This window comes from Salvelinus alpinus, chromosome 10 (assembly GCF_045679555.1).
Source record: "Salvelinus alpinus chromosome 10, SLU_Salpinus.1, whole genome shotgun sequence".
In the NCBI taxonomy this organism is placed as follows: Eukaryota; Metazoa; Chordata; class Actinopteri; order Salmoniformes; family Salmonidae; genus Salvelinus; species Salvelinus alpinus.
In genome coordinates, this window is record NC_092095.1 from 27,019,657 (window position 1) to 27,263,889 (window position 244,233).

Sequence of the window (244,233 nt, forward strand, 5' to 3'; positions counted from 1 at the left end):
AATAGACTCTGATCTGTCCATACGGGAACAATAATTGCTTCTTGTTTTGGTTGAGCACAGAATTATGTTTTTAGATAACAAGAGTTATAAATCTTCTCTCAGAAATCTGTCCCTAGAGTTCTTGTGTGTCCTCAGGACTAATTGCTCAAACCCATTATAGAGCATGATTCATGAATGTACTCCAATTATCCAAATGTCATAGTATTTTTTTTAATGAACAACATGGTTTTCATGAGTGGATTACCAAGTCAGTGTTTCAGTTCTAAGTCTTGGCCACATCCCTGTCTATTCATGACATGTTCATGCCTGCTCAAATTGACACAAAAAGCCTGCTTTATGCCTGGTTTAGTCATTTTAATTTCACCATAAGTGCTTTTTGCCTATGAAGACAAGCAAGTTGTAAAACTTGATGCGAGAGGCTTGTATAAACTACACCGTATCGGTTCATTTAAATAGTTTGAAATTATTTCATAAAACACCGTCGCAAATAAAATATTAAATGGAGAATTCTGTGAATCGTCAGTAAATGTTTACCATCCGCACGAGAAGGCTTGCATGGTCTGGGCGTGGTGTGGTAGCGGTCCCGGCCAATCAGACAGTTTTTTCTCAACCATGGACAGAAGTTGAGACAGGCAGTCTGGAGTAAATCTGAACCACGATGGATGCAACAACCCGTTGTCTCGTGTTAATAGTCCTGTTCTTTGGGACTAGGATTCAAGAAAATTATGGTAAGTGAGCGAGGCTATGCCCTGACAGCTATTTATTTCCTCCAATATGTTCTGGCCACGAAGTTTGATTTCGGGGCTTCCGTTGTTGCTCTTTGTTTCAAGAAGTGCCAGCCTAAAGACTCTTTTCAAAGATGGCGCAGGTCAAAGCAAGCTGCGCTGTCAGTGGAATGTTTATTGTTTAGGGAATGTCTGCGGGGGGAAAAAAGAGCGAGCGAAATTAGCTAAAAGTCTCATGCACCTCTAAGGGCTTCGGCTTTAGTCCAGGAACAAAGCAGGATACACTCCGGTCAAGTCATTTGCAACCTGCTGTGTTCGAGCTTTGACTGATTTATGTAGTATACCTCATTTGAGAAAATACAAAGTTGGCATCCTGCACAGCTGTTTGTGTTATCGTCCTTAATCGTTCATTTCTCGTGCTGGACACGGACGGAGGAGTGGACTGCGCGCTGAAGAAAGCCATGGCCTGGACAGTCCTGCCATGAGGCTATGTTTTGCATATGTGTCCGTGTAGCTAAATAGTCGCAGCTACTACGTTAGCTAACTTAGCTGTTTATTTTGAGGGAGAATTGACGTTAGATATCTACAAATACCTGTTCAGTCAACAGAGAAGAGATGGATTTTGTTTAATTTGATACCTAGCTATAGTAACGTTATAGCTTTCCAGTTGGTTATAAATCCATCTATTTAGCTAGTCTTTTATTGTTGCTACAGTATGCATTCGCAAGTTACTCATGTTTTTCTTGTAAAACAGCTACGGTTTCAAAGGTGTTGACAGTTAAGTTAAAGCAAGCTAGCTGACGCTAGTGACCGATCAAAGGGCTGTTTAAAGTCATGCTCATTTTTTACAAACTTGTCTGTGCTCTGGTGAGCTTTGCTGAGAGCTGAACTGGCAACATTAACGTTACTGGGACACCCCCCAAGATAGCCAATATAAGGTAACCGTAGTTGACCAAATATGTGTAACAGCTAATCTATTTAATTTTTCTGATCAGTTTTATGAATTTTGCTTGAAATTCTAGACAAGCTAAGCAACAACTATAGCTAGTGTGCTGGGCAGCTGTCTTGCAACATTTGCCGACCATTTGAACATCGCGAGTTAACTCACAATAACAAAGACTTGATCCCCCCCCCCCCCCCCTTCTATGCTTTCTATATACCTAATGTCGATTATTGTACATTTCTTTGCGGCTATATGGCTGACAGTGTGCATTCACACTTGACACGGTTCCTTCATCCTAAATGTCCTTTTTGATGCTTTGTTGAAAAATAACTGTTATTTGTATTAAAGTCAACCTGTGATTACCACAAACGTACTTATTTATATATTTTTTTTTTACACGAATATAGAATAATTCTGCTGCTTCGGAACCTCACGATATTCCTTTGTGTGACATTCCTTTGTGTGGATAGAGGGAGAGTCGATGCAAGCATGAATACATCTCAGCTCACAGTGGTTGTATCTTGATAATGTAAAGAGAACCATTGAGGCAAAAGGTTCCCGATACGTTTATCCTGTGTCCTTAAATAACGTTATTAATACTCAATTGAAATGTTGCCCTGCAGAGGATCTGTCTCTCTTTTTGATATACCATTAACATGCTCTGGTGACATGGGAGCTGAAACGAGGCAGGATAATTTGCATCAGAATGTAATGAAATCAATAACCTTGATGCATATAATCCCATGACTAAAGGAGCTGACCACTTACTCGAATTGAAGGCGCTGGACTTCTGTTCGCTTTTCTACACCCATAAGAAGCTTAGCATTAGGCTATCTGTGCATTTCGTGGGAGTGTTTTTGTGTAAGATAGGGGATGAATCCTCAGTTCCCCACCCCAGAATATTTGATGCCGTCACCGCTGTCATCAATAATTCACAGCTTCAAGACAGACCAGATATGAAATAGTTCATGTAAATACACTGACTAAAATTGTACATGTCCTTACTTCGGCTTGTAGAGGATAGTAGCCTAGTGCTCATCATACATGCTGTCGGTAACATGTATGACACACAGAGGGCAGACAATAATCGATCAATTGTCAATTAGATTGGTCCTCCTACCCATGCTGTTTACATCATGGGACCTCTCTAAACTCAGTACAACATCACCTTTATTTTAGCTATATTGGATGGGACATTAGTCACAAGCAGTTCATTTCACATCATCTGTGGAGACAGCTGGTGTTTGACCTTTGCGTCCTTCGGTGACCTTTTGAAAACCTCATTACTGTCCAGCACAGAGCTCCCGTGGTGCTCAACACGCTCACAGAATTCTGTGTGCCGGAGCCCCCTTTTCCATTTTGGATCTGCATAAAACTTGCATTGCTTTCTCCCTGCAGACTGTGCAAGGAAACAGCACATTTTTGTCTGGGAAATAAAAAGATGTGCAGCTTAGTTTAAGTGACATCTCTGGGGTGCCTTTTCTGAAAATAAAACCGCATCAAAAGCTCTAACTGCCAGTGTTACCATGTCGACGTGGCATCAGAATATCAAGTGGGGGATCAACTCCAGTCATATCATACAGTCATATCATAACCTTTTTCTCCTGGAGCAACCCTTTCCCTCTTCTCTATGGATGATTATAAGCCCCACAAACTGAGCTCTCCCTGCTAGTCAAAGAGGGGTGTTTGTTACGGTGAATACAGTAACGCTACCTTTTAGGCAGAGGAATCTGAAGCATCCGAGTGACCCCAAACTGCCTGTTGTCCTGGCTTAAGGGACCACAACTAATATGAGAAGTTGTATTTTTGCCAGCTGTGATTGGATTCACGGGCAGTGACGCATTCAAACGGCCCGCTTTCGGTGGCATCAAGAATTCTGCGGGGATTGTAGCTTTTTAAAGAACTGGGAGACAGACCTATTATGTGCTGGGCTTTTGGTTTTGTTGTTTTTCTGCTCTTATCCCTCCAATTGCCTGTGTTTAGGCTTACAGGTTTTGAATAAATGTTGAGAGAGCTGTGAGCATTCTTTCTCAGTTAAAAGGCTCTAGCAATTCTGCCAGGAAGGAAGTACATTGATCATTCTCCTCACACAAATACAGAAAAACTGAATAATGGCTTTTCCATTGGAAATAGTTTAGGCCTACCTGTTTTTGCAATCTCTATTAATCGGTCGCTGCCTTTCTCTCCTCCAATTGCTCTACAGACACTTGTATCAAGCAGCTGTATGCATTGCTTTTATGTCATTATCCTTTTTATCTGGAGAATATTTTAGAAGCAATTTTGGCTAAGTGGCTTTCTCAAGGGCAGAAAAGCACCCCCCCCCCCCCCCCCCCCAGTATGAACTGCGTGCACCTATCTAGCCCATAAAACTCCTGCCCATCATGGAGGAATGGCATGCCATGCACTGCACTCATCCACACAGCCTGAACTACTTTCCTGCTTTGAGGAGACGTATGTGTGTGCTTGGAAGAGACGTCAGAGGAGCAGTTGGTCCCTCAATGAGACTACTGGAGTTGGCCATCTCTTCAATCCTCTCAATCACCTCAGCTGGCGCACGGTTTGAATAGCCTACCTGCTATGAACTCACTTTTTTAAACTGATGGAGAGCTCCATTTGAGTAAAGGTATAGTCTACAGCCCCTTGAATCAGTGCTTTTGAACACTCCCTGACAAGATTACGAGATGATTAATGGCCTCCCGCCCTGGATTAAAACCAACGGGAACGGTCAACGGTGTACATAACCACATGGTACAGTAGCTCCACGGCACTGAGTAGTAGTTCAATGTTTATCATATTCATCTGCCTCACCTGCCTTGTCTCACCACCTAGCAGTATTGTAGCAGAATTATTTTGTTTAGGGTTTCTTCAACTTTTGTCAGTCTGTGTGTTTCTGCCCTGCAGTAACCTCAGTGTGGAGGCTCCAGCTCCACAGGAGAATGTGTGTCCAGTTTTCTTGTCGTTTCAAAAACAAGTATATTACTAGTAAGATGTAAATGGGTATATTGCTTCATTTCATTTTTGTTACCTGTTTATTTTAACCAATGTATGTTTAAAATAAATAATTGATCCAATTTATTATTATAGATCAGGGCTCTACGCTGACATTTTTTACAAGGAGTACATTATGTGCTCCTAAGTAGAATTGTAGAAGCATACAAATACATTTAGGAGAACAATGACTAAAATGTCATGAATAATTGTTTTTGGGAGTGATCCATGCTCAATCAAGCACAGTTATTAGGTAAGTCAAACATTTTCAGCCGGCACTTTAAGGCGGGCTTCTTTCATTCAGGCCCCACTTCCAGGATTGGGGAACATCCAACCCTGCTAATGGCTGAATTTGGAGCTCTTTGAGCTGGCTGCAGCAAACTGAAAAAGTGCGCTCTCAGGCCTGCCTCGCTGCAGCAACAGAAGGGCAGGATTACGACTCCTCCCTGTGCCTCCAAGGCGGCTTGGTTCGCTGGGTATTTATAAAGAACACTCAGTCATGTGCTCTGACACACCAGCAATTAGTACAGCCTCCGGCAAAGAGAGGGGCAAAAAAGTTAGCACTTCAGCATTGACTGGTACTCGCTGTGCGACTCTTATTGCTCCTTTCCTGTCTGAAGTCTAATTAACACGTCAGGATAGTGGCAAACAACAGCAGAAATGCCATGGGCAGGCCAGGCATACACAAACAGACTTTTCAAACGGCTGTGAAGAAGCCTTGCAGGCTTGCATATATATCTTGAACACTGTTGTAGGCTATTGTACAAGATATGGTCTCCCACAAACCCATTGCAGTATTGATAGTTGAAAAGTAGGCCTTTCTTACACACTGTTCGGATGAATAAGTGTTCATCCATTTTATGCAGCAATTGTGCTTTTTAAACACACGTAAAACATCGTCCGATCTCTTAATGAAACTAGATAATTGTGTATTTTTCTGTCACGTTATGGTTGCGATTTAAAGCCTTTAAGCTCCATGCTCAGACTTGTACCCCATACCTGCAAGTTGTAAAATGTCACCAATTTGAGTAAACCGCAGCAGCAACAAACCCATCTAATCCAGAGCTCTTTTTTTAAATTCAAGGCCAATTGTTTTTTTTCTTATTCATTATGCAGATCCTACTACCTTGAGGTATTTTGTGGGCTCTTTTGAGAAAACATCCGTTGCTAACCGACTGTCACATCCCAGTTAGTCAGTGGAGCATCTGAGCTGTTGGAGCTGAAGGTCTCTGCCGAACAGCTGGCATCAACGGGAGACGTTTTCTCTTAAATCAACCTGATGCATATTCATTAGAGTGCTCGTTCAGCCATCCCCATGTTTATATTGAATGTCTGCTCACTGGGAATTGGCCGTTAACTGTATTTAAACTCACTGCTCCCTTCGATGCACCTGTGAACGACATTGGCCTTTTTTATTTTTACTTTCTGTTCGGACCTACTAAGAGTTCTTAGGAAACTATGCAGTATTTTGTGTTTTTATATATTATTTCTTACGTTGTTACCCCAGGAAATCTTAAGTCTTAATACATACAGCAGAGAAGAACTATTGGATATAAGAGCAACGTCAACTTACCAACATTACGACAAGGAATACGACTTTCCCGAAGCGGATCCTCTGTTCGGACCACCACCCAGGACAATGTAGCTAATTGCAGTAGGCGATCCATTACAACTACGCCGCAGATGAAGTGGCCACCTGGCCAGGCTCCATAGACGTGCACACCGCTCCCAAGTATACTACTAGCCAATGTCCAGTCTTTTGACAACAAGGTAGACAATTTGAGCAAGGGTTGCCTTCCAGAGAGACATCAGAGATTGTAACATTCTCTGTTTCATAGAAACATGGCTCTCTCGGGATATGTTGTCAGAATCAGGTCAGCCACCGGGCTTCTCCATGCATCGACCCAACAGAGATAAACACCTCTCTGGGAAGGGGAAGGGTGGGGGTGTATGCTTTATGATTAATGACTAATGGTGTAATCAGAACAACATAAAGGAATTCAAGTCCTTCTGCTCACCCAATCTAGAATTCCTTACAATCAAGTGCCGGCAATTTTACCTACCAAGAGAATTCTCGTCAGTCACAGCTGTGTACATTCCCCCTCAAGCTGACACCAAGACGGCCATCAAAGAACTTCACTGGACTATATGCAAAGTGGAAACCATACATCCTGAGGCTGCATTTATTGTAGCTGGGGATTTTAACAAAGCAAATTTGAGAAGAAGTCTACCTAAATTCTTCCAGCTTGTTGATTGCGCTACGCGCATGCACAATACCCTCGACCACTGCTACTCTAACTTCTACGATGCATACAAAGCCCTCCCCCGCCCTCCCTTCGGCAAATCCGACCACGACGCCATCTTGCTCCTTCCGTCTTATAGGCAGAAACTCTACAGGATGTACCAGTGACAAGAACCATTCAATGCTGTTCCGACCAATCGGAAGCCACACATCAAGATTGTTTTGATCACGCGGACAGGAATATATGTTCCGGTCAGCCTCAGAGAACAACATCTACGTATACGCTGACTCTGTGAGTGTGTTTTATAAAGAAGTGCATTGGAGATGTTGTACCCACTGACTATTAAAACCCACCCTAATCAGAAACTGTGGATGGATGGTGACATTTGCGCAAAACTGAAAGCGCGATCCACCGCATTTAACCATGGATAGAGGTCTGGGAATATGTCTGAATATAAACAGTTAGATATTCCCTCCAAGGCAATCAAACAAGCGATATTCCAGTACAGAGACGAGGTGGAGTCGCAATTCAACGGCTCAGACATAAGACTTATGTGGCAGGGTCTACAGGAAATCACGGACTACAAAAATAACTATGTCACGGACACCGACGTCACGCTTCCAGACAAACTAAACACCTTCTTTGCCCGCTTTAAGGATAATACAGTGCCACCGTCACGGCCAGCTAACAAGGACTGCGTCCCCCTCCTTCTCCGTGGCTGACGTGAGTAAATCATTTAAACGTGTTAACCCTCGCAAGGCTGCTGGCCCAAGATGGCATCCCTAGCCAGGTCCTCAATGCATGCGCAGACCAGCTGGCTGGTGTGTTTACGGACATATTCAATTGCTCCCTATCTGTTGTCCCCACATGCTTCAAGATGGCTGCCATTGTTCCTGTACCCAAGAAGGCAAAGATAACTGAACTAAATGACTACTGCCCCGTAGAACTCACCTCTGTCATCATGATGTGCTTTGAGAGACTAGTCAAGGATCATATCACCTCCACCTTACCGGCCACCCTAGACCCACTTCAGTTTGCATACCACCCCAACAGGTCCACAGATGACGTAATCACTATCACACTGCCCTATCCCATCTGGACAAAGTCCTATCCTTTGTCAGAATGCTGTTCATTGACTACAGCTCAGCATTCAACACCATAGTACCCTCCAAGCTCATCATCAAGCTGGAGGCCCTGGGTCTCAACCCCGCCCTGTGCAATTGGGTCCTGGGCTTTCTGACGGACCGTCCCCAGGTGGTGAAGGTAGGAAACAACATCCCCACTTCGCTGACCCTCAACACTGGGGCCCCACAAAAGTGCGTGCTCAGCCCCCTCCTGTACTCCCTGTTCACCCACGACTACGTGGCCATGCACGCCTCCAACTCAATCAAGTTTGCAGACGACACCACAGTAGTGGGCTTGATTACAAACAACGATGAGACTGCACTCACCTCCCTGTAGGCTAAGGAGATGATTGTGGACATCAGGAAACAGCAGAGAAAGCACCCTCCTATCCACATCGAAGGGACAGCAGTGGAGAATGTGTAAAGTTAAAAGTTCCTCGGCGTACACATCAGACAAACGGAAATGGTCCACTCACACAGACAGTGTGGTGAAGAAGGCGCAACAGCGCCTCCTCAACCTCAGGAGGCTGAAGAAATTTGTCTTGTCACCAAAAACCCTGACAAACTTTTACAGATGCACCATCGAGAGCATCCTGTCAGGCTGTATCACAGCCTGGTACGGCAACTGCACTGCCCTCAACCGCAAGGCTCTCCAGAGGGTGGTGCGTTCTGCACAACGCAACACCTGGGGAAAACTACCTACCTCCATGACACCCTATGTCACAGGAAGGCCAAAAAGATCATCAAGGACATCAACCACCCGAGCCACTGCCTGTTCACACTGCTACCATCCAGAAGGCGAGGTCAGTACATGTGCGTAAAGCTGGAACCGAGAGACAGAAGCTGTTTTTCAATCTCAAGGCCATCAGATTGCTAAACAGCAATCACTCACTCAGAGAGGCTGCTCCCTACATTGAGACCCAATCACTGGCCACTTTAATAAATTGATCTCTAGTCACTTTATACAATGCACTCTAAATAATGCCACATTAATGATGTTTACATATCTTACAGTATATACATGTGATATGAGTAATGTATTTTATACCATCTATTGCACCTTGCCTATGCTGCTCGGCCATCGCTCATCCATATACATACTTGTACATATTCTCGTTCACCCCTTTAGATTTGTGTGTATTCGGTAGTTGTTGGGAAATTGTTAGATATTACTGCACTGTCGGAACTAGAAGCACAAGCATTTCGCTACACTTGCAATAACATCTGCTAACCTTGTGTATGTGACAAATACAATTTGATTTGATATTAGTAAATTATCATATAGCCCCTTTGTTGTGACCCGTAGGTCTAATTGAGAGAACTAACGGATGTGCTTAAATGCTCCCTTTTGCTTCCAGTTCCTTTTTGAGAGTCCTAAACCCTAAGCTTGTGCTTTGTTTCTGCTTATGCAGCCAGACACAGCTGTGTTTTTGTCCGTGAGGCTGCAGAGGGAGGTTCTGGGCTGTGTGGGGATGGTCTGAGAGGACGGTCCACCTCACCCATCCCCCACATCTGTCTGGACAAAAGCCCTGCCATAATGGAGGTGATGGAGATGGGGCTGGGGATCGGGGCAGGCTGTGACCTATGGAAATGACTCTGGGGAGCCGTGTTCGCTGAATAAGGGGAAAGAACAAACTGGCTGATTTTTAAGTAGATGAGTGGGGGCAGGGGTGTGTGTGTGTTTGTTTTTTGTGTGTACTTTTGCCAGATGCGTGTGTGCACCCTTTACTCCATGTGATACCTACATGCTGTGCCACACCACTTTTCAAGGTAACTCTGTACTGGAAGCCAGCAGGGGTACAGGGAATGCAGTTGCCAGGAAACTGGAGTAATTAATTTGATTGCGCATGAAGGTGAGCACGAGCTGGAATGAGGGGTTGCATTGATGATAGACCCACGTGACTTCGCGCCACACCCCTCCTCCTCACCCTCTGCCACTCCTCTTCACCTGGCCTAGGGAATGTGTTGATACTGATTATTATCTATCCTTTTGGATAGTCACTTTACCCTGACCATATGTACATATCTACCTCAATTACCTCGTACCACTGCACATCAACTCGGTGCTGGTACCCCGTGTATTTATCGTTATCCATTGTGTTTTTTCAAATTATTTTTCAAATTTTCTCTGCATTGTTGGGGAGGAACTGTAAGTAAGCATTTCACTGTTACTCTACACCTGTTGTTTATGAAGCATGTGACAAATACAATTTTGATTTGAGCTGGGCTACCCCAAGGCTGGTTGGGTGGGGCAAAGCACACAGACTACCCCAGCCACAAGCTAAGCTCTGTGTGTGTGTTTTGTTTTTTAAGGAACAGCAGCAACTAAGACAATTTACGTAGTGCAGAGAGACGGCCGGGCATTTGTGTGCTTGAGTCCGTTTCTGCTGTTACATGGACTCTACAGTGATGAAACTTTGTTGCTCCTTGCTGAATCAAGCAAAGTGTTTTAGAAATCAAGTCTTTGGTTGCCTAGGCAACACTACCCTCCCTGCAGCAGCACATGGAGTTAGGTGAGGAGAATATATATGTATAACAATTTTTTTTCTATTTTTTTCGGTGACCTCGGGCATTTGGCTGACGATTAACTTGAATATATGGAACTACATTTGTGCAAAGACTATACGTTTGCTGCTGTTTTAACCCACGCCATTACACCAGGGAGAGTAATTAGTGTAGCCTAATTATTTATTTGAAGGAGGAAGTTAAGGGCGCCCTAAAACCAAACTCGTTGCGCTTCCCTCCTTACAATACGATGACTGCAGGGGGGACAGTCCAGTATTCCAAATGCATATGGGCTACTTGACTTTGCTTTGCACACAGTAAGAATTGTTCAAATGGTCTTTTACAGGAGATGCGTTTAAGCATCACCTGTAGACACTTCAAAATCCAATGGCGTTAGTATAGGAACATTTTATTCAAGCATCTAGTGCCAAGTGCTTTTGCTATGGTTCCGCCACAAAATATAGCCTAGTTGCTTTGTGGTGAAATGACCGGCTCCTTTCTCACCGGCATGTAGAAGACATATGTATTTCAAAGTGCTTAAGGTTTGTGAGCTCAAAAGGCCAGCGCTTCAGTTCCGTTTGATTGGAGCTTAATCTCCCATGCAAAGAAACTCTTCTGCCTGTAATCTTCTCTTTTAAAAACATTTTTTTTAGGTCTCTAAACATTGCTGAATCTCCTTGTAGTTATGACACTCATTAGCAGGAGAGAATTCTCAGCCCCAGGCGAAAAATGTTTCAAGAATAGTGAGCTGAAGTAAAGTAGGCTATGCATAACTTCAGTGTTTATCCTGATAGGCAGATCTGTTCTGGGTGCTCTCCGCAGCAGAGGGCCATTGTCCAGGTTGGTCGGAGCTAGGGCTGTTGCGGTGACAGTCATGACCGCAGTAAAATTCTACGTGACCGTTGAGTCACAATAATCTCCTTTATATGCACTCCGGACATGCTTTGGTAGTACCCAACTTGCTAATGACCTTCAGGTCCTAATGGCCTGGTACTCATTATTGTCCCTCTAACCACTCTGACATCAATGCAAATGCAATTGAAAATCGAATCAAACTCTTATCATCAAAATAGTATCGTGCTTTTAAAACTCACCTCACTGTGATGATCAGGTTGAAGAAAGAAGTTCAACAACAGGTTGAAACTGAGTGTAAAACATGGTCTTGTGGATGTTGTTTCAAAGTCTAACACAACAAAGTGGACAGTGCTTTCCAAGGGGATGATTAATTCAAAACAGCCATATGCATGTTCTAGCTTGTACTCATAGGCTTCTAAGACAAGTTTTTATTTTATATTTATCATTCTCAACTAAAGTTGCCTAATAACTCTAAATCTAGCGTATATGACCTGTTTTAAAATGATCCCTTTTACGCTCAACATATCCACTTCATATGTGCGCACGCTCGGTCCGGAATTGGAAAGATATCCTTTTTTATTTGATTCAGCTAAATTTAATGCTATTCTTCTTACTATGTAATGTACAGTAGGCCAACTGATATTATGTTTTTCTGAAAAAATAAATTGTGTCATAATGTTTCTTTAGACCTGACATGCAGCTTGTATGCCTGGAGATGCTAAACTTGTTTATTAATTAATGTATTTTGCACGACAATAACCGTCTTGACTGCCACAGCCCTAGTCGGAGCCGATGACGCAGAAAGCTGTCAGTGGATTGTCAAGAGAACCCTGGGGGGAAAAAAAGGGCATTAGTACAAGAACCCCAGTAATTACAAGCTAGGCTGACTTGAAGAGAATTTCCTAAGAGAGTTAAAGCCACAATCTGGAAGATGGGCTGCATGTCATTAGTGGACCATCGACAAAAATGTAACCAGTGACATCCCATGACATGTTCACATTCCAATAGCTCTTGATTTGCATGATATACTGCATCTGTCAATAAATAATATTCCATCATGACCTTTTTCTACATGAGTTCTCGAATTTGTTTAGTCTCATGACAGTAAATCTTACTGCCCTTTAATGACTGAAGGAAACGCTGACGAACTGCTTTGCAATTTGCTGGTAAAGTCAAAATCTGCCTTTTTATACAATGGTCACCAAAGACCCACCATTTTATGCTAGCAAACATACAAAAACTCTCATCTCCTCTGCTCTCTTTCTCTCTTTGCTGCTGCATACCCATTGAACTGGCCCCTCTGCTGTTGAGTGCAAGATAATTAAATTACTTCATTAGAGGTCTCAGAAGATGTGAAATTCAATTGCCATTGATTTCTGAAATATGAAGCGGTTGTCTTTTGACTCGCTTTTTGCTGTGCACCGTGTATTAGATTAAACTTTCTACTGTCCTTTTCATTTGAAGTCTCTCTGGGGGCTCGTCGGTGCAGCAGGCACTTGAAGCCTGGTCTTGGCAAACTCCCCTCCCCCTAATACTGTTAAAAAATAGCTTATTTAGTCGTAATCAGATTGTGCTAGGCCTATATGGAATTAAGTTAATTGGAGGCGTTGAAGGACTTCAATGACTCCTCATGATAAGGCTCTCCAAAATGGCAGTGTAATTTGCAAAGGTCTTTGTTGCAAAAATGTATTGGGGGGGTTCTTGATGACCGCATATTTCATTCAGAAATATGTTGCGGCGCCCTCCGAAACAAGTTAACCCTCCGCTGACGAGCAAGGACCCTTATCAGTGGGAAATAGGATCAACTTGGCACATTCTCAACTTTATCTGGAATTTATGATTTGTTGGTTATTTGAATCAGCTGTGTAGTGTAGAGGTCGACCGATTATGATTTTTCAACACCGATACCGATTTATTAGAGGACCAATAACGCCGATACCGATTAATCGGGCAACTTTTTTTTAATTTTTAATTTTTTATATATATATTTTTATTATTATTATTTTTATATATATATATTTTTTTATTATTATTTTTTTTATTTTTTTTTATTTTTTTGTAATAATGACAATTACAACAATACTGAATGAACAATTATTTCAACTTAATATAATACATCAATAAAATCAATTTAGCCTCAAATAAATAATGAAACATGTTCAATTTGGTTTAAATAATGCAAAAACAAAGTTTTGGAGAAGAAAGTAAAAGTGCAATATGTGCCATGTAAGAAAGCTAACGTTTAAGTTCCTTGCTCAGAACATGGGAACATATGAAAGCTGGTGGTTCCTTTTAACATGAGTCTTCAATATTCCCAGATAAGAAGTTTTAGGTTGTAGATTATTATAGGAATGATAGGACTATTTCTCTCTCTATACCATTTGTATTTCATTAACCTTTGACTATTGGATGTTCTTATAGGCACTTTAGTATTGCCAGTGTAACAGTATAGCTTCTGTCCCTCTCTTCGCTCCTACCTGGGCTCGAACCAGGAACACATCGACAACAGCCACCCTCGAAGCAGCGTTACCCATGCAGAGCAAGGGGAACAACCACTCCAAGTCTCAGAGCGAGTGACGTTTGAAACGCTATTAGCGCGCACCCCGCTAACTAGCGAGCCATTTCACATCGGTTACACGAGCCTAATCTCGGGAGTTGATAGGCTTGAAGTCATAAACAGCTCAATGCTTGACGCACAATGAAGAGCTGCTGGCAAAACGCACGAAAGTGCTGTTTGAATGAATGCTTACGAGCCTGCTGCTGCCTACCACCGCTCAGTCAGACTGCTCTATCAAATCATAGACTTAATTATAACATAACACACAGAAATACGAGCCTTTGGTCATTAATATGGTATAATACGGAAACTATCATCTCGAAAACAAGACGTTTATTCTTTCTGTGAAATACGGAACAGTTCCGTATTTTATCTGTAAGGGGTGGCATCCATTAGTCTAAATATTCCTGTTACATTGCACAACCTTCAATGTTATGTCATAATTACGTAAAATTCTGGCAAATTAGGCGGCCCAAACTGTTGCATATACACTGACTCTGCGTGCAATGAACGCAAGAGAAGTGACACAGTTTCACCTGGTTAATATTGCCTGCTAACCTGGATTTCTTTAAGAAAGGCATTGATGTTCGTGGTTAGGTACACATTGGAGCAACGATACGCACCGCATTGATTATTTGCAACGCAGGACACGCTAGATAAACTAGTAATATCCTCAACCATGTGTAGTTAACTAGTGATTATGATTGGTTGATATTATTTTTATTTTTTTATAAGATAAGTTTAATGCTAGCTAGCAACTACCTTGGCTTACTGCATTCACGTAACAGGCAGTCTCCTCGTGGAGTGCAATGAGAGGCAGGTGGTTAGAGCGTTGGACTAGTTAACTGTAAGGTTGCAAGATTGAATCCCCCTCGCTGACAAGGTGAAAATCTGTCGTTCTGCCCCTGAACGAGGCAGTTAACCCACCGTTCCTAGACCGTCATTGAAAATAAGAATGTGTTCTTAACTTCTCTGTGCTACGGATCCCTTTTACGGGATCATTTTCCTAAACAACCGCTGAATTGCAGTGCGCAAAATATTGCTAACATTTTTTAGAATCATGCAATCACAAGTGAAATATACCAAAACACAGTTTAGCTTGTTGTTAATCCACCTATCGTGTCAGATTTTGAAAATATGCTTTACAGCGAAAGCAACCCAAGCGTTTGTGAGTTTATCAATCACTAGACAAAACAGTAAGAACAGCTAGCCTCAAATTAGCTTGGTCACGAAAGTCAGAAAAGCAATAAAATGAATCGCTTACCTTTGATAATCTTCGGATGTTTGCACTCACGAGACTCCCAGTTACACAACAAATGTTATTTTTGTAAGATAAATATTACTTTTATAACAAAAAAACGCCATTTGGGTTGCGCGTTATGTTCAGAAAACCAAAGCCTCGTTCCGTTCGCCGAAAATTCCAAAAAGTATCCGTAATGGTCGTAGAAACATGTCAAATGTTTTTTATAATCAATCCTCAGGTTGTTTTTAACAAACATAATCGATAATATTTCGACCGTAACCTATTCAATAAGAGAGAAAAAGAAAATGGAGAGCTACCTCTCTCGCGCGCAGGAACTAATCAGAGGACACCTGACTAGTTTTGAAAAATCTCGCTAATTTTTCAAAATAAAAGCCTGAAACTATGTCTAAAGCCTGGTCACAGCCTGAGGAAGCCATTGGAAAAGGAATCTGGTTGATACCCCTTTAAATGGAAGAAAGACGGGCCAGGAAACACAGATCTTTATTTTTAAATCACTTCCGGGTTAGATTTTCTCAGGTTTTCGCCTGCAGAATCAGTTTTGTTATACTCACAGAGAATATTTTGACCGTTTTGGAAACTGTGGAGTGTTTTCTATCCTAATCTGTAAATTATATGCATATTCTATGATCTGGACCTGAGAAATAGTCAGTTTACCTTGGGAACGTTATTTAAAAATAAATAAATCTGACCCCTAGCGTGACTTGCCTAGTTAAATAAAGGTGTAAAATTTTTGCAAAATCGGTGTCCAAAAATACCGATTTCCGATTGTTATGAAAACTTGAAATCGTCCCTAATTAATCGGCCATTCCGATTAATCGGTCGACCTCTAGTGTAGTGCTAGGGCAAAAACTAGGGATGCACCGATTTTATATTTTTGGCCGATTCCGATATTTGTCTTGCCAAAAAAATACATATATATTTTTTTTTTGAGAATTCTAGTACAGTTAAATAGTTAACACACACACATGGACGTAGCGGTCTAAGGCACTGCATCTCCGTGCAAGAAACATCACTACAGTCCCTGGTTCGAATCCAGGCTGTATTGCATCCGGCCGTGATTGGGAGTCTCATAGGGCGGCACACAATTGGCCCAGCATCGTCCAGGTTTGGCAGGGGTAGGCGGTCATTGCCAATAAGAATTTGTTCTTAATGGACTTGCCTAGTTAAATAGAGGTTACACACACACCACACTGACCAAAAAGTTATTTTGTTGGCATTTACGTATGTCCCCATTACCAGTAAAACATAATTAAAACATATCTTTCACTTACTTGCTGTACTGTTTCGTTCAGTCGTTTCATTCTCAACCAGGATTTCATCATACATGTCAATCAGGGAAGTTTCTGGTCTCTCTGTCTGTGGCCTCTTCCTCGGTGCGCACTGTCATTGTGTCAGTGTCCATCTTTTCCATGTAACCCTGTGTCTTGTCTGCATCGAAGTAGAGGTCCTTGTACCTAGCATCAAGCATTCTGGCGACACAGTAAAGAGGCTCAGAGAGAATGCCACCAAATCGCTTGTTCACAGCCTTGAATACTTTTGTAAGTTTTAACCCCACGGTCTGTGTTGTCAGTTTTGTTGAGCAGTCGTTTCAATGCCAGAGGGTATCACGTCTGCTGCAGACGCAGTTGATTAGCTTATTTCTCGAGTCAGTTGTTCGAATGGAGCTAGGAGTGTGTTTTATGTTTCAAACATGTTCTCAAATGCCATTGAAATGACAGCAGCGGTATGAGAACCAGCACATTCTTGAGCATGCAATACGGCTTTCCTCAGTACAAAATCCTCGTCGACCCACTGTGCTGTCAGACTCCGCATGCTCATGGGGCTGACATCGCTGGTCCAAATGTCAGTCGTGAATCTAATAGCAGTGACGCTCATAGATGTACGTTTCAACAATACTGTGTAGCTCCGGTAGGGAAACATCTGAAAAATGGTATGTACCGGGGCCCAACCAGTCGGCGAAAGCCAACATCATCCACGACAGAGGCCGGTTGATTGTCAAGGGCAATGAATTCCATTATCTTGCCGTTAATGGATTTCGCCTTTGTTGTCTCACTGAAATGTTCTTACTCTTTAAAATGACTGCTCGACTTGGAACTTGTTTAGTTGTTGGAAGTGTGCGCTTAGTATTTTTCAGCTTTTGTTCTGTGTAGAGCTGTAGTTTGTGACGTCATTACATCATCTACTTACATTACATAGGTATGCATGTCAGCTTTGACATCGGATTTGCACATCAGCGTTAAACTAGACATCGGGCCAATGTTGGCATTTTTTAGCTAATATCGTCCGATTCCGATATGCTCACTGATATACTCACTGATATATCGTGCATTCCTAGCAAAAACCAAAACTTACACTCCTTGGGATCCTGAGGACCGAGTTTGGGAAACCCTGTAGAATATTATTTTATTTCATTCCATTGTTTTTGGGGTTGGCCATTTGTCAGTTGCTGGCTACCTATCAGCCGTGTTGCTGTTCCTTGCGGGTAAGATGTCTTTCACCAGCCATATTGGCAAGCAGTGGTGGAAAAAGTACCCAGCTATCATACTTGAGTAAAAGTAAAGATACCTTAATAGAAAATGACTCAAGTAAAAGTCACCCAGTAAAATTCTTCTTGAATAAAAGTATTTGGTTTAAAATATACTTAACTATCAAAAGTAAAGTATACATTTCAAATTCCTTATATTAAGCAAACAAGATGGCACCATTTTCTTGTTTTTTAAATTTACAGATAGGCACAGGCACACTCCAACATTCAGACATCATTTACAAATGAAGCATGTGTGTTTAGTGAATCTGCCAGATCAGAGGCAGTAGGGATGACCAGGGATGTTTGGCTGATAAGTGCGTGAATTTGACTATTTTCCTGTCCTGCTAAGCATTCAAAATGTAGCGTACTTTTGGGTGTCAAGGAAAAGGTATAAAGTAAAAAGTACAATATTTTCTTAAGGAATGTAGTGAAGTAAAAGTAGTCAAATATATCCCCCTAAAAGTGACTTAACTAAAAATACTTTAAAGTACTACTTAAGTACTTTATACCACTGTTGCCGGGTGGTCAGGGCATTTCACTCATTTGTGATCAAAAATAGTCAAGTATGATCTCATTTATAGCTAAATAAATGCTGCAGTATTTCTGACATTTTGTTTCATAGCTGGTAAACTATTTGCACAAAGTCAAAGAACTACGAATCCTATATAGCCTATCTGTGGCTGGTAGATATATTACATCTACATGCCACAGTGGTTGGTTGACCAAAAAGTTAGTTTTAGACCCTGTTGGAGGCCCACTTGTTGCTGCGTGATGACCACTGTGCCCTTTTGGATGTTCATGTCATCTGTCCACTTTATTTGGGCGGTGGCGTTCGGCACTCTGTAGACTTCTCACTTTGCTGACCCCTGTCCAAAAATAGTCTCTTGGCTTTGGGGCTCAGGCAGCAGTCCTCCACAAAACCATTTTGGCTGTATCCAGCCACTGTCTCTTTCTGGGTCAAGGCCAGCATGCCTTATCCTTAAGTCTCTTACACAGTCCACCTGCCTATGGTCTGGTTCAGTCGCCTTAGTGGGTTTAAGGCATGGGGGATGACTGTTGTTCCCTCTACCAAGTAGTTAACAGAGTTGAGACAGTGGGCCAGCTCCCTCTCGAAGTGTATGCTGCTGATACATCAGGTTTCTTCTCCACCCAGGACCAGAGGCTGTCTCCTCTCTTGGGAAAGTAGAAGTGAGCAAATCTACATTTCCACTAGACAAAATATCCTCTGCTGAAACCATCAATAAGAGATTAGATGTGACGTGCCTTGGCCGGTACACAGTGTCCCTGATCTCGAAAGCAGGCTATGGGCTGAATCGTAAAGCAACGCGCCATCACGCCCCAATGGGTACTCCACTGTTACTACTCCAGCCTAGCTCACCTAGAGAATCCATGAAACACCTAGCGAATGTGGTTGTGTTAAAACCCCCACTGTTTTAACACATTTTGTTCTGTAGGTTGTTATTGAGACCACACAAGCCATGTTTTTTTATTTGTAATATATTAGGATCCCCATTAGCCAACATCAGTGACGACAGCTAGTCTTACTGGGATACATGTTGGCAGTCCTCGCCTTCATTTAATCCCATATAGGAACACTCATCAGTATGCATGGTCAGGTGCAGCATTGCTGGTCAGGATCTTTTGCATACAGAGCTTCTAGTCTGTACCCTCGGTGCCTGGCTGTTATGTGTGCTAAGTCCATGTCTAATCAACATGCAGTCCAGGGAGAATGGAGGGGCAGCGGAGTGGGGGGGGATGGTGGAGCTGTATGGATCCACTGTTCCTGGCCTGCTGCCAACAGGTCATTTTTAACAGCAGTCTGTTAAAACAAGGGGACCTTTCTAAAAAGGGGGAGGAAGGGGTAGAATGCTCAGGTCTACCCTGAATTTCAAACCTGTCTGGAATCCATTTAAGTGCACTAGTGACAATCCGGCTAGTGAGTCTACATGCAGGGTGGCTGGCCACTCCTCTGTACTATATTGTACAAGTCCTGAGCTTAGTCATGCGGTGCTCTCATGCTATGCAGCATGTTTCTGCCATCAGCACATTCACACTTAGCAGTTATCTTTTGGTTGGTACTTTAGACAAGGGGTTGTCAGACTGATGTAATATATTCATTGATTTTGTCGGTTAGTAGGGTGAATTACTCATCAGCCCAGATGTGAGTGGTAATGCCCAAGCTGTCTGCTTGCTGCTGCCTCAGGTAATGATTAGCAGCGCTTGTCTTTTAACCGGCGGTTCCTGAAGGCGGGTTAATGCGCCATGGGAGACGGAACGAAGGGGGGGAAAACAAGGAAGGACGTACCTTCTCTACTTTCTACTGATCGGCCATCATCTGTTTCTCACTGTTCTGCTGGCTCATTTGCATATTGTTTTGATGCACTAGATGCACACGCTGCTGCCACTGACAAAATTGTTTAACCAATTGGAATGGGATATTAAATCCTGGCCTCGGTGCAATTGTAAATGCGTCGGAACTCTCGATGCAGATTACACAATTCATTTCATGCCCCCTGCTCAAGTATTGACTCGAGCGCCCGTGCTGTCGCTAGATCTAGCCTATTTGTTCACACCTCTTGCTTCTGTTTCTCTGTTACAAGAGGGAGGGGGGATTTTTAGCCCCCTAACTGCTTACTGACAGCTATGCATTGTTCGTGCGTTGCCAGGTAACGGCATGCATGTGGATAGTCTTGTGTTTAATAGATTAAAGGCTGTGGCTCGGCTCTCTGGGCACTAGGTGCTGGTCTAGTGTGTGTGTGGAGTAACGTGGCGGGGCGACACAGGCCAGGGCAGCCTCGCTCCAGACCTCAGCCTCCCTGCTTGCTTCTTTCTCTCCTCCCCTTGAGTTAGGATGGAGTCCGATGACTGAAAACGCCCTTCTCTTCTCCTCAAGTCCTGCCCCCCCCCCCCTTGTCGTCTGTGCCCCAACCCCGTGCCAGAAAGCATTCTCTTGGCACCGCCTCTATGCTAGCAGGGGTTCAGTGACGGAACGTGTATTTACATATTTACACTCTTCTGGCCTCTCCCTCTCTCGCTCTTGCGTTCTTGTTCTCTCGCTCTTCTCTCCTTCACTCCCTAGCTCAGCCAATCAGGTGGATTGTCCAGAGGCCCTCTTCCAACTCCCCTTTGTCGCTCTGGAACTGGTGTGTGTTGTGTTCTGTACCGCTGACCTCTCCTCTCCCCCTTTTCTCCTCCACATTGAGGTTCTGTCCGTTTGCCTCTCCCCCGCTTCCCCCCTCTTCTCTCTCATTCCCTTCTGGGTCAGTGAGCGCCGGATGAGATGTCCCTCATTCCTCACACAGCATTGTTGGTTCCCTTCCCTTGTCCTAGTCCAAGCCAGGACAGCTGAGTGAAAGAGCCATCTCATCCCTCTTCAATGTAGGCTGCTAGCCCCCCCCCCCCCCCCCTCCTGCTGGAACTGTCCCCCTGGCCTCAGCACAAACAGGCCTGTGTGTTAGTTTTTACACCACCTTCTTGTTCCCTTGTAGGGACTGGAAGGCCACTGCCGCTCACTCTTATTAGCTGGAAGAGAGAGTTTAGTTCTGACGATACATGTTTAGATCATCATCAAAGGAGCTTGTTTGATGCTGATGGCATTGACCATGTGTTGGCTCATTGCCTCTGGTCACTACAAATGGCATATATATATATATAAAGGAAAATTGCATATTTTCTCTCTAACCTTTTTTTCCCTCCCATTTTTTGGTATTCACTGGGATTTGACACAGCCTAACCGTTGTGGAGAATGGTTTGTGGTTTTTGTGGAGCATATCCTTAATGTTTGATCTGAGTTGTCTAGTTGTTGACTGTGACTAGTCCCTACAGTAGCTAGCCTGCATGTTGTAACCCTGTTCTCTAGTACCGCTGAACATGCTGCCTGGTCCATGAGCGAAGCTGCCTGGTCCATGGGTTACTGGAGGCCTCAGAGCACAGAGCAAGGCCCACTAACAAACATGTGACTTGCCACTGCCCGACACACAGCCAAAAGAGAGCGAGAGAATGTAGAGGGGGATGGAGAAAGGAGGAGAGGAGGATATCAGTTGGCATCATTCAGGGTCTACTATGCTCTAGGGGAGTTAGAGCTCTCGAGTAACCGTGTCAGTGCAGCCAAGGACTCACTAGTTGTGCTGCCTAAGTCTAGGGGCCTTCAAAGTATTCACACCTCTTGAATTATTCCACATTTTGTTTTACAGCCTGAATGACAAATGTGTGTGTGTATGTATGTATGTATATATACAGTGGGGCAAAAAAGTATTTAGTCAGCCACCAATTGTGCAAGTTCTCCCACTTAAAAAGATGAGAGAGGCCTGTAATTTTCATCATAGGTACACTTCAACTATGACAGACAAAATGAGAATTTTTTTTCCAGAAAATCACATTGTAGAATTTTTTACTTCTACCGCGTCAGAAACCCGGATCCGGGAGCACCCCCCACCCCCCCCACCAGTAAAAAAGCTGAATAGCATAGCTAGCATAGCGTCACAAGTAAATAGTAGCATCTAAATATCATTCAATCACAAGTCCAAGATACCAGATGAAAGATCCACTTCTTGTGAATCCAGCAATCATTTCTGATTTTTAAAATGTTTTACAGGGAAGACACAATATGTAAATCTATTAGCTAACCACGTTAGCAAAAGACACCATTTTTCTTTGTCCACCATTTTTTCTCTCCACCAGTAGCTATCACCAATTCGGCCAAATAAAGATATTGATAGCCACTAACCAAGAAAAAACCTCATCAGATGACAGTCTGATAACATATTTATTGTATAGGATAGTTTTTGTTAGAAAAATTTGCATATTTCAGGTAGAAATCATAGTTTACAATTGCACCCACCATCACAACTCGACTAGAATAAATACAGAGAGCAACGTGTATTACCAATTTACTCATCATAAAACATTTCATAAAAATAGACAAAGCATAGCAATGGAAAGACACAGATCTTGTGAATTCAGACAATATTTCAGATTTTCTAAGCGTTTTACAGCAAAAACACAATAAATCGTTATATTAGCATACCACATGTGCAAACGTTACCCCAGCATGAATTCAAGGCAACGGGAGCGATAACGTTATGATCACCAAAATATATAAATTTTTTCACTAACCTTCTCAGAATTCTTCCGATGACACTCCTGTAACATCATATTACAACATACATATAGAGTTTGTTTGACAATGTGCATATTTAGCCACAAAAAAACGTGGTTATACAATGAGAATAGTAGCAAAACTGGCCTGAAAATGTCGGGCGCTATCTTTGAGAGTGATCTAGTCTAATCGATAGCTAATCATAAACTTGACAAAAAAATACAGGGTTGACAGGAATCGAAAGACAAATTAGTTCTTAATGCAATCGCTGACTTACATTTCTAAAATTATCCTTACTGTGCAATACCGGGTCCGCCAAAGCGAAGCTACACATAACAAAATGGCGATATATGCGTTTAAAATTATTCAACAGAACAGCGATTTATCATCATAAATAGTTCTTACTGTGAGCTGTTCTTCCATCAGAATCTTGGGCAATGTATCCTTTCTCCGGTCTAATCGTCTTTTGGTCGAAAGATGTCCTCTTGTCCCGTCGAAATGGCCAATAACGTTCGGTATGTACAGGAAACGTGCCCAGCTCATGGAAGGGCGTCACAAATAAATGCCTCAAAATCGCACTAAACGGATATAAATTGCTATAAAACGGTTTAAATTAACTACCTTATGATGTTTTTAACACCTATAACAAGTAAAAACATGACCGGCGATATATTACTGGCTAAACCAAGGCTTGGAAAGGGGTCGGTCCGACGCCCTTCATGCGTCCAGCGCAGGATCCAAAAGAAAGCTACTTCCGGTCTTTTGTGTTTTATACGGGCCCTGATTGCGCAATCGACTCCATTCAAATTGTCACCACTTACTGACATCTAGAGGAAGGTGTAGGCAGTGTTTGTATCCTCATAGCATTCACAGGAACATTAAAACTGACCTGGGACCAGAGGCCAAGATTTCTGAAATCTCACTCCCTGTCAGGAAAAGTGCTGTAGATAGAGTTCTGTTCCACTCAGAGACATAATTCCAACGGTTGTAGAAACTAGAGAGTGTTTTCTATCCAATAATAACAATAATATGCATATTGTACGAGCAAGAATTGACTACTAGGCAGTTTAATTTGGCAATGTCAAAAAAATAAAAGTGCTAACAGCACCCCCTATTGTTAATGAATTTATTTGCAAATTATGGTGGAAAATAAGTATTTGGGCAATAACAAAAGTTTATCTCAATACTTTGTTATATACCCTTTGTTGGCAATGACAGAGGTCAAATGTTTTCTGTAAGTCTTCACAAGGTTTTCACACACTGTTGCTGGTATTTTGGCCCATTCCTCCATGCAGATCTCCTCTAGAGCAGTGATGTTTTGGGGCTGTTGCTGGGCAACACGGACTTTCAACTCCCTCCAAAGATTTTCTATGGGGTTGAGATCTGGAGACTGGCTAGGCCACTCCAGGACCTTGAAATGCTTCTTACGAAGCCACTCCTTCGTTGCCCGGGCGGTGTGTTTGGGATCATTGTCATGCTGAAAGACCCAGTCACGTTTCATCTTCAATGCCCTTGCTGATGGAAGGAGGTTTTCACTCAAAATCTCACGATACATGGCCCCATTCATTCTGTCCTTTACACGGATCAGTCGTCCTGGTCCCTTTGCAGAAAAACAGCCCCAAAGCATGATGTTTTCACCCCCATGCTTCACAGTAGGTATGGTGTTCTTTGGATGCAACTCAGCATTCTTTGTCCTCCAAACACGACGAGTTGAGTTTTTACCAAAACGTTATATTTTGGTTTCATCTGACCAAATGATATTCTCCCAATCTTCTTCTGGATCATCCAAATGCACTCTAGCAAACTTCAGACGGGCCTGGACATGTACTGGCTTAAGCAGGGGGACACGTCTGGCACTGCAGGATTTGAGTCCCTGGCGGCGTAGTGTGTTACGGATGGTAGGCTTTGTTACTTTGGTCCCAGCTCTCTGCAGGTCATTCACTAGGTCCCCCCGTGTGGTTCTGGGATTTTTGCTCACCGTTCTTGTGATCATTTTGACCCCACGGGGTGAGATCTTGCGTGGAGCCCCAGATCGAGGGAGATTATCAGTGGTCTTGTATGTCTTCCATTTCCTAATAATTGCTCCCACAGTTGATTTCTTCAAACCAAGCTGCTTACCTATTGCAGATTCAGTCTTCCCAGCCTGGTGCAGGTCTACAATTTTGTTTCTGGTGTCCTTTGACAGCTCTTTGGTCTTGGCCATAGTGGAGTGTGACTGTTTGAGGTTGTGGACAGGTGTCTTTTATACTGATAACAAGTTCAAACAGGTGCCATTAATACAGGTAACGAGTGGAGGACAGAGGAGCCTCTTAAAGAAGAAGTTACAGGTCTGTGAGAGCCAGAAATCTTGCTTGTTTGTAGGTGACCAAATACTTATTTTCCACCATAATTTGCAAATAAATTCATAAAAAATCCTACAATGTGATTTTCTGGATTTTTTTCCTAATTTTGTCTGTCATAGTTGAAGTGTACCTATGATGAAAATTACAGGCCTTTCTCATCTTTTTAAGTGGGAGAACTTGCATAATTGGTGGCTGACTAAATACTTTTTTGCCCCACTGTGTGTGTGTGTGTGTGTGTGTGTGTGTGTATATATATATATATATATATATATATATATATATATATATATATATATATATATATATATATATATATATATATATATTAAAACTCTAATTAAAGCATTAAAACTCATATATATATATATATATATGATATCTGTCTACACATAATGATAAAGTGAAAACTTGTCTTTAGAAAGTTTAGCTAATTTATTTGAAATTAAATTCAGAAATGCACTACATGACAAAGTATGTGGACACCTGCTCGTCGAAAATCTTTCCAAAATCATGAGCATTAATATGGAGTTGGTTGCCCGTTTGCTGCTATAACAGCCTCCACTCTTCTGGGAAGGCTTTCCACTAGATGTTGGAACATTGCTGCAGGGACTTACTTCCATTCAGCCACGAACATTAGTAAGGTTGGGCACTGATGTTGGGCTATTAGGCCTGGCTCGCAGTCAGCATTCCAATTCATCTCAATGGTGTTAGATGGGGTTGAGGTCAGGGTTCTATGCAGGTCAGTCAAGTTCTTCCACACCGATCTCGACAAACCGTTTCCGTATGGACTTTGCTTTGTGCACGGGGGCATTGTCATGCTGAAACAGGAAAGGGCCTTCCCCAAACTGTTGCCACAAAGTTGGAAGCACAGAATCGTCTAGAATGTCACTGTATGCTGTAGCTTTAAGATTTCCCTTCAATGGAATTAAGGGGCCTAGCCCGAACCATGAAAAACTGGATGCATGTTTTGGAATATTTGTATTCTGTACAGGCTTCCTTCTTTTCACTCTCCCATTTTAGGTTAGTATTGTGGAGTAACTACAATGTTGATTCATCCTCAGTTTTCTCCTATCACGGCCATTAACTTCTACCGAGTCAGAAACCCGGATCCGGGAGCACCCCCCACCCCCCACCAGTAAAAAAGCTGAATAGCATAGCTAGCATAGCGTCACAAGTAAATAGTAGCATCTAAATATCATTCAATCACAAGTCCAAGATACCAGATGAAAGATCCACTTCTTGTGAATCCAGCAATCATTTCTGATTTTTAAAATGTTTTACAGGGAAGACACAATATGTAAATCTATTAGCTAACCACGTTAGCAAAAGACACCATTTTTCTTTGTCCACCATTTTTTCTCTCCACCAGTAGCTATCACCAATTCGGCCAAATAAAGATATTGATAGCCACTAACCAAGAAAAAACCTCATCAGATGACAGTCTGATAACATATTTATTGTATAGGATAGTTTTTGTTAGAAAAATGTGCATATTTCAGGTAGAAATCATAGTTTACAATTGCACCCACCATCACAACTCGACTAGAATAAGTACAGAGAGCAACGTGTATTACCAATTTACTCATCATAAAACATTTCATAAAAATAGACAAAGCATAGCAATGGAAAGACAGATGTTGTGAATTCAGACAATATTTCAGATTTTCTAAGCGTTTTACAGCGAAAACACAATAAATCGTTATATTAGCATACCACATGTGCAAACGTTACCCCAGCATGAATCCAAGGCAAGGGGAGCGATAACGTTATGATCACCAAAATATATTAATTTTTCCACTAACCTTCTCAGAATTCTTCCGATGACAGTCCTGTAACATCATATTACAACATACATATAGAGTTTGTTCGAAAATGTGCATATTTAGCCACAAAAAACAGTGGTTATACAATGAGAATAGTAGCAAAACTGGCCTGAAAATGTCGGGCGCTATCTTTGAGAGTGATCTAGTCTAATCGATAGCTAATCATAAACTTGACTAAAAAATACAGGGTTGACAGGAATCGAAAGACAAATTAGTTCTTAATGCAATCGCTGACTTACATTTCTAAAATGATCCTTACTGTGCAATACCGGGTCCGCCAAGCGAAGCTACACATAACAAAATGGCGATATATGCGTTTAAAATTTTTCAACAGAACAGCGATTTATCATCATAAATAGTTCTTACTGTGAGCTGTTCTTCCATCAGTATCTTGGGCAATGTATCCTTTCTTGGGTCTAATCTTCTTTTGGTCGAAAGATGTCTTCTTGTCCGTCGAAATGCCCACTAACGTTCGACCGGGACCCCGAAACGTGCCCGGCGCTTCAAAGTGCATCACAAAGCAATGCCTCAAAATCGCACTAAACGGATATAAATTGCTATAAAACGGTTTAAATTAACTACCTTATGATGTTTTTAACACTTATAACGAGTAAAAACATGACCGGCGATATATAAGTGGCTAAACCAACGCTTGGAAAGAGAGCCAGTCCGACGACCATCTTGCGTCAGGCGCAGCAGGAAAAGAACGGTACATCCGGTCTTTTCTGTTTTATACGGGCCCTGATTGCGCAATCGACTCCATTAATTGTCACCTCTTACTGACATCTAGAGGAAGGCATGGGCAGTGTTTGTATCCTCATAGGATTTACAGGGACTTTAAAACTGACCTGGGACCAGAGGCCAAAATTTCTGGAATCTCACTCCATATCAGGAAAAGTGCTGTAGAATGAGTTCTGTTTCACTCAGAGACATAATTCAAACGGCTATAGAAACTAGAGAGTGTTTTCTATCCAATAATAACAATAATATGCATATTGTACGAGCAAGAAATGAGTATGAGGCAGTTTAATTTGGATACGATAAATGCTAACGTTGAAACAGCACCCCCTATATTGAGAAAAGGTTAAAACTCTAACTGTGGAAAAAGTCAAGGGGTGTGAATACTTTCTGAAGGCTCTGTATCTGGTCCTTGCCCTTATTACCCTGATCCTGCTCCCTCTGGGTGTTTTTTTAATCTGCCTGGGACTGCTTCTACACCACCTTTTCTAGGTGTGTGTGTGTGATTTTTATTATTTTTTAATTTTATTCATTATTTATTTTATTACTATTTTTTAAATGTTTCATATATAACCATGACCCAATTGGGATTAGAGGTAGACATGGAACAGTTTGTATGCCTTGGAGAGTGTTTGGTGTGTGTGGTTGGGTGTATTTTTTGAGTTGTTAGATCACTGTGAGAGCTTTGTTTACGCTCCTTCTGTCCTCCAGGTCCGCTCCCCTAAATTAGGAAATAATTCCAATCGTGCCTATTTTGTTGAGCTGTTTTACCGGGTAGACTTTGTTTACTTGATGTAGAGCAAACATCAGGGGGTTGGAGAAAGCGAGAAAGGACATTTGTTTTTTTCCCCCTATACATTTTATGACACCTAACAAATGGTGCTTTGCCACAGACTAAATAAATTACCTGCTTCTTCAGTGCCAGCTACTCCTCCCCTGTTCCCTGGTTAAATTAGTTGCTTTCTGTGCTATCTAAGGATGAATTCCTTATGCCTGCCATTTACTTGTGTGTGTCTGTCTGCTGTTGTGTCATATCTGAGGAATGATGGAAAGAGGAGCAGATTGAATCCGCCGGCTGTTGGACAACTGCTCTGCTCTCCTGGCAACGGCTCTCATCTTTTGCTATCTAGGCCTATCTTCTCTCACTCTTTCTGTCCTTCTCCCTACCTCCTTTTTTTTTTATCGCCGTCTCTCTCTGCTGAAGGAAACCACAGATCTAATCAGACTCATCCTGCCTTACTCATGCCCCCTGTGTGCCAGCCTCGGTGCCCACTGCCCAAGTACCTCCCAACTACAAAGGAATTGAATGTTCCCATGTATAAAGGGACGCTCAGCAGCCTAAAGAGACTTTTTCCCCTCATGTTCTCTCTCCTTTGATAACTAACTGATATGAAAAGATGGGATGAGGGAACAGTACAGTGGGTGAACCGGATGGGTGATTCGTATTAGAATTCTGCTTTCACCTGTTGATGGAAACCACTGTGGGATTATGACAGCTCTCATACTGAACAGCTACTTTTGTTTTCTCACTACTGAACTTAGTTGAATGCATTGACTGTAATTCACTCTGGATGAGAGCGTCTGCCACTACCCCTAGATTCACTTTTGTACTGGTCTGAGATCAGATGAGACACTGGAAAAGTATTGTTCCATTCACAGACGTGTTTATTTAGTCTAGTCGCTGCGTGCGTGTCTGTCTGATTAATTTTCCCATGCCAAGCAAGCAGTGAGTCGCACTCTCCACATCCAAAATAGGACCAGACTGTGACCGAGACAACTACGGGCGGCTGGTGGCACCTTAAATGGGGAGGACGGGCTCATAGTAATGGCTGGAACTGAATAAATGAAATGTGTTTGATACCGTTCCATTCACTCCATTTCAGCCATTATGAGCTGTCCTCCCCTCAGCAGCTTCCTGTGGTCCCAACCCTGACTATCTGGTTCTCTCGCGTTCTCTCTTGGTCTGCCACGCCATTCCAGCTGTGCCGGCAGACACTGAAACATGACCGACTTGTCTCAAAATCGTTTAATCTCTTCCCTAGGTTTCTCTTCTCCTCAATGGTCACTGATGGGCGAAATGATTGAAACTTAGATTTCCACAATAGTAATTTTGTATGCCACGTTGGTGCAGATCAGTGCTGTTTTGACTTTATAACAACATTTCTCATTCTTGGAAGCTTTTCATGTCTAATGGGCTCTAGAGTTGAGGTGTCTTTGCCATGACAAAGGGCCGTACACATGGCAACCTTCCAAAGACACACAGACAGTCACACCATCCACCTCCTCCCCTGAGGCCAAGCAGTATTATTAAGGTGGAGGTATGGAGACCGTCTAGACACTTGAGATATGCTCCGCTGCCATAATAGTTGTCTGGGTTTTGAGTGACTAGTTGTTTAGAGTAAACTGTGAAGGGCAGGCACCAGGGTTATGGGAGGGACAGACTCACTCCTCTCTAGGTTATTCACAAAATAATTTAGGTTGCGCGCGCTTTCTCGGTCTCTCTCTTCTACTTTGTTTCTAGCGCTCTCTCTTTCACTCACTCTCTCAAGTTGTCCTTTTAGTTGCCCTTTCTGTCCCCCCCTTTCCCCCCTGCCTGAGTAGCCTTTCCTCACACTCGGTTGTCATTACACACACCTAAACAGAGGTTAGGGCTTGGCGTCTGTCGGCCTTGATGTTTGACTCCCAGGTGGGGAGTGTGTGCGTGAGCCAGGTGCCATAGCGAGCGTGTGTTTATTGGGAAGCTAGGGGCCAAAAGCCACACTGAAGTAGCCTAGTCAGCTATAGATACCCTACCCCCAGACCTGCCAATGGAGCCACCACCACCAACCAGCCTTGTAAGCATAGAAAGGCACCTCGCGTAACGACTGTCTATCTGTTCAGTAAATAATTTATCCCCAATGTCTAGTAGTGGTCTGACGGTTTAGACTGGCCATGCATGCTGTCTGTATGTCTGACCTAGTTCAGCATCTATCTATCTGAATCCCTCAAATGGTTAGAAAGCTTTGAACTGACAGGCATCCGTGCTGAGTTTAAAGAGCAATTTGTCTGTATCGACAGGTATAAATGAGGGCTGCAAAGTGAAAACAGATTTCAATTCCCAAAGTCTCATTTTGAAGTTGGAACTGCTACAGGTCTCAGTCAGAGTGATAGGCCTAGGCTGCTCAAACCTGCTCCAAGTTATACGCACTCAGCCATAGCAACACAACCATACCATTAGACTAAACCTTTGGCGTAGAGGTAGAGGGAGAAGGAAGTGTAATAGAGATGGAAAAGGAGAAGAGGAAGAGAATAAATAGAGAAAGAAAGAAGTGTAACCATAGTGAGGGAGAGGTAGCCTGGATAGAGAAATGGAGAGGGAGAAGCAACTTAAACTGACCCAGCTAGGTTCATAGTAAATCTGTAGGTCTAAACCAGCACAAAGCTCTTGGTGGTTGTTGTGAGAAGGTGAAAGTCTGGCACGTTCGCTCTTGACAATGTCTCACGTTTCATCTGCAAGTGTTCTGGCTGCAAACGGGCTGAGCAGGAAGGAAGCTGACTAAGGGGACGTGAGACTACGGGTGGTTAGGTGGATCACATCACCTCAGAGTGGGCTAGCGTTGTTTTGACGTGTTGTTGACTTGTTGTTTTTGATTAGTGTAGCAGACAGCATTGAGGTTTTTCTGTGCTGCATTGTAACTACTTATTTATTGCTTTTATGTTAACTGCTACACACACACACACACACACACACACACACAGTGAAATTGCGCTCTTGTATTGTAGCATGCACTCTCTTCAGTTCCTTTTGTGGGGAAGAAAATAAGTGGTAATCTCTCCTTTGTCCTCATGTTCCCTCCCCACTCTCTCTTTCTTTCTACCTGAATCTCTGTTCCCTCTCTCTCCTTTCTCTCATCCCACCCTCTTATAGCCTTGCAGTGTTACTGCCAGCGATGTCTCAACTCCACGTGCATCACGGATGGCCTGTGCTTCGTGTCCGTCAAGAAGTCTGGCAGCAGCATCACCGCCGAGAGCAGCATGTGTGTCCCAGAGAACGAGCTGATTCCGCGTGACCGCCCCTTCATCTGCGCACCCTCCACCAAGGACGACACTGGCATCTACCCCATGTGCTGCGCCACCGACTGGTGCAACAAGAACCCCGACCTCAGCGTCTTCCCAGGTCCGTCCCTTGTGTGTCTGTCTGCGTGTGTCTCATAAATGCACACAGTAAACTAACAACCCAAGCCTTTGCATTTATAAGGGCTAGACTGTAGGCCTCAGGGTTATTTATACATGGACTGTTCTACTGTACTGTGGAGTACTATCTAGGGTCCTCAAATTCAAATCTGGACCGCAAAGTAGAGCTGGGCGATATGGCAAAAAAAATCCACATCGAGATAAGTTTCCCAAATTGACGTGAAAACTAGAACGTTAAGTTTCTAACGTTAATATGCACCATAAAAAAAAAAACAATCCTTTTAAAATTGTAGACCTTAACATGAAATGCTTGCAAGCCCTACCAACAATGCAGTTTTAAGAAAATAGACTTCAATATTAAAACTTATAATTACAGTTAAATATTTGCTACATCCGCTAAAGTAAAAATTAAAAAAAACTACAAATAACAAGAAGCTATATCCAGGGGTACCTGTACCGAGTCCCAAAAAATATATATATATATTTTTTTTAAATGCACCTTTATTTAACCAGGTAAGCTAGTTGAGAACAAGTTCTCATTTACAACTGCGACCTGGCCAAGATAAAGCAAAGCAGTGCGACAAAAAACAACAACACAGAGTTACACATGGAATAAACAACCGTACAGTCAATAACACAATAGAAAAGAGTCTATATACAGTGTGTGCAAATGGTGTGAGGAGGTAGGCAATAAATAGGCCATAGTAGCGAAGTAATTACAATTTAGCAAATTAACACTGGAGTGATAAATGTTGTGATTTTGGATGGTGAGATGGCTAGCAACAATGACTAAAAGCTGCCATGTGGGGAATCGTAGGTGGCTCGTTTCAGCTAACTTTATCTTGTTCTTGATAACATGTCTGGTTTTAACTGTTACATCTATGCTAATATGGTAAAAATTCAGTAGCTAGCTAACCATCAACTGTAACAATGTATTTGAAAGACAAGTGCACATTTTGTTTTCAGTAAACATTGGAGACTAAATTTGGTTTACATGTTGTCAGCAATCTAAGCCAACTCTGTCTGTTTTGCCCCATAGTTCCGCACGTGTTGGTTTTGATGCTAAACAACCAACCTGACTATGGGATAATGGATGGGATAATGGAGAGTGAATGTAATTATTTCTTCATCTTGCTAGATAGCGTGGCAAAGCATTTTGTGTTGTGTGCACTGTGCCCCATTTAGTTTCATATGAAATGTGTATAACTGCCTGGCTCAGTTAGCTAGCTAGCTAAGTAATGAGCAGTTGCACATTTATTAAACTGAACCTAACAAAACAATTCTTCTTTAAGCACAAAACTCTTTAGCTAGATTTAAAATAATTATATAAAGACTTGTAATTATGCATCTTTATTGTTTTATTTAGAACCATTCTAATGAAAAGGGGGTGGATTATGTTGGGGGAAGTGCCCTCTTTTCCCCCTTCGTTTTACTCCCCCACGTGGAGGTTTGTGCTCTCTGATTGGCTCAAAGTCAAGTTCTTGGCCACTGACAAGCATTGCGAAGTAGAAACGGCAGGGTTGTTGGTACCCGTTCAGTACACAGCAGGGAAGTCTCTTGCTCTAGCAAGAGAAAGCACAGGAGGCTGTTCCAAGTACCTATCGACAGTCGTCAGATTTCTCGGTCTGTCTGTACCATTGAATGAATCACCCAATCTCTCAACGTCATCGAACACACACACACACACACACACACACAAAATCTTCAGTCCTAATTATGTTGTTACCTTGCCAATCCTAAATAGCCTTACCCATCAGTTATAAAACACATCATTACGACTGCCCTCTGTGCACAGAAATCATAGAATTAGGACAGAAATAACTGTCTGAGAATGCCATGTAGGTAGAGGAGAGGATTTTAACAACCCAAAACCCTGTTTTTAAAGGATTGACCTAGGTTAACCTATACCCATCTTGCTACACTAAGCATTTTGCTCTGGCATAGCTTTCTGTATAGAAATTAAAACATTTATATGCAACAGATGGTTGCCCACGCAGTGTAGTGGCCCTGTTTTTGGCAAAATGTCGATTTTTCTCCAAACTTCAACAATTCTCTGTCGCCGTACAAAGTAAGCCCACCTCTGCCCTTTTAAGTGTTGGCTGAAAGCCTTGGACCAGAGAATGCGCAGCTCCAGGACTTTAATGAACAACTTTAGCGCACCCCACACTTGACCCTTTTCGTTTGATTATTTTCCTAGCTACCCCTGTGACGTTTACAAAATGAACCGCTCATAGTGTGTCATTGCAGGAGCACTGTCTGCCCCTTTTTAAATATTTTTTTATATGTTGCTGGTTTTCTAACTATTAGAGAGGAGATTGAGTGGCCAACACAGTAGGAGCCTTTCAGATACAGTCTTGTGGTCAAAACAACATATTTTACTGTGGCCTTCAGGCCAGAACAGCTTCTCTTCCATCACTATTGATACAGCTAGAGCCTTGAGCCCCAGTGATTCATCCTATAGGCATGTGACTATACTGTACGTACTGTATCGACGTATGAAAGCGTATTAACCAGTGACTTGAAGACATTGGTGACACGGGCATATTCTGAGCCATGCTATTCCTTCTGTCATCGCTTTCATATATTTGATGCTTTTCGAGGAAAAGGACCAAAGAGCCAAGACTGTAATGGTCAGACGTTTTTGAAAAGGTTGTTGGGGAACACTGGTGTGTGGGTATTCTGTTTTTAATGTACTTATAGGGTTATCCATACATGTATAATCCAGCACTTGGGTAAACTAATGGGTGTACATCCAACATTAGGCTCACTTCATGTCAACTAAAAGGCCCATTCGCCCACTCTATCCTGGACCCCTTTTCACACACAGCTGGTTTGAAATTCTCTTAGGTCCAATTCAGACATTTTTAACAATTAAGTACCATACTGTTATTTTTTTGCAATTAAAATGGTGAAGAATAAACAAATTAGTGATGCACCGATATGAAATTTTTGGACGATACCGATATCCGCTGTGTACTACTCCCTTCACAGAACAGCTCAAACTGGCTCTAACCAGAATAGCAAGAGGGGGAGGCCCCGGTGCACAACTGAGCAAGAGGACAAGTACGTTAGTGTCTAGTTTGAGAAACAGACACCTCACAAGTCCTCAATTGGCAGCTTCATTAAATAGTACTCGCAAAACACCAGTCTCAACGTCAACAGCGAAGAGGCGACTCCGGGATTTTGGCCTTCTAGGTAGAGTTCCTCTGGCCAGTGTCTGTGTTAATTTTCCCATTTTAAGCTTTTATTTTTATTGGCCAGTCTGAGATATGGCTTTTTCTTTGCAACTCTGCCTAGAAGGCCAACATCCTGGAGTCGCCTCTTCACTGTTGAGACTGGTGTTTTTGCGGGTACTATTTAATGAAGCTGCCAGTTGAGGAATTGTGAGGCATCTGTATTTCAGGCTAGACACTCTAATACTTGTCCTCATGCTCAGTTGTGCACCAGGGCCTCCCACTCCTCTTTCTATTCTGGTTAGAGCCAGTTTGCACTGTTCTGTGAAGGGAGTAGTACACAGCGTTGTACTAGTTCTTCAGTTTCTTGGAAATTTAACGCATGGAATAGCCTTAATTTCTCAGAACAAGAATAGACTGATGTGTTTCAGAAGAAAGTACTTTGTTTCTAGCCATTTTGAGCCCGTAATCGAACCCACAAATGCTGATGCTCCAGATACTCAACTAGTCTAAAGAAGGCCAGTTTTATTGCTTCTTTAATCAGGACAACAGTTTTCAGCTGTGCTAACATAATTGCAAAAGGGTTTTCTAATGATCAATTAGCCTTTTAAAATTATCTTGGATTAGCTAAGACAATGTGCCATTGGAACACAGGAGTGATGCTTGCTGATAATGGGCCTCTGTACCCTTAGGTAGATATTCCATTAAAAATAAGTTGTTTCCAGCTACAATAGTCATTTACAACATTAACAATGTCTACACTGTATTTCTGATCAATTATATGTTATTTTAATGGACAAAAAATGAGCTTTTCTTTCAAAAACAAGGACATTTCTAAGCAACCCCAAAGTTTTGAGTGTGTGTGTATATATATACCCGAAAACGTGATTTCTCTGTGTACATACATACATACATACATACATACATACATACATACATACATACAGTGGGGAGAACAAGTATTTGATACACTGCCGATTTTGCAGGTTTTCCTACTTACAAAGCATGTAGAGGTCTGTAATTTGTCATAGGTACACTTCAACTGTGAGAGACGGAATCTAAAACAAAAATCCAGAAAATCACATTGTATGATTTTTAAGTAATTAATTTGCATTTTATTGCATGACATAAGTATTTGATCACCTACCAACCAGTAAGAATTCCGGCTCCCACAGTTTTTCTTTAAGAAGCCCTCCTGTTCGCCACTCATTACCTGTATTAACTGCACCTGTTTGAACTCGTTACCTGTATAAAAGACACCTGTCCACACACTCAATCAAACAGACTCCAACCTCTCCACAATGGCCAAGACCAGAGAGCTGTGTAAGGACATCAGGGATAAAATTGTAGACCTGCACAAGGCTGGGATGGGCTACAGGACAATAGGCAAGCAGCTTGGTGAGAAGGCAACAACTGTTGGCGCAATTATTAGAAAATTGAAGAAAAGGGCCTCCCGGGTGGCGCAGTGGTCTAGGGCACTGCATCACAGTGCTAGCTGCGCCACCAGAGTCTCTGGGTTCGCGCCCAGGCTCTGTCGCAGCCGGCCGCGACCGGGAGGTCCGTGGGGCGACGCACAATTGGCATAGCGTCGTCCACGTTAGGGAGGGTTTGGCCGGTAGGGATTTCCTTGTCTCATCGCGCTCCAGCGACTCCTGTGGCGGGCCGGGCGCAGTGCGCGCTAACCAAGGGGGCCAGGTACACGGTGTTTCCTCCGACACATTGGTGCGGCTGGCTTCCGGGTTGGAGGCGCGCTGTGTTAAGAAGCAGTGCGGCTTGGTTAGGTTGTGCTTCAGAGGACGCATGGCTTTCGACCTTCGTCTCTCCCGAGCCCGTACGGGAGTTGTAGCGATGAGACAAGATAGTAATTACTAGCGATTGGATACCACGAAAATTGGGGAGAAAATGGGATAAAATGTATTTTATTTTATTATTTTTTTAAATGAAGAAATTCAAGATGACGGTCAATCACCCTCGGTCTGGGGATCCATGCAAGATCTCACCTCGTGGGGCAACAATGATCATGAGGAAGGTGAGGGATCAGCCCAGAACTACACGGCAGGACCTGGTCAATGACCTGAAGAGAGCTGGGACCACAGTCTCAAAGAAAACCATTAGTAACACACTACGCCGTCATGGATTAAAATCCTGCAGCGCACGCAAGGTCCCCCTGCTCAAGCCAGCGCATGTCCAGGCCCGTCTGAAGTTTGCCAATGACCATCTGGATGATCCAGAGGAGGAATGGGAGAAAGTCATGTGGTCTGATGAGACAAAAATAGAGCCTTTTGGTCTAAACTCCACTCGCTGTGTTTGGACGAAGAAGGATGAGTACAACCCCAAGAACACCATCCCAACCGTGAAGCATGGAGGTGGAAACATCATTCTTTGGGGGTGCTTTTCTGCAAAGGGGACAGGCCAACTGCACCGTATTGAGGGGAGGATGGATGGGGCCATGTATCGCGAGATCTTGGCCAACAACCTCCTTCCTTCAGTAAGAGCATTGAAGATCAGTCGTGGCTGGGTCTTCCAGCATGACAACGACCCGAAACACACAGCCAGGGCAACTAAGGAGTGGCTCCGTAAGAAGCATCTCAAGGTCCTGGAGTGGCCTAGCCAGTCTCCAGACCTGAACCCAATAGAAAATCTTTGGAGGGAGCTGAAAGTCCGTATTGCCCAGCGACAGCCCCGAAACCTGAAGTATCTGGAGAAGGTCTGTATGGAGGAGTGGGCCAAAATCCATGCTGCAGTGTGTGCAAACCTGGTCAAGAACTACAGGAAACATATGATCTCTGTAATTGCAAACAAAGGTTTCTGCACCAAATATTAAGTTCTGCTTTTCTGATGTATCAAATAATTATGCCATGCAATAAAATGCAAGTTAATTACTAAACTCATACAATGTGATTTTCTGGATTTTTGTTTTAGATTCCGTCTCTCACAGTTGAAGTGTACCTATGATAAAAATGACAGACCTCTACATGCTTTGTAAGTAGGAAAACCTGCAAAATCGGCAGTGTATCAAATACTTGTTCTCCCCACTGTACATACATACATGCATACATGCATACATACATACATACATACATATAACACACACACACGGAGAGAGAGAAATCACGTTTTTGGCTGTACTGGACCTTTTTAAATAGTTATTAATTTAGATGGAACAATTGTAAAGAATGTCGATAGTTACCAAAGTGAATTAACAAACTCCTATTGATTGTGAACAAAATTCTAATTATTAAAAGAACTGTGTGAATTTGTGCCCGTGGACATCTTTTTCTCTTCGTCCAACCAGAGATGAGCCTAAAACCAAACCCAACACAGTCAAAAGAAAAGCGGCTGTATCTAGCTCCTCTTTTAACCCCTTCTTTTCCCTCCTCCCTGTAGTGCCGACGGTGAAGCCGGTTCACCTGGGGCCTGTGGCGCTGGCAGCGGTCATCGCGGGGCCTGTGTGCGTGCTGTGCTTCGTGCTGATGCTGGTCTTCTACATCTGCCACAGCCGTGCGGGCGTCCACCACCGCGTACCCAACGAGGAGGACCCCTCCATGAACCACCCCTTCCTCAACGTGGGCTCCACCCTCCAAGACCTCATCTACGACATGACCACCTCTGGCTCCGGCTCTGGTGGGTTAGGTAGCCATGGGGTGAGGGGGTGGGATGTGTGTGTGTGTGTGACTGTGTTGGAGGGGTCTCTGCTCATGCAGGACTGCTCATGTTTTGTTATATTATTTAATCAAAAAAAAAAATCTATTTGTTTGTTTTAGTATTAATAGATCCTTTTGGTGTGTGCCTTATCTGCTCCGATGTGGCTACTCGTGTTGCGTTGCTTCTTTGTTTGGCTGTGAGTGTGCAATTGAATGAGCGTGCGACTGTTCAGTGCACGAGCTTACCAGCATGCGTCTTGGTGTGCCTGTGTGAATAACTGAGTGTGTGTGTAGCTACAGAACAGTGCTTAGAGACACACTCCGCTGTGAGACGATGGGGGAGATCGAGCCAGGGAGAAGTGACTCCCGCCCTCAGTGAGTGTGTAGTGAAGGCAGCCGTTATCTTATCGGTCCATCTCTAGCTCAGATGAGCTCAGCCTTAACTGTGGTGTAATGGAAGCGGTGCGGCCCGTGGCTCTATTGACAGCCGCTCTCAACCCCAGACGCCAGCCGGGAGACGTGGTGAGAGAACTGGCACGCGGAAACCTTGTCTTCTTGTTCCGACCAGCAATTAACAGCTCACTATCAGGACTGGCAGAGAAATCCACACCTCTAGGATACCTGGATTTGATTCAGAATCAACTTCTTGGGACTTTTTGCGCGAAAATGTGAATAGATTTTTGGTTATGATTTATAGGATTTTCCATTCTAGGACAAAGTTGATTTGTACTTTCTGCAAGATATCAAAACTGGAGGACCAGCTAAGTCCACAGTCTAACTGAATTTGACAAACCTGTCAGTGTCTCCTTTTTTCCGGCTTTTAGAGTGGATTTTTCATTTTCGGAATGGGATCTTAAATTACCCAGCTTAATGTTTTGCTCTTTGTCGAAGCAGGTGAATAAATCCACAGTCTGCCTGAATTAAGTACACACAGACAAAAAAGATGAGGAGCACGGCACAGACGAAAGACTTTCAAAAGTACGATTTAGGGGCCTACTATAGTCATGGAAAAACCAAGGCATTCAGTCCACTCATGCAGCATGTAGACTAAAATATTATTTTGCAGGACGTCACGGCACACATCTAGTGAACATCAGACCCTGCTAGGATCATAGTGACCCCATCTGTCTCCTCCCTGCACTCCTCCCTGCATCTGTCTCCTCCCTGCTCTCCTCTCTCCTCATACAGCTAGCTAGCCCACCACAACCTACGCTCCGTTTGGCTTCTAATGGCCCTGACCTCCGCAGCCTCTACAGCCTGGCTATTTCTGCTGCTGCTAGTACCTGCGGCTTTCAACTTCTCAACCCCTCCCTGCAGGCCCCACAGTAAATAGCTGACTGTCCAGCTGGTGAAATTAAAGAGAGCGATAGATATATTTACCCAGGAGCACAACTCTGGCCTGTTTGTGACGGTTTCAGTTTCAATATGTTTAAGGTTTAAAAAAATAAAATGCATTTGCTGAATATTGTCCGAAAAGCCACAGCACAGACAATTAGCCAATCACTTTTTACACTGAAGTTAGTTCCAGGTCATTTTCATGACGTCGTCTTTTGGATTGCTTTCTTCTTAAGCAGCGGTTGTTACTATGTACATTGCTAGTGAGTGACCAGTCCCGTTTTGTAGCGCATTTCTAAACCATCTTCTTCCTCCCAGGTCTGCCACTGCTGGTTCAGAGGACCATAGCCCGGACCATCATCCTCCAGGAGAGCATCGGGAAGGGCCGCTTCGGTGAGGTGTGGCGGGGGAAGTGGCGAGACGAGGAGGTGGCGGTCAAGATCTTCTCGTCCCGTGAGGAGCGCTCGTGGTTCCGCGAGGCTGAGATCTACCAGACAGTCATGCTGCGTCACGAGAACATCCTGGGCTTCATCGCTGCCGACAACAAAGGTACGACCAATCACAGCTCACCTCTAAAGAGTAGAACCACTTTTGTAGGGGTGCGTTTTTATAGATTTTTCTTGCTGGACCTTACGATTCGTAATGCCCCTCTATTAGTGTTTAGGATAAGGTAGAGGCTGGTGTGGGCTTGTAACGGTTTGATACTCATGAGAAGGGTCACTCCAGCATATTTGGAGGAAGTCTAGTGATCTCAGTGCAGAAACCCTGCTAGAGAGCCAGGGGTAGGTGTGTGTGTGTTTCTAGAGTCGGGGCGGTGGTTGTGCTCAGTCCAGCTGCTCTGAGCTCTCTGGCCATCTGGATGTAACATTACATTGCTCTGAGGAGAACCAACTCACTGTGTTCATTAACCTCTGTCTCTCTCCCTCTCTCTCTGTCTTTCTCTCTCTGTCTTTCTCTCTCTGTCTCTCTGTCTTTCTCTCTCTGTCTCTCTGTCTTTCTCTCTCTGTCTCTCTGTCTTTCTCTCTCTGTCTCTCTGTCTTTCTCTCTCTGTCTTTCTCTGTCTGTCTGTCTCTGTCTGTCTGTCTGTCTGTCTGTCTGTCTGTCTGTCTCTGTCTGTCTCTGTCTGTCTCTGTCTGTCTGTCTCTGTCTGTCTGTCTCTGTCTGTCTGTCTCTGTCTGTCTGTCTCTGTCTGTCTGTCTGTCTCTGTCTGTCTTTCTCTCTGTCTCTCTCTCTGTCTCTCTCGCTCTGTCTCTCTCGCTCTGTCTCTCTCGCTCTGTCTTTCTGTCTCTCGCTCTGTCTTTCTGTCTCTCTCTCTCGCTCTGTCTCTCTCGCTCTGTCTTTCTGTCTCTCTCTCTCGCTCTGTCTCTCTGTCTCTCTCGCTCTGTCTTTCTCACCCTCGGTCGCTCGGTCTTTCTCGGTCTGTCTGTTTCTTTGTTTTTCTCTCCATCACTCATCTTACTCTACTTTATCTCTCTGTACCTGTATCCCTCTCCTCTCCCTCTTTCTGTTCCCCCCTTCTCTTTCCAGATAATGGGACATGGACCCAGCTGTGGCTGGTATCAGACTACCATGAGCATGGCTCTTTGTTTGACTACCTGAACCGCTACACCGTCACCGTGGAGGGCATGATCAAACTTTCCCTGTCCACTGCCAGCGGCCTGGCCCACCTCCACATGGAGATCGTTGGCACGCAAGGTGAGTGACAGCTATGTTGACCAATCACAGTCAATCAGTGACTGGTGACAGCAACACCCACCAATCAGCGACTGAGGACTTTACTTTTTGTCAAGAGATGGGAGTCGGAACATTTGCCTTTTGGCTTCACGTAGAATAGTAATGTGTTACAAACTGTGTGTAACATAGACACCAAATGACATGCATACAATACTTCATACGTATATCTGTACTCTAATCATAATGTTCACACATTAGTTTGTATCATGGACATAGAAAGGGAAACTTGGAAGTTCGACTATGATGACAAGCAGGTCTGCTCCCCACCGTAGGGAAACCCCACTCTATATCTGTAAATAGATGTTTAATCATCCCTGTCGGGCCTCTGTAGTTGATCTCCTGATTGCACGCTACCTACCTAGTAATTATTCCCTATTCTTCCCCTGTGTCTCCCTCTCTGGGTCCCACACAGACTATGATATATTGCACTATACACTACCGGTCAAAAGTTTTAGAACACCTACTCATTCAAGGGATTTTCTTTAATTTTACTATTTTCTACATTGTAGAATAATAGTGAAAAGATCAAACTATGAAATAACACATATGGAATCATGTAGTAACCAAAAAAGTGATAACTTCTTATGGCTGGGTGGCAGTATTGAGTAGCTTGGATGAAAAGGTGGCCAGAGTAAACTGCCTGCTACTCAGGCTCAGAGGCTAAGATATGCATATTATTAGTAGATTTGGATAGAAAACACTGAAGTTTCTAAAACTGTTTGAATGATGTCTGTGAGTATAACAGAACTCATATGGCAGGCAAAAACCTGAGAAAGAAATCCAACCAGGAAGTGGGAAATCTGAGGTTTGTAGGTTTGCCTATCCAATATACAGTGGGATTTTGGGCATACTAAGGCTTCCACTAGATGTCAAGTCTTTAGAACCTTGTTTGATGCTTCTACTGTGAAGAATGAGGGAAGGAGAGCTCTGAGTCAGGTGTCTGACACGAGCTTAACATGCGCGCTCACGTGAGAGCGACCTGCTTTCCATTGCATTTCTGAAGACAAAGGAATTCTCCGGTTGAAACATTATTGAAGATTTATTGAAGATTTATGTTAAAAACATCTTAAAGATTGATTCTATACATCGTTTGACATGTTTCTACGAACTGTAATGGAATTGTTTGACTTTTCGTCTGACCTGCGCGTCATTAATGTGGATTACTGGACTGAACGCGCGAACAAAATGAAGGTATTTGGACATAAATGATGGACTATATCAAACAAAACAAACATTTATTGTCGAACTGGGATTCCTGGGAGAGCATTCTGATGAAGATCATCAAAGGTAAGTGAATATTTGTAATGCTATTTCTGACTTCTGTTGACTCCAAAACATGGCGGATATCTTTATGGCTTATTTGGGCTCTGAGCGCTGTACTCAGATTATAGCATGGTGTGCTTTAAAAAAAAAAATCTGACACAGCGGTTGCATTAAGGAGAAGTTTATCTAAAGTTCCATGTAAAACACCTGTATCTTTTATCAATGTTTATTATGAGTATTTCTGTAAATTGATGTGGCTCTCTGCAAAATCACCAGATGTTTTGGAGGCAAAACATTACTGAACATAACGTGCCAATGTAAACTAAGATCTTTGGATATAAATATGAACTTTATCGAACAATACATATATGTATTGTGTAACATGAAGTCCTGTGAGTGTCATCTGATGAAGATCATCAACGGTTATTGATTAATTTTATCTCTATTTCTGCTTTTTGTGACTCCTCTCTTTGGCTGGAAAATGGTTGGGTTTTTCTGTGACTGGCTGCAGACCTAACATAATCGTTTGGTGTGCTTTCGTCAGTCTTTTTGAAATCGGACACTGTGGTGGGATTAACAACAAGTTTATCTATAAAATGGTGTAAAATACTTGTATGACTGAGGAATTTTAATTATGAGATTTCGGTTGTTTTGAATTTGGCGCCCTGCACTTTCACTGGCTGTTGTCATATCGATCCCGTTATTAACGGGGACTCAGCCGTAAGAAGGTAAACAAATCAAAATATTTTATATTTGAGATTCTTCAAATAGCCACCCTTTTACCTTGGTGACAGCTTTGCACACTCTTGGCAATCTCTCAACCAGCTTCACCTGGAATGCTTTTCAAGGAGTTCCCACATATGCTGAGCACTTGTTTGGCTGTTTTTCCTTCACTCCGCGGTCCGGCTCATCCCAAACCATCTCAAATGGGTTGAGGTCGGGTGATTGTGGAGGCCAGGTCACCTGATGTAGCACTCCATCACTCTCCTTCTTGGTCAAATAGCCCTTACACAGCCTGGAGATGTGTTGGGTCATTGTTCTGTTGAAAAACAAATGATAGTCCCAATAAGCCCAAACCAGATGGGATGGCATATCGCTGCAGAATGTTGTGGTAGCCATGCTGGTTAAGTATGCCTTGAATTCTAAATAAATTACTGACAGTGTCACCAGCAAAGCACCCCCACACCATAACACCTGCTCCTCAATGCTTTACGGTTGCAAATACACATGCGGAGATCATCCGTTCACCCACACGGCGTCTCACAAAAACACGGCGGTTGGAACAAAAAATCTCCTAATTTGGACTCCAGACAAAAGGACACATTTCCACCGGTCTAATGTCTATTGCTCGTGTTTCTTGGCCCAAGCAAGTCTCTTCTTATTATTGGTGTCCTTTAGTAGTGGTTTCTTTGCAGCAATTCGACCATGAAGGCCTGATTCACGCGGTCTCTGAACAGTTGATGTTGAGATGTGTCTGTTACTTGAACCCTGTGAAGCATTTATTTGGGCTGCAATTTCTGAGGTTGGTAACTCTGAACTTATCCTCTGCAGCGGTCCTCATGAGAGCCAGTTTCATCATAGTGCTTGTTCTTGCCATAATATGGACGTGGTCTTTTACCAAATAAAAGATAGCCCTATATACCACCCCTACCGTGTCACAATACAACTGATTTGTCTCAAACGCATTAAAAGGGAACGAAATTCCACAAATGTACTTTTAAGAAGGCACACCGGTGACTATCTCATGAAGCTGGTTGAGAGAGCTTTGCACAATTTGCATTGTCACGGCAAAGGGTGGCTACTTTGTAGAATCTCACAAAAATATATTTAGATTGGTTTAACACTTTTTTGGTTACTACATGATTCCATACGTGTTATTTCATAGTTTTCATGTCTAAACTATTATTCTACTGTGTAGAAAATAGTAAAAAATCAAGAAAAACCCTTGAATGAGTAGGTGTTCTAAAGCTTTTGACCGTTAGTGGGTGTATATATACAGTTGAAGTTGGAAGTTTACATACACCTTAGCCATTTAAACTCCGTTTAAAAATAAAAAAAATACTGTTCCTGAAATTGAATCCTAGTAAAGATTTCCTGTCTTAGGTCAGTTAGGATCACCACTTTATTTTAAGAATGTGAAATGTCAGAATAATAGTAGTGATTTATTTAAGCTTTTATTTTATTTTATCACATTCCCAGTGGGTCAGAAGTTTACATGCACTCAATTAGTATTTGGTAGCATTGCCTTTTAAATTGTTTAACTTGGGACAAACGTTTCGGGTAGCCTTCCACAAGCTTCCCACAATAAGTTGGGTGAATTTTGTCCCATTCCGCCTGACAGAGCTGGTGTAACGGAGTCAGGTTTGTAGGATCCTTGCTCACACACGCTTTTTCAGTTCTGCCCACAAATTTTCTATGGGATTGAGGTCAGGGCTTTGTGATGGCCACTCCAATACCTTGACTTTGTTGTCCTTAAGCCATGTTGCCACACCTTTGGAAGTATGCTTGGGGTCATTGTCCATTTGGAAGACCCATTTGCGACCAAGCTTTAACTTCTCTGGGATAGGTGGCAGTATTTTCACGTCTGGATGAAAAGCGTGTCCAAAGTAAACTGCCTGCTACTCAGGCCCAGAACCTAAGATATGCATATTATTAGTAGATTTGGATAGAAAACACTCTGAAGTTTCTAAAACTGTTTGAAATATGTCTGTGAGTATAACAGAACTTACTTGGCAGGCAAAACCCAGAGGACAAACCATTCAGAATCTTTTTTTTTTTTTTTTAGGTCACGCTCTTTTCAATGGGGTTTCATTGGGAATCCAGATCTCTAAGGGACCTTCTTGCAGTTCCTATCGCTTCCACTGGATGTCAACAGTCTTTAGAAATTAGTTGAGGTTTTTGCTTTGAGAAATGAAGACACACTGTTCAGAATGAGGGTAGAAGGAAGTGTACTCTTTGTTAGAGGTGCGTGACCTGAAAGCTAGCTACACTTTGTTTTCCTCCGGTATTGATAAGTGAAATGATCTGTCTTCAATTTTATCGATTATTTATGTAAAAAAATACCTAAAGTTGTATTACAAAAGTAGTTTGAAATGTTTGGACAAAGCTTACAGGTAACATTTGAGATATTTTGTAGTCACGTTGCGCAAGTTGGAACCAGTGTTTTTCTGGATCAAACGCCCCAAATAAATGGACATTTTGGATATATATCGACAGAATTAATCGAACAAAAGGACCATTTGTGATGTATATGGGACATATTGGAGTGCCAACAGAAGAAGCTCGTCAAAGGTAAGGCATGAATTATATCTTTATTTCTTCGTTTTGTGTCGCGCCTGGAGAGTTGAAATATGATGGTCTGTGTTTGCTTGGGTGCTGTCCTCAGATAATAGCATTGTTTGCTTTCGCCGTAAAGCATTTTTGAAATCTTACACGTTGGCTGGATTCGCAACAAGTGTATCTTTAATTTGGTATACTGAATGTGTGATTTTCATAAGTTTAATTTTTATAGTAATTTATTTGAATTTGGCTCTCTGCACGCTAGCGTCCCACATATCCCAGAGAGGTTAACTTATTATGGCTGCAGTCCCGTTAACGGGATCGATATGACAACAGCCAGTCGAAGTGCAGAGCGCCACATTCAAAAAACAGAAATCTCATAATTAAAATTCCTCAGACATTCGTGTGTCTTATATCATTTTAAAGGTAATCTTGTTGTTAATCCCACCAAAGTGTCCGATTTCAAATAGGCTTTTCAGCGAAAGCACTATAAACGATTATGTTCGGTCACCACAAAACCACAATAACCACAGCCATTTTTTCCAGCGAAAGATAGCTTCACAAAAACCAGAATAGAGATCAAATTAATCACTAACCTTCGATTATTTTCAACAGATGACACTCATAGGACTTCATGTTATACAATACATGCATGTTTTGTTTGATTAAGTTCATATTTATATCAAAATATCTGAGTTTACATTGAGGCGTTAGATTCACTAGTTTCAAAAACCTCAAGTGACTTTGCATAGCCACATCGTTTCAACATAAATATAAATGATAATACAAGTAATACACATAGAATTATAGATATACCTCTTCTTAATGCAACCGCTGTGTCAGATTTCAAAAAAACTTTACGGAAATACAGTGGGGAGAACAAGTATTTGATACACTGCCGATTTTGCAGGTTTTCCTACTTACAAAGCATGTAGAGGTCTGTAATTTTTATCATAGGTACACTTCAACTGTGAGAGACGGAATTTAAAACAAAAATCCAGAAAATCACATTGTATGATTTTTAAGTAATTAATTCGCATTTTATTGCATGACATAAGTATTTGATCACCTACCAACCAGTAAGAATTCCGGCTCTCACAGACCTGTTAGTTTTTCTTTAAGAAGCCCTCCTGTTCTCCACTCATTACCTGTATTAACTGCACCTGTTTGAACTCGTTACCTGTATAAAAGACACCTGTCCACCCACTCAATCAAACAGACTCCAACCTCTCCACAATGGCCAAGACCAGAGAGCTGTGTAAGGACATCAGGGATAAAATTGTAGACCTGCACAAGGCTGGGATGGGCTACAGGACAATAGGTAAGCAGCTTGGTGAGAAGGCAACAACTGTTGGCGCAATTATTAGAAAATGGAAGAAGTTCAAGATGACGGTCAATCACCCTCGGTCTGGGGCTCCATGCAAGATCTCACCTCGTGGGGCATCAATGATCATGAGGAAGGTGAGGGATCAGCCCAGAACTACACGGCAGGACCTGGTTAATGACCTGAAGAGAGCTGGGACCACAGTCTCAAAGAAAACCATTAGTAACACACTACGCCGTCATGGATTAAAATCCTGCAGCGCACGCAAGGTCCCCCTGTTCAAGCCAGCGCATGTCCAGGCCCGTCTGAAGTTTGCCAATGACCATCTGGATGATCCAGAGGAGGAATTGGAGAAGGTCATGTGGTCTGATGAAACAAAAATAGAGCTTTTTGGTCTAAACTCCACTCGCCGTGTTTGGAGGAAGAAGAAGGATTAGTACAACCCCAAGAACACCATCCTAACCGTGAAGCTTGGAGGTGGAAACATCATTCTTTGGGGATGCTTTTCTGCAAAGGGGACAGGATGACTGCACCGTATTGAGGGGAGGATGGATGGGGCCATGCATCGCGAGATCTTGGCCAACAACCTCCTTCCCTCAGTAAGAGCATTGAAGATAGGTCGTGGCTGGGTCTTCCAGCATGACAACGACCCGAAACACACAGTCAGGGCAACTAAGGAGTGGCTCCGTAAGAAGCATCTCAAGGTCCTGGAGTGGCCTAGCCAGTCTCCAGACCTGAACCCAATAGAAAATCTTTGGAGGGAGCTGAAAGTCCGTATTGCCCAGCGACAGCCCCGAAACCTGAAGGATCTGGAGAAGGTCTGTATGGAGGATTGGGCCAAAATCCCTGCTGCAGTGTGTGCAAACCTGGTCAAGAACTACAGGAAACGTATGATCTCTGTAATTGCAAACAAAGGTTTCTGTACCAAATATTAAGTTCTGCTTTTCTGATGTATCAAATACTTATGTCATGCAATAAAATGCAAATTAATTACTTAAAAATCATACAATGTGATTTTCTGGATTTTTGTTTTAGATTCCGTCTCTCACAGTTGAAGTGTACCTGTGATAAAAATTACAGACCTCTACATGCTTTGTAAGTAGGAAAACCTGCAAAATCGGCAGTGTATCAAATACTTGTTCTCCCCACTGTATAAACCATGCAATAATCTGAGTCGGAGCTCAGATGATTAGCCACCATGTTGGACTCAACAGAAACCAGAAAATAAATGATAAATGTTTCCTTACCTTTGATGAATTCATCAGAATGCAGTCCTAGGAATCCCAGGTCCACAATAAATGCTTGATTTGTTCGTTCATGTCCGTTATTTATGTCAAATTAGCTACTTTCGAATTGTTTACCAAATACCCTAACCAAAGTCTCAAAGCGCGACCACTATAACGTGACGAAATGTCCAAACGTTCCGTTACAGTCAAACGATGTACTGAATCAATCTTTAGAATGTTGTTAACATACATCTTGAATAACGTTCCAACCGGGGAATTAAATCGACTTCAATTGAGAGATGGAACGGAGCTGCCTCTCACGTGAACGCGCGTGTTGAATGCATGGTCACCTCATGGCAGTGGTGAATCATTCCTGTCTCCTTCGAATCCCCTTCAAATTAGAGTCATCAGACTAAGTTCTATTGACTGTTGACATCTAGTGGAAGCCGTAGGAAGTGAAAACCCATCCATATCTCTCTTTATATTCAATAAGAGCTTGGTTGAAAATATGGCACCCCTGTTAATCTCACAGACTTAATTCAAACAGTTTTAGAAACTTTAGAGTTTTCTATCCAATACTAATAATAATATGCATATATTAGCAACTGAGACTGAGGAGCTGGCCGTTTACAATGGGCACCTTTCATCCAAGCTACTCAATACTGCCCCTTCAGCCATAAGAAGTTAACTTCCTGACTAATGTCTTGAGATGTTGCTTCCATATATCCACATAATTTCCCTTCCTCATTATGCCATCTATTTTGTGAAGTGCACCAGTCCCTCCTGCAGCAAAGCACCCCACAACATGATGCTGTCACCCCCGTTCTTCACAGTTGGGATGGTCTTCTTCGGCTTGCAAGCCTCCCCCTTTTTCCTCCAATCATAATGAGGGTCATTATGGCCAAACAGTTCTATTTTTGTTTCATCAGACCAGAGGACATTTTCTCAAAAAAGTACGATCTTTGTCCCCATGTGCAGTTGCAAACTGTAGTCTGGCTTTTTTATGGCAGTTTTGGAGCAGTGGCATCTTCCTTGCTGAGCGGCCTTTCAGGTTGTGTCAATATAGGACTCGTTTTACTGTGGCTATAGATACTTTTGTACCTGTTTCCTCCAGCATCTTCACAAGGTCCTTTGCTGCGGTTCTGGGATTGATTTGCACTTTTCGCACCAAAGTATGTTAATCTCTAGGAGACAGAACGCGTCTCCTTCCTGAGCGGTATGATGGCTGCGTGGTCCCATGATGTTTATACTTGGATACTAAAGTGTGTACAGATGAACGTGGTACCTTCAGGTGTTTGTAAATTGCTCTCAAGGATGAACCAGACTTGTGGAGGTGTACAATTATTTTTCTGAGGTCTTGGCTGATTTTTCCCATTATGTCAAGCAAAGAGGCACCGAGTTTGAAGTTAGGCCTTGAAATACGTCCGCAGGTACACCTCCAATTGACTCAGGCTAATTGACATAATTTATCAGAAGCTTCTAAAGCCATGACATAATTTTCTGGAATTTTCCAAGCTGTTTAAAGGCACAGTCAACTTAGTGTATGTAAACTTCTGACCCACTGGAATTGTGATACAGTGAATGATAAGTGAAATGATCTGTCTGTAAACAATTGTTGGAAAAATTGTACAAATTAGATGTTATAACCGACTTGCCAAAACTATAGTTTGTTAACAAGAAATTTGTGGAGTGGTTGAAAAACAAGTTTTAATGACACCAACCTAGGTGTATGTAAACTTCTGACTTCAACTGTACCATATACAGGACCTTATTATGGGTCTATTTTCTTATCTGAAGATGCAGGATATGCAAATGCAAAGAATGTGCTTTCAGCTGTCCAGTTTTTTCAGATTAGTACGGATACAAGGAGTAAGGAGAGGATACAAGGAGTAAGGAGAGGAGACCACTTAAGACTATTGAGATGCACTACATGTCAAATACGATCATGTAGGCACCAGCGGGGACAGGCAGGCTTTTTATCTTTTCAGTGTTTCTCCCCTCACTGTCTGACCTTTGCATCAGTGAGCGCTCAATCTAATTTCTCTCTCTTTTTTGTCCCCTCTGTCGCTCTCTCTCTTCTCTCTCGCTTTCCTTCCCTCTCTTTTTCTCTCCTCTTCCCTTCCTTCCCCCTCTCTTTCTCTCCTCTTCCCACCCTCGCATCTCTCTTCTTCCCTCTCTCTCTCTCTGTCCTCCTCCCACCCTCTTCTCTTTTCCCACCTTCTCTCTTTTCCCACCTTCTCTCTTTTCCCACCTTCTCTCTTTTCCCACCCTCTCTCTTTTCCCACCCTCTCTCTTCTCCTCTCTCTCTTCTCCCCTCCAATTCCAGGGAAGCCGGCCATCGCCCACAGGGACCTGAAATCTAAGAACATCCTGGTGAAGAAGAGCGGGACGTGCTGCATCGCTGACCTGGGCCTGGCCGTGCGCCATGACTCCGCCACTGACACCATCGACATCGCCCCCAACCACAGAGTAGGAACCAAAAGGTAACTGGACTCCCCATTTGGGCTCCGCTGCCCTCTTATGCCTGTTATTTGGACTGGCAATGTGATATGACTGAGCCGCCATGCAGGCTCTTTGATGTGGTTAGTGGTGACTTCAAACTACTCCCCCCTCGACGATGGAACGGGAATCAAAAGGTAACAGGAACCCTTTGGCGGCCATTCTGGCTCCACAAGCTGTCATTGGCTGTAATGATGAGGTGGAGGTGCCTTTTAAACTGTTCGTCCATTCTGGCTCCAGAGTGCTGCCAAGCCCCCACCCACAGTGTGAAACTCAAAGGTAAGTGGAGTCCCCAGGGGCGGCCTCTTTCGAGTCGTCATTCATAGTGACTGGAGCCATCACCCCGACTCCCAGCTCCAACAGCTACTGCTGGCCATAATAGGTGAAGGTGCAGTGAAATCGGTAGCAGGTAGGGAGGGAGGGCAGCTGCGAGGGAGGGAGGGGCGGATGGTAGAGAAGGAGGAAAAGAGAGGGGCACACGGCGTGAGTAATTACATGGAAACACGCTGCCCATACAAATGCGCCGTCTCCACCTCACTGCAGCAGCAACAGTGATGTTTTATGAAACCATGTCTTGTTTCAAAGTAGCCTGGCCAAAATACAACCATAGAAATGTTGAGGGAATTATTTTATACACCCATAATATGCCATTGAAACCAGCATTTTTCTCATGTTTTCTTGGTTTTTAAATCAATGTTAGTTTGTTGTCCAGCAGCCAAAGGCATAATCCTAGTCTTATTAGTAACCCATGTTGATGCATCTTTAGATCTCCCCTCTTTCTTAATTTCTAAAATATATTTTCATATCTGTCACATGAAACCGCTAGCGCGTGCCGTTTCCCCTGTAATTGCATTTTGGAACGTTCATGCGTAGTCTACGGCCATGTGCGCATTATTGAGCTTATAATATGAAGACATAAACTTGATCAACATTTTAAGCTAAACGGTCTGTTCTGTTTTAGTAGCCTCTGCTTTAAAACCAAATATACATTATATGCAGTGGTTCGTCCCAGAACTGTGTCAGGGTCTGTTTTGAACTTTAGACTTTTTTTTTTCCCGGGACGCCCTTAATTTCGAGCCCTGGAGGGAATTATTTTATTAAGACAGGTAATTTGGTTGTAATTGTAATGTTGCAATATTTTATATGCTACCAAGGGTAACCAACCATCCTCCAGCAGAGCCTTAAAGGGGCAGTGTTGTATTTTGAAGCAGACTTGAATACTTGAATAGGCAAAGAAGCCAATAGGTGTAGCCTACATTTGTAACTGATTCTCTATGGTGAAAAGCATAGTAATGCATTTTATTTTGTAAGGTGGTTCCTTGCACCGTACGATGATGTAAAAATGGTGTTGCAGACCTTTTTTTCCCTTCTTTTTTTTGGACAATTGACTTGAGATTTTGGACGAGTAAAAATCTGTCCTACTTGTGAAGCCCTGCTAGAAACATTTCCCCTGTCTTTCCTTCCCTCTTTTTCCCCCGTTCCCCCCTGCACTCATGTTTCATGTAGAATTGCCCTCGGGCTGGGGACTGTGGGTGTGGGGGGGGATCAATGCTGCAGGCCCAGTACTGAGTCATTGAGAGGTAGATGGGGTGGGGGTGGGGGGGGTGGTCGATGGCATTACCACAGTTTACAATGTTCATTGTCGTTAGGTGGTGGAGCTGCATTAATTGGTGCACTGACACATTGGTGCTGGTAGACAATGTCAAGCCCTGTGAGTTTTCTACCTTTCTGGCGTAGCGCGGGAGACCCCCTTCTTTCTCTTTGTGGCAGGCGGGTGGTTGTGTTGTGGTCCTGGCTGGCTCTGTCTGTCTGCTCAGCTGGCCCACTGGAATCCGTGGGGCTTAGTGAGGCTCACGGCTCTGGGACTTCACCCTCTGGAACGTCTGTGGACTGTGGAGGGAGATTAGGCCCAGCGCCGCAGCGCTAACACCCTTCCTTCCTGTGGCTCCCAACTTCCCAACTCCCCTTCCCAAAACATTCCCTCTCGCTCTCATCTCTAGCTGGGAATCTGGGGTTCCCTTCTAAGGAACAAAATGTCCTTTCTCTAATGACAGTATTAGAGATATTGCCCCTAGACACTGATCTGTCAGTTTTGTGTTTGAGGTCTAATGGTGCAGGTGAGAATTTGGAGGAGGGGAAACTGATTGTCGATCTGTGCCAGAAACTTCCAACCGGAGAGAATTGCTGGTTATCAAGAATGTTGTTCATCTACAAATGCTGAGGAGGATAATGTTTCATATCTCTCTGAGAAGCTGTGTTGGGAGAACACGCCTGGCTGCCTAGCAGAGGATAGAATCAGTTTTTGTTTGAATTCTTTTAAATAAAAAACAGGAATGATTGTATCTTTGATTGCACGGAGTGTGTTGGGAAAATATTGATTCGCTTCTAACTGCTGAGATATGAGCGTTTATGAAACGCTCTCAATTGAACGGGAGCGTTTGTAGGTGTATTGAAACCAAACCTTTTGATTGTTTTTATTGTCAGTATGAAACTCCAGCTCAAGGATTTCAATTTAAGACATTTTTGCTCCGTGTGGAAGGTTGTGAATTAGACTTGTGAATTGAATGCTGCATAAGACGTAACGTGTGTGTGTGTGCGCGGTCAGTCTACTGTAGTATCTAACCAACCTTGTCGTCTCTCTCTCTCTCTTCAGGTATATGGCACCAGAGGTGCTGGACGACTCGATAAACATGAAGCATTTTGAGTCATTTAAGAGGGCAGATATCTACGCCATGGGCTTGGTGTTCTGGGAGATAGCCAGTAGATGCTCTCTAGCAGGTACGTGCGTTGGTCCCCCTGTAGATACTCCGTTATTAATTCACTGTCTGTTGCGCCCCCGATAACAACAGTTGGTGAGTAATATGATGGCGCATAGCAAGTTTATTAGTTCATGAACTAATTCTCTGGTTCTGTTGGATTATCACTGTATATACAAATCACATACATTTCCTTTTTGAAGGACATGAGCTACTTCCTCTGGGATGTTTATGATATATACTGTGCGGAGGACAAACACATTTTCCCTTCGAGGGATAATAAACGTTTGTTGTATTGCGTTGTACGTACCGTCAGCGGTTTGTGATGTATTTTAACGCGTCTGACGTGATTTGCGTCAGGCATCGTTGAAGACTACCAGCTGCCATACCATGACCTGGTGCAGTCAGACCCCTCTGTAGAGGAGATGAGGAGGGTGGTGTGTGAGCAGAAGCTACGGCCCAACATTCCAAACCGTTGGCAGAGCTGTGAGGTACGTAACACACACACACACAGGACCTTCATACCATTAAAAATGCTTATCTTTTTATTGCTTTGGTTTTTAAACTGTTCACATTACAAGTTCTGAGGTACGACTCACCTTAAGTGTCTTCTCTTTACAGCCATAATAACTAGCCAATTTCATCAACTGAAAGTCCACGTGACATGGTGCGTTTAAACCAAGAACGATCACAGCCCACAAACCTGAAACTCTCCCATGCGTCCATCTATCTCAATAAGACTGGTCTCACAAGCTAGTGTTTCCCTCTCTCCTCAGTAGAACCACAGTCCCTCCCTCAGAGAGTAACCATCCACCCTGAGGGGAAGAAAGTGTGCTGCGTTTCTCCCCTCTCTCTCTCAGGTTTCCCTCCTTCACGGCATCACACTCTGTTTACAAGGCTCTTTTTTCCCTCTTTTGCTCTTTCTTTCACTCTTTCTTTCATCCTCTCTGTTTATTGCCTGTAAAACTGAACAATTAGATTAGAGCCAATCCAAAGTAATACAATCTTGTAATCTAATCTGGCCACTACGACCATGCCTTTATGGCTGCCAAGCTGTTGTGACTGTGCTGCACCTGCCATGCAACACAACACAGTGACAAGACACTGATCGATCAACCGGAGAGATAGATGTCCCTGATACCAAAATAATAGTCTAATGGGTATAGATATTGTTGAGGTATATTCTATATTTCTGCCTTGGCCAGAACAAGTTGTTTGCTGAGTTGTCCCCATACCGAAAACCTTTTTTGTAAAAATATGATTTATAATTTAGATGAATACATACATACAACCTACGGCAACACAAATATTAAGCAATGTAGCATGCCAGTACCAATTGACCACATGTACAGTACAACTAACACAACATGTCAAGACATACAGGTCTGGTTTCCCAGAAACAGATTAAGCCAAATCTCGGACTAAGAAACGCTTTCAATGGAGAATCTCCATTTAGCATGCCAGGCCTAGCATAAACCACCCCAAAATTGAAATATACAGACAGAGGAAAGTCATTCTCTTCTTCTCTCCCGGGTTTTAATTGAGGCTAGCTACGGCTGAGGGGGCAGTGGTTTAATGTGCCAATGGGCAGATGGCGCCTCAGCGGCCGCCACTCGTTTCCAGGTCAGGCCGTAAACACAGATGCTTTTTGTTGAGACTGGAGTGTTGCACCGCCGCGGTGAGTCAGCCACACCCTGCCAACAACAATACGACCAGGAGGAGGAGGACTGAGAGGAGGAGTGTGTCTGTCTGGTAGGATAGAGCAGAGAACAGTGAGGGGACCACCTTGGGGCACCCTCTCCAAACAGACAGTGGTGTAGTTTATGATGAGGTACAGATTACCCTCGCTGCTTATGTTCATACAGGTTGTCGGGGCTGCTAGGATAGTTTTGGTATTCTGTGAGAGACGCTTTGTTTTCAGAGTCAGGCAGAGCGTGACATGTGGAGAGCCTTCCCGGCCTTGTTTTGTGTCTGACAGCACGACCCTGAAAAACCGCTCTGTCTCACCACAAGCTATGGTTTCAGGGAGGTGTGTGTGTCTAGTCAGTTTGCACACAGTGTGTGTGTGTATTCGGTTTGCATACTACGTGTGTGCGTACGTGCAGTAAAGTGCACACACACACACTCACAACCCTCTGTGCTCTTTAGCTAGCCACTGGGGCGTTCCTGTGGTTTCCAGCCCACAGCCCCACGGTGGCTTTGTGAACTCTCCAGATAACATCTCCCCTGTGCGTTTTTCTCACATGACTCACCCCTCTCCTGTTTCCCACTCTGGAGAAGAATCCTCTTAGCCAGTCCATCTGTATCATCAGAACCACACGTTGGGTATGAAAAGTCTGGTCGATACAGATTTGGGCTGCATCTAATCTGGCACCCTATTTCCTATGTAGTGCACTACTTTGGACCAGAGCCCCCTGGTCCAAAGTAGTGCACTATATCAAAAGTAGTCCACTATGTAGGTAATAGGGTACCGTTCCAGTCAGATGCACACTTAGTCATTTCTAGGTGTCAGGATTATGCCGTGTTCTGGCCTTGAGTCCATTCAGGCATACAAAACAGAGAGCGCTGTGAATGCTTCTTAAAGCAGTAGCCAGCGTGGAGACTAGCTGCTGAAAAGGCCCTGCTGGATGTGAGTCAGTGTAATGTATGTTTGTCAACAGACTGCAGCAGATTGTGGGGGAGTGAGGGACCGTGGTGGGCTGCTGCTGCTCTGCTACTACTGTGCCAGACTTCTCCCACAACCAGGCTATCACTAATACTGTTACTGAATAGGGAAGCAAAATATTTGGAACTGAATAGGGAAGTGTCTAGACTCTTAGATCAATGGGGATTTTTCTATGAGTCCCAACTGTATTGAACGTCCCAAGGTCTCATGTGAACCTGGGTAATGCCACAGCTTCTGAAACAATAGTACATGCTGTGTTTCTCTCTAGCCTGTCTCTTACTCTTATCCATAGGGTATTGGTAGATTTCTTTATTTATTTTATTTCCGCGTCGTACACCAATTGGTATGTGTTCACACACAAAAAAAATGTTTGTTGCATTTAACAAATTGAATGCATTTCACAATTTTTAAATGCATAATTATCAATCCTAAATATTTTAAAGTCATTCAAATATGCATTGTAAAATCGAGCATTGTGTAAGTCAAAATGTAAGCGTTTCACTGTTGACGTTGTCGCTAGTACAATGCTAGGACATGACCAAAATGAGTAATCATAACTGAACAGTTCCACACACAGAATTACGTAATCTCTGTGGTTAAAGACGCCCATTCAAATTGCGGGCTTCTCCCACAACTGGAGCATATACATAGCCACTGACGTGGGTTGTACTGAGAGACCGTAGCAGATGCGGCGGCGAGGCCTACTTGTCAGAAAGCTTCCTGAAGAGTATTTGTCAGCGTTAATCCAAATGAGTGCACTCTGTCTTAATAAGCACTAGTGGAAATCTCCAAGATTATGTCCTCGACAGGTTTCTGAGAGATGTAGACAAATTATGGCCAGAAAACAGATGCTGTTTACAAGGCTGGCAACAAAATGATTCAACGTCTCATTCCAGCTCCACCAAAAACATGCCATTACTTTCTTAAAAGGATAGTAAGGGGATTTTGGCAATGAAGCCTACTTCCCAAGAGTCAGATGAACTTGTGGTTTTATGTCTCTGCATCCAGTATGCAGGAAGTTGCAGGTAATTTTGCAATCAAATGCTAACTAGCTTCACGCAAAGACTTCGGGTACACCTAGTATGCTCAGTGCCACAATCTTGAACCATTACCACAATCCCGAACTATCCCTTTAAACACGTTTTTGAGGAATGAGCATCAGATTGGCCCAGGGTTTTCAATTTAGGAGAGCAAAACAGGGCTATTGTTGAAGTAGGTATTGGGTTACCTTGTACACCCAATGGCCACAGCCAAGCCTCTCAGGAGTCTAACAGTGGAAAGGATAAAAACATCAGTAAGTGGTTAAGAGCACACAGGGGCCCAGGTTCACAAAACCTTAAGAAGATTTTTTTTCTTAACTGCCATGTTTTCACCCCTGTACTTTCTTCATAAGTCTATAGTTAAGCAAAGTTGCTATTCCTCAAAGGTTCTTGGAAATGTTCTTGCGCTATTTCTTATGTTTCTCCTTAAACAAAAAGTGTTTTGAATCAGGGCCCTGGCCCCTCCGCGTTTGATCGGGGTACAGTGAGGAGGGGGGGGACTCTCCCTATGTGTGTGTGATGCACACTGGGATATTGCCTCTCTGTTCTGCTGGGAATACGAAACCACTGTTTACTAATATCATTGTCATGATAAAAAATACTCATACACACCTCTGTTCTAACACGTTGCTTTAGTGACGTTTTTTTTTTCATCAAGTCAACCTTCCTCTCTCTTTCCTCCAGGCTCTGCGGGTAATGGCTAAGATCATGAGGGAGTGCTGGTATGCCAACGGAGCCGCCCGCCTCACTGCGCTACGCATCAAGAAGACCCTTTCCCAGCTCAGCCAATCAGAGGGCATCAAGATGTAGACACTCCCTTTCTCTTATTATATTATTCATAATCTTATTATTTTATTATTACCATCATTAGTTCTCGCCCCGCTGATCTTCCTCTTGGTTTGAAAGGAGAGGCGGCACGGTGAAGTTTTACTCTGATATCCCCCGACCCCTCCCTAAACGGCGTCATCGTTTCCTCGTCGCCCAGCTGACCGGCGCGTGGATCTATTTCCTGTGTCACGGAGGTGATGGGTGGATCTGGTGGAGGGATGTTTGCCAGTGCAAACCCCACCCCCTTGTCCTCAAGATTGGTGGGATCACTTCCTCCAGTGCTCGTGAATTACCTATCAGGGTGATTACAGACCGAAGTAGTCCCACCCTGCCACAGACCCATCTCTCAATGCTGTTCAGCAGAAACCAGAGGAAAGGAAACATCAACAACCCACAAGAAAAACCCTAAGGTTGCATGACTGCTGGTCATAACATTCAGGTGACAATGTCTCCATTCCAACAACAAATGTTCTGTCACTGGGCGAGGTAGCTTGGACTCGACGAGAACCGCCCTAGAAAAAGACTGAATGAACTATAGTTTGTTTATTTTTTTACCATCTGGTACTTAAAAACGAGCATATTAATTGAGTTATTATTTGTGTTTTTTCCCATGGAGAGATGCTGGTGTGCTGTTGGACTCGTCTCCAGAAAATGTTGCATCTTTTTTTAGTGTTTCTTTCTCTTCTCCCTACGTATCACGGTACAGGGGGACTACAGGTCAGTTTAACTTATTGGTTTTTGTTTGCAAACAAACTGGACATGAGCTCATTCAGTCTTGGCCAACATGCTATGGCATATGCAATATAGATAAAATGTATCTATTTTATATACTCTGCTCTGCTACTACTACGACAACAACAGCTCGACAGTCGCCATCATGCCTTCCGAGCCAGGTGATAACCTGAAAGTGCCACTGCTTTAAACCTACCCCCCTTCTTCTCCTCTCATGTCAGTTACTGTGTGAGGGTGGGTGGGTGTTGGTGTGGGTGGGTGTGTGTGTGTGTAAGATCACATGGAGTCTTGACAGAAGCCCTCCCAGAGCTGTAGGAGCAGCAGGGAGTGTTCCTCCTCCTATGCACATGAAAGGACACATGTGGCCTTGCCACACTGCCAGGGGCAGCCACAATACCGCCTCTCTGGTGCCATCTACCCACCCTCCCTCTACCCCCCTCCGCCAGCCCCCCTCATCAAAACAGCAACAAGGGATGTCTTTCTACCTTCTCTCTCGCTCTCTCTCTCTCTCTCTCTCTCGCTCTCGCGCTCTCTCTCTCTCTCTCGCGCTCTCTCTCTCTCTCTCGCGCTCTCTCGCGCTCTCTCTCTCTCTCGCGCTCTCTCTGCTGTATAGAAACTGAATACCAGACTGATAGTGGGGCTAGTACCCACAGGACTACACTGGTCACCTCCAAAGTGGCTTTAAGGAGAAATAAAAAACAGCTCAAGCATTACTGAAGTTGCCCTATGAACATGCATTGTTGGATTATACTTTTTGGGGGGTTGTTTCAGAGTGTGTGACGGCACACATTTATTGTTTTAGATGGCTCTTTAAAGAAAAACAAGGTGAGGTACATTCATTTAAATATAGCAAATGGATATTTACTAAGCCATAGGTTTTCCGGGGGGGGTTTTTGCAACTTTTTCTACTACTACAAGAATGTACATTTACGGATAAAAATGTTCTGTTACATTATGTAAACTGCTTCACATTTCAGCTTAGCAAATCTTAAGGGACCAATGGAGAGAGGCAGGATTGCTTTTGTTTTGTGAAAAGTAAGATGATAAATAATAACTATTAGAAAGTAGGGTCAATATTCTATATAAAGAAAAAAAGTAAATATAGCACCAGATTTAAAGCTGCAATATGTAACTTTTTGGGCGACCGTCAAAATTCACATAGAAATGTGAATTATAGATCTGTCATTCTCATTTGAAAGCAAGTCTAAGAATCGGTAGATCTCTTCTATGTGCGTTATTTCTGTGCTTCCTGTTTTTAAGTTTAGTTTTTGCTTTACTTTTGGTTTTGTGCACCAGCTTCAAACACCTGAAAATGCACTATTTTTGGTTATGGAAAATTTCACAATGGTTTAGGTACAATGATTCTCTAAACTATACTTGCTTGTTTTGTCACACAAATTGAAATTAGGCGAACTATTCGAATTTTAGCAACCAGGAAGTGGCAGAGCGGTTTCTGCATAGTGCATCTTTAACAATTGTATGTTTTTTTTGTATTGTAAGGTGCCCTATTGCCACACACCTAAACCTGCAAGCTGCATATTTATACCAATTTGGATTGTGCTCGTTTTGGTATGTTCAGTTTCCACAGTCTTGATGTCACTGCAGCTTATTGTTCTATTTCAGCATACTAAGGAAAACCTCATATTGAAGCATGTGTAAAAAAATATATATATATAATCTTTTTTTTAAATGAAATACTGTTGTCAATCATCACAAAAAATAAACAGAACCCCAAAATATATGAGTGTTTGGCAATAAGTGCACTTCTTCTGACCTAACTGCACGTGAACCTGTGTGGCAATAAGGTTGTCTTTGTTCTTTTATTATTCCTTTGGATTTCTCTTCAACTGTCTGCTGTTTGGATGCATTGTATTTATCTATGGGACACTGTGCTGCTACAAAATGTCTGCCTCTGTTCAGAAACCAAGATGAGGTCAGAGATGCTCTGTGAGAGCCCCGATTGGATGTACATAACATATCCCACATGCCTCTTAATAGATCTGTGCCATGATGTTTTTGTCTCTACATGATTCACCATTGGTGTTCCCCAAGGGTGAGTGCTGGGATCTCTGTGTCTCTGTGTCTATGTCTCTCTGTACGTCTGTCTGATGCATCAGGTCAATCTTCATCCCGTAGAGAAATGCTGAAGTAGCCCTTTAAGCATTTTTTTTTAAATATTATTTCTGATTAGATGTGCTTCAGGAAATGATCTTTACATTGTGTTGAACCTTGGAGATTGATTGTATGCTGTGCCATATAGTGGTTTTAGTGATCCCTGCTACATACTGAAAATGTTCATTTGGAAGAATAAAGTTAGTGGAAATGAATGGACAGAGGGCGGGAAATGGTGTATATATACAACTATTGATGTAGGATCTTAATTTGATCACCCCGTTGCAGGAAAACATTCCTGTAAATCAGCAGGACAAGTTAAACGTGTGTATTTGAGGTTTAAAAATACTTCTGAAGTTTGCAATTTTCACTTACAAAAAATGTACCAACCCCTACAAAAATGTCCATTAATTATAATCCACGTAATAACTCTCATTTCCTGTTGCTGCATGATTTTTTTTCAGCGAACTGATCCAATTTTAAGATCCTACATCTTGTATATCTGGCTGGAAGCTCTGTCCTGCACAGTTGGTCAGCTAAAATAGTTTGAACGAAAAGGAAGTGAAAGCTATCCCTAATATTAAGAGAGTAACAGATATCGCTGAAACGAAAGAAAAAAAGAGCAGAAATGTCATCATGCTGAATTTGGTCCCCGTGCGTGTACATAATGCTAGATCTTAGAGCTTGTGTTTGTGGCAAGGTCAACTCCATTCTCTGGGACATAACAACAACACTCAAACAGCAGCAGTTCAGCTGACTACTTCGCTATCTATGCCTCCGTTGTCTACACTGGGCCAACGTTCATTCTGTGTCCGGACACATTTCTGTCTTAAAATCACCAGCAGCCTTTCTTTTCGTTTCCAAAATCAAAGGTGACTTATTCTTACATTAACTGTAAAAAACATGACATATCCAGGTATTCGTCTCAGTGATACGCAGGTCATTTTTCCTGGCCATACCAGCTTACGTGTTAACAGAAACAACGACAACAACCATACCTTTGCACCTCTGGTTTTATTATAAAAATGGGGCGACACAGTTGCGGCTTTCGGGGTGGTCTAGAGTGGAAAAGTGGGGTTTTAGGTCTCGAAGCGCATTTAGTTTGCCTAGAGGTCTCTTGAGGTGCTACCAGTGTCCTTTTCAATATCCCCCCCCCCACCCCCCCCAAACTTTTCTGTGCCTCCTTTCTGCTCATCTATTTCCACCCAAACACAGAAAGGAGACACAAGCCAGGATGTCCCAGGCAGCAGACTGCCAGCGGCCATCTTTGTTGCACCAGTTATGAGGGTTGAAAGGGTGGGTGTTTGCTGTACGTGCCCTTTTGTGTCCCAAACCCATATGATCTGGTAATTTTATCACTGGCAGACAAATGGTGTAGACGGCACCGCTGGATATGCAGTACTGTTGCTCCAAGCAAGGAGCAACACTAATGGTTCCTATTTTTATTTGAGTTAATTTGTTTTAAATTAATTATTTGATTTATTGTGTGATCTATTTGAGGCCAGGGAGATATGCAAATGATGACCCCCCAAAAATGTAAGCACTGAGATTAAACGGACGTGAATGTATAAACTCAAATGGCTCTACCTTTCCCGAGAGAGGCCGCAAACCGGAGCACAATTTGCATAATTTCTTCAAAGGTCATGCATATGCCCAGTTGGCATGCAAAACCACAACACACGGGTTCCTCTTATAGTTATGCAAATTTTTTGGTTAACGTGGTCCCTTGGCTTTCCATTTTTCACTCCTGTCCTGTTTGGGCACAGTTTTACTGGTCTCTATCTATGCTACTATCTGGACCTTTTTTTATGTGCAGTACTGTGGCTCAGTAGTGTCAGAAAGCACAGGCATCATCATTCTGGAGACATTTTTAGACTGCCAATTAATGCCCATGGGAAAGAAAGCAATGGTTTGGGTCACAAAAGGGTCCTGCTTGCTAAATAAAAAACCAATAGAGGTGCTCTCCACGTGTTCCATGTGGCTGCTGTAGTGAGACCATTGTGTAAAAGAAAGCTTTATCGTGTTTTATTTGGTGCCTAAGTTAGACTATTCTCTCTTCTGTCATTTTTCCTCCTAGAATGACGAGCTGCATGTGATTGTGTTCCAATGTATGCATCACTTGATTTATAAATAAACAAAAAAAGCTGAAAAAAATATGAAGTGTAATTAACAGGATATTGGGTCATTCAAATCTAAAGAAAATACCTCCTCTGAAGACCAATGTGTTTTTACCTCAATGTATATATTCGATTTGTTTACGCCTAGTTTAGATTTTTTTTGTTTCTATGAAATGCTAATGTGAAGAATACACATTTGTCAATGGTACTTTTTTGTCGTCAATGGAATTGTGTTTTGTGGTGTTCCCAAGCAGTATATTCCTCTATTTACCATTATCACTATTTGACTTCTGTTCTGTCCCAAATGTAAATGCTTTACCAACGTCAAAACCTTAGTCTTTTCCAAGCCCCTCTGAGCTGTGTTAAAAATGTCTTGTTCTTTTTAAGTGGTCAAAAGGGAGGCTGCAAGGATTTTCAGAATCGCCTGTGCCCCCTTCTGATTATTTCTAATGCATATGTATTGACTTTTTTTTAATAGTGTGCACCGAAGAATGAACGATCAACATAGGATAGCTTATGTTAAGTTCTAACATAGTTGGAGTACAAAGTGGTGTGAATAAAATACGTTTCTGTAAGACCATGGTTTTCTTTGTGGTGTTGGATTCACATTCACAGGCTGTGTAAGGAATGAACCATGTATTTAATTTCTGCTGGGGGGTTCTGGTGTGCCAGTACATGAGGATTAGACCTTCCTATCAAACACAATGGAATAGACACTCTTGGTTTTGGCTGAAGGCTAGCTTGTAGCCCAGGGCTCTCCAACCCTGTTCCCAGAGAGCTAGCCTGTTGTAGGTTTTTAGCTCCAACCCCAGTTGTAACTAACCTGAATAATCTTATCAACCAGCTAATTATTAGCATCAGGTGTGCTAGATTGTGGTTCGGAGTGAGAAAATATAGGACGGTAGCTCTCCAGGAACAGCTCTGCATGTAGCTTATGGCCTCACTGGTGAACATGTAGAAAGTACAAAAAATGCTGTCTGGGCCAGCGTACTGTTATCTACCTTTAAAACATTGTTTTAGTGTATTGCTGCCTGTGAGGGGTTTACTACAAAGCAGGATCAATATTCAGAAATGTTTTTACTTTTATTAAAATATTTTTTTAGATCTTGAAATGGCCATGGTCTAATTGACTCACAACCAAAAAGACATTAAGTTTAGATTTCTTAATGAACCATAAAATCCATAGTTATTTCTGTTTGTTTATCAAAGTTAGCTGGCTAACTCATTGATCCGGCTATATAGTACACCACTGGTATTAATCAGATGTTATTTCTGTTTGTTTATCAAAGTTAGCTGGCTAACTCATTGATCCGGCTATATAGTACACCACTCTGGTATTAATCAGATGTTATTTCTGTTCGTTTATCAAAGTTAGCTGGCTAACTCATTGATCCGGCTATATAGTACACCACTCTGGTATTAATCAGATGTTATTTACTAGGAGCTGATGTTCTATCAATGAATACTTTCGGGTACTTCAAGTAATTCAACACAATTGGTGTCCACCATGTAATTTCAAGCTAAATAACAGATACTTTCTGTACTGTTCTGCTCTGCAGTGTCAGGTTTATTTGAGGCACCATCAGAAATGATTTGTTCTGTCAGAGGAGGAAATAATTGCTGTCAATCTTCTCTGTACTTGTGTATGGAAGTCATTTGTCTATAGTCTCCCACTTAGATTGTCAAATATAAAATAAAAACTTTCTCATTACCAATTTAGCAACAATATCTGTGTACATACTGAGATGTATTTTTATCTTAATTAGATATAGATGTTTCAATAGTTTGATGGTTTTTATTGGGCCACCATTAGAATTGAATCCTTTGGTATCGATCTCTCTACCATTGGCTCTCCTGGCCCCAATATCTAATTTGAGGCAACATTGATAGTGAAGTGTTTTAAAGATGTCTAGGCAAGCAGTGCTCAGTTAGGCTTATACACTATCTATTTGCCCCTCATTGATTTTTGTGACACTGACAATTATGGGCACCTACTCTCGGCAAGCCCACTAGAAACCAACAGGGCCAAACACAAACTGGCGATGGAAATGGGCTGTCTTTCTTTTCTATCTGCCCTCTCTCTCGACGCACATTAAGTACAGAGTAGTGTACAGATACATTTTTCTCAAGAGGGAAGATGCTGTTCATTTCAGAGCTGAGCATTCATGGGTAAAAGAATGTGAACGTCGATCCCCTGCAATGCGAATCGAGGATTTACAAGTGTCTGAATGCTGTTGCAAATTCTAGCATAAATGACATTATTTACACCATGGTTTGAACATTATAGAATGATGTTACTATGATGCAGTATATTGACATACTGTATCTAAAACCTGTTACATAATGTGTTTTCGATGCATAATACCCATTGTACCTGTGTTGTATGAGGTGCAGTACTGTTCCGAGAAGCAGCCTTCGTGCAACTCTCCACTAGGGTCTCATTCTCATTGTAGGAGAGCTATGTAGTCTGAAAGTTTCCTCCACCATAATCCCTGGTGTTTTACAATAGCTAATGATGTGCGCACCGCTCTATCCTTTTTGTTTTATGTGTGGATACGCTGGGGAGCTCCCAAGGCCTCTCGGAGCAAAAGGGTCAATAGCAAAATGAGGAAATCGATGGGCTGAATCACAAACTATGCTGCCTACACCCCCGCACCACGGTCTCGCCGCTACGCAGACGTTTCACTGTGGTGCTGGAGCTCAGACCAAGCTGAAGACTTGTCAATACAGAATGGGTAAAAGGCTTGAATAATAGAACCGTAACAACAGCCGCACAGTAAAAAAACAGAGATTCTACAGACATTGGCTGTGTCTCGATAGTGTAAATTAGGTTTCTTCATTTCCATTGATGAATATGAACTGGATTGGTGATTGCCTACACAAGCTACAGTATTTGCTTTCTCCACCCTATTGCTTTCACCTTGCAGTGTTTTACAGCTCCGTGCAGGTTAAGGAGAGGAGACGAGGAGAAGAAGCAGCTTGAGACTGAGATGCACCCACTGAATGTTTAATAGGCTTGGCTAGTAGATTCCAGTCAATACTGCCTGCTTCTATTGACACTCAAAAGCTGCCTGACGTGAACCAATCTCCTGATAGCTGCGTGGTGGCAATGGGAAATAACTCCTACAAAATGACTCATTAGCAGCGCATGTCACGCCACACATAATACATACACTGAGTGCACAAAACATTAAGAAGACATGCTCTTTCCATAACATAGACTGACCAGGTGAAAGTGATGATCCCTTATTGATGTTACTTCAATCAGTGTAGATGAAGGGGAGGAGATGGGTTAAAGAAGGATTTTTAAGCCTTCAGACAATTTGAGACATGGGTTGTGTTTGTGTGCCATTCAGAGGGTGAATGGTCAAGACAATTTTTTTATTTTATTTATTTCACCTTTATTTAACCAGGTAGGCTAGTTGAGAACAAGTTCTCATTTGCAACTGCGACCTGGCCAAGATAAAGCAAATCAGTTCGACACATACAACAACACAGAGTTACACATGGAATAAACATTTAAGAGCCTTTGAATGAGGTATGGTAGTAGGTACCAGGCTCACCAGTTTGTGTCAAGAACTGCAACGCTGCTGTTTTTTTCCCCACACTCAACAGTTTCCCATCTGTATCAAGAATGGTCCACCACCCAAAGGACATCCAGCCAACTTGACACAACTGTGGGAAGCATTGGAGTCAACATGGGCCAGCATCCCTGTGGAACACTTTCAACACCTTGTGGAGTCCATACCCTGACATTGAGGCTGTTCTGATGGCAAAAGGGGGAGTAGGGGGGTGCAACTCAATATTAGGATGGTGTTCCTAATGTTGGGCATAGTCAGTGTATGTACACGATACTTCATGTATAATGGAATTGCAGTGATTGGCTGATTCTCCGTACACAAAATCACACACTGACAGAGCCCATTATAAATGTCTCAAAACAGTCACACTTTGCTGCAGTGTATAAAAATTGTCAGACAGTATCCAGACAGTGATTTATTTTCTCTGTTCTCCCCTTTTTAGCAGTATAAATGCAGGAGCTGGTGGAGAAGGGAAGAACATGCTGACAAGAAGCAGAACAGCAAGTCAAGAGTCGGGCAGCATGTAGATGTTGTGTCCTTGAGTGCAGGTAACAGAACTTGATGCATCATTTAATAGTCAAGCAGAATGGAACGTATGCAGAAATATTTAATACAGGTAACTGGTTTTGTGAACCTTGTGTTTTTAAGCTTACAGTATCAGTATGTAAAATCCAAAGTTTGATTCACACTATTGATTTTTACAGATATGTCAATGTGCATTTCATCTACACATTAAATAAAAAGACCAATGCTGTGTTTTATGAAGGTAAAGAAAATGCAAGCAGGTGTCACGTCTCACCATCAATAAAACCACCAGAGGAGGGAGCTGTTGCCCACCAATTCAGCTTCTGAGCCACTGCTGTGTACGACGGGGTCGACGAGTTTCTTTCTTTGTTCCCCATCTTCTGCATTCCGCTGTGATGTGCTCCTTTATACGTATCTTATCCACAAGCCCCAGCTGACAAAATGTTTTCAAACAGGATATGAAAATTGGCATTTTAACAGAAGTTGCGTCTAGGGGGCCTACAAACGAATCATGCATAACTCAGGGTATAAACATCTGGGGGGTAGTAAATGTGAATTTTAATGACCTTCTACATGTTGTCATTGTGAAATTTAGTACATATTGGAACGTTTTGCTGCCTAACTGACCATACTTAGCATATTAATTGTACAAAGTATATCAGTGTCAACACCTATGCAGACTGAAGATGGAAAACAAATTAAAACGTTTAGATCAGAGGGGCACAAATGTCAAGCAGCAAGATAGACTGTCGTTCTACCGTCTAACTCGATATAAGATTGAGGATCGAGATGTTTTGAAAGTAAATTGATATTGGCAGTTATATGGACTCATCTTGGGGCGGCAGGTAGCGTTGGGCCAGTAACCAAAAGGTTGCTGGATCGAATCCCTGAGCTGACAAGGTACAAATCTGGTGTTTTGTTTTGAACAAGGCCAGTTTAACCCACTGTTCCCCGTTTAGGCCATCATTATAAATAAGAATTTGTTCATAACTGACTTGCCTAGTAAAGGTTAAATAAATAAATAAACAAATATTGTCTGGCATCCTATCCACCAAATAAAGTAGTATATATTACATCTGTACCATTTTGGTGGTGATACAATTTTCATACAAAATCTATTGGACATGAGATAGGTCTTGTCATCAATGCAAGTAATTATTTCAGGACCCAAGGTAGCCAACAGTTTTCTACAGTTGATGAATATTTAACATTAAGTCAACCATAGATGTGGCTCATTTCCCATTGAATAAATAATATGTGCACAAAAGATAGATCTCCATGAATATAACCTGGCATGTACCAGTCCCCCTAGTAATTCCTTCCATTCATGATTGACTTGATCACTGACTGTTGAGAAATCACTAAACAGCTGAGAGAAATAAAGACAATGTGAAGGTGGGAGAGGAGATTCAACCAAGTTTGCTTTCATCCATACAGCCTATTCAGATCTGTAAGATCAGCACTGCTGAGCCTCAAATAGACAGGGAGGTTGGGTAGGCATTGTAGGAGCATTAAGACAGAGCCTGTCAATTTGCTGTGGCCTAGAGAGAGTGCCTGGTCCCCCCCTGGTGTTCCAATCATAGATTTACTCTCTAATCCACATCAAATGTTGTTAGGCATTTGAGGGTAATTAAGGATAATCAATTTAACCTCCCGGAAACATGTGCCCATTTTAGCAAGCCGCCCTAGGAATTAACACCCATTTGCACACGCTCAGGATGGGATGAGGAATTAAACGTGCTAAAGTCTGTTATGATAATAGCACAACTCCCTGTTGTTACTGTTCCTCCATTGCCAGGCTTTGATATTTCACTAATTAAAGTGAGATCCACAGTAGATAAATTCCTGGGTTTACCTCAGAGGAAACTTCATATTATTATTTTTCTCCTGAAAAATAGATTAATTGAGATTACTTTTCAAGTGGTTTTAACACAAATTATTTGTAAAAAGCTTAGTGCGGTGTTATTTTAATGGCTCCTCAGATCATCCTCAAAAAGGCATATGTACACGTAGGGGGACGTCTAACCAAAACAAGACATGTGCGCGTGGTGTGTGTGTGTGTGCTTGCAATTATGTACTACTAACCAATTAAATCCAAGCAGAACACACTGGTACCAACCAATCAGTTAAAGACATGCACATCCTCTATAGTGGTCAAACAACCTCACAATGAGGGGTCAGACACTATGTTGCACCATGGCCATTACACTAATCACAGCTTGTTAACCTAATACACTACATTAGTAAAAACCATCAGGCATTTGCTTCAGCAAACATCATCAGGCTACTATAGGTATGCAAAAGTAATCTTTATACAACAGTGACCCTGGAGCAGATGCAGGCTTTTGTCTTTGTGTGACCTATATTCCCTCCCCTCTCTGATTAATACCGGTGTGTGTGCGTGCGTGCGTGTGCACGTGTTTAGCGTTTAGCTGTTCAATCTGTCTGTTTTCCCTTCCTCCTGGCTGCCCTAGTATATTTCTTACATTTCTTCACGGAGCGCTGCATCGCCATGTTAACACGGAGATAATCTCCCCCATCTCTCACCACCTGGACGTGGTGGTGGTGCGGGTGTTGCCAGGCGGGAAATCTCCATATCAGAAGTAGTGTACTCTGCAAGCTCCCTCTGACGCTCTGGTGCCATATGAGTGATGCATGGTGGTGCTCAGCGTCACTGACTCCTCTACAAACGGACAGAGAGAACCCTATGAGGCTGTTGACAGGGACAGGCGGTGGCGGGAGTCGTGCAGCAGCCGTACCATCCCTATGCTGCGTTGCCTCTTAATCTATGTACAGTGCCTTCAGAAAGTATTCACACCCCTTGACTTTTTACACATTGTGTTGTGTTACAGCCTGAATTTAAAATGTATAAAAGTTAGATTTTTTGGTCACCCCATAATATCAAAGTGGAATTATATTTTAAGAAATGTTGACAAATTAATACAAAATGAAAAGCTGAAATGTCTTCACTCAATAAGTATTCAATCACTTTTATAGCAAGCCTAAATAAGTTCAGGAGTAAAACGTTGCTTAACAAGTCACATAAGTTGCATGTGTGCAATAATAGCGTTTAACATGATTCTTGAATGACTACCTCATCTCTATGCCCCACATATGCAGTTATCTGTAAGGTCCCTCAATCTCCCAGAGAATTTTAAACACAGATTCAACCACAAAGACCAGGGAGGTTTTCTAATTCCTCTCAAAGAAGCGTACCTATTGATAGATGGTAAAAAAAAAAAAAAGACACATTGAATATCCCGTTGAGCATGGGGAAGTTATTAATTACACTTTAGATGGTGTATCAATACACCCAGTCACTACAAATATACAGGCGCCCTTCATAACTCAGTTGCCGGAGAAGAAGGAAACCGTTCAGGGATTTCACCATGAGGCCAACTACAACATTGTAGTTACTCCCCAATACTAACCTAATTGACAGTGAAAAGGATGCCGGTACAGAATAAACATATTCTAAAACATGCATCCTATTTGCAACAAGGCACTAAAGCAGTGGTTCTTAACCTGGGTTCGATCGAACCCCAGGGGTTCGGTGAGTCAGTCTCAGGGGTTCGGCGGAGGTCAAGACACACATCCGACTCATATGATTCGTGATGACACGCCCCGCTTGGCCATCATTGGCTGCAGGTGATCACGCTACATCGCTTGGCCTATCTGTGCTGCAGGGAATTTGGTGCGCTCAGTAGTCGACTTGTGACTGTCGTGATGGTACGTTTTGTGATTTCTTTCTTAATATTTTAATCCCTTCATACTTACGTATATGTACAATATGGATTCACATGTATAACGGAACGTGATGGGAGTCAGCGTCCTAACTGCATGATTTGCAATGCCAAGTTGAGCAATTCTAGTTTAGCACCGGCAAAACTAAGAGAACACTTCCTTAAGCTGCATGGAGATGGAGAATACAAGAACACAACGCTCGCTGAATTCAAGGTGAAGAGAGCCAGATTCGATGAAAAGGCTACTCTGCCTGTTCTCGGCTTTGTACCCATCAACAAACCGATCCTCACAGCATCGTACGAAGTTGCTTACCTGATCGCAAAGCAGGGCAAACCACACACCATTGGTGAAACACTCATAAAACCAGCTGTGTTGAAGATGGCGAATATCATGCTGGGAAAAGAGGCTGAAGTTAAGTTATCCCAAATTCCTCTTTCAAATGACACCATCAGCGACAGAATAGAGGACATGAGCAAAGACATCTTGGCTCAAGTAGTTGCAGATCTGATTTCAAGCCCGGCAAAATTCAGCCTTCAACTCGACGAGACCACAGACGTTTCCAATCTAAGCCAGCTTGGTGCGCTATGTGAAAGACGACGTGATAAAGGAAGATTTTTTATTTTGTAAGCCTCTTACAACAACAACTAAGGCAGCCGATGTGAAGAAACTTGTGGATGACTTCTTCAAAGACAACAATCTTTCGTGGGATATGGTTTCTGCAGTCTGTTCAGACGGCGCTCCAGTCATGCTGGGAAGAAAGTCTGGTTTTGGTGCGCTAGTGAAAGCCGATGCACCACACATCATTGTTACGCATTGTATTCTGCACAGGCATGCGTTGGCAACAAAAACCTTGCCTCCAAAACTGGCAGAAGAATTAAAAATTGTAGTGGAATGCGTGAACTATGTGCGAACTAGTGCTCTGAGGCACCGCATCTTCAGTGAGCTGTGTAAAGAAATGGGCTCTGAATTCGAGGTACTTTTGTACCATTCTAACGTTCGGTGGTTATCCCGCGGACAGGTGCTGAATCGTGTTTTTGCCGTGTGTGTGGAATTAGCCCTGTTTTTGCAAGAGCACCAACATTGTCATGCAGATTGCTTAAAAAATTCTGAGTTCATTCTCATTTTAGCGTACATGGCTGATATCTTCGCAGCTCTCAATCATCTCAATCAAAAGATGCAGGGCGGTGGAGTCAACATCATCGAAGCGGAGGAAAACCTGAAGGCTTTTTTAAAAAAGCTACCGTTATGGAAACGACGAACAGAGAACGATAACTTCGCAAACTTTCCCCTGCTGGACGACTGTGTAAGTAAGATCGAAGATGTATCTGGAATCGGAGACATTTCTGTACCCGCGGAACTGAAGCAAGCAATTGCCACGCACTTAGATGAGCTTGCAAAGTCTCTCGACGGATACTTCCCTACAAGAGAGTCATATCCAGCATGGGTGAGACAGCCGGTCACGTTTAGTGTTGAGACAACAGATGTCAATGATGAATACCTCGATGAAATCATTGAAATTCAGCAGAGCCAGGTTCAATAGCAACTCTTCAGAACAACAACGCTTTCAACGTTTTGGTGTCAACAAATGGTAACGTACCCTGTTATTGCTAAGAAAGCTCTGGAGATTTTGATACCGTTTGTTACAACATATCTTTGCGAGCAATCCTTTTCGAGGATGCTGGACATAAAAACGAAGAAAAGGAACAGACTTTGTTGCGAAAATGACATGAGAGTGGCACTTGCCAAGGTGAAGCCGCGCATTTCTGAACTGGTCTCTGAAAGGCAACAGCAGAAGTCACACTGATTTGCAGTAAATATTCATTATTATGTTTTTGTTTTTGTGTGAAAATCATGTTTTGATGATTTTGTTCTTTGAACACACAGTGTTGATGTTGATGCACGGTTCATTTTGTGCACCAGTAAAATATATACCTATGTTTTGAATTTGAAAAAATCATATTTTATTTTTCCAATTAAGAAGGGTTCGGTGAATGCGCATATGAAACTGGTGGGGTTCAGTACCTCCAACAAGGTTAAGAACCACTGCACTAAAGTAAAACAAAACAAAAAATGTGGCAAAAAAATTAACTTTATGTCCTGAATGCGAAGCATTATATTTGGGCCAAATCCAACACAACACATCACTGAGTACCACTCTTCATATTTTCAAGCATGCTTGTGGCTGAATCATGTTATGGGTATGCTTGTCATTGAATCCAGGCCCTGCAGTGCCTAGCTCCACTCCTATTCCCCAGGCGCTCTCTTTTGATGACTTCTGTAACCGTAAAAGCCTTGGTTTTATGCATGTTAACATTAGAAGCCTTCTCCCTAAATTTGCTTTATTCACTGCTTTAGCACACTCTACCCGGATGTGTTAGCCGTGTCTGAATCCTGGCTTAGGAAGACCACCAATAACTCGGAAATCTCCATCCCTAACTAAAACATTTTCAGACAAGATAGAACGGCCAGGGGGCAGTGTTGCAATCTACTGCAGAGATAGCCTGCAGAGTTCTGTCCGACTCTCCAGGTCTGTACCTAAACAATTTGAACTTCTACTTTTAAAAATCCACCTCTCTAAAAGCAGGTCTCTCACCGTTGCCGCCTGCTATAGACCACCCTCTGCCCCCAGCTGTGCTCTGGATACCATATGTGAACTGATTGCCCCCCATCTATCTTCAGAGCTCGTGCTGCTAGGTGACCTAAACTGTGACATGCTTAACACCCCGGCCATCCTACAATCTAAGCTTGATGCCCTCAATCTCACACAAATTATCAATGAACCTACCAGATACAACCCCAAAGCCGTAAACACGGGCACCCTCATAGATATCATCCTAACCAACTTGCCCTCTAAATTCCCCTCTGCTGTTTTCAACCAAGATCTCAGCGATCACCGTCTCATTGCCTGCATCCGTAATGGGTCAAACGACCTCCACTCATCACTATCAAACGCTCCCTGAAACACTTCAGCGAGCAGGCCTTTCTATTCGACCTGGCCCGAGTGTCCTGGAAGGATATTGACCTCATCCCGTCAGTAGAGGATGCCTGGTTATTCTTTAAAAATGCCTTCCTCACCATCTTAAATAAGCATGCCCCATTCAATAAATTTAGAACCAGGAACAGATAGAGCCCTTGGTTCTCTCCAGACCTGACTGCCCTTAACCAACACAAAAATATCCTGTGGCATTCTGCATTAGCATCGAACAGCCTCCGTAAAATGCAACTTTTCAGGGAAGTTAGAAAAGCCAAGGCTAGCTTTTTCAAGCAGAAATTTGCTTCCTGCAACACAAACTCAAAAAAGTTCTGGGACATTGTAAAGTCCATGGAGAATAAGAGCACCTCCTCCCAGCTGCCAACTGCACTGAGGATAGGAAACTCTGTCTCCACCGATAAATCCACTATAATTGAGAATTTCAATAAGCATTTTTCTACGGCTGGCCTTCCACCTGGCTACCCCTACCCCGGGCAACCGCACTGCACCCCCCACAGCAACTCGCCCAAGCCTTCACCATTTCTCCTTCTCCCAAATCCAGTCAGCTGATGTTCTGAAATAGCTGCAAAATCTGGACCCCCACAAATCAGCCGGGCTAGACAATCTGGACCCTTTCTTTCTAAAATGATCTGCCGAAATTGTTGCAACCCCTATTACTAGCCTGTTCAACCTCTCTTTCGTGTCGTCTGAGATTCCCAAAGATTGGAAAGCAGCTGCGGTCATCCCCCTCTTCAAAGGGGGGGGGGGGGGGGGGCACTCTTGACCCAAATTGCTACAGCCTTATATCAACCCTGCCTTTCTAAGTTCTTCGAAAACCAAGTTAACAAACAGATCACCGACCATTTCGAATCCCACCATACCTTCTCCGCTATGCAATCTGGTTTCAGAGCTGGTCATGGGTGCACCTCAGCCACGCTCAAGGTCCTAAACGATATCTTAACCGCCATTGATAAGAAACAATACTGTGCAGCCGTATTCATTGACCTGGCCAAGGCTTTCGACTCTGTCAATCACCACATCCTCATCGGCAGACTCAACAGCCTTGGTTTCTCAAATGATTGCCTCGCCTGGTTCACGAACTACTTCTCCGACAGAGTTCAGTGTGTCAAATCTGAGGGCCTGTTGTCCGGGCCTCTGGCAGTCTCTATGGGGGTGCCACAGGGTTCAATTCTTGGGCCGACTCTCTTCTCTGTATACATCAATGACGCCGCTCTTGCTCCTGGTGAGTCTCTGATCCACCTCTACGCAGACGACACCATTCTGTATACTTCTGGCCCTTCTTTGGACACTGTGTTAACAACCCTCCAGACGAGCTTCAATGCCATACAACTCTCCTTCCGTGGCCTCCAACTGCTCTTAAATACAAGTAAAACTAAATGCATGCTCTTCAACCGATCGCTGCCTGCACCTGCCCACCCGTCCAGCATCACTACTCTGGACGGTTCTTACTTAGAATATGTGGACAACTACAAATACCTAGGTGTCTGGTTAGACTGTAAACTCTCCTTCCAGACTCACATAAAACATCTCCAATCCAAAGTTAAATCTAGAATTGGCTTCATATTTCGCAACAAAGCATCCTTCACCCATGCTGCCAAACATACCCTCGTAAAACTGACCATCTTACCGATCCTCGACTTCGGCGATGTCATTTACAAAATAGCCTCCAACACCCTACTCAACAAATTGGATGCAGTCTATCACAGTGCCATCTGTTTTGTCACCAAAGCCCCATATACTACCCACCACTGTGACCTGTACACTCTCGTTGGCTGGCCCTCGCTTCATACTCGTCGCCAAACCCACTGGCTACAGGTTATCTACAAGTCTCTGCTAGGTAAAGTCCCGCCTTATCTCTGCTCGCTGGTCACCATAGCAGCACAAACCCGTAGCACGCGTTCCAGCAGGTATATCTCACTTGTCACCCCCAAAGCCAATTCCTCCTTTGGCCGCCTCTCCTTCCAGTTCTCTGCTGCCATTGACTGGAACAAACTACAAAAATCTCTGAAACTGGAAACACTTATCTCCCTCACTAGCTTTAAGCACCAGCTGTCAGAGCAGCTCACAGATCACTGCACCTGTACATAGCCCATCTATAAATAGCCCAAACAACTACCTCTTCCCCTGCTGTATTTATTTATTTTGCTCCTTTGCACCCCAGTATTTCTACTTTGCACACTCATCTACTGTCAAATCTACCATTCCAGTGTTTTAATTGCTATATTGTATTTACTTCGCCACCATGGCCTATTTATTGCCCTTACCTCCCTTATCTCACCTCATTTGCTCACATTGTATATAGACTTATTTTCCTACTGTATTATTGACTGTATGTTTGTTTTACTCCATGTGTAACTCTGTGTTGTTATATGTGTCGACCTGCTTTGCTTTATCTTGGCCAGGTCGCAGTTGTAAATGAGAACTTGTTCTCAACTTGCCTACCTGGTTAAATAAAGGTGAAAAAAAAAATAATAATAATAATTGGCAAGGACTAGGGAGTTTTTTTAGGATAAAAAGAAACGGAGTAGAGCTAAGCACAGGCAAAATCCTAGTGGAGAACCTGGTTCAGTCTACTTTCCAACAGAAATTGGGAGGCACATGAATCTTTCAGCAGGACAATAACCTAAAACACAAGGCCAACTATACACTGGAGTTGCTTACTTTGACGACATTGAATGTTCCTGAGTGGCCTAATTACAGTTTTGACTTAAATCGGCTTGAAAATCTATGGCAAGACTTGAAAACAATGATCAACAACCAACTCGACAGAGCTTGGAGAATTTTTTAAAATTATAATGTGCAAATATTGTACATTCCAGGTGTGCAAAGATCTTCGAGACTTACCCAGAAAGACCCACAGCTGTAATTGCTGCCAAAGGTGATTCTAACATGTTTTGACTCAGGGGTGTGAATACTTATGTAAATGAGATATTTCTCTATTTCATTTTCAATTCATTTTGCAAACATTTCTAAGAATATGTTTTCACTTTGTCATTATGGGGTATTGTGTGTTGAGGAAAAAAATCGATTTAGTCCATTTTGAATTCAGGCTGTAACACAACAAAATATGGAATAAGTCAAGGGGTATGAATACTTGCTGAAGGCACAGTAAGTGGCATTGTGTCTGGTTGATCCTTGGATGGAAGACCAAGATGCTGCTGGAAGTGGTGTTGGAAGGCCAGTAGGGGGCACTCTCCCCTGGTCTATGGAGACCCCAATGCTTCAGGGCAGTGATACACCATCAGTGAGCAATAGAGATGTGTTAGTGGCCTGGTTATAGCCGTGTGGTTATACAGTAGGTCAAGGGGCATTTTTTTATGTTTGTTGTTTTATTATTATATTATTAGGCGTATGTATGGTATAAGCATGGTATACAACGTCCAACGAAATGCTTACTTGCAGGTTCCCTGTCGACAATGCAACAACAATAAGAAATAAGAAAAGATACGAAAAGTAAATGTCTCAGCAGAATGGAATAAACATTTTTAGCATAAGTATAATACAAGAAGGCACAATTTATGGTTCAATATTTCCATGTGTACTGGGGATGGGGGACAGTGTATGAACTGAGCAGTATAATAAGAGTCTGGTAGCAGCAGTTGTGATGTGTCTGTATCATGGGTGTGTGCATTAGTGAGTGTACTAAGGTGTGGAAAATCAGAGCAGGTGGTCAGTCCAGTTCAAGTGTTCAGCAGTCTGATGGCTTGTACTGTAGATAGAAACTGTCTCTGAGCCTGTTGGTATCAGATCTCATGCTCCAATACCATCTGCCCAACAGTAAGGGAGAGAACAGCTCGTGGCTGGGGTGTGTCTGGTCCTTGATGATGCTGCGGGACTTCCTCAGGCACCGTTTCAAGTAGATGTCCTGGATGGGTGGGAGCATGGTCTTAGTGATGTACTGAGCCGTTCTCACCATCCGCTGGAGGGCCTTGCGGTTGTGGATGGAGCAGTTCCCGTATCAGGCTGTGATGCTACCGGTCAGGTATACCTCTGGTGCAGTGGTAGTATTTGAAAAGGACCCAGGCGGCATGCCACATTTCTTCAGCTGCCTTAGGAACTAAAGACACTGTTGCCCCCTCTTGACGACTGGTGGTGTTGGTTCATGACAAGTCCTCAGTGATGTGGACGGCGAGGAGCTTATAACTCATGACTTTCTCTACTGCAGTCTCGTCGATGTGGATCGGGACATGTTCCCTCTGCTTCCTCTGCTTCCTGACCAATCAGCCCCTCTGTTTTGTTGAGGCTGAGGTTGTTGTCATAACACCACAATGCCAGTTCACTTACCTCCTCCCTATAGGCTGACTTGTTGTTGGTTATCAGGCCTACAACCGTGGTGTCATCAGCAAACTTGATGATGGAGGTGGTGTCGTGCAAAGCCACACAGTTTTGGGTAAACGGGGAGTACAGCAGAGGACTGAGGATACACCCCTGTTAATTCCTGTGTTAACGGTCAGTGTGGAGGAGGTGTTTTTCCCAATCCTCACAGGCTGTGGTCTGCCTGTCAGGAAGTCCAGCATCCAGTTGCAGAGAGTGGTGTCCAGACCCAGGGCTCTGAGGTTGGTGTCGAGCTTGGAGGGAACAATAGTGTTGAATGCTGAACTGTAGTCAATGAACAGCATTCTCAGGTAGGTGTTCCTCTTGTCCAGATGTGTTACGGCCGTGTGTATAGCGATGGAAATGGAATCTTCCATGTAACTGTTGGAGCGCTAGGCAAATTGTAGTGGGTCCAGTGTGCCTGGCATGCTGGCTTTGATGTGGGCGATGACCAGCCTCTCGAAGCACTTCTTGATGACCAAGGTGAGTGCGACGGGGCGATAGTCATTTGTCACCTTGTTTTTCTTGGGCACTGGGACGATGGTGGTCTCCTTAAAGCAGGTGGGGACTACAGCCTGGCACAGGGACAGGTTGAAGATGTCAGAGAAGACGCCCACCAGCTGGTCAGCACACACTCTGAGGATGCGGCCAGGGATGCCATCTGGGCCAGCGGCTTTGAGTATTCACTCAGAGTTTTCCTCACGTCAGCCTCGGAGAGGGAAAGCACTTGGTCATCCGGAGCAGCGAGAGTCTTCCTGGATGCGTTGAAGCGAGCACAGAATGTGTTAAGCTTGTCTGGGAGGGAGGCTTCGGTGGGTACCGCACAGCTGGATTTGCCTTTGTAGTCTGTGAGCTCTGTAGTCCTTGCCATGTGCGACGCTAGTCTGAGTTGTTGAACGTCGATTCAAGTTTGAGTCTGTATTGTCTATTTGAGTCACTTATGTCTTGTGGTAGGATTGTTCAAGGCTAGCATGGGTGGGTGGTTGCGGTGGCAGTAGCTCACAATGTGTAAACCTGTCAGTGAGAGCCATGTTAATGTCTCCCATGAGACTGTGGCCCTACCGCCAGGCAGCATCCCTTTTCACTAACCAGATGTATTATGACTTATGGCCCTGGAGTAGAGCTGTAATAACACTTAATTCAATATTGTCTTTGGCAACAGGATGCTCCTGGTTGTTTATAGAAAACAATTAGACGCCATGTTGTATTTATACAACTGAAGTCACTTATGGAGACAGAACGGAGACAGAAGCTTTAGTGTTACAAATCAGCCTGGTTTACCACAACAACCCATCGGCCCTTGAGGTGATATATTGTTTTAAAAAGAGGGCTCCTTTGAGGTTTAGGGTTTGGAAGGAGGCAGGAGAGAGTTTACAGTTTTGTGCTCGATGTGGTGCTCAAGCGCTGTGTGGTGCTTCGTTGAAGGCCCTTCGGCCATGTTAAATCATCCATATGACTTCAGAATGACACTGGCCCCCAGAGCGCGGCAGAATCTCATTAAGATGGGAATCCAAAGACACAATTGCACAGTGTGTGTGTGTCTGTGTGTGTGTCTAAGTGTGAGTCTCTGTGTGTGAGTTTGACTAAGAGCTCACACAAGGGTGTGCTGTGCTTGCGTAATGAGGCTAAGAGAAATTAGTCTGAAATGAACCAGGGCAACGAGCAAATTTAAGAGCAGATATACTATATTTGGCGGCGTGCTGCCATTCGCAAATTGCAGAGGGCATGATTGGTCGATCGAACTACCGATGTGTCACAGGCTCACGAAGTGGAATAATAACTCAAATAGCACTTTTCTATGTAATGCAATATCCTCACATCATTTTCACCTATGAAATATGAGAATATGGTTCATTTGAAAGTAGCGAGACAGGCCCTGCCCGGTTCAGACAGCTTGCCTTAATAGCATTCCCTGAGTAAATGTCTCTCCATTGTTATATAAAATCGAAGGCAAATTCAGTCCATTAAAAACAGTGATGGCCCAAAACTCCAACTGAATCGCTAAACTTTGACCTTTTGGGGTGTAGGAGAAGTGACAGTAATACTGATATCTTGCAGGAATCATGAAAAAAAAAAAGACTGGGTTATAATCCGATGGATGGCGGGAAGAGTGGGTGGCGAGAGTCAACCCAGCGAGACAGAGACTGATGCCAGGAAAATGGCATGTAAAAGACATGTCACCAGCCAAATCATCATGATGCAGCATCGGGTAAAAACAGAAAATGTCCCAAATATGGTTGAAAGCCAGTAATATCTCCAATGACGAGTTATATGCAGGAGAGGCAATTTATGTTATAGATATTAAATACATATGGAGAGCACTGATAGGTTGATTCTGTTATCTTGCCAAGCAAATACCCTCACCAGATTGCATGTGTGTGCCAAATCACATGACATTTCATTGTCACGTATGTATATGAAAATGTCATGCTAGGGGCAATAAACCGTATTAAAAACAGCACTAGACTGAAGGGTTCTCAAGGCATTACAAGACAAGTTGAAACAGAGAATGAAATGCCAAACAGTTCAACATGTTAGTATAGACAGCCATGCTGAAGAAAACAACAGGCCTGCTACTATACAATTACTATTTTATTGATCATTGCCTTTAAGAGCACTAAGATGTGTATTTTTGCTTTAATAACCTATACTATACAACAAAGATGATAATAGCAGCGATTTAGCACCATTAAAGTGGACAGCGACATCATTTTGAAGTTCCACTAATGGCCAGTGGCCAGCAGCCATCTTATACAGCGACAACTCACCACTGACGGAATCTCTGAGGATACATGGTAGTAGGCTTATCCAGGAGTCAAGAAGTATGGAAGGGGAAGGCTAAAATGCTGGTGCAGAGGCAAGCACCCAATGTACTATAAAAGCCCAGGCCGCTAAATAGAACCAGTACACCACTCACATAGGGAGAATAGGCCAAGGCCTACTGTAACACACTATCTCAAGAACCGTCATTATGCATGAAGCCCAGCATGCCAACAAGCACACTTCCCCAACACCAAGAGGAAACACAGGGATATTCCCACTGCTGCCACCAATGTAGCAAGAAAGAGAGAGAGGGAGCTGCAGTGGAGACTCAAACCGTAGCTCCTATGGTGCAGTCACAATACAAAAAAAAAGTGCAATGCCTACGTAATGTACTGTGTTACAATAGAGCAGTGTCTCCGTCCTCTGTAGCATGGCCATGACTAGTAGTACTGGTGATGTGTTGTGCCAGCATCTCCCATTCGTGTTCTTGGTCTGTCTCTGCTCTCAGGGGTGCTGTCCAACATTTAGCTTCCATTTACAGTCGCCTTATTCACCACACTGGGTTTAGGGGAGGATTGGTTATAGCGGCTTTAATGACCTTTGAGTGGTTTTTATTTCTGCTCGATTTCTCCTGCTTGTTCGACGCAATGGGACGTTGTTGAATTAATCATGATGGGCAGGTCTAGCAAGAGTCCCATCTCTCGACAGACCATTTGCTCACACGTTATCACCATGACGATGATAATATTACATGTTTCAGCTGAAATGCCAACTTGGTAGTATGTCTAGGATCATGATTCATGTGTACTATGTAATATGTCGAGCCCAGACATTAATGCCACATAATGCATATTGCATTGCGTATTTCTGTTTGAGCAATTAATGTAGCTAGCCTTTTTAATAGGCCTAGTCTTTGCAGTGGGACTATCACATCTTGAAACTTTGCAAATGTAGTATCATCTAGGCCAACACAATTCCCTCCAAGACAGTTCCAATGTCCTTGAAATGTACCATACGCATAAATGACAGAGAGAAAATTCCACTTACCAGAACAGCATTTACATAAATCCAAGCCTTTCTTCTATCTCTTTCAGCAACTAAACTGACACATAAATACTGTGAGTTAAACTTCTTTGATGTGACAAACACACAGAATGCTGATATCACACTGTGCCTGCTTCTTTACACTGTCCTGTTGGTTTAGTAAAGGTGTACACTACAGACCTAGCCTGGAACCCAAACGGAGCATATCAGTTTGGATTACAAGCCACAAACACCTAGCCTGGTCTCATATCTGTTTGTGCTTTTGCCTACTTCATTGTCAAGCCAAACATGTTTTGCATGCCAATTTCACAAGGAGTTGGCAAGAGAGCAGAAACAGACTGGCACCCAGGCTAGTCCTGTGGTAGACTGGCACCCAGGCTAGTCCTGTGGTAGACTGGCACCCAGGCTAGTCATGTGGTAGACTGGCACCCAGGCTAATAACAACCCACAACCAATTAATTCCTTGGCTTTTGTGGGGCAGAGGTAATGCCAGTGCATCATGGTCATACTTTGTTTTGTTATGAGCATGGTCTCAAATCCCAGAGGCACATGAATCACTAGCAGATTAGTAATCCTTAATAATCTACACATTGATCACATTTAAGGGGCACCTGGTTTTTGGATTACCCAGGCTGGCACCCCTAAAATGAGGTGGGATTTCTGGCAGTGTGGAACAGATGAGAAGGGTAAAGCGGAGGTTGGCAGATGGTTGGATTTCAAGCAGGCAGTGCCCACTGGGCACCTTGGCAGGAGGTGGGAGGTTGGTATGAATTCAGCTCACTGTAACCTTTCACAGCTAATGAGGGTGGACACGCTGGCATGGGATTGTGTTGGTGTGCTGGCATGGGGTTGTGGGAAAAACATCCTCCCACCTATAGAGCGAAGGGGTAGACCATGATGTAGGTAGCCTCACATGCCAGGATTCTAGACTGATACAGACACACTGCTTTTGAAAGACACTAACATATACAGTGCATTCGGAAAGTGTTCAGACCACTTGACTTTTTACACATTTTGTTAGCCTTATTCTAAAATGGATTAATCAAAAATATCCATCATCAATCTACACACAATACCCCATAATGACAAAGCAAAAACTGAAATATTACATTTACATAAGTATACAGACCCTTTACTCAGTACTCTGTTGAAGCACCTTTGGCAGCGATCACAGCCTTGAGTCTTCTTGGGTACGACGCTACAAGCTTGGCACACCCATATTTGGGGAGTTTCTCCCATTCTTCTCTGCAGATCCTCTGTCAGATTGGATGGGGAGCGTCGCTGCACTGCTATTTTCAGGTCTCTCCAGAGATGTTTGATCTGTTTCAAGTCCGGGCTCTGGCTGGGCCTCTCAAGGACATTCAGAGACTTGTCCCGAAGCCACTCCTGCGTTGTATTGGCTGTGTGCTTAGAGTCGTTGTTCTATTGGAAGGTGAACGTTCACCCCAGTCTGAGGTCCTGGGCGCTCTGGAGCAGGTTTTCATCAAGGATCTCTCTGTACTTTGCTCTGTTCATCCTCCCCTCAATCCTAAATAGTCTCCCTGCCGCTGAAAAATATCGCCACAGCAGGATGCTGACATCAAAATGCTTCACTGTAGGGATGGTGCCAGGTATCCTCTAGATGTGACGCTTGGCATTCAGGCCAAAGAATTCATTCTTGGTTTCATCAGACCAGATAATCTTGTTTCTCATGGTCTGAGAGTGTTTTAGGTGACGCTTAGCAAACTCCAAGCGGGCTGTCGTGTGCCTTTTACTGAGGAGTGGCTTCCGTCTGGCTACTCTACCACAAAGGCCTGATTGGTGGAGTGCTGCAGAGATGGTTGTCCTTCAGGAAGGTCTAGGAAGAGTCTTGGTGGTTCCAAACTTCTTCCATTTTAAGAACGATGGAGGCCACTGTATTCTTGGGGACCTTCAATGCAGCAGAAATGTTTTGGTACCCTTCCCCAGATCTGTGCATCGACACAATCCTATCTCAGAGCTCTACAGACAATTCCTTCGACCTCATGGCTTGGCTTTTTCTCTGACATGCACTGTCAACTGTGGGACCTTATATAGACAGGTGTGTGCCTTTTCAAGATCATGTCCAATCAATTGAATTTACCACAGGTGGACTCCAATCAAGTTGTAGAAACATCTCAAGGATGGTCAATGGAATCAGGATGGACCTGAGCTCAATTTCGAGTCTCATAGTCAAGGGTCTGAATACTTACTTAAATAAGGTATTTCTGATTTTTATTTTTAATACATTTGCCAAAAATTCTACAAACCTGTTTTCGCTTAGTCATTATGGGGTATTGTGTGTAGATTGATTGTTTTTGTTTTGTATTAATCCATTTTAGAATAAGGCTCTCACGTAACAAAATGTGGAAAAAGTCAAGGGGTCTGAATACGTTCTGAATGCACTGTATTGGACACCCACGTGCTGTACTCTATTGATTATTCACACGTCTACATATGCCATACATTAAGCATACATTCACAAGCCCCCTGGCTGAATGTATTAACCTACATCCCTGCTCTCGCATGTAGCCTATGTATAGGCCTAATACATGACATTCCAATCCCTCTTTGCTGGTTGACAACTATGTGAAGGGGGAAGAAACAATAGCTGGTAGAACAAAGCAAAATATAATACTTTGTAACTAGGCACAAACTAACTGATTGCTTTTGTAGAAGGTGTGAGTGGCCAAATTGCTAATATTGTATTTCACACTGTTATCAATATGCTCATTAAGCACTAGCGCAGAGATAAGGGCAAGTCGAGATGAAAAATGGCGGAATCAAATGCCTTTAGTGTGTTCAGACTTGTTTAATTTGTTTTATGTTAATCCTTTCTGCTATGGCTTTGGTGATGACATAGGCTTCCTAACTAAAGAAGAGGTGTATTACTCCCAGACAGTGGTGTAAATTACTTAAGTAAAAATACTTTAAAGTACTACTTAAGTCATTTTTTGTGGTATCTGTACTTTACTATTCATGTTTTTGAGAACTTTCATTTCACTACATTCCTAAAGAAAATAATGTACTTTCTACTCCATACATTTTCCCTGACACCCAAATGTACTTGTTACATTTTGAATGCTTAGAGGGACATGAAAATTGTCCAATTCACGCTCTTAAAGAGAAAATCTCTGGTCATCCCTACTGCGTCTGATCTGGAGGACTCACTAAACACAAATGCTTCATTTGTAAATTAATTCTGAGTGTTGGAGTGTGCCCTTGGCTAACTGTAAATAAAAAAAACAAGAAAATCATGCTGTCTGGTTTGCTTAATATAAAGTGATTTGAAATGTTGTATTCTTTTACTTTTGGTATTTAAGTATATTTTAGCAATTACATTTACTATATATACTTATATACTTACTTATACTTAAATATACTTAAGTATATTTAAAACCAAAGACTTTAAGACTTATACTAAAGTAGGATTTTACTGGGTGACTTTCACTTTTACTTGAGTCGTTTTCTATTACTGTATCTTTACTTTTACTCAAGTATGACAATTGGGTACTTTTTCCACCACTGTTCCCAGATAATAGTTTGTCAAAGCATCCATCAGTGGAAATAACCTGACCCACAAGAAAGTTGAGCATGCTCCTTTTTGTCTAATACATAAAACTAAACAAAGTAACTTATTTTGTCTGAGAAATGCAGAAGAGAATAGGATTGTATTGTTCAGCAGAATCACGTGTCTGTCAATGAAAACAACAGTAAACATGTCGTCCCACAGGAATGATGCAGCGCCCCCTTTGGACCAATTGAGATATCGCTTGTGACTAACACGTCAGTTAATTACTATAGCTCCCGCCCTGGGCAAATTAGTGTAATTTTGTAAATGCCGGATCTCTATGGTAAGACGCATTATTCAACCAAGTTTCGTAAAAATCGACCCAGTGCTGTCAGAGATATCGCCTGTGACTAACGTACAAACGGAGGAACAGAGACATATCCACAACCCCCTCCCCGATTTAATCGTGGGGGACAACTAAAGCCATTAATTAAGGGGAAGGGAGAGCGAGGGAAGGGATGGAGGCACACAGGGGTGTTTATAGATTTGTTTGTGGTAGTATAATCTGTGTGCGTGCGGCAAATCAGTACACAGCAGAAACACCATCTGTTTCCTCAGAGGCTAGGACTCAAATTTGGTCCAGATCGGCGCGAGACAGCTGCTTATTGCAGGACTGGTGGGCTGTCTCCCGTAGCCTCCCGTAGCCTCCCGTAGCTCGTCAACCAGTAGGATTTCTGAATTTAAAATCCACTCTCACCGACTGCGAAAGCGGGAGCCCGAACATGATGACGAGAGAAGATGCGAACTAATATCGTTGAGAGTAAAGTATTTTACATGTTTTTATCTGTATCCAATAACTGCTTTAATTTCCGAGAATTGATAACGTTTTACAGGACTGAATTAGATGAGGAGAGCCTATCACAAAACTGCATTAATGTGTTAATGCTGAAATCATCCTGGATGCTTTGAAGGCTGCTACGACTGTGGTCCATCTATCCTCCTGCATCGATGAAGCGCTTGCAACGGCCGAAGACAAACGAAATTAATTGCATGGTCATTATTTGATATAAAAAATAGGTGAGCCTGCCGCGTTTTTATGTTCATTATAGGCTATTTGTGTTGAATTGTGGGTTTGATTTTGTCCATTGAGAATGTACTTTGCTGCAGTAACGGACAGTTATACAAAACCTAGTGACATTGTTATATTTAGGATAAAGTCATATGTAACCACACGTGTGATCACGTTGCATTTGTTAAAGTAGGCCTAGGCTATGTATTCAGGCTTTCATATCTACGTGTTTGTTTGTCATTAGCCAATATACATACGCCAGTTTTATAAATGCATTTTAGAAGTCTAGCAAATTATTTGATAGTAAATGAATATGTTTTATATAAAGTAAACCTATAAACTTGCGCTGATTCAGATTAACTTAACTTTTTGATTCAGGAACGGCCTTTTATTGCTATTTGAGTTCTGAGAATAAATTCCTTATCATAAACTAGCTATTCAAGGTGAATCGATAGGGGATAGCCACCATTAGTTTAGTAGCATCGATTTTCCACAGGTGTCTGGACTCCAAATGTAGCCTATTTCTTTTATATGAGAATACTTATCTCTTATATCTCACTACAGAGGCCAATATTAAACTAGACAGATTTATTCAGAGACACGGTCCACCAGCGAAATCTATTGGAAAATTAGATTTCCTCATTTTGAAACGCGCTTTACTGTCTACCAACAGGGAGTCCGTATACATTTTGGCCTTGACGAGCTGCCGTTAAAATGGGAGACAACATGTCCAAAAGATTGAAATTAGTGTCGGCTACGGAAGCGGAGATGGAGGAAAGATCTTTTATCAACCCATACCCCGACTGGGACCAAGGAGTCTTCACATCTTCCAATTCAGGAATGGACAGTGACTGCAACGAGCCTTTCGGCGAAAATGGAAAGGTAAGAGCCCTTGTGTTTAACATTTATTTGCCATAAGTAGCTACCGTATCTGGCTAACTTGTAACGTAGCTGTTATGATTCACTTGCGCATGCCACAAGCGCATCTTTGACATTCTGAAGAGCTCTAACTCAGACAAAGTGCCCCATTGTGACTGTTATTAGTCAGTAAACACCATATTACTCAGTAATAACAGTCACTCAGACCATTCCTGCACAGAGCCCACACTACTCTGACACATTATTAGCCTGAAGACCCAACGACGTTGAATTGCTTAGAATATGATGTAGGGCAGAAATGAGCGTTTCGATAAGGAAAGTTTCCTCTCAAGACCTCTACAAGCCAGAATGCTAAATAAAATATACTTGACAGGTTGTCTGTGTGGTTTGTCTTTTTGCAGGTATGAATGTGAGACAAAATATCCACAGAGTAGTGTTATCAACCAGACCTTCAGTATGCTGGTCTGTATGTCGTTTGCATTTCCGTTTTTTATTTTCAACACGGATGCAATTCCAATTCCAGGTGACAAACCCTTGCACAATATGGTCGAGTCTAACAGCAAACACTTACAGCTGATTGCGAGGAAACATGCTTAGGTCGACTACATTTGGCTATTGTTTACATATTTTGTGCATCACATGCAATTTGTCAACAGATTGAAAATACAAGCGACAGAACTTACTAGCGTAGCAAAAAGTTGGGTGAACAATCTCCACCTCCTACCACCAAAAGGACCAACAGTGTCCACAGTATTGTGTACGCTGTAGAGTAAATATCATTTTATTTAACATTCTGCTTTGTAGCTAGAGACATTTGCATCTTTTTTTACAGCGACTTTGTTTAGACTGATTTTCATGGAGTAACCATGGTAACAGTGTGACGGTTTGCCAATGGACAAGTGTGCTGAATCTTGTAATTTATGAGCTGTGACCTGGGTGTCGCACTGTTCAGAGGCTCTGGTGCTGAAATTGGCGATCGGCTGTCATTGTTTTATCGTGCGCTAATGGTGCTATGGTCCATGCTTCTGAAACATTGTTTACTTGTGCACTGTGTTAATGGCACAACTTCCAGTTACCACAGGCTCCTTTTGGGATGTCTTCATTTTAACTTTAGCCGTTCCCAATATGACAGATGGCCTCTTGGTAGTGCCATCCCACTTCTCACACCAATGCAGCAAATCCCTGGTCCTGTGGAGGAAAGAGTGGTCTGGAGAAAAGGGCTTTTAGAGACGATCTAGACGATTAGCACGGCTGGTGTAGGAGGTCTATGGCCCTTATACAGTGATGGATTGAATTGTGACATATTGAACTGCAGCTCCCCCTAGGAAAAGTAATTGCATCTAACTGCTAATGAGGCCCTTCGTGTGGATCTGTTTTGGCAGTGGGGTACAATTATGACTCAAGAAACTGTTGTAACGGCCGGCTCCCGCCAGTATTGTGGCTAATCATTTAATGCCCTTTCAGCCTTTATACTCATTAGTATCGTGGCAAGGAAACAAAACACACAGCTCGTTTTACTTTTTAGAAAACAGCCCCAATGTTGGAAACAAAGTTCATTATGTTTCATACGGAGTCACATTTATTTTTTCCCCCAGCTATAGCACACAGTATTTTACATACAGAAGGTTTTTATAGGACCAAAGAGTTTGATCTGCTTCGTGTTTTCATTTTTGCCATGGAAAAAATATTGCGATACTGGTATCGTCACAGCCTTGAAATCTATGACATAATGGTCATAACACATCATGTAGTCATGTGACCTAGCCTTGAAGACAAATAATTCTGTCATGCAAGACTACAACTCGGTGGCCTTGTGGTTATGTGTCCGCCCTGAGATTAAAAGGTTGGAAGTTCGTTCCCCTGCCGAGTCATACCAAAGACTGTAAAATTGGGACCCGATGCGGCAATGCTTGGCACTCGGCGGTGTACTTGTACATCAAGCTGCCTCAAGCTACAGAAACAGGAGAGTGCCTGCTCCTATAAGTTGTGCCGGCTCGCACAAGCCAAGGTTACTTACTTACAAGACAGAAATAGAGGAGACTGTAGGCCATTTGGTCTCCATCTTTTTGCTATTTTCATTAATACCCAGTGGTTTCCCAAGCCATTTTGTGTTGTGAGTTGTGACCCCCCCCCCCCCCCCCCCCTAAAGCCTTTTAGAATTTCCCTCTGGCCCTCTCTGTCCAGCACAATGCTTCTTGCCACGGTCACCCAGTCATAAGCCTCCACAGCCTTAAACCTGCCTGTCTAATGACTTGGCCTTCAGGCTGCTGCTAGCTAGTCTGGAGCCCTGGACTGAATTGAGATCATTCACAAGTGTGACAGGAGATACCAGGGATAATGTCATGCTCAGCAGCTCATGCATTAGATTCATAGAGGTTGAGTCCTTACCTCTCAACCTTGATGCTGTTATGGGGATTGACAAATAGGTTCTGCACTTTGAGTGGATAGCCTGCCCTAATACACTTAGACCCGGCCTGACATCATATCTCTTTTCCTGCTCCTGAGAGGCTTGGCTACTGTAGTCTGGTCCTCAGGCCAACATTTTGTTGGGTTACATCAATCAAAAAGAGAGGGAAATATCAGGGGACACGGTAAAAGAGCCAGAGGGATCGTCAGTCACCTGTGCAGTTAAAATAAGTTATGTTCTTAACTTAATTCCTGAGTTGGTGTTGTGTGTTTACTCACTGTCAGCAACAGTACCTAGACCCCGGGGGAGAGAAAGGCAGAAGGCTCCATAAAATAACCCAATAAACCAGAATTACACTTCACCCCTCCTCTCTTTAGCTCTCTTAGGTGCTCTCCTTCTCTCACTCACTCACTCACTTGTCTGGCCCAGGGCTACCTCCAGAGTGGGTCGTGGTTTGGATGAGATTGAAGGGGCAACCAGGGAGCAATGAAAGTTGCCACACAGCCCTAGAGAAACTCATTTTTTATATTCTAATTGAGGTGTTCAGGTCAAGGAACATTTGGTGCCAACATGGCTTCTATGAAAAATTTATTTCTATACTGAACAAAACTATAAGCGCAACATGTAAAGTGTTGGTCCCATGTTTCATGAGCTGAAATTAAAGATCCCAGAAATGTTCCATATGCACAAAATGTTTATTTCTCTCAATTTTGTGCACACATTTGTTTACATCCCTGTTAGTGAGAATTTCTCCTTTGCCAAGATAATCCATCCACCTGACAGGTGGGCATATCAAGAGGCTGATTAAACAGCATGATCATTACACATGTGCACATTATGCTGGGGACAATAAAAGGCCACTCCTCTAAAATGTGCAATTTTGTCACACGACACAATGCCACAGATGTCTCAAGTTTTGACAGTGTGCAGTTGGCATGCCTTCTGCAGGAATGTTCTCCAGAGCTGTTGCCAGAGACTTTAATGTTAATTTCGCTACCATAATCCGCCTCCAATGTCGTTTTAGAGAATTTGGCAGTGCGTCCAACCGGCCTCACATTCCAGGACCTCCACATCCATCTTCTTCAACTGTGTGATGGTCTGAGACCAGCCACCTGGACAGCTGATGAAACTGTGGGTTTGCACAATTGAAGAATTTCTGCACAACCTGTCAGAAACCGTCTCAGGGAAGCTCATCTGCGTGCTCGTCGTCTTCACCAAGGTCTTGACCTGACTGCAGTTTGGTGTCTTAACCGACTTTAGTGGGCAAATGTTCACCTTTTGAGGGCCACTGGAACACTGCCGAATTATCCTCTACGGATGAATCCCAGTTTCAACTGTACCGGGCAGATGGCAGACCGTTTGTATGGCGTTGTATGGGCGAGCGGTTTGCTGATGTCAACGCTGTGAACAGAGTGACTCATGGTGGCGGATATGGTATGGGCAGGCATAAATCCATTTGAATGCACAGAGATAGCGTGACGAGATCAACAGCCTAATCAACTCTGTGCGATGAAGGTGGGTTGAGCTGCATGAGGCAAATGGTGGTCACACCAAATACTGACTGGTTTTCTGATCCACACCTCTACTTTTTTTTAAGGTATCTGTGACAAACATATGCATATCTGTATTCCCAGTCATGTGAAATCTATAGATTAGGGCCTCATGAATTTATGTACATTTCATTATATGAACTGTAACTCAGTAAAGTCTTTAATTGTTGCATGTTGAGTTTTTATATTTTAGTTCAGTATACATTATAAACTGAGTTTGATAAATTCAGGAAGAGTAGCTACTAGTTTTTAATGTTAGGCTTTGCATTGAGAAAAGCTGCAGCTAGGAAGCAAGTCTGAAAGGAGGAAAGCACAAAGGAGGTTGTGTGCTATAAAGTGGATGATCATCCAGCGGCCAAACGCGAAGATCTTTAGCCGTGATTTATGACCTAACACCCTCTTACTATCAATCTTTATTCTGGGCAACTTACCTGCCTCCTATAACTCTTTTGGAGAATTTGACAAAATAGGTTCTCCTCAGCTGTATTTTTCCCTTCCCTCCATAAAGTAAACTGATTGATCCTTCACCTCAAGTGTTTTCTGGGGATACAGTGCCTTCGGGAAAGTATTCAGACCCCTTGACTTTTTCCAAATGTTATTACGTTACAGCCTTATTATAAAATTGATTAAATTGTTTTTTCCCCATCAAGCTACGCACAATACCCCATAATGACAAAGCAAAAATGGTTTTATAAATTTTAGCAAATTTATAAAATAAAAATGGAAATATCACATTTACATAAGTATTCAGACCCTTTATTCTGTACTTTGTTGAAGGACCTTTGGCAGCGATTACAGCCTCAAGTCTTCTTGGGTATGATGCTACAAGCTTGGCACACCTGTATTTGGGAAGTTTCTCCCATTCTTCTCTGCAGATCCTCTCAAGCTCTGTCAGGTTGGATGGGGAGTGTCGCTGCACAGCTATTTTCAAGTCTCTCCAGGAATGTTTGATTGGGTTCAAGTCAGGGCTCTGGCTGGGCCATTCAAGGACATTCAGAGACTTGTCCCGAAGCTAGTCCTGCATTGTATTGGCTGTGTGTTTAGATTCGTTGTCTTGTTGGAAGATTAACCTTCACCCCAGTCTGATGAGGTCCTGAGCGCTCTGGAGACGGTTTTCATCAAGGATTTCTCTGTACTTTGCTTCGTTCACCTTTCCTCGTTTCTGACTAGTCTCCCAGTCCCTGCCGCTGAAAAACATCCCCACAGCATGACGCTGCCACCCCCATGTTTCACTGTAGGGATGTTGCCAGGTTTCCTCCGGACGTTGACGCTTGGCATTCAGACCAAATATTTCAATCTTTGTTTCAACAGACCAGAGAATCTTGTTTAGGCAAACTCCAAGCGGACTGTCATGTGCCTTTTACTGAGTGGCTTCCGTCTGGCCACTCTACCATAAAATCCTGATTGGTGGAGTGCTGCAGAGATGGCTGTCCTTCTGGAAGGTTCTCCACAGAGGAACTCTGGAGCTCTGTCAGAGAGACCATTGGGTTCTTGCTTACCTCCCTGACCAAGGCCCTTCTCCCCTGATTGCTCCGTTTGGCCGGGCAGCCAGCTCTAGGAAGAGTCTTGGTGGTTCCAAACTTCTTCCATTTAAGAATGATGGAGGCCACTGTGTTCTTGGGGACCTTAAATGCTGTAAACATTTTTTGGTACCCTTCCCCAGATCTGTGCCTCGACACAATCCTGTCTCGGAGCTCTACGAACAATTCTTTCGACGCCATGGCTTGGTTTTTGCTCTGACATGCACTGTCAACTGTGACACCTTATATAGACAGATGTGTGCCTTTCCAAATCATGTCCAATCAATTGAATTTACCACAGGTGGACTCCAATCAAGTTGTAGAAACATCTCAAGGATGATCAATGGAAACAGAATGCACCTGAGCTCAATTTTGAGTCTCCTAGCAACGGGTCTGAATACAAGGTACCGTTGTTTTTAATTTTTAATACATTTGCAAAAATAACTAAACCTGTTTTTGCTTTGTCATGGGGTATTGAGTGTACATTTATGAGGATAACTTTTAATCAATTTTAGAATAAGGCTGTAGTGTAACAAATTGTGGGAAAAGGGAAGGTCTGAATACTTTCCCGAATGCGCTGTATTATCTGAATCTAGGCCAAATTGGTGTTAAAGCAGATAGTCATCCAAATGACGATATTACTTAGACAATCTTTTCTTACTGTAGGTAGACATTGACGTTCTGGAGGTGAACTATCCATTTTAACAACACATCAGCTCTCCAGCAGAATACACTGCAGCATGCAATACAGTAGCACTTCTCACAGCCCCCCCCCCCCCCCCTCTCTCCCTCCTATTGTTATGTTAAACAGTGAATGTTTGTTTCTCTGTTGAGCACTCCCTCTCCATGCCTGGCTGCAGTGGGAATTGTGAACTCCAGCGCAATGTTCCTAGTGGTTAGTAGTCAGGCCCGCTGTGCTCCATAAGCCTATGCTTTCAGTAATATGAGCAGGTTCTTTAAATTGATCTCAATTGTTTGTTTTGCATTCCATAGGCCATGTACTCTCTTGTCCTACAGTGTATATTGTTGATGGGAAATTGGTCCCAAGAGAATGGCCATGTACAAGGCCTGCATTAGATCAGACAAATAGTACTCTTTGTGAATATGATTGGTTGTTGTCAAAATTAAATCTTCATAGATTCGTTTTTTGTTATCCCTGGATTAACCTTACATCAAGGTTGTGTGTCACTGTCCAAGATGCTTAAACACGGTAGCGCTGCCTTTAGCATTGCAGCACACACTTAACCCAGGCTTAGTTTAGCCTTCGTTGTGACTCTGTCCATGGTGCTAGCAGAATTAGGATCGATTATGTAGTCTTAGGCTACACATACAGTCAGGTTACTATTGTCTTGGTTGTATGTGGTATTGACGCTGAATAGAATACAGTAACTAAGGGTGCTGATAGTTCTTGGCTGTGTCTGTGGTCTGTCTGGCTGTGCGTTAGGCGTGGGCGGTATACCGGGTGGGGTATTTGGAAAAAGCCACGGGAGGGTTTTTCAATACCTTCAATATCGTCAACTATTTCTTTGACGTTTTTCTATAAATGTGAATATTTGTAGCTACTTTTAAGTTATTACCTGCAGTGAACTTAGGAGATAAAGCAGATTGCGTTCTTCATTTCACCTGTCACATTTATTTTAAATTATGCAGTTTCCATAGTTCCCCAGAACAGTTGAGCCAGTCACGTGTTTGTTTGTAAATAGCACAACGGGAGAAAGTGAGATGGTGAGTCCATAGTGTTCTATATCTATCGGCGAGTCTCTGTTGTGCGGTGCACATGAGGGGATGATGTTACTACTAAATGTTTGCCATCAGATTTCTTCTAATGGCTTTCTGACTGAAGTCAGGGCTCTGGATGAGTTGCCATCTTTTCCTTGTGCTTCCGTTTTGTCCCCCCTTCTCTGTTCTTCTCTCCTCCATGTACACATTCTGCTCTTCCTTCAGAAAAGCATGCGTCAACTTAGTTGATTTGCCCAATTTCTCTCGTTCACTTTCGCTTGTAAATGTCCACACTCACCGAAAAGGACATTCGGTAGCTACTCGCTATGCTTGTTTAACTTTCTGAACTGGATTTGCCTGCCTTTGCAATTAGTTTCCCGTCAAGATAGAACTGCCAAAGGGGGCGGAGTTGCAATCTACTGCAGAGAGCCTGCAGAGATCTGTCATGCTATCCAGGTCTGTGCCCAAACAGTTTGAGCTTATACTTTTAAAAATCCACCTTTCCAGAAATAAGTCTCTCACTGTTGCCGCTTGTTATAGACCCCCCTCATCCCCCAGCTGTGCCCTGGACACCATATGTGAATTGATTGCCCCCCATCTATCTTCAGAGTTTGTAATGTTAGGTGACCTAAACTGGGATATGCTTAACACCCCGGCCGTCCTACATTCTAAACTAGATGCCCTCAATCTCACACAAATTATCAAGGAATCTACCAGCTACAACCCTAAATGGTTGTTCTTTAAAAGTGCTTTCCTCACCATATTAAATAAGCATGCCCCATTCAAAAAATGTAGACCTAAGAACAGATATAGCCCTTGACTGCCCTTGACCAGCATAGCCCCCACGATATGAAACTTTTCAGGGAAGTCAGGAACTAATATACACAGTCAGTTAGGAAAGCAAAGGCTAGCTTTTTCAAACAAATTTGCATCCTGTAGCACTAATTCCAAAAAGTTTTGGGACACTGTAAAGTTCATGGTGAATAAGATCACCTCCTCTTCCAGCAGCCCACTGTACTGAGGTTAGGAAACACTGTCACCACCGATACATCTACGATAATCGAGAATTTCAATAAGCATTTCTTCTACGGCTGGCCATGTTTTCCACTTGGCTACCCCTACCCCGGCCAACAGCTCTGCACCCACGCAGCTACTTGCCCAAGGCCCCCCCGCTTCTCCTTCACCCAAATCCAGATAGCTGATTTTCTGAAAGAGCTGCAAAATCTGGACCCCTACAAATCAGCTGGGTTAGACAATCTGCACCCTCTCTTTCTAAAATTATCCGCCAGAATTGTTGCAACCCCTATCACTATCCTGTTCAACCTCTCTTTCGTATCGTCTGAGATCCCTAAATATTGGAAAGCTGCCGTGGTCATCCCCCTCTTCAAAGGGGGAGACACTCTAGACCCAAACTGTTACAGACCTATATCCATCCTGCCCTGCCTTTCTAAAGTCTTCGAAACCAAGTTAACAAACAGATCACCGACCATTTTCAATCCCACCGTACCTTCTCCACTATGCAATCTGGTTTCCGAGCTGGTCAGGGGTGCACCTCAGCCATGCTCAAGGTCCTAAACCATATCATAACCACCATTGATAAAAGACAGTACTGTGCAGCCTTCTTCATCAACCTGGCCAAGGCTTTCGACGCTGTCAATCACCGTATTCTTATCGGGAGACTCAATAGCCTTGGTTTCTCAAATGACTGCCTCGCCTGGTTCACCAACTACTTCTCTGATAGAGTTCAGTGTGTCAAATTGGAGGGCCTGTTGTCCGGACCTCTGGCAGTCTCTATGGGGTTGCCACAGGGTTCAATTCTCCGTCCGACTCTTTTCTCTGCATATATCAATGATGTCGCTCTTGCTGCTGGTGATTCTCTGATCCACCTCTACGCAGACGACACCATTCTGTATACATCTGGCTCTTCTTTAGACACTGTGTTAACTAACCTCCAAACGAGCTTCAATGCCATACAACACTCCTTCCGTGGCCTCCAACTGCTCTTAAATGCTAGTAAAACTAAATGCATGCTCTTCAACCGATCGCTGCCCGCACCCGCCCGCCCGACTAGCATCACTACTCTGGATGGTTCTGACTTAGAATATGTGGACAACTACAAATACCTACAGTTGAAGTCGAAAGTTTACATACACCTTAGCCAGATACATTTAAACTCAGTTTTTCCCAATTCCTGACATTTAATCCTAGTAAATATTCCTTGATTTAGATCAGTTAGGATCACCATTTTATTTTAAGAATGTGAAATGTCAGAATAATAGTAGAGTGATTTATTTCAGCTTGTATTTTTCTCATCATACTCCCAGTGGGTCAGAAGTTTACATACACTCAATTAGTATTTGGTAGCATTACCTTTTAAATTGGTCAAATGTTTTGGGTAGCCTTCCACAAGCTTCCCACAATAAGTTGGGTGAATTTTGGCCCATTCCTCCTGACAGAGCTGGTGTAACTGAGTCAGGTTTGTAGGCCTCCTTGCTCGCACACGCTTTTTCAGTTCTGCCCACAAATTTTCTATAGGATTGAGGTCAGGGCTTTGTGATGGCCACTCCAATACCTTGACTTTATCCTTAAGCCATTTTACCACAACTTTGGAAGTATGCTTGGGGTCATTGTCCATTTGGAAGACCCATTTGCGACCAAGCTTTAACTTCCTGACTGATGTCTTGATGTTGCTTCAATATATCCACATAATTTCCCTCCCTCATGATGCCATCTATTTTGTGAAGTGCACCAGTCCCTCCTGCAGCAAAGCACCCCCACAACATGATGCTGCCACCCCCCGTGCTTCACGGTTGGGATGGTGTTCTTTGGCTTGCAAGCCTCCCCATTTTTCCTCCAAACATTACGATGGTCATCATGGCCAAACAGTTCTATTTTTGTTTCATCAGACCAGATGACATTCTCCAAAAAGTACACTCTTGGTCCCCTCCAGTGGCTTTTTCCCCTCTTCACAATGTCCTTTGCTGTTGTTCTGCGATTGATTTGCACTTTTCGCACCAAAGAATGTTCATCTCTAGGAGACAGAACGCGTCTCCTTCCTGAGTGGTATGACGGCTGCATGGTCCCATGGTGTATATACTTGCGTACTATTGTTTTTACAGATGAACGTGGTACCTTCAGGCGTTTGTAAATTGCTCCCACGGATGAGCCAGACTTGCGGAGGTCTACAATGTTTTTTCTGATGTCTTGGCTGCTTTCTTTTGATTTTCCCATGATGTCAAGCAAAGAGGAACTGAGTTTGAAGGTAGACCTTGAAATACATCCACAGGTACACCTCCAATTGACTCAAATTATGTAAATTAGCCTATCAGAAGCTTCTTAAGACATTACATAATTTTCTGGAATTTTCCAAGCCGTTTAAAGGCACAGTCAACTTACTGTATGTACATTTCTAACCCACTGGTATTGTGAAATAATCTGTCTGTAAACAATTTTTTTAGCATTTAGCTAACAGAGTCTATCTGATATCACTATTAGTTTGTGCTAATCTTGTTAGCATTCTGGTAATAGAGGCCCAATGAGCTTTTCTTGCGTTTATGGCGCCACCTTGTGTGCTTTGATTGTCATACCGTAAATCCTGATATGAGAGAAGGACGGTATGAAAATCTGGATAACGCCCAAGCCTACTGTGTGTGTCTGTCCATTTCTGGCTCAGTCCTCCTGGCTCCTGGGGCTTCTTCAAGGCCTCACCCTCATCCATCTGGCTCTCCCCTATATCCTCTCAGAGATGGAACCATCTTTCACACAGACATGTCTGCTTCTAGAACCAACCCTTTTCCTGCTTCCCCATCTTCTCAAGCTCTGTTGATATCACAGTTTGACCTAGTCGTTGGTGTTGTGTCAGCAGCGGCCTCCAGCCATTTTGATTGAGGTAGTATTGACGCTTGCTTGATGTTTTTTTTTCTCTGCCTCAAGCTTCAGTTCATACAGGATTCCCTTCATTCAGATGTTTAGACCTGGATATCGCTCTTATATTTATCTATTCATCAGTGTTGGGGTTTGGTGCCTCGGGCTCTAAGCTTCTCCCTGTCTTTCACCTCAATATTGACGCTTTAGGGTTATTTTTATACTGTAAATCCATTAAAATAAAGTTGTCAACTCATTATTTGACATCTAAAATAATGAACAGTAACATAATAAGCTTGTTTAAGAGAAAAGCTATTTATTACAGTGTCTTGCACAAAGCCAAGCATGTCAAAGTGACGGCCTATTTGAGGCGTTCGTTAGCATAATACTGATGTTGTTCATGGGCTTGAGTCAAATCTAGCAGACACGCTCTAAATAAACACAAGATAAAGAGTAAATCTTGACTGATCCTGATTCATCAGAGTAAACACATTTTATAGGGGCTTAGGCTAGGCTATACGCTAAGCCCAAATTAAATCAATGAAGGCTGAATATGGAGGGAAAGGCAGGATGGCCTACATTGGGTGAAGACTCCTGTGAAATAGCTTACCTCTAGCAAAATAAACTACAATTTAAATTTCACAACAGGATTAGTCCGTAATGTTGCATGATCGGTGGTTAGGCTATTAGCTGGACAAAAGTAGGCTACATGAAAAGTACAATACTGTTAATTACAGTCGTGCCGGTCAATGTTAAATTAAAATCTCCCTACATATCTACAGTGCCTTCAGAAGCATTCATATCCGTTTACTTATTCCACATTTTGTTTTTTTACAGCCTAAATTCAAGATGGATTAAATAGATTTTTTTCCCTCACAAATCTACACACAATACCCCATAATGACAAAGTAAAAACATGTTTTTAGACATTTTAGCAAATGTATTAAATACAGAACATGTATTTTCCAGAGCAACTTACAGTTAGTGCATTCATCTTTATAATAGGTTGTTGAGATTCAAGAGCTTGAGGATGAGTTGACAAGTTAAATCGGGTGTGCTAGCTCTGGAATAGATGGATTACATGGAACGGGGACCGGACCAAATCTAAACCAAACAAGCCAGCTGCATACCAGCCTGCATCCCACTGCTGGCTTTCCTCTGAAGCGAAGTATGGGTTGGTCCCTGGATAAGAGACCAGATGCTACTGGAAGTGGTGTTGGAGGGCCAGTAGGAAGCACTCTTTCCTCTGGTCTAAAAAAAATATCCCAATGCCCCAGGGCAGTGGTTGCGGATATTGTCAAATCAAATCAAAGTTTATTTGTCACGTGCGCCGAATACAACAGGTGTAGACCTTACAGTGAAATGCTTACTTACCAATAGTGCAAAAAAGGTGTTAGGTGAACAATAGGTAATTTAAAGAAATAAAACAGGCTATATACAGTAGCGAGGCTATAAACGTAGTGAGGCTACATACATACACCGGTTAGTCAGGCTGATTTGAGGTAGTATGTACATGAATCTATAGTTAAAGTGACTATGCATATATGATAAACAGAGAGTAGCAGCAGTGTAAAAGACGGGTTGTGGGTAGAGGTCGACCGATTATGATTTTTCAATACCGATTATTGGAGGACCAAAAAAAGCCGATACCTATTAATTGGCCGAATTAATTTTTTAAAATACAAATAATTTAATTTAAAAAATATATATATATTTCTAATAATGACAATTACAACAATACTGAATGAACACTTATTTTAACTTACTATAATACATCAATAAAATCTATTTAGTCTCAAATAAATAATGAAACGTTCTATTTAGTCTCAAATAAATAATGCAAAAACAAAGTGTTGGAGAAGAAAGTAAAAGTGCAATATGTGCCATGTTAAAAAGTTAACGTTTAAGTTCCTTACTCAGAACATATGAAAGCTGGTGGTTCCTTTTAACATGAGTCTTCAATATTCCCAGGTAAGAAGTTTTAGATTGTAGTTATTATAGGACTATTTCTTTCTATACCATTTGTATTTCATATACCTTTGACTATTGGATGTTCTAATAGGTACTTTAGTATTGTCAGCCTAATCTCGGGAGTTGATAGGCTTGAAGTCATAAACGGCGCAATGCTTGAAGCACAGCAAAGAGCTGCTGGCAAATGCAGGAAAGTGCTGTTTGAATGAATGCTTACGAGCCTGTTGCTGCCTACCACCGCTCAGTCAGACTGCTTTATCAAATCATAGACTTAATTATAATATAATGACACACAGAAATACGAGCCTTAGGTTATTAATATGGTCAAATCCGGAAACTATCATTTCGAAAACAAAACGTTTATTTTTCAGTGAAATACGGAACCGTTCGGTATTTTATCTAACGGGTGGCATCCCTAAGTCTAAATATTTCTCTTACATTGCACAACCTTCAATATTATGTCATTATGTACAATTCTAGCTAATTAATTACGGTCTTTGTTAGGAAGAAATGGTCTTCACACAGTTCGCAACGTGCCAGGCGGCCCAAACTGACTCTGCTTGCACAGAACGCAAGAGAAGTGACACAATTTCCCTAGATAAAATAGATTCATATTAGCAGGCAATATTAACTAAATATGCAGGTTTAAAAATATGTACTTGTGTATTGATTTTAAGAAATGCATTGATGTTTATGGTTAGGTAGACGTTGGTGCAACGACAGTGCTTTTTTCGTGAATGCGCTTGTTAAATCACCCGTTTGGCGAAGTAGGCTGTGATTCAATGATAAATTAACAGGCACCGCATTGATTATATGCAACGCAGGACAAGCTATATAAACTAGTAATATAATCAACCATGTGTAGTTAACTTCTTACTGCTGAGATCGGCTGAGATCCCGTTAACGGGATCGACTTGACAACAGCTAGTGAAAGTGCAGGGCGCCAAATTCAAATAACAGAAATCTCATAATAAAAATTCCTCAAACATACAAGTATTTTAGACCATTTTAAAGATAAACTTGTTGTTAATCCCACCACAGTGTCCGATTTCAAAAAGGCTTTACGACGAAAGCACACCATCTGATTGTTAGGTCAGTACCTAGTCACAGAAAAACACAGCCATTTTTCCAGCCAAAGAGAGGAGTCACAAAAAGCAGAAATAGAGATAAAATTAATCACTAACCTTTGATGATCTTCATCAGATGTTACTCATAGGACTTCATGTTACACAATACATGTATGTTTTGTTCGATAAAGTTCATATTTATATCCAAAAATCTTAGTTAACGCGCCAATGTAATGTTCAGTAATGTTTTGCCTCCAAAACATCCAGTGATTTTGCAGAGCCACATCGATTTACAGAAATACTCATAATAAACATTGATAAAAGATATGTGTTTTACATGGAACTTTAGATAAACTTCTCCTTAATGCAACCACTGTGTCAGATTTTTAAAAAACTTTATGGAAAAAGCACACCATGCAATAATCTGAGTACAGCGCTCAGACACAAAAACAAGCCATACAGGTGTTTTCTATCCAAATCTACTAATTATATGCATATCTTAGCTTCTGGGCCTGAGTAGTAGGCAGTTTACTCTGGGCACCTTATTCATCCAAGCTACTCAATACTGCCCCCAGCCATAAGAAGTTAACTAGTGATTATGTTAAGATTGATTGTTTTTTATAAGATACGTTTAATGCTAGCTAGCACCTTACCTTGGCTATTTGCTGCACTCGCATAACGGGTAGTCAGCCTGCCACTCAGTCTCCTTGTGGAGTGCAATGTAATCGGCCATAATCGGTGTCCAAAAATGCCGATTACCGATTGTTATGAAAACTTGAAATCGGACCTAACTTATCGGCCATTCCGATTAATCGGTCCACCTCTAGTTGGGGGGGGCACACAATGCAAATAGTCCGGGTAGCCATTTGATTACCTGTTCAGGAGTCTTATGGCTTGGGGGTAAAAACTGTTGAGAAGCCTTTTTGTCCTAGACTTGGCACTCCGGTACCGCTTGCCATGCGGTAGTAGAGAGAACAGTCTATGACTGGGGTGGCTGGGGTCTTTGAAGATTTTTAGGGCCTTCCTCTGACACTGCCTGGTTTAGAGGTCCTGGATGGCAGGCAGCTTAGCCCCGGTGATGTACTGGGCCGTACGCACTACCCTCTGTAGTGCCTTGCGGTCAGAGGCCGAGCAATTGCCGTACCAGGCAGTGACGCAACAAGTCAGGATGCTCTCGATGTTGCAGCTGTAGAACCTTTTGAGGATCTCAGGACCCATGCCAAATCTTTTTAGTTTCCTGAGGGGGAATAGGCTTTGTCGTGCACTCTTCACGACTGTATTGGTGTGTTTGGACCATTCTAGTTTGTTGTTGATGTGGACACCGAGGAACTTGAAGCTCTCAACCTGCTCCACTACAGCCGCGTTGATGAGAATGGGGGCGTGCTCGGTCCTCCTTTTCCTGTAGTCCATAAGCATCTCCTTATTCTTGGTTACGTTGAGGGATAGGTTGTTATTGTGGCACCACACGGCCAGGTCTCTGACCTCCTCCCTATAGGCTGTCTCGTCGTTGTCGGTGATCAGGCCTACCACTGTTGTGTCGTCTGCAAACTTAATGGTGGTGTTGGAGTCGTGCCTGGCCATGCAGTCGTGGGTCAACAGGGAGTACAGGAGCGGACTGAGCACGCACCCCTGGGGAGCTCCAGTGTTGAGGATCAGCGTGGCAGATGTGTTGCTACCTACCTTCACCACCTGGGGGGCGGCCCGTCAGGAAGTCCAGGATCCAGTTGCAGAGGGAGGTGTTTGGTCCCAGGATCCTTAGCTTAGTGATGAGCTTTGAGGGTACTATGGTGTTGAACGCTGAGCTGTAGTCAATGAATAGCATTCTCACATAAGTGTTCCTTTTGTCCAGGTGGGAAAGGGCAGTGTGGAGTGCAATAGAGATTGCATCATCTGTGGGTCTAGGGTTTGTCTCGAAGTGAGCATAGATGTGATTTAGCTCGTCTGGTAGGCTCGTGTCACTGGGCAGCTCGCGGCTGTGCTTCCCTTTTGTAGTCTGTAATAGTTTGCAAGCCCTGCCACATAAGACGAGTGTCGGAGCCAGTGTAGTATGATTCAATCTTATGAGATTCCCTAAAAACACGCCACTTCAATGCAGCTATGACCTTTTCGTAGAAGAAGTCACTTGCATAGAAGTAGTGTGTTTTCTTTAGGGAGTCCCATCCGTGGACATTGAAATCAAGGCCGGTCCGGTAGCCATCAACAAGTTAAAAAGGTGCATCTGGGGGGATTTCTTTCTAAATGCTCACTCTGACAATTTATTCAGGACTTTGATAGTCACAACTTCTATGTGCTTAATGTAAAGCAGCTGTTGATATTCACCCCCTCCACTCTTTAAAGGGAGAATCCATATGTTTTGCATAAATGCAAATATCCACGTCTATGAATTAATAGCCAGGGCCCAGTTTCTCAATAGCGATGGAACTTTTTACAAGTGTTTTAACGACGCATGCATTTTACAAAACAACACGTAGGGAGAACTTTCAATAAGTGAGTCGCTAGAGCATGTGTCGATACTGATAGGACCGAAAGGCAGCGCTGCTCTCGGATCAGCATTTTCCATTTAAAATCTTACCTTAATGTTAGAGCCTGATAACGGATCAACTCCTAGAGGGAAATTAACACCTATGGTTGTAAATATTGAGGCAGCTTGTTATAATGCTTAGGCTATGCACTAAATCAATTACTTGGCACATCCTTGCACACATCATTAGGCCTACACATCATGAAATTGAGACTAATTTCGGGTAGCAGCCTAGCTAAATAGAACTCAATTGAACATGAAATTGATTCCAATATGATTGAAATACAGTACCAGTCAAAAGTTCTGACACCTACTCATTCAAGGGCTTTCTTTATTTTTACTATTTTCTACATTGTAGAATATTAGTGAAGACATCAAAACTATGAAATAACACATATGGAATCATGTAGTAACTAAAAGTGTTAAATAAATGTAAATACATTTTTTTATTTTACATTCTTCAAAGTAGCCACCCTTTTCCTTGATGACAGCTTTGCACACTTTTGGCATTCTCTCAACCAGCTTCATGAGGAATGCTTTCCAACAGTCTTGAAGGAGTTCCCACGTATGCTGAGCAATTTTTGGCTGCTTTTCCTTCACTCTGGGGTCCAACTCATGCGATCCAACTTAATTGGGTTGAGGTCGGGTGATTGTGGAGGCCATGTCATCTGATGCAGCACTCCATCACTTTCCTTCTTGGTCAAATAGCCATTACACAGCCTGGAAGTGTGTTTGGGGTCATTGTCCTGTTGAAAAATAAATGATATTCCCACAAACCATATGGGAAGGTGTATCGCTGCAGAATGCTGTGGTAGCCACGGTGGTTAATTGTGCCTTGAATTCTAAATGAATCAGACAGTGTCACCAGTAAATCCCACCCCCCACACCATCAAACCTCCTCTATGCTTCATGGTGGGAACCACACGTCAACCACGTCAGCATGGTTGGAACCAAATATCTAAAATTTGGACTCATCAGACCAAAGGACAGATTTCCACCGGTCTAAAGTCCATTGCTTGTGTTTCTTGGACCAAGCAAGTATTTTCTTATTATTGGTGTCCTTTATTAGTGCTTTCTTTGCTTCAATTCGACCATGAAGGCCTGATCCACACAGTCTCCTCTGAACAGTTGATGTTGAGATGTGTCTGTTACTTGAGCTCTGTGAAGCATTTATTTGGGCTGCAATTTCTGAGGCTGGTAACTCTAATGAACTTAGCCAGTTTTATCATAGCGCCTGATGGTTTTTGTGACTGCACTTGAAGAAACTTTCAAAGTTCTTCAAATTTTCCAGATTGACTGACCTTCATGTCTTAAAGTAATGATGGACTGTAATTTCTCTTTGCTTATTTGATCAGTTCTTGCCATAATATGGACTTGGTCTTTTACCAAATAGAGCTATCTTCTGTTTGCCACCTCTACCTTGTCACAACACAACTGATTGGCTCAAAAGCATTAAGAAGGAAAGAAATTCCACAAATTAACTTTTAACAAGGCACACCTGTTAATTGACATGCATTCCAGGTGACTGGAAGCTGGTTGAGAGAATGCCAAGATTGTGCAAAGCTGTCATCAAGGCAAAGGGTGTCTACTTTGAAGAACCTCAAATTTACAATATTTTTTTTATTGTTTAACACTTTATTATTATAATTTTTTTGCTTACTACATGATTCCATGTGTTATTTCATAGTTTTGATGTCTTCACTATTATTCTACAATGTAGAAAATAGTAAAAATGTTTTAAAAAACTGAGTAGGTGTGTCCACACTTTTGACTGGTACTGTATATAGGCCTATGTAGACTACTCTATTTTTCTTTCAATCTCCGTTAACCCAGAACAAAAATCTTCCGTAATTTGGTCAGAAATTTGTGTACCACTTTGTCTACGTAGTCTGTCAACGAGAGATTGCACTGTTGTAGCCTCTAATGGCATTTGCATTGTGACAGTCCAAGAAAGTCTGTATTGACTTAGCTGTTGATGCTGAGCTGTTCTTTTACCGTCTCAAACCAGTGGAGCAGTGAAATTGAAAATGCATTCTGGATATGCATCACAAGAGAATTGCTGAGGTGGCCTATTTATTTATTTTTTAAATCATATCGTTCAAAGACACAGACGACCCGCTAAGGCAGATTGTAGCTCTGGGGTGCTGGATGGAGGCCATCGGAGTTACCCAAGCTGTCACTCTGTTATTTTGGCCTGGGAAAGGGAGCTGGTTTGTGTCAGTCTTTTGGTGTTTGTGTGTTGTTTTGTGAATTGAAGGTGTGCTCCTCCGTTCCTTACTTCCAACCAATGGATTGTGTGACTGAGCATATACAGTTGAAGTCGGAAGTTTACATACACCTTAGCCAAATACATTTAAACTCAGTTTTTCACAATTCCTGACATTTAATCAGAGTAAAAATTCCCTGTCTTAGGTCAGTTAGGATCACCACTTTGTTTTAAGAATGTGAAATGTTAGAATGATAGTAGAGATTTATTCATCTTTTATTTCTTTCATCACATTCCCAGTGGGTCAGAAGTTTACATACACTCAATTAGTATTTGTTAGCATTGCCTTTTAAATTGTTTAACTTGGGTCAAACGTTTCCGGTAGCCTTCCACAAGCTTCCCACAATACGTTGGGTGAATTTTGGCCCATTCCTCCTGACAGAGCTGGTGTAACTGAGTCAGGTTTGTAGGCCTCCTTGCTCGCACACGCTTTTTCAGTTCTGCCCACAAATTTTCCATGGGATTGAGGTCAGGGCTTTGTGATGGCCACTCCAATACCTTGACTTTGTTGTCCTTAAGCCATTTTATCACAACTTTGGAAGTATGCTTGGGGTCATTGTCCATTTGGAAGACCCATTTGCGACCAAGCTTTAACTTCCTGACTGATGTCTTGAGATGTTGCTTCAATATATCCGCATAATTTTCCTCCCTCATGATGCCATCTATTTTGTGAAGTGCACCAGTCCCTCCTACAGCAAAGCACCCCCATAACATGATGCTGCCACCCCCCGTGCTTCACGGTTGGGATGGTGTTCTTTGGCTTGCAAGCCTCCCCCTTTTTCCTCCAAACATAACGATGGTCATCATGGCCAAAAAGTTATATTTTTGTTTCATCAGACCAGAGGACATTTCTCCAAAAAGTACACTCTTTGTCTCCATGTGCAGTTGCAAACCGTATTCTGGCTTTTTTATGGCGGTTTTGGAGCAGTGGCTTCTTCCTTGCTGAGCGGCCTTTCAGGTTATGTCGATATAGGACTTGTTTTACTGTGGATATAGAAACTTTTGTACCCGTTTCTTCCAGCATCTTCACAAGGTCCTATGCTGTTGTTCTGGGATTGATTTGCACTTTTCGCACCAAAGTTAGTTCATTTCTATGAGACAGAACGCGTCTCCTTCCTGAGCGGTATGACGGCTGCGTGGTCCCATGGTGTTTATATTTGCGTACTGTTTGTACAGATGAACGTGGTACCTTCAGGCATTTGTAAATTGCTCCCAAGGATGAACCAGACTTGTGGAGGTCTACAATGTTTTTCTGAGGTCTTGGCTGATTTCTTTTGATTTTCCCATGATGTCAAGCAAAGAGGAACTGCTTTTGAAGGTAGGCCTTGAAATACATCCACAGGTACACCTCTAATTGACTCTAATGATGTCAATTAGCCTATCAGAAGCTTCTAAAGCCATGACATTGTTTTCTGGAATTTCCCAAGCTGTTTAAAGGCACAGTCAACTTAGTGTGTAAACTTCTGACCCACTGGAATTGTGATATAGTGAAATAATCTGTCTGTAAACAATTGTTGGAAAAATTGCTTGCCATGCACAAAGTAGATGTCCTAACCGACTTGCCAAAACTATAGTTTGTTAACAAGAAATTTGTGGAGTGGTTGAAACACTTAGGTTGGAGTCACTAAAACTAGTTATGTGAACTTCCGACTTCAACTGTGTGTGTGTAAGTGAGCAGCTGCCTGTGTGCCGAGTCTGTGCACGTCTCCCACCCTAAAGCCCCTGTTCAATAGAGCAGAACAGCGCTGTACGGTGTAAGCCTAGGTGTGTACGTGTGTGCTTTGGTGCGCGCACATTCTGGCTCAGAGCAGAGGTGTGCGTCTCATCAGCATTCCCCACACACACAGTACTGCCACAGAAGATCGTAATCACCATGGGATCTCACTGCTTTGGCTCTTTGGCTTTGACAAAGCGGAACTGTCTGAACCCAGTCTTCTCATAGGGCTTTATGGCCTATGCTCCTCAAACTCAACTCTGGACCTCAGTGAACTCAACTCTGGACCTCAGTGTCTTTTCATTGTTCCCCTCTAATCAGGGACTGATTTTAGACCTAGGACACCAGGAGGGTGCAATATAATTAGCAGTTGGAACAGAAAAACAGCAGGCTCCAGACCTCGTAGGGTAAGAGTTGAATGCCTCTGTCTCTCTGCTATTTGCAGGTGTTACAGAATGTCACGCAGGCCTACACCCTCCACTCTGTACCGGTACCCCCTGTATATAGCCTCCACATTGACTCTGTACCGGTACCCCCTGTATATAGCCTCCACATTGACTCTGTACCGGTACCCCCTGTATATAGCCTCCACATTGACTCTGTACCGGTACCCCCTGTATATAGCCTCCACATTGACTCTGTACCGGTACCCCCTGTATATAGCCTCCACATTGACTCTGTACCGGTACCCCCTGTATATAGCCTCCACATTGACTCTGTACCGGTACCCCCTGTATTTTGCCTCCACATTGACTCTGTACCGGTACCCCCTGTCTATAGCCTCAGTATTGTTATTTATTGTGTTACTTTAACTTTAGTTTATTTAGTAAATATTTTCTTAACCAACAATGCAGTTCAAGAAGTAGTTAAGGGCTTGTAAGTCAGCAACTTGCCCACCTGAGTGCTCTGTATTGGGGATCACTTGTAGAAAGCTCTAAGTGCAAAGGTGCATGTCTCTTCACAATTCCATGGCTCTCGACTTCCTTTCAAGACTATAACACTGGCTCTGGCTCGCAAGCTCTTTTCAAAACTCCAGTTTGACTTTAAACCCCCTTCCCACACCCTAGCCTAACCCTAGCCCTTGATGTGATTTTAACGTAGGCCTACCTGGATTTAGTTGAGTCATTTTAGGTCTGGTCTCCTCCGAGCGGTTTGTGTTTTAAAAGGGCTGTCCGTACCATTTGTGTACCATTGTCTCCCTTGTACACGGTTTCATGGACTGGAACTGGAAGACACAAGGAAGATATGGTGTGGTCATGTGTTCTCGTACCCTCCTCCTCTATCCCGCCACAGATCAGCGAGGCGTTCCAGAAGAAGGTGCAGAACAAGATCAAGGACCTGCTGCAGCAGATGGAGGAGGGCCTGAAGACGGCCGACCCCCACGACTTCTCCACCTATACGGGCTGGACAGGTCAGTGACCCAGACCACAGGTCAGTGTTGCGTAGACTGATCTTCAGTTATGATTTCGAGACCTCGATGGGATTGAAGGTGAGAGACGGTTAATCATGTCTCAAGGGTAGAAAAACTAACCTCTGACTCCTACTCAGTCATCTCTGACTCCTTGTCAGACTCCAGTCACCCAAGTCATAGACAGTTCTCTCTGAAATCGCACGGCAAGCGGTACCGGAGCGCCAAGTCTAGATCCAAAAGGCTCCTTAACAGCTTCTATCGTCAAGCCATAAGACTGCTGAACAATTAATCAAATGGCCATTGACCCACCCCCACCCCCCCTTTGATTTTACACTGCTGCTACTCGCTGTTTATTATCTATGCATAGTTACTTTACCCCTACCTACATGTACAAATTACCTCGACTAACCTGTACCAATGCACATTGACTCGGGACTGGTGCTCCCTATATATAGTCTCGGTATTGTTACATTTTATTACATAATTTTTTTACTTTGGTTTATTTAGTAAATATTTTCCTAACTATTTGTTGAACTGCATTGTTGGTTAAGGGCTTGTAAGTAAGCATTTCACGGTAAGGTCTACACCTGTTGTATTCTGCGCATGTGACATACAATTTGATTTGATTTAGGGCTATAACCCACTGTTTGATCTAAGGGTGAAGGATGTTGACATGGAGAGGCTTGAATGTCGAAATGTTCATAAACACAGGACTCCCAGTGCACTGCTATTATTGCTAAATATTGGAAGCAGGCATTTGTGGACCATAGCCTCTGGGTGCATGACCTGGTTGACCATGGATGATGTCAGTCCTGGGCCGTTCCACTTACCATGAACAGTCCATCTTGAGGGTTACAGTAATGACATTGTTACGGTAATGACATGTGGTAATGACATGGCAAATGTACGGTTACGGTAATGACATAAGACAGATGTAGCAATGGTTTGTGACAGCTGGTGTGTATGCGTTGTTGTGACCATTTTACCTAAGCCTTAGGTCTAGGGGAAGTGATACTGGCTGGGTACTCGTCCATAGTGCTATCCCTGTGAATTTTTGTTTTGTATCTAGCCTAAGATGTATTTATTGCTCCAGTGAGTGAGATATTTTGATTAAGTGGACTGTCAGAATGCCTCTTTAGACCTACATATTTCATGGCTAACGGAACACAATTTGACGAGCCAAAGTGAACTGTAGTTGAAAGTTAAATTCTCAGCACAGAAATACCCCATGCCTTCCCTTACCCTGTTTAGCACTCCTGCTACTAAAACGTGTCCTATTATGATCGTGTTTGGAATTTGTCCACAACTATGTTCAGATAGCTTCTGCATCAACCTCTAAACCGATTAGAGAAAATTAGCACCGATTTATGAAATCGGTTTAGAAAATATGCCAGTTATGAACGAGATTCATTTTCCCCGTCTATAGGTATCGCCCTTCTCTACCTGCAGTTGCACCGGGTGACCTGCGAGGCCTCCCACCTCCAGAGGGCGCTGGACTATGTGAAGAGGACCCTGAGGATCCTGAACGGTCGCAAGGTCACCTTCCTGTGTGGGGATGCAGGGCCACTGGCCGTGGCTGCTGTGGTGCACCACCGCCTCAAAAACCAGACAGAGAGTCAGGAGTGCCTCACCAAGTAGGGAACTTTTAAAAACTCTCTCTGACTGCAGTAGAAATATTGTTGTTCTTTTTAAAGCTCCTTTCTTTAATACTGGATTTGTTGTTGGCTTTAACACCAGAACCTCCTGGCCTTTCAGCCTATAAGTACCCGCTAGAGAACGTTGCCGGGCGCACCTTTAGCATATGCATCAGATGCATATCAACCCGCAAGGTGCGCAAACATAAGCACCACCACTTGATAAATAGTGCATCAACTACTATAAAGGATTAAATGCATGAAGAAATATAAATTTCCTTGCATCTGTCAATTACAAGATGTGCCCATTTCTTCATGTACAATTTGACAACTGATAAGCCTAATATTGGCACTCAGGAGATTATTGTCAATTTAATCTTGTCAAAAGGCTAACTCCTATTATGTGTGAAATTAGTTTAGGTGTAGTTTCGATGGGCCGGCTTTGCAAGCTGACGGGGATCCATCCCCCCCCGCTCATCAACTCCGAGGCAAGGATATGTTTTGCATTATTCTAAAGGCCGACAGAATGTTTTTGTTTCCCTTACAATAAATGTCATTAGTAATAGCGTTATAGTAAATAAAACAGCCCCATAACAGCTTCTTTTTACAAAATAAAACGTCAAAGATGATGGTATCAACCTGCAAGGCGCATGGTCAAATTATTTGCTGCTGATAAATAGGCATAACACTAACTCATCATTCCACTATTGTCTTTCTAAATTTAAATCAACCTCTTCACCCTCCTTATCCTTCAGTTAGGCCTAATTTAAATTCAATTGTGGAGTAAGGTGCACAATTATCGCTCATTCATTCAGTGAGGAGAGAGAGAGAGAGAGAGGCATTAGTACCTGACTGGGTACCAACGTCCTACAGCACATTGTCTTAGCGGGTTAGGTTGGGAGTAGGTGTGAAAAAAAGCAGGTTAAAAGGCTCTAAATACTTTTTTGTTTGTGATTTCAAAATTCTGACACGAGCAGTGTAAAATACAAACATTTAGGAAAAGTCAGGGAAGGAGCAGGACATGGCTTATATTTTTTGACAAAGTCAAAAGTCCGTGACCGTTGACCTATGGCGGTTCTAGTGTTAACTTGCTGACCTCATTCTCCCTACCTCCTCCTTCATTTTCTTCACGCTCTCCAACCTTCTCACACTGACTTTCTCTCTCCAATACTCTTTTACTGTCTTTACCTTTTTTCACAATCTTTGTTTTCTCTCCTTTTACTCTCTCTACCAGTTTCTCACTTGGTCATTTTTACTCTCCACTCTTTTTCCTCAGGTGCACTGTGTTCTTCATCAAGAACCATTCAGTTAATCCCTACACTATCCAACATGTCAATTGTCCTTAAATTCTTTTCAGTCGCAAATCTCTGCTTATCACGGACAAATGTCTCTCCCATGGTCTGGGGCTGGAGTGGTGTGTGTAATGTTGAGTGGCGTGAGAGGTTGTAGCTAAACCTATTGGCCCTGCCTGCCTCTAGTACTCTATCTGGTTCTGTTAGCACGCTGATGGAACTAACACTGGAGCTCACAGCAAGGGGCTGATTAAATGTCTGAACCTCATTACACACACACACACGCACACACTCCCTACTACTCACAAAGGCCCCAGCAAAGGCCCTCTTGCTGTCATCAAAGCAGTCTGAGCCTACATGTTTTTACATCAAATGCATTCGGAAAGTATTCAGACCCCTTGACTTTTTCAACATTTTGTTAACAGCAAACAGCAAAAACAGGTTTTTATTATTTTTTATTTTTTTATTTTCAATACATTTGCTATCACATATACATAAGTATTCAGACCATTTACTCAGTATTTTGTTGAAGCACCTTTGGCAGCGATTACGGCCTCGAGTCATCTAGGGTATGCGCTTGGCAAACCTGTATTTCGCTACACCTGCAATAACATCTGCTAAACACGTGTATGTGACAAATTATTTGTATTTGGGGAGTTTCTCCCAGATCCTCTAAAGCTCTGTCAGGTTGGATTGGGAGCATCACTGCACAGCTATTTTCAGGTCTCTCCAGAGATGTTATATCGGGTTCAAGTCTGGGCTCTGCTTCACTGTAGGGATGGGGCCAGGTTTCCTCCAGATGTGATGCTTGGCATTCCGGACAAAGATTTCAATCTTGGTTTCATCAGACCAGAGAATCTTATTTCTCATGGTTTGAGAGTCTTTAGGTGCCTTTTGGCAGAACTCCAAGCAGGTTGTCATGTGCCTTTTTACTAAGGCGTGGCTTTCGGGGAGCGGCAGGTAGCCTAGTGGTTAGAGCGTTGGGCCAGTAACCGAAAGATTGCTGGATCGAATCCCCGAGCTGACACGGTAAAAGTCTGTCGTTCTGCCCCTGAGCAAGGCAGTTAACCCACTGTTCCCTGAGTGCTGAAGACGTGGATGTCGATTAAGGCAGCCCCCCCGCACCTCTCTGATTCAGAGGGGTTGGGTTAAATGCGGAAGACACATTTCAGTTGAAGGCATTCAGTTGGCCACTCAATCAGAAAGGCCTGATTGGTGGAGTCTGCAGAGATGGTTGTCCTTCTGGAAGGTTCTCCCATCTCCACAGATTAACTCTGGAGCTCTGTCAGTGACCATCGGGTTCTTGGTCACCTTCCTGACCAAGGCCCTTCTCCCCCGATTGCTCAGTTTGGCTGGACGGGCAGCTCTAGGAAGAGTCTTGGTGGTTCCAAACTTCTTCCATTTAAGAATGACGGCGGCCACTGTGTTCTTGGGGACCTTCAATGCTGCAGAAAATGTTTGGTGCCTTTCCCCAGACCGGTGCCTCGACACAATCCTGTGCCGGAGCTGTACGGACAATTCTTTCGACCTCATGGCTTGGTTTTTGCTCTGACCTACACTGTCAACTGTGGGACCTTATATAGACAGGTGTGTGCCTTTCCAAATCATGTCCAATCAATTGAATTTACCACAGGTGGACTCCAAGTTGTAGAAACATCTCAAGGGTGATCAATGGAAACAGGATGCATTTGAGCTCAATTTTGAGTCTCACAGCAAAGGGTCTGAAAACTTATGCGAATAAGGTATTTCTGTTTAAAAAATGTAATACATTTGCAAAAATGTCTAAACCTGTTTTCGCTTTGTCATTATAGGCTACTGTGTGTAGATTGCATTTGGAATACTTTCCGAATTCACTGTACATGGGATCCAATTTAATATAATTAGGGACTGTGACTCAATCCACCTCTGTTTTGGCTGTTTTTCTAATGTGTTTAATTTTCTTTTGTGCATTTATTACGGAAATAGTTCTGTTAGTACATGTTTTTCCTGAGTATTGTGTGTGTGTGTGCCTGTCTAAATCTGTGTTAACATGCGTCTCCCCTCCCCCAGGTTGCTCCAGCTGCAGCGTGGAGTGGTGTCTGCGGACTCTGAGATGCCGGATGAGCTGCTGTACGGACGGGCCGGCTACCTGTACGCCCTGCTCTATGTCAACAAGGAGATAGGACCAGACACTGTGGATGAGACCACCATCGCCAGGGTTAGAGCAACAAGCACGCCCGCCCGCACGTACAGTACACACAGTGGACGGGACCACCATGTCAATTATAGTGCAACAACACACATCATCTCTAACACGGCGTAAACATTCTGGTTAGCAACCGGGAAAAAAAACTACAAAGTCAAATCATAATTTACTAATTTGCAAAGCACAGAGGGGACAGTATCTAACATACTCTCTGGCTGCTGTCCAGTACTCGTGTGGTGTATGTGTATATTCACACGTGTGTGTGTGTGTGTGCGCGCGCGTACTGTGTAGCGTAGGAGTGGATATTCTCCAACCCCAGTCTGTCCCCCTGTCTTTCTGGTAGACAGATGGTTATTGGAGCAGCGATGGAACAACTTCCCTGTAGAGCTGTTTCACACAGAGGTGTAACGGAGAAAAATGTCCCCAGTCACAAAAATATGCACAGTCAAAGCATAGTTTAACTATTCTCTTCCCTCTGGAGGAAAACCTTAGTGGTTACAGCTGGGACTTTTCCACTACGTCTATACTACTGTACTCGGAAACATTGGCCCCATTTAATCCCATTGGCCTAAATGTACCGTTTGCCTTTCGAGGATCATATCACCTCTTTTATCTGAACCTTAATTGCTAATCCTTAGAAGTTCCGTTCCTCTAGGGCTCCAATGCCTCTGTCTTCCACTACATTAACAGCTCATTAGGAAAGATCTGTATGCTGCTCTCTCTCTCTCTCTCTCTGTCTCTCTCTCTCTCTGTCTCTCTGTCTCTCTCTGTCTTTTCCCCTTTTCATCTCTCTCTTTCAATTCTCTCTCTCTCTGTCTCTGTCTCTCTGTCTTTTCCCCTTTTCATCTCTCTCTCTGTCTGTCTGTCTGTCTGTCTGTCTGTCTGTCTGTCTGTCTGTCTGTCTGTCTGTCTGTCTGTCTGTCTGTCTGTCTGTCTGTCTCTATCTGTCTGTCTGTCTGTCTCTCTCTCTCTCTTTCTGTCTCTCTCTTTTCCCCTTTTCATCTCTATCGATCTCTCACTCTCACTGTGCAGGTTCAAGATGATGCTATTCTTAGCCCCGGTAGAGAGCCCCAGTGCAGGCTAGAGGGTAGGCATCAGCCCCCTTCATGCTCCATCAGGATGGGGAGTGAAGGTTCATGCGAGGGCCAGGCCCTTAGGGTTTAGGGTAGGCCTGGAAGAATGGATCACCTGAGCTTGTGCCCACTGCCTGCGTCACCCTCCCATCAATTCACCAGTTACTGTCTGACTGTGCCCACGTCATTCCCCTATATCAATTCACTGGTTAGTGTGTGACCTCTAGGGATGACCCTATTTAGTCGATAGGCAGTTGGTCGACCAAGATTTCTTTAGTCAAGCAGTGTACTTATTGTACAAGACACCTGCCTGATTCGTGCCTGTCTGAATGCACTAATCCATTGCGGAGGCTGTGGAGATGGCACAGTCCGTCACTAAGGCGTGTGCTACTGAAATTGTATATGATTAAATTATGTAAGAGCTATGGTGCAAAAATAAAATTATATGATTTCATAACAAATGCACTTTCTCCCCCGTTGGATAGTGGTTGAATAGTGGTTGAAGTGCGCTGTTGAATTGGCGTCTTTTCCTAGACCATGTTGCTATGTGCATAATAGCAACGTTAACCAGCATGTTGGTGTTGAGAACAATGCGGCGGAGGCAGCAGCGGCATTAGGAGACGAGACAACAGCCCTTGCCTTATTGTCTAAGAAAAGTGAGGAGAGAGGAAATCTCAACTTGGATCTATAATCAATAGCCTAACTGTTAAATGTGCCTGGCTTTATAAATCATCGATATACAGAACCAGTCAAAAGTTTGGACACACCAACTCATTCAAGGGTTTTTCTTAATTTTTTACTATTTTCTGCGTTGTAGAATAATAGTGAAGACATCAAAACTGTGAAATAACACATATTGAATCATGTAGTAACCAAAACCATTCTCTCAACCAGCTTCATGAGGTAGTCACCTGCGTCACCAGCAATTAACAGGTGTGCCTTGTTAAAAGTTGATTTGTAGAATTTCTTTCCTTAATGCGTTTGAGTCAATCAGTTGTGTGGTGACAAGGTAGGTAGGGGTGGTATACAGAAGATGGCCTTATTTGTTAAAAGATCAAGTCCATGTTATGGCAAGTACAGCTCAAATAAGCAAAGAGAAATGACAGTTCATCATTACTTTAAGACATGAAGGTCAGTCAATCCGGAAAATTTCAAGAACTTTTAAAGTTTCTATAAGTGCAGTCGCAAAAACCATCAAGCTCTATGATGTGACTGGCTCTCATGAGGACCGCCACAGGAAAGGAAGACCCAGAGTTACCTTTGCTGCAGAGGATAAGTTCATTAGAGTTACCAGCCTCAGAAATTGGCAAATAACTGCACCTCAGATTGCACCTCACAGAGTTCAAGTAACAGACACATCTCAACATCAACTGTTCAGAGAAGAATGCGTGAATCAGGCCTTCATGGTCGAAGTGCTGCAAAGAACCACTACTAAAGGACACGATAAGAAGAGACTTGCTTGGAAACACGAGCAGTGGGCATTAGACCGGTGGAAATCTGTCCTTTGGTCTGATGAGTCCAAATGTGAGATTTTTGGTTCCAACCGCTGTGTCTTTGTGAAACGCAGAGTAGGTGAACGGATCTTCGCATGTGTGGTTCCCACTGTGAAACATGGAGGAAGTGGTGTCAGTAATTTTATTTCGAATTCAAGGCAAACTTAACCAGCATGGCTACCACAGCGTTCTGCAACGACACGCCATCCCATCTGGTTTGTGCTTAGTGGGACTATCATTTGTTTTTCAACATGACAGTGATCCAAAACACACCTCCAGGCTGTGTAAGGGCTATTTGACCAAGAAGGAGAGTGATGGAGTAATGCATCAGATGACCTGGCCTCCACAATCACCCGACCTCAACCCAATTGAGATGGTTTGGGGTAAGTTGGACTGCAGAGTGAAGGAAAAGCAGCCAACAAGTGCTCAGCATATGTGGGAACTCCCTCAAAACGGTTGGAAAAGCATTCCAGGTGAGTACCTCATGAAGCTGGTTGAGAGAATGCAAAGCTGTCATCAAGGCAAAGGGTGGCTACTTTGAAGACTAACATTTTATTTTGATTTGTTTAAAACTTTTTTTTGGTTACCACGTGATTCCATATGTGTTATTTCATAGTTTTTCACAATTTTTTCACTATTCTACAATGTATCAAATAGTAAAAATTTAAAGAAAAACCCTTGAATGAGTAGGCGTCAACTTTTGACTGGTACTGTATATCAACAGAAATAAGACAGATCCTGCTTCTGTTGCCTGTTGGAGTGTTTGTTTTAATAGCCTACTGTGTGCACCAAGCCTCGTGCAACCAAAACATGAGAAACAATTTCACATTCGTCTGTTTTTAATCTTTGCTATGCTGTAATAAAGGCTTTACACTTTTTTGTTGTTGTTGTTAGAACAGCCTCAGGTATGTTGTTATTACTGATATAGTGTTTACACTTTCAAATGGTCCAAAAAATTAAATTTCTCATTATTGTTATAATTATGATCATCATTCTAATAAAAAGTTATGTCATTATCATTAGTAGGCTTAGAATAGCAGCCTTGTATAACCACCATCGAGCTGTAGGCTCGACCGCATCCAGTTTAGTCTTAATACCGCATCTTACTTCGACCTATATTTCAATACTTATATAGGCTACTGTATCAATCAGTCATTAATTTGTTAATGTCATCACACAGCATACAAGTCATTCATGATTGGAAATGCAACCAAGCATATTCGTTTTTAAATTAACAAAGGGACCCGTGAATAATTTGTCTAAACAAAAAATAAACCTTTCCATTTCTTGAAATTGCATTCAGGAATGAATGCGACTGTTTTTAGTCTTTGCATTAATAAAGGCTTTACAAAAAATATATATATAGAATTGCAGACTCTGGTACGCTTATGATTTATTTAGTGTTGTGTACATTGTTCCGAACGTTCAGAAAAATGATATCGTAATCTAACAGCACCTGTTTGGCACACATAATATGCATGCAGTGCTTGCTCCTTACCTTCTTTTTCTTGATCTCCAGTATTTTCCGCAACTAGTCCAATTTATTCCACACATCTGACTTTCCCTTTACCTCCTGAGCAAACAGTAAACATTCCCCCATTTCGAGTTTATATGTCACGTCCTCTGCATCCATTTTGCTGTCTCGTGTTTGTAGTTTGCTATAACCAATTTATTGATGTGATTACTATGCTATAGGTCAGGCACTATTGGTTACATGCATGCAATGCATACATTTGTCACATAAAGAGAGCAAAGGTTGAGGGAATAAGTAATGTTTTCCCTAAACAAATTAGGGATTTTGGTAACATAACTTTTCAGTCAGAAATGGCTGTAATTATGTTACAGCTTCAGCAACACGGACAGCGTGATAAACACCGTTGATGTTCTGCGGTTGTAGCTGCAGCAGGAGACAGCCCTAGTGTCCACGTACTGTATATCAATTCACCAGTTAGTGCACTGTAACCCACAGAGAGATTTCACAACCCCCACCCTTGTGCATGAGCTGAAGCAGGTATATCTATTTTTTGTTCTACCGTTGCTTATTGCACAGTTTTGCACATGTTATGTGGATTTCTTGCACTTGCATGCACACAGTCACACTCATCCCATCCCTGTCCTTTGTCATACTGTTGGTTTCCTTGCATCCTCCAAATGATGGATTTCCTCCAGCCCTATAAATACAGTATAGTAGTTGAATCCCCACTGCAGAACACAACTGGGAGAGTGAATTTATCCACTACCGCACCTGTCATCTCCAGCATACCAACTAAGCAATGCTACAGTACACCGTTGACAAATGGCCTGTACATTTCTGGGGCCCCGATCGGACAGGTATATTATTAGGACAAATATAGGAATAAAGTTGTCACGAATTTAGTTTTAATATTAGTATTTTATGTTTTTGGGCAGGCACAGCCCTGCAATTTGTCTCAGCATCATGGGGTTAGATGAGGTGCCTGTCAAGGAGAATGTGTGTTTTATACAGAGACACACAACCTTCATGGGTTACAAAACTGTGACTTTGATAGCTGTTCTTTTGGAGGGTTAATACTACTTGTTTCACTTTTACATTTTTTAATTTACATTTTTTTATATTCAGTTTATGGTGCTTTGTGTAAATGAACTGAAACAACCCATCTCATAATGATCTGCTGGTTCTTTCTTCTGCAGTATGAAAGGACAAATATACAATCTGCTGACTGGCTGTTCTCGACGTGTCTCCAGTTCCCTCTTGTTGTTTTCTCTCTCTCCTTTTCTTGTGTTTGAACATTCCTTCATTTCATTCTGCAGTTGACAGCTTTGTGGCGAGGGAGTCTGAGCTTACAGGGAAAGAGAGCAGCGTTTGTGTTTTTCAAATGTTCGTTTTATTTTGCACTTTGCACATAGCCATACACCTACTCTTGTGACATCTATTTTGGAAAAACATCAGAATGAGGGGAAAAGGTGGAAAAGTTCCTTTGCTTCCAAGGCGCCACCCCGTCTTAGAAAGAAGACACACACTTGATAATGTTCATGAGTCACACGCACGCACACCTGCCACCCCCTCTCTATCTCTATTCTATCTCTATTGTTCTGGTCTGTTTTTTGCCTTCACTTTTTGCCTCTAGCCAAACGAGAGCTTACTTAACTAATCCCATTTTGCCATAGCTGTACAGCAACACGAGATGAACACACAGACAGACACAGCTCCTATCTCAGACCACATAGACTAGAGCAGTGTGTCAATCTAGTCACAACAATTCTTCCCTTTGACGTCTTTCCGAACAGCTGTGGGCGTTTGTTTGATGTGCTAGGCTGTGATTTAATTAGTTCTATAAACAAATTAATTCACACTAAATTACATAGCCTTCCCTGTGGGTGAAACAATTTGATGGCTTATGAATGAGGCCCTGTGAATTAATGTGTTGTGTGTGTTTTAGAGGCGAGGGATTTGGAGAGGAGTTACAATGGTGTGAATGAGAGGAGTTGTGAATGGATGGAGATTGGTTGAGGGACTTTAAGGTTGGTATTGAATGGAGGTTGGTTGAGACAAAAACATTTTTTACCTTTATTTATACAGGTTTTTCTCATTGAGATAACATCTATTTTTCAAGAGAGACCTGGTCCAGTAGCAGCAGGGGGAACAAAGTTTCAGACAAAACAAGTTACATACACCAACACAACACTAATCAAAACTATAGACACACATACAACAATTACATTAAAACAAAACCAATATGTCACAACAAAAATAAAGCTGTCCTAAAGACAATTACACTCTTCTATGATTTTTACACCAATCAAGTGTTTAAACTCATTACATTTTTAAATGTTTTGGAGAGAATTCCAGGACCACGGAGCTGAGTAACTAAAACTTTTTCTACCGTGACCTGTTCTAGTTCTTGGTACTGTTAAAAGCAAATGAGAATGGGACCGTAGTTGATATTTATTTACCGACCTGATTTTTAAAAAAGAACAGTGAAAGTGGTATTTTACCCAAATAGGGCCTTTATAAATCAGTGTATACCGGTGTTTAAGCCTACGCAAGGTCAATGACGACCAGCCAACGGCGCTGTAGAGTCAGAAAGTTAAAGCTTGGTCGCAAATGGGTCTTCCAATTGTACAATGACCCCAAGCATACTTCCAAAGTTGTGGCAAAATGGCTTAAGGACAACAAAGTCAAGGTATTGGAGTGGCCATCACAAAGCCCTGACCTCAATCCTATAGAAAATTTGTGGGCAGAACTGAAAAAAGCGTGTGCGAGCAAGGAGGCCTACAAACCTGACTCAGTTACACCAGCTCTGTCAGGAGGAATGGGCCAAAATTCACCCAACTTATTCCTGGCCTCCAGAGAAAAGCTGGAATTGAATGGAGGTTGGTTGAGACTGTAAGATTTGTATTTATGAAGAATCCCCATTAGCTGCTCTCAAGGCAGCAGCTACGATTCCTGGGGTCCAGCAACATTAAGACAGTTATATACAGTTTAAAATATGACATTACATTTCATAACACTTTTCACAACACATTAAGATTGGTATTGAATGGAGGTTGGTTGGGAGACTATGGATGGTAATGAATTGAGGTTGCTTGGGAGACTATGGATGGTAATGAATGGAGGTTGCTTGGGAGACTATGGTTGACAGTAATGCCATGATTGTGGATCTAGGAACCTGTGATTGCACAGCACTCGTCTCTGGTCGTTCTTGCGACAGACCTGAACAGACCTATTCCTACTGTTCTACGTTGATGGAACAATCTGATGGTGCTGGAGCTATATTATAGCCATCACTATTTGCTGGTCAGTGTAGTACCCTATTAGAAGTTCTGTCTTTTTTAAGTTTGGTTAGTGAGGACCATTGAGCTATCGGTCCCTCCTCTCCAGTGTAGCACTGCCCTGCCTGCCTCTCCTGCCTCACTGACACAGCCCTTCCCAGGGGACCTAGGGGGAGTTCAGAGTGCTGAGTGTGGTTGCCACAGAGCAGAAATGGCCCTGAGTCTGCAGTTTCCCCCTGTGCAGCCCCCAGTTCACCGTCTCCAGGGATATGACTGTGCGGGAGGGAGTCGGGAGAGAGAGTACTGCAGCAGCCCTTCCCTTTATGACAAGGTGGATTTACGATGAGAGCGCGCGCACACACACACACACGCTCACTCCTAGGCCCTATAATATTGGTATGTTTTGTTGTTGCCTGATTCCGTTTTTCCCCAATGCCCTTTTCTTCGTTTTGTTTTGCCCTTTTCTTCGTTTTGTTTTTCCCAGGTTTCTGTTTTCTTCAGGTTTTCGCTCTCAAAATATTTTTTTATTGGAAAACAACAATGCTTGTCCACAACAATGGTTAAACCACATCAGGAGACCACTTTTGAGGTCTGGGTGTAGTTACCCTTAAATTCAACTAGGCACGAGCCAGAGACCGTTGTTTGGTTAGCAGTGTTAGTTGATTTCCTACTCATTTCAATAAAAAAAGAAATATATTGTTGAATTCCGCTTTTAATGTCTGGATTCCGTGACGCCATCTAGGTTTTCCGCAACGCAGATTTTATAAGGCCCTACACTCCCATAGATCCATACTGCCACCACAGTGCTCCCTCAGCACATCCCTCCCTCCCTCTATAGAAACAGATCTATACAGCAGCTTATCCATAGCTCAGCAGCTCCCTGGCCAACAGCTCCAGTTCACTTAAAGGAAATCCATATCACACCCTTTTTTCTCCTTTCAAAAGAAGACAGAACCTCATTTGAATAAGAGTGTGGGGGGGGGTTGCACTTGTCTGTCATTCTGCTGTGTGTGTGTAGAGGAGGTGGGTGTGTGTGTGTCCAGTGACTCGTGAAGAAGATGGATGAGCTTTGTTCGAGAGTCAAGAGATTTGAAAAGCTGCAATATTATGTCTTACTGAAACGTGGCTGGATGATGACGCTATGCACGTACTATTTGGGGGATTCTCCATGCAGCGTCAGGATCGTACAGCGGCTTTGGAGAAGTCGAAAGGAGGTGGAGTGTTTTTTTTCTCATAAATAGCAACTGGTGTGCTGCTTCAAGTGTGAAGGAAATCTCGAGTGTTTGTACTCCTGATATAGAATAACTCATGGTAAGCTGCAGATCCTTTTATCTACCAAGAGAGTTCTTATCTGTAATTATCACGTCTGTCTACATCCCGCCCCAAGCCTACACCACACTGGCACCCAATAAACTGTATGCTCACCCAGAGGCAGCATTTCTGGTAGGCGGAGACTTTAACGCGGGGAGACTTAAAACCGTCCTATCTCACTTCCACCAACACGTCTTCTGCGCCACTAGGGGGGCAGAAACTCTACACCACTTTTATTCTACCCAGAGAAAAGCACACAAGGCCCTCCCTCATCCTCCCTTTGGCAAATCTGACCAGGACTCCATTCTTCTGCTTACAAACAAGATCTCAAACAGGAAGCACCAGTGATGCGCTCAATACGGAAGTGGTCGGATTAAGCAGACGCGAGGCTACAAGACTGTTTTGCTAGTACAGACTGGGATATGCTCTGGGATTAATTCAATAGCATTGATGAGTTTACCCCGAGTCATCGGCTTCATCAATAAATGCATAGACAATGTTGTCACCACAGTGACTATAAGAGCGTATCCAAACCAAAAACAGGGAATATCCGCGCTGGACCAAAGGCTAGAGTTACTGTTTACAAGGAACGGGACACGGACATGGACGCATACAAGCAAACTCGCTATGACCTCCGAGACATCAAACATGCAAAAAGACAATATAGGAGGTGGAATCCTATTACACCGGCGGCGTATGCTTGTCGTATATGGCAGGGCTTTAGGACGATAACAGATTACAAATGGAAACCCAGGCATGAGTTGCCCAGCGACGCAGAACTCTCAAACGAGTTAAATGTTCCACTGGATATCCACTGTTCCACTGGATATTCCACTGGATATCATAAGGTGAATGCACCAACTTGTAAGTCGCTCTGGATAAGAGCGTCTGCTAAATGACTTAAATGTAAATGTAAATGCATTTTTTTGCTCGCTTCGAGGAATATAACACTGTGCCTTGCGTGAAAGCCTCTGTTTTCCAAATGACTGGGATCTCGCTCTCTGGGCCCATGTGAGCAAAACATTTGAACAGGTTTACAATCACAAGGCCGCATGGAATACCAGGGCACTTTCTCAAAGCATGCGCAGACCAGCTGGCAAAGTGGCTTCAGACATTTTAAATCTATCCTTGTCCCAGTCTGTAATTCCAACAGGTTTCAAGTTGACCACTATTGTCCCCGTTCCCAAGACATCCATGGTAACCTGCCTAAATAACTATCCCCCTGTAGCACTCTGCAATCTGTAATTATGAAGTGCTTTGAAAGGCTGGTCATGGCACACACCAACACCATCCTAGCATTTAACACCATAGTCCCCTCCAAGCTCATCACCAAGCTAGGGACCCTAGGATTCAACCCCTCCCTCTGCAACTGGATCCTGGACTTCCTGAGGGCCGGCCCCAGGTGGTAAGGGTAGGCAACATCACCTCTGCCACGCTGACCCTCAACACGGGGGCTCCTCAGGGGTGTGTACTTAGTCCTCTCTTGTACTCCCTGTTCACTCACGACTGCGTGGCCATGCACGACTCCAACACAATCAAGTTTGCTGACGACGCAATGGTGGTAGGCCTGATCAGTCTGCGATGAGTCAGCTTACAGGGAGTACGTCAGAGACTTAAGTGTGGTGCCAGGACAACAACCTCTCCCTCAACATCAGTAAGACCACGGAGCTGATCGTGGACTATAGGAGAAAGAGGGGAGCACACACCCCCATGTCAAAGGGGCTGTTGTGGAGCGGATTGAGAGCTTCAAGTTCCCTGGCGTCCACATCACTAAGGACCTAACATGGTCCACCCGCACAGTTGTGAAGAGGGCACGGCAAGCGCCTCTTTCCCCTCAGCAGGCTGAAAAGATTTGGCATGGGCCCTCAGATCCTCAAAGTTATACAGCTGCACCATCGAGAGTATCTTAACTGGCTGCATCACACCGCCCTTGACCGCAAAGATCTACAGAGGGTAGTGCGGACAGCCTAGTACATCACGACAGCCGAGCTCCCTCCCATCCAGTACCGCTATATCAGGCGGTGTCAGAAGAAGGCCCGAAAAATTGCTCGACTCCAGCCACTCAAGCCGTAGACTGTTCACTCTGCTACCATCCGGCAAACGGTACCAGAGCATCGGCTCTTGGACCAACAGGCTCCGAGACAGCTTCTACCCCCAAGCCATAAAACTGCTAAATAGTCAATTAATGGTACCCAAACTACCTGCACTGACTCTGTCTTGCACAACCCTATGCACACTCACGAAACTATATATATATATATATACAGTGGGGAGAACAAGTATTTGATACACTGCCGATTTTGCAGGTTTTCCTACTTACAAAGCATGTAGAGGTCTGTAATTTTTATCATAGGTACACTTCAACTGTGAGAGACGGAATCTAAAACAAAAATCCCGAAAATCACATTGTATGATTTTTAAGTAATTAATTAGCATTTTATTGCAAGACATAAGTATTTGATACATCAGAAAAGCAGAACTTAATATTTGGTACTGAATCCTTTGTTTGCAATTACAGAGATCATACGTTTCCTGTAGTTCTTGACCAGGTTTGCACACACTGCAGCAGGGATTTTGGCCCACTCCTCCATACAGACCTTCTCCAGATCCTTCAGGTTTCGGGGCTGTCGCTGGGCAATACGGACTTTCAGCTCCCTCCAAAGATTTTTTATTGGGTTCAGGTCTGGAGACTGGCTAGGCCACTCCAGGACCTTGAGATACTTCTTACGGAGCCACTCCTTAGTTGCCCTGGCTGTGTGTTTCGGGTCGTTGTCATGCTGGAAGACCCAGCCACGACCCATCATCAATGCTCTTACTGAGGGAAGGAGGTTGTTGGCTAAGATCTCGCAATACATGGCCCCATCCATCCTCCCCTCAATACGGTGCAGTTGTCCTGTCCCCTTTGCAGAAAAGCATCCCCAAAGAATGATGTTTCCACCTCCATGCTTCACGGTTGGGATGGTGTTCTTGGGGTTGTACTCATACTTCTTCTTCCTCCAAACACGGCGAGTGGAGTTTAGACCAAAAAGCTCTATTTTTGAATCATCAGACCACATGACCTTCTCCCATTCCTCCTCTGGATCATCCAGATGGTCATTGGCAAACTTCAGACGGGCCTGGACATGCGCCTGCTTGAGCAGGGGGACCTTGTGTGCGCTGCAGGATTTTAATCCATGACGGCGTAGTGTGTTACTAATGGTTTTCTTTGAGACTGTGGTCCCAGCTCTCTTCAGGTCATTGACCAGGTCCTGCCGTGTAGTTCTGGGCTGATCCCTCACCTTCCTCATGATCATTGATGCCCCACGAGGTGAGATCTTGCATGGAGCCCCAGACCGAGGGTGATTGACCATCATCTTGAACTTCTTCTATTTTCTTCTATTTTCTAATAATTGCGCCAACAGTTGTTGCCTTCTCACCAAGCTGCTTGCCTATTGTCCTGTAGCCCATCCCAGCCTTGTGCAGGTCTACAATTTTATCCTTGATGTCCTTACACAGCTCTCTGGTCTTGGCCATTGTGGAGAGGTTGGAGTCTGTTTGATTGAGTGTGTGGACAGGTGTCTTTTATACAGGTAACGAGTTCAAACAGGTGCAGTTAATACAGGTAATGAGTGGAGAACAGGAGGGATTCTTAAAGAAAAACTAACAGGTCTGTGAGAGCCGGAATTCTTACTGGTTGGTAGGTGATCAAATACTTATGTCATGCAATAAAATGCAAATGAATTACTTAAAAATCATACAATGTGATTTTCTGGATTTTTGTTTTAGATTCCGTCTCTCACAGTTGAAGTGTACCTATGATAAAAATTACAGACCTCTACATGCTTTGTAAGTAGGAAAACCTGCAAAATCGGCAGTGTATCAAATACTTGTTCTCCCCACTGTATATATATATATATATATATATATACACAAACCATTTACTCACACGAAATTGACACTCCCACACAAAACCCACACACACACATACATTACACACACACACTTTTACACTAATTTCCTGCTCTGTTCTTTATTTTTTCTCTAATTATTATCTGTCTTGATGCCTGGTCACTTTACCCTGCCTTCATGTACATACAGTATCTACCTCAAATACCTCGTACCTCTGCACAATGATCTGGTGCTGCATGTGTATATATTTCTCTTCTTGTGTTTTTTATTTTATATCTCTTGTATTTACATTTTTTTAACTCTGCATTGTTGGGAAGGGTTTGTAAGCAAGCATTTTACGGTAAAGTCTACCAGTTGTATTCGGGCGATTGTGACAAGTACAATTTGATGTGTGTGTGTGTGGGGAAAGCATTTTAACACGCTTGTGTAAATGCCAGGCTACCTTTTTATTCTACTTTTTTACAGAACCCCTCCAAAATGATACGGTGTATTAAACCATTTTCTCCCCCTGTCAGTTAAGTGTCTAATACGCCAAGCCACCTGGCAAAGAGACGTAAATACTGCAGCTGCAAGTTCATTAAACCTATAATGATATGAATCAGTTATTATGCAAAGCCATGTCTTTTATCTGCTTTACAATCATTAGTCATCATCATGAAATCCCCACCCTGATCAGTATGGAGTACAAATCACATTTTATTGGTCACATACACGTGTTTAACAGATGTTATTGCGGGTGTAGCGAAATGCTTGTGTTTCTAGCTCCAACAGTGAGGTAATATCTAACAAGTAATATCTAACAATTTCACAACAATACATACAAATCTAAAGTTAAGGAATGGAATTAAGAATATATAAATATTTGGACGAGCAATGTTGGAGCGGCATAGACTAAGATACAGTATATACATATGAGATGAGTAATGCAAAATATGTAAACATTATTAAAGTGACTAGTGTTCCATTATTAAAGGGGCCAGGGATTTCAAGTCTAAGGTGCTAGTGATGGCTATTTAACAGTTTGATGGCCTTGAGATAGAAGCTGTTTTTCAGTCTCTCTGTCCCAGCTTTGATGCACCTGTACTGACCTCGCCTTCTGGATGATTGCGGGGTGAACAGACAATGGCATCGGGTGCTGTAGGTGTTCTGGAGGGCAGGTAGTTTGCCCCCGGTGATGCGTTGGGTAGACAGCACCACCCTCTGGAGAGCCCTGTGGTTGTGGGCGGTGCAGTTGCTGTACCAGGCGGTGATACAGCCCGACAGGATGCTCTCAATTGTGCATCTGTAAAAGTTTGTGGGTTTTAGGGGCCAAGCCAAATTTCTTCAGCCTAGTGAGGTTGAAGAGGCGCTGTTGCTCCTTCTTCACCACACTGTCTGTGTGGGTGGACCATTTCAGTTTGTCAGTGATGTGTACTCCGAGGAACTTGAAGCTTTCCACCTTCTCCACTGCGGTCCCATCGATGTGGATAGGGGGGTGCTGGCATTAGGTGTCTGGCTCTGGGGGTAGAGGGCTTCAGCCCAGGATGTGTGTGTCCTCAGCCCAGAATGTGAGGGAGGAAGTGATTGTAAAGTGCTCTACAGACAGAGTTTAGACTTCTTGGACGTGTGTGTGTAAAACACCAGGACATGTCTGTCTGCTGCCTGCCTGCCTGCGTCCCTCCTGTTCTGTTCAACGGGTACTAGTGCATACCAATGCGCGTGCACATGTGTGTTCAGACGCACGCACCTTTTCTTTCTTTCTCTCTTTCTCAACCTCTAGTCTGCATACTAACAGCAGGGTAGAGGGAGCAGCAGCAGAGATCTGTCAAATCACATTTCCATTCTGTTTCTCCGTCTCTCTCTTGGAGATATCAATCAATTCAGGGGTTTAATTGCACTCCCATGGAGAAACTGTCGTGTTCAATTCAACTGACAGGAATGCAAATGAGAATTGACCCGTTGAACTTTGCTGTTTGTTAGTTACGGTAGTTAGTGTCTTTGGACGGGGTCTCACATGCAAGTACAGTATCTCTTCCAAACCTATTGAAACAGACGGGAGGGAGGCTAACCCACTTCCTGTTGGTGTCTTTGCAGGTTGTGACGGCCATCTTGGAGTCGGGGAAGAACATGGCCAAAGAGGAGAAGAAGGCGGAGAAGTGCCCACTGCTCTACGAGTGGCACAAGAAGCAGTACGTTGGCGCCGCCCATGGTCTGGCGGGCATCTACTGTATGCTGATGCAGGTGAGTTGAACACATTATCTTTAAACATTATCTTTAGCATGTGATATCAATCAGTAAGTAGATTTGACTGCTGTCTCATTAATGCATATTACAAGGTATTACAGTATAGCATACAAAGGCACTGTAGTAAGTCTCTTATTCCATGTTTCTAATAATATAATTTATTTACCGCTTTTCTTTAAGGGAGTTGCTCCTAATCCGATACCAGATCTTTTCATTCTGATGCTCCGAAATGCGGAAGACACATTTCAGTTGAATGCATTCAGTTGTACAACTGACTAGGTATCCCTATTTCCCTATCTGTAAGTCTGCAGGTTTTCATAGTATCTCCCGGGGATTTGGGACTCATGCTAAAACCGCTGGTTCCTGGTTGGCTTATATCCATGTTTTGTTTCAGCGAGATGCTGTTTATGATCATGATGTGTAATCTAAATTCACCCAGGAGATGGATTAGCCCTCACCTGAATTGATTAATCATTTATCACAGGAAATAAAAAAAGATCAATTATTCAGGATCCGAACAACAACATCCCATAATGAGATCCTAGAGTGGCATCAACCTCCTACGCTCCCATTACCACGGTGGATTAATATGGATTCATTCGCTTTTTGTATGGATTAATATGCTTTTTTAATGATGTTCTTGGATTTTATGGCAGGTGCGGGTGTACCTCGATACATTTTTATATTTTAGGGGAAAATAACCTATTTAAAATAATTTGTAAGTTGTTTTGTTCCCCCATGGTGCTTGTAACACTGATGTGCCTCCATTAGTTAAATTAGTCAGGGAGGAGAAGTTTTATGATGGATTTAAGAAATATATTTCTGCACAAGATTTCGTTATACGTGCACAAAACATTAGGACACCTGCTCTTTCCATGACATAGACTGACCAGGTGAATCCAGGTGAAAGCTATTATCCCTTATTGATGTTGCTTGTTAAATCCACCTCAATCATTGTAGATGAAGGAGACCGGTTAAAGAAGGATTTTTAAGCCTTGAGACATGGATTGTGTATGTGTGCCATTCAGAGAGTGAATGGGCAAGACAAAATTATTTCTGTGTCTTTGAAAGGGGTATGGTGCCAGGCGCACCGGTTTGAGTGTGTCAAGAACTGCAACGCTGCTGAGTTTCTCACGCTCAACAGTTTCCCGTGCATATCAAGAATGGTCCACCACCCAAAGGACATCCAGAGAACTTGACACAACTGTGGGAAGCATTGGAGTCAACATGGGCCAGCATCCCTGTGGAACGCTTTCGACACCCTGTAGAGTCCAAGCCCCGATGAATTGAGGCTGTTCTGAGGGCCAAAGGGGGTGCAACTCAATGTTAAGAAAGCGTTCCTAATGTTTTGTGCACTCTGTGTATATAATGTAGGTGTTCCCACTACACCACGGCTCTGCACATGCAGAGTAACTATGTAGGTTAAGGGAACCCCTTACATTAGCCTAACTTTATCTAGTTTATCTGCAGCTATTTGGTAACTAGAATATCTTTGCTCAGTTGTACAATGAAAGATATATACAAAATAGCCTAATTACTGTGTATTTACAATGTAATTACACAACCAATAAATTAAAAGTCCATGTAACTCAATGGTATCTATGACAAAAAGTAAGGCCAGGACGGCTTACAAGCCACCATAGAAGATTCCATGATGACACCAGCCACCTATGGAGGCTAGCTAGTCCTAATCCCTATCTTCACCCATTAGTATTGGAGGCTTCCAGAGGCTGTCAGAGGCCATGGGACCATGTGTTGGATATGTAATCTGCCTCTCAGAGTTTTTAAAGGCCAGAGTGGAGGAAAGTAGCTTATCTTTGATCCCCAGTGGAGAGTGGTCAGCGTTCTATCTGTGCTGGGCCATGTGCTTCTCTTCTCTTTTAGAAATGTTTCCATGATCCTCCTGTAGTGCTGGCACTATCAGCATGCCTCTCCTCTCTTGGGATTGGCTGGCCATGCATCATCTGCCCCTGGGGAGGAGGGCGGTGATTGGGAGTAATGATGCCGCCCACAACCAGTTCCCAGGTTGCACTGGGGACTTTTTTAGATCTGTAATATAATATATGGCATTTAGCAGACCCTTTTATCCAACGCCACCTACAGTCATGTGCGTCCATTTTAAAGATGGATGGCAATCCAAGTTGCGAGCGTCATGCTCTACCAACTGAGCCATACAGGACGGCTCTACTGGTAATCATTAACTAGCAATGGACCTGCCATGTTGCTTTCAACTATCAGTAGAAGGGAAGGAAGCGAGGAGAGGAAGCCACGTTAGACTATTGAAATGCTCCCGATGACTGGAGCCACAGGGCTCTGTACCCCCACCTCTTCCCCCTTTCAAACTCTATAGGGCTATGGCACACACACACACACACACACACACACACACACACACACACACACACACCGTAGGTGTTTACAGCTTTGCAAATATTTGAGACCCACACGACCCTCATTAAAACATGAACAGAGGAAGGACTGCCACCAGCCAAACTAGGAAATGCATGTAAACAACCGCAGGCCTGGGAATTGTGTGTGTGTGTGTGTGTGTGTACAGTATGTACTAGCACTGACTTTGCTGATAGATTCTTAATGAGGAAGATATTGGCTTACTATGACTGCGGTTGTCTCTCTTAGCTACCTTAAGATCAATGCATCTAACTGTGAGTCGCTCGATAAGAGTGTCTGCTAAATTACAAAGATGTGTGTGTAGGCGTACGCTAGTACGCCCGTTCGTGTGAGTATTTCTCCCCCGAGCATTTACAAGGGGCTCCCAATCCAAAATTGGACACGTCTTATTTGGAACTTATGAAAGTTTGTTTCCATCTATCTATCGATCACTCTTTGAAATGTGAAACATAGCCGTGGGAAGTAGGGGTGTTGAGGGTGCTGCAGCACTCCCTGATAAACCCTCCCGCCCTCATATGTGAACGAGGGACCAGAGCATCTCTGCCACTACCTGTGATGCATTGTTGTCCCCTGTTGCACAACTGAAAGCTCATATAGATTTTGCCTTGTAACAACTCCTATCTGGCATTGGCGTACCCGTAACCACGAGAACAGTGCCCTGCAAATGTCCCTGATAGCGGCCTGGACCGAACCCAACAGGAAATGAATTATTTAGTAATCCCCAAGCTGTTGGACTACCTCCATTTAGGCCTGTGTTTCTCGCTCTAAAAGGCTCAATTTCAAAATGTTTTTGCCAACTCACTCTCAGGGCACACAGTTATCAATGTTAACAACTTGATTCCTTTTTGTGTTCGATGATAACCACTACCATTTGCTCTCTGTGTGTGTGTGTGTGTGTGTGTGTGCCCAGCTGCTTTGAGTAAATAGATTGTGTATATGCATTATCTTCCCTGTGTGTTAGAGCAATGCAGTGTGTGTGTGCGTGCGTGCATGTGTGTGAGCATGTGTGAGAATAAGTGCGGTGCGTCATTGTGACGCACGTGGACATGCTCTGCTACACCTATACTCAGACGTAACACACACACACACCCGTCTTCCAACCATCCATCCTTCCTTTCTTTCTCTTCTCTCCGATTAGTAACAGTAGCTCTCTCTCTTCCCTCTCTCCTGCTTCATCCTTTTTCCTCCTCTCCTTTCTGTCTAATGTCTAACAGACGCTCTCTCCTTTCTGTCTGATCTCCCTCACTCCAACATTCTCTAACGGTAGTCTTCTCTCCTCCATCCTTCCTTCTCTGGCTGTAATATTCTTTAACAGCAGTCCTCTCCCTCCTCTTCCTCTCTTTCTGGCTGTAATATTCTTTCACAGCAGTTCTCTCCCTCTTCCTCTCTTTCTGGCTGTAATATTCTTTAACAGCAGTCCTCTCCCTCTTCCTCTCTTTCTGACTGTAATATTCTTCAACAGCAGTTCTCTCCTTCTTCCTCTCTTTCTGGCTGTAATTTTCGTTAATAGCAGTCCTCTCTCCTTCCTTCCTCCTCCTCTCCTCCTCCCTGACAGTATTCATATCCAACAGCTCCCTCCCTCCCTGTCTCTGGCTGTGTTATTATCTAACAGCAGTCTTCTCTCCCGTAGGCCATGTTTCTCAGCATGGTCTTTCTTTTCTTTCTCTCGAGCCAAATCAAAAGATTGTCCTTGTCATAAATTCTCTCTGTCACTTGCCTCTAATTCATCTCTCTCTGTGCAGTAAAAACCCATCAAGTGCATATTGAACACTGCTGAGTGCTATTTGGGATAATGACTGTTGAGTCAGGGATTTCTCTTTGATTTGACTTAATTTAGTTAGTCTCTTAATGAAACCCAGTTAAAATGGCCCGCATTTTAAAATGCCTGACGTTCTCTCATAAATGTAACATCTGACAAACCTGCTGCATTTAAAGCTGAAGTGTAAGGCTTGGGATGTTTCAGACCAGGTGATATGTTGGGTATTAATTGTTCATCGCGATAAGGATGATTGTGATATGCATATCATCAGATTTCAGCATACTGTGTTATCAGATGTCAGTATTCCACAATAGTTACACCACCTGTCTTCGTGTCCCCTGAACTTGTGCCTCCATATTGTTACCATGATATTTCTACAAAGGATGTGGATATGGATTTTATTTACTTGGTACCTATATCTCTCTCCCCTCTCCTCTCTCTCTCGGTCTCTCCCTTTCTCTCTCTCTCTCTTTCGTTATCTCTCGTTCTCTCTCTCTTTCATTCCCTCTTTTTTTCCTCCCTCCCCCTATCTCTTTCTCTTGGTCTTTTTTCTTTCTCTGTCTCTCTCCCTTGCTCGACCTCTCTCAGCCCAGTGCTAAAGTGAACCAGGAAGTCCTATCTGAGTTGGTGCGGCCCAGTGTGGACTACGTCCGCCACAAAAAGTTCCGCTCTGGGAACTACCCGTCGTCGCTAAGCAACGAGACGGACCGGCTGGTGCACTGGTGCCACGGGGCGCCAGGAGTGGTGCACATGCTCATCATGGCACACAAGGTGAGGGACACACACGGTAGTAATGTCTCTTCAAGTAGATCTGAAAGGATTTTGGATTGAAACACTCAAACACCTCTCTCTCTCCTCTCTAGCACGGCTCTCTAAACCTCATGACTACACTCTCACGATATTAGGGCTCGTTTGTTTTCCTAATATCAATATCACGTTAACTAACCCCATGAGTTCCATTATAGCACTCAGCTACTCTCTCATACAGAGGACTGAGAGATAGCAGTGAACCAGGCCCTCTCCTCTAATGCCTCTAGCTCTGCCACTCTCAAATAATTGCATGGAATCACCCAGGAAAGAGAATTAAATCTATAGCTGGAGGTAACAAACTTAACAGCTCCTACTGCATCTCAATGCTCCGGCGCCGTGGCTCGTCGCCTAGGACAAATACACAACCCACAGTGACCCCTAGTGGATATCAGGTGCACTGTAGGACCAAGGCCCCTTTTCACAAAGCGTCTCACAGTAGGATGCATGATATTATACGGACAGTGGAGGCCTGATCCCAGATCAGCACTAGGATCACTACGGGCCCCGGTGTCACACTTTGATTACCGACTGAATTTAAACAAGCACTACATCCCAGCTTTGACATGCTAGTCCGCTGGTTTAATACCACAGTCAATTTCAAGAGGTCTTATTGAGTAATGGGCTGTTTTTCTGCTGCGCTCAGCATGGCCTCTTACAAGCTGACTCACAGCAGGTCTGAAAACGCACACTCTCCCTTTGAAATGACTAATAGAAGGAGCGAAAGAAGGAATGGAGATCATGTGGTGAGCATTTTGAGCATGTGTTGTGTGAGGAGAGGAGATTTCCCCGGATAAACGCTTCATCTCTTGACACACAACATGTATTTCATCAGTCGTAGTGTGGCATGAATACACACACTCACGTTCAGGGGGGTACACACACACACACACACACGTGCGGTGCAGGGTCATTTCATGTCTCTTTGGTCCATTAACTTCATGAAGGAATACAATGTGCGTATCACCTGCCTTCTAGGGAGTTTTTCCTAACCAATTTGCATCTGCATTGCTTTCTCTTTGGGGTTTTAGGCTTGGTATCTGTAAAGCGCTGTTACAAATGATGAGGTAAAATGTGCTTTCTGAAACACAGTTAATTGATTTGATACTGTATCTCTGGCTATTTCAGTCTCACTATGTAATGTAAGGGCCATTGATTAGGTGTACATGAAGAACATTACAGATGTCTAAATAGCAGGGCAAGAGGAAAGTACTCTAATACCATGTTTCTTACATCAAATCCTTTCCGATCCCCACACGTGTATGTGGTAGGTTGGGGGTTGGATTTCAGATGGGGTTTGGAATTGGCCATGAGTCTAATGTCATGTCTCCCCTTTCCTCCCTCCCTCCAGGTGTTTAAGGATGAGAAGTACCTGAAGGATGCTGTGGAGTGTGGGGAGGTGATCTGGCAGAGAGGCCTGCTGAGGAAAGGTTACGGTATCTGTCACGGCACGGCGGGCAACGCCTACTCCTTCCTCACCCTCTACCAGCTCACCCAGGAGAAGAAGTACCTCTACCGCGCCTGCAAGGTAACACAACACGTTTGTGTGTGTGTGTGTGTGTGATGAGGGGCTGTGGAGCTCCTTCAGATCTTCTTCCTCTGTTTGAATGAGATGGGAAGGAAGTATTCGCCCACACATGCAGTACAGCGTAGGCAGCCTGCCCTAAACAAGCCTGCTAAAGACACGACTACACTCTGTGACACAGAAGTCTTTATCCTGACATGTATTGTACCATTGGCCAATATTGAAGGCCATTCTTCTTACTGACAAAAAGTCAGTATATGATGAGTCATTCAGTCGGATTTCATTCATTGCTTTCCAGCTTTCTTGCTTTTATAATATAGCCTATGTTATGGTGTTATGTCTGCGTTGTCGCTTGCTTGCATCGATATGTATTGTCTCGGTGTGAAATCCGGTTGTCAGTGAATGACTCAATAAATTTTGATAAATTAATTTGTGCATTCATTTATCCGATCCTCAGGATTTTTGAATTACTGAATGCATGGTTCACATATTTATTTATTCATTTATCCAAGTATGGTAACATACAGCATAATCTATTGTTTTTCATGTTCAACCTTATGTTCCGGTAATCACATTGGTCCTCATTTTTTCCCAGTTTGCTGAGTGGTGTCTGGACTACGGAACCCACGGCTGCAGAATCCCAGACAGACCGTACTCTCTGTTTGAAGGTGAAACTTTTATTTACACCCCTTAAGCAGACAGAAACATCCCCAAAATACGTGACATTTTCCTGCCTTCTCTTCTTCCCATTCAATCAATGTAATAACCACTCTGTAATTTCCGAGAAAATGCAGACTGAATTTGCTTTACATATGTACGGTACCAGTCAAAAGTTTGGACACTCCTACTCATTCAAGGGTTTTTCTTTAATTGTACTATGTTCTACATTGTAGAATAATAGCTAAGACATCAAAACTATGAAATAACACATATGGAGACGTGTAGTAACCAAAAAAGTGTTAAACAGCCAACAAGTGCTCAGCATATGTGGGAACTCCTTCAAGACTGTTGGACCGGCTGAAGCATGACGTGGGGTGGGTGCCTGCCGAGCCCACCAAGGCAAGAAGACCTCTCGTGCTAGCTAAGGCGCGGAAGCCCGACGAGCTAGCTGAGGCACCCCTGGTTCCATCGGCGACGGCACCCAGACCCGACATCACCAACCAAAACAAAAGCCAAAACTCCCTGATGCTTCTTTTAGTGGTGTCAGCATTCTGTAAAGACCGACGCTGGAGACGAGAAGCAGGTACAGGGAGTGAACATTTTAATGAAACAACGGACATGAAACAGAACAGGAACAGTGTTTGGACAGGGGAACAATACCGATGTCAATGCTGACACAGGGAATAAACGGAGGAGCACACAGATATAGAGGGGGTAATCAACAAGATAATGGCGTCCAGGGGAGTCCGATATAGCTCAGCTGCGCGTAATGGCGGTGACAGGTGTGCGTAATGACGGGCAGCCTTGCGTGAGAGTGGGAGTGTGCCCCTCTGTGTCAGTAAATTTAAAAATAAAATCGTGCCATCTGGTTTGCTTAATATAAGGAATTTGATTTATTACATATACTTTCACTTTTTACTTTTATTCAAGTATGACAATTGTGTACTTTTTCCACCACTAGACTCATCCCTCATTCAGTGTAGTAAAAGAGGGAGATAAGAGAGGAGCCTCTGTACCTCTGTTAATGAGATTTGAGGAGCCCTGCTCTCTCATTGTAACTGAACTGAGAGTTGTCACACATAGTGTCTGCTAATACAACTGAGAGATTGACCCACTACTGGAAATTTCACACACGATTAACATATTCAGTTAGCAATTCTAATGTTCCATGGCATGTGAAATTATTTGATAATGTATTTAGGAAAAGAAGTGCATTCAACGACTTCTGCACGAAGTCATGTTTAATGAGCTAGTGAGGCTTTTGCTCTTACCTCTCTGAACCTTCCTGAGACTTAAAGCTCTCTGCCTCACTATGACAGGGTGATAACTGACTTAATATTTTAATCATTTTTTTTCTATAATTATAATCTGTTAAATGTTGTGTGAGGGTGTGAAGTCAACTTTGATAACTTTAGCAGCTGGTCAGGAAAGGCTGATCTTACATCATAAAACCTGTCAACGGGCACAGTCCAAATATTCTGAGAGTGGCAATTACATTGCCTTCGGTAAGTATTCAGACGTTAGACCCCTTGACTTTTTCCACATTTCGTTACATTACAGCCTTATTCTAAAATGGATTAAATAAATACAAATCCTCAGCAATCTACACACAAATACCCCATAATGACAAAGCGAAAACAAGTTTTTATACAAAAAAACTTTATTTACATAAGTATTCAGACCCTTTGCTATGAGACTCAAGCTCAGGTGCATTCTGTTTCCATTGATCATCCTTAAAACAATTCTCAATTTTAGAATAATGCTGTAACGTAACAAAATATGGAAAAGGTCAAAGGGTCTGAATACTTTCCAAAGGCACTGTAGGTTACCTTCAATTTGGCAATGATTGGCCTCTGTTTGGTTCTGCCATTGGTCCACTGGTGAGGTTTCCCTATGCCAGCTTTGTCCCCCCCATCCCCTCCACGTGTTGTGTGCAGCCACATGAAACGTCTTGCCTGATGTTTTACCGCCACATCTCCATGGCAACCAGTTGCTGCCCACGTCCGAGTAGATTTGTGGGCTGTGATTGGTTGGTCTTGACCCCCTTCGTCTCCCTCTCTCTCTCTCTCACACACACACACACACAAACACGTACGCTCCCTTTTCCCATCCCTGCCTGAATTAATCTTCCACTGATACAGTCTGGTAAAAAATATTGCAGCAGCTTAATTTTATTAGTAATATATGGGCCCATGTTGACTCTACAACCTACAATATTGAATGTTCATGTCTTGTATGTAATAACAGAATACATGTAATATTTCACATTACTGTTGTACCCACAGTGTTACAAGTCCATGTTCAGCTCTTTGAAATATTTCAAAGAGATTTGAGAAGGTTTTGTTCATTCACAATGATAAATAACTCCATGATGAGTGGTGAGTGATTTGTAAGCCAAGCTTTCATGTATGGTTGGGCTGTATCCTGATTTCCGTGCCATCATACCGTGCCTGTGCCATCCTGGGATAGACAGTATTACCGGTAGTGCAGACAGGGGGCGCCAAAAGAAATTAGCATGTAAACATCTACCAGAATGCTAACAAGTACTAAGGAAGCCCCATAGTGGATGCTAGGTAAATGCTAACGAGTGCATGAAAAATTAACTACCAAGACAGACAACCCAGCTCATGAGGTTATGCAAGTACAGTACCAGTCAAAAGTTTGGACACACCTCATTCAAGGGTTTTTCTTTATTTGTACTATTTTCTACATTGTAGAATATTAGTGAAGACATCAAAACTATGCAACAACACATATGGAATCATGTAGTAACCAAAAAAAGTGTTATATATATTTGACATTCTTGAAAGTAGCCACCTTGACAGCTCTTTGCATTCTCTCAACCAGCTTCATGGGGAACTCTGTTTGTATAACGCACAAAATAAATATTACACAGCAGGAGGGGATTGTCTCTGCTGTTACCAAGAAGCTTGATATTGCAAGCGAACATTAGCCACTAATGTTAGGAAGTTGAGAAAAAACCCAGCTGGAGAGATTTATTTGGCACATCTTAGATAGTTAACCTAGTAGTTATATACAGTGTATTCGGAAAGTATTCAGACCCTTTTCCTTTTCCCACATTTTGTTACCTTACAGCCTTATTCTAAAATGGTTTAAATAACACATTTGTAAGTCTATACACAATTCCCCATTACAAATGTATATTTAAAAAAATTGTACCTTATGTAAATAAGTATTCAGACCCTTTGCTATAAGAATAAAAATTTAGCTCAGGTTATTTCTATTGATCATCCTTGATGTTTCTACAACTTGATTGGAGTCCACCTGTTGTAAATCATATCCAATCAATTGAATTTACTAAGGCGCATACCTGTCTATATAAGGTCCCACAGTTGACAGTGCATGTCAGAGCAAAAAAAACAAGCCATGAGGTCGAAGGAATTGTCCGTAGAGCTCCGAGACAGGATTGTCGAGGCACAGATCTGGGGAAGGTACCAAAGCATTTCTGCACATTTGAAGGTCCCCAAGAGAACAGTGGCCTCCATCATTCTTAAATGGAAGAAGTTTGGAACCACCAAGGCTCTTCCTTGAGCTGCCCGCCCAGCCAAACTGAGCAATCTGGGGAAAAGGGCCTTGGTCAGGGAGGTGACCAAGAACAGGATGGTCACTCTGACAGAGCTCCAGAGTTCCTCTGGGGCGATGGGAGAACCTTCCAGAAGGGCAACCATCTCAGCAGCACTCCACCAATCAGGCCTTTATGGAACAGTGGCCAGATGGAATTCACTCCTCCAGTAAAAGGCACATGACAGCCCGCTTGGATTTTGCCAAAAGGCACCTAAAGAACTCTCAGACCACAGTCTGATAAAAATATGATTGAACCCTTTGGCCTGAATGCCAAGCATCACGTCTGGAGGAAACCTGGCACCATCCCTACGGTGAAGCATGGTGGTGGCAGCATCATGCTGCGGGGATGTTTTTCAGTGGCAGGGACTGGGAGACTAGTCATGATTGAGGGAAAGAGCAAAGTACACAGAGATCCTTGATGAAAACCTGCTCCAGAGAGCTCAGGACCTCAGACTGGTTCACCTTCCAACAGGACAGCGAACCTAAGCACACCGCTAGGACACCGCAGGAGTGGCTTCGGGACAAGTCTCTGAATGTCCTTGAGTGGCCCAGCTAGAGCACGGACTTGATTGAACATTTCTGGAGAGACCTGAAAATAGCTGTGCAGTGACGCTCCCCATCCAACCTGACAGAGCTTGAGAGGATCTGCAAAGAAGAATGGGAGAAACTCTCCAAATACAGGTGTGCCAAGCTTGTAGTGTCATACCCAAGAAGACTCGAGGCTCTAATCTCTGCCAAAGGTGCTTCAACGAAGTACTGAGTAAAGGGTCTGAATACTTATGTAAATGTGGTATTTCAGTTTTGTATTTTTACAAGTGTAACTTGATCACCTCACTTAAATTGCGCTGCAGGAGTGACTCACCTCACGAATGAAAAATAATCTAACAGGCGACGTGATTAACGCCATCTGCTTTATCTATTATCTAATGCACACGTTGACTGCAGGTATTTATTAAACTGTATTGGAAAATCAGCGGGTAATTCAGAATACCCTGGCATATAGTATACGGCCCAACCCTAGGTTGTACTGTCTCTGCTTGTAATGAGACCCTGGTTTTTTTCTCCATCCTTACTCACAGCAAATATGTGTTTTAAAGTTATAGATTTTGCTAATTGATTTCTTGTGTATTTGACTGTTGTAAATTGTGAAATAATTCAGCATTAGCTGCTGTTGATGCCATGTAATGTCGCCTTATTGAATTTGAAATGAACCATTCTCTCTTATCCAGGTATGGCCGGGGCTATCCACTACCTGTCAGATTTAACCCAGCCTGAGTCTTCCTGCTTCCCTGCATTTGAACTTTAACCTTTGGGTCGTAGACGGACCTCACCCCCCTTCCATTCTGAACATTTGGGAGAGTGCGATGAGCAGGGCTCTTGGATGAGGGGGTTTGGGGTGTGATGGACCCCCGGCGTCTTGACGAAGGGAACCCTCAGCCCTGAACTGCAACCTGGGGAGGTTGTTCCCCGCTCCGGTTTTTCAGACACATGGACGGAGGAAAAACACCCCAAAGCCCTGGGCCTTTAACGCTGTAAACGCTATGTGTGTTGGGGTTTTGTTGTGAATGGGAAGAAAATGCTGTTTTGTTCGTGGATCTTTGCCTCTGCATGCCTATCCAGATCTCCTTCTCTGTATGCGATCTCTAATCCTTGTCCCACACCAGTTTTTAGTGCTACTCCCTCTTCCCTAGAGACTAATCATCTTTGCATGGGGACATCAGAAAACATGTATTAGCCTTGGAATGTGCGTGTCAGTCAAATGTTCATGTCTAACAGTAAATTGGCGTGGCTTTTTGTATGTCACTGTGCTTTGACCTTTTCCCGTGGATATTGTTTCCCCTCAGGCGAACAGCGTTACATTGTGAATGTGTACAATAAACCGGGCTTCGATTGTTGACTTACCGAGTGATTACAGTACAATGTCTTAAATAAAATGCATTCTTACCTGCCTTTAGAGGACTGACCGCTTAGGTTTGGTTTTGGGGGTGGAAAACATTGGTCAATAGTCAAAGTGGTGCATCTCAATATGAGGTACCGAACAGATGGCTTTATTTAACATATGAGTAGGAGGAAGTCTAACGGGGTTTGGCCAATTTAGTGTTCTTTAGAAAGCCACCTCAGGCCAATGTGAGTGTTACATAAGCATGAATTACGCCCACCTATCACTTCCAAGTTAGGACTGCCATTGCCTGGAGTTATCTGTACTGTTAAATCACCCAAAGCTAACATTCTGGGATGACTCGGTGTTTGAGTATTTAACTGCAGTGGTATTGAACTACATTACTAAAATGGTACAATACAAGTTAATGAGGAGAAATGTGGCTTCTGGCTGATTTTCTGTAAGAATACAAGCAAGAGAGGAGGATACCATTCTATAGAATGTTTAGGGAGTGTCTCATTCATTTGGTCTACATTGTATCTGAGGGGAACAGTTTTCCATCCAGATGATCATATTTTCATGAAACAAAAATGACATCCAAGTATAAAACCTTCAATCTCAAAGCACGACTGAACAGTGAGAAAGCAGTCACGGACAACTTTAAAGTGAATAAATGAACACTAACTTCTATCGGAAGGAAACTTTATTAACCATATCATGGATGGATCATTTCGATTTTTTTGTAAAGTAAAATGGCGAAAACCAACCGTCTGGTACAACAGTAAAAGCAAATCCTAACTCTAGCTCTACAAATTACATTTTAAACCTTGGTTGCATAGTTAAATTATCAAATAGAGACATGTCATATTAGCCAAACGTATACACATCATCCAATAGTAACACTTACCATAAATTACATCTCCCTCCTTGGTTCTGCTCTAATAGGGTCTACGTACCCAGTTTGCCGGCTAACATCTACAAATGGAGCAACATCCTGAAGGACATTCCAAGTCAATGACAGTTGTATCGTTAACACTGGGTGGTTAGTTCGATCTGTTTTAACAGATGGTAATGTCCCATATCCTGCCCAGAAAAGAGTCAACGCCCTATCTTAGGACATTTCCACATGATTGCCTTTGTGGAGGGGTTGAGTGCCTGATCCACTCTGACAAATAAGTGTAAACAGAAGAACACATCCTGGTACTTTCACCCAAATGGTCAGTGCCAGCTTGAGGACCTGGTCAATCATTGGGACATGGGCCCTCTAGTACACATACACATTCTACATGTGAGCTTGATAGCTTGTTTATGTGAAAGCAAACCATTTTTTTACTCTCTGAAATGCAGAAAGGGTTTCAGATTCATACATGAAAACCATTTTTACCACAGTAAAGGTGTACAGCGCTGTACCTACCTACGCAGAACCAGTTGGTCGTCAACATTCTAACGTGAGATGTTTAAATGGCGAACAGATGGTACATCGTGTTTGACGAACTAGGCTACTGAAGGAGTGCAGCTAGCTTTTGTGACTACCACTACTTTGTCTAGAGATTATTGCAGCACAGATATTGAGAATCAGGTAAGTAAGCAGTTTCACTGGGATGGGCCATCAGTCAGAAAAGCTTCCCATATGGAAAATGTAATCCAGTTGCAACCTGCGTGCGTGTGTGAAACAAACATATAGTTTTGGGTTAATCCTCATTCTGGTTGAGCTCCTTACTGTACAAACTGAAGTCTATCTGAGAAACATGGCTGAACTTCTATGGGGATCACATCTCGCTTCGAGTGGAAATGGATGCTTAGAGAATATGGCGTAGGTAGAGTTGTGGTAGGTTTCACCATACCCATGCAGTCACTGACAAATTGTCATTTGAAACCACGTGACTTGGTCTCAATTGGGGGTCCGTCTGATTGATGTGATTATCCAGAGTGACTTACAGTAGGGAGTGCATACAGTTTCTGACATTTTTTGTACTGGTCCCCCATAAGAATCGAACCCACAACCCTGGTGTTGCAAGCGCCATGCTCAACCAACTGAACTACACATTCCCTGCCAGTTTGTGGTGTCCCGATCCAGAGCGCCGAATCGCCACGGTCAGCACCACAGGAATACACACACGCATCCATAATGTGAATGAAACGTTGCAAACAAATCGGCCTCTCATAATTACCGCTCTCTCCAGCGCACATAATAGGTCCGATAAATCCAGGTCGGTTTCCTTTCCCTTCACAGCAAATGGGCACAATTTGCACAACGCATCCTGACAAGTGTTTATTGTCTATTTAACATTTTCTCAGTGTTAGGCGAACACAGGCAGCTACAGAGAGAAGCCCAATTATTCAGCCTCATAATAGGAAAGTCTTTGAACCTTTTAAGCCATTTAAACGCCTTTTGTTTTCAACTTCTCCAAGGTGTCTTTCAACTCAAATTTGCTATTGCTCCTGTACAGTTTAGATAGTGGTTGGTCTTATGCCCTCGGTCCTGGATCAGCTTCTCTACCCTAATGTTTACTTGAATCGATATGAATCTAAAAGCAAGGTGCTGATCTTGGGTAAGCTTTCGTCATCGACTTCCACAGTTTGGTGTCTGTGGCATGAACACCCATCTACAGGAGTCTGTGAGCGACTCAGTACATATCACAGTCACAGGCAAGACCATGCCCATCAAGATGGCATTGCCAGCAGAAAAGACTGAGGTGGATAGTTATGCTTTTGTGAAAAAAGTGGGCAAGATAGAGGAAGGGTGAATGACAGTGAAATCCAAGCCATGGAGATCCGGAGATAAATTCAGCCCGTCTTTGTCCAGAAGACCACCGCCTGCAGCACAGGTCCCCAGAAGACCACCGCCTGCAGCACAGGTCCCCAGAAGACCACCGCCTGCAGCACAGGTCCCCACAAGACCACCGCCTGCAGCACAGGTCCCCAGAAGCCAGTTTGTCTCTAAAGGTGGTTGTCTGTATCTTGTCCCTAGGACTTGGTCTGATGGTGAAGGTATAACAGTGGCAGACAGATTGTAGATGTCCCCTCCTCTCCTTGTCCTGTCAGTTCTGCTCGCGATGAGGTCACCATGAAGGAGAAGAAACGGAGGGGACGCCAATGGTCTCCGTCAATGACGCCGTGACCGGCAGCCTTTACCTCTTCTCTGGTGTCCGGAACACCTGTTCGTAGGGCGGGGGTGGGTGGTTGCAGTACGAGGGCGGTGGAGGGTAGGCGCTCATGTGGGCAGGGCCGGGCTGGATGGGGTAGGTGGGGGTAAGGGGTGATGTCATGACGCCAGGGTCGCCGTAGCCCACCATGCCAGGTTGCTGGGATACTGCATGGGGAAGACACAGAGCGAGACCACTGTTAATCATCTTTTTACAAATATGTGGTACAAATATACATTCTGTGAACAAAAGAGTGTGTGTGTGTGTAATGTGATTTGTGGAACTACTTAATGTGTGTGGGTCTGGTGATTGCATGCTCATTTGCATTTCCTGTTTCCTTAAAAAACTGGAAATATAATCATTGCCATTACAATCAAACTTTGCTGTACAAAATGCTATCTTTTGATTGTTTTCAAAATGGAGATGAAGCATAATACACTTGGCAGCCCAATCATCTGTACCACTACTTGAAAGTCTATTTTTGAACTGATTGAAAATAACACAGGATTCAATTTGGAAACCCATTCTGAATGAACACTCAAAATTTGTTTTCCATGTTCCCTGATATAAACATGAAAGGAATAAGCCACGTTAATAGCTTTATTGATGCTTTGTGACGCACAACAACCCAGTGAGAGCAAAACAAAAGAAATGACAGTGTTCTCCCTCATGTTCATTTCTCCAGTGTCTGGAACTCCATAGCCATCGAACTCAAGAATGAAATTAAACGTCCATATATTATTGGAGCACTGAATACAATTTTCTGCATGACTGAATGATATAATGAACGATCCCATTTATTTTTGCCCTTTCAAATAGCTTTCGTTGGGAAAGCTGGCAGTATGATTAGGTGCCCTACTTTTCAGTCCGAATAGCAGTTTGAAGTCTGTTGGAAAAGTTTGGGAGTCAAAAGGCCAGTGACTGTGGAGCTCGCTGATTCGCTTAACATTTCTACTAAACGTCTCAACTCAACAAAGCCCTGAATTGTGGAAACATCTCTCTTTCATTAACTTCATCCACTCTTCTACTCATCCTCCCTCCTCAAATCTTCTGTGTAAAGCAGATAGAGGGGTCTCAGCATAAAACGTTTCACGGTAACGAAAGAGTGTGCGGTTCTCCTACTCTCAGTGACTCCTGAGGGGGCACCGATAACAACGAGCAACACATCGTGCTGCTACACCGGCAGGCCAAGGTGGAGGACGGCTTCTGTTCCTCTCTGGATAGATCCAGGAGAAACCTAGAGGCCTTTCTAATCTGGGTCAATCAGGATTTACAGCTACAAGGTCCATGCGCCTCTTCATGTTTATCCCATGTGTAACTCTGTGTTGTTGTTTTTTGTCGCACTGCTTTGCTTTATCTTGGCCAGGTTGCAGTTGTAAATGAGAACTTGTTCTCAACTGGCCTACCTGTTTCAATAAAGGTGAAATAAAATGTAAAATAAATATCGTACATGATTTGAAGCAGCCTCAATAAACTCACTTTCAATGACAGAGCACCTACGAAAGCACCATCTCTAGCTCTTTCATTTCTATACCAGGTGGTTAACTAGGGAAGGAAAGGTGGTGGTAAAATAGACAAGCTACAGTACAAGCAGGTTGATTGGACCCCCTCTGGGTAAAGCGTGGCTAGCTCATTTTGAATGTGCAAATTAAATGTCACCAGATATCTTTCCTACTGGTCATTCTGCAACAGCTGGAAGTTGAGAGGTCATATTGCTGGCATCCTATTTGTTTACAGTCGACTTCATTCTGAATAAGCAGAAAAAGAGAAGCGAAGGACACTGCTGTGACTGGAGTTTTGCCATCAGTAGAATTTAGTCTGGGGAAAAGGCCAAATAATAGTGATGATGATTTGTTCAAGTTGACCAGAGTCAGCGATATTTATACACTATTTCTGAGATGTTGTGTGAGGTGATTTTCTACCTGGTTGACAACTGATTCAACTACTTTGTGGGATAAGGGTGGCAACTGTGACCCAGTTGTCTTGAGACCGGGTGCGATCGGTCGGATGAAAGGTTTATGAAGCGGAAGGTTTGGATCTCACTTCTAAACAGTCCCATCACACTGCGAAAACAACAAACCGAACACTTCTCCGATATGAAAGAACAGATCCACCCCCCACCTGTCTCTATTTAAACTGCATCATTGGTTGTCATCATTAAAGAGGAGGGTAATGGAGAATAACACAAACTATTCATGATTGTAAGATGGTCTGACACTAGGACAGCATTTTCTCTTTCATCCTCCTTCTCAACAGCTCAAAGCCTCCACTGACACAGGAAGCAATACATCAACTATCTATGACAAACATCCCACACACTTTCCCCACAACTAAGAATACAACAGGTGTCGACCTTACAGTGAAATAAATGCTTACTTACAGGCTCTAACCAACAGTGCAAAAAATGTATTAGGTGAACAATAGGTAAGTAAATAAATAAAACAACAGTAAAAAGACAGTAAAAAATAACAGTAGCGAGGCTATATACAGTAGTGAGGCTACATACAGGCACCGGTTAGTCGGGCTGATTGAAGTAGTATGTACATGAATGTATAGTTAAATTGACTATGCATATATGATAAACAGAGAGTAGCAGCAGCGTAAGAGAGGGGAGGGGGGGGGGGGGGGGGGGCACACAATGCAAATAGTCCGGGTAGCCATTTGATTACCTGTTCAGGAATCTTATGGCTTGGGGGTAAAAACTGTTGAGAAGCCTTTTTGTCCTAGACTTGGCACTTCGGTACCGCTTGCCATGCGGTAGTAGAGAGAACAGTCTATGACTGGGGTGGCTGGGGTCTTTGACAATTTTTAAGGCCTTCCTTTTACACCGCCTGGTGTAGAGGTCCTGGATGGCAGGCAGCTTTGCCCCAGTGATGTACTGGGCCGTACGCACTAACCTCTGAAGTGCCTTGCGGTCGGAGGCCGAGCAACTGCCGTACCAGGCAGTGATGCAACCAGTCAGGATGCTCTCGATGTTGCAGCTGTAGAACCTTTTGAGGATCTGAGGACCCATGCCAAATCTTTTTAGTTTCCTGAGGGGGAGTAGGCTTTGTCGTGCACTCTTCATGACTGGTCCAAACACACCAAGACATTCTAGTTTGTTGGTGATGTGGACACCAAGGAACTTGAAGCTCTCAATGGTCACTCAAGTATGTGTGTTTTTGGTTTTACTATCCTTCGGACATTTGGCAGGTCCCCACAAGGAAAAAGGCTATTTTAGGCTTAGGGGTTAGGGTTTCAATTAAGGTTAAGGTTAGAATTAGGGTTAGGTTTAGGGTTAAGGTGAGGGAAATAGGATTTTGAATGGGAATCAATTGTTTGGTCCCCACAAGGTTACTTAAGCAAACGTCTATGTGAGTGCGTGCGTGTTTGTGTCTCGGCCACGTGCACAGGTTTGCAGTGCATGGCCTCCAGATTGTGGGCCTGGCAAAGTCTAGGGCAAACCAGTTGGTTAGGTACTACTCTGTTTCAGCTGTAATGGGCAGCCTAGCTGTTTGGAAAAGAAAGTGCCTTCTGACCTTTTGAGTGTCCATGCATACATACCAATTTGTAAAGTTGCCATGGAAATTGAAAATAAGTACTAGGAAAAAATACAAGTCTGTCTCCAATCCATGCTGCCAAGTTTGCAATCAACAGTCTTGGAAACCAAAACTATACACATTAATTTAGCCTAAATAGATTACTTGGATTTAGAGCGGCTATGTGTGTGTGTGTGTGTGTGTGAGCGTTGGTTATCCAGCACACAATCTCATCAGAACCAGAAGGTTTGGATCTCACTTCTAAACACTCCCTTCACACCGAGGAAGCAACAACACACCAAACACTTTTCTGACATGAAAAAACACATCCACCACCCTGGCTCTATTTCAACTTCACTGCGGGCATTGCATCATTGGCCGTCATCATTGAAGAAGAGGGTAATGGAGAATAACAACAAATATACAGTGCCTTCAGAGACAATTCACACCCTTCAACTTGTTCCACATTTTGTTATCAAAAAGTGTTAGATAATTAAATTCTTAGTACAGACGCCTACATTCAACACAAACAAACCATTACCAAGACATTTTGCCTACAGTATATGTGCCTTTAGAATGTATTTATGTTATGGGATTTTTATGAATAAATGACTAAAATATGTATACATTTGACTTAGAATTATAACTAAACAGAATACTACTATGTTACTGTATGAATGAATCTTATTATAATCATAATGCTGAATGTAATGTGTTCCTTGTTAGAAATAATGGAATTATCTTCAGACAGGCTGGAATGATATGTCTACCCAGGGAGGGGAAAGACCTTGGGTTGGTGGCAGATTATTTAACAGGTGGCAGACAGTGATGAGAACGCTAACTGTACTACCATTGTATCCGAGAGGAGGAAGGACATTAAAACCTATGACATCATCTTTATTATATAACCTGATGTAAATTGTACTATGATCAGTACTCTCGAGAATAAACGCTATTGATTGATTGATTTGGAGACTGGTTTCTGTCCATTTAATGCTGATAAGTATCTTACAAATTCTTATGTATGGGCAGAATGTTTTAATTGAATTGGTTGATAAACATATAGGAATTAAATTCCTTTAACAATTCACAACCCTTGACATGTTTTGTTGTGTTACTGGCTGAATTTAAAATAGATTAAATTGAGATTGTGTGTGACTGGCCTACACACAATACCCTGTAATGTCAAAGTGGAATTATTATATATTTTGAATTTTTTACAAATTCATTAAAAATGAAAAGCTGAAATGTCTGGAGTGAATAAGTATTCAACCCCTTTGTTATGGCAAGCCTAAATAAGTTCAGGAGTAAAACATTTGCTTAACAGGTCACATAATAAATTGCATGGACTCACTCCATGTGCAATAATAGTATTTAACATGATTTTTTAATGACTACCTCATCTCTGTAACCCACACATACAATTATCTGTAAGGTTCTCAGTTGAGCAGTACATTTGAAACACATGTTCAACCACAAAGACCAGGGAGGTTTTCCAATGTCTCGCAAAGGGCACCTATTGGTAGATGGGTAATAAAAAAAGCAGACATTGTATATCTCTTTGAGCATGGTGAAGTTAATAATTACACTTTGGATGGTGTATCAATACACCCAGTCACTATAAAGATACAGGTGTCCTTCCTAACACAGTTCCCAGAGAGGAAGGAAACCACTCAGGGATTTCACTATGACGCCAATGGTGACTTCAGTGTTGTGGAGTAACTACAATGTTGTTGATCCATCCTCAGTTTTCTCCTATCACAGCCATTAAACTCTAACTGTTTTAACCTAAATGGCAGACTGAAAAGAAAGCCTGTACAGAATAAAAATATACCATAACACTCATCCTGTTTGCAGTAAGGCATTAAAAGTAAAACTGCTAAAAATGTGGCAAAGAAATTAACTTTATGTCCTAAATAAACATTGTTGTTTGGGGCAAATCTAACACAACACATCACAGAGTACCACTGCATATTTTCAAGCATGGTGGTATCTACATCATGTTATGAGTATGCTTGTCATTGGCAAGGACTGGGAGTTTTTAGGATGAAAATAAACTGAATAGAGCTAAGCACAGGCAAAAAAATAAATAAAATGCTTCGGTTTGCTTTCCTACAGACACTGGAAGACAAATTCACCTTTCAGCAGGACAATAACCTAAACCACGAGGCCAAATAGACACCGTAGTTGCTTACCAAGACGACATTGAATGTTCCTGAGTGGCCTAGTTACAGTTTTGACTTAAATTCGTCTTGAAAATCTATGGCAAGACTTGAAAACGGCCCTCTAGCAATGCTAAAAAAAACGTTTTAAAACTTGTGCAAATAATGTGCAAATATTATACAATCCAGGTGTGAAACGCTCTTAGAGACTTACCCAGAAAGACTCACAGCTGTAATCACTGCCAAAGGTGATTCTAACATGTATTGACTCAGGGGTGTGAATACTTATGTAAATTTTATATTCTATATTTAATTTCAAATAAATTAGCAAACATTTCTAAAAACATGTTTTCACTGTCATTATGGGGTATTTTGTGTACATGGGTGTGAGAATAATCTCTTCAATCCATTTCTAATTCAGGCTGTAACACAAAATGTGGAATAAGTCAAGGGTACATATACAATCATATACAATGCCTTCTGAAAGAAAGACGGTCTGACACTAGGACAGCAGTTTCTCTTTCAGCCTCCTTCTAAACAGCTCACAGCCCCCACTGTATTCTGACACAGGAAGCAACACATGACAAACACACTGTTCCCACAACTAAGAGACAACACTGACATCAAGTGTGTGTTTTTTTGAGTTTTTACTATCCATGTAGGAACTCACAAGGATAGTAAAACAAGGAAAATTCAGACAAGTGGGGCCTTTTCACCGGTCCTCACAAAGAAAAAGTATATTTTAGGCTTATGGGTTAGGGTTACAATTAGGGTTAAGGTTAGCTTAAGGGAAAATAGGACTTTGAATGTGAATCAATTGTTTGGTCCCCATAAGGTTAGTAAATCAAACGTGTGTGTGTGTGTGTGTGTGTGTTTGTGTGTGCGCATGTGCACGTGTCTCCAGATTGTGGGCCTGCCAAAGACTAGGGTAAACCAGTTGTCTAGGTACTGCTCTGCTTCAGCTGTCGTGGGCAGCCTAGCTGTTTGGAGGAGGAGATGCTTTCTGTACCCTTGAGTGTCTATGCATACAGGGACCTTTGAAATGTTTGGATCCTTTTTTTATGTACATTTGATTGGTGGATTCAAATAAAGTATTTTAAATGTGCGTGTGTATCGTGGTGAACAGCAACATTTTGCGATGCATTATGCAGCATAAACACACACCAATGTGTAAAGTTGCCATGGGAATTGAAATTAAGTACTAGGCGAAAATAACAGTCTGTCTCCAACCCATGCTGCAGAGTTCGCAATCAGCAGCCTTGGAAACTAAAACCATACACATTAATTTAGCCTAAATACATGACATGGATTTAGAGAGTGTGTGTGTGTGTGTGTGTGTGTGTGTGTGTGTGTGTGTGTGTGTGTGTGTGTGTGTGTGTGTGTGTGTGTGTGTGTGTGTGTGTGTGTGTGTGTGTGTGTGTGTGGGTGTGTTATCCAGCACATAATCTCAGCAGCAGCCATTTTAATTATCTCACTGCACATGAAATGAACATAATTATGCCTGATTAAATGAACACAAACACAACTGGTGACACAACACACTTCTGTGTTGTCTCTGTACTGCTGTATTTTTTGTTGCTACTTGGCTACCTGCCAAAGGTTTTCGCTTTTTACTCTTAATAACGGTTTTTAAGAAGTTTACCAAGGTCTTAGTTTTGTCCTCACTACATTTTTTATTCTCCTTTTAAACCCCTGACACGTTATCTGGACATAGGTCTGCAGGACCTCCTCCGGCCGGAAACAAGAACGCTAAGTTACATTATGCCCTCTCATTGCAATCGCTGTACACATAATATACAGGAGAACTATCACCTTATGGTGAGGATAGCCGAGATGCAAGCTCGGCTTCAGACGCAATCGTTAGACAAGGGCAATTTAAGAGTAGGAAAGGATGATACAGCGTCTGTGCCACCAGTAAATACAGGTAGTAGTGTTAAACCCCCTGCACAGTCCCCGCAGCCGGACAACTTTCTCATGGCTTCTGGAAAGGAATGCTTTCGGTATGCTCAACCGGAGTCGCTCATTCAGCCGATAGAAACTTTCAACCGGTTTTCCCCACTAAGCAGTGAGTCGGACTCAAAGCCAGAGCCTTCGCAGGTCTCTCCTCCACCCGTTAAAGAGTATGAGCCGCTGGAGCCTCCCCCATCATTAGGTCTAACAAATTGAAAACCCTAGACATTGGCATCTCCATTACTATATATTAGACTTAAAAAGAATCATCCAGCCATCATACATTGTTTACGAGGGGGCAGGGCTACCGACGTAAAGGCTCATCTGAAGATAGTGCTGGCTAAAACTGGCGAGTGTAGATGGTATAGGGATATTGGTATCCACGTTGACACCAACAATGTTAGGATGAAACAGTCAAAGGTCACCAAGCGCAACATAACTTCAGCATGTAACTTATCTAGAAAGAATGGTTGGTATCGACACATTTTCTCTGGCCTCCTCCCAGTTAGGGGGAGTGATGAGCTCTACAGCAGACTCGCACAACTCAATCGCTGGGTGAAAACGGTTTCTGCCCCTCCCAAAAGATAGAATTTGTAGAAAACTGTCCCTCTTTCTGGGACTCCCCCACAAACAGGACAAAGCCTTGCCTGCTTAATGTTAGGACTATTTAATGTTAGATCCCTCACTTCCAAGGCAGTCATAAACAAATCACTGATCATAACTTTGATGTGATTGGTCTGACAAACATGGCTCAAGCCTGATACATTTACTGTGTTAAATGAGGCACCTCCTCCTGGTTACAATAGTGACCATATCCCCCACGCATTCCATTGACAACAGCAAATTTCAATAAAATGTAAAAAAAATGAAACTTAATGCATTTTTGTCTTTTGAGCTTCTAGTCATGAAATCTATGCAGCATTCTCAATCACTTTTTAGAGCTACTGTTTACAGGCCTTCCCTGAATTCCTATCGGACCTTGTAGTCATGGCAGATAACATTCACATTTTTGATGACTTCCATATTCACATGGAAAAGTCCACAGACCTACTCCAAAAGGCTTTCGGAGCCATCTGTCTCTCTCTCTCCGTCTCTCTGTGTCTCTCTCTCTCCGTCTCTCTGTGTCTCTCTCTCTCCGTCTCTCTGTGTCTCTCTCTCTCCGTCTCTCTGTGTCTCTCTCTCTCCGTCTCTCTGTGTCTCTCTCTCTCCGTCTCTCTGTGTCTCTCTCTCTCCGTCTCTTTGTGTCTCTCTCTCTCCGTCTCTCTGTGTCTCTCTCTCTCCGTCTCTCTGTGTCTCTCTCTCTCCGTCTCTCTGTGTCTCTCTCTCTGTCTCTCTCGTCCATGAACATCTTGAAGAACGATCTGGCCTTAATGGCCTTGTACTCTTACAGGCTGACTACACTGCTCGCGTCGTGTGCGCAAGCGTTGCAAAATACATTTAGAAATCTATGTTATTCAATTATTTCACCCACACTGCTCGCGCGCGCCAACAAACGTCTGCGTTGCCAAGGGCTAAAATAGAAGATCGCGCTGGAAGTCCTGCCTCTCCCATCTCCTCATTGGTGTATAGAAGCAGGTCCTCATTGGTTATACCCACGTGGGTGACTGAAAGACGAACGAGGTCAGTGGCGGTAATGCACCTAATTTATGAAAGTTGCCAATCGCAATATAAAGTCAAGAGAAGAAAAAGCCTGGAAGGAGGAGAGATCACTAGAAACGATTAGGTTGACCGTTTTATGTGTGGATTAATTGTCAGAGTAGAGGACCTTGTGCATTTCAGGTAAAATAACAACTCAATGTTTCTATCCCAGGACAAATTAGCTAGCAACAGCAAGATGAGTGTGTTGTTGTTTGTTTCTGTTCCTCTCTCTCCATCTCCGCCGGGTATGCTGGGGTAAGGACCAGCGCTACGGTAATCAGGGGGGGACCATTTTGGATTGAGCTGTTGATGGGGCAGCATTGTTTTTAAGATGTCCACATAATGTATACTTTGGATGGCAGTACTGTTGGTTTTCTTCCGGATTCACTATGTAAATAAACACCCTTGTGGCTCCGCCATCTTTTTATTTGATAGATGTTAGGTTTTTCAGTTTAGCCTTCTGGCCTACTCTACGTCACACGCACGCACACAGGTATATTATCACCTGTAGCACTGTGAAAGCCAGTAAAGCTGTCACTGCAGATAGCTCAGTGGGGTAATTGGCACTACGAATCGGTCTCCTTCAGTGACATCTTCATCAGAATGAAACCTCATTGGATTTGAGAAAACTGATATTCCAATGCTGATCGATCTATTTGTCTTGTTCGACATGGCAAAACAACAGGCTTACTATCAGCATATTCCACCAACAAAACAACATTGCACAAAGTTGCACATACAAGTACACATTAAGGGCTTCAGACTAAATCCATTTATAACCCAAATATCTAAGGGATAAAACCCCCAAAACAAAAGCGCAAGTGTAAATTACTTTTGAAAATAAAGTGCAGTGTGATGTTGGCACGTGTGTCTCTTAGTCTACTGACCTGGCGTGGATACGGGATGCCTGGTGAAGGAGACGTTGAAGGCGGGCTCGTCACTGAGGGGCAAGGGGTACATGCGCCTACGGATGAAGAAGCCCGCTCCGCAGCAGAACAGCACCCCCATCATCAGCATCAGCCTGGCGAGAGAGAGTTAGTTCAAGGTCTTTTGATAAGCACAGATCCTGGATGCACTGTGACCTCCACTGACCAAAGTGTCTGAGGTCGTAAGGTCATACAGTAACATCCCTAACAGACACCGCTGCTGAACCAATTGGAGCCACCGATCAGCTGTGAGGGCGGGAGCAGTGGAGGGTGAATAAACGTAAACACGGTACTCCCTTTTATATTTTGCACCTTTTGCAGAAAATGCATTTTTCAATGTAACTTTTTTCACTGCGACCGGCAATGAGAGTTTGCCCACCTATTTTCATTGGGATTATAGTGGGCCAGCCAGAGGTTTAAATCCCAGAACAGAAAGGGGAGGGAAGGTGACGAGCATCCCAAACAGTCCAGCAGTAATCTACTTAGACTGCACTAAAAGACCCTATGAATTACTCATTTTAGCAGCTTAGTTAGGAGCTACTGTAACTTCTCAATTGAGAGAGAGGATATTGAGGCAGTGCAGATGAATTGTAAACCACGTATCACCATCAATCTTGAAGATTTAAATGACTTGTCAACGCCGCAGCCATACAGCTGATCAGACAAAACGGCAAAATAGGAGCGTGTTTCAGCAGCGGAATTATGCCTGTGATTACACCAAGTACATCACATATACCTAAAACCTCCATCTGAAAAAGGGTAAAAAAGACATGATTAGGGAAAATGTGCAATTACACGTGTGTAATATACATTTGAGGAATCTGAGTAGACGGGGCACTATACATGATATCAGGAATAGTCAAAACATCCTGCTTCCTTCCGACAGGATACTGTCAGGATTCATCTAGGGGTCATGAGTGGGGCTGTACAAATGTTTGATGTATTAGAATAATTGATTATGCTTATAACATTTAACATTTAAGTCATTTAGCAGACGCTCTTATCCAGAGCGACTTACAAATTGGTGCATTCACCTTATGACATCCAGTGGAACGGCCACTTTACAATAGTGCATCTAAATCTTTTAAGGGGGGGGGGAGTGAGAAGGATTACTTTATCCTATCCTAGGTATTCCTTAAAGAGGTGGGGTTTCAGGTGTCTCCGGAAGGTGGTGATTGACTCCGCTGTCCTGGCGTCGTGAGGGAGTTTGTTCCACCATTGGGGGGCCAGAGCAGCGAACAGTTTTGACTGGGCTGAGCGGGAACTGTACTTCCTCGGTGGTAGGGAGGCGAGCAGGCCAGAGGTGGATGAACGCAGTGCCCTTGTTTGGGTGTAGGGCCTGATCAGAGCCTGGAGGTACTGAGGTGCCGTTCCCCTCACAGCTCCGTAGGCAAGCACCATGGTCTTGTAGCGGATGCGAGCTTCAACTGGAAGCCAGTGGAGAGAGCGGAGGAGCGGGGTGACGTGAGAGAACTTGGGAAGGTTGAACACCAGACGGGCTGCGGCGTTCTGGATGAGTTGTAGGGGTTTAATGGCACAGGCAGGGAGCCCAGCCAACAGCGAGTTGCAGTAATCCAGACCCCTTGCCCCTTATGTTATATAAATAGAAGGGGAGGGGTTATAAGACCCCTCCCTCCTTACATGTATAGGGTCATAGACTACAGATTAACAATACAAATTCATTGTAGAGGTTTAGTATTCCACAATTGTTTTTAGTTCTCTCTCTATTTCATTATGAAGAGGCCCCTCTGAGTAATGTGTGACTGTGAAGAAGGAGCTCTGCAGGGGAGTGGAGGAGATAAGGCTAGTCAAACATTCCACAAGAAATCAGCTTTGGGGAGCGGACGTTTACTGCTAAATTTAAGATAACACTAAAAGCCATTGTTTATATAGGGTTTTGGTCTCAGGAGTACTAAGGTAATGACTAGTTAGTGACATCACTAAGGCGGGACTTCGGTTTAATAATACAACTTGAGACCTTTTGTTTGATGCAGAACTTACTCAGAAACATGTGTGCTATGTTCCTGTTTGTCAACTTCTGTCTGCAATTGGATTAATAAAGATTTTTGATTGATTTAATTAATTAAAGATATTGTCATAATGCTAATTTCACCAATGAACCAATGATTGACAAAGAAGGACGTAAGGAACGAACCCTAACAATACCAACTCAAACTCAAGAAATAGTTCCATTAACACACACACAATACACAGTTGAAGTCGGAAGTTTACATACACTTTAGCCAAATACATTTAAATTCAGTTTTCACAATTCTTGACATTTAATCCCAGTAAAAATCCCCTGTTTTAGGTCAGTTAGGATCACCACTTGATTTTAAGAATGTGAAATGTCAGAATGATAGTAGAGAGAATTATTTATTTCAGCTTTTCTTTCTTTCATCACATTCCCAGTGGGTCAGAAGTTTACATACAAGTCAATTAGTATTTGGTAGCATTGCCTTTAAATTGTTTAACTTAGGGCAAATTTCGGGTAGCCTTCCGCAAGCTTCCCACGGTAAGTTGGGTGAATTTTGGCCCATTCCTCCTGACAGAGCTGGTGTAACTGAGTCAGGTTTGAAGGCCTCCTTGCTCGCACACGTTTTTTCAGTTCTGCCCACACATTTTCTATGGGATTGAGGTCAAGGCTTTGTGATGGCCAGTCCAATACCTTGACTTTGTTGTCCTTAAGCCATTTTGCCACAACTTTGGAAGTATGCTTGGGGTCATTGTCCATTTGGAAGACCCATTTGCGACCAAGCTTTAACTCCCTGACTGATGTCTTGAGATGTTGCTTCAATATATCCACATAATGCTCCTCCCTCATGATGCCATCTATTTTGTGAAGCACCCCCACAACATGATGCTGCCACCCCCGTGCTTCATGGTTGGGATGGTGTTCTTCGGCTTGCAAACCTCCCCATTTTCCCTCCAAACATAACTATGGTCATCATGGCCAAACAGTTCTATTTTTGTTTCATCAGACCAGAGGACATTTCTCCAAAAAGTATGATCTTTGTCCCCATGTGCAGTTGCAAACCGTATTCTGGCTTTTTTTATGGCGTATTTGGAGCAGTGGCTTCTTCCTTGCTGAGCGGCCTATCAGGTTATGTCGATATAGTACTCGTTTTACTGTGGATATAGATACTTTTGTACCTGTTTCCTCCAGAATCTTCACAAGGTCCGTTGCTGTTGTTCTGGGATTGATTTGCACTTTTCGCACCAAAGTAAGTTCATCTCTAGGAGACAGAACGCGTCTCCTTCCTGAGCGGTTTGACGGCTGCGTGGTCCCATGGTGTTTATACTTGCGTACTATTGTTTGTACAGATGAACGCGGTACTTTCAGGCATTTGGAAATTGGTCTTGACTGATTTCTTTTGATTTTCCCATGTCAAGCAAAGAGGCACTAATACATCCACAGGTACACCTCCAATTGCCTCAAATTATATAAATTAGCCTATCAGAAGCTTCTAAAGCCATGACATTGTTTTTTGAAATTTTACTTGTGTCATGCACAAAGTAGATGTCCTAACCGACTTGCCAAAACTATAGTTTGTTAACAAGAAATTTGTGGAGTGGTTGTAAAACGAGTTTTAATGACTCCAACCTAAGTGTATGTACATTTCCGACTTCAACTGTATATATTGCACACACACACACAACACAGTACCAGTCAAAAGTTTAGACACACCTACTCATTCAAGAGTTTCTTTGTTTTGACTATTTTCTACATTGTGGAATAATAGTGAAGACATCTTCTTCTTATTGGTGTCCTTTATTAGTGGTTTCTTCGCAGCAATTCCACCATGAAGGCCTGATTCATGCAGTCTAACCGGGAAAATTTCAAGAACTTTAAAAGTTTCTTCAAGTGCAGTCGCAAAAACCATCAAGCGCTATGATGAAACTGACTCTCATGAGGACCACCACAAGAAAGGAAGACCCAGAATGACCTCTGCTGCAGAGGATAAATTCATTAAGAGTTAATTGCACCTCAGAAATTGCAGCCCAAATAAGTGCTTCACAGAGTTCAAGTAACAGACACATCTCAACATCAAACTGTTCAGAGGAGACTGCATGAATCAGGCCTTCATGGTCAAATTGCTGCAAAGAAACCACTACTAAAGGACATCAATAAGAAGAAGAGACTTCCTTGGGCCAAAAAACACGAGCAATGGACATTAGACTGGTGGAAATCGCTCCTTTGTTCTGATGAGTTCAAATTTGAGATTTCTGGTTTCAAAAATGGTGTCTTTGTGAGACGCAGAGTAGGTGAACGGATGATCTCCGCATGTGTGGTTCCCACCGTGAAGCAAAGGAGGAGGTGTGATGGTGCTTTGCTGGTGACATTGTCGGATGATTTATTTAGAATTCAAGTCACACTTAACCAGCATTCTGCAGCGATATGCCATTCCATCTGGTTTGCACTTAGTGGGACTATCATTTGTTTTTCAACAGGACAATGACCCAAAACACACCTCCAGGCTGTGTAAGGGCTATTTGACCAAGAAGGAGAGTGATGGAGTGCTGCATAAGATGACCTGGCCTCCACAATCACCCAACCTCAACCCAATTGAGATGGTTTGGGATGAGTTGGAGCAAACAAGTGCTCAGCATATGTGGGAACTCCTTCAAGATTGTTAGTAAAGCATTCCTCATGAAGCTGTTTGAGAGAATGCCAAGAGTGTGCAAAGCTGTCATCAAGGCAAAGGGTGGATACTTTTAAGAATCTAAAATATATATTGATTTGTTTAACACTCCTTTGGTTACTACATGATTCCGTATGTGTTATTTCATAGTTTTGATGTCTTCACTATTATTCTACAATGTAGAAAACAGTAAAAATAATGAATGAGTAGGTGTGTCCAAACGTTTGACTGGTACTGTTTAGGTATTGAGAGTCTGATCATTTAAGCACACTGTTTGATGAAATAAGACAATTGACTCAAGAGGAAGCCAGAAATAATGAAAACCAGAAGAAAAAAGCTTAACCTGACCTGACCATCCTCCTCTCGCTCCTGCTGGCTTTTGCAGATTCTGCCGTTACTCTCCGGAAGTTGCTGGTATAGGCTACACGAGGAGTCGGCAACCATTCTAGTGTGGAATGCCAATTTATCTTACAATTTATTCCGATCTGCATGCCAGTTAGGGTTTTCATATGCACATTTTGGTGGCACAGTTTAATTTAATTTATAATAATGTCTTCATATGTCAAATTAGTTGTCATGTGGTTAATCGAAATTCTATCCAATTCTAAATGAAAATGAAACAAACCTAAAATGTAACTTCTGTTGCCATTGTCAACTCTGTAAAAATAGCCTACATAAAGCCAACAAATAAAACCAATGCAGCCTGCAGGTAGAAAATATCCTGATAAAATAAATATCCTATAAATCACATTGGCTACGCATGGCCTGTCTGCAACGAACATGAATCAACTCCAGCTAGAAAACCTGCAACATTGTATAGAATATTCTGGACCCTCAGAGTTTCCAGGGCCTGTGAGCTCAAGACAGACACAGCTATAGGCTATTTGCACAAGGGATAAGGGCATCAAGTAGGTCTATTTTATGACGTTTCCACTGGATCAGAGCATGACATTTTTTCCTATCATGCTGAATGGTTATCAGAAGGGAGAGAGCTGGAAAGATTTTCAAATACATTGAGGAACAATTGTCATTCTCAATGGATGTAAAAACAGTTTGTCAAAACTGTAACTTAGCCAATCAGGAAGATCCAATGTCATCTTGGTAAGCAACTCCAGTGTAGATTTGGCCCTGTGCTTTAGGTTATTGTCCTGCTGAATGGTGAATTCATCTCCCAGTGTCTGTTGGAAAGCAGACTGAAACAGCTTCTCATCTAGGCTTTTGCCTATGCTTAGCTCTATTCCCTTTTTTTATCCTAAAAAACTCCCTAGTCCTTGCTGATGACAAACATACCCACAACATGATGCAGCCATCACCATGCTTGAAAAAAAATAGTGTTATTCAGTGATGTGTTGGATTTGCCCTAAAAATAACGTTTTTGTTTCAGGACAAAGCTAATTTCATTTTTTGCAGTTTTACTCTAGTACTGTATTTTTAACAGGATGCATGTTTAAAAAAAAGTTTCTTCTGTATAGGCTTCCTTCTTTTCACTCTGTCATTTAGGTTAGTGTTGTGGAGTAACTACAATGTTGATTCATCCTGTAACTGTTCCATCCTCTCCTATTATAGCCATTAAACTCTGTAAATGTTTTAAAAAGTCACCATTGGCCTCATGGTAAAATCCCTGAGCGGTTTCCTTCCTCTCCGGCAACTTAGTTAGAAAGGACGCCTTTATCTTTGTAGTGACTGGGTGTATTGATACACCATTCAAAGTGTATTTCATAACTTCACCATGCTCAAAGGGATATTCAATGTCTGCAATAGGTGCCCTTCTTTGCTAGACATTGGAAAACCTCCCTGGTCTTTGTGGTTGAATCGGTGTTTGAAATTCAGTGCTCGACTTAGGGACCTTACAGATCATTGTATGTGTGGGGTACAGAGATGAGGTAGTAATTTAAAAAAAAGAATGTTAAACACAGAGTGAGGCCATGCAACTTATGTGACTTGAAAAGATCTAACCCTTTTTTTCAATTTTTGCCTAAAATGACATACCCAAATCTAACTGCCTATATCAAGGATATGCATATTCTTGATACCATTTTAAAGGAAACACTGAAGTTAGATCTGGTAAAATATAATACAAACAAAAAAGCATGTGTTTTCAAATGCGTTTTTTTTATCATCTTTGAAATGCAAGAGAAAGGCCATAATATAATATTGCAGTTTAGGCACAATTTTGATTTTGGCCACTAGCAGTGTGTGTGCAAAGTTTCAGATTGATCCAGTGAAACATACCCATACTGTACAATATTTTGTATAAAGTCTGCCCAAATGTGCCAAATTGGTCAATTGATACATAACTATAGGAGAACATACAAAGATTATATGGTAATACAAAATTTTAAGAATGTCATACATGATGGATCATTAGCTTATACACTAACTTTCACACATCTACTGTAGATGGCCGGATGGGGTGGGTGTGGAGCCATAGACAGCAGGGGTTCAAACAAAGTTCCTACATTTGAATATAAAAATGGATTTTATCAAACAAAAATATGCTGCATTTTTATCTCTGGGACCCTCAGGATAACAAATCAGAACAAGATTACTGAATGTAAGTACATTATTTACCTTCAGATGTGAATGTATCAAACCGTGATAATTGTTTTGCTACTGAAAATTGAACAGTACAGTTAGATTAACAAGAATTTAAGCTTTCTGCCCAAATAAGACATGTCTATGTCCCGGGAAATTTTCTTGTTACTTACAATGTATCACATTAGCCCATGTTAGCTCAACCGTCCCGGTATAGGAACACTGATCACGTAGAGGTTATTAAGCACATTTTTTATCCTGAACGTATTTAGGCTTGCCATAAGAAAGTGGTTGAAATTGAATACTTATTGACTCAAGACATTTCAGCTTAAAATGTATTAATTGTGTGTAGGCCAGTGACATAAAATCTCAATGTAATCAATTTTAAATTCAGGCTGTAACACCACAAAGAAACATCAAAGGGTTTGAATACTTTCTGAAGGCAAACATTGTTTACAAATATTGGAGTGAAACAAGCTTATAATTTGGGATCTGATGGGGTACGACAGTTGAACTAAGCTCAAAAATGGATAATGCACCTGCAGATTGCCCCTTGAAATGCAATACTGCACTATATGTTTCAATAAAACCATGCGTTTCTTAATGGTGCTTACAGTTATTCTGAATGCTCTATACGAGCCACAATCAGTGGTTTGCTGTGATTTCATTTGAAGGAAGGGAATCTGAAGCATCAGCATAATCAAGAAGTATATACTGCATGTACTTCCTGGAAGCAATAGAATCACACTCTGCTGAGCTTTCACAATACACCAGATTGAACCAAATCCACTCAGTTTGTTCTGTATTGATTACCTTTAGAGTTCTAGTTGTAGCAAGTCATGTCCCAATGAGCACAGCAAAACTCACAGCTTAGGCCTAATTGTTTAATTCATCACATTGAAGCACAAACAAGAACCCCCAACCCAAGAGATTCTTGTTCATCAAAAGATGAATACTATAAGGTCTTACAAAGAGCCAACTACAGAAATAACAATCTATACATGTCTCTGAAATGATCATTTCCACTCATGGCACAGTGCACATGTCTTTTGATGCAATCATGTTGTTAAATTAGGCGGCCATTGCACCTAGTTTGTTTGGAGCTTAAATTAGGTTTGTTTGGACAGGTGTGAACACTTTATCCACACTCAGGTGTGCGCCAAACATGCACCATGGTTTGCGCAAAAAAAGGTTGGTGGTGCAGTTCGCTGCAGGGGAAAACGTAGTCCACACTAAGGAAAATAACCAAAGGCGCACAGTATTATTGGTCGTTTGACTGAGAATTTCATGAAATGCAGCACACAGTACCATAACTTGATATCTGATGCAGATAAGGGTCTCCTCTATTCACTGCACATAGCAGTTATTACAGCTGCTATTGCTGAAGTAATATGAAGATTGGGACACAAGTAATGCTCGCCTCCGGATCAAATATGGATTTAACGTGAGCATTTTTGTCCAATAAATAAATTACTCACATTAAAATACGTGGTATTGTTTAGGCATTTAATTTGTTTGACATTTGACAACGTGAAGCCAACCAGACCAAATGAAAAAAATACAACGTGACAAATAATCCAACTCTGATTCGAACTACTGTATAGCAAACAAACTTGTGTGAAAACACCCTTATATATAAAGTTGTTCAGTTAAAGCATATTTTAATTTTCCAACTCAAAATGAAAAAAATATTGTTGCTTGAGGAGAGTGATACTCTCACAATCAATGATTAACATTGTATGACCTCACTGGAAAATAGACTGAACAACAACAACAATGTTGTTCTGGCTCACTTCAAGATGTAATAAAGCATTTTAAAAGGAGCATTATGGCTGCGTTTAGACAAGCAGCCCAATTCTGACCTTTTTTTTCACTTATTGGTATTTTGGCCAATCAGATCAGCTCTGAAAAATAATTGATGTAATTCATCAAAAGACCAATTAGTGAAAAAAAGATGAGAATTGGGCTGGCTGTCTAAACGCTGCCTGGGTGTCACTTGTGTTCATTCGAAAGCTGGGTTTTATTATCAATGGTTAATATTTTACGAATTCACTGGAAAATAGATTGAGCAACAAGGAAGTCAGATTACCTAGGAGTGGCAGGGTGTGTATGAAGACGTGAAAGCACACAACTGATAAATGTTCTGGCTCACTTCCACAGTTGATTGAAATGCAATCTGGGATTCAAACAATAACCAACCACTTTTTTGGTAAACAGCTTTCTGTAGAAATGTAATGACTCTAATAGGCTCATTCATAGACAGACCTGTGGTTGCAAGGACTGACCATCCTTGATAAAAATTTGTTTTAACCACCATGCTTTGAAGCTATGCAATGTTAGTCACAATTATATTGGGGTTTTGGAGTAAGACTGTTAAACTAAAGCATTTATAAGTTATATTCTTCAAGCATAAATGGCTATAAACCATTAATTTAAAATTAATCAAATGTATGTATTCATCTCAGATTAACCATATGAGTATGACAGGAACAGTGTGCATTGTTATGCTACAGATGTACATTTAGGCTGGGTGTTGTGTCAGTTTATCAGTGTAAATAATACAACAAGGAAACTCTGGAATTAAAATCAGATAACGTAATCTTAGTGATGTCTATCAGTTTAAAAAAACAAATCAAGGCTGGACTCAAGTGACTTCATTCAAACTGAGTTTTTTTCCTAACCTAGATAACAAACCAATGAAACAGTAAATCACTAACCCAACAATATACTATAAAAGCTGTGGAGTTACTGTGGAGAGTCAACCCCATCTTGACAAGAAGCTGAGAGGAACGAAGACTTCATTTGTAAAGGTGAGTGATGCAGAGTGCTGTTCAATAGGAAGTTCTTTCCATCTAAACATGTCTATTTTACATTACAAAAATATGTTTCAAACTTCCATCAATATGGATTGATGTCAGGTCTAATTCTTTGTGCGTTTTCTCCGCATCCTCTTTATTCTTCAGATGATACTGACAGCTTTTGTAGCCTGTGGCTTTCTGCTGCAATGTTCTCTTGGTATGGAACCCCCAGAGCTGATGAACATGCAGCTTTCACACCATGTCACTCAGAGCATTGTGACCACAGTGGACGGTGAGTGATGTGTTCTGTCTATATGTGGTGCATTTGGCTATGCATAGCTGCATAGTTTCTCATTTTGTATTGTTGGTTTTGAATAATGGCTTTCAACTTTCAATTGATAACTACCAAAGTGATTGCTAATACTAGGGTTGCAAAGGGAGGGTATATTACTGGAATAAAATTTTAAAAATTCTCCACAATTTTGTTGTATCCAATTGGTAGTTAGTCTTGTCTCATCGCTGCAACTCCCGTATGGACTCGGTAGAGGCGAAGGTTGAGAGCCATGCGTCCCCCGAAACACAACCCAACCAAGCCGCACTGCTTCTTGACACAATGCCAACTTAACCCGGAAGTCAGCCGCACCAATGTGTCGGAGGAAACACCGTACACCTGGCGACCATGTCAGCGTGCACTGCGCCCGGCCTGCCACAGGAGTCGCTAGCGCGCGATGGGACAAGGACATCCCTGCCGGACAAACCCGGAGAACGCTGGGCCAATTGTGCACCACCCCATGGATCTCCCGGTCGCGGCCGGCTGCGACAGAGCCTGGACTCGAACCCAGAATCTCTAGAGGCACAGCTAGCACTGCGATACAGTGCCTTAGACCACTGCACCACTCGGGAGGCCCCTACTGGAAACTTTTAAGTTTACCAGAATTTTGGTCACTTTCATGTTTTTCAGGGAATTTTATCAGATGACATCTAGTGTCCTTTTTGGGTACTTCAGATTATCGCTGGTGGTCTATCCACTAGAAACTCATGGACATTATGGACAGATATTTTTTTTTTATATATAAACACTGAATAAAAGTTACAGTTCATGTAAGGAAATCAGTAAATTGAACTAAATTCATTAGGCCCTAATCTATGGATTTCACATGACAGGGAATACAGATATGCATCTGTTGGTCAGATATCTTAAAAAATATGGGCTTCACAATGGGCCTCAAGATCGCTGTGCATTCAATTTGCCATCGACAAAATGCAACTGTGTTCGTTGACCGTAGTTTATGCCTGCCCATTCCATAACCACACCATGGGTCACACTGTTCACAACGTTGACATCAGCAAACCCCTCGCCCACACAGCGCCATTCACGTAGTCTGTGGTTGAAGCCGGTTGGACGCACTGCCAAAATCTCTAAAACGACATTGGAGGCGGCATTATGGTAGAGAAATTAACATGAAATTATTTGTCAACAGCTCCGGATGGACATTCCTGCAGTCAGCATGCCAATTGTATGTTCTCTGTACCACAGTATTAGTCATAATACAAATAAAACCTAGCGGTCAAACACGGAAATGTTTTCAATCGTTTTTTTACCATTCATTTTTCCATATGGGATTTTAGAAACACTTAAAATAAGGGCTGTGTTTCGTGTAGGCTTACCGTGGCGAGACATTTTGATAACCGTGTAAATCTCTCTCGGACAAGGTGACTTTTATCAATATAATAATTTGTATATACCCCCCCCAAAAAAATTAAATGCTAATTACCTGCTAATGTGGCTATCACAAAGAACTACAAATGCCATGATGATTTGGATGAGACTGACGAAGCGAGGCAAAGGTAAGAATCTCTGGATTGTAGTAATTAATAAATTGGCAAAATATCTTTAAAATTGACAATTCTGTGAACTGTCTTGTGCAAGTTTTAAATTTACACAATACCTGTTACCAAAGGTGTCAGCTGGAGATGATGTGCAAGAGCTAGCAGGGATTTGTAGTTTTCCATAATGTTTACTTTGATGCTAATTAGCATTTTCGAATCTGAGAGTAAATAGAGCCGAATATATTGATAAAAGTCTCCTTATCTGAGAGAGATTTTAATGGTTATCAAAACGTCACGCCAGGGTAAGAATACACGAAACACAGGCCATATTTTATGTGTTTCTAAAATTTATGGGAAAAATGATTGTAACCATTTCCCTGTTTGACCGCTAGGTTTTATGGGTATTATGAGACCTCCACTGTTGGGCTCTATGGGAAAATATGTGTGATGTTTCCTTAGCTTTAAAAGGGGAAATCTATGATTGGTACATCCATTTTTGTACTTTTAAATTAATGATATACAGTACCAGTCAAATGTTTGGAAACATCTACTCATTCAAGGGTTTTTCCTTTATTTTTACTAGTTTCTACATTGTAGAATAAGACATCAAAAACTATGAAATAACACATATGTAGTATGTGTAATGTAGTATGTGTTATGTGTCATGTAGTAACCAAAAAAGTGTTTAAAAAATCTACAAATATTTTATATTTAAGATTCTTCAAAGTAGCTAGCTTCATGAGGTAGTCACCTGGAAGGACTCTTTAAAGGGATAGTTCAGTTTTTTTGGTCAAGCTTATTTTCGAATTCCCTAGGGTATTTTTTATGCTGAATCATTTTTATATACATTTTATGGTTTAGAAATGTCCAGAATAATCTTGCTAGCATTTTTGGAAAATGTAGTAATGCTAGTGGTAACACATTGTATCAATTAGCAGTGCATTCAAAAGGATTGGGAAAGCATGAAGAACGTAAAGCTCTTTCCCCATTCTGCTGAATGCACCATTAATGAATACAAGAGGCTTTCATATTCTTCAAGAATCAACGCTAAATAATCAACAAACCTTCCTCCACAGAAGCCCAGACAGAAACTCAAGCAAAAGCCTCTCTCAAGCTGCGGAGCTTGATCCGGCCCAATTTCGGAGAAAACAAACATCTGAAGTGGGTCAGATGGACCGGGTCCCTGCCAAGCTGGACAGTGAGCATCTATAACCAGGCAGCAAAACGCCTCGACTATATCTGCGTCCCCCTCGAGGGCTGTAACTGGTCCACTGGTCATTATAGTCCCTCCAAAGGACCATACTGCTATAACCCCTGCAATGGGAAGGAGGACCGACGCACACAGTTTGATCTGCTAGTTAACGAGCAGAACCTTGAGCTTTTGCAATGGAGAGCATTCTCAAGGTCTATTCCAACAAACTCAATCGCACCCCATGCCAAGAACAAAGCCTATTCTGCAAAAAATCATTATGGAATAGGATCCGTTTACAAAAATATATTCTTTCTTCCTTTGAATGGCAAAGAGTTAAAATACAAAAGGGACTTTGATTTGCTAACACTGAAAAAGGAGAGATACACACAGAGAATCTTCAACGTAGAGTACCATGTCGATCAACTGGTGACACTCTCCCAAGCACCGGTGGCGCTGGGAGAGTACAGTGCCACCAACAAGAACTGCCACTCAGTGAAGCAGACGGTGCAGCTAGAGGAGAGGACAGAAAGACAGAGCACCTGGCAGACCAGCGCCTCCTCCTCCCTGACCATATCCACCTCCATAACAGTAGGGATACCAATAATCTCTGTTACAGCTAGTGTCGCCGTCACTTCTGAGAAAACCCACACAAACGGCAATTCTGTGACTGAAACCATCAGCCACTCAATGAGTGTAGAGGTGGCTGTCCCAGCCAACCATCACTGCACGGTGAAAATGGCAGGAAAAAAGTATAAGATTAAAATCCCGTTCACCGCACACCTGGCTAAAGAGTACACTGACGGCACTTCCCATACCACCACAGTGACGGGCGTCTACCAAGGTCTACAGGTGGGGGAAATTGCCGCAGTGGCAGAACGCTGTCAGCCTAACCCCAATCCCCAGCCCTGTGCTGCCTAGGTAGCAGGCAGTTGATAGGGCCACTGTAACAGCAGGGCATATGCAGAGAAGCCTGTGTCTATCAAGAATGTGTGTGACAATCTTTGTGTTTTAATCTACCAGCTGACAGACAATACTGTCCTCAATCAATGTATGTGTTCTTGATTAGATTGAGGATATCTTTAACATTAATTTCTTTCTCCATTCATGTGATTACAGAACACAAAGTTGATTATACTATATAGCTATATTGTATGCGCCAAAAAAAGGGAATTATACTGTATTATTTTATACTAATAAAATTGCTCAGAGAAAGAGCCTGTTTAACAGATCATTTTTCTTACTTAACTTTTTCTCAAAAAGATAAGTCAATTATTGGCACCCTTATTTTCAATACTTTGTGCACCCTCCCCTTGCAAGGAAAATAGCACTGAGCCTTTTCCTATAATGTTTTATGAGATTGGAGAACACATTGGGAGGGATCTTAGACCATTGCTCCATACAGAACCTTTCCAGATCTTTGATATCCTTCAGTCTGCACTTGACTGCCCTCTTCAATTCGATGGGATTTAAATCCGGAGACTGAATGTTGATTATGTGGTCAATTAACCATATATTTGTGGACTTTGATGTGTGCTTGGGGCCAAGTTTCAGCCTCCTGGCAGAGGCAGATGCTATTGACTTAAAGGGCAGTGCAGTCAAAAACAATATTTTCACACTACGAGGTCAAAATAACACTCTGTAATTGAGAAAATGATAATGCCCTTTTAAATGTAAGAGCTATTTGAAAAAAATAAATCAAGTTGGATGGAGTTTTTGGCCCACAGCAAGGGCCCCAGGACCAGTGGATGCAAAATAGATCCATAACATCAAAGATCCTCCACCATATTTTACAGTAGGGATGAGGTACCTTTCTGCTTACGCATCTTTCTTTCGATGCCAAACCCACCACTGTGTGGCCAAAGACCTCTTTTCGTCTCATATGTCCATAACACCTGGTTCATATCCAAGTGCCACTACCGTTTAGCAAGCACCAGGCATTTACATTTGTTGGTTGCTCTCAATAAAAGCCTTTTTTTTCTGTCAACCCTTCCAAAGAGCCTATTGTAAGAGACTTGGTAACCAAGATGCGACCAAGTTCTGTAATTTTTATTTGCCTCCAGAACCAACTTCCTCACTGTGCGTGTGGACAAGAACAGGAAAGTTTAGCACTTTTACAGTGGTTTTAAAGTTCTCATTATTGACCTAATAGTGGTACATTTAGTTATTTTAGCTATTGTTTTATGCCCATTGCCTGATTTACTAAGGCTGACAACCATTTTTCTTTAAGTTTGTGAGTTCTTTGCCTTTCCCCATGGTGATGGATGACAAATGGATTTTACATGTGTCTTACATGTGTCTCTTTATACACTAGTGAAACTATGGAAGGCTGAGATGCTTTCAAAAAAGTAGAACGTTAATACATTTTGTTTGATTTTATGTATACGAATCTTTAGGGGTGCCAATCATTTTGAAACATCTTCATAAGAATTTGTTTTGAACAATTGCATTAGTTTAAAATATCATTCAAAAAATTGTTTTGCATAGCTCAGTATTTGTATTTTATGCTGTCTTTTTTGCTTACCCTTATCAACGGTGTCAATAATTTTGGCGGTGACTATCTCTATTGTGAATACTGTAAATTGTGAATGAATCACCAGTTTTTTAAAATTATTATACAAAAATATATTAAACCATTTACGTATTGACAAAACATGTGATGTGAATAATTCCAAATAATTTGTGCAGTGCCACATTTAATATCCTACTCATTTCGCCATTTCTGTTTAAATGTAAATATACAAACATTGACATACAGTTGAAGTCGGAAGTTTACATACACCTTAGCCAAATACATTTAAACTCCGTTTTTCACAATTCCTGACATTTAATGCGAGTAAAAATCCCCTGTCTTAGGTCAGATAGGATCAACATTTTATTTTAAGAATGTGAAATGTCAGAATAATAGTAGAGAGAATGATTTATTTCAGCTTTTATTTCTTTCATTACATTCCCAGTGGGTCAGAAGTTTACATACACTCAATTAGTATTTTGTAGCATTGCCTTTAAATTGTTTAACTTGGGTCAAACATTTCTGGTAGCCTTCCACAAGCTTCACACAATAAGTTGGGTGAATGTTGGCCTATTCCTCCTGACAGAGCTGGTGTAACTGAGTCAGGTTTGTATGCCTCCTTGCTCGCACACGCTTTTTCAGTTCTGCCCACACATTTTCTATAGGATTGAGGTCAGGGCTTTGTGATGGCCACTCCAATACCTTGACTTTGTTGTCCTTAAGCCATTTTGCCACAACTTTGGAAGTATGCTTGGGGTCATTATACATTTGGAAGACCCATTTGCGACCAAGCTTTAACTTCCTGACCAGAGGACATTTCTCCAAAAAGTACGATCTTTATCCCCATGTGCAGTTGCAAACTGTAGTCTGACTTTTTTATGGCGGTTTTGAAGCAGTGGCTTCTTCCTTGCTGAGCGGCCTATCAGGTTATGTCGATATAGGACTTGTTTTACTGTGGATATAGATACTTTTTTACCTGTTTCCTCCAGCATCTTCACAAGGTCCTTTGCTGTTGTTCTGGGATTGATTTGCACTTTTCGCACCAAAGTACGTTCATCTCTAGGAGACAGAACGCGTCTCCTTCCTGAGCAGTATGACGGCTACGTGGTCCCATGGTGGTTATACTTGCGTATTGTTGTATGTACAAATGAATGTGGTACCTTCAGGCATTTGGAAATTGCTCCCAAGGATGAACCAGACTTGTGAAGGTCTACAATTCTTTTTTTGATGTCTTGGCTGATTTCTTTTGATTTTCCCATGATGTCAAGCAAAGAGGCACTGAGTTTGAAGGTAGGCCTTGAAATACAGTCGTGGCCAAAAGTTTTGAGAATGACACAAATATTATTTTTCACAAAGTCTGCTGCCTCAGTTTGTATGATGGCAATTTGCATATACTCCAGAATGTTATGAAGATCGATCAGATGAATTGCAAATAATTGCAAAGTCCCTCTTTGCCATGCAAATGAACTGAATCCACAAAAAACATTTCCACTGCATTTCAGCCCTGCCACAAAAGGACCAGCTGACATCATGTCAGTGATTCTCTTGTTAACACAGGTGTGAGTGTTGACAAGGACAGGGCTGAAGATCACTCTGTCATGCTGATTGAGTTTGAATAACAGCCTGGAAGCTTCAAAAGGAGGGTGGTCCTTGGAATCATTGTTCTTCCTCTGTCAGCCATGGTTACCTGCAAGGAAACACGTGCCGTCATCATTGCTTTGCACAAAAAGGGCTTCACAGGCAAGGATATTGCTGCCAGTAAGATTGCACCTAAAGCGTCCAAGAAAGTCCAGCAAGCGCCAGGACCGTCTCTTAAAGTTGATTCAGCTGCGGGATCGGGGCACCACCAGTACAGAGCTTGCTCAGGAATGGCAGCAGGCAGGTGTGAGTGCATCTGCATGCACAGTGAGGCAAAGACTTTTGGAGGATGGCCTGGTGTCAAGAAGGGCAGCAAAGAAGCCACTTCTCTCCAGGAAAAACATCAGGGACAGACTGATATTCTGCAAAAGGTACAGGGATTGGACTGCTGAGGACTGGGGTAAAGTCATTTTCTCTGATGAATCCCCTTTCCGATTGTTTGGGGCATCCGGAAAAAAGCTTGTCCGGAGAAGACAAGGTGAGCGATACCATCAGTCCTGTGTCATGCCAACAGTAAAGCATCCTGAGACCATTCATGTGTGGGGTTGCTTCTCAGCCAAGGGAGTGGGCTAACTCACAATTTTGCCTAAGAACACAGCCATGAATAAAGAATGGTACCAACACATCCTCCGAGAGCAACTTCTGCCAACCATCCAGAAACAGTTTGGTGACGATTAATGCCTTTTCCAGCATGATGGAGCACCTTGCCGTAAGGCAAAAGTGATAACTAAGTGGCTCGGGGAACAAAACATCGATATTTTGGGTCCATGGCCAGGAAACTCCCCAGACGTTAATCCCATTGAGAACTTGTGGTCAATCAAGAGGCGGTTGGGACAAACAAAAACCCACAAATTCTGACAAACTCCAAGCATTGATTATCCAAGAATAGGCTGCCATCAGTCAGGATGTGGCCCAGAAGTTAATTGACAGCATGCCAGGGCGGATTGCAGAGTTCTTGAAAAAGAGGGGTCAACACTGCAAATATTGACTCTTTGCATCAACTTCATGTAATTGTCAATAAAGTCCTTTTGACAATATAGTATTCCATAGTAACATCTGACAAAAATATCTAAAGACACTGAAGCAGCAAACTTTGTGGAAATTAATATTTGTGTCATTCTCAAAACTTTTGGCCATGACTGTACATCCACAGGTACACCTCCAATTGACTCAAATGATGTCAATTAGCCTATCAGAAGCTTCTAAAGCCATGACATCATTTTCTGGATTTGTCCAAGCTGTTTAATGGCACAGTCAACTTAGTGCATGTAAACTTCTGACCCACTGGAATTGTGATACAGTGAATTATAAGTGAAATGATCTGTCTGTAAATTACTTGTGTCATGCACAATGTAGATGTTCTAACCGATTTGCCAAAACTATAGTTTAACAAGAAATTTGTGGAGTGGTTGAAAAACGAGTTTTAATGACTCCAACCTACTTGTATGTAAACTTCCGACTTCAACTGTACTTATGAATGCTAGAGAGACATCCCTGACATTGTACTGTCATTAGTGACATTGGTCAGGAGTGAAGTTTAACAAGTAACCCCTGTTCTGTTTGAGAATTGGATTCAACTTGCCACTGGCTTTATATAGTCAGCTTGCCTTGACGTGGCACTATCAGAATAAGCAACCATTATATCCACAGATCCTGCCAGTAGAGTGAACCAACCTCTCCAATCGCTCCAAACAGACAAGGTCAGGTGTCCATTAAATTGAGAGGGGGAGCGAGGACATTACCCTCCACGTGGGCCTTGAGAACCTCGCAATTGAGTTGACACCAGCCTTGACCCACAAGCTCCGTGAAAGGTAACAGAGACCAGGCAGTCGGGGATCAAAACCCTTCACCCAAGGCCATTAGAGCACCATGAAACCATGGTTTTATTTCCATGGTGAGTAGCGGTTCCATGTTCTGTTTTCGCAGTTGGATTGCGAAAGCAAAGCAGTGATGCCACACGGCTCAACTGGAAAAACAAAGGCTGATGAAGGAGAGAATAAGTGACCCTAGACTCTTGTAACTCAAGAGGTTGTTATGGCTAATTGCACCACTAACATGCATTAATCATTGAAAAGAGAGGCCTATTTCATGCTTAATTGCATATCCCACAATAGGCGTATAAGACAATGCCTGACAGGATCGTGCCCAGTGCGCTGCATTTCTCTTTCTGGGTCCCTAACGGTTTCATGATGTCCTTGTCCTCAGCATGCCATTGTTTCGGTCATAATTATCCTACACAAGCTCTTCGCTTCAACACATCAGCTCCCCATTGACTCGAGAGCTTAACTACAACATACTCAATGCTCAGTATTGACCAGCCTATATCGCTCCACACAGACACATTTCATCTAACCCTTACTACAAGGCTCCTTTTCTTCATTATCAGCCAAGGGCCACTTCACAAAACACCTTGTTTAGAGAGGTCACAGGGGTGATGGTCGCAGGGGATTATCTGTATGCTAACACCGCAGTCATCTCTGGAGCGGGGTATTGATTTGGCTGCCTGACCCCCTGAATCCTTGAGTTGGGGCCTTGAATACCAATAGCGACGGATGTAGCCTTGGGACTGTCATGGAGGGAAGGAGGGGAGTTAGAGGGGGAGGGCAGAGTAAATGTCGATCCATTGGAAAGGACAGCCTGGTAGGTAGGACTCACCAGAAGTACCATAGCCGCTGGATGGAGAGGGCTCGGACGCAGCAGCGCGTGCCACAGCAGTCCTCGTACGAGCGGCATCTGAAATGAGACACAAAGCAACCTTGGCGAAACACATTTCTTCTAATCACATGTAGAAACAGAGTGGAATGTGTCATTTACAGTAAACCCACACCATATCAGCAGTTCTTTTCATTTCCATTCAATCTCTATTTTTGACCAGGCAGCTTCAGTGTTGAATCTTGAAATAACAGCACACCTTACAAGACATGGTTCTAAATACAGTTCATGTATTGCATTAAAAAGTGGCCACATAAGACCAACTTCCATTTCCGCAAGCCTCCAGTAGACTCCAGTATATAATTGTTAGATGCAGCAGACGCATCAGTATCTAAACTCCACGGGCCGTTGTCCACTTCTTCACACAGCAACATCAACAAGCGAGGCTAGCAGCAGTCACCTCCCTCTCTCCTGATGCTACACTCCACCCAATTAGCCCGTGCTGACCGAGGCCAGCGTTTTACAATGTCCTGGCTGTCTGGGGAGCGAGCTGGTGACAGTACTGTGGCCAGCGACTATGCCACAGTATCCCCTAGCTGATTGACAACAAAGGAGATAAGAGGAGGAAAGGTCACGGGTGTGAAGGCTCAGAGGGCTCAGCACGGGGGACATATTTCACCATCGATTCAACAAGAGGTGTAGAGACAGCAGAGAGCCTGGTGAGTCTGGTACCTCGGGCGTAATGTGGTGACAGATTAATTCTTTGAAAATAGCATAATCGTTTCAGAATGGCTTCTTGAGCGTAGCAGTATTTAATCTGATTCTGCTTTATTGTAATGAAAAGTTAAGGAATAGGTTAGAGATTTGGTGGTTTAAATTGTTTGGTATTTTTAGAATGTGCCCACTTATGTCATAATGTCAGGAGTATACGAGCAAAAGATTGTGATCCAATCGTGATCAGATCTGGCTGTGAGCACTTCTGGAGAAGGACATGAGTGTGTCAATGTTGTGAAGGCTAATGGGTCACTAAATGTGACCGCTTTTCAGACATGCCTATTTCAAAAACTAGGATAGGATACTTTTGAACACCTTGTGACCGCAAAGCATTGTTGTCCAAATGATTTGTAATCGAATCTAAAAGCGTAGTTTCAATACCAGGCATAGACATGGCCTTTTGCAGCTCCCGAGTGGCGCAGCGTCTAAGGCACTGCATCTCAGTGCTAGAGGTGTCACTACAGACCCTGGTTCGATCCCGAGCTGTATCACAACCGGCCGCGATGGGGAGTCCCATAGGGTGGCGCACAATTGGCGCAGCGTCGTCTGGGTTAGGGGAGGGTTTGGCCGGGGCAGGCCATCATTGTAAATAAGAATTTGTTCTTAACTGACTTGCCTAGTTAAATAAATAAATAAATATATATATACACATATACATACACACACATATACATATAAAACAAAATAATGCAGAGAGGCCTGTAATCTCTCTGCAGTACTGTGGCATGAGCGCCCTTGATGTCTGACAATACCATACGTTCCATAAATAAAGTAACATTTTTCAAAACAGCTTTTGAAACTCTGAAGATATCAAAAAAGTACTAATTACTATCTCATATCAAATTATACATTCCATTGCCCTTTGATGCTACCTGGCTGAAAGTAGGTGATTGGAGCTGCCAATACTGCATGTTTGAATTATTCAGTGTTCCTCAATGAAGCGATTTGGGGTGTGATTCTGTTCCAGCGCTGATGCAGTAGCCAGCTGCAAGCCTTCCAAACTCTACAAATGAGTCATGGCACCAAGCAGAACTATATCAATACTGCTCTGAAGATTCCTTTTCATCCCTGCCGAACACCCAGTGATAAATGCCTTTGTTCTTTATGTTTTCATTACGTCGCTTTTTCACTCACTCCATTCCGAGGCCAGAGACTCCTTATTAACTGACCTTTTCATTTCTATAACAAAGTCGAGTATCTCTTCGAAAAGACAGAATACTTTTTCGTAGTTCATTCTCTCTCTGCGGCTCAACATTTGTCTGACCAGTCTTATCAGTTAACTTCCTCACCCTTGACTCAAAGTTTTTGTGCAATATAACTTTCTAAGTTCTAATTTCCAAAGTAGTCGCTCTGAGGTTAGGCCTTATGAAACATATCAACTATGGATATCTGATTCAGACTGCAGCACATACTTCACAAAGTCCCATAGGGGCGACCAAGGAATAAATGTTTTATTGATAATGTTTCTCACAGGTTAGATGTCCAGGCTACAATGTATACAATTGAAGAATCAAAATTCCTATAGAAACAACGAATTAATTGAAATTGTGGCTGGCATGACTTAAAACCTACCTCAGTCACAAAAGGAGAATAATTTCACTGTACCGTTTACACCCTGTATCCTGTGCACTAAACTTTGATTTGACATACAGTTGAAGTCGGAAGTTTACATACACTTAGGTTGGAGTCATTAAAACTTGTTTTTCAACCACTCCACAAATTTATTGTTAACAAACTATAGTTTTGGCAAGTCGGTTAGGCCATCTACTTTGTGCATGACACAAGTAAATTTTCCAACAATTGTTTAGACAGATTATTTCACTTATAATTCACTGTATCCCAATTCCAGTGGGTCAGAAGTTTACATACACTAAGTTGACTGTGCCTTTAAACAGCTTGGAAAATTCCAGAAAATGATGTCATGGCTTTAGAAGCTTCTGACAGGCTAATTGACATCATTTGAGTAATTGTAGGTGTACCTGTGGACGTATTTAAAGGCCTACCTTCAAACTCAGTGCCTCTCTGCTTGACATCATTGGAAAATCAAAAGAACTCAGCCAAGACCTCAGGAAAAAAAATTGCAGACCTCCACTAGTCTGGTTCATCATTGAGAGCAATTTCCAAACGCCTGAAGGTACCACGTTCATCTGTGCAAACAATAGTACGCAAGTATAAACACCATGGGACCACGCAGCCATCATACTGCTCAGGAAGGAGACGCGTTTTGTCTCCTAGAGATGAACATACATTGGTGCGAAAAGTGCAAATCAATCCCAGAACGACAGAAAAGGACCTTGTGAAGATGCTGGAGGAAACAGATACAAAAGTATCTATATCCACATAACCTGATAGTCTGCTGAGCAAGGAAGAAACCACTGCTCCAAAACCGCCATAAAAAAGCCAGACTACGGTTTACAACTGCACATGGGGACAAAGATCATACTTTTTGGAGAAATGTCCTCTGGTCTGATGAAACAAAAATAGAACTGTTTGACCATAATGACCATTGTTATATTTGGAAGAAAAAGGGGGAGGCCAAGGTATTGGACTGGCCATCACTGACCTCAATCCTATAGAAATTTGTGGGAAGAACTGAAAAACCATGTGCGAGCAAGTTACACCAGCTATGTCAGGAGGAATGGGCCAAAATTCACCCAACTTACTGTGGGAAGCTTGTGGAAGACTACCTGAAACATTTCACCCAAGTTAAACAATTTAAAGGCAATGCTATCAAATACTGATTAAGTGTATGTAAACTTCTGACCCACTGGGAATGTGATGAAAGAAATAAAAGCTGAAATAAATCATTCTCTCAACTATTATTCTGAAATTTCACATTCTTAAAATAAAGTGGTGATCCTAACTGACCTAAGAGAGGGAATTTTTAGTAGGACTAAATGTCAGGAATTGTGAAAACGGAGTTGAAATATATTTGGCTAAGGTGTTAGTGCATCGAGGACAACATCCCCACAGTGACCTACGTACATATCCCAACCAGAAGCCATGGACAACATATGCACTGAGGTAAAGGCTAGAGCTACTGCTTTCAAGGAGCCGGACACTAATCCGGATGCTTATAAGAAATCCTTCTACGGCCTCCGACGAACCCTTGAACAGGCAAAGCTTAAATACAGGACTAAGAACGAATCCTACCACACCGGCTCTGACGCTCAGTCAGCCGCGAGATGCCCAGTGACGCATCACTGCTTGGTATGGTAACTGCTTGGCATCTGACCGTAAGGCGCTGCAGAGGGTAGTGCATACTGCCAAGTACATACAGGACCTCTATACCAGGCGGTGTCAGAAGAAGGCCCAGAAATTGTAAAAGACTCCACTCAAGTCATAGACTGTGCTCTATGCTACCACAGGGCAAGCGGGACCGGAGCGCCAAGTCTGGGACCAAAAGGCTCCTTAACAGCTTCTACCCCCAAGCAAATAAGAATGCTGAACAGTTAATCAAATGGTTACCCTGACTATTTGCATTGACCCTCTTTTTATTTGCACTGCTGCTACTCTTTATCTATCCTGATTGCCTAGTCACTTTCACCCAGTAAACTTTCACACAGTAAAGTCTACACCTGTTGTATTCGGCGCATGTGGCAAATAACATTTTATTTGATTCAACATAACACGAGAGATAATGACAGTCGGCCTCCTGGCAGTTCAGACAAATTGTTTCATACATCCTTCTCTAGCAATCAGATGAAAACATCAACGGATTCTCTAATACTGTCACCATGCTCACAAAAAGCAGCCAAAACCAAGGGGTGAGTTAATTCCCAATGACAGGCTCTGTATCCTCACACAGCCTCTGTTGTTTACAAAGCATCTGTCAGCGCTCCTCTGGGTAACAGGGCATCTGGTTCACATGAATAACTAACCTATTGGGTCACTTTAGCTTTCACTGCCTTTAGAATGGGGGGGGGGGGGGGGACGCTGCCTTGTCACATTTACACAAACTTCTCTGCCCTTGTCACCTCAGTTACTACTCTTTGGTCCTGTCACCAACATTAACATCACCAACACAAAATACCTCCCGGGTGGCGCAGTGGTCTAGGGCACTGCATCGCAGTGCTAGCTGCGCCACCAGTCTCTGGGTTCACGCCCAGGCTCTGTCGCAGCCGGCCGCAACCGGGAGGTCCGTGGGGCGACCCACAATTGGCATAGCGTTGTCCGGGTTAGGGAGGGTTTGGCCGGTAGGGATATCCTTGTCTCAGTATGTAAATGTAATAAAATGTATGCACTCTACTGTAAGTCGCTCTGGATAAGAGCGTCTGCTAAATGACTAAAATGTAAAATGTAAATGTAAATGTCACCTCCATCACCCATCTACATCAGTGGTTTTCAAACCTCTCCTCTGAGACGTTTCACAATTTGGTTGTAGCCCTAAACCAGCTCACCTGATTAAAGTAGTTGAAGGGCTTGATAATTACTTGACAAGTTGAATCAGGTGTGATAGCTCTGAAATACATGGAATGGCTGGGGGTCCCCGATGAGGTTTGAAAACCCCTGACCTACTCCTCAAAGAGGTAGGCCTAGATAGTTGGTACGCTATGTAAAGCAGACCAGGGGGAAAAACACAGGATGTAGTGCCTTTGTAATGAATAAGCTTGTGGCGGTCATGACATTTTGTCAATCGGTGATGGTCAAGCAAATAACTGCTGGTCTCACAGTAATTGACCGTTAATGAACATAAACACGTTTAGCATCTCCTGGCTTCCACGCATAGCCTACAAGCCACTGACGCAGACCATCGACATTTTAAAAAGTCTAATAAATCCATTTAATATAGCCTACACCATCACAATAAATCCATTATTTATCTTTGACACGTCTAAAGAGACATGATATGAAGAAAATGTAGTCTATTTCAGAAGAACATAATAGCATACTCAGACATTATGTTAGGCCCTGATCTGAATATGCCATATGGCTATGGGATACACTAGTTAATTTAGCAGACAAGATTTGCTTTGAATTCTGTGGCATTATTTTATATTATTTTATAGTATGAAGAATAAAATTGAACATAGCTGAATAAAATAGAAAGGATATTTTCTACAAAAGATTTCAAAGGGAGGGCGCACATGCGGCTATTTTGTGTTGAGCGGTTAGCAAAGAAACAGGTCCTCCTATATGCTTAATTTAGAGTTATTTATGCAACTTTAGATATGATACAAACATTGGCTATGTTTTGATTTGAAATACATTCTACAGCTGCATGATGCGACTCTAATGATGACTTGAAAAAATTAGCATGAAAGGCATGAGCTCTGCTTAGTGTTTGTTGCGCAGGCTGTACACACTTCATCAGTCTCTCACTCTCACCAGGCCTCGAATTTCTCAGTGGCATCCCCCTTGTGTGGCCGTTGTGCCCTTGGGCTGAATATAATCATTATAATTCCCTTCTTCCGGCTGCCTATCGCCGTGCTCCGAAACACCTACCTCTCACTCACATGGATCTCTCAGATATCTCAATTCTTATTAGCCAATGCCCGTCACGTGATTGGGTCCTTCTCACAGGCATCTCAGCTCCGAAATAGGCTACAAATTTAGACAGACACATCGGAGATGCAACTGTGCGCGTCCTTATGGAATTCCGAGGTGCATATTGAAGATGTTAGAACTGTCCACATTTACCTTTTGTCAGCCAACAAGATGAGTAGGCCAATAGCACTAGCCTAAGTCAATCTACTATCCCCCATTGTACAAAAGTTGACCTACTCTATTGGTCAACTTGTCCTGTGTGAGAAATAAGTATTCCATATATACTTTGGGACAGTTGTGGGATGCTGATAGATCCCACATGAATACAACCACTCACATAAAATAAAAAAAATTCAAAGCAATGAGGTTGATGCAACAGATCAGATCATTAAGCTTAAAATGTTGATCAACTATTAGGCTATTTCTTCAAATTATAAGCGCAGCAACGCACACACGCAGCGATGCACACACGGCAGAAGGCTATTAGAGCAAATGTTCCAAAATGAAATCAATTAACGAGAAAACACTGTTCTCAAAAGTGACCGCAAATGTGATTATGCATGTAATGCTTTATTATAAAAAGGTGCATTTTTTGGGGGGAAAATATCTTCCCCAAACTTGAAACTCAAGCGCCACCTATGTTTGCCAGTTAGGCTCTACACCGGCTGTAAAGCGGATTCATGTGCTTAAGTTATTTGGCCACTTTAGTTGTGATACAAACCTTATCAAAACATAAGCCTAAGGGCTAAGCTACATGAGGTATGCGACTATGATTTGAAAAAGTAAAAAAAATGCATGGGCTCTTTCTTGCCTTGCTGCACACGCTGGAAATCATTCACAAGTGATAATATTGTCACCCATCAGATTATTCTTAATTTAATTTTGTCTTTACATATAATAAATAATATACTCTATGTGTGGAATTAATTTTGATTTAGAATGGACCATTATCTTGCAGCTGTTTCGGAACAGGGGCAAAAATAAATGTCATCTGTGCACTTAAATAGCGAATGGAGGACGCTTTTCCCGTGGTTCATTTTCATGCCAGCCAGCTTGGCTATACTCCTGTTGTAAAGCGAAGCAATGTGCTTAACATTAGGAAAGTTGAGAAATAAGACCATCAAAACTGTGTTGTCTCACACAATTGCATAGCCTATGGAAATGTTGCGCAACATGAGCTCATAGGCTCTCATGAAGTGCTTGATTTGATTTTCGCTTACATTTGCATTGATGTCAGAGTGATTAGAGGGACAGTTAGCAATTTTGGTAGGCTACTAATGACCATCAGCAGCATCAGAGCTTGGAGAAGCCTAGTTGCCATGACTAAATGGTCACGTGGAATTTGACTACATTCATGACTGGTGAGCACGGGTGTGGCGGTAATACGGTCACCGCAACAGCCCTAGTAATGGATCTTATAAATCCTACATTGGCATCAATGCATTATTTACACACAAATTCAAGTTACATGCATGTTTCTCAAGTTGGGATGTAGCCCTTACAGCACAGTTGGTGGTTAGAACCTTGAATATTAAATGTAACCCCATATTGCCATCATTTAAAATGACAACTTGTTCTCCACTGACCTTCCAGTTTACATTTAATCAGATAATAAAACGCCTGCCTTGACTTCCTCCCAGACAAAAGGGGAAAAGTGCTGGCTTAGGGTTTTCATAGAGAGATTAAAGCCAGAGGACACAGGGGCACTTACACGACTATGATATGGAAAGTAGAAATTCTGGAAATTACCATTGGGTGAAGCGCCTGATAAAGCTGAAAGAATAGAGCTGTGTGAGGCTTTATGAATCTACAGCTTATGGTGGATGACCCTGAGGGGAGAGGTCTCTTACCGTTGTCATGCTTGGTATTGTTCTCGCTGGCAGGGGGATAGAGGGTCAGAGGCAGGGTAGATCGATAGATTCAGCGGGAGAAAGTGCAAAACCTTTATTAGACACCCATCTATCCCCCTGCCCGCATGACAAAACACACAGACCAAATCTGTCATCAGTGGACAGGCTATCCTGACCCTCCCCAGGGCCAGGTCAGGAGATACAGCCTGGAGCTGTTTGGAATGCCCCCTCACTCCCACTCTCTTTCTTCTCTCCTTTACCTCTTCTCATCCACAGAACAGTATGGCCCTATAGACTTATCTCCAGCCCTTTATGGTGGCATTACCTGATAAGACAGTGATTAAGATACACAAGTGACAATTCGTTGAGTTATAACACATACAGGCATGCACACACGCACAGAGAAAAGAGTCAGAGAGACAAATTGAGTGTGTGTGTGTGTGTGTGTGTGTGTGTGTGTGTGTGTGTGTGTGTGTGTGTGTGTGTGTGTGTGTGTGTGTGTGTGTGTGTCAGCATGCGTGTTTGTTCTTGTTCTGTTAACAATCCAAACTCCACAGCTGTAGGCTCCCATGGCACCTCACACAATCCCACCTCATATTTAATCAATGGTACCTTGGTTGTATTCAACGCCAGAGACACGATTGCTCACAAATGGAGTGCAGTACCCCAAGATAAAGCAGGGCTGAACGGTTGCAACGCTTCCCTCCTGGTGAGCTCATGAACTTGACGAAATGACAAGTCGGCTACATCAAAGACAGATTTGCTTTAGAGGTTTACTCCACCGGTAGGTGCCTAAGACATTGACTGAAATGGCACTGTATTCCCTATATAGTGCATTACTTTTGCCCAGAGCCCTATGGGCCTTGGTCAAAAGTAGTGCACTACTGTATATAGGGAATAGGGTGCCATGTGGGACGCAGACAGTCATCAAAATGAACCCAGGAGTAAAGAGAGCACAATAAATCCCTGTTGCCAGGGAAACTGATGACGAAACTGGTTATAAACAAGACTTTGTTCTCAGTATTTGGAAAAATACGTTTGTAAACAAGCATGAAATAAATGTATACGGTAAGATACAACGTCGCCAATGGGCTTTGAAATTCTTAACCAGTCCTTAAAAGTGCAATACCTTCCACTTCATTTCAACACATAGATATGACATTAAGGACCAGTGGAATTAACCTCCAGAGGAGATATTAACATAGTCAATGAGCCATGTAAAAGGGAGACACTGACAATGACATTAGGAGAGCCAAATAGAATGTGGGAACAATGGCCATATAAATTAAAGCAATGCAATCAGAACTGCAGGGTAATGACACATAATACTGGTGCATGGTGGGAGACAGCTCACCATTTGATGAAGTCAGAGACCAATTTTTGGTGGAATGAATTCTGTTCAACTGAGGACATTTTTTAGTGTAATATCAAAACAAGTCCACATCCCTGGCCATCTGTTTTGTAGCTGCAGTTATACACCACAATCCAAAATGAATGGAACATTTTTCTGATTTATGGTGCTTATCTTTTCCATTAATTTGGGGTTGAACCATATAGCTAGATCTACACAACCGATGGCCTGGGTTATCTTGACATTTGAGGTCTGAAAAAAGTTGATTTTGGAGAGTAATGCCTCTTTAGAAAGACAGGAAAAGTGGCCATCCCCTAAATCAGACGCAAACTGCAGTGTTGCCAGGTTAGGCTGGACTGAGTCCAGGAGCAGTTACCCTCCTCTGTGGTCCACTCTCTGAGATAGCTCCAATAATGTCCACCAAAGTAGAATTAAGCTCTTTATGCCTTGGCCAGAGTCCCAGACACCCTCACTAACAGTCAAAATTGCTTTTTCTAAGGAAAGCCTCTGGGGAAATGATTTTCTTCTGTCTGCCATGGTTATTTTAGTAGGACATTTCAAGTGTTGAATGTATGAAATTCAAATAAGTTTGAGGACCTGTTTGAGTTGAACAGTCAACGGTCGATTCAAGCAATTCTTGGAAAGAGCTGTGGCACATACAGTCCCTTCAGAAAGTATTCACACCCCTTGACTTTTTCAAAATGTTGTTGTTACAAAGTGGGATTAAAATGGGAAAATGACATATAATATGTTGCATGGACTCTGTGTGCAATAATTGTGTTTTAACATGAGTTTTGAATGACTACCTCATCTCTGTACGTCACACATACAATTATCTGTATGGTCCCTCAATCAAGTAGTGAATTTTAAACACACTGGTGGATACTGGTGTATCAATACACACAGTCACTACAAAGATACAGGAGTCCTACCCAACTCAGTTGCCGGAGAGGAAGGAAACCGCTCAGGGATTTCACTATGAGGCCAATGGTGAAACAGTTACAGAGTTTAGGAGAAAATGTTGATGATCCATCTTCAGTTGTAGTTACTCCACAATACTAACCTAATTGACAAATGAAAAGTAAGCCTGTACAGAATTTAAAAAATATTCAAAAAAATGCATTCTGTTTGCAACAAGGTACTAAAGTAAAACTACAATAGAGTGTACAAATTGTGAAAGTGTGAATACAAATTGTTATGTTTGTTGCAAATCCAATTCAACACATTGCTGAGTACCACTCTCCATATTTTTAAGCACAGTGGTGGCTGCATCATGTTATGGGTATGCTTGTAATCGTTAAGGACTGGAGGGGGAAGGTTTCAGGATAAATAAATGTACGGAATGGAGTTAAGCACAGGCAAAATCCTAGAGGAAAACCGGGTTCAGTCTGCTTTCCACCAGACACTGGGAGATTAATTCACTTTTCAGCAGGACAGTAACACAATGCCAAATCAACACTGGAATTGCTTACCAAGAAGACAGTGAATGATCCTGAATTGCCGAGATTAAGTTTTGACCTGAATTTTTTTGTCTAGCAATGATCAACAACCAACTTGACAGAGCATGAAGAATTTAGAAAATAATAAAATAGGCAAATTTCACATGCTGTTGTGCAAATGGAAGACAACAGGTGGAAATTATAGGCAATTAGCAAGACACCCCCAATAAAGGAGTGGTTCTGCAGGTGGTGACCACAGACCACTTCTCAGTTCCTATGCTTCCTGGCTGATGTTTTGGTCACTTTTGAATGCTGGCGGTGCTTTCACTCTAGTGGTAGCATGAGACGGAGTCTACAACCCACACAAGTGGCTCAGGTAGTGCAGCTCATCCAGGATGGCACATCAATGCGAGCTGTGGCAAGAAGGTTTGCTGTGTCTGTCAGCGTAGTGTCCAGAGCATGGAGGCGCTACCAGGAGACAGGCCAGTACATCAGGAGACGTGGAGGAGGCCGTAGGAGGGCAACAACCCAGCAGCAGGACCGCTACCTCCGCCTTTGTGCAAGGAGGAGCACTGCCAGAGCCCTGCAAAATGACCTCCAGCAGGCCACAAATGTGCATGTGTCTGCTCAAACGGTCAGAAACAGACTCCATGAGGGTGGTATGAGGGCCCGACGTCCACAGGTGGGGGTTGTGCTTACAGCCCAACACCGTGCAGGACGTTTGGCATTTGCCAGAGAACACCAAGATTGGCAAATTCGCCACTGGCGCCCTGTGCTCTTCACAGATGAAAGCAGGTTCACACGCACGTGACAGACGTGACAGAGTCTGGAGACGCCATGGAGAACGTTCTGCTGCCTGCAACATCCTCCAGCATGACCGGTTTGGCGGTGGGTCAGTCATGGTGTGGGGTGGCATTTCTTTGGGGGGCCGCACAGCCCTCCATGTGCTCGCCAGAGGTAGCCTGATTGCCATTAGGTACCGAGATGAGATCCTCAGACCCCTTGTGAGACCATATGCTGGTGCGGTTGGCCCTGGGTTCCTCCTAATGCAAGACAATGCTAGACCTCATGTGGCTGGAGTGTGTCAGCAGTTCCTGCAAGAGGAAGGCATTGATGCTATGGACTGGCCCGCCCGTTCCCCATACCTGAATCCAATTGAGCACATCTGGGACATCATGTCTCGCTCCATCCACCAACGCCACCTTGCACCACAGACTGTCCAGGAGTTGGCGGATGCTTTAGTCCAGGTCTGGGAGGAGATCCCTCAGGAGACCATCCGCCACCTCATCAGGAGCATGCCCAGGCATTGTAGGGAGGTCATACAGGCACGTGGAGGCCACACACACTACTGAGTCTCATTTTGACTTGTTTTACGGACATTACATCAAAGTTGGATCAGCCTGTAGTGTGGTTTTCCACTTTAATTTTGAGTGTGACTCCAAATCCAGACCTCCATGGGTTGATAAATTTGATTTCCATTGATAATTTTTGTGTGATTTTGTTGTCAGCACATTCAACTATGTAAAGAAAAAAGTATTTAATAAGAATATTTCCTTCATTCAGATCTAGGATGTGTTATTTTAGTGTTCCCTTTATTTTTTTGAGCAGTGTATATTAGTGTTTTATTTTCCATGAATTCTTTACAAATGTTAGAATTTCTTTCACTTTGACAAAAAAAATACATTTAAATCAATTTTAATCCCACAAAGTCAAGGGGTGTGAATACTTTCTGAAGGCAATGTCACCCTTATTTTTCATAAACTAAAGGGCAATTCCACAGTAACAGAATTATGCTGAGACCACTAAAATGTATGCCAAACAAAAAAACGTTGATTTCGAAGTTTAACACCCCATACAACTATGCCAATGACTGCTTTGAACAATTGACACAGTAAAAAAATACATGTTTACGTGAAACTGTGCAGATGCAAACTTTGTATTTACACAGTTCTTCCTGTAAATGTGTTTTTGAAAATTGTTCAGTCACAATTGTTGAAAGTAGTCCTTGTACATAGAGTTCTATAGTTTGTTAAACTTTGAAGTCAATGGTTTTTGTTTGGTATACACTTTAAAGGGAAATCTGAGTCTCAGCGTAATTCCGTTACCATGGAATTACCCATAACAAGTACTATACACACATTTCTAACCAACCTAAGACATTGAACACCCTTTTGAGCGTTTCAAACAAAGCCCGAAGTCTGAATATAACAGGCTAATGTTCTTATTCAGCAAGAGTGCAACGTAAGAGAGATCTCTGCTATGACCAAAAGCCATTTTAAAGGCCAGGGCCTGGAAAGCCTTGCTCTGCAACAACCTCTTTCTGCTTTGAGTAAGTGTCAAGATGTCAAGGGCTTTGAGATTCTGTGCTGGGTATCCCACTGGAAGAATGCCTCCACTGGCCTTGTGCCCATCAACCCTTTTTCCAAATATGCAATGTACTGTGTTCGATTTACATCATAGGTTCTGAATAGTGCACTATGCTTATAGGAATAACAGATAGGTGTCAATACAGTATCAAAGTACACAGTGGTAATCAAAAACTATTGGAACCATCGAAGGAACTGAAACATTCGCTTACAGTGTATTTGGTAAAGAACCAATCTATTAGAATCAGTTATAGGAATGATATTGTTCCGTACAGATGTTAAAATTCTCCTTGGGTTTGAGGGAGACACGGTGCTGTCTGTGTCTCCATCATGATTGACAAGTGGTCTTGTGACTGATGAGGCACAGGCCCATGACGTGTGTTTACACAGACGTCACCTCGCTCTGTGGGGACACTGGGTGGGTTAGTTAAGCCTCACAGTAACACAGCAAATAGAGGAACAAACAAACCTATTTCTGGAGATGGAGGTAACATACATAATGTATGATATCCCTCTTATCCTAAATTGAGTTTGCACGTTTTGCTGTACTCTTGTGGGTAACATTTTAGAGCTCATCAAAATACTGTGAATGGTCTGGTACTTCATTCGAGTATAGCTTAGCCTAATATTGTCCACTCTAATTGTCTATGCATTGATGGCTAATTAGCTGCTAGTGCTAGCACACGTTTAGTATTTGGTATTTTATTAGGATCCCCATTAGCTGTTGCAAAAGATGACATAATACAGAACACCAATAGACAAGAACTACTCAAGGACAGAACTACATCAATTTTTAAAAAGGCACACGTAGCCAAATATCAATACATACACACAAACGTTCGAGATCAAATAGGAGAGAGATGTTGTTCTATGAGGTGTTGCTTTATCTGTTTTTTTAAACCAGGTTTGCTGTTCATTTAAGCAATATGAGATGGAACGGAGTTCCATGCAATAATGGTTCTATATAATACTGTATGCTTTCTGGAATTTGTTCTGGATTTGGGGACTGTGAAAAGACCCCTGGTGGCATGTCTGATGGGGTAAGAGTGTGTGTGTGTGTGTGTCAGAGCTGTGTGTAAATTGACTATGCAAACAATTTGGGATTTTCCACACATTAATGTTTCCTATAAAAACAAGTGATACATATGCATTACACATTATGTTACACATACGCATTACACATACTGTAAGTATCTGTTAAGTACTTTATTCAATGCACTTGTGAAGTAGTGAATTAATGTGGCAGTGGGGGCTTATGTAGGCTTAAAAACCACACATTGTAGTCCTGCATGGAATGAGCTTGCTGTTGAAAATAAGCCACTGTTGTGAAGTGGATAATTACAAACTAATGATAACCTTTAAACAGACTGCGTTTAATTGCACTCTGTCATTAGTGGCAAACAATAGATGACCTTTTTGTTTGAAGAGCAGACACCAATGAGTCATTTTCATATAGGTCATCTATTTTCCATCTTCAAAGCACTGTTTATTTTGTTGTCACAGAGATCGATTCTATTTGACTAAAACACGGAACTTCTGCCCAACGTCATTCTCTAAAATGTATTTCTCTCCAGAGTTCGAATAACATCATAATTACACCAAAATGGTCCTACTTAGAACTCAAGATTGTGAAGTTTGTTCCCACTTTATGTATCCATTACATATTTAAAAAGAGCATCTCAGCTTTCTCATGCTATATTTATTATTCAATTCTTAAAATAAAGGACATTAATCCGCTTTACAAACAGTGTAGGGGGTGGCTATAACGGTCCGCTAATACAGGACTATTCGTACTATTCGTAATGTAATGAGTGGATTGGATAGTCATAATTTAGACTAATAATATAACTCAATCACTGTTAGCAAAAAAAGGCCATTCAAAAATGCATGGCTGAGCGCGTATAGTGTAGAGTATTTTTATTTTATTTAACTAGGCAAGTCAGTTAAGAACAAATTCTTATTTACAATGACGCCCTACTCCGGCAAAACCCTTGCCTTACCTGGATGAAGTTGGGCCAATTGTGAGCCGTCATATGGGACTTCCTTTTTTTCATTATATCCAATTGGTAGTTACAGTCTTGTCCCATCGCTGCAACTCCCGTATGGACTCGGGAGAGGCGAAGGTCGAGAGTCATGCGTCCTCCGAAACACGACCCTGCCAAGCCACACTGCTCACTAAACCCGGAAGCCAGCCGCACCTGTCTGTCGAAGGAAACACTGTACAGCTGACGACCGAAGTCAGCTTGCAGGTGCCCAGCCCGCCACAAGGAGTCACTTCAGCGGGATGGGACAAGGAAATCCTGGCTGGCCAAACCCTCCCCTAACCCGGACAATGATCGGCAAATTGTGCGCTGCCTCATAGGTCTCCCGGTCACAGCCGGCTGTTATACAGCCTGGAATCGAACCAGGGGCTGTAGTGACAAATCAAGCACTGCGATGCAGTACGTTAGACCGCTGCGCCATTTGGGAGGCCTGTTAGAATTTATTTTAAAACAACAAATTACAGGGTAGCCGACTCTGCTGGCACTGACAAAGAGATAAATAAAAAACTACATTATCCATACAATAGGCCTATGAGAAGGGGAGACACAAATAGAATGTGAGTTATTCTAAACCTAAGGAGGAAATTATTGTCCAAAAACTAACTTTTAAGAAGCACTGACGCAACAATTATAAATAGTGAATATGTGCAATGCGCACTCACCAGGGATATTGCCAATGCTCTCCGCTGGTGCTAATAAAATGGGCTATACAGTTGTTCACTCAATTAAGTTGACAATTTTGATACTAAAAGACAGAAGTATTTTCATCGTCATCTCTTTACAGCAATAACCATTTGCTTTCCAAACTATGTTTTCCCGTCGATTGTATTTTAAAATATTGCGATATGCCTGGCTTGGCCTCCCTCTATTTTTCACAGACAGTCGCAACTCAACAATAATCTGCCCAAATTGCGCGGGCTGCCTTTCCTTCCAACTGTAGGCAATGTGATTAAAAATGATATATATATATAAAATATATATATAATATATATATATATATATATATATATATAAAAAAATATATAAATATACTTTTTTAAGAAGCCAATGATCCTCTGTGGCCAAATCAATCTTAAGTAGCCTATTTTGAAAGTTGTATTTATGTATAGACAGGAGTAGGCTAATTAGCCTATATAATTGTGGCAATATACTTTGGGGAAAGGTCCCACAGCCTTATGGACGTGCCGCCTATGCTTGCATATTAAAAAACGGAACCGCACATAACCTCCATTCATTATTATATATTTGTTGTGGGCCCTTCTAGATTTAAATAAATTCCACACATATATAAGTAGGCTATATGTAAAGACCAGATTCAATTAAGAATAGTCTGATGGGTGAGAATATTATGAAGTGCTTGTCAAATTGTGAATAAGAGACTGGTGAAGTGTGTGTAGACTGCGCAAGAAACAGAGCTCATGCCTTTCATGATACTTTTTTCAAATCATTATCAGCCGCATCACGCAGCCTTCGAATGTATACAAAATATCTAAACATATAGCCTAACTTTTGTATCACAACTAAAGTTGCATAAATTACCAGGTGGGAAAAGTACCCAATTGTCATACTTGAGTAAAAGTAATGATACCTTAATAGAAAATAACAAGTCAATGAGAGAAGTGAAAACAAAGGAAGAATTGTATAAATCTAAAAGGCACAACCTAGATTCAAGTCAGTTGAACATGTTATTACTCCAACCTTGTGAAAGTGACAAACTGACACGTTTTCATCTTAGTTAAAAAAAAACTTGATATCGAAGGAGTGCCTTTGATTTGAAGGCCTGCACATGCACAGTTCAGCGCGAGACAACCGTTAGACCCGATGACGTAATTCTGCGCACGAGTTTAGCTAACCAACGTCGCCATGACATTGCCTACAAGTCTGACCGGAGATTTCTATTGGAGAAGCAGTTTTAGCCTATCATCTTCCTACTCTGTCTTTGCTCCCGTCACTAGAGGCAATGCAGCAGATGCTAAAGAAGGCTGCCAGGACGACAGGACTTCATTTGGGCGGAGGCAGAGGAGTGCACTGAGAGGACTGTCTTCTCCGTGAACGCCTCTTCCTTGTCTGCTCCTTTCATCTTTCTCTTCTATCACACAGAAGGGTGAGAAAGATGAAAAGAGCAGGCACGGGAGAGGTGCGTTTCAGTGCACTCCTCTGCCTCTCTTTCTCATGAGATATACACTGAATGTACAAAACATTAGGAACACCAGCTCTTTTTACAAAAGACTGACCAGGTGAACCCAGGTGAAAGCTATGATCCCATATTGATGTCACTTGTTAAATTCACTTCAAACGCAGTGTAGATGAAGGGGGAGGAAACAGGTTAAAGAGGGATTTTTAAGCTCACCTCCCTTTTCCCTCATGACAGCCTCAATTTGTCAGGGCATGGACTCTACAGCTTGTCGAAAGTGTTCCACAGGGATGCTGGCCCATGTTGACGCCAATGCTTCCCACAATCCATGTCTCAATTGTCTCAAGGCTTAAAAATCCTTCTTTAACCAGTCCCCTCCCCTTCATCCACACTGATTGAAGAGGATTTAACAAATGACATCAATAAGGGATTATAGCTTTCACCTGGTCAGTCTTTGTCAAGAGCAGGTGTTCATAACGGTTTTGTACACTCAGTGTATATATCTCAGTGTGCACCTATATAGCTAATGTTGCCCTGTCCTTCCACAACCAATATCGATATCAGAACAAACATCAATGGGAATGCTGTCCCGTACAGTGTCCCTAAGAACACAAACATATTTACTGTTGTTACACATACAGTACAAATGCCCATCAATAATAAAAGCACACAATATATATACATTCATTAAGGGACCTGATTCCATATACAGCATAATCCATAATTGATTTGCTTTGGTTACAGGTACCATATTCATGTCAATTTACACACTTAGTTTATACCACATGGACCCGTATGCTGCCACATTCACCCGTAGATTTTCCTGTATACAAAATACAGAGAAATCATATTTATCACACAGGATTTTATAATAATAAAATTGGTATGTAGAGAAAAAGAAACAAAAAGGTGGGCCTACACCCCCAACTCCCCATTCCATTCTCCCCAGCCCAACATGTCTTCACAACCCCCTGCATTCCACCGCTTCCCACCCTGCCTAGCAAGACAGGTTGGTTGTCAGTCCACACCCCCTCATATCTCTATCTAGAGTCAAGTATATTTGTCCAGGCCTCAATTGTTCCTTGACTAGCACCATTCATTATTGGACTAGCACCATTCATTATTGAACTAGCACCATTCATTATTGGACTAGCACCATTCATTATTGAACTAGCACCATTCATTATTGGACTAGCACCATTCATTATTGGACTAGCACCATTCATTATTGGACTAGCACCATTCATTATTGGACTAGCACCATTCATTATTGGACTAGCACCATTCATTATTGGACTAGCACCATTCATTATTGGACTAGCACCATTCATTATTGGACTAGCACCATTCATTATTGGACTAGCACCATTCATTATTGAACTATTGGACTGAGCCATCATCTTTTTGCGGCAGTGCTGCCTGCCCGCAGTGATCATCTCTGATTGGGAGATTCAAGGAGTTGTCATTGTTAAGTAAAATAGAATATTTACATTTATGCACTTTGAAATATATATATTTTTAACTTTGTCCCATTTAACTGCAAGGCACTCCCACATCATGTGAAGGAATGTGCCTACCTGATTTAGGGAACACAGTAAACAGCTGGGGCCAGTTTCATCGTAAAATCTTTCTTTGGTGTCAAATACAGTCTGAACAAATGTAAAATGTATCAATTGATGGTTCGGATTATGGGATGCCAAGGTCATATTTTTCCATATTCTGTTCCAGTTAAAGGGTTGCTCAGATTCACTTAAGTAGATCTGTGAACCATACTTTAATAAAAAAATGGCTAGCTCAGAATATGAGCTTTCCAAAAGTTGTTCATATACTGTATAATAGAGATCAGTCCTTTTGGGAGCCCAGATCATCCATAAATCCCATCGTTGCATGGTTCGGTAGCGTGTTTCCCAATGGACTCCATAGAACAGCATAGCTGACATAAATTGTAAATATATTAAAAGGAGTTGCCTGGTAATGTTATGCGTCTTTTAAATCTTGGAATGTTCTCAAACCATCCATGACATCGGCAAGAGTATGGATCCTACATTTGGACCATTGGGGGTATGCAAAAGGCCACCCTCCAAATCGCAAGGCATTATTGTGAAATAATGGAGTATGTTTTTCAATTTTACGCCAAATAGAAATTGTGTGAGCAATAATAGATGCAAAGCGTAGTTTACATTTAAGGGATATATCAGTGAAGACTATCTCTTCCAAAGCAATAGTAGACACCATATTTATTTAAATACACTCAGTCAGGGGGTGGAAGAATCATGCTTAAACCAATTTAGGATGAAGCGAAATGTTAGTGCCTGAAATACAATTTAAAGTTTGGTACGGATAGTCCTCCTACGTCTTTCTCTCTTTGTAAGTTTGTTCATTTCATCCGGAATCTTTTACCTTGAATTGAAACCGCACCAGGAATTGTATCCCAATAGCCAGAAGGGGGAGATATGGGAAGCATTGAATTCAGCCGTGGCAATACATTTTGACGATAGATATTCTGCCGGATAAAGCAACTGGGATGTTAGTCCATCTACGGAGGTCCAATTTAATTAATTTGAGAGTTTTATTAAAGTTTGTAGAAATGGTTTTATCTAAGGAAGGAAATATATCTACTCCCGAATATTTCAAATTGGAAACGATTGGGATTCCATAAGTAGAGATGGAAATATTAATCAAATCAGTTGCGGTCTTGAGAGGCAGAAGGGCTGATTTGATTAATGTTGTAATTTAAGATTAAGCTGAATTTATCTATGATCTTCAATGCGTTTGGGTGCGATTAAGAGACATTGTGTAGATATAGTAAAATATTGTCTGCGTATCATGAGATGAAGTGATCAGTAGATTTGAGGGAAATTTGTGTTATTTCTTTTGATTGACGAATTGCCTGGGCTTCCATGAAAAATAAATTAGCAAAGGAAAAAATGTGATTAATCTTGTCTGCTGCGTCTAGTAATTATGAACGGAGCAGAGCAGATCTTGCCTGTTATAACTATGGCTGAGGGATTGGCATGTTAGTATTTTAAACATATGAAATGTTTCTGTGTCGAGAGATAAAACAGCCCATTTTTATTAAGCATTTAAGATATGTAATAGTCGACGGAGGTTATCCGAGGATAAACCTTTAACAAACCCACTTTGGTCCAATTTGGACAAATAAGTATTGAGATGGGACAACAACATTTTGCAAAACAGTTTAAAATCTGTGCTTATCAAAGAAGGGGTGATAGTGAGAACACTGGGTGGCATCCTGACGATTACCGTGAAAGTAATGGTTGAGTCTAACTATGGATGGCCAATTCTGCTCTCCGTCTAATCAATAAATTAAGTTGTCTCGACTTTAGAAAGAGTAATATCTACCTGGTCTGGAACAAAAAGTGTTTGTTGAGAACGCTAGAAAGCAGTTAACATTCCCAATTCTGATATCTTCTTTAATTGTTATTTATTCAACCCAGATGCAAATGAAGTTGAATTATTTTTATTAAAACCTTTGGTGGCATCCCACAGAATATGGGGGTAATTGACTGAATTATTATGGATCATTATTAATTAATTTAATTAAATGTAAAATTTATCACAGAATGTAGGATTTTTTGGTAATGAAATGATGAAACGCCATCTTGTGGCTCTTTTGGGAGATTCTGACATTTGTAGTTGGCAGTAGCAAGCGTGATGATCAGACAAGCGCATGTTGAATTTCTATTTTCTTAATTTTTGAAAATGTAGTTGTATATAATATAAAATCGATCCGGGAGAATGTTCTGTCTGTTTGAGTAGAAGGTGTAGTCTTTTGCTTTCGGTTTATGTGCTCGCCAGGCATCAATGACGTTGTAAATCAGAGCGTATACATTGGTTGCATGTGGACTCAACAACAAAAAAAGAAACGTCCTCTCACTGTCAACTGCGTTTATTTTCAGCAAACAAGATTCAACAACTAAGACAAACTGAACAAGTTCCACAGACATGTGACTAACAGAAATAGAATAGTGTGTCCCTGAACAAAGGGGGGGAATGAAAATCAAAATCAAAAGTAACAGTCAATATCTGGTGTGGCCACCAGCTGCATTAAGTACTGCAGTGCATCTCCTCCCCATGGCCTGCACCAGATTTGCCAGTTGTTGCTGTGAGATGTTACCCCACTCTTCCACCAAGGCACCTGCAAGTTCCCAGACATTTCTGAGGGGAATGGCCCTAGCCCTCACCCTCCGATCCAACAGGTCCCAGACGTGCTCAATGGGATTGAGATCCGGGCTCTTCGCTGGCCATGGCAAAACACTGACATTCCTGTCTTGCAGGAAATCACACACAGAATGAGCAGTACAGCTGATGGCATTGTCATGCTAGAGGATCATGTCAGGATGAGCCTGCAGGAAAGGTACCATATGAGGGAGGAGGATGTCTTCCCTGTAACGCACAGCATTGAGATTGCCTGCAATGACAACAAGCTCAGTCCGATGACTGTTAGTGTCTTAACGTCACCGCCCCAGACCATGACGGACCCTCCACCTCCAAATCGATCCCGCTCCAGAGTACCGGTCTCGGTGTAACGCTCATTCCTTCAATGATAAACACGAATCCGACCATCACCCCCGGTGAGACAAAACCGTGACTCGTCAGTGAAGAGCACTTTTTGCCAGTCCTGTCTGGTCCAGCGACGGTGGGTTTGTGCCCATAGGCGACATTGTTGCCGGTGATGTCTGGTGAGGACCTGCCTTACAACAGGCCTACAAGCCCTCAGTCCAGCCTCTCTCAGCCTATTGCGGACAGTCTGAGCACTGATGGAGGGATTGTGCGTTCCTGGTGTAACTCGGGCAGTTGTTGTTGCCATCATGTACCTGTCCCGCAGGTGTGATGTTCGGATGTAGCGACCCTGTCCGTCCTGTGTCACTATAGCGCTGTCTTAAGCGTCTCACAGTACGGACATTGCAATTTATTGCCTTGGCCACATCTGCAGTCCTCATGCCTCCTTGCCTAAGGCACGTTCACACAGATGAGCAGGGACCCTGGGCATCTTTCTGTTGGTGTTTTTCAGAGTCAGTAGAAAGGCCTCTTTAGTGTCCTAAGTTTTCATAACTGTGACCTTAATTGTCTACCGTCTGTAAGCTGTTAGTGTCTTAACGACTGTTCCACAGGCCCGCATGTCCAAAATGGCATTCATGTCTGTCCCAATAACGAGTTGGAATTAAGTTAATTCCAACAATTTTCTAGTCAGAGAATCCAAAAATGTAGGATCATATGAATTTGGAAACATGTGAAACATGAATAAAAAGGCAATTTTCTTTACATTATGGATGCATGTAAGGAAAGGGATTCTGCCTTCTCGGTCTTCGCCTTTACCAAGGATGGTGATTTTGAGTTTCTTATGTATCATTATGATTACACCCTTAGTTTTGTTTAGAGCTGACTAAAAAGCAGCCAGTTTGAACAAATGGTTCTGTATTCTATGTGGATAATTCTGGAGCAGGTGTGTGACTTGGAGCATTGCTAAATCAATATGGTTTCTTGCTTGGATATCAAGACAGCTGGGACGTTTGATAGAACAATTTAGGCCTTTCAAATTCCAAGAGATTAGTGACCGGTGTCATTGTTTATCAGAAAGGAATGTTATATTAATGATATTAATTGTTATATTTCGTGTTGATAAGCACATGGATGTGTAAAAAAAAGAAGCAGGACAGACAGGGAGACCCACCCATTGGTTGTTCTCCAACCAGAAAACCCTCCCTGTAAACCATTCCCCCCCTCCTTCCCTGACCCCCTCCTCCTAGTTCCCCCCGCCCTGCACCATCATTACAGGGATGCAGCATATATATATATATATATATATATATATATATAGACTCCTTATATGGAGTCTCTTAAGCAGTATACTTTTCTAACCCATCCAATCAATAATAAATAAGACTACATTATATAGAGCAGGGATGGGCAACTCCAGTCCTCAGGGCCTGCTTGGTGTCACACTTTTGCCCCAGCTAACACACCGGACTCCGATAATCAATTAATCATGATCTTCAGTTTAGAATGCAATTACACTGAACAAAAATATAAAACGCAACATGTAAATATAAACGATTCCAGAAATGTTCCATACACACACACAAAACGTATATCTCTCAAATTTGCTGCACAAATTTGTTTACATCCCTGTTAGTGAGCATTTTTCCTTGCCAAGATAAACCATCCACCTGACAGGTGTGGCATATCAAGAAGCTGACTAAAGAGCATGATCATTACACAGGTGCACCTTGTGCTGGGGACAATAAAAGGGCGCCAAAATGTGCAGTTTTGTCACTCAACACAATGCCATAGATGTCTCAAGTTGAGGGAGCATGCAATTGGCATGCTGACTACAGTGTCTACCAGAGCTGTTGCCAGAAAATTCAATGTTAATTTCTCTACCATAAGCCACCTCCAATGTCGTTTTAAAGAATTTGGCAGTACGTCCAACTGGCCTTACAACAGCAAACCACGTGCATGACGTTGTGTAGGCGAGCAGTTTGCCGAGGTCAACATTGGCAGTGGGGTTATGGTATGGGCATGCATAAACTACGGACAACAAACACAATTGCATTTTAATCTATGGCAATTTGAATGCACAAACATATCGTAACAAGAACCTGAGGCCCATTGTGAGGCCCATTTTTTTAAGGTATCTGTGACCAACAGATCTATATCTGTATTCCCAGTCATGTGAAATCCATAAATTAGGGCCTAATGAATTTATTTCAATTGACTGATTTCCTCATATGAACTGTACCTCAGTAAAATCAATGAAATTGTTGCATGTTGCGTTTATATTTTTGTTCAGTATAGTTTAAATTAACTGTGTTTGCTAGGGATGGGGAAAAAGTGTGACACGACTCCGGCCCCCGAGGACTGGAGTTGCCCATCCCTGGTATAAAGAGTCTCATATAGACGCTCCAGCAGACTCCTTTTCTTAACAAACTAAGCTTCTACACTATTCTATCCTCGATTCCCCTCTCTGAGGTACACCTGCGGTGCAGACAGAAACAAAGTAAAATGTGATGCCTCCCGCAGCAGCCTTCGGCAGATTATATTCTGAAAATGGGTCCCTAGCTACAGTACACTGATAAGGTATATGATGAGTAGAGTCAGGCAGGCCTACATTATAAAGCCATTGTAATTGGAGGGCTGGTGTGTGTGTGTGTGTGACGAGACACTCCAAGTGGCAATTGATGGGGTTGGAAAGTGGCGCCGTGACTGGCTCCAGACAGACATGTATGTACGGTCTCATTTGTAATCCGCTGTTTCCTGTCTCGCGTGGCGATGGTCGGATATGAATAAGGGAACGAGAGAGGAACCCGAGAGAGAGATGAAGTGATTTACGAGCCAGCACAGTCAATCCAAGGTCCTCTCTAATCATTAAACCCAGGATTTTACCCCAATGCAAATGTTTAATCTGAACGGGGGGGGGGGGGGGGGGGGCGTAAAGGAGACCGAGGCATGACAGGGAGAGTGAGAGAAGTAGACAGGCATGAGACTGGGAGAGAGAGAGGGAGAGAGACTGGGAGAGAGACCGAGAGTCAGGAGAATGAGCGCAAAACTAGTCATCAGAAAACAGAATAAAGAAAAAGAGTGGAAAAACCCCCATGCTCATAAACCTGTAATAAGTAAACTTCCGTCTCTTTATTTCACTTCCGTCTTTTCATTTCACTTCCGTCTCTTCGCAGCAATTCAGATTTCATTCTTCAAAAGGTTCCCTGAACATTTGATTAGGTTTCTGTGAATTAGGAATGTTGGAAACATTCTCCAGCTCCCTCCCTCTTTCCTTCCTGCCCTTACTCTGATTTTTTGGCCTTGTGAATAAAATCTAACGCAGCAGAACCAGCCATAGAAGTCAGTGAAGACAGTTTCTCTCACATAAACCGTTGCACGTTAAAAACACTTGCTCCAAGAGTACAGGATGGGTACATTACTTCCCTGGCTGTCACACTCAATTGGCAATGAACATTTTCCATAACAGTGGGAGAGAAATGTGGCAGTCATCATCAGGACATTAGGGTTGATATCAGGGACCAGCAGGGAGCCACCCTTCACCCCATCGTCCTCTGATTGTTCACAACAAAGTATTTTAGGTGGTGGGTCGAAGCCGGAAAACAAGAAGTTTATCAATCCCCGTCGAGGGAGGAGCAGATTTTTTTGTATGACTAAAATATTTTGACATTTTTGGGGGGTCGCCTTCAATTCTTGCACATTTTCTCATAAAAAGTATATTTCAACAGTGTCTGCTCAGGCAAATTTGCCAAACTTGGAACCTATCAGAACTCCCGTACATACTGCTCGTGACAAAGATCGCCAACGGCCTACTTCCATCTACGACGTTAACAGTCTCGTGTGAAAACACGAGCTGCTGTCTGATGAAGAGGAACAGATATAGTTAGCTACCAAAGACTGAAATCAGATAAATAAGTTTGAGTGCACTTGAAATATGCTGAATGTAATACGAATAGTTTTGATCGCATGAAGAGGCAATTCCGTTGACCATTTAGCCAACTTATTGAAAGCTAGCCAATGTTACAGACTAGCCTAGCCAGCTGCTATAAATATGAATGTGTTTCATTAGCCATCTCAGTGAATTCAACATTTTTACCATGTTTTGGTATGATTATATGTCTCCTTTCAAGTGACTAGCTGCAGGCTGAATGAAACACTCAATCATATACTTTGCATAGAAACCCAAATAAAAGCATGTAGATAGAAAGATGTGTGTGCGTGTGTTATGTATGCTAGAATGGAGGTTTAAAAACGACAGCTGCATATGCATATTAGCCAATACATACGGCATAGCCTAGACATATAGCATACCATGCAATACAATCTAAAAACAGCTGTACAATGTGCTCTGCAATAAGATAACAAGAGTTTGATTTCTAAACCAGATGAGTTCTCAAATAGCAGCTGCCCAATAACATGGTGGGCATGCATAATGTTGAACGCATTGGAATATAAAGTATGGAGAATGATAAAGAGCCTTGGGATAATATAAAAGGCAGTTGGGAAATGAATGTTTGATTTTCAAATATCAGTAATATGAGTATATTTAGGTGATTTAAATTGTTTCCTACTAACTTCAAGGATGACGGTGCCAAAAACTTGCCAATCCATTCATTATTCTACTAACTAGGACTGTGTCAGAAATGTTTTCCATAATGTACGTTTCAGAAAGTATTCACACCCCTTTACTTTTTCCACTTTTTGTTGAATTCATAATTGAGATTTTGTGTCACTGATCTACACCCCCCCTCATAACGTGAAAGTGGAATTTTGTTTGCAGAATAAAAAAGATTGGTAGATATATATATTTTTTAATCTGATGTTGAATATCCCTTTGAGCATGATGAAGTTAATTATTAATGACACTTTGGATGGTGTATCATCACACCCAGTCACTACAAAGATACAGGCGTCCTTCCTAACATAGTTGCCAGAGAGGAAGGAAACTGCTCAGGGATTTCACCATGAGGCCAATGGTGATTTTAAAACCGTTAGAGTTTTAATGGTTGTGATATGAGAAAACTGAGGATGGATCAACAACATTGTAATTACTTCACAACACTAACCTAAATAACAGAGTGAAAAAGGAAGCCTTTGCAGAATACAAATATTCCAAAACATGCATCCTGTTTGCAACAAGGGACTTAAGTAATACTGCAAAAAATGTGGCAAAGAAATGAATACAAAAAACATTAGGTCTGGGGAAAATCCAACACATCACCGAGTAGCACTTCATATTTCCAAGCATGGTGGTGGCTGCATCATTGGCAAGGGCTAGGGAGTTTAAGAAAGATGGACCAGTACGAAAAAAGTATGGAAATGTATGAACTCACGACTAAGTCGCTCTAGATAAGAGCGTCTGCTAAATGACTATAATGTAAATAGAGCTAATCACAGGCAAAATCCTAGAGAAAAACCTGGTTCAGTCTGCTTTCCACCAGACACTGGGAGACAAATTCACCTTTCAGCAGGAAAATAACCTAAAATACAATACACTGGAGTTGCTTACCAATACGACATTGAATGTTCCTGAATGGCCAAGTTACAGTTCACTTAAATCTTCATAAAAATCTATGGCAAGACTTGAAAATGATGAGCGATGATCAACAACTAACTCGATAAAGCTTGAAGAATATATATATATTTTTTAAGTGCAAATATTGTACAATCTTAGAGACTTACGCCAAAAACAAGGCGTTTCTGACATGTATTTTCTCAGGGGGGTGAACACTTTTCTAATCAAGATATACAGTATATACGCAACATATAAAGTGTTGGTCCCATGTTTCATGAGCTGAAATAAAAGATCCCAGAAATGTTCCATACACTCAAAAATTGTATTTCTCTCAAATGTTTTGTTCACATCCCTGTTAGTGAGCATTTCTCCTTTGCCAAGATAATCCATCCACCTGACAAGTGTGGCACATCAAGAAGCTGATTAAACAGCATGATCATTACATAGGTGATATGTGTAGTATTTGATCCCATATTCCTAGCACGCAATGATTACATCAAGCTTGTGACTTCAAACTTCTGAATGCATTTGCTGTTTGTTTTAGGTGTGTTTGAGACTATTTAGTGCCCAATAGAAATGAATGATAAATTATATATTGTATCATTTTGGAGTCACTTTTATTGTAAATAAGAATATATGTTTCTAAACACTTCCATATTAATTTGGGTGCTACCATGATTATGGATAGTCCTCGATGAATAATGATGAGTGAGAAAGCACAAATATCATACCCCCAAGACATGCTAACCTCTCACGATTCCAATAACAGGGGTTGGCATTTTTTTGGGGGGGGGGGGGGGATTAGGATATTTTTGCGTCTAACTTTCTCACTCATCATTATTCATGATCCATTCAGGACAATCCGTAATCATGGTAGCATCCACATTAATGTACTGTATCATTGTGTCATTTCAAATCCTAAGTGCTGGAGTACAGAGCCAAAAGAAGAAAAGAAATGCTTCACTGTCCCAATAATTACAGAGGACACTGCATATCAAGTGCTGTGGAGGGCACAATTTTACAATGTTGCAGTCCAGAAATTAGAACTTAACCATCTATGCCAAAAGCCTGGGCCTCTGATGGAGTCTGTAGATCTGTCATCAACGCATGCTTCAGTATATCCGCTTCTCTCTAGGAGCATTTGTGTGCCCAGGCCCCATAGGCATATCGAAAGGATTCCACCTTGGTCACGAATGAAGCTGACCAATATAGAGTGGCTTCAACAGAATGCAATCAAAAGCCAGTGTGGTCCAGACACGAAAACTACCATCTACAGCAAAAGCCTGGGCTCCTGACAGGGGAAATAGAATTCTCCCCACTGCATGTTACAATAGTAAAATATTCTGTTTGTCACCTGTTAAACTGATTCTACATTGAATTTAGTCTTTGAGATGCTCAAACAAACACTTGCATCTGTAGTTGGTGTTCTTCGACTCTAAAATGCACTAGACTAAGACAAAACCCACAAAGAAAAGACTACAGGCAAATACATTCGTGGTCTTTGTCTAAATAGTGACGGCAGGGCTAGTTCAAACTGCAGGTCTTGGTGAATAGATCATTGGAGACAAAAGTGAGAGACAATTAATAAAGATGCTCAAACAAGCATCTGTATCTGTAGTGGCTGTTCTTACATTCTAAAATGCACTAGATCAGGAGTATTCAACTCTTACCCTACAAGGTACAAGATCCGGAGCCTGCTCGTTCTGTTCTATCTGATCATTAAGTGCAAGCACCTGGTGTCCCAGGTCTAAAACCAGTCCCTGAGAAGGGAACAATTTAAAAAATGCAGTGGAATGGGCTTCGAGGTCCAGAGTTGAGTTTGAGGGCACTAGACTGTGTAAGACAAAACCCACAAAGAAAAGACAATAGGCAAATCCATGTGTGGTCCCAATGTCTAAATAGTGAGTTGAAACTGCAGTCGAATGGTTCTTCTCACAGGTAAGTAAATGACCCCATGCTTGGTGAATAGCACTTGGTTGATCTCTGGGAGCAGGATACAGGAGAGTTGAATAGATCCTGTCATACGAAAGTGAGAGACAAGAATAAATAAAACAAATCACAGCAAAGGAATGTAGTTTGTGAGCTAGAAAATGAACATCCTGACAGTCTGAGGCAGGGTGCTCTGCAATCATCCTGTTCCACCTATTGACAGGGATAAATGTGGCATTTCTTATTTGTCAATATGAATTAAATTAGTGGGTCCTGCTTTGATGACTATATTAGATTTACACTACTTGTTCTATCGGTTTTTGTGGTATTCAATTATTACTTGGATTAAACTGATAGCTAAAACAGCTATCTTCTCGAGCTAACTACCAACATATCTACTTGTAACTAGCAAGCTAGCTACATTACCACGGTTGCTGTTTTCTAAGTTGGGAGTCATTTTACAGCATCACGTTTCTAGAACTAAATATAGAAACGTGAAATTAGATTACAAATAAAAAATATATATACTTTACCTGATAGCAGTTTGTCGGACGGAGATCGAGATGTCACCAGCTGTCTACTATCTTAGATATGGATAAAGTGATTGGCAGACGTGATCAGCAGAGATAGTACACGAGTTTAGATTTTTTTTTTTTTTACAGTTTAGTACTTCGTGGCGTTTTCCTGTCCAGCTAGCGAACATAAAAGTATTTGAAAAATTTGCAAGAATCCAATAAACGGAAATGTGTTTAGAAGAAATAAATACACAATATGTAAAAACCAGCTCCTCCCTTTGACAGAGATCGATCATCTGGAGAACTTAAGCAGATAGCTTGCTACGGCTCACCACCTATTTGGGCTGGGGTGGGAATGAGCAGGCACGTGTGTGTGTGTGTGTGTCTGTCTGTGTATCAAGTTAACTTTAATTAGCCGTACGTCCAGGATACATATGCTTACTTGCAGTTTCCTGCAACAATGAAACAACAATTTCAAACAAAAGATAAGAATACAAACAATGTAAATGGCTCAGTAGAATAGAATTCAATTTTTAGCACAAGTATAATACAGGAAGGTACAAATTATATTATTTACATGTGTTTTGGGGAAAGGGGGGATTGGGGGGCCAGTGTTTAAGTTGTGTAGTATTTAGCAATAATACATACGAGTCCGGTAGCAGCAGTTGTGATGTGTGTGTAGCATGAATGTATATGTGCGCGTGTGGGTGAGTGTATGTCTGTGTGGGTGTGTGCATGAATGAGTGCATGTGTGCTAAGGTACGGAGAGTCAGTGCAGGCGGTCAGTCCAGTTAAACTGTTCTGATGGCTTGTAGATAGAAACTGTCTCTAACCCTGTTGGTAACAGACCTCATGCTCCGATACCGTCTGCCCGATAGTAAGGGATTGAACAGCTCATGGCTGGGGTGTGTCTGGTCCTTGATGATGCTGCGGGACTTCCTCAGGCACCGTTTCAAGTAGATGTCCTGGATGGGTGTGCACACGGACCTGTGATGTACTGGGCTGTCTTCACCACCCGCTGGAGGGACTTGCGGTCGTGGATGGAGCATTTCCTGTACCAGGCTGTGATGCAACCGGTCAGGCTGCTTTTGATGGTGCAGCGGTAGTATTTGGAGAGGACCCAGGGTTCTTCAGCCGCCTTAGGAAGTATAGATGCTGTTGCGCCATCTCGACAAGAGATGTTGTTGTTGGTCCATGTCAAGTCCTTGTTGATGTGGACACCAAGTAACATAAAACAGCTGACTATACTGCAGCCCCATTGATGTACATTGGGGCATGTTCCCTCCTCTGCTTCCTGAAGTAACCAATCAAACTCATTTGTTTTGCTGACATTGAGGGAGAGGTTGTTGTCCTGGCACCAAAATGCCAGTTCACTTACTTCCTCCCTATAGGCTGACTTGTCGTTGTTGGTTAATCAGGCCTACAACGTGGTGTTGTTAGCAAACTTGGAGTTGGTGTCGTGCAAAGCCACGCAGTCGTGGGTGAATAGGGAGTACTGCAGAGGGCTGAGGCCACGCCCCTGTGTAAAGAGTCAGTGTGGAGGAGATGGTGTTCCCGATCCTCACAGCCTGTGGTCTGCCCATCACGAATGTGTGTGTGTATGCGTGTGACAGGGATTATAAAAGAGATAAGCACCAGACACCTCTCCCAGTCTCACATATACTTCCTTTGCTTCACTCAAACGGATGGGCACGTTTTCCTAATACCGCAACAGCCCCTCATTTCATTACTGCCGAACAAAACTCAGCCGCCATATCATTCCGTGCCGGGGCTACGGCTTGCCACATCCCCGGAACATCACGCTCTACGCGATCAGTGGCATTACATCCAGATGAGTCGGATGATTAGCACTACGTTGTGGTGAAATGCAAATCCAATGTTTATTCCAGGCCCCGGAAAAGCGCAGCGCTATCTATAATTGGTTCCTGCCCAGTGAACTTCTGCCTGGCCCCCTGGAGGGGGGGGGGGGGGGGGACCTACATCTTAACGCCAGAGCACAAAGCTCTTTCTGTGGGTGAAGACAGGGGTGGAGAGCGGAGGCAAATCCCTTCCAGAGCCTGCAGTCAGCAGTCAGAGGCCTGTACATTAATCAGGAGCTCTGGGGCCCCTGATGAGCTGCTCTCTAACCAGGGCTGGGACTTTAAGACTAGCCCGTTTCATCCAGACACCAATGGACATTAAACAGCTTGGAGGCATGATGTGATTCACCCATTGCTCTTCTTCACTCCACTGTTTCCTCATGTAAATAATCTGGACGCTAACCACTAGCAGGTAGCCTAGTGGTTAGAGCGTTGGGCCAGTAACCAAAAGGTTGCTGGATTGAATCCCTGAGCTGACAAGGTAAAAATATGTTGTTCTGCCCCTGAGCAAGGCAGTTAACCCACTGTTCCCCGTGTGCCGAAGCCATGGATGTCGATTAAGGCAGCCCCCCGCACCTCTCTGATTCAGGGTTAAATGCAGAAAATAAATTTCAGGTAAAGGCATTCAGTTGTACAACTGACTAGGTATCCCCTTTCGCCAGTAGATATACAGTAAACTGCCAAAATAAAGGAAATACCAATATTAAGTGTCTTAAATTCTACAAATGTTGGGAATTCCACTGGAGGGATGCGACACCATTCTTCCACAAGAAATTCCATAATTTGGCGTTTTGTTGATGGTGGATGGTGATTTAAGAAGCAATAAAACTGGCCTTCTTTAGACTAGTTGAGTATCTGGTGCATCAGCATTTGTGGGTTCGATTACAGGATCAAAATGACCAGAAACAAAGACCTTTCTTCTGAAACTCATCAGTCAATTCTTGTTCTGAGAATTGAAGGCTATTCCATGCGAGAAATTACCAAGAAATTGAAGATCTCGTACAACGCTGTGTACACTCCGTTCACAGAACAGCGCAAACTGTCTCTAACCAGAATAGAAAGAGGAGTCGGAGGCACCGGTGCACAACTGAGCAAGAGGACAAGTACATTAGTGTCTAGTTTGAGAAACAGACGCCTCACAAGTTCTCAACTGGCAGCGTCATTAAATAGTACCCGCAAAACACCAGTCTCAACGTCAACAGTGAAGAGGCAACTCCGGGATGCTGGCCTTCTAGGCAGAGTTGCAAAGAAAAAGCCATATCTCAGACTGGCCAATAAAAATAAAAGATTAAGATGGGCAAAAGAACACAGACACTGGACAGAGGAACTCTGCCCAGAAGGCCAGCATCCCGGAGTCGCCTCTTCACTGCTGACGTTGAGACTGGTGCTTTGCCAAGATAATTCATCTACCTGACAGGTGTGGCATATCAAGAAGCTGATTAAATAGCATGATCATTACACAGGTGCACCTTGTGCTGGGTACAAAAAAAATGTGAAATCGGACATTGTACACCATGTTGTGGCATATAGCAGGTGGTACTTACATAAAGTAGATGGGGTATCCACCTTCAAAATACCAGCAAGACTTCTTGGCCTCTATACACTGCAAGAGGGAGAGAAAAAAAGTCAGTCCATGCATTCTCTCGCTTTAGGAAACAGTTTTTCTTTTTAAGACTCCCTCCCTTCCCCCAACACAGACCACTTATCCCACAAAGTATGACCTGACATTGGGTTCAGTACATCGCCAAGAGCGGTACTTTGCTGTGGCCCTGAGGCCAAGACGCTTTTGCCGTTTGACAGGAGCAAATTGCCTGAAAACCTCTCCCGGAACAGCAGAAGTCTGTCAAAATACATCCCTATCCAGAGTACGAGAGGTTCTCCGCAACTTCCTAGGGTGGTTGCTCGTAGAGAGCCTTTCTTAAATGGGCCTCAAACAACCACTTCACTGACAGACCAGGTAACATGACAACAAATCAAAAAAGGTCCCGGGAAAGGACCACAGCTGTTTGACTGGAGACTGACCAGGTGGACTGGACGTTTGGAATGGAACAGAGATTTCAAATAGGTGCGAACCTGTTTCTTCTCAGAAATGGACTATTCTATGTGTCTCTGCTGGCTCTTTCTCAACTGTAAAAAAAATCTCCCTGCCACCTCTCCTGCCATTGAACTGATCTGAAAGACTTGACCAGTTCCTACCATGTTTTCACCCTTCATGTCCTTTCCGGTCAGTGCAGATGAAGGAAGGAGAGGACAGTCTTCAGCAATTGATAGAGCCTCAGTCTTATGCTTGTGGAGCTGGGTTGGACGCTAGGTTTGGGCGGTATACCGGGGTATTTAGAAAAAGCCACAGGATGGTTTTTCAATACCATCAAAACTATTTATTTGTTTTTCAATACATTTGACTATTTTTAAGTTAATACCTGCAGTCTCCCATCTCCTCATTGGTTTCTAGAAGCAGGTACCCAACTGGGTGATTGAAAGACGAACTGTGTTGCCGGTCGTCGTGGTAATACTATGAAAGTTTAGATGCCAATCACCATACAAGTTCAAAATGAAAAAGCCTGGAAAGAGGAGAGATGACTAGAAACGGTTGACCGTTTGTGTGGATTAATTGTCGGAGTAGAGGACATTGTGCATTTCTGGTAAAATAACAACTCAATGTTTCTATCCCAGGACAAATTAGCTAGCAACAGCAAGCTAGCTAAATAGGACAAATTAGCAAGCAAGTGCTAGCTAACTAGCTAAATTGCCATAAATGTTTAATGCTTTTCGACCTGTCCCCAAATTAATGTAATTGCTTCAGAGTTTGTTTTGATATTTTAACCTGCGTGTTGTGATCGCGTTTGGTGTAGGGGGACAAAATAAATGTATGCACGATGGCGCACGTGTGCAGCCGGGTTCTGTGTAAAATAGAAATCAGTTCTATTTGTGAAGCAGATTGCGCTGCAAGTCCTGCCTCTCCCATCTCATTGGTTTATAGAAGCAGATACCCACGTGCCATCTCCTCATTGGTTATACCCACATGGGTGACTGAAAGATGAACGAGATCAGTGGCGGTAATGTACCTAATTTATGAAAGTTGCCAATCACAATATAAAGTCAAGAGATGAAAAAGCCTGGAAGGAGGAGAGATCACTAGAAACGGTTGACCGTTTTATGTGTGGATTAATTGTCGGAGTAGAGGACCTTGTCCATTTCTGGTAAAATAACAACTCAATGTTTCTATCCCAGGACAAATTAGCTAGCAACAGTAAGCTAGCAAAATAGGACAAATTAGCTAGCAAGTGCAAGCTAGCTAGCTAAATTGCCATAAATGTTTAATGCTATTCGACCTTTCCCCAAATTAATATAATTGGCTCAGTTTGTTCTGATATTTTAACCTGCGTGTCGTGATCGCGTTTGGTGGGGGGGGACAAAATACATTTATGCACGATGGGCGCAACCGGTTTGGGTTCCGTGTTACCCCAGAACAATTGAGACAGTCACGTGCTGGTTTGTAACAGCACAATGGGAGACAGCGGAAGCTGGAGGGTCCGCTGGAGAGTCCATAGCATTCTACATCTATCCGCGAGTTGTAGCGTCACACATGAGGTGAGGAAGTCAGTGTTGCCAACTTAGCGACTCAGTCGCTATATTTAGCGAGAATTCAGACCCCTCTAGCGACACATTTCCAAAAAAGTGAATCTAGCGACTTTTTCTGGTGTTAGTGGAGACTCTGACGTGAAAGTACGTTCTTACTCTTCTCAACGAGCAGCGGGTGCTGCCGTGGGCCCATCCCAAAGCATTCACAGGCGGCCCAGTCCTCACGCTGTAGTCAGAGCAGGAGATGTTCACCCCTCCGCGTCCAGACTGCAAATGAATCGCGCATGCGGAAAGCCACTGCTGGCTGATCCCGCCCTGGCTAACATTTAAAAAAAACTATTAACCTGAATTAGGGCCAGACTAGTTACCATAATTTTCTCACATTGACAGTTTTTTTCTATGGTCTCCTTTTGGTCCATTTAGATTGTTAATGTAGATTGTATACAAAAAAAATTAAAACATGTTATGGTTAAAAATGTTCATGTTTTACTGTGACTTGTTGTAGGCTCCTAAGTGGACCATAAGGTTAAAAACAAATAAAGAAAAATAAAAAATAAAATAAATAACTGCCAGAGTGTCTCTTTTGGGTCACTTTTGCTGGTCCCAAGCCCGGATAAAGGAGGAGGGTTGGAATTGTGACAAAAAAACAAACAAGAATCGACAGAAGAAATTTCATTTGTAGTTCTAAACTTATTTAGGGTGTTTTTTACTCACTTTTTCTCTCTCCTACAGTGTCCATCACAATTACATTCACATGGCCAATTATGCAAATTAGGTGATGGCATCATTTAGCGACTTTTAGGACAGCCAATAGCTACTTTCCTTACTGAGGAGTTGGCAACACTGGATGAAGTTACACTTGTATGTAATTCACTACTAAATGTTTGCCATCAGATATCTTACAATGGCTTTCTGCCAGAAGTCAAAGAGCTCTGGATAAGTTTCATTTTTTTCCCCCTGCGCTTCCTACTAGCGTTTTTTCCCCCTCCATGTACACATGCTGCTCTTCCTTCAGAAAACTATAAATCACAACTTCATTCATTTCCACAATTTATTTAGTTCTCTTTTGCTTGTAAATGTCCTCACTCACTGAAAATGACTTGATGAGCTATTAGCATTTCTTGCGTTTTTAGTGTCCCTTCTGTGCTATGCTTGTAATACCGTACACTTCCGGGATAAGAGAAGGACGGTAAAGACAATATGAAAATCTGGATACCGCCCATGCCTATTGGGAAAAACTATATAAGGCCTTCCTTCTAAACTAAGTCTGCAGTTATTTCAGGCTTCATCCATGCTGTCAATAACCTCCATTCTCTGTCAACCTAGTGCTAGACTAATCAGCACATGCTCTGGGCTTCACCATTTGAGAGATGATGTTCTCGGTCTAATTGGATAAGAATTCGAGACGGTCTTACGATAAAGAGCATACCAACAAACCCATTTCAGAGCAGCGGGCCGTCTGCCTGCATCCCATTACGCCGGGTTTCATTCATCTGGGCAGGACTGTCATTTAATAATCAATACGCCTTCCGGCTACACGACGCAGCTGCCTCCAACTGCCCTCTATCAAAACGCAGACCGAAGCCCGTCTTTGTAAGATGTTGAAATAGAAAAAGAGGATGAAAGATGGAAAGGAGACAGAGAGAGAGAGAAGGGAATATGTCCTAGACTAACTGGGAATCTGTTATGCACAAGGCCAGGCGTAGCCTCGAATGCTTTATGTGCAAGTAATGCTTTTCATTAAATAGGAGACACTCTGAAGCTTCTAAAGATAAATGAAACAGCTCTGCTCACATATGAAAACATGTTGGTTATTCATACAGTACTGTAACTGGGATGCTTTTCAGTGTCAAGATTATCTGTTTGCCCATGAGCAAATGAACATACATTTTATCCCTGTATGTTAACCCATGCAAATAGTCTTGCTGTTTTGAATCATACATACTGGTTCTCTCCTAGACAGCCTTGGCTTTGTGCAACACACAGTACCGTCCTCTGCCGAAGCCTCAGGAAAGGTTTGCAGCTGTGTCCTTGAAAAGGGAGTCTTTGATTTGAATAATTATGTGTTGTCAGAGTCATTTAAATGATACCACCTTGTCAAGGACATGTTGCAAAGCTGTTCACTCTGCCTTTCTGTAATTCTCTTTGACTTTCACAGATTTGGCACGCTCTGTGTGTTGTCTAAATAAAACAATCCCCCATCCACTGTATAGTAATATAATTCATATAAAGGCTATAAAATTGGTATCATGTGGGTACACCTGGGCTGCATCTCAATAGTCTAATGCGGCTTGCACAGAATTGGCACCCATGCCCTACTGCGCTCACCTGCCCAGTCCTGGAAAAAGATGAGGAGAGGCGCCACTTTAGTTCAGACTATTGAGATGCATCCACAGACAAAGCTCTCATTGAGGTGAGAGATGAAGTAAACAAGACAATGAAGCCTGGTCTGTCTTCCGAGAAGTGTGGTTGAAACAAAAACCCACTTCCACAGCAGCTTCATTAGAGAAGTGAAAAAGGGCGCCGACCGACGGGTTGGGGAAAGGTCATGAGCACGTAATTAACAGTTCCCATCAGTGGAGACCTTTTCTGCCGCACCACGCCAGTCGCACACCAGCCATGAGGGGCAGGTTGGGGTGATATTTTCTCCCCAGGAATCCCTTTTCTGGTTTGTGCCATGGGCCCAAAAAAAGGGAAGGGGTAGGGGGGGGGTGTTTTCACACAATGCGTGCCCACTGAGGGCACAATGGATGGGGGTTCAACCCCTAAACACAACCCTAGGATGTTTCCTGGCTCTTGCCACCAGAGAAGGGGGACAGTCACGAGGGAGGTTGGGTCATACAGACTAGGGCCATACAATGGAGCATTTGTCAACGTGTTGGCTGTTGGGATGGACAATATGGGGACGCCCTGGCAGGGAAGCCCTGGCAGGAAGAGGGACGCCATGGTTGAGACAACCACCCAGCCTGTCTGTTTGTGGGACCAACTTACCCACATTGACACTGCCAACAGCAGGGTCCACAGCCATGTATTGTAGTATCAGGAACTGACAGACTCCAGATATCCAGGCCAGCCTCAGAGCAAACCAGAACAGCTAGTCTCCCACCCCACTGACAAGCTTCATTAAAACAAGAGAGTTTACAAATGTATTCTCAGTAGACCAGCAGAGCGACAGTTGAAGGGACAACTGAATGAGTGACCGCTATGCAACGGCAAACTGTGGCGTCCTGCTCAGATTTGTCCCAGATAGGCCGGGACATTGGAAGGACATGTGTTGTTGGTTTAGTTTAGTTTTTTTAACTCCCTCTTTACAAATCAGCCTCAGACATTTAAAACCATTTAATGTGATATAAAATCTCTGGAGTATTCTTCACCCACAGTTTACGCAGGCCACCGGACAGCATCCCCCATGTTGGCTGGTTTTATGTAAAGTAACAGTGGGGAAATCCACCACAGTGTACCACAAAAGGCAATTTACATCGAAACGATATTGGATTACTAGATGATTTTAAACTCCTGCATTAATCCGACCTGTGTGTATTCATTACTCATGTCATTTGTCTGTAGCTGGGTTATAAAATCAGACAACGAAGGCGTATTCCTAATGGTAAGGCAACTACTTAATCCATAAGATTATAATGGTCAACTTGATTTTATACTGTGTGGCTCACAGTGAACCTAACATAGTAGTGTAGTGTTTAGCTTGTGATAAGACACATTTTAAAATGTAGCCACGCATGACCTTGCATGTTCCTACTACCATTTTCCCAGTTTTTGCACTTGGGGAGCAACCATAAATATGTGATGGTTCATCATGTCTAGTTGAAAAACAGAATATGTATGAGACATCAGTCTCTTCAAATCATTTTGAAATGCTAATTTTACTGCAGCACTGTTTCAGGAAGTATAACTTCACTGCCACAGAGGACAATTCTCATTACAGAGGAAAACCACACATTAACATGTTTAGCTCACTTGATATGAGAAAGGAAACAGATGAAACACGTTTCCAGTCCTTTGCTTTTCTCCGCCCCCCCCCCGACCCCACCACCTCCCTCCCTTGCACAAGTGGCTCGATAATGTCAAACCACAGGGATGTCGATTCCATTAGTGAGCACAAACAACCCCAGAAAGGATCATTGCACAGCGGCTATCCAGTGTGGCGGGTGAGCCGGGAGCTGACGCTAATCCCTCAAAATACTTTCTCCTCAGATTAGCTTGGCTAGCCCACCACGTCACCGCGTTTAGCCGGAAGCCTCTCTGTGCTTAGGCCTAATACAAACTACTGAGGAGCCAGATGTAAAGCCCCACTTAAAGACTAAGTAAAGTAAAGCAGAAAAGGGCTGGACAAACATTCATGTTTGAAGTTCAACAGGACAGGGGAATATGAAGGAGGATGGTTTGACAGAGAAAAATTTGTTTTATTCCAGTGTTTTAACTACAAGGGGATTCTTGAGTTGAATGGTGAATAACAGCATGCAAGAAAATAATGAGAGTTGTGTTACATTTAAAATCCTTTGAAATATCCACACCTGTGTCTGTGTTTGAGTGTGAGACAGACAGACTGAGACGGTGGATGTTTGATCTCAAAAAGTCAAAGTAATTTCCCTAATACATTGTTAATACAGATACAATAGGGCAAATGCAAGTAAGCACCACGCGTCCAGAGGCATATCATTGGGTGCACTTACCCTTGCAATACTAAAGCTTTCAAAAAGGAGGTTCTCAAACATCACTATGCAAAAATAAAGGCAATACAATTTAGCAATTCAGCAAGCGGATCAGTTTAATTTAAGATCATTAGTTGGATATTGAATGAAAACAGACAGATACATTGTTGATCATACGCAGGTTAAAATTCAACTGAACCAACTTCTCGGCTTTTAAAAAACGGCCTGTGGCATCCATATGAGTCAGAAACATTCATTCCACTGTCAAAATTTCCAAAGTAAAAAATAAATAAAGAATGGTACTTGCCTACTACAAATATAGCCATAGCTCTGGCAGCAAATATCAAAACGTATCAGCAAGCATTCAGCAACGTACAAAGCTGGTTGCATAGTAACGTATCATCACCTGCCTGAATCTATTCTGTAGTTAGCCCCTCTATTAGCATATCATTTACTTTCAAACTAGAGAAAGATATTTTCCCCCTCGCTATATGTTTATTGAGTGATGATATTTCATTTCATTCACAGGCTACGTACAAAACCTGCTGGATGTGTTGTTTAACAGCATCGTGGGAACCCCCTACCATAGCAAGAGCTGTTCCAGAAGACTGAAGCAGTGGCCAGACACCAGTCCCTCTTCAGAGTAATGGAGGACACTTGAATCAGGTTGGTGACAGTTGATCTAGTCAAAATACTATCAGTCCTGGAATTCACCTACCCACCATTGATAATGTAATCAGTGCTGTGCGTATATGTGCATCATGTCTGTTGTAAGGAGATGCCCCCTTCCACTGTGCCTACTACTCTTGGGCCCGAGTGAGTAATGCCAACCAGTCAGTGACATGCTAGCACGTGTCCCTTGTGAATTAGCATCTATGATTGGCTATGTTCCACTGTGTATTTACAGGTGGCTTCCTTGACTGTATGGTTTCGGTCTTTCCCCTCTATGCCCCTACGTGATATAAGAGCCGAAGTCAGGCTCCTTCATGATCAATATCAGTGACGAGACGGGCCTGGATCTGCTCTACACTCCCATGCCCATCAGGCGTTGGCAAACACCTCCGAAGGGACAAAAGGTGATTATTAATAACACAGTACATCAGAAGTGTTAAGCAATATCACCCTTTCAATACATGTCACTCATCAACTCTCTCATTTTGGGAGATGGGCAAAATAGATGCTTTTGAAATGGAGTCCTCTGACTGAAAGACCGGTTGATACTGATGTCTGAATAGGGAGAGACCTTGCACTCAGCAGAAAAAGTACTTTTTTTTACACTTTTTATCGTCTTTTGTTATTTAATTAAAATGGTGCCGTCGATGTTATATTAGAAGAACACTGCTTCTACAGTATTATGTGAAGGATAGTTTATTCTACATGGAACTGTTACGCTTGGAAGTTATCAAAACACTGTTTAGAATATCTACACAAGTTCAGCAATTGCACTATTTTCATATTACATTGGAGCAGGGGTGAAAGTAGATTTTCTTTCTTACCGGTATGAGATACACAAGATATGACTTGGTCAATGAACCATAAACGATTAATGAACATGCACCTGTGGAACGGTCGTTAAGACACTAACAGCTTACAGATGGTAGGCAATTAAGGTCACAGTTATGAAAACTTAGGACACTAAAGAGGCCTTTCTGACTCTGAAAAACACCAAAAGAAAGATGCCCATGGTCTCTGCTCATCTGCGTGAACGTGCCTTAGGCAAGGCGGCATGAGGACTGCAGATGTGGCCAGGGCAATAAATTGCAATGTCTGTACTGTGAGACACCTAAGACAGCGCTACAGGGAGACAGGATGGACAGCTGATCATCATCTGAACATCACACCTAGGTAGAGGACAGGTACAGGATGGAAACAACAACAGCCCGAGTTACACCAGGAAAGCACAATCCCTCCATCAGTGCTCTGACTGTTCACAATAGGCTGAGAGAGGCTGGACTGAGGGCTTGTAGGCCTGTTGTAAGGCAGGTCCTCACCAGACATCACCGGCAACAACGTCACCTATTGGCATAAGCCCATCGTCGCTAGACCAGACAGGACTGGCAAAAAGTGCTCTTCACTGACGAGTCGCGGTATTGTCTCACCAGGGGTGATGGTCGGATTCCCGTTTATCGTCAAAGGAATGAGCGTTACACCGAGGCCTGTACTCTGGAGCGGGATCGATTTGGAGGTGGAGGGTCCGTCATGGTCTGGGGCGGTGTGTCACAGCATCATCGGACTGAGCTTGTTGTCATTGCAGGCAATATCAACGCTGTTCGTTACAGGGAAGACATCCTCCTCCCTCATGTAGTACCCTTCCTGCAGGCTCATTCTGACATTACGCTCCAGCGTGACAATGCCACCAGCCATACTGCTTGTTCTGTGCCTGATTTCCTGCAAGACAAGAATGTCAGTGTTCTGCCATGGCCAGCGAAGAGCCCGGATCTCAATCCCATTGAGCACATCTGGGACCTGTTGGATCAGAGGGTGGGGGCCAGGGCCATTCCCCCCAGAAATGTCTGGGAACTTGTAGGTGCCTTGGTTGAAGAGTGGGGTAACATCCCACAGCAAGAACTGGCAAATCTGGTGCAGTCCATGAGGAGATGCACTGCAGTACTTAATGCAGCTGGTGGCCACACCAGATACTGACTGTTACTTTTGACCCCCCCTTTGTTCAGGGACACATTATTCCAATTCTGTTAGTCACATGTCTGTGGAACTTGTTCAGTTTATGTCTCAGTTGTTGAATCTTGTTATGTTCATACAAATATTTACACATGTTAAGTTTGCTGAAAATAAACGCAGTTGACAGTGAGAGGACGTTTCTTTTTTTGCTGAGTTTATAATATGACATCCATCTAACCTGGACGTCATATTGTGGCACTGACCCAGGGATAAAGACAGTGAATATGCACACTCACCGGGGATATGGCCTTTACCACTCACTGGTGCCAATAATATAGACTACTGTTCGCTCAATTAAGTTAAGAATGTTGATAAAGACAGATTGGTCTTTTCATTCTCATCTCTTTACAGCAATAGCCATTTGTTTTCCAAACAGTTTTTCCATGATTTGTATTTTAAAATATTGTGATATGCCTGGCTGGTTCTCTCTGCTTTTCACTGACAGTTACAACTCAACAGTCATCCATTTGGTATTTGCAGCACGTGTTGCCCAAATTGTGGACCCTTCCAACTGTAGGCTAAAACAGTCGGAAAAACAACTCCGTTTTTTGTTTTTTAAGCCAATGATCCTCTGTGGCCAAATCATGCTTTCTGGTGTAGTAGCCAATTTTGAATGGTTTTATTTATTTCTGTAGAATGGTTTTATTTATTTCTGTAGACAGGAGTAAGACAATTAGGCTATATAATTTTGTAGTCTGTGGTTTTGAGGCCGGTTGGACATACTGCCAAATTCTCTAAAATGATGGAGGCGGCTTATGGTAGAGAAATTCCTGCAGTCAGCATGCCAATTGTACGCACCCTCATTACTTCAGACATCTGTGGCATTGTGCTGTGTGACAAAACTGCTCATTTTAGAGTGGCCTTTTAATGTCCCCAGTACAAGGTGCACCTGTGTAAATGTCATGCTGTGTAATCAGATTGTTGATATGCCCCACCTGTCAGGTGGATGGATTATCTTGGCAAGGGGGAAATGTTCACTAACAGGGATGTGTACATAATTGGAGAGAAATACATTTTTTTGTGCATATGGACAATTTCTGGGAAGTGTTATTTCAGCTCACGAAACATGGGATGAGGATGGGCTCGTGGTAATGGCTGGAACGGTTTCAAACACAAACATATGAAAACCACGTTTGGCTCCGTTCCATAAATTCCATTCCAGCCATTACAATGAGCCTGTCCTCCTATAGCGCCTCCCACCAGCCTCCTGAGATGTTGTGTTTATATTTTGGTTCAGTATAGATGGAAAGAACGTCATTAGCCACTGGAGACTTGAAGACAGCTGGAGTTGTACTCTACACACTTGTTCATATTTGCTAGATAAGCTACTTTTTTTTCTCTCTGCTGGTGATCCTTCAACATTTTGGAAAACAGTTAATGCACTGAAGTGTACAAATTGATCTTCCCTGCCTAAGCAACTTCCGTCTAAGTCATCTAAACTGAGAAGAATGGGATAAGTGATGCTCTTAAACATAATTTTTATCTCGGCAGGCTTTTTATTTGGTTTAATTGAGCCTGGTCAGTTAATCGATTTCTCTTCCCTCTGCCAGCCTCTAGCTGACTCTACGGTTAACCCGTCAACTTCCAGTGAATCTGTTTTCATTTCAACAATTTACTGCCCGAAATGTGCTAGATGCCTTGCTTAAGATTGATGAGGGTTGATTTGCTTGAACCATTTTTGCTGCAACTCTGCCCCCTGATTGCTGAATCCCCAAGGTTTGGAAGGAAGGCCTATGTGTTCCCCCTTCACAAAAGGTGGTGAACCTTGTGACCTAAATAATTAAAATCACCCTATCAACAGCCTTTGATGCTGTTGATCACTCACTGCTATAATGCAGAGGCTTTCCTCAAATTGGCCTAGGCCAAGCTGCGTGTAACTGGTTTAAAAATAACTTTAGATACACATTCAGTTGTATCTACTGATGGTGTTAAATCAAATTTTCTGGACATAACGAAAACTGTCCTGCAGGGGTCAATTCTGGGTCCTGTACTTTCGCATTAACAATATTTACTTCTGTCCAAAAATGTTTTTACCTGTCCTTGTATGCCGATGATACTGTTGTGTATGTTATTGCCCCCACGTTTGACCAGGCTCTATCTGAACTACAGTCTGCCTTCATTGTACTCCAGAAAAACTTTGACCTGAAATTAGTATTGAATGCAGGTAAAATTAAGTACATGTTGTTCTCTAGAGCGCATAAAAATAACTGATGATTTAAACCTTGGGTACTTTGGATGGGGTCCCTATTGATCGTGTCTCTGCTTACAAATATCTGGGCATCTGGAAAGAAGACAAGCTGTCTTTTTAAAAAGCATATTGAGGAGTTAGTTAAGCTGAGAATAAAAATGGGCTTCTTCTATAGAAATAGGTAATGCCTCTCGCTAAATAGTAGAAAGCAGATTATTCAGTCAACGTTCCTATCAGTCATAGACTATGGCGACGTCCATTTGAAAGCAAATGCCACTTCATTAAAGCTGTACGATGCAGTTTATAATAGCGCACTTCCTTTTTGTTTTTTAAATGGGCGACAGTTTTAGTATTCATCACTGCATTCTCTACCAGAAAGTTGGTTGGCCCTCTGATGTCATGTAGGTTGATACATTGCTATGTTTTCATGTATAAAGCCCTTTATACTAACACCCACTGTACTGAACATCATTACTTTAAACTTTAGCCTTTGAGTTACCACACCCGGTCTCAGGGATGGCCAACTCTGGAAATGTCTTTGGTCTCCGAGTTAACTAAAAGCCGATTTACCTTGCATCATATTTGTAGAACAATATTCAAAATGTTCTGAAATTTGATGTTTTGGTACCTCTAGGACAATTCAGCAAGCATTCACCTAATCGCTCCTGTAAGTCACTCTGGATAAGAGTGTCTGCTAAAATGTAAAATGATTGAGGATCTTATTACTGATGTGTTTGTTTTTTATGACAGTGTTTTTCTTTCTGCTTGCATTTTGTATTTATATTTTGATGTTAGTATTTTTTGTAATCCAGGGCTCATCTGTAAAAACAGACCTGGGTCTCAGGATGACTCCCTGAAAATAAAGGCTTCAATAAAATAAGCGTTGACATATTTTCTTCATAAGCATATCAATATGATATTTACAGCATAAAATTTTGTCTTTGTAACAAACACACATTGATTTTGTGGATAAATATGTACACTCAAGCTGGGCGATGTTTGTGCACTGTCCACATGTAGTCTACACCTTTTGTAGGAATATTAGCTAGTCGTTATGGGATTTGTCCCCCGGGAAAGATCTAACAGCGGACATAAGGAGAGAGGAGAAGAGACAAAAATAGCCAGTTATAGAATATTGTGTTGTAGTACAGCGATCTCCAAACTTGGCATTCAACTCACGGTTGACAACATTTCAATGATAACCTGCATTTACATAATGTGATGAAACGTTGAAATGAAGTTGCATGCTTCTTCGCAGCAAGATGTTGCAGAACTATAGTAGTGTCTTATAAAAACACATTCCAGCCACTGGCTCTTGCCATCTTGCCATAACTGATTTAACAGAGAAATATCAGCTAGACAGCTGATATCTCCAAGCTATGCTCGCTAGCTGCTGTCAGCTTGGCTAAACACAAGGTCAGCGCAGGCTTTAGCATACACAAAGAACTGAATTAGGTGACCATCTTAAGATGGCGAATCGTTCTCTCCATAGCAAAGCTAGCTTAGCTTACCTCGCTGTACTTACTATTGCAGGATTCCCCAACTGGTGGCCCTTTTTAACTAAAAGACTGTAAAAACACCAGGAAATCAGCTCTAAGTGATTTTAATTTCTACGTATAACAGAGACACTGATCGTATACAAATGCAAGCAAGGTTTGAGAAATGATTATGTTTTAGTCAAATATTGTGTGTGTTTGGGCATCTTGCTGTCAATAAATTAATTATTGCACTACTGCCTTTTTTGTGATTGAATGGCAAAAGGCACACCCAAGAAACACCCACATCAAACCACACCCAAGAAACACCCACCTCAAACCACACCCAAGACAACTCTCGTTTGCCTTCAGTCATGGCCGCTAGCACTTCTTAATGAGGATAAATGAAAAACAAGGCCAAAATCAGAAAGTGCACTCGCCCTTTAAAGGCATGCTAAATATAATTACAAAATAATTACGCTCAGACAGGCCGCATCCACTAAGCCTCAAAATGAACTTCTCATTAAAATGGGTGACTGCACAGAGCAATGCCTGTCTAACACATATAGGGCGTATGGTGGCCTAAAAAGGTCAAAAATATATATTTTGTCACATACACCGGATAGGTGTGTTGTGTTACAGGGTCAGCCATAGTAGTATGGCGCCCCTGGAGCAAATTAGGGTTAAGTGCCTTGCTCAAGGGCGCAGTGACACAATTTTCACCTTGTCAGCTCGGGTATTGGAACCAGCAACCTTTCAGTTACTGGCACTACGCTCTAACTGCTAGGCTACCAAATCTTATACATCGAGACATGTACACTCGATTTCAGCTCAAATCAAAGTTAATTGGTCGCGTACACAGATGTTATCGTAGGTGCAGCGAAATGCTTGTTTCTAGCTCCAACAATGCAGTAATACACACATCATCCAAAAAGTTTAAAACAAATAATATCAGAAAGAGCAACATCAGAGTCCAGAACAAACAAACAAACAATATAAATTAATAATGGTATGTATAGACAGCATATGAATAAGGAAAGGTATGTACAGCAGTAGTTATATAGGATGAGCCATAACCAGCATACAGTATATACAGTGCATTCGGAAAGTATTCAGACCCCTTCCCTTTTTCGACATTTTGATATGTTACAGCCTTATTCTAAAATGGATTACCCCATATTTAAAATCGTATTTATATAAGTATTCAGAGCCTTTGCTATGAAACTCGAAATTGAGCATCCTGTTTCCGTCAATCATCCTTGAGATGTTTCTACAACTTGAATGGAGTCAACCTATTGTGAATTTAATTGTTTGGACATGATTTGGAAAGGCACACACCTGTCTATATACAGTTGGCAGTGCTTGTCAGAGCAAAAACCAAGCCATGAGGTTGAAGGAATTGTCCATAGAGCTCCGAGACAGGATTGTGTCGAGGCACAGATCTGGGGAAGGGTACCAAAACATTTATACAGCATTGAAGGGCCCCAAAACCATAGTGGCCTCCTTCATTCTTAGATGGAAGAAGTTTGGAACCACCAAGACTTCTTAGAGCTGGCCGCCCGGCCAAACTGAGCAGGGAGGTGACCAAGAACCCGATGGTCGTTCGGAAAGAGCTCCAATTCCTCTGTGGAGATGGGAGACCCTTCCAGAAGGACATCCATCTCTGCAGCATATTACCAATCAGGTCTTTATGGTAGAGAGGCCAGACGGAAGGCACTCCTCCAAAAAGGCTCCTAAAGGACTCTCAGACCATAAGAAACAAGATTCTCTAGTCTGATGAAACTAAGATTGAATTCTTTGGCCTGAATACCAAGCATCACATCTGGAGGAAACCTGGCACCATCCCTACGGTGAAGCATGGTGGTGGAAGCATTTCAGTGGCAGGGACTGGAAGACTAGTCAGGATGGAGGGAAAGATGAACAGAGAAAGTACCGAGAGATCCTTGATGAAAACTTGCTCCAAGTCTCTGAATGTCCTTGAATGGCCCAGCCAGAGCCCGGACTTGAACCCGATCGAACATCTCTGGAGAGATCTGAAAATAGCTGTGCAGCGACACTCCCCATCCAACCTGACAGAGCTTGAGGATATGCAGAGAAGAAATGGGAGAAACTACCCAAATACAGGTGTGCTAAGCTTGTAGCGTCATAGGGGCGGCAGGTAGCCTAGTGGTTAGAGCATTATACTAGTAACCGAAAGGATGCAAGATCGAATCCCTGAGCTGACAAGGTAAATAAATCTGTCGTTCTGCCCCTGAACAACGCGGTTAACCCACTGTTCCTAGGCTGTCATTGAAAATAAGAATTTGTTCTTAACTGACTTGCCTAGTTAAATAAAAGGTCAAAAAAAATAAAATAATAATAATACCCAAGAAGAATCGAGGCTACATTATAATCGCTGCCAAAAGTGCTTCAACAAAGTATTGAGCGATGAGTCTGAATACTTACGTAAATGTGATTTCAGTTTTTCATTCATTTGCAAAATTTTCTAAAAACCTATTTTTTTTGTCGTTATTGGGTATAGATTGATAAGGGAAAAAAACATTGAGTCAATTTTAGAATACGGCTGTAATGTAATAAAATGTGGGAAAAGTCAGGGGTCTGAATACTTTCCGAATGCACTGTACATAGGAAGTGGGTAGAACAGTATGTAAACATTATTAAAGTGACCAGTGTTCAATGACAGTCTCTAAGGTGCAGGGTAGAGTACCTGGTGGTAGCCAGCTAGTAACAGTGACTAAGGTTCAGGCCAGGGTACTGGGAGGAGGCCGGCTATTGGTGACTGTTTAACAGTCTGATGTCCTGGAGATAGAAGCTGAGTTAATGCAGTGCATTAACGAAAGTTCACAAAACATAAACATAACAGCATCTTACACAATTAGGAGCCCATAGGCAGTCTATCTATACTACAGCTCTTATCCAGCCCTCTCCCAGTCACAGAGCTGCCAGCTAAGCACAAATGGAAGAGAGAGACGAAGCGAGAAGAGAGGAGAGGAGAGAGAAAGGGAGGTTAATGCAATCGTTGGCAAGCTGCACCCCGGGTGGACGGTGAATCCTGGCCTCCCAGCATGGCGAGGCAGACTCTGTACTCACAGGGTCGCTGAACCGCAATCCCTACATTAAACCTCCATCTCCACAGAACCATACATTAAACCTCCATCTCCACAGAAGCTTCTGGTCACATAACTGCTGGAGAGCCTTCCGTTGCCACTGAGCCGGCCCGGGCCGGATGAGGACATGACACTTTACATTATAATCAGTCTCTCTCGCTGTCGAAAGGTGGCTATGTATAACAGGGTTGGTTAAGTTTCCACTTGACACTGCAGAAATACATATTTGATGATTTATGTATTCCTATTGGTTGGTTGAATTTACATTGAACAAAGATATAAAACGCAATGTGTTGGTCCCATATTTCATGAGCTGAAATAAATCCCAGAAATGTTTGATATGCACAAAAAACGTATTTCTCTCAAATGTTGTGCACAAATTTATTTTACATCCCTGTTAGTGAGCATTTCTCTTTTGCCAAGATAATCCATCCACCTGAGATGTGTGGCATATCATGAAGATGATTAAACAGCATAATCATTACACTGGTGCACCTTGTGCTACGGACAATAAAAGGCCACTAAAATGGGCAGTTGTGTCACAACACAAATGCCACAGATGTCTCATGTTTTGAGGGAGTGTGCAATTGACTGCAGGAATGTCCACCAGAGCTGTTGCCAGAGAATGTAATGTTAATTTCTCTACCATAAACTGCCTCCAATGTAGTTTTCAGTGTATGATCTGTGTAGTAATATTATTCGTATCTAAGTTCCATTTGCATTGCTAGTTACAGCCTAATGTTAGCTAGCTAGCTAACATTGAACTTAGCTAGTTGGCTAGCTTTAGCTACCAGCAAATTCATACAGGGTAGTAACGTTATGAGTTGGGATTATGATTCATTGTTTAGCTAGCTACATGTCTAAACAAAACAAGTAACCATTTCAATTATTTCCTGTAATAAAGAATACAAATTAGGTGAAGTAAAGACGTTGTCAGCTATATAATATGGTCATTATTTGAACTGGCTAGCCAGCTAACTTAACATTAGCTAGCTTGCTAACAAGCTAGAAACAAACCAAAACATTGTTTACAAAGTTACTTTTAGTTGCCCGGTTTGCTAGATTGACATTTACTAAAATAATTTTTAAACGGATGGGTTTATTGATGTTAAAATACACCATTTGTGCTATTTTGGACTACCAGGCTGCCAATGTCATGCAGCCTATAATTTTTGTGTTTATACTTTTTCATAACGACAACGACACGTTTGATGTCAGACGACTATAGAATGTTCATAATGTCACTGCAACAACTGTCTACAGACATGTCGATAGACGTAGAATAAACCAGCCTTTAGTCTTGACATCTTTGGTTGTTTAGTACACTACCGTACTCTCTCTGTTTAGCACATGGCCTCACATGTGAATCCTTAAAGAGATGGGTGGGGCTAAGGCTTAAGAGGGTGTGAACGATGCTGAATGGGTGTAGACAAAGAGGCTGTACCAAAACATTCAAGGGGGGCCATTTTCTCAAAAGTGGGGTTACAAGTCCTTCAACTTTCAAAGCAGAATTACTTTCCTATTGTTCCTCAACTGTAGTATATTTTCTAGCTCTAAATCTCTACTTTTATCCAATGTAAAAAAACACAATTTATAATGTTGATGCAAAGACCAAATCGAGCTGGTCGGTCACATATGTGTATGGTACCTGAGATATTGGGGCATCCTAGGATGTGCTTTTCTATGTTATTGCTGTAAGAGTGAGTTGGCTAGCATGCTCTAATTGTAATGGTCGCATTAACTGAATTAGCAGGGAGCTATTTCCATGCTAACAGACGAATCACAAATCTACAGCAATCAACATACTGTTGTCCTGCACATGCATTGTGTTTCCTTTTGTCTATCGTCAGGTACCGACCTGCATTTTATTTTGTACTATTTTTTGTCTTTGATTACAAAATACCCAGTCTGATATTGATATGCAAGCGACGAATCACGACTCTACAGCCATCAACATACGGTTGTCCTGCACATCTAATGTGCTACCTAGTGTCTATCGTAAGAATACACACCAATCAACTGGGATCGCTGGCTGGACAGTCCTGTCATTAAAAAACACAATGCAAGAGAGTTACACAAAGTACGATTAAATCTGTTACACTGGTGACTTCTCTGGACAGCTGTTAAATATGCCCAAGCAAATCAAGTGATCTGCCTTTCCAACCATGCACCCAACTATTTCACTATTACTAGTTAAGCAGACCACTTCTGGATCTTCTTCATGAGCAAGCAAAGCCTAGTAATTGCAGCCTAGGCTAGAATTTATGCATTTGCTCTCACTTTATTAAATCAAATAAGTAGTCCGCTTTTCACTGGTAATCATGTATTTCTTATCCACGATTTGACACTTTTTGAGAGGTAGGTTGGTGGTGGGTGAAAGCAGATTGGTGAACATGGTATAACTTGGAATCGATTCAACTTGATGTGGGACTGTTTTTCATGCCTAGGACCACAAGGCAGCCTTTAGTTACTATGCCCCCAAAACACACCTTTTCAGCTTTGCTTCTACTTAGGATGCTTGTTAGTCATTCCGTTTTTATATATATATATATATATATATATATATATATATATATATTTCATTGTCTTGTGTTTGTTGTGTAGTAAATATTTAAATTTTTCCTTATTGTTTTAATTTGTTTTTTCCTGTTAAGCACATTGTGCTGTATTCCATGTCTGAAATGTGTTGTATAAATAAAGCTTGATTTGATTTTGAACTGAGAGTGTGTCGGTGTGTGTGTGTGTGTGAAATATGGTCTTTTACTGATGGACTAAACATGCCCTAAACAAAACCTATTACACTAGTTTTTACTCTAATAACATGACTGGAATAAAATATTATAGGACATGAGCATCCATACAAAGCCAAGTACAGGACAGCGTGATATCCTCCACAGAGCAAGGACAAGGTTCAACAGACTTTAAAAGCATGGCATAATTCAAAAGGGAAATAAATATATATTGTAATGCAAGCGCTAACACTTGACAGAATCCCTAACAAAGACTTCTTACAATGTTATGATAGTCCAAGTGCACAGAAAACGTTTTACAAATCATGGCAGATTATTAGAAAACAATTATAGAAATGGTCATCTGCAACAACAACAAGAAAATAGGTAAAATTGTCAAGTTTTTTTTTACAATCTTCCACATTGTGAATTTGAGTGGTTTAAGAGGATAATTTCCCATGTATGTTTCTCAAGTACAAAGAAAACAAATGTGTAGCTCTTAAAGAGTTTGTAAGAGCCAATAGGCTACTGTTTAATTTTTTTAAACCTATATTGTTGGGGCTTGATAAAGTTAGGAACCCAGACAGTATCACGTATGGCTATGCAGCAACATAATAATTTCCATCTTGCCTTGGTTACATACATGAAGAATTACGTTGGACAAAAAGACAAAGGATATCCAAATTATACTGTAGCCTACAGTGCATGTCATCTGAGGAAGGGGGGCAAAAAAACACCATATTCACCAAAAATAATATAAATGACCATTAAAATAATAATTTTAGCCAAATGTAGAGCGTTATCCCATAAAACGCCCGTTTTACAACATCGGCTTTTCTATTGACAACTAAAGGACTGCTCACCTCTAAAAATATCCAAAACGTCAGGACTATCCAAGGGAGTAGATTCTTCATCTCTATTTGCCGAATTATAAACTCAGCTTTTTGAAAGGAAAGATGGAAAAAAAAGTCCTTATCACAATGTCGATTTCATATAGCGCTACAAAACGTTGAGCAGCTTCCCGTATCACACAAAGCAAAGCATACGACCTACAAGCTTTCGAGTAGCCCCGCTGTCAATGTGGGATAGGAGCAGGGAGCAGTGACAGCCCAATGTCGGCTTGAGTTCCTGTTAGGTCAGTGGCATTGTTTCCCGCGACTAGATAACCTCAAAGAATAGGCATGAGAAGTGCTTCTTTTGAAGCAAAACTGCCCCAAAGAAAGATAATATTAGCGGTAAGAACGACTAATCCACTCCCCTTTTCGCTGATTAAACTACCCGAAGATTCTGCTAAGGTGACTCAAATAAGGTGAATCAAAAGGTTGCCTGTTGGGAAATTAGAATACTAATTAAATACGATATCTACTGTTGCCTAGTCCTAAAATTTGATATATACAATATGGTAACTAATATGAATAATCCGATTCTCTGACATCTCATGGAATTGCAGTAGCCTAGTATAGTAGAGAGATCCTACAGTCTATTTTAGGTTTACAATGGAACCCGGACTGTCAAAGGAGGAGGGAGGGGGCACAGCACTGTATCATACATTGTCCCAAAAGGACTAATGCAGTAAAAACCACACAATAATCCAATCCAAAGTGACCAGAGTGCTTGTCTTTACGATCCTATGTGATTATTATGATGAATATACACTGAGTATACAAAACATTAACAACACTGACTCTTTCCATGACATAGACTGATCAGGTGAATCCAGATGAAAGCTATGATCCCTTATATATGCCACTTGTTAAATCCACTTTAAGGGAAGGAGACAGGTTAAAGAAGGATTTTTAAGCCTTGAGACAATTGAGACATGGACTGTGTATGTGTATGTGTGCCATTCATAGGGTGAATGGGCAAGACAAAACATTTAAGTGCCTTTGAACAGGGTATGGTAGTCGGTGCCAGGCGCACCGGTTTGTGTCAAGAACTGCAACGCTGCTGAGTTTTTCCACGCTCAACAGTTTCCTGTGTGTATCAAGAATGGTCCACCACCCAAATGACATACAGACAACTTGACACAACTGTGGGAAGCATTGGAGTCAACATGGGCCAGCATCCCTGTGGAACGCTTGACACCTTGTAGAGACCATGCCCTGATGAATTGGGTGTACAAACACTTGTTTTAACTCCTCTCCCCTCCATGGTCATTTCATTTTCCATAGTTTATTTTGCTAGTATTTGAACAGTTGCAAGTAGACTACTTACAATGGGTACACTGTAGCCTACCTACTTATAGTTTTAGTGGCACTTTATATAAAAGGGACCATTCTGTTCTGTTCTACTGTTGCAGAATAAGAACAAAATACTTATTTATTGTCTCTCACATACAGGCACAGTCTAGCAACCTGAAAGTAAAAATAGTTTTCAAAAGAGAGAAAAAAAGACAGGTGAAAGCTGAGTTTTTTTTTCTCCCTCTGGTGTATTCACCGGTGTCCGTTGTCATGGAAGCAGTGTTCATCTAAAACAAAAGGAAAGAGAGTGGCAATGATGATGCTGTTTCACAACACACCTCTTGTGTTTAATTGGCCTGTCTTTGTAATGACTGAGGATCATTGGCTGTGATAAATGGACGCCATCTTGCCTTCAACCACTTTGTCGGCTTGACAATGCCTTGTAATTCGAATGATGTCTGAGGTAGCCTAACTAGTACAAGGAAGAAGCCTTCAATTATTAGTAATGTGTGATTGGATGGGTTAGCCTTGTCCTAAAAATGTTCTCTTCGACTGATCTTATCAGGAGCGTGAAAAACATATACAAATACATAAGACTTTAAAATCCATATAATTAAACAGAACACTTAATCGTTTCTCTATGGCTGTGTTTACACAGGCAGCCCAATTGTCATAATTTGCCCAATATATGCCAAAAGAGCTGATCTGATTTGTCAAAAGACCAATTACAAAAACAAAACATTTAATGGGCTGCCACTGTGTTGTGCATATAAATTTGAATACATAGTCCTGTTTACAGCATAAACATGGGAATCATGTTTGTTTAGACTGTTTTAAATCACAGCAACGTTCACAACTGTAATATCTTATATTTCACAGAGTTATGGCTGAACGACGACATGAATAACATACAGCTGGCGGGTTTTACACTTTTTCAGGATAGAACAGCGGCCTCTGGTAAGACAAGGAGTGATGGTCTATTTATATTTGTAAACAACAGCTGGTGCAAGAATTCTAAGGAAGTCTCAAGGTTTTGCTCGCCTGAGGTAGAGTATCTCATGATAAGCTGTAGACCACACTATTTACCAAGAGAGTTTTCATCTATACTCTTCATAGCTGTCAATTTAATGCCACAAACCGATGCTGGCACTAAGACCGCACTCAATGAGCTGTATACAGCTATAAGCAAACAGGAAAACGCTCAGCCAGAGGCGGCACTCCTAGTGGCCGGGGACTTTAATGCAGGGAAACTTAAATCCGTTTTAACTCATTTCTACCAGCATGTTAAATGTGCAACCAGAGGGGAAAAAAACTCTAGACCACCTTTACTCCACACACAGAGACGCCTACAAAGCTCTCCCCTTGTCCTCCATTAGGCATATCTGACCATAATTCTATCCTCCTAATTCCTGTTTACAAGCAAAAACTAAAGCAGGAAGCACCAGTGACTCGGTCATTAAAAAAGGGGTCAGATGAAGCAGATGCTAAGCTACAGGACTGTTTTGTTAGCACAGACTGGAATATGTTCCGGGATTCTTCCGATGACATTGAGGAGTACACCACATCAGTTATTGGCTTCATCAATAACTGCATCGATGATGTCGTCCCCACAGTGACTGTATGTACACACCCCAACCAGAAGCAATGGATTACAGGCAACATCTGCACTGAGCTAAAGGACAGAGTAGCCGCTTTCAAGGAAGCTTATAAGAAATCACCCTATGCCATACGACGAACCATCAAACAGGTAAAGCGTCAATACAGGACTAAGATAGAATCATACAACACCGGCTCCGACGCGCGTCGGATGTTTATTTATTTATTTTAATTTTATTTAACTAGGCAAATCAGTTAAGAACAAATTCTTATTTACAATGACGGCCTACCAAAAGGCAAAAGGCCTCCTGCGGGGAACGGGGTCTGGGATTAAAATAAATAAATAAATACAATGTAAATGTGTCATGTATACTCATGTATACTCCCTCTCCGGCCTCTAGGTCATCAGGCTGCTGATGATCCCGCACACCTGTCACCATCGTCTCGCACCTGTACCTCATGACAATCACCTGGACTCCATCACCTCCTTGATTATCTTCCCTATATCTGTCACTCTCCTTGGTTCTTTCCTCAGGTGCTATTGACTCTGTTTTCATGTCAGTGCGTTGTTTGCGTTTCGTGTTCATTTTATTTATTAAAACACTCACTTCCTGAAATTGCTTCCCGACTCTCAGCGCACTCGTTACAGTAAATATAGAACAAAACACACATCACAACACTACATAAAGAGAGACCTAAGACAACAACATAGCAAGGCAGCAACACATGACAACACAGCATGGTAGCAACACAACATAACAACAACATGGTAGCAGCACAAAACATGGCACAAACATGATTTGGCACAGACAACAACACAATGGGAAAGAAGGTAGAGACAACAATACATCACATGAAGCAACCTCAACTGTCAGTAAGAGTGTCCATGATTGAGTCTTTGAATGAAGAGATTGAGATAAAACTGTCCAGTTTGAGTGTTTGTTGCAGCTCGTTCCAGTCGCTAGCTGCAGCGAACTGAAAAGAGGAGCGACCCAGGGATGTGTGTGCTTTGGGGACCTTTAACAGAATGTGACTGGCAGAACCGGGTGTTGTATGTGGAAGATGAGGGCTGCAGTAGATATCTCATATAGGGGGAGTGAGGCCTAAGAGGGTTTTATAAATAAGCATCAAACAGTGGGTCTTGCGATGGGTAAACAGAGATGACCAGTTTACAGAGGAGTATAGAGTGCAGTGATGTGTCCTATAAGGAGCATTGGTGGCAAATCTGATGGCCAAATGGTAAAGAAATGGTGGCTGGGCTTGCAAACTATTACAGACTACAAAGGGAAGCACAGCCGCGAGCTGCCCAGTGACACGAGCCTACCAGACGAGCTAAATTACTTCTTTGCTCGCTTCGAGTCAAGTAACACTGAAACATGCATGAGAGCATCAGCTGTTCCGGACGACTATGTGATCACGCTCTCCGATGTGAGTAAGACCTTTAAAAACAGGTCAACATTCACAAGGCCGCAGGGCCAGACGGATTACCAGGACGTGTACTCCGAACATGCGCTGACCAACTGGCAAGGGTCTTCACTAACATTTTCAACCTGTCTCTGACTGAGTCTGTAATAGCAACATGTTTCAAGCAGACCACCATAGTCCCCGTGCCCAAGAACACTAAGGTAACATACCTAAATTACTACCGACCCATAGCATTCACGTCTGTAGCCATGAAGTGCTTTGAAAGGCTGGCATGGCTCACATCAACACAATCATCCCAGAAACCCTAGACCCACTCCAATTTGCATAACGCCCCAACAAATCCACAGATGATGGAATCTGTATTGCCCTCAACACTGCCCTTTCCCACCTGGACAAAAGGAACACCTATGTGAGAATGATATTTATTGACTACACCTCAGCGTTCAACACCATAGTGCCCTCAAAGCTCATCACTAAGCTAAGAACCCTGGGACTAAACATCTCTGCAACTGGATACTGGACTTCCTGACAGGCCGCCCCCAGGTGGTAAGGGTAGGTAACAACACACCCTCCCCACTGATCCTCAACACGGGAGCCTCTCAGGGGTGCGTGCTCAGTCCCTTCCTGTACTCCCTGTTCACTCATGACTGCATGGCCTGACATGACTCCAACACCATCATCAAGTTTGCTGATGACCCAACAGTGGTAGGTCTGATCACCGACAACGATGATACAGCCTATAGGGAGGAGGTCAGAGACCTGACAGTGTGGTGCTAGGACAACAACCTCTCCCTCAATGTGATCAAGACAAAGGAGATGATTGTGGACTACAGGAAAAGGAGGACCGAGCACACCCCCATTCTCATCGACAGGGCTATAGTGGAGCAGGTTGAGAGCGTCAAGTTTCTTGTTGTCCACATCACCAACAAACTATCATGGTCCAAACACACTAAGACAGTCGTGAAGAGGGCACGACAAAGCCTATTCCCCCTCAGGAGACTGACAAGATTTGGCATGGGTCCTCAGATCCTCAAAAGGTTATTCGGCTGCACCATCGAGAGTATCCTGACGGGTTGCATCACTGCCTGGAATGGCAACAGCTCGGCCTTCGACCGCAAGGCACTAGAGAGGGTAGTGCGTATTGCCCAGGACATCACTGGGGCCAAGCTTCCTGCCATCCAGGACCTGTATACCGGGCGGTGTCAGAGGAAGGCACTAAATATTGTCAAAGACTTCAGCCACGCTGTTCTCTCTGCTACTGCACGGCAAGCGGTACCGGAGCGCCAAGTCTAGGTCCAAAAGGCTTCTTAACAGCTTCTATCCTCAAGCCATATGACTCCTGAACAGCTAATCAAAGGGCTACCCAGACCCCTCTTTTACGCTGCTGCTACTCTATTATCTATGCATAGTCACTTTAACTCTAACTACATGTACATATTACCTCAATTACCTCGACTAACCGGTGCCCCCGCACATTGACTCTGTACCGGTACCCCCTCTATATAGCCTCGCTTGTTATTTTACTCCTGCTGTTTAATTATTTGTTACTTTTATTTTATATTTTGTACTTATCAATTGTTTTACTTAATACTTATTTTTCTTAAATCTGCATTGTTGGTTAAGGGCTTGTAAGTAAGCATTTCACTGTAAGGTTTACACCTGTTGTATTTGGTACATGTGACAAATAAAATGTAATTTGGTATGGTGTAGGCCTACAGCCTAATATACAGCACATAATCAGTGCATAAATGTAGGCCATCAAATGCCTTTTTTGACAGGACCACTTGCGGTGAACAATAAAGGCCTTGCAACACAAACACATTACAATCAACCATCAGGACAACCAGCATGCTCATTTGGAAAACATAAATGGCAAAATAGGAGAATGATGACCTGCAAATCTAAAGAGTGGCTTGACAGATTCCCTGTCAAAGTACTTAGACTGCATACAGCTCCAACCCTTTTCCCCACATCAGTTTCCTTCTCTCGTTATACTGTCATGTGATAATTGTTACTTATTGTACAATTGCTGTCTGGAATCAGGCTGCAGTAATGCCATTTAATGGCCCTTGTGAGTTATGAAACCAGTAAATGGCATCTCTGCAGCCATTTACAATATATTGGCTGCTATATTCCAGAGCGAAAGCTTGAGCTTTTCTTTGCATGTACAACACACTCCACTGTTTCTCCACCTCAAAGAGGATAGTAAAAATTGTGCTCATGTTGTCTTCCCACACAATCAGTCTGGATATCATGAATTGGGTCATACATTTTCTGCCAGGACAATCAGAATTTGTAAGCAGATTTGTTTTTAACATGAAAACCTCTACATTTTTCAATTCATCTGTTTAAATTCTTAAATGGATTAAGTTCTTCTACAATGTGATGACCCATCCACATTTGGATAGTAACTATCAAGCTCTGGGTATCTTTGCATGGAGCAATTCGGAAAGAATCGTCCAATCATTTTATCTAGAAGCTTCTCACATAGGATTTGTTCTAGCCTAAAAATTCATGTAATAACTTGAGATTTTAGATGGAAAGCTGTGGTGTCCTCCAATAGAAGAGAGCGATTTGGCCTCAAAGTGAACTTTGTCAGTCAAGCAATTTTGAGAACACTGGTCTCTGTCTTGTCTTACTGAATTATAGATGCTACCTACTGTCAGTTCTTACAAACAGACGCTGCATTTAAAAGGTTTTTTGCAATGCTTTCCCCAAGCTTTCTCCTACGGCAAAGTCTTGGCATCAGTGCATCTTATTCTCATTAACACACAGTGCAAAGCCAGACTAAAATCAGAATAAATGATCTTAAATCCAGTGCTTGAAATGGAGTCATTCTATAACCTTTGAATTATGAAATGAATATAACTAATTACATCTGCAATCAGTGGGTTCTATAAGATTCACCATTGAAGCTGCAGTTAAAACAGCATGTCTTCGAAGACTGTAATATTGACTGGGAGAGACTTAGACTCAGACATTCATTCAAATGTAGCGAAATCGACACAAATCCTCGCAGTGCTCTAAACCCCTTATCTTTCTGGATCCCCCCTCAGAGCTGATCATCTCATTTGAGGAGACGGTCGTTCCTCTCCCTCCTGGCGGTGAGAGTAAACCGTGCTCAGATCCAGCACCCCTGCTGCACTCATGCTGCATAGCCTGGGATCTGAGCCTCCTCCCTACAGCAGGAGGAAGCCACAGTGGTTTGGAAAAGTGGGCCTGCTTATCAACCGTTACCGTGGAGGGATGCTTTAAGGGGAGAGAGCATTGTGGCCTTAACTCTCGTTACATAATGAGAGTGTCTTTATACATGACTTGGAGGGGGGGGGGGGTTGCAGCAGGGGTCGAAGGGAAGGATGGGGTAGAGAGAGAAAGGTATCTGTTGTGTTAGCCTTTGATGGAAGCCCTTCCTTAAAGACTTGTTATACAGAAGCTTTTGTGCCACACTAATAAGGACGATCCATTATAATGAACACATCGGTCGGAGAAGTCCCATGAGATAAGCACTGAAGTCTACACTCTGTACAATGTGGTGAAATCAGGCTACTATTTGTGGAGGAGTTGGTGGAATTGGGTTATTGACCAGGAAAGGTCAGTGGAAGAGCAGGGACAAAAATGATATCGACATTAGCCGCAGAAAACTAGCTAATGACAACATCCATCCTATAGATTTGTGTAGATACATAAATGGGGGTAGGCTATAGTGTCGCTGTTCCTCTGTTGTCAACATAGCCAACTACACCTAACCCCATCGTTAGGATAGTGTGGAGGAACATAGCACAGGATAAGCATGTGATATACAGGGCATAGAAAATATGTGCCTTGCTATAACAACGAGGAAACAGCGGCAGAGTGATTAGATATCCACTCACCACGTTACCCTCACATTTCCCAATCATCCCCCTGTGTTCGATAGCATCATTCCACACAGCCCCATCATATTAGATCAGTATCACTGTATCCATTCACTCCAGGGAGTCAGGTGTGTTCTCTTTCTCTCTAATATTGCCAGGCAACTGGGGACCACCTGCAGGGCTGCAATGGGATGAAAAGGAGCCTTCCTCCGTACCCGTCGCTGTGCTCCTGCTGTCACACAACCAATTACAGGCTAGATCAAGACCTCGACCTCGCCCTAGAAAACCTCCAACCTCGGAATTATCACAAAAGGCATGGGTCCTAACGTGATATGTGCATAACTCCCACTGACTGGGTTTGCACGGGTATAATCTAAGAATCCATAACCAAATATTGAATGTCTGTCAAGAGACTAACACGTGGATCATGTTAGATTGAGTCTGACAGCCATAACCATCATAGGAAATATTTGCTAATAAGGGTAAGCTTAAAAGTACACAACAACAACCATCAAACTAAGCCCTGATTAACCCCAGGGGTCCTGGACATTGCTTGGAGGCGGGTGTTGCTTGTGTACATTGGCCCTTAGCCCATTTGTTAGAATATAAATACCCCTCCACCCACCCCTTGATCCACCTCCAGACATTAACCTTGTACAGTTTATCGTCACATGCCGATATGTACCAAGTAGACATTTCTAGATACAGGAACATCAGTTTCTCCTGGAATGACAAAAGACTGCCCAAATTATAGTTCATTGGAGAGGTTGATCCTCATTGGTGGCCTATGCTCCTCATGCAGCAATGGGCCTGAGTACGATTAAATCCTGAGTAAAATCTGGTCAGTTGATTGGCCCAGCCAGGAGTAGATCGGACTTTTCCCCAGTAGAGGTTAAGAGACTTTTGGTAGTGGGGTCATATTTGATGTTGGGAGGTTGACATCTGGGAAGTGAGTATAAGGGAACCACAAGCAGCTCAAAATGAACTTTGAGCTGAGCCGAGTCTGAAACAGTGGGCCAAGCTCACCAAGGAGTCAGCAGCGAGAATCTACAAATTCAATTTCAGTCTCATCATTTGCTCCAAATGACATCCATTCAGTCAAACATCCTAGTGTTCTACGCTGTAATTGGGGGAGAAGTCCTGCCTCCCTTCACTTTGTACAGTTCGCTTAATTCTCTGTGTCACATCATCCTACCGTGGGTGATGTCACTCTATCTTATTACAGTACATGACATATCCCATCTGTGGTGTGACTTCTGGCCAGTGGTATTGTACGGTGCACATTTTTAGTATACCCTCAATCTGACTTGTGAGTACACCATCTGTGGCGAGGGTACGAGATAGCTTGTGCCACCGTGGAAAGACAGTTCCTGCCTTCTGGTCCGCCTTGCTACAGTACTGAATGCAGACAGTCAGCCTCAAAGGCAGCAATTATCCCCCCATTGAGCCAGTGATGAGGCCCCCTAGTTGTATCAAAGGCGACAGGCTGAGTTGTGTAGTCAACTCTGTGGGGTACAACCTGGGACCTCCCGCAGTCCTGCCATTGTGCAACACCAGTTCGATTCACCAGCATGTGGAACTAAACAGTCTGGAGAACTTAGCACGAGGCAGACTGTTTCAGACCTTTCAGAGTGATATCTCTAGTTGTCATGGCAATGGGTAAGAAATTGTAAAGTATAGAGGAAAACACACAGGCATAGAACTTGTTGCTGCATTTATGATGATGAAAGCAGAATTGGAGCCCAGCCATACTAGAGTATGGGGACACAGAGTGAAGACTGATTTTTTGGGACAGACTCCTTGAGACACTGTGGAACACAACAACAGTGGCTGCCACGAACACTATGTCAGACTAAGAACATTACTAAAGACATCAGACCACTGCCTTCTCTTGTCTTGGCCCTCTTTTATATGCTGAAGGGGTTTCGAACTAAGCCGAAGGCTATTCTTATTATGCAAATAGGGCCTTTATGAATCTGGTGCAAGTCAAGCTAGTTTTCCCTGCAAACTATGTAGTCCAGGGCCGGCTCTAGTCTTTTGGGTGCCCTAAGTGAGATTTGGTTGGGGCCCCCCACCTCGCGGCAAGACATTTGTAGCTCCCCTCTATCCCGACGGCGGATAGAAATACATACACAAGTTAATTTCTGTCAATTCTACATATTTTTTGCCATGGAGCGGAGAGAAAATTTTGCAATTTTAAAACAAATGTAATGCAAGTCTACTCTTTCGGCCATGGAGTAATGAGAAAAAATGTGTCGTTTTACAGCCAACTTCCTGCAATTCTAATCACTTTGCCATGGGGTAGATAGACGTTTTTGCAGTTTTAAAGCCAATTTCCTACAATTCTACACACTTTGACATGATTTATGCCATGTTAATATGATGTCTGAGTGAGAATAACTTACAAAATCAATGGGGGCCCCCTGGAGTTCAGGGCCCCTGGGTAACTGCCCTCTGTGCATGGTCTTTATTCGACTATGAATATTACAAGTTTAGATAGCTGGTTAGACTCACTACCAATCTAAAAATGTACATGGCTAACGGTCAGCTAATTGACCCTTCACTAAGCCCCTCCCCAGATTTTTGGACAACCAATTGCTGCACTCCAATCGATAGCAATTGTCGTCAAGTCCGACACCTCTGACAAGCTCATGTTTGAAACACATGAAAGTCAATGAGGGAAGTGGGAAAAACAGTTTTCTTAAAAAAAACATATTGTTTAAATGGTTAAATAACTGAAGAGTGCACCAGGGGTACTTTCTACTGTGATTCCTGAAATGCAAAGCCTGGAGTATTTTTCAAATCTGAAATTACACTCTTGTTACATTGTTTGTTAGCTTGTTAGCTATCTCTCAGTCTCATTGACGACTAAATGTTGTTAACGCTAGCTAGCTGCTTAATATAACTTGTTTTCTCAAAATGTATGTTAGCTAGCTAAGTTAGCCATGCTATTAACTCCCTAGCAGCTGGGGGCCCTATGCGATCACTTATGTCGCTTATGCCTGGAGCCGGCCCTGACAAAGTCAAATGAACAAAACCCTGGGATCCTGCTAGAGAAGGGATATCAACAACAATAATAACAGATGGCTTAATGCATTTGGACACATTCAATTGTGTAATTGGGCTCCCATGGTGCAGCGGTCTAAGGCACTGCATCTCAGTGCTAGAGGTGTCATTACAGACCCCGGTTTGATTCCAGGCTGTATCACAACCGGCTGTGATTGGGAGTCCTATAGGGCGGCACACAATTGGCCCAGCGTCGTTAGGGTATGGCCATGGTAGGCCGTCATTGTAAATAATAATTTATTCTTAACTGACTTGCCTAGTTAAATAAATAATTGATTAAAAGTGAACTAAAAGGGCTCTGATGTTGTTTTGAAGAATTGTTTACTTAGAAAACCGGTGCTGCATTTGGAAGACAGAGAGAGAAAGAACTGAGTTCTGCCCATTGAAATGGACTCGGTGGTTTGCTGCAATTTTAATTTGGTTGGGTGATTGAGTTGCAGGAGCATCAACACAGACAGTGTTAATGGGAAAAACAGGACTAGAGAGAGAGCACAGAGAAAGAACTTCCTTAATCTTTCATTGTCTCCCATTTCAGTTGTTATCCCGACCGAATAACAATGATTTGGTAGTTATGGGTTATAACTCTCAGTCAATGTGTTGTTACCAGAGCTTGGCCATATCATGGAGCCACTTCACTAAAATCTGCAAAGAGCTGGCACAGAGACATGGGAAACGTAAAGTCCAATCGAAAAGAAAAGGAAATGCATACCAGCTACTGATTGATAATACTGATGACCCATCATTTGGTTCTATTTCTAGAGGGTTTTCGATTAGTAGTCCGTTTTGACTAAACGAAAACTAACTGTACTCCGTCTCCTGCCTGGTCATTTCTCCACAACACAAATATTACAGTGGCGACGAGGTGATTCAACTTCTTTAACGGACATTGCTTGAAGGGAAGAATGTTGCGTGAGTAATGAAACTCAAAATAATTATGTAATTCGTCAGTTATTTTTTATTTTCTTTCGCCAGTAAAAAACGGCTAAGCACTGCTAGCAGATACAGTGTTCAGGAGCTGCCAAGTAGCAAGACTATTGGAGTCCAGAATAGCGACACTGCCCTCTGGTGGTTAAATAAAATAAAATAAACTGTCATTGAACCCATTGAAATTAGGCGATCTCGGTGGAGAAATATTGTCAAGAAGGAAAAAAAAAAAAAAGGAAGAAGGAACGTAACACGGTGTGTACATTATTACAATGAGTGCAGTGAACGAAGTAATTGCAGAAACTTCTGAAGTGAAGAATTAGATGAAAATTAAAGAATACAAGGAATAAGGAAACTGAACAATTAACTGTGAAAATGGCAACCATTGGTCGAGTACCAGAGTTTGAGGCTACAAAAGAGGATTTTGATTCCTATTTGGAGCGTTTTGAGCGTTGGCTGGCTGCAAATGAAATCAAAGATGAAAAGAAAGCAGACGTATTTCTCAGTGTTTTGGGTCCAACTGAGTATGGATTGCTGAAAGGTCTCATTGAACCAATAAAAGCAGTGGAGTTGAACTATGCAGAACTGACTGAAACTCTTTCAAGGCATTTCAAGCCTAAGCCAATTCTCATTGCAGAACGTTTCAGATTTTACCAACGTCACCAGAGTCAAGGGGAAACCGTGGCAGACTACATCCTTGCTTTGAAAAGGCTGGCAAGTACATGTGAGTTTGCACAATTTCTTGATGATGCTCTTCGAGACAAGTTTGTATGTGGTCTCACAGGTGAAGCATATCACAGAAGGCTTCTGTCAGAGAAGGACCTGACCTTTCGGAAAGCCTGTGATATCGCACTTGGACTCGTTTAAACAATGCCACCTAATATAATGTTTACATACCCTACATTACACATCTCTTATGTATATGTATATACTGTACTCTATATCATCTACTGCATCTTGCCATCTTATGTAATACATGGACCACTAGCCACTTTAAACTATGCCACTTTATGTTTACATACCCTACAGTACTCATCTCATAGGTATATACCGTACTCTATACCATCTACTGCACCTTGCCTATGCCGTCTGTACCATCACTCATTCATATATCTTTATGTACATATTCTTTATCCCTTTACACTTGCGTGTATAAGGTAGTAGTTGCGGAATTGTTAGGTTAGATTACTTGTTGTTATTACTGCATTGTCGGAACTAGAAGCACAAGCATTTCGCTACACTCGCATTAACATCTGCTAACCATGTGTATGTGACTAATAAATTTGATTTGATTTGATTTGATATATGGTTTTCTACTAGTCATTTCCAGATCCAATGACAAGGACAGATTGGATTTAGTAGAACCTGTGTCTTAGCCAGTTCTTTCCAAAGTGATCACATACTTTCCCCTTGTGATGAAAGCCTTTTCCACCAGTTTCCAAGGAAATTTACTATATTTCAATGTAAATATCACAACCCACCCACCCAATTTCCTTCTGTAAGCCTGTGCTATTGGCCTCAGACAATAGACACTGCAGACATAGGATAGATACAGTCTGAACATTGTGATAGGCTATGCTGCCCTCTACCGGACAATATTTTCAGTGACATTGAAAAATAATTGTTCAGGTAAATCTCAGTAGAAATGCCAGATATCTCAGTAGCCTAAACATGATCCCTCTACTTGTTTCCTTGCCTTCATCTACACTGATGTGAAAGAACTGTGTAACTTTGACCAACTGGGTTTGAACCTGGGCCATCTGTGCACCACAAGACAGTGTCAACCAACTGAGCGAAAGCCTAGGGATTAGCTCAGGGGAGCTAACGCAAGTCTTCAGGTCTCAGGCAAGGTTACTCATTCAAGCTTGGTTCAGCGAACCACCTCTGCTACAAAACCTACCAATAGTCATGCACCATATTGCTTTCTTCCATATTTTTCCACATCATTGCAGATTAACCTAACCAATTACAGAATACAGCACCAACCTGTTCTCTGAATGTAAACTACTTGACAGCCCTGCAATACTTCCCATCAACATGCATCAGTTACTCAACATTAACTGGAACGGCAGCCAGAGAGACAGTTAATATGGGGGTGCATGTCTTCGAATGTAGACTATAGCCGTTGGGGGGAGCTTGTCAAGCAGTCTGTCACAACAATTATTCTGTTCCATGTTCATTGTGTAATTGGTGCTATGCGTCATTAACGACAGCATTCTGAAAGGTGTATTTCTATTCATTTACCTCACCAGTCCCCTCTGTATGGTTAAAATGAGAGATGCATAATACACACTGCTCTGGCACAACAAGAAAAATCCCCAGACTGAATTACAACAATGATTGGCTGACCCCTGAATTAACGTTGAAGTTTAGAACTAGGCTTGATATTATGCATTAGCAAAATATACAGTAGGTCTACAGCACATGATAATGGAGTTTGAGGGATGGGTTAACTTTGAGACGAATTGTGTTGAATAGGCCTAATTAGGTAGGACTGCCACCATGCGTTGTCAAAAATGTTTAGGCTCAATTAAGTTAGCACCTCCATAGTGAAATCAAACAACAACTTTGATTAACAACATGATTAAACTAATTATACTACCCATTTGTCATTAAAAGCTTTCCAGTCAGTCAGAACTTCTAATCCTCTGGAAACATCAATTAAGACGCTCAACACCTGGTGAATTTAAATAAGTATACCATCTTTGAAATATTTAGACATTTAAATCTCAATTAACACAACAGGCCTGGTAGAAAATCAACTGCAACATTTCTCTGACAAGTTAATTGAGATGTCTCATTGGGCCCTTCTAAATATTTTATGTTTTGATTTGAGTGCCAGTTTTTGCTATTTCATAGTAGGCCGACATTTCTGAATAGTAGGCTACAATATTATAGGCCAATAAAGTCATTAATAATAACTATATACTTGGTATAGGCACATTTCATGAAGCTAGATCACACTTTACAAGCAGACCAAATAAGAAGGCTCATATAAATAGTCATATATTATTTCATTGCACTCACCACAGAGCTGTGTTCCATAGCTGTTCATCACCTCCCTCAGACTGGCAACGTCAGGCTGGAGTGAATATCTTCCTCCCACAGAAATAGCCTTCAATATATCAAGTTTTATATAGTGTCAAACAAGTCTGGTGGCTACAGTGCATCCTTCTTTCATTCCTTTAAGTAATTACTCATTAGAAATGGCTGGACAGGTGAATGCCGTGAGGTGAAGGCCTTGCGTTCACCTGTACAATCATGTGTAATCAGTGATTACTTCAAGGAAGGGAGGAAAGATGC

At 42.5% G+C, this 244,233-nt stretch overlaps 4 protein-coding genes across 7 annotated transcripts; 3 read left to right on the forward strand and 1 right to left on the reverse strand.

Moving 5' to 3' along the window:
- The first annotated feature begins 536 nt into the window (after nucleotides 1-536).
- Nucleotides 537-64,207, forward strand: LOC139531820 (TGF-beta receptor type-1-like). Of its 3 annotated transcripts, none has more exons than XM_071328691.1 (9): nucleotides 537-728; nucleotides 31,640-31,888; nucleotides 38,466-38,711; nucleotides 40,376-40,606; nucleotides 41,585-41,752; nucleotides 51,210-51,366; nucleotides 54,036-54,160; nucleotides 54,499-54,629; nucleotides 58,528-64,207. In XM_071328691.1, the coding sequence occupies exons 1-9, from the start codon at nucleotides 659-661 to the stop codon at nucleotides 58,651-58,653; spliced, it is 1,503 nt and encodes a 500-aa protein (XP_071184792.1). In that variant the 5' UTR covers nucleotides 537-658; the 3' UTR covers nucleotides 58,654-64,207. The 3 variants fall into 3 exon arrangements, with proteins under 3 accessions (XP_071184792.1, XP_071184794.1, XP_071184793.1); XM_071328693.1 differs by having other exon boundaries at nucleotides 54,511-54,629; XM_071328692.1 differs by having other exon boundaries at nucleotides 539-728; nucleotides 38,466-38,702.
- Nucleotides 64,208-86,832: 22,625 nt separating this feature from the next.
- On the forward strand, nucleotides 86,833-142,559 carry lancl2 (LanC lantibiotic synthetase component C-like 2 (bacterial)). 2 transcript variants are annotated; one of them, XM_071328695.1, is made up of 11 exons: nucleotides 86,833-86,923; nucleotides 87,075-87,180; nucleotides 87,846-88,054; nucleotides 109,944-110,061; nucleotides 111,488-111,695; nucleotides 115,037-115,184; nucleotides 129,763-129,909; nucleotides 134,669-134,851; nucleotides 136,239-136,415; nucleotides 137,008-137,080; nucleotides 141,887-142,559. In XM_071328695.1, the coding sequence occupies exons 3-11, from the start codon at nucleotides 87,887-87,889 to the stop codon at nucleotides 141,961-141,963; spliced, it is 1,299 nt and encodes a 432-aa protein (XP_071184796.1). In that variant the 5' UTR covers nucleotides 86,833-86,923; nucleotides 87,075-87,180; nucleotides 87,846-87,886; the 3' UTR covers nucleotides 141,964-142,559. The 2 variants fall into 2 exon arrangements, with proteins under 2 accessions (XP_071184796.1, XP_071184795.1); XM_071328694.1 differs by having other exon boundaries at nucleotides 86,866-87,180.
- A 665-nt stretch (nucleotides 142,560-143,224) lies between these two features.
- Nucleotides 143,225-228,931, reverse strand: LOC139531824 (WW domain binding protein VOPP1-like). Its single transcript, XM_071328697.1, has 5 exons — nucleotides 228,749-228,931; nucleotides 209,000-209,058; nucleotides 175,677-175,754; nucleotides 155,838-155,971; nucleotides 143,225-145,849 (listed from the first exon to the last, which is right to left on the reverse strand). The coding sequence occupies exons 1-5, from the start codon at nucleotides 228,797-228,799 to the stop codon at nucleotides 145,668-145,670; spliced, it is 504 nt and encodes a 167-aa protein (XP_071184798.1). The 5' UTR covers nucleotides 228,800-228,931; the 3' UTR covers nucleotides 143,225-145,667.
- Nucleotides 165,786-170,102, forward strand: LOC139531823 (natterin-3-like). The gene is made up of 3 exons (XM_071328696.1): nucleotides 165,786-165,864; nucleotides 166,018-166,144; nucleotides 168,759-170,102. The coding sequence occupies exons 2-3, from the start codon at nucleotides 166,018-166,020 to the stop codon at nucleotides 169,790-169,792; spliced, it is 1,161 nt and encodes a 386-aa protein (XP_071184797.1). The 5' UTR covers nucleotides 165,786-165,864; the 3' UTR covers nucleotides 169,793-170,102.
- Nucleotides 228,932-244,233: the final 15,302 nt, after the last annotated feature.

Bases quoted from the DNA above. Each gene is read 5' to 3' on its own strand.
- LOC139531820 (XM_071328691.1), top strand. From the start codon at position 659: ATGGATGCAACAACCCGTTGTCTCGTGTTAATAGTCCTGTTCTTTGGG. The intron at 31,889-38,465 runs GTCCGTCCCTTG...TCCTCCCTGTAG, and splicing joins CGACCTCAGCGTCTTCCCAG to TGCCGACGGTGAAGCCGGTT. The intron at 41,753-51,209 runs GTGAGTGACAGC...CTCCAATTCCAG, and splicing joins GGAGATCGTTGGCACGCAAG to GGAAGCCGGCCATCGCCCAC.
- lancl2 (XM_071328695.1), top strand. From the start codon at position 87,887: ATGGGAGACAACATGTCCAAAAGATTGAAATTAGTGTCGGCTACGGAA. The intron at 111,696-115,036 runs GTAGGGAACTTT...CCCCTCCCCCAG, and splicing joins AGTCAGGAGTGCCTCACCAA to GTTGCTCCAGCTGCAGCGTG. The intron at 115,185-129,762 runs GTTAGAGCAACA...GTGTCTTTGCAG, and splicing joins ATGAGACCACCATCGCCAGG to GTTGTGACGGCCATCTTGGA.
- LOC139531823 (XM_071328696.1), top strand. From the start codon at position 166,018: ATGATACTGACAGCTTTTGTAGCCTGTGGCTTTCTGCTGCAATGTTCT. The intron at 166,145-168,758 runs GTGAGTGATGTG...CTTCCTCCACAG, and splicing joins CATTGTGACCACAGTGGACG to AAGCCCAGACAGAAACTCAA.
- LOC139531824 (XM_071328697.1), bottom strand. From the start codon at position 228,799: ATGAAGAATCTACTCCCTTGGATAGTCCTGACGTTTTGGATATTTTTA. The intron at 155,972-175,676 runs GTGAGTCCTACC...CTCTCTCGCCAG, and splicing joins CAGCGGCTATGGTACTTCTG to GCTGATGCTGATGATGGGGG. The intron at 145,850-155,837 runs GTCAGTAGACTA...TTCCCCATGCAG, and splicing joins GCATCCCGTATCCACGCCAG to TATCCCAGCAACCTGGCATG.